The sequence below is a fragment of the Coregonus clupeaformis genome, chromosome 1, assembly GCF_020615455.1.
Source record: "Coregonus clupeaformis isolate EN_2021a chromosome 1, ASM2061545v1, whole genome shotgun sequence".
Taxonomy (NCBI): Eukaryota; Metazoa; Chordata; class Actinopteri; order Salmoniformes; family Salmonidae; genus Coregonus; species Coregonus clupeaformis.
In genome coordinates, this window is record NC_059192.1 from 47,483,236 (window position 1) to 47,726,060 (window position 242,825).

Consider the following 242,825-nt stretch of genomic DNA (forward strand, 5'->3'; position numbering starts at 1 on the left):
TCCATGACCCATTTTCAATGCCCTGCCTGAGGGAAGGAGGTTCTCACCCAAGATTTGACGGTACATGGCCCCGTCCATCGTCCCTTTGATGCGGTGAAGTTGTCCTGTCCCCTTAGTAGAAAAACACCCCCAAAGCATAATGTTTCCACCTCCATGTTTGACGGTGGGGATGGTGTTCTTGGGGTCATAGGCAGCATTCCTCCTTCTCCAAACACGGCGAGTTGAGTTGATGCCAAAGAGCTCGATTTTGGTCTCATCTGACCACAACACTTTCACCCAGTTCTCCTCTGAATCATTCAAATGTTCATTGGCAAACTTCAGACGGCCCTGTATATGTGCTTTCTTGAGCAGGGGGACCTTGCGGGCGCTGCAGGATTTCAGTCCTTCACGGCGTAGTGTGTTACCAATTGTTTTCTTGGTGACTATGGTCCCAGCTGCCTTGAGATCATTGACAAGATCCTCCTGTGTAGTTCTGGGCTTATTCCTCACCGTTCTCTACGAGGTGAGATCTTGCATGGAGCCCCAGGCCGAGGGAGATTGAGTTATTTTGTGTTTCTTCCATTTGCGAATAATCGCACCAACTGTTGTCACCTTCTCACCAAGCTGCTTGGCGATGGTCTTGTAGCCCATTCCAGCCTTGTGTAGGTCTACAATCTTGTCCCTGACATCCTTGGAGAACTCTTTGGACTTGGCCATGGTGGAGAGTTTGGAATCTGATTGATTGATTGCTTCTGTGTACAGGTGTCTTTTATACAGGTAACAAGCTGAGATTAGGAGCACTCCCTTTAAGTGTGTGCTCCTAATCTTAGCTCGTTACCTGTATAAAAGACACCTGGGAGCCAGAAATCTTTCTGATTGAGAGGGGGTCAAATACTTATTTCCCTCATTAAAATGGAAATCAATTTATAACATTTCTGACATGCGTTTTTCTGGATTTTTTTGTTGTTATTCTGTCTCTCACTGTTCAAATAAACCTACCATGGCCCCATCCATCCTCCCCTCAATACGGTGCAGTCGTCCTGTCCCCTTTGCAGAAAAGCATCCCCAAAGAATGATGTTTCCACCTCCATGCTTCACGGTTGGGATGGTGTTCTTGGGGTTGTGCTCATCCTCCTTCTTCCTCCAAACACGGCGAGTGGAGTTTAGACCAAAAAGCTATATTTTTGTCTCATCTGACCACATGACCTTCTCCCATTCCTCCTCTGGATCATCCAGATGGTCATTGGCAAACTTCAGACGGGCCTGGACATGCGCTGGCTTGAGCAGGGGGATCTTGCGTGCGCTGCAGGATTTTAATCCATGACGGCGTAGTGTGTTACTAATGGTTTTCTTTGAGACTGTGGTCCCAGCTCTCTTCAGGTCATTGACCAGGTCCTGCCGTGTAGTTCTGGGCTGATCCCTCACCTTCCTCATGATCATTGATGCCCCACGAGGTGAGGTCTTGCATGGAGCCCCAGACCGAGGGTGATTGACCGTCATCTTGAACTTCTTCCATTTTCTAATAATTGCGCCAACAGTTGTTGCCTTCTCACCAAGCTGCTTGCCTATTGTCCTGTAGCCCATCCCAGCCTTGTGCAAGTCTACAATTTTATCCCTGACGTCCTTACACAGCTCTCTGGTCTTGGCCATTGTGGAGAGGTTGGAGTCTGTTTGATTGAGTGTGTGGACAGGTGTCTTTTATACAGGTAACGAGTTCAAACAGGTGCAGTTAATACAGGTAATGAGTGGAGAACAGGAGGGCTTCTTAAAGAAAAACTAACAGGTCTGTGAGAGACGGAATTCTTACTGGTTGTTGGGTGATCAAATACTTATGTCATGCAATAAAATGCAAATTAATTACTTAAAAATCATACAATGTGATTTTCTGGATTTTTGTTTTAGATTCCATCTCTCACAGTTGAAGTGTACCTATGATAAAAAATTACAGACCTCTACATGCTTTGTAAGTAGGAAAACCAGCAAAATCGGCAGTGTATCAAATACTTGTTCTCCCCACTGTATATATACAGTGGGGGAAAAAAGTATTTAGTCAGCCACCGATTGTGCAAGTTCTCCCACTTAAAAAGAGGAGAGAGGCCTGTAATTTTCATCATAGGTACACGTCAACTATGACAGACAAATTGAGGAAAAAAATCCTGAAAATCACATTGTAGGATTTTTAATGAATTTATTTGCAAATTATGGTGGAAAATAAGTATTTGGTCACCTACAAACAAGCAAGATTTCTGGCTCTCACAGACCTGTAACTTCTTCTTTAAGAGGCTCCCCTGTCCTCCACTCGTTACCTGTATTAATGGAAGCTGTTTGAACTTGTTATCAGTATAAAAGACACCTGTCCACAACCTCAAACAGTCACACTCCAAACTCCACTATGGCCAAGACCAAAGAGCTGTCAAAGGACACCAGAAACAAAATTGTAGACCTGCACCAGGCTGGGAAGACTGAATCTGCAATAGGTAAGCAGCTTGGTTTGAAGAAATCAACTGTGGGAGCAATTATTAGGAAATAGAAGACATACAAGACCACTGATAATCTCCCACGATCTGGGGCTCCACGCAAGATCTCACCCCGTGGGGTCAAAATGATCACAAGAACGGTGAGCAAAAATCCCAGAACCACACGGGGGGACCTAGTGAATGACCTGCAGAGAGCTGGGACCAAAGTAACAAAGCCTACCATCAGTAACACACTACGCCGCCAGGGACTCAAATCCTGCAGTGCCAGACGTGTCCCCCTGCTTAAGCCAGTACATGTCCAGGCCCGTCTGAAGTTTGCTAGAGTGCATTTGGATGATCCAGAAGAGGATTGGGAGAATGTCATATGGTCAGATGAAACCAAAATATAACTTTTTGGTAAAAACTCAACTCGTCGTGTTTGGAGGACAAAGAATGCTGAGTTGCATCCAAAGAACACCATACCTACTGTGAAGCATGGGGGTGGAAACATCATGCTTTGGGGCTATTTTTCTGCAAAGGGACCAGGACGACTGATCCGTGTAAAGGAAAGAATGAATGGGGCCATGTATCGTGAGATTTTGAGTGAAAACCTCCTTCCATCAGCAAGGGCATTGAAGATGAAACGTGGCTGGGTCTTTCAGCATGACAATGATCCCAAACACACCGCCCGGGCAGCGAAGGAGTGGCTTCGTAAGAAGCATTTCAAGGTCCTGGAGTGGCCTAGCCAGTCTCCAGATCTCAACCCCATAGAAAATCTTTGGAGGGGAGTTGAAAGTCCGTGTTGCCCAGCGACAGCCCCAAAACATCACTGCTCTAGAGGAGATCTGCATGGAGGAATGGGCCAAAATACCAGCAACAGTGTGTGAAAACCTTGTGAAGAGTTACAGAAAACGTTTGACCTGTGTCATTGCCAACAAAGGGTATATAACAAAGTATTGAGAAACTTTTGTTATTGACCAAATACTTATTTTCCACCATAATTTGCAAATAAATTCATTAAAAATCCTACAATGTGATTTTCTGGATGATTTTTTCTCATTTTGTCTGTCATAGTTGACGTGTACCTATGATGAAAATTACAGGCCTCTCTCATCTTTTTAAGTGGGAGAACTTGCACAATTGGTGGCTGACTAAATACTTTTTTCCCCCACTGTATATATATATATATATATATATATATTGTTGTTTTTTCAGTCCTCAAAATTGGAATTTGTATGTGATTTAAGCATGACATGGACTCAGAACATCCATTTTCATTGTTTCTCTATGAATCATTGTAATATTGAGAGTAAAACACTTTTAAAAATCTAAAACCAGGAAAAATAAAACAGAGAAAATATAATTTTATGGGCCCCCCCTTAGAGTTGTTTATTAACCATTATTTTCTATATTGACAGAAAACAAATATCTTGTACACCAAGGATCCGGGGAAGAGTTGCAGGGTAGAGGACAAGAGAAGAATGTGCCTATTTGAAAGCTAAATTGTAGCTTGCGACATGTTCCATTTTTCAAAAGTAGCTCTCATGCTAGAAAACGTTGGAGACCCCTGCTCTATTGTCTACATGACACATCTTGTTGACATTGTTTTGAACCCACACTGCTGACCAATTCTTCCTGTGTACTTTGGCATTTTTCCAATGGCATTCTAAACTATATAGAAGGACTATGTACCTTGTACATATTGATCATTTTAGGTCAATTAGCCAACATTCATGAATCAATGCATCTCATCAAATAGGATTTACCCGCTGCGGAAACCCACTGGGCACAGACGTCATTTCATTGTCTAGTTTTGATTTACATTTGGTTGAGTTGTCAATTAACGTGAATTCAACGTAAAATCAACAAAAAATGTCACTATGTTATTGGATCTAGGTTAAACAAGACCAAATTCCCTTACGTTGATGACTTTTTGCAAATCCAATCAGTTTTCCATGTTGATTTAACGTCATCGCATTGATTTTTTGTTGTTGAAATGACATAGAAACATAGTTGATTCAACCAGTTTTTGCTCAGTGGGAAACTAATTGATTTGAAGGCCTGTCGTCCTTTTACTTTCAATTAGTATTATTTTCCAGACGATCAGAAATCCAAATGTGTCTTAAGCTTGTAGACACAAATGCCTTGATTATAGCCTAAGCTATCTATCTTATTACAGCACCAATCATAGCCGCGGGAAGTAGTGGTGCTGAGGGTGCTGCAGCACCCCCTGAAAAATCTGAATTTAGAAAAATAATCTTCTCACAAAAGTAGTGCACTGGGCCTTTACTAGTCTTGCATTAGGGACCGATATAGCCTTCTGTAGCACATGCAGACAAAAAATTATGTCACTAACTGAAAACTAGCTGTTATTGGCAGAGGTTTGGAACTCTCCTTCTTATTGGTCTATTAACCAATTTACCTGCCTGGTGATGTCACCAGGCAGGCCAAAACTCCATCCCACCAAAACAGGCTGACATTTCAGGCAGTCTTTTCAAACAGCTCTTACATTAAAATGGAATTATCATAATTTTCACAATTTCACAGTATTATTCCAACCACAGGAACATCACGTTTTTGAATGCACTAGGCCTTTAAACCTGATTTTGTGTAATTTCTTACAATCGCCTGGCAAACAAGGTTACTGTATGCTGAACAACTGCCTTGAAATGAAAACGTATAAATGAATTAGATTCAATTGCCTGAGAAATATGACATCAAAGGAATTCTTATAACCAACTCTACAATGGAAAACATCCTAAAGGTTTCACTGCCAACTGATTCCAAAGGTTGGCATCAGTTTTATCAGTCTGTAATAGGGAAACTATGAATAAAGATTATAGTTACTTCACAGAAATCTTGAGTAAATATTTTCAAAAGAAATCCAGATGTTTCACGTAGTGGAGAAGAATCCTATTTCTTTCACATCATTGTCCATAATAATGAAATAATGATTATGCTGTTTGATGAATACATTAACACATTGTTTCAATGTGCAAACTGTTGAACAATTTTTGTTTTGTAGATGAAATATGATCAGGTGTTTCAGGTGTTTAATTTTACTATTTTGACAGATGTTCACTACAATTTGTACAAAACATAAACTGTTGGTTGAGCATACCACAAATGGCATGTATGTACAGGTGTATGACTGACATCCATAAAGTAATCTGTCCTGTTATTGCCTCAGTGGGGTTGGCGTGTCTATGACGTTCCTTTATTTGCAGATGAAATGTTGCAATTACAAACCCCACAGGTGATCAAACACTTGGCAAAAGAGCAAATAGAGGGCTTTGATTGTAAGGAGTTGCTGCTGCATGTTTTAAACAGAAAGCAATACAACTTTCAGGTTAGATGTTGAATAAACAGGCCACTGATACCACACAGAGAGATAAGGGCTTTGATATACTGTACATTCCATTTTGATCAATTATAGAAAACCACACAAGATCTTTACACAATATGTAGAAACATGAATGCTTTTATTTTCTACAAAAATGCAAGTTTACGCTGCAATGTAGGCTACTTGAGATATTTCACATGAAGTTTTCCCTCCCTACACTTTCAATAGGACTATCTATTGATTAATCAGCCATTAAGGAAATAACTATTCCAACAACAGTGCCTTCGTGGTTAAAATGCTAAAGAATAGCACAGCCATAAATGCATAAGGAAACATAGGCTCCAGAAATAATATTGTTTAATGATGATTTCATCATACCGGCCCACAAACAGAATCATTCAACCAAGTGACACGAGCTTACCAGACGAGCTAAATTACTTCTATGCTCGCTTCGAGGCAAGTAACACTGAAACATGCATCAGAGCATCAGCTGTTCCGGACGACTGTGTGATCACGCTCTCCGTAGCCGATGTGAGTTAGACCTTTAAACAGGTCAACATTCACAAGGCCGCAGGGCCAGACGGATTTCCAGGACGTGTACTCCGAGCATGCGCTGACCAACTGGCAAGTGTCTTCACTGACATTTTCAACCTCTCCCTGTCTGAGTCCGTAATACCAACATGTTTCAAGCAGACCACCATAGTCCCTGTGCCCAAGAACACTAAGGTAACCTGCCTAAATGACTACCGACCCGTAGCACTCACGTCTGTAGCCATGAAGTGCTTTGAAAGGCTGGTCATGGCTCATATCAACACCATTATCCCAGAAACGCTAGCCCCACTCCAATTTGCATACCGCCCCAACAGATCCACAGATGATGCAATCTCTATTGCACTCCACACTGCCCTTTCACACCTGGACAAAAGGAACACCTATGTGAGAATGTTATTCATTGACTACAGCTCAGCGTTCAACACCATAATGCCCTCAAAGCTCATCATTAAGCTAAGGACCCTGGGACTAAACACCTCCTTCTGCAACTGGATCCTGGACTTCCTGACGGGCCACCCCCAGGTGGTAAGGGTAGGTAACAACACATCCGCCACACTGATCCTCAACACGGGGGCCCCTCAGGGGTGCATGCTCAGTCCCCTCCTGTATTCCCTTTTTCCTCATGACTGCTTGGCCAGGCACGACTCCAACACCATCATTAAGTTTGCCGATGACACAACAGTGGTAGGCCTGATCACCGACAATGACGAGACAGCTTTTAAGGAGGAGGTCAGAGACCTGGCCGTGTAGTGCCAGGACAACAACTTCTCCCTCAACGTGATCAAGACAAAGGAGATGATTGTGGACTACAGGAAAAAGAAGAGGACCGAGCACGCCCCCATTCTCATCGACGGGCTGTAGTGGAGCAGGTTGAGAGCTTCAAGTTCCTTGGTGTCCACCTCACCAACAAACTAACATGGTCCAAGCCCACAAGACAGTCGTGAAGAGGGCACGACAAAACCTATTCCCCCTAAGGAGACTGAAAAGATTTGGCATGGGTCCTCAGATCCTCAAAAGGTTCTACAGCCCTCCCACATTGACTTGGTACCGGTACCCCCTGTATTTAGCCTCACTATTGTTATTTTTACTGCTGCTCTTTAATTATTTTTTACTTTTATTTCGTATTATTTTATATTGTATTTTTTTGGGTGATTTTGGGGGGGTATTCTTTCTTAAAACTGCATTGTTGGTTAAGTAAGCATTTCACTGTAAGGTCTACACCTGTTGTATTCGGCGCATGTTACAACTAACATTTTATTTTATTTTATTTGAAACCTTAATACATGTGTATCAACAGATGAAGGAACCATGTACTGGAAACATAGGCTACAATGAACAGCTTGTAATTATGTTTACATCAGATTGCAGAGATGTAGCCTAGTCTGCAGTCAAAGATTTTCAAAACTAACCCGTGCTGCAGTCTTTTGCAATTCCATGGATGCTGACCATTATGCTTTCGTTATCACGAACACTCAATCAACCGTGCTGCTTACTGTTAGTCCCGCCCATTTAGATCCCTTTATTTCAGTTGTGTTGTGAATGTGAGTAGCTGGAAAACATTAGGTTATGGATCAACATAAGTTTATGCAGCGAATTATGATAAATGTAAAATAAAATCTCCCATATTTTCAAGTGAATCAATAACAAATAAATAAATAAAAATATTTAATCGCAATTTATTGGTTTAGAGAGCAGTCAAACTCGATTGGCCTAGAGCGCTGTTAAACCGTTCCAGTGGCAGTGCAGCAAGTTAGGTTGTGAAAACCCAGCTTTTCCACGTAGTGTGTTTACCAAGTACAGATTGTCTGCCGGTTTGTGTGTTTAATTTGTCTATATTAGGAACCATATAGTTACCTTTTGAATTAGTAGTTTTTGGTTTTAATGTGTCTCACGTACTGGAATGTCAAAATATTGTAGTTTTCCTATATGTTGTAATTGATTTTTGGTCATCACTGTTGGCCAGTTAGCTTGCTAGCTAACTTATCAGGTGAAATTGCACAGGACTCCATCTTGGAACTCCTAACAGGTAGAGTATTTTCGCAGTTCAGTTTGATCTAAAAAGTTGTTTGCAATGTTAGTTTGCTAGCGGATGCTTCAAAAATCCTGTAACGGCTGATTTCACACCGACTCTGTGTGTTGTCAACGATGTAAACTAGGGCATAACTAGCTATCCGACCTGTCAAATGTATGACTGAGCCTATCTACGTGAGCGTGATAAAGTAGCTAAGTAACGTTAGCTATCAGTCTCACCACGAAAGACGAGTTAATGCTAGCTAAGTCGTTGGCCATGACATAGTTAGTTAGCTAGGTAACTACTATAATAAGCATATCGATAACTGTTTTGAATTATACAGTAAGATACTTATGTAGCTATTTTATGTAGCTAGCTAGTTTATGTAGCTAGCTACTTTAACTAGCTAACTAGATTGTAACGTCATTGGTGTCAATCCAATTAACGTTACATTGTTATCTAGCTAACTTGTATGATCCATCACATGGTTGGTGATAAACTAAATTCACCTGCAGTATTAGGAATATTCATGGTTGACAATCAGCTGTCTGTTAATGTTGAAAATGAAGATAATCCCAACTTGCAGGCCTTTATTACTTCTTAGCCAGCTAACGTTAGTTATCTGGACTATCCTAACTAGTCATCGGATGCCAGGCCTGTACCTGACTAGCTGACTAGCTAATTTAGCTAGCTAGGTTCAATATTGCTGCTCGGTTATCAATTGGTCCACAGCTGTGTTAAAGGGATAGTTCACCAAAGTTACACATTGGTTTCCTTACCCTGTAATAGTCTATGGACAAGGTATGACAGCAATTCATGCTTTGATTTAGTTGCCCTGGCATTGTTTCCACATGTTGACGTTTTAGCATTTGTGGCACAAATCCCATTCAAGTCATGGGACCAGGGTGGAACATTAACACCTGCCAAATGCGGGTACATTTTGCCATTGGTGGGTAAGAATGTCTAATTCACAGGGCTATACGCTGACCTTTTTACAAGGAGCACATATGTGCCTTAGTTGAAAAATGTAGGTGCACACAAAGATGTAGGAACACAATGAAACATATTTGAGGTATTAAAACTAGAATCCTTAATTTTCTAGGTGCACTGTTGCTCCTAAATAAATTCCAGGTCGCACAGCAAAATATTTAGGCGCATATGTGAGTAAAATGGTCACACTGTAGAGCCCTGTTTCACCAGCCACTTTTGCGGGTGGTAAGTCACACAGAGCATTTGGAAAGCCCAAATGTAGAAGGCTACTAGAGTCATTCCATGTCATTTCAGCAAGCCGAGACACCCATCGTCTCAGATTGTTCTGAAATCTTCTGTACTGAAATGGGTAAGATCAGCATTCCTGAAACTTAATTTTGTTGAAATTAAATATTCTCAGATATTAAGCTAATTGATTGCACGTAACTTGGCCATTTTAAGTTATAGGATTCAGATAATATTCAATAAATATTGTTCCCAACATCCGATTTGGACCAAACTTCTTCCTAACATTGAGTAAGACATGCAGAATCCCCGAAAATTGACAAAAGCCACCCACGGACCCTCCACAACCCATGCCAATCCCACCCCAACAACCAGTATACAGTATCAGTTCTCTATTAGAAATTTAGTATGACGCTGCTGCTTTGAGTATCGTTAAAATGCTTAAAAGACAAAGTGAGTTGAATTGTGTTTGGGAAATAAAGATACAGTAACAAGGTTTCCATCTAACCTTTTTCTGCGAGTAAAGTACATGTTGGATAAAAAATGTAATGACAGGCCTGATGGAAACAGCAAATTTGTCGGTTAACTTTAGACAGAACAAAATATGCTAGACAAGGTGGGATCTTTTTGTGTTCGTAAACTTGGAGTCACACGATGACGTTGTGGTCCTCCCACTACGACTCGGTAAATCACATAATTTATTTCATCTGTAGCCTAATAAACTATGAACTTCACAGGGTGGCGAAAGGTGATGAGCTTGATGCTCCTTTCCAATAAATATCGAGTCTTATTCTTTTATAAGATTTAATTGTATATTTTATTAACTATACAAAACATACAAATGACGGCATCATGCAAACATCAACTACATTACACCTGCCCAGACCCACTAGCCCTAACCCCCATTTCCAGCGCCCGTATCACTTTCTGCCACATGGCCTCAAGGGTCTTATTCTGGTGACATGATGATCGATGCTTGGCTGCAGTTTGACAAATAAAAATAATCTTGCTCTTTTGTCCATAATTTCATAATGTAAACTATACCCGCACTGTATCTGCGAGCTGTTGGCTAAAGGCTTTATCATGCTTCGGTTTGGCTTGCGCTTAGCTCAACTCGGTTAGGCGAACCGAACGAGTGTGCTCGCATGCCTTTGACCTTCGCTTGAAAAGATCTTTGCTTGAAAAACGAGAAAAAGCGGCAATAGTACTGAGACGCCGTAGCCAGTATACACTTCCTCAAAATAGTCAGAATGAATCTAAAATAACTCAAATGTCATTTAATTTTATATTTTTTGCCGAGGAGATGTTAGTCGCGCAATTTTACATTTAACTAGGATGGTTGGTGCGGTATTTCTCAAGTGAACAACATTTTCATGAAAACAAGTCGTCTATCGTTGAATGACAAACACTTAATTGAAGAATCCCTACTGTTGACCCTTTCACCGACGAAGGGGCATAGACTTCGGCTTGCGAATAATTTTATGTGTGCACGAACAGCTGAAAAAAAACCTTGTTGAAGGCCAAAACGAACAAAAAGTCTCAACGTCGTCATCATATATGCACAAACTGTTCCGAACTCTTTAACGCGCACGTGCCAATACCAGAGTGGGCACATTTGCTATATAACGTTGTTTTTTTTGTGACAACCATCAGTAGGGTGATGGAAACCCATTTAACTTGCATTTTTTATCTGGTACATGGGAATTTAACTGCAGAAGTTGTTTTTATGTGCACTACGTCATCACGCACAGACTTTTATCTGCAACGAGTCAATTGGATGAGGAAATGCTGATTTAAAAAAATATATATATTTTCATGGAAACCTAGCTAGTGTTTTAAAAGGTAGAGGTAATATTTCATTCAGTAAAGAAATGTGTAGGCGGGTTAAATTACCCTGTCCCGCAACTCAACTTACCCCATACCCCGTGGCCCCGTGTAGCTCAGTTGGTAGAGCATGGCGCTTGCAATGCCAGGGTTGTGGGTTTGATTCCCACGGGGGGCCAGTATGAAGAAGAAAAACATTTCTGCACTCACTAACTGTACGTTGCTCTGGTTAAGCGCGTCTGCTAAATGACTAAAATGTAAATACCCAAGAGACCACTTTTTTTGGACAAGCCATGTTTTCAAAATGAATGTTTTACATTCTGTTTATGTCCAGGGATACACTACATCAGTGGTCACCAACCTTTTCTGAGTCAAGATCACGTTGAGTCAAAATGCAAACCGAGATCTACCGCTCAGAATTTTAAAACATGGCTTAAAAAACGTAAGACTATGCAACATTAATCCTGCCAATGTTTTTCTCAGAACTTTTTGAAATAATATCTATACATTTTTGGTATATGATCACGCTGGTAATAATTTGTTAGGCACAGCTGAGTAAGCATACAGTGGGGAGAACAAGTATTTGATACACTGCCAATTTTGCAGGTTTTCCTACTTACAAAGCATGTAGAGGTCTGTAATTTTTATCATAGGTACACTTCAACTGTGAGAGACGGAATCTAAAACAAAAATCCAGAAAATCACATTGTATGATTTTTAAGTAATTAATTTGCATTTTATTGCATGACATAAGTATTTGATACATCAGAAAAGCAGAACTTAATACTTGGTACAGAAACCTTTGTTTGCAATTACAGAGATCATGTTTCCTGTAGGTCTTGACCAGGTTTGCACACACTGCAGCAGGGATTTTGGCCCACTCCTCCATACAGACCTTCTCCAGATCTTTCAGGTTTCGGGGCTGTCACTGGGCAATACGGACTTTCAGCTCCCTCCAAAGATTTTTCTATTGGGTTCAGGTCTGGAGACTGGCTAGGCCACTCCAGGACCTTGAGATGCTTCTTACGGAGCCACTCCTTAGTTGCCCTGGCTGTGTGTTTCGGGTCGTTGTCATGCTGGAAGACTCAGCCACGACCCATCTTCAATGCTCTTACTGAGGGAAGGAGGTTGTTGGCCAAGATCTCGCAATACATGGCCCCATCCATCCTCCCCTCAATACGGTGCAGTCGTCATGTCCCCTTTGCAGAAAAGCATCCCCAAAGAATGATGTTTCCACCTCCATGCTTCACGGTTGGGATGGTGTTCTTGGGGTTGTACTCATCCTTCTTCTTCCTCCAAACACGGCGAGTGGAGTTTAGACCAAAAAGCTCTATTTTTGTCCCATCAGACCACATGACCTTCTCCCATTCCTCCTCTGGATCATCCAGATGGTCATTGGCAAACTTCAGACGGGCCTGGACATGCGCTGGCTTGAGCAGGGGGACCTTGCGTGCGCTGCAGGATTTTTATCCATGACGGCGTAGTTTGTTACTAATGGTTTTCTTTGAGACTGTGGTCCCAGCTCTCTTCAGGTCATTGACCAGGTCCTGCCGTGTAGTTCTGGGCTGATCCCTCACCTTCCTCATGATCATTGATGCCCCACAAGGTGAGGTCTTGCATGGAGCCCCAGACCGAGGGTGATTGACCGTCATCTTGAACTTCTTCCATTTTCTAATAATTGCGCCAACAGTTGTTGCCTTCTCACCAAGCTGCTTGCCTATTGTCCTGTAGCCCATCCTAGCCTTGTGCAGGTCTACAATTTTATCCCTGATGTCCTTACACAGCTCTCTGGTCTTGGCCATTGTGGAGAGGTTGGAGTCTGTTTGATTGAGTGTGTGGACAGGTGTCTTTTTTATACAGGTAACAAGTTCAAACAGGTGCAGTTAATACAGGTAATGAGTGGAGAACAGGAGGGCTTCTTAAAGAAAAACTAACAGGTCTGTGAGTGCCGGAATTCGTACTGGTTGGTAGGTGATCAAATACTTATGTCATGCAATAAAATGCAAATTAATTACCTAAAGATCATACAATGTGATTTTCTGGATTTTTGTTTTAGATTCCGTCTCTCACAGTTGAAGTGTACCTATAAAAATGACAGACCTCTACATGCTTTGTAAGTAGGAAAATCGGCAGTGTATCAAATACTTGTTCTCCCCACTGTATATTTTTTTTACTGGACTGATGACCTGCATCTGATGGTCAGGCAGAGGGGAGCAGTGGTGAGGCTGCCTCTCACCCAACTTGTCCATCCATTCTCCCACCCTACGCTGAGAAAAGGGGACACAGTCTTCCAGCTGATGGAGAAACTTAAGTCGCACTCCATTATTACTGCCTCGTGCACCAATTCATGTTGTTACTCCTATGACCAGAGACTGTGAAATATTCCTTGATATTAAAAAAGGCACAAGCTGCAAATAATAACAATGCAAGCTTATCGAAGCACTTTGCTGTACTCATTCATTGCTGCTGCAGTGCTGGTTGTAGCATAAGTGGAAGTAGGGAGAATATGCATTTTATGGCTTAAACTGTTGAACAAAGTGTTGACAGTGCTGATTTAACAACTTAAACATGAACTTAGTCTCAAAAACAGCAGGTCTTTGCTGTATTTGTTGAGTATCTCTCTAGTCATGGTTTTGAACTGTCACATGATCAACTTTGATACTTATTTTTACAGTCTATGGCGCAAGGAAACTGTGCAGACATGGAAATCTGAGCTATCTGATTGTCCAGCGGTAGGCCTATAGGTGCACTTGATTTGCTCTCTGGGCCTGCCGGGTAGGCAGAGTTCTAACTTCAGACACATGAAATGGTTCAAAATGGGAACACTTTGCCTTCCCGGTGATAGGGCTGCTGAGTCAAGTGCACCTACCGCCAACAGCGGCAAACAAAAAAATAGGAATGAAAGGCTTTACCGTTTACAGAAGTGTTTGGTGATCGACCAGTTGATCGTGATCGACTGGTTGGTGACCACTGCACTATATCCTGAAATATATTCAGATATCTTTGTTAGAAAGAATACAATATTTCCCTTGGAGTGATGCTGAATGTAAAAAATGGCTCAACTTTCCACACTGTCCCCTATAGTGTTTTGCAATTGTAATAGTATTGGTTTGCATTGGGTTTAATGGTAAATGGGTCATTCTACCTCATTTAAGCACAAGAGGATTTCGACACCACCATCTGATTGTTCTGAAATTGTTTGTTAGAAACAGATAAAATGTGCTTTCCTTCAACATTATTTTGTGGAAAAATAATTTTATCTGAGAAATTAAGCTAATTGATTGCACCCAAATTGACAATTTTAATTTACAGAATTCATATAATATTCAATAAATATATACTGAACAAAAATATAAATGCAACAATTTCAACGATTTTACTGAGTTACAGTTCATATAAGGAAATCAGTCAATTGAAATAAAATCATTAGGCCCTAATCTATGGATTTCATATGACTGGGCAGGGGTGCAGCCATGGTTGGGCCTGGGAGGGCATGGGCCCACCCACTTGGGAGCCAGGCCCACCCAATCAGAATGCTGTTTAATCAGCTTCTTGATATGCCACACCTGTCAGGTGGATGGATTATCTTGGCAAAGGAGAAATGCTCACTAACAGCGATGTAAACAAATTTGTGCACAGAATTGGAGCGAAATAAACTTAATGTGCGTATGGAAAATTTCTGGGATCTTTTATTTCAGCTCATGAAACATGGGACCAACACTTTACATGTTGCGTTTTATATTTTTGTTTATCCGATTTGGACTAACATTTTTTTCGAACAATGAGTTAGACATGAGGAATCCAAAGAAATGGTCAAAAGCCACCGACAGACCCCCCCACATCCTTCCCAACAACGAGTATATAGTATCAGTTCTCTATGTCTAACAAGTAGTATGGAGCTGTGGCTCGGAGTGTTGTTTCTTCATCCTACATAATGCATTCTCAGTGAATTTGGTAATGTTTTTTCTTCCCCTATTCAGATAAATTAATTATTGAAGTTAAGTTTTATGTCCCATCCTACATCCAAATATTACCTGTGTCAGACCACTAGATGGTGCTGTTCCAGGTTATTTTATTTTTAACCCCCCTCAATGTTAAAGGGATAGTTTACCCAAATTACAAAATTACATTGGTTTCTTTATCTTCTAAGCAGTCTATGAACAAGGTATGACGGGCAATTCATGCTTTGGTTTTGTCTACTGTTTCAAATGCTAACTTTTTAGCATTTGTGGCACAAATCCAATGCAAGTCATTGGTACATAATAATAATAATAATAATAATAATAATAATAATAATAATACCTGTATTAGCATTTTAACGCTTCATGTCCAAATCTAAAAATGGATTGTGAAACTCAATTATGTTACTTATAGATGATTTGGACATATTACAACAAAATAATGTTGCAGGAATGCTAATCTTATTTTTCTAACAACAGAAACGATTTCAGAACAACTGGAGATGGTGGGTGTCATGGCTTGCTGAAGTGACATGGAACGACCCAAATGCCACTAATCACAATACATATAAAGGTGTTTCATTTTATAATTTTATTGAAAAACATGACTGACATGCAATTAATTATTTTATTAGGGTTGTCACATTTTAGTCCCTAGTCCATTTCTCCTAAGTTTTGGGCTTGTAGGAAAGGTCTTCATATGATAATTGGATAAGACTAGTCCAGGACCTGCCAGCGCAGTCCACATTAGAGTAATGACAATGCAAAAAAATTTTTTTGCAAATGAAAAAAATAGCATAATACCTTATTTACATAAGTATTCAAACCCTTTGCAATGATACTTTAAATTGAGCTCAGGTGCATCCTGTTTCCATTGATCATCCCTGAGATGTTTCTACAACTTGATTGGAGTCCACCTGTGGTAAATTCAATTGATTGGACATTTTTTGGAAAGGCACACACCTGTCTACATAAGGTCCCACAGTTGACAGTGCATGTCAGAGAAAAAACCAAGCCATGTGGTCGAAGCAATTGTCCGTAGAGCTCTGAGACAGCATTGTGTCGAGGCACAGATCTGGGGAAGGGTACCAAAACATTTCTGCAGCATTGAAGGTCCCCAAGAACACCGTGGCCTCCATCATTCTTAAATGGAAGACGTTTGGAACCACCAAGACTTTTCCTAGAGCTGGCCACCCGGCCAAACTGAGCAATCGGGGGAGAAGGGCATTGGTCAGGGAGGTGACCAAGAACCCGATGGTCACTCTGACAGAGCTCCAGAGTTCCTCTGTGGAGATGGGAGAACCTTCCAGAAGGACAGCCATCTCTGCAGCACTCCACCAATCAGGCCTTTATGGTAGTGGCCAGACAGAAGCCACTCCTCAGTAAAAGGCACATGACAGCCTACTTGGAGTTTGCCAAAAGGCACCTAACGGACTCTCAGACCATGAGAAACAAGATTCTCAGGTCCGCTTCGTGTTTTCATTTTTGCCATGGAAAAATATTGCGGTACTGGTATCGTCACAGCCCTGTTGTTTTCCATAAACAATTCATACGTTGACAGTAGGTAATTTAAATCATTTTGCGAGTTAGCCAAATACAGTGCCTTCAGAAAGGATTCACACCCCTTGACCTTTTCCACATTTTGGTGTTACAAAGTGGGATTAAAATGGGTTTAATTGTAATTTTGTCAACGATCTACACAAGATACTCTATCAAAGTGCAAGAAAAATATAACATTTGTAAAAGAAAGTATTCAACCCCTTCAGTCAATACATGCTAGAATCAGCAGCGATTACACCTGTGAGTCTTTCTGGGTAAGTCTCTAAGAGCTTTGCACACCTGGATTGTACAATATTTGCACAATAATTTGTAAAAAATTATTCAAAGCCTGTGAAGTTCAAATCAAATTTTATTTGCCACATGCACCGAATAGAACAGGTGTAGACATTACAGTGAAACGCTTACTTATAAGCCCTTAACCAACAACAAAAAAAGCAAATAAGTTGCTTGTTGATCATCGCTAGACTGCCATTTTCAACTCTTGCCATAGACTTTCAAGCAGATTTTAAGTAAAAACTGTAACTACGCCCTCAGGAACATTCAATGTGTGTATATTTGGCCTTGTGTTTTAGGTTGTTGTTCTGTTGAAAGGTGAATTTGTCTCAATGTCTGTTGGAAAGCAGACTGAACCAGGTTTTCCTCAAGGTTTTTTGCCTGTGCTTAGCTTTATTCTGTTTATTTTTTGCATTAAAAAAACTCCCTAGTCCTTGCCGATGACAAGTATACCCATAACATGATGCAGCCACCACAAAGCTTGAAATATAAAGTGGTACTCAGTTATGTTGGATTTGCCCCAAACATAAAGTTCATTTCTTTGCCACAAATTTTTACAGTTTTACTTTAGTGCCTTTTTGGAAGCAGGATGCACGTTTTGGAATATTTGTATTCTGTACAGGCTTCCTTCTTTTTGCTCTTGTCATTTAGGTTAGTATTGTGGAGTAACTACAATGTTGTTGATCCATCCTCAGTTTTCTCCTATCACAGCAATTAAACTCTGTAACTGTTTTAAAGTCACCAATGGCCTCATGGTGAAATCCCTGAGCGGTTTCCTTCCTCTCCGGCAACTGGAAGGGCGCCTGTATCTTTGTAGTGACTAGGTGTATTGATACGCCATCCAAAGTTTAATTAGTAACTTCACCATGCTCAGGGATATTCAATAAATGCTTTTTTATTTTTACCCATCTACCAATAGGTGCCCTTCTTTGTGAGGCATTGGAAAACCTTGCTGGTGTTTGTGGTTGAGTCTGTTTGAAATTCACTGCTCGACTGAGGGACCTTACAGATAGTTGTATGTGTGGGGTACAAATTTGAGGTAATCATTCAATAATGATTTTAAACGCTATTATTGCACACAGTGAGTCCATGCAACTTATTACAGTGGAGAAAAAAGGTATTTAGTCAGCCACCAATTGTGCAAGTTCTCCCACTTAAAAAGATGAGAGAGGCCTGTAATTTATCATATTTACGCGTCAACTATGACAGACAAAATGAGCATTTTTTCCAGAAAATCACATTGTAGGATTTTTTATGAATTTATTTGCAAATTATGGTGGAAAATAAGTATTTGGTCAATAACAAAAGTTTCTCAATACTTTGTTATACCCTTTGTTGGCAATGACACAGGTCAAACGTTTTCTGTAAGTCTTCACAAGGTTTTCACACACTGTTGCTGGTATTTTGGCCCATTCCTCCATGCAGATCTCCTCTAGAGCAGTGATGTTTTGGGGCTGTCGCTGGGCAACACAGACTTTCAACTCCCTCCAAAGATTTTCTATGGGGTTGAGATCTGGAGACTGGCTAGGCCACTCCAGGACCTTGATGCTTCTTACGAAGCCACTCCTTCGTTGCCCGGGCGGTGTGTTTGGGATCATTGTCATGCTGAAAGACCCAGCCACGTTTCATCTTCAATGCCCTTGCTGATGGAAGGAGGTTTTCACTCAAAATCTCACGATACATGGCCCCATTCATTCTTTCCTTTACACGGATCAGTCATCCTGGTCCCTTTGCAGAAAAATAGCCCCAAAGCATGATGTTTCCACCCCCATGCTTCACAGTAGGTATGGTGTTCTTTGGATGCAACTCAGCATTCTTTGTCCTCCAAACACGACGAGTTGAGTTTTTACCAAAAAGTTCTATTTTGGTTTCATCTGACCATATGACATTCTCCCAATCCTCTTCTTGATCATCCAAATGCATCCTAGCAAACTTCAGACGGGCCTGGACATGTACTGGCTTAAGCAGGGGGACACGTCTGGCACTGCAGGATTTGAGTCCCTGGCGGCGTAGTGTGTTACTGATGGTAGGCTTTGTTACTTTGGTCCCAGCTCTCTGCAGGTCATTCACTAGGTCCCCCCGTGTGGCTCTGGGATTTTTGCTCACCGTTCTTGTGATCATTTTGACCCCACGGGGTGAGATCTTGCGTGGAGCCCCAGATCGAGGGAGATTATCAGTGGTCTTGTATGTCTTCCATTTCCTAATAATTGCTCCCACAGTTGATTTTTTCAAACCAAGCTGCTTACCTATTGCAGATTCAGTCTTCCCAGCCTGGTGCAGGTCTACAATTTTGTTTCTGGTGTCCTTTGACAGCTCTTTGGTCTTGGCCATAGTGGAGTTTGGAGTGTGACTGTTTGAGGTTGTGGACAGGTGTCTTTTATACTGATAACAAGTTCAAACAGGTGCCATTAATACAGGTAACGAGTGGAGGACAGAGGAGCCTCTTAAAGAAGAAGTTACAGGTCTGTGAGAGCCAGAAATCTTGCTTGTTTGTAGGTGACCAAATACTTATTTTCCACCATAATTTGCAAATAAATTCATTAAGCATCCTACAATGTGATTTTCTGTATTTTCTTTTCTCATTTTGTCTGTCATAGTTGACATTTACCTATGATGAAAATTACAGGCCTCTCATCTTTTTAAGTGGGAGAACTTGCACAATTGGTGGCTGACTAAATACTTTTTTCCCCCACTGTATGTGACTGAAGCAAATTTTTACTCCTGAAGTTTAGGCTTGCTATAACAAATACTTACTGAATCAAGACAGTTCAGCTTTTAATTAATTTGTAAACTTTTCTAAAAACATAAATCCACTTTGACTTTATGTTGTATTTTGTGTAGGCCAGTGACACAATCTCAATTTCCATTTTAAATTTAGGCTGTAACACAACAAAATGTGCATAAGGCAATGAGTGAATATTTTCTGAAGGCACTGTAGTTCTACAAGCCACATATCAATAGCAACTGTATGCTGAATGGTATATTTGATATTTAAATTCAATTATATATATTTTTTAGGGGGTAGATCAGCTTTAATATTTCAGATTGTAACTTCCATCAATGTAATTGTCTGCATCACTTCCAATCCCCCATATGGGTTTTTTTCTCGCAAAATATATATATATATATATATATATATATATATATATATATATATATATATATACTAGCTACATTCTTACAACTTCAGGCACGGATTTGGATTCTAGCAATGGTACTGTGTGAAGTCTGAGACCTTGGAGGACCACAGCAAATCTTCTGTTCTTCTACGGGCCCCGTGTAGCTCAGTTGGTAGAGCATGGCGCTTGCAACAACAGAGTTGTGGGCTCGTTTCCCACGGGGGGCCAGTATGGGAAAAAAATTCATAAATGTATGCACTCACTAACTGTAAGTCGCTCTAGATAAGAGCGTCTGCTAAATGACTAAAATGTACTGAGCCACACAATTGGCTATATCCTCACTAAGTGTGTTGTGACAGAGGGTTAACACTTGAAACAAGTGTTAATACATTTCTGTTTGATACATTTAAGTCAACTGAGTCAGCATATCAATGCTTGCATTTCAGCACTCCAACCACCCTGTACTATTCATATTATTCTGAATCTGCTTATCATGAATTTGAACAGAATTCTGCCTCAGTATGACCTCCACTCAGTCTCAGTAGTCAAATAACATTTCCCTGCAAAAACACAATATTATCTTTCTACAGTACCTTTCTCTGGCCTGCTTAACGGTTAATCCAACCATTTTGAGGTACATGGGGAAACTGCTACTCAAATATTAACAATATCAATCTGATAATGTTCAGCTTGCCCGATTGTGTCCAGAGACTGTAGGATAAAATATTTCAGTTAAGACCGTTTCATTGACTGGCTGGTCTTTGACTACCAAGCTATTTGACATGAATTAATTTACTTGCTGTAGTAAGAAGTAAGCCTACTGAAAATGTATATCCATTTTTTATGTTTGTCTTCTCAGGTATCAGGATGGTGGACAAGAATATATACATTGTTCAAGGGGAAATCTGTACTGTTGTAGGTGCCATCAAGAGGAATTCAAGGTGGAATACCCATACTCCTTTGGTAAGTTGATTTGTCTTGGTAAAGAAAAGTTTAGTAACACTAGTATTTCCCAATCAAGGCTTAGTTTGACATAAGACAACAGTTTAGTTGAGCTTTTTTTAATTGTAGAACTACCTGCTCAAGGAATGAGTGTTTCAGACTTGGTACAAGAGGAAGAAAGATTAAAAATAAGATAATATTTTCTATAGTGCTGCCATAGATGTTTTTGTGTAGTGTAAAGGCCTAATCATCATAAATACTCTACTTTAAGTCTACATAGGAAGCTACTCTGAGGAGATAAAAAGCCATTGCATTAAAATTGTAGGCAATGTGTTAATTTGGTCAAATCTACAGCATTTGAATGAAGTAGTTTCACTTTGAGCTTCAATGTCCTCTCATGCTTGAGTTTTTGTTGATGCCAGTATTGTTTGTTTTATTGTTGTACAGGATGAGGAACAAGATCCATTGCTTAACAGCTTCAGCCACCTGAAGGAGATTCTCAACAATATAAAAGGTAATAACATAATAATGACAAGCACAATACATGGTGCAGTGTATATTTGGCCTTTTTTTCTATAGAATTACAGAATATTAGTGGGTATCTAAGGTAAGTCCTTATCTCTAAATTGTCATCCCACAGACAAATAGATACCTGCAGCAGAGTCTCCTTTACTAATTCCTGACTAACCCTCTTTGCAAATCTTCTCTGTATAGGTGACCCATAGGTCACCATTTCTAAATTTCATACATACATTATTATGCAGATACAGAGGATATGATAACACATGAAAGTATTTTAAGTTTATAGCAATTGTTCAATATACTAGAACGACTATCATTGTCCATGGACGAAGACCAGCTTAAAATGAAAGCCATATTTTCATTTTCAATTTTCTCTCCGCCAATACATTACATGGATAAACCTCAGTCAGTCGGGACCTTGAGGCTAAACACATTCAGATTGTTATCACAAAGTGCCTTCTCCTGCCTGAAGAGTAAGAACATATTTAATCAGGTGTGCAGCAGATTTCCACAGAGAAATGGGCTGGCCTTTCATGTTTGTCAATATTATCTCTCCCAATGTCTTACTGCAGGGAACTACTCAGCTTAATAATTTTAAAGTCCCATTGAAACATCACTGTTTGTTCATCTTTTATCCAAGATGGCGAAGGTAAATGTTAAACTGAGTTGTGCAAGTGTTCTTCTCTACTCAAGGAGGGGAAGATGCACAACGCTTAAAGACACTGGTACCTTGGAGTTCTTCTCACAACACACGATTGGATTTCCTTGAATTTCTCAATATTGTTGTAATTATAATTTTAAAGATGAGCATTCATCCCTTCACAATAGTTATGTTTCCTTGATGGGTTTTGGTTGTGACCATACTTTGTTGATAATATATACTACTTCTATCAAATAGATTTTCTCTGCAGGGCAATTTTCTCCTTGTACATAGACATAAGAATGTTTTATACTTTATTCTTAGTCCTCTTTATTCCGGGTTGGACATAATGCCGCAACAATCTTCAACTGGAGTCTTAGACCACAGTTTGTGCCCTGTCCCGTGAGACTCCTCTCTTCCAGCTCAGCCACCACTGTCCATTGTCACTTTGTCTTTGGCCTGCCTCGCTTGTGCTTTCCCGTAGGTGTTCATCTGAGGGAACTTTCTCTCAGAACGTGTTCGCTACATCCGATCCAGCTCGTTTTGATATATACTATGCTGGTGGAATAAACCTTGTCCAGAAGTATAGGCCTACGGAGTTTGGCAAACTATCCTTCATGTTGGCAACAAACATTCCGTGATGTCATATTGCATTCTGTGCAGAAATTGGTGCCAACATGATGCATATGAATATGTTTAATCTCATACTCATTGCTGAATATAGGAGGTTGTTTCACATTACTAGGTTGGTTAGTCTAGTCCACTGCCTAGTCCACTACAGTGACATCTGAGGTTTCTTGGCAGAATTACAGTACACAAACTCATCTGATTTTTGGTCAGTCTTTACATTTCACTTTTCTCTTGCCTACTAAGTTATCCTAGTGTAAATTTATATCCTTATTCTCAAAAAAGCAATGGAGTTTTTGTATTTACATTTTCAACAATCTGTTTGTTTACAAATATGTTGAGCGACGAATAACACGCCAAATGTTGTATGAAGTCCTCTGTTCAAGTGCCCTTCTAGAGGGCCTACAAGATATTGTATCTTCACAGGTGTGTTTGTATTGAGAAAGTCATGGCTAAGGTCAGCAGGTGGCAGCCATGTGAGTCTGTTCATGCAATCAGCTTAGACTGTGAGTGGTGTATGTATGGCTTTACTCATAACTCTCTTCATTAATTAATTGTTAGAAAAGTCATCTTCGGTTTATGGAAATTATAGACAGAAAAGACTAGGAATCTGGTTATTCTGGCTATCCTGAGTTCTCTTGTCCAGCAGTGATTTAGTTTTCCCTACTCTACTGATCAGTTGATCAATTTACTTTTTAAGGCATGGGATGGCAAGATGCGTTCAAGTTATTCAAACATTTACGGTAGGTCAGCCAATGGTATCTCTCGTAAATGTTTATGGTATCTCTAGTGCCATATAGGGTTCGCATGCAACAACCCCACTAGAACCCCTGACCCCCATCCTCTCTCCACCTCCCCCTGTCCCTCTGATCACCATCTGTAGTGATTGATCATTTGGAGTGGCTGTGTTGTGTGTATTAATGGAGGGGTGCTAGCTGATGGTCCCCGGGTGAGCTAACTCTGTGGTCAAGCCTTTGTGTCGTCATGCCTTTGCAATGGGATTCCTGGCAGCCGCAGCAGCAGTAGCAGCTAGTGGAGAGATGGAACACATGGACTCTGCAGCCATGGTCTCAGCCCCCTCCAGGCGTAGCGCTTCCTTCAGGGAATGCCACTGCCTCGAGATGGACAGGCACGGCTGCGCCAGGGGCCTGGGAGGAATCTGCCACGCTTTTTCATCCCTCCCAGAACACCAAAGGCCTTGTTAGTGGTCCAGAGCTAGCATTGGGGAACAAGTGTTATATTATGTTCATCTACTTTGATTCTACAGAGGTAACTGATGTAGGCTCTTGGTTGCCAGTTAGATTAGTTTACAGAACAAGTTTAGCTAAAGTTGCCATTCTGGAATATTAGACTGCTGGAATATTATTCTAATGGACTGAATATTTTTTGTTATCCAAAGTCGTGACTTCCATTTGTGTTTGAGCAGACTGACTTGATTATACAATATTTATTATTCCATCTTGTTTTGTGGTACTCATGAGGCTTGATATGAAATTTGCAATGGGCAAACAGTAGGAGGGTAAAGAGCTGTTATTGCCTCCTTAACCCCCAATCTTGTGGATATTTGGCTCTCTTACACAGTATGTCCATGTCCTGGTGAGTGATGAAAGCCTATAGAAAGCCGATCACATAACCAGGCCAAAGCCCAACTCTGTGTTTGACAGACTGATCAATGTGTTTTTGTTTTGCGGCAATACAAACACAAGCTAAGTCCCCCGCCACCACACCCACCCAACCAATATTTCTGTACGAATTCTTCCGGGTGGGCTGTAGTGGCCCAGCTGTCTGCTTAATGAAAGCCCAGTAATTCCATTCACACTGTATCTGAGCTCCTCTAACAACAAAAGCTACCAGTGAACAAAATGTGGATTAGTCCTGAAAGGTTTCTCAGCCACTTTCTCCCCGTTGTTAAAGGTTCTGTTCTGTTCTGTTCTGTTCTATTCTCCTCCTTCTGTTCTGCCAGCGTGATTGGCAGGGCCATGTGCCATGGCACAATACAGCTGGAAGTATATCGTCTGCAATTTTAGTTGGGTAAATTTAGCAGGGAGTCTTGTCAAGCAGAGCTATATATTGTTCTGGGAAAGGAAGTGTTGTCTCTTTCTGAATTTAGTTTTCCTACAACTTCTGGAAGGAGGGTTTCTCTTTATTTTAAACAAAGAGGACACAGTTATGGAGCCTTTGCCAGTGGTTAAGCATTTGCCATGCCAATCCCTTACCCCTCTGACACCCCACCTTACCACGTCACTCTCCCCAGAGGAAGTAGGCCCTGTATCTCCTCTTGGGTTGGGATGTTTTGTATTGCTTAAAATGCTTAATCTTCCATCACTAAGCTCATTAGACCCATATAATTGAGTGCTTTCCACAGATTTGCAATCTGCATCTGCGCCTTCAGATTTGAACTGCTTGTTTGCAAACAATGAAAGGGTAGACTTTCCCCCTTTGTTTAATAGATATCTTACCAAAACGAATAAATCACAGCATGACTTGTTGAATCTACAGCATCAGTTGGAGAGGAATTATTTGTACTTGACGATCTCAAGGAGTCTATATTTAGCCAACGCCTTTCCAAACTGGCCCTGCTTACTATTCAAAATGTCGTGTTCATTATTCAGGACCAGTCACAAATTTGGACACACCTACTCATTCCAGGGTTTTTCTTTATTTTTTAAAACTATTTTCTACATTGTAGAATAATAGTGAAGACATCAAAACTATGAATTAACACATATGGAATCATGTAGTAACCAAAAAAGTGTTAAACAAAATATATTTTAGATTTTAGATTCTTCAAAGTAGAACCCCTACAACTCATCCAGAATGCCGCAGCCCGTCTGGTGTTCAACCTTCCCAAGTTCTCTCACGTCACCCCGCTCCTCCGCACACTCCACTGGCTTCCAGTTGAAGCTCGCATCTGCTACAAGACCATGGTGCTTGCCTACGGAGCTGTGAGGGGAATGGCACCTCCGTACCTTCAGGCTCTGATCAGTCCCTACACCCAAACGAGGGCATTGCGTTCATCCACCTCTGGCCTGCTGGCTCCCCTATCTCTGCGGAAGCACAGTTCCCGCTCAGCCCAGTCAAAACTGTTCGCTGCTCTGGCACCCCAATGGTGGAACAAGCTCCCTCACGACGCCAGGACAGCGGAGTCACTCACCACCTTCCGGAGACATTTGAAACCCCACCTCTTTAAGGAATACCTGGGATAGGATAAAGTAATCCTTCTACCCCCCCAAAAAAAAAAAACGTTGTAAAGTGGTTATCCCACTGGCTATAAGGTGAATGCACCAATTTGTAAGTCGCTCAATGCGTCTGCTAAATGACGTAAATGTAATGTAAATTCACACTCTTGGCATTCTCTCAACCAGCTTCACCTGGAATGCTTTTCCAACAAAATTGAAGGAGTTCCCACATGCTGAGCACTTGTTGGCTGCTTTTCCTTCACTCTGCGGTCCAACTCATCCCAAACCATCTTAATTGGGTTGAGGTTGGGTGATTGTGGAGGCCAGGTCTTCTGATGCAGCACTCCTTCTTGGTCAAATAGCCCTTACACAGCTTGGAGGTGTGTTAGGTCATTGTCCTGTTGAAAACCAAATGATAGTCCACTAAGCGCAAACCAGATGGGATGGCGTATCGCTGCAGAATGTTGTGGTAGCCATGCTGGTTAAGTGTGCCTTGAATTCTAAATAAATCCCCAACAGTGTCACCAGCAAAGCGCCCCCACACCATCACACATCCTCCTCCATGCTTCACGGTGGGAACCACACATGCAGAGGTCATCCGTTCACCTACTCCGCGTCTCACAAAGACACGACGGTTGGAACCAAAAATCTCATATTTGGACTCATCATACCAAAGGACAGATTTCCACCGGTCTAATGTCCATTGCTCGTGTTTCTTGGCCCAAGCAAGTCTCTTCTTCTTATTGGTGTCCTTTCGTAGTTGTTTCTTTGCAGCAATTCGACCATGAAGGCCTGATTCACAGTCTCCTCTGAACAGTTGATGTTGAGATGTCTGTTACTTGAACTCTGTGAAGCATTTATTTGGGCTGCAATCTGAGGTGCGGTTATTCAAATGAACTTATCCTCTGCAGCAGAGGTAACTCTGGGTCTTTCTTTCCTGTGGCGGTTCTCATGAGAGCCAGTTTCATCATAGCGCTTGATGGTTTTTGTGACAGCACTTGAAGAAACTTTCAAAGTTATTGATATTTTCCGGATTGACTGACCTTCATGTCTTAAAGTAATTTGAGCTGTTCTTGCCATAATATGGACTTGGTCTTTTACCAAATAGGGCTATCTTCTGTATACCTTATAACAAAACAACTGATGGGCTCAAACACATTAAAAGAAGGAAAGAAATTCCACAAATTAACTTTTAACAAGGCACACCTGTTAATTGAAATGCATGTCTTCACTATTATTCTACAATGTAGAAAATAGTAAAAATAAAGAAGAACCCATGAATGTGTAGGTGTGTCCAAACTTTTGACTGGTACTGTATATATAAAACATGTGTAAAAATTAGGGCTGTCAAATGATTAAAATTTTTAATCAAATTAATCAGAATTTTCAGTGGATTAATCATGATTAATCACTATTTGCAATTACACCTGAATCCTAACCATTTTTTTTCTGAAATGCATACCAAAAGATAAATAACAGGACACAGATACATAATTTTCATATTATGTCTGTTTATTAACACAGCCAAATAATGGTGTTTTAAATCAAGCTGAAACATACTACACACCATAATATTTGTCTTTGTAATGTTCCATCACTTCCTCTTTGGCATTCCTCTTAACCAGGATGTACAATTTACAGTATTCAATTGAACAGAAAGCAATAAATGTAGTCAAATCATAACAGTGACCTACCACATTTTTGCACAATTTGAGTCATCTGTGGAAAAAACATTTTCAATAAAACTTTTAAATCAAACCAAAGAACAATCTTTTACCTTTTCCTCCATTCTTTAATCCAGTTGCTCAAAATCCAGTTGCTAACTACTATAACATGTTGCACTGAAACTGGTCTTTTTGTTTGAACATCACCTTTCAAATCTACTGAGCTTCATCATCTTTCAGCCAGTTGCTGAGGCAAACTAACTTGTTCACATTTTCTGAAAGTAAAGCTGACCTTTTCTTGTTCACAATGTGACCTGCAACTGAGAAAAGTCGTTCACAGGGAACAGTGGTTGCAGGAGTGGCTAGATATTTGTGAGCTAGTGAGGCCAGCTTCTCATGGGCTCCTGAATGAGATGCCCACCACCTCAAGGGGCAGTCCTCCAATTTAATGGTGGGCTCTGCTCTGTACCTCTGTATGGCAGGTTGGACCTCTTCATCTTCTGATTCTGAATCTGAGCCCATTTGCAGAAGGCTGATTTTCTTCCTGGGTGGCCCATCATCATGTGTCTGTGAAGACCTTCTGGGTGATTCTTGTTGCAGCATCCCTTCAAGTGTGGTCCACACCTCTTCCCTGTCTGTCTTGGGCAGGCATTTCAAGTCTTTGAAACGAGGATCCAAAACTGTAGCAATCTGGAGCCATGCATTGTTGAGCTGTTCTTGACGGGATGCTAGGTCCTCCTTGAACTTGGTCTTGAATCTCACCACATATGCAGGGTCCTCATCACAGGCTTCCATCTTGAGACGCAAGTGGCAGAGAGAAGGTAGTACCACAGAACAGGAGACATAGGCCTCTCCACCCAGGAGCTCAGTTACATACCTACGCACACAAAACACACACATGCACACAGAGACAGTGTATTATTAGAACAGTGGTTATCAACATATTATTATTATTATTATTATTATTATTATCATCATCATTATTTTTTACATAGATACATGTTATTGATATTTGACTTGGTTTAATTCATTCCAGAAAATAATCAAAGCGATGTTATTTGATAAGTTACAGACTGATTTACCTGCATGGCTCTAGAAGTGTCTCCAGCCTCTGCAGTTTATCCCACTCTGCTGCGGTCGGCAAAACGAGTTTGTGCTCCTGATTGTCCAGGGCTGCGATGACAGCCTCTTTATTTCTGCTCACGCGCTTGACCATTTCCAGCGTCGAATTCCAACGTGTTGGAACATCCTGGATCAATGGCTCTTGCTTCTTTCCCAGGCTGACTTGTTGTGCTTGAAGCTCCGCAGCATTTGCTGGGCTGTGCTTAAAATGACCGACAACTTTGCGAGCCTTGGCCAAAGCATTTACAAAGCCGCTGTCAGCAAGACTCACTGTGACACTTCTCTGCACCATGTGAGCGACACAGTTCATGTGTTCATAGCGTGTAAGTCGAATTGCGGCAACCATGTTGCGTGCACTGTCAGTCCCAATGGTTGTAGTCTTGCCCTCGATGTCCCACTCACGTGCAACAGACAGGAACTGTTCTTTACAAGCCTCCGCAAAATGACGCTCCTCAGTTTTTAATATAGTCAGCGCAAGACTTCAGTTCCCACGTGTCACTGATTAAATGTGCAGTTACTCCGAGGTAATTGTTGTTACTCACTGATGTCCAATGGTCTCCTGTCAGGGCGATATGATTTACTTGAGCCAAGACCTCTTTCCTTTTTTCTTTTTCGTTTTCATAGAGCTCGTGGATTTTCTTCATAACTGTGGCTCTTGACGGTGGCTTATAGAATGAGTCTTGAGACGCCACTTGCAAAACATCAAGGAAACCTGAGTCTTCTACAATGCTAATGGGTCTACAATCCTTTGCAATCCATTTTGCTATTGTGTTGGTCAAATTATCTGAGGTTGATTTTGTTAATTGCCTGCAAACATTCAGCGTGGTCTGGCGCAAACGCATGTTTGGCGTTGACATGGTACTTCAAGCTTGAACAGCTCCGGTGAAATTGAAACTCCTTCTTACAAATCTTGCAAATAACCTTGTACTTGTTAACTGTACCATCATCATTCTTTTTATATTTGAATCCGTCAATAGGCCCACTTTGCTCACCTTGCTCCATCTCGCCTCTAGCTCCCAACCACTTTCCTGACCTGAATAATTTGTCACACTGCGCATGCGTGAAATGCGTTAAAAAAATTGACGTAATTAACAGCAAACAACTAATTAACGTCGTTAACGCGCTATTTTTGACAGCCCTAATAAAAATACAAAAATATTTTGCTGTTTCAGTCTTTACCGAAAGTCACTAGTACCGCCGCAACAAAATACTATTTTGTTGGTATTGACCGTTTTTTGGGTATGACATTTTGTAAGTCTCTCCAGCGGTCATTATAGATCGTACTTACGTGTTCAAATTGAATGTTCTATATTCACGCCAAAGCCTGGTTCGGGACCTTGTCTGCCTTAATGCCTCATGGTTTTGTAGCTATGGTTTGCCAGTGCTGTCCACTAGTCATTGAACATCTGGGTCAGTCAGTAGACAAGTGATGACAGAGGTAACCATGTGGACATGTGTTGGGTAATCCCGGCACTACACTGGAATTACAAACAAGCAACTAATAGTGACAATATTGGAACTGTGACATATTTGGTAATGCCTATTAAGTTGAGCTGTCCATATCTGCTCATTGAAGCCATAGTTAGTGGATGTTTTACAACATCCCAAAATGCAAAGCATTGTTTTGATGTGTATATTGAATCTACCCTGACGTATGCAGGGAAGGACATGTATTCTATAAATGATCTATGTTTAACATCAAACAGACAAATCTGTCTCAATCCCCTGTTTTAATAATTCTGTGGATTTATATGATCGGTTGAACAGTGGTCTACTATACCTCTGAGAAGTATGAAAGAAGAGAGCAGGGTGAACACAATTCATTCAGATATGTGTTTTTTTTTCTATCTTCTCTACCTAAGTCAGTCTCCGACTCGGCTTTTTAAGTCTTTAAATCTTTTTTTTCTTCCTCCCCCTTTCCTTTACAGTGAAGGTCAGATTTTTGACAGGTCTGCAGAGAAAGCAGTCAGCCTAAATCCCCTCATTTTTATTCCTACAAATACAGGTTTAGAGATTCCGACACCCACAAGATCTAAAGCCAGAGCGACCTTTGACTGACAGCTCTTTCTCTTTTTTCCAAACACTAACGAAATTCACAAGCACACCTCTAATTGACTGGAATCACCAGAAAGGCACCAGTGGTTGATATTAGGGGGCAGGGCAGTGGAAGCGTAGAGTGAATGCCGTAGCGATGATTTGATCACTTGCAGACTGACCTTTTCAATAATTACCTCCTTGTCCTCTGAGCAAAGGACAATGCAGAGACAATTTTGCTAGGAGTAGCAAAATTAGGCAAGGGAGCACGTTTGAATCATGTTATTTTAGTCTAAAACACTTCATGTTCATGATTTCATCCCTTTAATGGTAATTGGGAAGTGGATACTGAAGAAATTACATTTTTGTGACGGAAAATAATTGTATAAAGTGTCTTAAGCTAAAATCAGGGTCCGCTGGTTAGTTTTTTTGAAGCCATTTTTTAAATACCTAGTTCATTATTAAAAGATTAACATTATGTATGTGTTACTTTACTTTATCTATGAAATTTCTACGACTCCACACGTGTACCTCATTGTACGGGCTCGTCCATCAATAAGTAGAAACGCACACACACACACACACTCGTAGTTCAAGGTCACGTGTGTGTGCCTTCTTGGCTGCACAGCTGTGCTCATGCAGCTGTGGCCGGGCCTCTGAGGGCCGTAGTCTGTGCCCTTTAGGCCCCCTGCGCTCCTCTGCCACCCGATATTCGCACATATATCATAGCCAATTGAACCGCCAGAAGGCAGTCGGCAAATGCCAAGTAAGAAGAGCCATAATTCATATCACTCGGTCACGTATGCAAATATGTTTACTCATGAAGGCATTTTACTCTGTGGAATAGCCCCTGTGAGAACTTCATTACATGTCCCTGGTGTTTCCCCAGTACGCTGTGGGCTTACCACTGAGATTATGATAAGGGAGGGTTATGTTCTCAGTCCTAGCTTTGAAGTTATTTGTATTGCTCATTCAAAAAGCAAGTAATTTCTAAGGATGGTGTTGTAAGAGCCATTAATACCCTGGTCATTTCCCTGATGCTTGATATTATGCCTATATTATATTTATAACACCCAATCCACTACTCTTCTTGAGTATAGGTATTTTGAAGACCTGAACCACCATGCCATAATACAATGCGATAAAATGGTTGTGTGCTATTGAAATTCATTCTGTAAAGTTGCCTATATATTTGCTTATCCCCATCTCTTTAAAGCATGTGGATTCTCATTCACCACTGTGCTATACCGGGGACTTAAAGGTCTAAGGCACTGCATCGCAGTGCTAACTGTGCCACTAGAGATCCTGGTTCGAATCCAGGCTCTGTCGCCGCCGGCCGCGACCGGGAGACTCATGGGCGGCGCACAATTGGCCCAGCGTCGTCCAGGGTAGGGGAGGGAATGGCCGGCAGGGATGTAGCTCAGTTGATAGAGCATGGCGTTTGCAACGCCAGGGTTGTGGGTTCGATTCCCACGGGGGGCCAGTATTTAAAAAAAAAATTATTCACTAACTGTAAGTCGCTCTGGATAAGAGCGTCTGCTAAATGACTAAAATGTAAATGTAAATGTTAAAGGTATGGGGAACTTTTTACTCTTTGACTGTGAATGTCACAGGGAAACATCATGTGGACCCAGACCTGAAGTACAGCAAGTGTTTGACCCTGTGAGGAATTTATAACTGCTGTCCCTTGAGGAACAAGGCTTCCTTTCCATTGCGGCAAAAACTTGAGACCCGGGGTTTCCATTAGAGAGAGATGGTGTCTTGTCTGCTACTTCTCCCAACCTTTCATTTGTTCCTGTCCACGGGAAAGGTGGAACGCTTAGCACCCTCGTAGGGTTAATGCCCTAGTCCGGATGGGGAAAGGGTAAACTTTTCTAGGAACAGTACTCAGCTTTCATAATTGGGTGCTTGGGGAAGTTTAACGGTTCACTGTCAAGCCAAAGGAATGGCAAAACATTGGACAACTTTCACAATATGTCATAGAAAGTTGAAACTTCAATACAGTACCAAAAGTCATTATATGGGACATTTTATGTTTGGAAACTGTATGCAAGCTGACTTTATGACCACCAGAGCAGTGGTTTTTGAGATGTGGGCCATTGTGGGTGCAGTAGGCCTTTGGTTCATCGTTTGTAAAAGCACCAATCAAATGGGCATGATTAATTGGGGTCCTCTCCCAAGACAGGCTTCCACCTAGTGCTGGTTAGTAGCTGTAAATCTGTCCAGTTAACAGTGCTTTAACCGGGGACTGACAGGCAGGGCTTAGGCCCAGTGTGAAGAGGGGATGCAACTGTTGTCCTGTTTCAGAGCCTCTCAACAATGTGCTGAGTGGATGGAGAGTCCCAGCAGAGGGCCATTAATCATATTGGCCTGGGACTGTGGGGCTGCACCGGCTGGGGGGAGGGTGGCGTGGAGGATCCGGATGTTCTGACAGGAACAGAGGGCAAGACTAGAGAAAAACAGCCCCCATGAGCCCCAAAAGAGAGGAGGGGGGCAGGGGTACACCATTTGGCCTTCTGCCAGCAAGGTTAAGCAAAAGAAGAGAGGATAGGAGTAGAGCATTGCTTCCTGAAAGTTTGCCTCCGAACACTTGTCGATGACTTGTCCTACGAAGTTCTCCGATGGTTCTTCAAAAGAAGTCACTAGGGATGTGAATAACAAATATTCTCGTCACCGAATAGCCGACATCAATCAATAACTACCAATTTACTGTAGAACCTGTTTGGTGCGACTATTCTGATCCTATGTAGCTCATTAAAGGGCAAAGGCAAGGAAATGTACTTTGATGCACAGCTTTTGTTTTGAAAGGTGCAGTGCAGAATATTGATAAGCACACATGTCTGGCTAATTACTTTTTGCCATCTGCAATAATGATGGCCTGACACACATGCTAGAAATAGATTTTTAACAAGATATGATTTTTACCCTCTTAGCTGTTTCTAACCGCTTCAGGCATTATGTCATAAGAGGGACAAATAGGATTACATAATAACAGTAGATTATATTCAGGTAAGATAACATTGATACGTTTCAGGGGGTATAGCCTACAGACAACGTCTAAGCAAACCTACAGTGTCCTCTATCCTCCAGGTTTATCGGTGGCCCGCAGATTCTAGAGTAGATCAGTTGAGTTCAGGTCTAGGCCCACCTAATGTGTGTTGTCAGCTGTGAACCAATGCTGAGGATTTAGTGTTTTCCAGTCTACTACCTGGATTGTGTTTTAATGGCCCGGTGTGGGGCAGATCTCTAGCAGGACCTCCCTTGCCTTTGTTTAGCTTGGAGGTAATAGGCTTCATGTTCAATTATTCTTTAATGACTCCACACTGGGAGCTGAGAATATTAATAAAGCAGGGGGTATTACGGTGGGATTTGGGACATTTCAACACCTCTGCTTCCTGCGCCCGTCCCTACTAGAGGTCTTCTCTAAAAACAACCTGGGCCCGCATGTGGTGACACTTTGATGGGGCAGACAATATTTTGCAGATTGACAATATGACCTGGTATTGAACATTTTTGGAGGTGCCAAGTATTTGCTTTCAATGTGTAAGTGAGCACGTCCCTATTTATAGCCTGACACAAGGCTGAAACCGTTTTAGAATTGTGTTTGCGTGGCGGCGGTTTATATTCTGTGGCGCCTCACAGAGAGCATTTTTTCACCTTTAATTAGTCATTCTGTAGCAGATCACTTTCCAGCGTGATGTGATTTGCGTTTCTGTTGGGTGTCTGGAATGTCCTTTTAGCTCATCACAATCCCAATAAATCTCAGGGGTGCCTTGGTAAAACAGGGGATAAGTGCTCTAGTCTAGTTCACCTACAATGTGTTGAGATTGTTTCTGATGTGTAGATTCAAATTATATAGGTCTATATAGTACATCTATTCAATCTTCCAGATGAATATTTACGCCATGCAAATGCTGGGGATTATATCAGCTAGATCTTTAGCTCATTTGGTTTAGCCTACAGCTTTTTCCAGCAAAAATAACATTGGTAGAAGTTGAATATCTCTGTCTGCTTTCTTTCCCTCCGATATAGCCTAAGGTTGAACCATGTCTCTATAAGTTGTGTGCGTTGTTAACACGTAGGGAGTGCAACAGAAAGGTACCTTGTGGTTATCAGGTCATGCGGGGCGGCAGGTAGCTCAGTGGGTAAGAGCGTTGTGCCAGTAACCGAAAGGTCGCTGGTTCTAATCCCCGAGCCGACTAGGTGAAAAATCTGTCGATGTGCCCTTAAGCAAGGCACTTAACCCTAATTGCTCCTGTAAGTCGCTCTGGATAAGAGCGTCTGCTAAATGACGTAAATGTAAAAATGCCAAGAAAGGTTAACAGTCTGAAAACAAACCAACATAAGGCTAAGCATGTTGATGCCAGGGGCTGTAGTTAGGCGCTGGCTGGTCTTGTCAGGGGTTCTGTTATGTGGACAGTACATCATTCATAGTCCCTATTAGTGTTTTCCTCTTCATTCTGATGGAGTTGGTCTGCTATAGGCCTGGTTGGAAAACCTTTGTCACAGTCTCAGCATGGACAAATATAGGGGCTCAACAACGAACACCTTTGACAGACTATCATCTCATATAGGAAGTTATGTTGAGTAGAATGTGTGAAATATTGTATTCAATTGATCAACGGTGGACACAAGTTGCTTACAGGAAGGCTAGGGTACATTGGAAAGTCAGAAATAAAGCAGTGGACCACTGATTCACTGTCTGTTAGTGGCCAGGATAATCTCCTCAGCAGGGCAGCAAAGCTGGAGAAATCAAACTGCACACCTGACTAGCTGTGGAAGTGTCCCTGCTATTGGTGGAATGGGATTTTTTTGTTGTTGTAGAAAATAAGGGCCGATATTAGTATTGTGAGGAGGCACTGTCTTGCTTGTGTGGCGCTCACGTCTTAAGCCTTGGGTATCACAGTACGAATCCCATACTGCCTTGATGGACTGTGTTAATAAACCTCCCTGCAGACGCACGCACACACACCCACCTCACACACACATTCGCGCGCACACACACATGGTCTCACCTCACACAGATGCTTGTTATTTTACGCCCCATAAGGGCCCTGTGACCACGAACATTCTAATACACAGATCCAATTAGATAAGCATTGCTGTGTGCATCAGCTTCCAACTGTGATTCTCACACATATATATATATATTGATACATAGAATTCCCCCCCAAAATTATGTTGCTAAATAAGTCAAGGTCACCCTCATTCCCAATCCCTAAATGGTACTAATTTAGGAGTAATACAAAAAAAAAAAAAAAGTTATAGGAAGATTTGGTAAGTTCCTGTATTGATGCTTTTGGAACACCTAATACATTTCCCAGAAGAGACAACTATTTTATAATTTCTTTGTAATTTGTACCCCCATGCTGCGCCACTCGGGAGGCCCCTGACGACAATTTTTCTGTATCTTGCTGTTTTAGTTTTTTGGCTCAGAACAGGGCAGCACGGCTGGCCCTTAAATGTACATGGAGAGCTAACATGAATACTATGCATGTAAATCTCGCATGGCTCAAAGTGGAGGAGAGATGGACTTCATCACTACTTGTTTTTGTGAGAAGTGTTGACATGCTGAATGCACCGAGTTGTCTGTTTAAACAACTAGCACACAGCTCGAACACCCATGCATATACTCCACAAGACATGCCACCAAAGGTCACTTCACAATCCCCAAGTTAAGAATGGACTATGGGAGGCGCACAGTACTACATAGAGTGATGGCTACATGGAACTCTATTCCACATCAGGTAACTGATGCAAGCAGTAGAATCAGATTTAAAAAACAGATAAAAATACACCTTATGGAACAGCGAGGACTGTGAAGAGACACACACAGGTACAGACACACACATACATGATGAGACAAGCACTCTACACACGTACACATGGATTTTGTATTGTAGATACAGTGCCTTAGGAAAGTATTCAGACCCTTTGACTTTTTCCACATTTTGTTATGTTACAGCCTTATTCTAAAATTGATAAAATTACAAAATGTCCTCATCAATCTACACACAATACCCCATAATGACAAAGCAAAAACAGGTTTGTAGAACATTTATTAAAATAAAAAACGGAAATCACATTTACATAAGTATTCAGACCCTTTACTCAGTACTTTGTTGAAGCACCTTTGGCAGCTATTACAGCATTGAGTCTTCTTGGGTATGAGGCTACAATCTTGGTAAACCTGTATTTGGGGAGTTTCTCCCATTCTTCTTTGCAGATCCTCTCAAGCTCTGTCAGGTTGGATGGGGAGCGTTGCTGCACAGCTATTTTCAGGTCTCTCCAGGGATGTTCGAACGGGTTCAAGTCCGGGCTCTGGCTGGGCCACTCAAGGACATTCAGAGACTTGTCTCGAAGCCACTCCTGCTTTGTCTTGGCTGTATGCTTAGGGTCGTTGTCCTGTTGGAAGGTGAACCTTCACCCCAGTCTGAGGTCCTGAGCGCTCTGGAGCCGGTTTTCATCAAGGATCTCTCTGTACTTTGCTCTGTTCATCTTTGCCTCGATCCTGATTAGTCTCCCAGTCCCTGCCACTGAAAAACATCACCATAGCATGATGCTGCCACCACCATGCTTCACCGTAGGGATGGTGCCATGTTTCCTCCAGACGTGACGCTTGGCATTCAGGCCAAAGAGTTCAATATTGGTTTCATCAGACCAGAGAATCTTGTTCCTCATGGTCTGAGAGTTCTTTAGGTGCCTTTTGGCAAACTCCATGTGGGCTGTCATGTGCCTTTTACTGAGGAGTGGCTTCCTTCTGGAAGGTTCTCCCATCTCCACATAGGAACTCTGGAGCTCTGTCAGAGTGACCATCGGGTTCTTGGTCACCTCCCTGACCAAGGCCCTTCTCCCCCGATTGCTCAGTTTGGCCGGGCGGCCAACTCTAGGAAGAGTCTTGGTGGTTCCAAACATCTTCAATTTTTAAGAATGATGGAGGCCACTGTGTTCTTGGGGACCTTCAATGCTGCAGACATTTTTTGGTACCCTTCCCCAGATCTGTGCCTCAACACAATCCTGGCTCGTAGCTCTACGGACAATTCCTTCGTCCTCATAACTTGGTTTTTGCTCTGACATGCACTGTCAACTGTGGGACCTTATATAGACAGGTGTGTGCCTTTCCAAATCATGTCCAATTAATTTAATTTAATTTATCACAGGTGGACTGCAATCAAGTTGTAGAAACATCTCAAGAATGATCAATGGAAACAGGATGCACCTGAGCTCAATTTTGAGTCTCATAGCAAAGGGCTGAATACTTATGTAAATACATTTTTTTTTTATGCATTTGCTCAAATGTCTATAAACCTGTTTTCGCTTTGTCATTATGGGGTATCGTGTGTAGCTTGCTGAGGATAAAAAAAAATATATATCAATTTTAGAATAAGGCTGTAACATAACAAAATGTGGAAGAAGTCAAGGGGTCTGAATACTTTCCGATGGCACTATGTGATAGTAGAGTAGTGGCCTGAGGGCAGAGACTTAATGTGTTGTGAAAAATGTAGCTCAGTTGGTAGAGCATGGCGCTTGCAACACCAAGGTTGTGGGTTCGATTCCCACGGGGGGCCAGTATGAAAAATGTATACACTCACTAACTGTAAGTCGCTCTGTATAAGAGCGTCTGCTAAATGACTAAAATGTAAATGTAATATTTTAATTGTATATAACTGCCTTAATGTTGCTGGACCCCAGGAAGAGTAGATCCTTAAAAAATACCAGTGTTGTGTTCAAGACCACCTAAAGCGAGACCGATTCCAGACTGGAGCAAATCGAGTAAGAGTCAAGACCGGAGGGGGGGCGAGAGTAGGGCTGTTGCGGTGGCTGTATTACCGCCACACCGGCGGTCACGGGTCATGAAGGCAGTCAAATTCCACCTGATCGTTTAGTGACAGTAATTAGGCTTCTCCAAGCTCTGATGCTGCTGATGGTCATTAGTAGCCTACCAAACTTGCTAACTGCCTGGTACTTAGCACTCTATTGTCCCTCTAATCACTCTGACATCAATGCAAATCTAATCGAAAATCTAATCAAGCACTTCATGAGAGCCCATGAGCTCATGTTGCGCAACATTTATATAGTCTATAATTGCGCGAGAAAACAGAGTGATGGCCTCTATTAAAAAGAGGAGGATCCCATCAGCTTTCTATAGGCTAGGCCTACTATATTTCTCAACTTTCCTAATATTAAGCACATTGCTTATCTTTACAACAGCATGAAGTGAACCATGGGAAAAGCGTCCTCCATTCGCTATTTAAGTGCATAGATGACATATATTTTTTCCCCTGCCCCTGTTTCGAGACAGGTGCATTATAATGGTCCATTCTAAATCAAAGCAAATTTCACACATATATTATTTAGTGTGTGTGTGTGTGTGTGTGTGTGTGTATATATATTTTTAAATATATATATTTTTTTAATTTTACATTTACATCATTTAGCAGATGCTCTTATCCAGAGCGACTTACAAATTGGTGCATTCAACTTATGATAGCCAGTGGGACAAGCACTTTAATTTTTTTATTTTATGGAGGGGGGTAGAATGATTACTTTATACTATTCCAGGTATTTCTTAAAGAGGTAGGGTTTCAAGTGTCTCCGGAAGGTGGTCATTGACTCCGCTGTCCTGGCGTCGTGGGGGAGCTTATTCCACCATTGGGGTGCCAGAGAAGCAAATAGCTTTGACTGGGCTGAGCGGGAACTGTGCTTCCGTAGAGGTAGGGGGGCTAGCAGGCCAGAGGTGAATGAACGTAGTGCCCTCGTTTGAGTGTAGGGTCTGATCAGAGCCTGAAGGTAAGGCGGTGCCGTTCCCCTCACAGCTCCGTAGGCAAGCACCATGGTCTTGTAGTAGAGCCTCAACTGGAAGCCAGTGGAGTGTGCGGAGGAGTGGGGTGACATGAGAGAACTTGGGAAGGTCGAACACCAGACGGGCTGCGGCGTTCTGGATAAGTTGTAGGGGTTTAATGGCACAGGCAGGGAGCCCAGCCAACAGCGAGTTGCAGTAATCCAGACAGGAGATGACAAGTGCCTGGATTAGGAACTGTGCCGCTTTCTGTGTAAGGTAGGGTCGTACTCTGCGAATGTTGTAGAGCATGAACCTGCAGGATCGGGTAACTGCTTTGATGTTAGCAGAGAACGACAGGGTGTTGTCCAGGGTCACACCAAGGTTCTTTGCACTCTGGGAGGAGGACACAATGGAGTTGTCAACCGTGATGGCGAGATCATGGAGTGGGCAGTCCTTCCCCGGGAGGAAGAGCAGCTCCGTCTTGCCGAGGTTCAGCTTGAGGTGGTGATCCGACATCCACACTGATATGTCTGCCAGACATGCAGAGATGCGATTCGCCACCTGGTTATCAGAAGGGGGAAAGGAGAAAATTAATTGTGTGTCATCTGCGTAGCAATGATAGGAGAGACCATGTGAGGATATGACAGAGCCAAGTGACTTGGTGTATAGAGAGAATAGGAGAGGGCCTTGAACTGAGCCCTGGGGGACACCAGTGGTGAGAGCACGTGGTGTAGAGACAGATTCTCGCCACGCCACCTGGTAGGAGCGACCTGTCAGGTAGGACGCAATCCAAGAGTGAGCAGCGCCAGAGATGCCCAACTCGGAGAGGGTGGAGAGGAGGATCTGATGGTTCACAGTATCAAAGGCAGCAGATAGGTCTAGAAGGACAAGAGCAGAGGAGAGAGAGTTAGCTTTAGCAGTGCGGAGAGCCTCCGTGACACAGAGAAGAGCAGTCTCAGTTGAATGACCAGTCTTGAAACCTGACTGGTTTGGATCAAGAAGGTTATTCTGAGAGAGATAGCAGGAGAGTTGGCTAGAGATGGCACGCTCAAGAGTTTTGGAGAGAAAAGAAAGAAGGGATACTGGTCTGTAGTTGTTGACATCGGAGGGATCGAGTGTAGGTTTTTTGAGGGGTGCAACTCTCGCTCTCTTGAAGACTGAAGGGACATGGCCAGCGGTCAAGGATGAGTTGATGACCTTTATTTAACTAGGCAAGTCAGTTAAGGAAAAAATATTATTTACAAGGACTGCATACCCCGGCCAAACCTGGACGACGCTGGGCCAATTGTGCGCCACCCTATGGGACTCCAATCACGGCCGGGTTGTGATACAGCCTGGAATCGAACCAGGGTCTGCAGTGACGCCTCTAGCACTGAGATGCAGTGCCTTAGACAGCTGCACCACTCGGGAGCCAAAGTATATGTAAAGACAGGATTAAATCAAGTATAGTCTGATGGGTGACAATATTTGCCTATCACTTGTGAATGATGCCCAGCATAAGGCAAGAAACAATGCCTTTTTTTCTCTCAACTTTTTCTAATAATAGTCGCACACCTCATGTAGCCCATAGGCCTAAATGTTTTGTTAAGGTTTGTATCACAACGTGGCCAAATAACTTCTTAAAAGTAAGCACATGAATCTGCCTTACAAGGGGCCTAACTGGTTTCAAGTTTGGGGAAGATAATTTTCACCATAGAAATGCACCTTTATAATAAAAGCATTACATGCATAATCGCATTTGCAGTCACTTTTGATAAGTGTTTTCCCGCTACTAGAACATTCACGCGCATAGCCAACTGCCGTATGCGCATTGCTGAGCTCATAATGTGAAGAAATAGCCTAATAGTTTATCAACATTTGAAGCTTAACGTTCTGATCTGTTGCGACGGCCACATTTCATCAAAAATGTTTTTTGATGCTAGTGCTTGTATTAATTTGGGATCTATCGCATCCCACAACTGTCCCAGACTATGTTTGGAATATTTCTTTCTTTCGTAGAATAGATTAGGTAATCTTTTGTACTATGGGGGATAGTAGGTTGACATAGGCTAGTGCTTTTGCTGTTCGTTAGGCCTACTCATCTTGTTGGCTGATGAAAAGTAAATGTAGACAGTTCTTCCAATATCTTCAATATGCTCCTCGGAATTGGATAAGGACGCACGCATTTGCGTCCCTGATGTCTGTCTTCACTTGTAGCCTGTGAGAAAGACCCTATCACGTGATGGAGAGCCATGTGAGTGAGAGGTGCTTCGGAGCATGCAGCACTCAGGGAGAAGGGCACAACGCAGCACTCCGGGTCAAGGGCACAACGGCCACTGGCTGCAAAAGGCATGGATTTTCTTAGGGTGCATTACAGCCAAACAAAGGGGATGCCGCCGTGAAATTCGAGGCATTATCAAGTGCTTGTCAAATTGTGAATGAAAGACTGATGAAGTGTGTACAACTTGTGCAAAAAACAAGAGCTCATGCCTTTCAAGTGACTTTGTTCAAATCATCATTAGTCGCATCATGCAGTCTTACAATGTATAAAAAAATCTAAACATATAGCCCAACGTTTGTAGAACAACTAAAGTTACATTAATAACTCTAAATTAAGCATATAGGAGTACCTATTTCTTTGTTAACTGCTCAGCACAGAATATCCATATGTGCGCACTCCCTCAAATCGGTTGGAGAAAATATCCTTTCCATTTTAATCAGCGTTGTTCAATTGTTTTCTTCATACTATAAAATAATACCACGGAATTGTAAGCAAATCTTGTCTGCTAAATGAACTAGTGTAGCACACAGCCATTTGGCATAGCCAGATCAGGACCTAAAATAAGGACAACTCAGAATATGCTATTCTGTTCTTCTGAAATAGACTACATTTTCTTCATCATGCTTCTTTAGACCTGTCTAAAATAAATAATAGATTTATTGTGAAGGTGTAGGCTATATTACATGGATTTATTAGTCTTTTTTAAATGTAGATGTTCCAAAGGTCTGCATCAGTGGCTTGTAGGCTATGTGTGGAAGCCAGGAGATGCTACATGTGTTTATGTTAATTAATGGTAAATTACCGTGAGACCGACAGTTATTTGCTTGACAATCACCGGCTGATAAAATTTCATGACCGCCACAGCCCTAGGCGAGACCAAGTCAAGACCGGGAGGGGGACAAGGGGTCTGAGACAGAGTCAAGACCGAGACCAGAAAAATGCGAGTCCAATTCAAGACCATGATTGTAATTTTGTCATATCACCACCATATGTCCAGTATTTCTGTGTTCATATTTCAAAACAGCATATGGATTCCTTAGACATTAAGAATAGTGAAAAAATTCATGCTGAGGGAAAATAGAGCCACTCTACAAATTATTACTAACCCAAACACAGTGGGGAACAATGCGCCTTCTATGCCGTCATAGAAGGGCTAAGGATTTATAAAATGATTATAATGATAATGATATTATTTTCAATGATGTTCTGATTTAATCTCTTCAGTTTTTTCTTGGAAAGGGACGGGTTAACGCTGAATAGAAAAAAAGATCCAATCAGGATTTTTCTTTGCTGGTCTTTGGGGAGATGTGTCTAGCTAGCTAAGTTAGCCATTGGCTAGGCCATCAGACGCTAGATAAAGGCGTCTGCCATTCAACTGTATTGAAGGCATTTGTGAAAATTCTATAGCAATATAGAGTGGGAAAGCGGCTGTGCGTTTGGACAATTAATAGACACTGCAGTAAATTAAACCAAATAAAAACATCTGTCTTGTCCAGGACCGGAGTCTACACAGACCGGTGCGCTATAGCCAATCAGAGCTACAGTAGACCTTTATACAAACAAGCCATTTCCCACACGGGCCTGCCATCATTCACTTTGAACTGGCCTGTGTGTTTACAGGCAGTTGCAACAGCGCGACTTTAGATCATTAGAACGCATTCGCCAAAAGCCTCAAAATACACCTGAATGGATTTCTGCAAATATGTAAACACTATGGGAGTCCTCTTACATTTGGGAACTTTACTGTCCTGTTGACACAAACAACCATGAAAAGGTAGGCTCTCTCTGTTATGCACATCAACAACAACAAGATCAACAACTAATGCTAGCCAGAGCAAGATGAGCTAAAATCTAACGAAGGAACATTACATAAACCCTCTCAAACTTTTTCAGCTAGTTGGCCATTAAAATTGCACTGATAAACGATGGGGGAATCGTAGCCGCCTCATCCTTCTGCAGCTTGCCTGCCAAAGCATGCTTTTCCCAACCTAGCACCCAAGCTAACTGGGTAAAGTTGGCTAGTTTGCTAGCTAGCTACCTCCAGACACAAATGAGAGAACATCTCACTCTGACAATTTTACTCGCCGTAGCAGAGCTGTTTACATGTTATTGACACATTTGTGTTTTAGCAGACGCTCTTATCAAGAGCGACTTACAGTTGGTGTGTTCATCTTAAGATAGCTAGGTGGGACACCACAAATCCCAGGCATAGAAAGTAATTTCTTTGAGGTGAGGAGAAGGATTATTTAAGATACTGTTTGAAGAGGTAGGGTTTCAGATGTTTTTGGAAGATGGGCAGGGACTTTGCTGTCCTAGCTTCAGGGGGAAGCTGATTCCACCATTGGAGTGCCAGGACAGAAGAGCTTGGACTGGGCTGAGCGGGAGCTGCCCTCCCGTAGGGGTAGGAGGGCCATGAGACCTGAGGTAGCATAACGGAGTGCTCGGGTTGGTGTGTAGGGTTTGAGCATAGCCTGAAGGTAGGGAGGGACAGTTCGTCTTGCTGTTCCGTAGGTAAACATCATGGTCTTGTAGTGTATGCGAGCTTCGACTGGAAGCCAGTGGATTGTGCAGAGGAGCGGGGTGACATGAGAGAACTTGGGAAGGTTGAATACCAGGCGGGCTAACGCGTTCTGGATAAGTTGCAGGGGTTTGATGGCACAAGAGGGGAGCCCAGCCAACAGCAAGTTGCAGTAGTCCAGACGGGAGAGGACAAGAGCCTGGATTAGGACCTGCGCCACTTCCTGTGTAAGGTAGGGTCATACTCTACGGATGTTGTTGAGCATGAACCTGCAGGAGCGGGTCACTGCTTTGATGTTTGCAGAGAATGACAGGGTGTTGTCCAGGGTCACGCCAAGGTTCTTTGCAATCTGGGAGGGCGACACTACTGAGTTGTCCACCGTGATGGAGAGGTCTTTGAGCGGGCAGGCCTTCCCTGGGAGGAAGAGCATTTCCGTCTTGTTGAGCTTGAGGTGGTGGGCCGACATCCAAGTTGAGATATCTGCCAGGCACGCAGAGATGCGTGACGCCACCTGGGTGTCAGAAGGGGGGAAGGAGAAAAGTAGTTGTCATACGCATAGCAATGATCGGAGAGACCATGTGAGGATATGACGGAGCCAAGTGACTTGGTGTCTAGAGAGAAGAGGCCTTAGAACTGAGCCCTGGGGGAGACAAGTAGTGAAAGTATGTGGTGCAAACACAGATCCTCTCCACGTCACATGGTAGGAGTGGCCTGCCAGGTAGGATGCAATCCAAGAGTGTGCAGAGCCTGAGACGCCCAGCCCTGAGAGGGTGGAGAGGAGGATCTGATGGTTCACGGTGTCGAAGGCAGCTGATAGATCTAGGAGGATGAGAACAGAGGAGAGAGAGTCAGCTTTGGCAGTGCGGAGAGCCTCCGTGACACAGAGAAGAGCAGTCTTGGTTGAGTGACCCGTCTTGAAGCCTGACTGGTTAGGCTCAAGAAGATCGTTCTGAGAGAGATAACGAGAGCGTTCTTGGCTAACTTACTTTTTTTGCCTGTGTTTATTGACACCGGTCATATTCAGCAGGTGTTGCGCGTTCGTAAATTTATCAGTTCTGCACTCTGGCACACTCAGATGATAGTCCTCTGAAATCGGAGTAGATAGCCAGAGTGAATTTGAGAATGCAAGAGATATGCTAACTGTTTAACAGTTGTTCAAGTTCTTGCTAGCTAACCAAATGACACCTGCATCTCTAGCTGTGTATAGCCACCGAAAAACGATATTAGTGGAAAAAGTCAGTCACTCACCCACTCCTCCGATGACATGACATCCTCCTAGCAGCTAGCTATCTAGCTAACGTTAGGCTCCGTGTTTTTAGCTTGCTACATAAATAGATATGCTAGCCTATTAGCCACGTTATGAATGTCTTGTGACCAGTGGCGGCTCCTGAAAAAATTCTCAGGAGGGGCAATTTTTCTGATGATTTAGGTGACCTACACACATTTAAAAAAAGATATGTCCAGCAACAACATGAAGACAGGGGCAGCATATAAGTCAATACCAGAAGCATTTATTGACTGATCTCAAAAGTGTTGGCTTACCAGGGTTGGTGGAGCCCTCAGTTTCATCTTTGCCTATCAAAGCTAACTCAAACACTCCGCAAAACTTCACACACTGGATTAGCCGGCTGAGGATGTGGCGGTTCTTGCTAATGTCGTAGTAAATATATTTGTTATAGTGAATATGGAATATGATATGTTGAGTAAAATGTTGTGCTAAGATCTATTTAGGTCAGGAGCTGGTTATAAGTTATGTTCCTATCCAATAACAATGGACAAAAGGGTCCTATCTTGTCAGCCTTGTCAGCAGGTGGCCAAGGACAACACCCACGCCATAGGCCTCTCAGTTCTTCCAACTCACGAGTTCTTGCTCTGAGGACACACACACACACAAACACACACACACACACACACATCATCACTGTTAAACACACACACACACACACATCATCACTGTTAAACACACACACACACACACACACACACACAAAAATCCCCTCTCTTAGGCTGAACATTTGAAGACAGAGAACCCGACTCAGAGCCAATGCAACAGTGACAGTAGCCTGGAGGGGACCTCGCCCAACTCATTACATTTTACATTTTAGTCATTTAGCAGACGCTCTTAACCAGAGCGACTTACAGGAGCAATTAGGGTTAAGTGCCTTGCTCAAGGGCACATTAACGTCATTTAGCAGACGCTCTTAGCCAGAGCGACTCACAAATTGGTGCGTTCACCCTATAGCCAGTGGGATAACCACTTTACAATTTGGGGGGGTTAGAAGGAATACTTTATCCTATCCCAGGTATTCCTTAAAGAGGTGGGGGTTTCAAATGTCTCCGGAAGGTGGTGAGTGACTCCGCTGTCCTGGCGTCGTGAGGGAGCTTGTTCCACCATTGGGGTGCCAGAGCAGCGAACAGTTTTGACTGGGCTGAGCGGGAACTATGCTTCCGCAGAGGAAGGGAGCCAGCAGGCCAGAGGTGGATGAACGCAATGTCCTCGTTTGGGTGTAGGGACTGATCAGAGCCTGAAGGTACAGAGGTGCCGTTTCCCCTCACTGCTCCATAGGCAAGCACCATGGTCTTGTAGCGGATGCGAGCTTCAACTGGAAGCCAGTGGAGTGTGCGGAGGAGGGGGTGACGTGAGAGAACTTGGGAAGGTTGAACACCAGACGGGCTGCGGCATTCTGGATGAGTTGTAGGGGTTTAATGGCACAGGCAGGGAGCAGGGAGAACTCATCAGGACCAATCAGAAGATCAGAACTACTAGATTGAACCTACTTCATTTATTGCATAAAATGTCTGCACACAATGTTTCGGGGCTCTCTTCAGATAATAATAATAATAATAATAATAATATGCCATTTAGCAGACGCTTTTATCCAAAGCGACTTACAGTCATGCGTGCATACATTTTTGTGTATGGGTGGTCCCGGGATCGAACCCACTACCTTGGCGTTACAAGCACCATGCTCTACCAGCTGAGCTACAGAAAGTGGATACTCATGGATGCGCATTGCAATTGTAAAATGTCAACACAATTGGAGACACCACGTCATTTTTGGAGACATGTTATTGACAGTAAACTATTGTAGATGCGACTGCTAACTAAATAAAACATTTTAGCTGGCTAGCTAATCATCTTAGCTAAATGTGGGGCAAACAATTCAGTTATTTACCGTTAATTTGAGGGATTGGGGTGAAAGAAATCGAGTTACATAGTGATACTTTACGATATACTGTATTGACAATATCGCAATATTTTAGCGCTAGTTGGCTGTACCTGCACCAAAACACCATTATTGTTCCTTCATAGCTTGTTCTCAATCTTTTCACATTGGGAGCCAATTTGTTTTCAGCACTTTTATTTCCATGACTGATCAAAACTCGTTCTCATGGCTTTCTGATCCCTCTGCAACAGACATATGGTGCGCAATAAAATCACAGTATCGAATCGCAATACGTATAGAATCATGAGACTCGCAATGCTGATGCATATATCTTATCGTGAGGTTCCTGGCAATTCCCAGCCCAAGTTCATTTGCCACAACAAATCTCTTCGCTAGCAAACGCAATGTGTCTCCAGCAATGTTTACTTTTTTGACGTTCTATGGCATCTCCACTTTCCAAGCATATATGACCACATGTAATATTTTGGTAAGTGATGCAAATAGTGAACTATGTAGGGCCAGGATGTAAAATATATGTAGCTGCAGCAATTTCTCTTATCTGATATGGTAAGTAATGGGGCTTGATTTATAGCTCCCTAAGAGTTTGACTGAACGGGTCCGTGAACGCGATTGCAGATATCTTTACCTCTGAATAAACTGCCTTATATTATACAATTATCCACCTTGTCCAAAAGTCTCTACTTTTTCTCCGTTCTCCAGTAAACTTGTTTTATCAACAATAGTAAGGTTCAATGACACAGAAAGCAGTTCAATGTCGGGGTACAGTCGCTCTCTTACCAGGATCGCGGTCCGCTCTGACCAGGGTGAAGGTGGCGGCTCCACCTCTCTGCCAGCAGCGTTTTCATTATTTAGTCCGTTCGTAGCGGGTATGTACACGATCAACAAGATCAGTCCAAAACCGAAGATCAGTCCAAAGCAGAATGTTTGCAGAATGTTTGTAAACTAAGTCTACAAATTAAAAACATAAAATAACGCCACACTGCAGGTCGCAACATAGACGCTGATAGCCGCCATTGTCTTAGTTACGTTCAACGTTACGTCACGTATGACGAAAGCGCGTAAGTGCATGCACACAGACACCCATAGAGAATGTATTGAAAGCTTTGAAATGTGAAAAAAATAGATTTTACATGACAGGCTATGAGAGACTTCTGGGCGATTTTCAACCTGACTGAAATCGCCCAAAAAACGGGCGGGGCCATTTGAAGCACGACTTTAGCCTGATTTGACATTTAGTGGCTGGCAGATCAGACGTGAACACTGATAACTGCTGTTGCCGTGATATAATTTTTTATAAATTTATTTAAAAAAATTATAATTTTTTTTTTTTTTTTTTAAATAATTGATTAGAAAAAAAATCCCTTCCTTTTCCCGTTTGGCAGTGCGTCGCCCATATCGCCCTATTGAACAAGCCGTCCCTGCTTGTGACCATTGCCCTTGCTAGTTTGATTGTATTGACATTCCCAGCTTTAGTTACATTTGTCTGTTTTTATCCAGAATATTGAGTAATTGAAACTGAAACAGTGCATCCCGAATGGAGGCAGCAAACAATGTACCAGGCCAGCTGTGATTTACAAACTGACAGCAATATTTTTTGGACTACCAAGAAATGTATTGGTGAATTATATTAATCATGCATTGAACTGCATCTATTCTGCCAACAATGCCTTAGTGTACGTCATGGAACCTTGAGTCAAATAGAACCTATTTATGAAGTTGGTTTTATAGCATAAACTGGAAATGTGATATTTTTGACTGATATTATGATTGTCTGCTTGTTTCACATCTGCAAAGTAGTTAAAACGCTGTCAGTTAAACTTTAAACTTCACTCTCAATCACACTTTTTTTTCTGTATAGAAAAAATACAAACGTGATGGTCTAAGTCCACAACAATGCTTAAACCACAACAATCTGATTGGGTGGGCCTGTCAGGGCCTGGTTCCCCAGTGGGTGGGCCTCTAGCCACCCAGGCCCATCCATGTCTACGCACCTGATGCAAACAGCACATGACAATTGCGCATCACAAATAGCCTACTAGCCAACACTTCGGACTAAACTTTTTAATTACCTGGTTTTGCATACCCATTGTTGCCTCAGTTAGCATTTACTGGTAGATATCATACGTTGAAATGTCTTTCCTACCCTACTGGCTACCGATATCATTCTTCTGTGAGCTGCTCCATGCCAAAACCAGTTGAGAGCTGCACACTCTTGCTGCCTGCAGATGATATTCCGCTGAAACTAGGCTATGTGTGCAGCGCGCATGTGAATATATTTCACGTGCTTTGCGATTGTGTAGGCTACTTTGTGCAAGATTTTTCTATTGTACTACATAATTGATGTCGTATACCTCCACTACACTACTTTGATACACATCAGTAGGGATTAAGAAGTGAGTATAAGCAGTGCCAACTGAAAACAAGTGGGTATACGGCTTGTACCTGCGTATACCCTCCACTACACCACTGGCTCTTTGTGTTTGACAAAAAGTGCACTCTCCTACATGAGTGCGCTGGAATTACGGTTGCTGTCCTTTCAGAATCACGAACCTGTCACTGAAGGCCTATAGTTTCGCCAGTGCGAAAACTTGTCTATAATAGATATAGAGGCTGTTAAGATATTAATGTTTCAAGAAAGGAGTGTATATATTTGACCTGGCGAAGCGGTTATAATTGAGTTTTTTTTACTTCACTGGTCTCGGGAAGAAATTACGTCCTCACTGTCCGAGACCGAGTCAAGACCGAGTACCAATGTATCCAAGACCGAGACACTCTGTGGTCTCGAGACTGGAATCGAGACCGGTCTCGAGTACTACAACACTGATAAATACAAACATTATGGCAACGTGTGTGTGTGTGATGGGGGAGGTTAAAATCCTCACCTTGTTCATTGAACATGCCAAGCAGATACTCGATTACACTTCACTGAAATCACCTAACAACTCTTTTGTGCATCCATAGAGTTGTCAACCCCCTTCCTGTTTCGGCATGGAATAGAGTCACTGGCAAAAGGCAATAGCTTCCAAGTGGACGCCCGTAATTAAAAAAAGACAGCCTATTTTGGGGTCGCAGCTGGGTTTTGAAGAGTGTGTGCTGTAAAGGTGACATGGGTCAAAACAGTCTTGTCGTGGGATGACTGGGTGGAATGGCTGAGAGGTGGCGGGGAGGGGTGGAACAGGCGCGGGACGATTTAAACAACTGCCAGCATTTCAGGGTTCATAAATATTGAATCGAAAAGAGGTGACATGTGCGGTGAGCATTTTTAAACCTGTTGTCGCATCCTTCTTAAATAGAATGGGGATCAGTGCCTCCGATTACAAAAGCCGTCCTGCTGACGGGAGGGAGCCGGCCGGGCCGAGCAGCCCACACAGCTGACAAGGAGACCTGCTAACAACCTGGGACAACAAGGAGGTGTTGATTTGGTCTGAAATCAAAATAGACCTGCCGATATACTGCCAGTCTACCCCTCCCTCTCTCTGGCTCCCTTTTTTATCGACATGGCTCTCCTCTGGCTGACGGATGTGACTGTGACATGGACACAAGGGACAAGGTGGTCCTGGTTATTTAATGTCTTGAACAAAACCTCACCTTGCCGACAGAAGCCTCCCTTCGCCCCTCCCCTCTTCTCCTTCATTAATGGCTTTTGAACTGCTTCAGCTTTTTAACAATGACCTCTATTTCGGTCACTGTTTTAGTCATTATACAGTGAAGTTTGAGACATTTTAAAGTTACAGATGAGGCGAGTTTTGCTTTGGAAACTGGACTAAAATGTTGCACAATATATAGTTTTAGATCTTTTTTTTTTCACTGTATAATGTGTCTTTGCCTCTTAAACACTCACCAATGTGTTGATGATGTAGTGAAAAGCAGCGTGAGATAAATATACCCATTTGTCAGTTGTAGTCTAATCCCTGTGTGAGAGGGATGGGTGGCTCTAGCTCTCTGTAGCCCCTCCTCTTCAGTCAGAGTAGGGTGTCTATGCACAAGGCAGACTTAAAATCACATTTGATTGGTCACATACATGTGTTGAGCAGATGTTATTGCGGGTGTAGCGAAATGCTTGTGCTTCAAGCTCCGACAGTGCAGTAATATCTAACAATTTCACAACTAATACCCAATACACACAAATCTAAGTAAGGAATGAATTAAGAATATATACATATATGGACGAGCGATGTCAGAGCGGCATGGACTAAGATATCGTAGAATAGTATAGAATACAGTATATACATATGAGATGAGTAATGCAAGGTATGTAAACATTGTTAAAGTGGCTAGTGTTTAATTTATTAAAGTGGCCAGTGATTTCTAGTCTATGTCTATAGGCAGCAGCCTCTAATGTGCGAGTGATTGCTGTGTAACAGTCTAATGGCCTTGAGATGGAAGCTGTTTTTCAGTCTCTCGGTCCCAGCTTTGATGCACCTGTACTGACCTCGCCTTCTGGATGATAGTGTGGTGAACAGGCAGTGGTTTGGGTGGTTGATGTCCTTGATGATCTTTTTGGCCTTCCTGTGACATCGGGTGCTGTAGGTGTCCTGGAGGGCGGGTAGTTTACCCCCGGTGATGGGTTGGGCAGACTGCACCACCCTCTGGAGAGCCTTGCGGTTGCGAGCTGTACAGTTGCTCTACCAGGCGGTGATACAGCCGACAGGATGCTCTCAATTGTGCATCTGTAAAAGTTTGTGAGGGTTGTAGGTGCCAAGCCAAATTTCTTTAGCCTACTGAGGTTGAAGAGGCTCTGTTGTGCCTTCTTCACCACACTGTCTGTGTGGGTGGTCCATTTCAGTTTGTCAGTGATGTGTACGCCAAGGAACTTGAAGCTTTCTACCTTCTCCACTGCGGTCCCGTCGATGTGGATAGGGGGGTGCACCCTCTGCTGTTTCCTGAAGTCCACGATCATCTCCTTTGTTTTGTTGATGTTGAGAGGTTATTTTCCTAGCACCACACTCCCAGAGCCCTCACCTTCTCCCTGTAGGCTGTCTCGTCATTGTTGGTAGTCAAGCCTACTACTGTTGTGTCGTCTGCAAATTTGATGATTGAGTTGGAGGCATGCTTGGCCACGCAGTGATGGGTGAACAGGGAGTACAGGAGTGGGCTGAGCACGCATCCTTGTGGGGCCCCAGTGTTTAGGATCAGCGAAGTGGAGGTGTTCTTTCCTGCCTTCACCACCTGGGGGTGGCCCGTCAGGAAGTCCAGGACCCAGTTGCACAGGGCGGGGTTCAGACCTAGGGCCTCGAGCTTAATGATGAGCTTGGAAGGTACTATGGTGTTGAATGCTGAGCTATAGTCAATGAACATCATTCTTACATAGGTATTCCTCTTGTCCAGATGGGAAAGGGCAGTGTGCAGAGTGATGACGATTGCATCGTCTGTGGATCTATCGGGGCGGTAAGCAAATTGAAGTGGGTCTTGGGTGGCAGGTAAGGTAGAGGTGATATGATCCTTGACTAGTCTCTCAAAGCACTTCATGATGACAGAAGTGAGTGCTACGGGGCGATAGTCGTTTAGTTCAGTTACCTTTGCTTTCTTGGGTACAGGAACAATGGTGGACATCTTGAAGCAAGTGGGGACAGCAGACTGGGATAGGGAGAGATTGAATATGTCCGTAAACACTCCAGCCAGCTGGTGTGCGCATGCTCTGAGGACGTGGCTAGGGATGCCGTCTGGGCCGGCAGCCTTGCGAGGGTTAACACGTTTAAATGTTTTAGTCAAGTCAGCCACGGAGAAGGAGAGCCCACAGTCCTTGGTAGCGGGCCGCGTCGGTGGCACTGTGTTATCCTCAAAGCGGGCGATGGTCTTTAGCTTGTCCGGAAGCAAGACGTCGGTCTCGGCGTGATTGTCTGTAGACCCTGCCACATGCGTCTCGTGTCTGAGCCGTTGAATTGCGACTCCACTTTGTCTCTATACTGACGTTTTGCTTGTTTGATTGCCTTGTGGAGTGAATAACTAGCGCTGTTTGTATTCTGCCATAATCCTAGTCAACTTGCCATTGTTAAATGCGGTGGTTCGCGCAAATGCTGCAATCTATCCACGGTTTCTGGTTAGGGTAGGTTTTAATAGTCACAGTGGGTACGACATCTCCTATACACTTCCTGATAAACTCAGTTACCATATCAGTGTATTCGTCTAAATTATTTTCGCAAGTTACCCGGAACATATCCCAGTCTGCGTGATCAAAACAATCCTGAAGCGTGGTTTCCGATTGGTCAGACCAGCATTGGATAGTCCTTAGCACGGGTACTTCTTGTTTGAGTTTCTGCCTATAGGAAGGGAGAAGCAAAATGCAGTCGTGGTCAGAATTGCCATAAGGAGGGCGGGGGAGGGCCTTGTAAACATCCCGGACGTTTGAATAACCGTGGTCGAGTGTTTTAGCAGCACGAATACTACAGTCGATATGTTGATAGAACTTTTGGGTCGGTCTCTGGAATCAGTTCAATTGCTCTGGGGAGTGCGAACAAAGGATCTGTTTCGGGGATGTCGTAATGCTGGTAGTTCTGGTGAGTAACCGCCGCTCTGATATCCAATAGTTCTTCCCGGCTGTATGTAATGACACAAAACATTTCCTGAGCTAATAATGGAAAAAATAATACATAAAAAAAACAAAATACAGTTTCCTAAGAGCTAGTCGCAAGGCCACCATCTGCGTCGGCTCCATCTTTTAGCGAGTGTTCCCAGGTCGTAAATTCAGGGACGGCATTTCACCACTCATAACCTGCTCCACTACTGCCAGTTTTACAATTACAGCCATCTCAGCTATGCACATAAGCCTATGTTGATTTTAAGTTGTAAAAATTCCTGCTAAACTGGCAGTAGTGGAGCAGGTTATGAGTGGTGAAATGCCGTCCCTGAATTTATGACCTGGGAACACTCGCAGAGTAGTATTGTCTTGTTTTTGGTGAAGGGGTGTGGACGAGGTCAGGGGGAACTGAACTTGTGAACCAGTGGGCAGCACTGTTACTGTTGAGTCAAGTATTGGTCAAACTAATCAAGGGCTCAAAGCACAGATTCCTCTGAACTCAATATTAGGATGGTGTTCCTAATGTTTGGTATACTCCGTGTATATGGTACAGATAAAGCTCTCGCATCACCCGTAAGGTTGTCTGCCCCCCCCCCCCCATGTCTTTTAATTTCACATTTTCTCTTCATTGCATTGTTTTATATGGGTTGTTGTCACATTTATCCTGTGGGGTTTTATAAAGTGCCTTGGGCAATCATAGCAGTTTTACAGATTTTGGGATGAATACACATTTTGTTAGTGATAATGTAATGTGGTTTACTCATCCATCATTCAAACTGTCTTTACTCTGGTGGGATACTTGGATGAATTTCAAGAACAGTGTTGATGTATTTTTATCTGCATTATCATCAGCCATTTATATATGTCAAACATTTACTCCATTGTTCACCCTTGAGCCACTAATGTACAGCTGCATAGTAGATAATCCAACCGTTTCAGCCATCTCAACACGCATATGCTGGGCCATTGAAGGGGGATCATCTCTAGGGACATTGAAGTTGTGACCGGTACTTTCATAGTTACAGCTTAGATAATTCACTCATAATTATTCTTAAACAGTCCTTTATCAAGAGAGTTGGGAGTGACTCATTGGGCAAATGTAGTATCAGGTGCTGTCAGGGCAGGAGAGTAGAAATGGATGTAGGGCACGTTTAGCCAACGACCCATTGCAGTTGTGTAAACAGATGCCCCACCTCTGTCAGACCATCTGACACACACACACAGCCATTTTCTTTAAAGGTGACAAAAGGGATTGCCAATTGTTTTTCTGTGTATCAGAGGTGACATGACCAATGGCACAAGGGGGCGAGGAGGCCCTGTGTTGCCATAGCTAAATATACATCCCTGACAGCTCCATAATAGGTTCCAGGAAGTTCAGTCGAAAATAAAAACAAAGCAACATTTCTAGCTGATTGGTTTTGAAAGGCCGTTTTTCCTTGTTGAATGGGGAAAATGTGGACTTCAGCATTCCATAGCAGTGATGCCAGTCTGATCGGATAGGCTCAGCCTTGCGTGTGCAGAACAAGCAGGGAGCGATGGAGACTCTGTGCGCTGCAGAAACACACTTTATGGGAAAGACAATTTGGACATGGGTTTGAAAGAGCAAACAACAACAAATGGGGAAAATACAGAGATTATATTGTTCAACACAAATCTTTTAAAATTGGCTTTATTTTGTCCCAGACCGTTTGTTCGCCAAATGTTGGTTGGGGTTTAAATGCGTTTAACCTGATATAGCCTAGTTTGGAAAATGTTGATGTAAAAGTACTGGCAATTTCTCACTTATTTCTACAATTGGACAAGTGGAAGAGTGTAAAATATTGTGGGGAGCTGCATTTAGTGGTTTGGAGCTAATCCCTGTAAAGCCTGTACTGTAAGCAACAATGTCTCAGTGTGGCTCTGTGATCCAAATGATGAGTTGAACTATGTTTCCAGCTTAATCGGCAAGAAGATACTCTTAACCTGCTATATCTTTTGGTCACATTATTTTTAAGTTGATAAAGATAGACCATTGGCTAACTTTTCCCTTGCCTAGTAGAAAACAACCAAAAACTCTGTTTTAGACTAAAGCATGTTTTCCTGATCAAGGCATTTTGTGGTATAAAACATATGGAGAAAAAAACAAATACTTTAAACTGTTTTCATAAACTTGAATGCTTTGTCGATTCCATTTTACCATGTTGAATGTTTTGATACTCTAAATACTGATCAAGTCAGAGCCTAGTGTATTATGGATGAAAGCAAGCACCTTGTAATGAATTCTAAGGATAGTTTGAATTGAATCCACACAAGCAGTACTGAGGCTGACGAGACGGAAAGTAAACGAGGTGAGAAGAGGCCACAAATCGTATGGATGTAAGTAGGTCTCTGTTAGATCTACATTAAAAAAAATTTGCTCCTCGACTTTCTCATGTGAGAGCAGCCCCAATTGTTTACAAACACCTAGCCTGCTGCTTCTTACGGAGCAGAATGTTGTCATGAATTCAGAAAGATAAATGCACTTGCTGGATCCAATCCCATTTGCTCAGCTGTTCGACATTACCCCACAGTATCTTGGAGGAGCCACTTAACACGGCATGGTTTAAAATTACTGCACTCCTGGCAAACGGCCTCGGTATTAAACTCAAACACCACTTTTGTAAGTTGTTTGTATTCCTTTTTTCCCTTTGCCTCTCTGGTTTGGGTAAATTATGTGCTGAGAGATGTTTTATGACAAACAGCAAGCCCCAGGGATGTGCACTTTATACATCACTAGAAGGGCCTGCCATGTGAACTGCGATAGAGTGGCTCAGTTTTTTGCTCTTCAACCCCTCAGCCCCATTGCACAAATGCTAAGGGAAACTTGAAGGATTGCATCTCCTGGTAGCTGTAGAGAAGACTGGATAGTTAGTTTCTCTATCCTGCTGACCCAACCCCCCCCCCTACAGGAGCCTAGAGCCAAGAGCCTCGCTGCGGGATGGCGGGCCATATAGCTTGCCCTCTCGGCCCTTGGCCCAGCCCCTGGCCTCTCCATTTACCCAAAGCTGGTTACAGTATCGCAGACATGTGGACCTACGGGGGAGACAACGACAGTTGTCACCTTGGTCCGCTAAGCCAGCCAGGGCATCTCCAGCCGCTGAGCGGGGCATTTCAAAGCCCCAGTGGGGATAAACCCGATAGGCTTTAACGTTTCCCCCACCATGGAGCCCATGTGGCATCACTGGACAGAAATGACCCCCCGCCCCCAAACCTCTTGTCTAAAGTCACCATGCGTTGGCATGGAGAGGAGAACTGCTGCACATGGAGGCTACGTGGCATGTATTTTGTTAGAATGTGAACATTCTTGGTTTGATTTACGTTATGGTGTAAGAAAAACTTGTCATATCGTTGGATGATATTAGATTTAGTGTAAGTGAAGTGGTCAAGTCAACAGTTTAAAAACAAATCTCAGTTTTAGTATACACTTTTGGGAGTTTATTCCAGTTGCACAGTGTTTATTGCTAGCCAAGGGGGGAGTTGTCTGCACTACTTATTAATGTGCACCGCAGACTAGCTAAACGGTATACTAGCCGAGTGAGAGTGAGAGTGATAGTGTATTGGCTAGGCTGCTCACTGCAGAGGGAGAGCGGCAGCATATGGAAGCGCTCATTAAGGTGCTTTTGCTGTGTTTAGGAGCTGACTGGGGCACGGTGGCTCGTTGTCCTCTCGACCCACCCACCCTCCAGCCCAGGGTAAACTGAAACAGCCAAGATTAGTATTAATCCCTCTTAATGCTGCGGCTCATAATATAGTCACTAGGTGACTTGAGACTAATCCGTCCCACCTAACTGCTACGATTTATTAAACACACGGAGGATTTGCTGTCAATGCTGGGCGGGTATCAAGAACGCATCATGTCTAAATACAGTGGTATCAGACTATTAATACTGATGAAGCTGGGGCTGATTGGTAAATTCAAATGAGGGGCTTGCGCCGAGTAGGAGGCAGGGATGAGAGGATGACTGGCCTTTCTACTGAATAATTTTTTCCTGAATGTTGTCGATTACGCCTCGATCACACCGACAGCGTTTTTGGTACACAAGAAGTACATTCATTTCCAATTGAATGCTGTGTTTGTCTTGCTGTGTTGCAGAGGCAGTTGCAGTGAGTCCTGTGTGGTGCATATGTTGAATTTATCAAACGTATGCATCACATTGTATGCGTAGAAGGCTTGATGGGAATGGTAGCAGAAGGTGAAAGTTGAACTTTCTCTGAACACATATCCAGATGACGCTGCGTAGCATTTTGCGCGATGACGCTCTAGATGTGATCGAGGCATTATTCCGCACAGTCGTACCTGCAGCTCCAACTGGTCATTGATTTTTTAATAGTGGTGAAACCATTTGAATCTTTGGTCAGACTGGTAGATTTATTATATTGATAAATCAAAGCCCACACTAGAGCCATTTCAAACATTTTCAAAAATAAAATAAATAAAGCAACTCTGTGCCCAACACGTTGCATATATTTTCCTGGAGGGAGGTGACTTTAAACAAACAAAAGTTAATAAGAAACAACAGCACTACATCCTTTACCTTCAAAAATGATGACCATATAGCCTAACGATCACAGTTTAGGCATAACACGCAACACCTCTTGGAAATCGTATATTAGAATGTATTATTTGCAGTGATTTATCCAGCCATTCATTCATGGTTTACCCAACCCTCCATTGTGTGAGCACAGCAGCAGAAGCACAGCTGGTCCTTACAGTAATGTCAAGGTGGCTGAGGAAGCGTCCATGCTCTGGAGGGAATTCAGCAGTAGTCCTTGAGGGAATTCTATCTGGAGAGCAGCCAGAGCTCTGACTGTGTAATGCACCTTGGCGAGCTCATGCTAGCAGACCGTAGGTTTTATTGTCATGTCGAGACTCCTCTACAGTGGACTCTTCTGTCCTAAACATCCGACCGGGCCACTAGTTCGTTCACTTGGAGTGTTGGATAGATCTATTCTCTAGCCCTAAAATCTCTAGTTATGAACTGAGAAGGAGGAAGAGTGAGAGAGAGTAAGATAAGTTTATTAGCGGCTGCAATGCTTGTATTGATCACTGGCCCATTAACTGATTAGAGGAAATCTTGCTCAGATTTTCTTTAAACAGCTGGTAAATAATTTGTTTCCTCAAGGAGAGCTAACCGGATAAATGTAAGCAATGCTTTCTACAAAGCAATCAATATTTTGTGGACAGACCAAAAAGATTGACACAATGTATTTCGGGTTTGTGTTCTCATTGATGGTTTTATAATTTTTGAAATGGCAGTTTTTGGCACAGTATATTTATTAAGATAATCAAACTCTCTTTGCCACTGATGTGAAATGGAAAATAAACGTACAGAACTGATTTCAGAATAGAAGCGTGTTTAAATATTATTTGTTAGACGCTCTTATTCAACAGCACTCTTCACATAAAAAGCATTGGTCTGTGTGAGTCCATACCGCTCGGCTTAAACCTCAGTGTAATCTGATTTTAGTATGCTCCTGTGTGGCGGTGGGTATTGTCTTGCTAACACAGTAGCTGGGGCCTGTTGTCTATCTACAGTGTGTGGTTGCAGGATTCCTTCAGACCCCAGGGAATGCCATTAGTTGGAAGCTGAAGGAACGCAGCAGGTGAAACAAATAGGGGGGAGTCCCCCCCTCTCTCTTCCCCCCTACCACTCATTCTTTCCATGCAGTTGTGGATGGTAGTACTCATGAGGAGGGGTGTGAAATCTAGTCCGAGCCGGAGCATGTGTGCTGATTTATCCTGCCGAGTCGACCGCCATCTACAGCTTAACCCCTTACTGTACCAAACGGAGAGCCCCGCTTCTACCTCCATCCTGACTCCCACCCCCATTCAAACTCCATCCCTTCCTAATTCCTTCCCCCTACTTCTTTCCAAAGATGCACACCAGGATCGGCAAGGGTACATGGTCAAAGGATCGGATGGAAATTCTGTGTCTTGCGCTCTCTGTTTATTTTCTGGAAATAGAGGTGACAATACCAGGCCACCTCATCTGAAGGGCAGCGTATGACAGCGCAATTACTTTGAAATAAAATGGATGGAATTGGATTAGATAATGGGGGCTGTATTTATCGTGAGGTATGTCATTGGGATAAAATGTTTTATAGAGCAACTTGGTCGTGAAAACCACATTTTTAAGATCATCCATTTGAAATGCGATGTCGTGAGACCTTACAGTGTTGGACATAAGGAATAATTTAATTTGGTGCTTTTTTACATTCCCTGAAAGTATGGTCAAATGTTATCTTTAATTGTTCTAACCAGGGGGGTTCACAGTATTCCACTTGTACGCTTCTACATCTTTTGGGAGGCATCGAAACAAAGGGATAGTGTGAGATTTTGACAATTTAGCCCTTTTTCTACTTACTGGGAGTCATGGAGACCATTTTTGTCTGTGTGCAGTTTGAAGGAAGTTGAAGGTAGCTTCGAGAGCGAATGCTAACTAGTGTTAATTGACAACCTCGCACTATCCCTTTTAACACACACACACACACACACACACACACACACACACACACACACACACACACACACACACACACACACACACAGAGTAAGTAAGAGAACGGAACTGAACTCCATGAGAACGGAACTGAACTCCCCCGCTTCTCTCTCTTTCTCTCTCAAATGTTTTAATTCAGCATGATAAAACATCCGTTATTTATAAGTTGATTGAGCGTAAAGTGTGTCCATCCATCATAGTGGCAACGGCAGGCTGTGAAACCCATTAACTGGACTCCAGGGCCTGGCCAACCCTCGGCTGGAATAATACGGCTTCTGTGCAAAGTATGCAGCATAGAAAATACATTTTATGTACAGGATAACAGGTGCAAGGCAGCACCGGTTCCCCTGGCCTGGAAGGTTTACTAATGAAGTCATGCTTTTTGAATGTGCTGGCTGTGCGTCCTTTTTTAAAACTTGTTTCCATTTTTACATCGGGACATAAGAAGAGCTGAGTCTTTTAAGAGTATTTTAGCTACAGGTCGTCTGAGAACATGGGCATTTTAGTTGTTTAGCCTAGACGAAATGCAATACAACTATTGATTTGAGTATAAATATGAGATTAGGGCTTGAGATTGACAATTAAAGATTGTGGTTGAATTTGTAGCTCACATTCCTCAAGCCTTTGTCGACTGCCTGGCTATTACCATGGCTGTATGCCCCTCCAATATTAAACGTTTAGCATGCTCTCTCTCTTTCTCCTCTGTCCGTCTGTCTCGCCTTTTCTTTTTCTCATAAACAGGGGAATTTCTCCCTAGTGAGGTCCTCTCCTGTTTGTGGTCAATATAAGTCCAGAGGGCAGTTTGAACAGAGCCCCGTGGGTCAGAGGTGCTGGCCAGGCTGTGTGTGTTTGTTTGGTCTTTAGCACTGCCTTTTTTAATATCTGGCCCAAGGTGTGGCAAACAAAGCCTTGGTGGCCAGGGGCCTCCGTTTGGTTGACCTGCTGAAAGACTGATGGAGCGACTATGAAGAGAAGGCATGAAAGACTGGATTAGGAGACCAAACAGGCCTCTTGTTTATCTGTGATTTAAAGTTTATGCTGTGCTGTCACTTTCGCAGCCCCCTACGCACGCATGGACGTGCACAGTACACACACACACACACACACACACACACATACACACATACACACACACACACACACACACACACACACACACACACGTGGACGCACACTCACACTGTGTGCCTCCACCTCTGTCCCCAGCCAGCAGTGAAGGGACAAGTATGCTAGCAGCTACACAAAGCCACCATCAGGCACAAAGGGTTTCCGTTGAGAATAATCAACATGTTTAGTACTGCTTTGACTTCGGATTAATCATGTTGGTGGTTTAGACCTAGTCAATGTGTTTAAAGATGGACAGCATGACGGAGGGAGTCCTTTGCATCCAAGGGTTTGCAGCAAATACTGCAACAAGCCTCTATTGTTAATATCAGATAAAAATGTGATACAGTATGTTGGCTAACTTTATTGTTTAACTAGTCATTTAGCAGATGCTCTTATCCAGAGCGAATTACAGGAGCAATTAGGGTTAAGTGCATTGCTCAAGGGCACATCGACAGATTTTTCACCTAGTCGGCTCTGGGATTCGAATCAGCGACCTTTTGGTTACTGACCAAACGTTCTACTATACAATGGGGTCCGAAATTATTGACACCCTTTAAATATGAGCAAAAATTACTGAAATAAATCATTCAAACACTGAGCTACAGTGGGGAAAAAAAGTATTTAGTCAGCCACCAATTGTGCAAGTTCTCCCACTTAAAAAGATGAGAGAGGCCTGTAATTTTCATCATAGGTACACGTCAACTATGACAGACAAATTGAGAAAAAAAATTCTCCAGAAAATCACATTGTAGGATTTTTAATGAATTTATTTGCAAATGATGGTGGAAAATAAGTATTTGGTCACCTACAAACAAGCAAGATTTCTGGCTCTCACAGACCTGTAACTTCTTCTTTAAGAGGCTCCTCTGTCCTCCACTCGTTACCTGTATTAATGGCACCTGTTTGAACTTGTTATCAGTATAAAAGACACCTGTCCACAACCTCAAACAGTCCCACTCCAAACTCCACTATGGCCAAGACCAAAGAGCTGTCAAAGGACACCAGAAACAAAATTGTAGACCTGCACCAGGCTGGGAAGACTGAATCTGCAATAGGTAAGCAGCTTGGTTTGAAGAAATCAACTGTGGGAGCAATTATTAGGAAATGGAAGACATACAAGACCACTGATAATCTCCCTCAATCTGGGGCTCCACACAAGATCTCACCCGTGGGGTCAAAATGATCACAAGAACGGTGAGCAAAAATCCCAGAACCACACGGGGGGACCTAGTGAATGACCTGCAGAGAGCTGGGACCAATGTAACAAAGCCTACCATCAGTAACACACTACGCCGCCAGGGACTCAAATCCTGCAGTGCCAGACGTGTCCCCCTGCTTAAGCCAGTACATGTCCAGGCCCGTCTGAAGTTTGCTAGAGTGCATTTGGATGATCCAGAAGAGGATTGGGAGAATGTCATATGGTCAGATATAACTTTTTGGTAAAAACTCAACTCATCGTGTTTGGAGGACAAAGAATGCTGAGTTGCATCCAAAGAACACCATACCTACTGTGAAGCATGGGGGTGGAAACATCATGCTTTGGGGCTGTTTTTCTGCAAAGGGACCAGGACGACTGATCCATGTAAAGGAAAGAATGAATGGGGCCATCTATCGTGAGATTTTGAGTGAAAACCTCCTTCCATCAGCAAGGGCATTGAAGATGAAACGTGGCTGGGTCTTTTCAGCATGACAATGATCCCAAACACACCGCCCGGGCAACGAAGGAGTGGCTTCGTAAGAAGCATTTCAAGGTCCTGGAGTGGCCTAGCCAGTCTCCAGATCTCAACCCCATAGAAAATCTTTGGAGGGAGTTGAAAGTCCGTGTTGCCCAGCGACAGCCCCAAAACATCACTGCTCTAGAGGAGATCTGCATGGAGGAATGGGCCAAAATACCAGCAACAGTGTGTGAAAACCTTGTGAAGACTTACAGAAAACGTTTGACCTGTGTCATTGCCAACAAAGGGTATATAACAAAGTATTGAGAAACTTTTGTTATTGACCAAATACTTATTTTCCACCATAATTTGCAAATAAATTCACTAAAAATCATACAATGTGATTTTCTGGATTTTTCTTTCTCATTTTGTCTGTCATAGTTGACGTGTACCTATGATGAAAATTACAGGCCTCTCTCATCTTTTTAAGTGGGAGAACTTGCACAATTGGTGGCTGACTAAATACTTTTTTCCCCCACTGTATAGTGTATGCTCAAAACAATTGGGAAAATATATTTTATACTAATACAATTACTCAGAAAGATATTTTGTTTAACAAGTCATTTTTCTCAAAAGGTAGGTGTCAAAATTGACACCCCTGTTTTCAATACCTTTCAATACCTCAGCTTGCGAGGTTAACGGCAGAGCCTTTTTCTAAAATGTTTTATGTGTTGGAGAACACATTGGGAGGGATCTTAGACCATGCTTCCATACAGAATCCTTCCAGGCCCTTGATATCCTTCATCTGCGCTTATGGACTGCCCTCTTCAATTCAAACCTCAGGTTTTCAATGGGTTGAAGTCCTGAGACTGAGATGGCCATTGCAAAATGTTGGTTTTGTGGCTAATTAACTATATCTTGTGGATTTTGATGTGTGCTTGGGGTTATTGTCTTCCTGTAAGAGCCACTTGTGGCCAAGCTATAGCCTCCTGGCAGAGACAACCAGGTTTTTGCCTAAAATGTCCTGGTACTTTTGAATTAAAGAGGGCAGTCCATAAGTGCAGACGAAGGATATCAAGGACCTGGAAGGAATCTGTATCGAAGCATAGTCTAAGATCCCTCCCAATGTTTCTCCAACATTTTAGAAAAAGGCTTGGCGCCATTATCCTCACAAGGTGACTTATTGAAAACAGATGTCAATAATTTTGACCCCTACCTTTTTGAGAAAAAACGATCTTTCTCTGAATAATTGTATTAGTATAAAATCATATATTTTCCCAATATTTCTAGCATACAATATAGCTAAGTTTTTGAATTATTTTATACAGTCATTTTTGCTCATCTTTATCAAGGGTGTCAATAATTTTGGACCAAACTGTATATACAAATGCAAACTATATTCAATTCCCCACTGGAAAACACTCCTGCTGTATCCCTGCAAAAGCTACATAGAGGTACTTGTGAAGCACTTGGAAAAGTTTTAATTTCTCTGGGGCTTTTAAATTGCTTGTTTAGGTTGTGTCGAGGCATTGTTCAAAGCATCTATAAAATACCACTGTGGGTTGGACGAAACGACCATATGGAGTTCCATAACATTGTTACATCCTAATTGCCCCCTTCGACAAGTGCCAATTTCCTTCAAGAGAAGGCGGGAGTGAGGGGGAAAAAGGAGCGAAGGAGAGGGGGGCTCGTCGAGTTGACATGCATCAAGCTTCTCCCGACAGATGGATAAGACTAGTCCAGGACCTGCCAGCGCGAGATGAAAATTCTCCCTGGATTTCATTTAGCCTTGCTGGCCTTGTTAAAATGTCCCCTTTCCCCCAGCATTAGGAGCCGGCCGCTGGAAGGGCCCTGACTCTAATTCCAGGAGCGGGGCTCCAGATCAATAACCATCAGTATATGGTTTTGGGCTGCTGCACTGGTCAATTACCCCTGAGGTAATTTTCACTGTGAGCTCGTGGACTGTCTGAATTGGTGTGTGTGTGGTGTAGTAGAGCCTCGTAGATAAAGGGATTTGACAGGTCTGCTGTTGCACTTTAATTTTTTTTCACCCGCTGTCTGTTACTGTGAGGGCACATTAGCATCAGGTGTGTTGTGTGCAGGGCATGCACTACAATGAGTGTGCTCATTCTAGGGCTGTCCCCGACCCCCCAATTCTTGGTCGACCAAGATTAGTCTGTTCTTTCGACCAATCGATTGGTTGACATTTTTAAACGTGTATTTTTCAATATATTGACACGTCCTATGTGTTTTAAACAAATTAACTATATTTATTGAGCTTTTATGATGCTTTAAGCACACGGTTTGATTAAATAATTAAGACACACACATTACTAGAGGGAGTCCGACCAGCAATTGATTTGAAAAAAAAAAAGACTGCGAGTGACTGTGACTAGCACCCGTTGTCTCTCTCTCCTCCCTGCTGCAGCGACCCCCACATGACATCAAAGTGTTTATCGCGCTGTAGGTGTTGCTGTAGCTGCAACATAATTACAGCCATTTCTGACTGAAAAGTTCTGTTACCGAAATCCCTAATTTGTTTAAGAAAAACATTCCCTATTCCCTCAATCCTTGCTCTCTTTACGTGACACATGTATGCTTCACTTGCACGTGACCAAAGACCTATTCGCGCTGGACTAGTATTACTAGAGAATGTTGGTTATGTAATTATTACTCCAGAATGTCCGTTATTACAGAGGACAAACTTAAAACGCTGGAATATTTACATGTTGCTCAGCAGGTAAAGAGAAAGTCAGAAGTGTGGAATAAATTTGACTAGTTGTGGAAAATACTGGAGAAAAAGAAAGTAAGGAGCAAGCGCTGCGTGCATATTATGTGTGCCAAACAGTTGCTGTATAGATTACAATATACGTTTTCTGACCATTTGGAACAGTGTAAACAACACTAAATAAAGCATAAGCGTACCAGAGTCTCTTGTAAAGTTTTTTTGTTAAGCCTTTATTACAGCAAAGGCTAAAAACAGTCACATTAATTTGTGAATGCAATTTCCAAAATGGAACGGTTTATTTATTGTTTAAGCTAATTATTCAAGGCTCGCTTAATTTTATTTTAAAACTAAAATGCTTGATTTCATTTGAAATCATGAATGACTCATATGCTGTGTGATGACATAAATGAATGAATGAATGATTGATTGATACAGTAGCCTATAGAAATGTAGGCCTTAGTAAGTTACGGTATGAAGACTAAACAGGATGCTCTCTAAGGCCTACAACTCAATGGTGGTTATACAAGGCTGCTATACTAAGCCTACTAATGATAATGACATGAATAGTAATAATAACAATAAGGAGGAGATCAAGAAAAAGGAGTATTATTATTATTATTATTATTATTATTATTATTATAATAAATATAATTTTTCTGACAATTTGGAACGGTGTAAACACTAAATGAATTATAAATAATATCAGAGAGGCTGTTGTAACGAAAAAGACAGTGTAAAGCCTTTATTACAGCAAAGCAAAGATTAAAAACAGACACATTTGTGAAATTGTTTACTTGACATGTCCTTGCTTGGGGCTCAGTAGGTTATTAAACAAACACTCAAACAGGCAACAGAAGCAGGATCTGTCTTATTTCTGTAGATATTGATGATTTATAAAGCCAGGCACATTTAACAGTTAGGCTATTGATTATAGACCTTATTAAGTTTGGGTTTCCTCACTTTCCTTAGACAATAAGCCAACGGCTGCTTTCTCATCTCCTCATTCTATTGCTGCCTCCGGCATTGTTCTCAACACCAATATGCTGGTGGCTTTGCTATTATGCACATAGCAACATGGTCTAGGAAAAGGCGCCAATTCAACAGCGCACTGATGTTTCAGAACTGTGGACAGCGACCGCTATCTAACGACGGAGAATGCGCATTTGTTTTTAAAATAATATTATTTTTCTTAGTGTTGCACCATTGTTTATGTACTATAACCATATACAATTTCAATAGCACATGTCTTCGACTGATGGACTGTAACATCCCCACGGCCTCCACAATGGATCAATCCACTCAGCGCAAATGAGACCGGTGTCTTGTACACCATGAATATATATATATATATATATATATATATATATATATATATATATATACATCTCTCTACTGCTCGACTAAAGACATCTCGATCGACCAACAGCCTGTCGACCAAACAATCGACCAGTGGACTAAATGGGGTCAGCCCTAGCTCATACACATGCACACACAACAGTCCTGCTAGCTCACGAAAGGCGTTACGTTAAATTAACATTTTTAGCTGTGGAGACGAGTCTTAAAATGTCAGGACATGGAGGGGAACTGGGACACCAGGTGGGTGCAATTAATTATCAGGTAGAACAGAACCAGCAGACTCCAGACCTCGTAGGGTAAGAGTTGATTACCCCTGGTCTAGACTCTAGAGCCTACCCCGCTTACCCCTTCAAAGTAGGAGGATACATATGCATGACTGGTCATTGGTCAGAATAATCAGATCAGATTGTGATGTCATGCTGTTGTCCAAAAACTCCATCACACCTGAACAGGCTGAAATTCCAGGCATCCCCCCCCAAAAGCGCTTCCACTAAAAGGGCATTATCATAATTTTCAAAATTTCAGTGTTACTTCGACCTCATAGTGTGGAAATATTTTTTTTTTAAATAGGATAATCTTGTTAAAAAAAAGAAGAAAAAAGCTTTTTAATTGGGGAGAGTTGACAGTGACTAACAGAGGGTCTTAAAGGAGAAGGTGTAGAGGGGCCTGTGTTAGGCTAGGCAGAGGGCACCAGGCCTGTATGACTGTGTAAAATATGTGACACAGCAGTCTGACAAATTAAGTTATTCATCCTTTTGTGATTAAATTAAGCAAATACAAAGGGGCCGCCAGCCCCAGTGCCCACAGTCAAGCAGTGTTTGTATTTCTGGTGTTGTAATCATGCTGCTCTGAATAGCTGTCCCCCACCCCATCTCCCTCCGCCTATCTCTCTCACTCACACACATGCATACACACTCACCGTTTGGAAAATTGGCTTTGTGTTTGTAGAGCGTAATGCATAGTTCTCATGGAATTCAGATTTCTCTCTGTTGGTTCAGTTGAATGCACAACAAGGGGGAAATGTTGCACAATTTAATGAAATTGGATGATGATGGCCATTGGAACTCTTAGTTGATGTTTTATACATTGAAGTTGGTCGTTAAAATCACAAACAAAGTTATTCCCCAAGAACAAGCTGCGTGTTAACACAGCATATCCCATGGCAATGGATGTCCTATAAGTGTGCTGTGCTGTGTAGGCATAAACTGTGTAAAGTTTTATGTTCTTTTGATTCTATGCGGCTAAATCTAACTTTTTCGAGCTGAAAGACGATGGCCAGAGCTTACGCATGATGTTGCACTACGATTTAAGTCAAGTCATCGTTTTAGTCAAAGTATGATATATTTGGGCTTGAAGTGACAAAACCGAACTGCCCACTTCGTGCAAATTCGTGCCGATAAAATGACTTGTAAATTATTTTTCGCCTACATTTCGTTTCAGGGCTAGGTTTTATTTATGGAGCGAGATACCTGCCAAAAGGTTGATTGTAGGTATCGTTAGGATCGTAAGACAATCCATACGTAAATTGTTAGGATCGTAAGAAAAGCAGTGAACATACAAACACAATGTTACGATTACGGACTACCGTTTTAGGCTTGAACAAATCTTGTTGGAATTCTGACGTACAATAATACCTTTCAGAGTTTTGGCAGTTTCATCTCACCACCAAAAATAACTTACACTAAACAGCCTGTGAGGAGTGCTACGAGAACAAGCATAACACAGTTTAAAAACCTGAAGTCAGGAAAACCGGAAAGGGGCATCCTGCATGTTTTCAAGTTAAGTCTCCATTCTCTGTTACTCAGTTGAGTTTAAATCACATTTAGGTAGCTAATGTAATGGATTTGTTTGCCAGCTTAAGTCTAGATACCACTAGCTGTATTATGCCTACAACAGTGAAGTTTCAGTCCGCTAGGTGTTTCTCTACAGCATGGGCATCCCCATGCATGCACCTTATCAAAATATTACTAATTCAGTATTGCACCATCCCATTCTCTGGCCTTTGTCTGCAATCATAACCAGTAGTATCTACCAGAAATAATGAAACAGAATAATAATAGATGTTTGGTGAATCTATGAATTATGTATGGCCCCTGGAGTCTTTGCCACTCAAAATATTTTTTTATATAATATTTTGATATTTATTTCATCACTCAAATTCTTGCCAAAGCATTTTCAGTAGGAGGGTTTAATGTGCATTTAAAATAATTTGACATGTTTTATATGAATCTGGTCATGAACATATGCACTTTGAAATGAACAAGGGAGAGGTTAAATGTAGGCTAAATCTGGCATAAACGTAATCCCACATTTAACAATAACTCTGTTGCTGTGGCCTTAGGTTGTCTCCATATAGGCTATTCCCTCCATCACGACACTGCTGCCCAGTTGAAGAGCTTGTGATCTCCATGCAGCACCACAGCACCATGCGCCTTTGGAAAAGCCCTTCTGGAGGCATGCAGCCATAGTCATTATACCCTAATGTAGGCCTATTTGCCTACTAGCCAAATAAAGTGCAGAGCATGCATGATGCATGCAACTCGTCAGTATGTCATCCATTCCGTCATTTGCAATAGGAACTAAATCAAAGAGAATAGAACAGTCTTATTATCCATTTGTTTATTGAAATCCATGTGTATTCAAAATTATCTAAATTCTCGAAAGTTCTTTAGCCTATCACTTTAATTCAATGTTTTAATTTAGGCCTATCCAAATAAAAAATAGGCCTTCAATTTATAGGCATTGCAATTTAGGCTATCATTTTGGGTACTGGTCTCTTGTGGAATATTTGTTTTATAATGGTTTGTATTATAGGGCTCGCCTTAAAAAGAGACCCTAGTTCACAGGCCTCTAAATGTAGCTATAGTTGAAGAAGCACGTGCTGTGGCTGATAGGGAAAACAGATCTGGCAATAAGAATAGGCTATAGATCGTCTTGGACATATGGGACCCCTTGGCTATTTAGCGCAGGACAGGTTATAGTCAAGACTTAATACATGTTTTGTTTTGTTTTGTCTCATTTATTGATATGGATATAGCCTCTGCGTGATGGGATTGTGTAATGCAAATGGCTATAACAAACCTACGTACAGAGTGGAATTCACTAATACAACAGTCAAAATGCCTAATCTAAGGCCTACAGTCTGTGCTCCCAAATACTGGAAAAGGTGTGATTCATTAGGTTACATGATCACCACAGTAGCCCCACACAGCTATAACAATTAATTATGCAATTATATGGCCATTAAATTACACACAACAGCATGGCATATTTAGATAGCGGAATAGGCCTAGTCTAAATCAAATGTACTTTCTATTTTGCAGCTCAGGCGGTTATTCTAGACATGGCTCTTCTGTGTCTTTATCATTCTCACACAAGTCATTTGCTGAAGGCCCAAGCCTATACTACGGCATCTATTGGTATAACGTCGTTATTGAATGCAGTTCTAAAGCAAGCTCTAGACTTTTATTTTGGAAATGAAACCGGAAGCTGCAAAGCAACTCTAACGTCTGGGCTAGAGTTGCTTGATTGACTAGCTAACTTCGACTAGCTACGTTCGGTTCTTGTCCTTTGCTGATGCCACGGAGTGCCTGGATACAGCCCTTAGCCGTGGTATATTGGCCATATACCACAAACCCCTGAGGTGCCTTATTTCTATTATAAACTGGTTACCAACATAATTAGAGCAGTAAAAATAAACGTTTTGTCATACCCGTGGTATATGGTCTGATATACCACAGCTGTCAGCCAATCAGCATTCAGGGCTCGAACCACCCAGTTTATAAATATATATACAGTACCAGTCAAAGGTTTGGACACACCTACTCATTCAAGGGTTTTTCTTTATTTTTACTATTTTCTACGTTGTAGAATAATAGTGAAGACATCAAAACGATGAAATAACACATATGGAATCATGTAGTAAACAAAAGTGTTAAACAATTCAAAATATATTTTATATTTGAGATTCTTCAAAGTAGCCACCCTTTGCACAGTCTTGGCATTCTCTCAACCAGCTCCATGAGGTAGTCACCTGGAATGTGTTTCCAACCGTCTTGAAGGAGTTCCCACATATGCTGAGCACTTGTTGGCTGCTTTTCCTTCACTGCGGTCCAACTCATCCCCAACCATCTCAATTGGGTTGAGGTCGGGTAATTGTGGAGGTCAGGTCATCTGATGCAGCACTCCATCACTCTCTTGGTCAAATAGCCCTTACATAGCCTGGAGGTGTGTTTTGGGTCATTGTCCTGTTGAAAACCAAATGATTGTCCACTAAGCGCAAACCAGATGGGATGGCGTATCGCTGCAGAATGCTGTGGTAGCCATGCTGGTTAAGTGTGCCTTGAATTCTAAATAAATCACAGACAGTGTTACCAGCAAAGCACCATCACACCCCCTCCATGCTTCACGGTGGGAACCACACATGCAGAGATAATTCGTTCACCTACTCTGCGTCTCACAAAGACACGGCGGTTGGAACCAAAAATCTCAAATTTGGACTCATCAGATTTCCACCGGTCTTTTTTAAATTTATTTCACCTTTTATTTAACCAGGTAAGTTCTCATTTACAACTGCGACCTGGCCAAGATAAAGAAAAGCAGTGCGATAAAAAAACAACAGAGTTACATATGGGGTAAACAAAACATGAAGTCAAAAATACAACAGAAAATATATATACAGTGTGTGCAAATGTAGCAAGTTATGGAGGTAAGGCAATGAATAGGCCATAGTGCAAAATAATTACAATTTAGTATTAACACTGTCTAATGTCCACTGCTCATGTTTCTTTGCCCAAGCAAGTCTCTTCTTCTTATTTGTGTCCTTTTTAGAAGTGGTTTCTTTGCAGCAATTCGACCATGAAGCTCTGATTCACACAGTCTCCTCTGAACAGTTGAAGTTGAGATGTGTCTGTTACTTGAACTCTGTAAAGCATTTATTTGGGCTTCAATCTGAGGTGCAGTTAATTGCCGATTTCTGAGGCTGGTAACGCTAATGAACTTATCCTCTGCAGCAGAGGTAACGCTGGGTCTTCCTTTCCTGTGGCGGTCCTTATGAAAGTCAGTTTCATCATAGCGCTTGATGGTTTTTGCAACTGCACTTGAAGAAACGTTCAAAATTCTTGAAATATTCCGTATTGACTGGCCTTCATGTCTTAAAGTAATGGTGCACTGTCGTTTCTCTTTGCTTATTTGAGCTATTCTTGCCATAATATGGACTTGGTCTTTTACCAAATAGGGCTATCTTCTGTATACCCCTCCTACCTTGTCACAACACAACTGCTTGGCTCAAACGCATTAAGAAGGAAAGAAATTCCACAAATTAACTTTTAACAAGGCACACCTGTTAATTGAAATGCATTCCAGGTGACTACCTCATGAAGCTGGTTGAGAGAATGCCAAGAGTGTGCAAATCTGTCATCAAGGCAAAGGGTGGCTACTTTGAAGAATCTAAAATATATTTTGATTTGTTTAACACTTTTCTGGTACTACATGGTTCCATATGTTATTTCATAGTTTGATGTCTTCACTATTCTACAATTTAGAAAATAGTAAAAAATAAAGATAAACCCTTGAATGAGTAGGTATGTCCAATATTTTTACTGTTACTATATATATATATATATATATATATATATATATATATATATATATATATATATATTATAAAATGGATACAGCAAAGATGATTTAAAAAAAAAAAAGGAAAAAAATGGACTGGTTGTCCCACTGGCTATCCTAAATTGAATGGACCAATTTGTAAGTCGCTCTGGATAAGAGCGTCTGCTAAATGACTTCAATGTAAATGTAACGGTGAATAAATGAAGATGGTTCACTCAGGCCGTTTACCATTGGAAAACATTTGTCAGTTCTGGTCTACTTAACAGGGTGGGTCTCCCATAGTCACCAATGCAATAGTAGCTTGGTCTGATCTACTTACTGTAGTTCATTGATTTTCATTGAACCAGAAAAAAATGGATTGTGGTGTCTCGCTTTCTCTTCAGTCTCTGGCTACAGCTTTTCGTTGTAGCCGACACTTGCGTGATATGATTGCATTTTAGAACCTCGCTTCCCATCGCCCAAAGGTTTTTGACCACTAAGGTTTTAGGCAAATTCGTTTTGCATGGCCCGGTGCCCCGAGTTTGCTCATTTTCTACCGTTCCATTGATCCTAAAGCGAAATCACCACCCATCCGGGGCACTGGACCATGCAAAACGAACTCGCCCATTGCTTCAATAGTTAGGCTATCCATATTACCGTAGCTAATATTCTTTCTATTTCTATGGCGGATTCGCGGCCGTAATTCAGATAAGGAATTTATATATAGCTAGCTAGCTTTCTGAGATAACGGAGAGAACAAAGAATATAGCTATTTGATAATGTCCGTGTGCATGTCCAAATATTAATGACGTCCGGAATCTGACACTTTCACTGGAATTATCAAACAACAAGAGTCAGACAAACATCAATCCTCAACATGTCAACAGTTTGTATAGGCATGGTTTAGCTGAGACTCATCTCTTTACAGGTATGCTGGTAGTCTTTTTCTGAAATTGTTGTCACCTGACTTGCAGTACGCCAGTCTTATATGAAAAGGTGCTTGCATACCTTTCATTGGCTAGCTAAGGTTAACATGCTAGCTTGTTACACTGGCAGCTGTCAGTCAGTGCCTTATTTGTTGTTATTTCTGTGCTACATGTGGATATCACCACAACGTTCCCACCCCCAATTCCTGAATATGCATTAGCAGCCTGCGTCAATATTCGACGTGGAACCTAAACAAGAATGTTTCGCTCTAGGACAGGAATTACTCTAAGTAGATGTGTCAACTTTCTCTGTGGGCTTTTTAACTTACTGTACTGGGACAAGGAAGTAACTAAGTGTAGCAGAGCCTGGCGAGAGGACACTGCCACAGACCAGAGCTAGGAGGGGTCTCGGGGTACAGAGGTTCAGTGAGGCAGAGTAAATGTTTCAAACCTAGGGCTTTATTACATAATTTTACAAACAGAAATCCTCAAGAATAAGTAACTTAAAGTATAACTTCAGTAACTAAGGTTTCTCTTAAACTAAGTCTTATCTCCCAACCTGTCTGCTGCTGTCTCTAGTCCTTCCCTGAATGTGAGCAGCAGCAGCCTACTCAACTGTTTGGGATAATTGTCCAGCCATTCACACACTTGATTTGACTAATGAACGTCAGCTGGGCTCTATTAGCCTCTTAACTGGGAAGGTTCTGGAAGGGCGTGGTAAGAGGGTTTGACCTTTACAGCACCACACTTCGTTCCCCCATGGAGGCCATCGGCCGACTGCAGATTGGCCATTCCACGGCTCCCCCTCCCCAAAAATGTAGCGTAGTACCTCGCCTCCTGCTGGTGGCATGGCGAGGGACTGCAGTTTAGGTGGTGCCCCTGGTGGCACGGCGACGGGACTGCAGTTTAGGCGCCGCACCTGGTGGCGCAGCATGGAACTGCAGTGGTGGTGCTTCTGGCTGCACAGGGTGTATTGGCCAGACTCCATCTGGCTCCCATACCTGACATGAGGACACCTTGGGCCAAGGAGGCAGCAGCAGCTGTTTGGAGTCCCCCTCAGCATGACAGGGCAGCAGGTTGATTGCCTCGTTGGATGAAGTCGGCTTTGGCTCGGCTTCTTCTGGGCTAAAGGAGGGCGGAGAATTAGAGGACAGGTTCATATATATATATATATTATTAAATGCTTAATTCAGTGATTGAAATTATGACCCCATCCTCAGTAGCCTATTACAGCAGGCTATTGGGAAACACAAGCACTTCTTACCTCAAAATCGCCTCGCTATTCATGTTGAATAAATTAGTCTGTTAATTTGAATTTAGCAATCTGCTAAATTGTTCAGTTTACATCTTGCCTACATCTTGTCTAGGCTACTGTAGACTATCTGAAATTAGATGTAGGCTTATTGGGCTATAGGCTACCTGCCTTTATCTAAGCAATCCATGGCAAAGTTCAATTATAATCATAAACCCATATTTTAGTCTGTAGCCTATGCCTATTGAAATGACAAGTCAATCTCGCAAATGGGCCATTTATAACGGTTTGTAGTCTTAACATCTGGCACATAATAACAGCACAATTGCCAGAAAATAGCCTAACATTAGTTATTTTTATGTTCGTCCAAGTGTTTCTTGCTCAGAGATTGAGATCCTCTATCCAACTCAAACTCTCTTGTCAGATTTATCTATAGTTATGCACATGCGCAAAGGGGATTTATTTACAATTATAAACCTGACGTGGTATATCAGACCATATTCCACGGGTGTGACGACAATTTTTTTTTTTTTTTACTGTTCTAATTACATTGGTAACCAGTTTATAATAGCAATAAGGCATCCTGGAGGTTTGTGGTATATTTTATTTATTTAACCTTTTATTTAACTAGGCAAGTCAGTTAAGAACAAATTCTTATTTACAATGACGACTTACTTACAATGACTGCCTACAAAATGGTATATGGCCAATATACCTCGGCTAAGGGCTGTATCCAGGCACTCCGTGTTGGGTCGTGCTTAAGAACAGCCCATAGCCATGGTATATTGGCCATATACCATACCCCCTTGTGCCTTTGTTGCTTAATCAAAGCAGTCAAATGAGTTAAATCGACATCCATTGATGGAAAATGATCTGGTGAGTTTAATAGGGGCAAATGATATTTTCTCTTGTGACATATTCAAATTCCTTTATTACATCATCTTATAGCTCGCAATAATTTTTATTTTGAGGAAAACCGAATTTTGCTTCTAAAGTCGTTACAAGTTACTACGATGTTCCTTAATTGGCTCGATAATGTTATGGAAAAAGGGTTTATTGTTTAAATATGGTAACTCCTCTTGATGTGAAAAAAATACACATTTGGGGTAGTTTTCAGGTCTTTTGGTTTGGCTTTGAGTGATCATTGGGGTATACATTTTAGCTAGACCTGGCAACCCTGATTAGATCTTACATTACATGGTTTCATATTTAATGTAGCTAGCTAGCTAGCCAACATATTCATTCTCCGCCTCTTCCTCTCTGATAAGATTCCGTTGCAGAAACATGCTTATCTAGGCCTGCACTGGTACCAGGCAGTATTGGCTAACTATACTAAACTAAAATATAAACGCAACGTGAAGTGTTGGTCCCATTTTTGGCACAAAGGTTTGCTTACATCCCTGTTGGTGTGCATTTCTCCTTTGCCAAGATAATCCATCCACCTGACAGGTGTGGCATATCAAGAAGCTGATTAAACAGCATGATCATTACACCGGCGCACCTTGTGCTGGGGACAATAAATGGGTACTCTAAAATGTGCAGTTTTGTCACAACACAATGCCGCAGATGTCTCAAGTTTTGTGGGAGTGTGCAATTGGCATGCTGATTGCAGGAAAGTCCACCAGAGCTGTTGCCAGATAATTTAATGTTAATTTCTCTACCATTAGCCGCCTCCAACGTCGTTTTAGAGAATTTGGCAGTACATCCAACCGGCCTCACCACCGCAGACCACGTGTAACCACGCCAGTCCAGGACCTCCACATCTGGCTTCTTCATCTGCGGGATCGTCTGAGACCAGCCACCCGGACAGCTGATGAAACTGAGGAGAATTTCTGTGTATAATAAAGCCCTTTTGTGGGGATAAACTCATTCTGATTGGCTGGGCCTGGCTCCCCAGTGGTTTGACCTGGCACCCAAGTGGGTGGGCCTATGGTTGAGGGGCAGTTGTCGGGAACTGTGGGGGGATCTTGGATGGTTAGTGGCCTGGCGGTTGGGAGCTTGGGCCGGTGGCCGATTGGTCGCTGATTCGGGTCCCCGATTTGAATTGGTGGGAGATCTGTCGACGTCTCCTTGGGCAGGGCGCTTGACCCTGGTTGCTCCTGTGGGTCGCTCTGGATGGGAGTCTGCTAGATGACTGAATGTTGAGCGGCTTAACTGCAGGTAGATTGTATGTTTTAATATAAAAAAAACAACAAAAAAAAAAACAAAGATGCACAAACTAATAATGTAATTATAGAACGCTTGTAGAAAGCAGCATGTCTTCAACATTGTTGCATCCATCTGACCATGCAGAGTGAACGTTAAAGTGCTCGTGACTCCGTGGTCGAGCAACTGCTCTCTCCTTAAGTGACAGGTGGCAGGGCTTGGTGTGGTTAGTGGCATGCAGCAGCAGGAGGAGGGAGAGAGATGACACAAGTAGCAAATTAAGTAAATTATAAAAACTGACATAGGCACCGGATTTGCGTATCACATTTAACAAACCAAACATTGAAATACCGTTATAGAAGGTAAAGTAAAAACTCAAACCGGTCCGTGCATAAAGTAAAATACGGTATACCGCCCAGCCCTACAATCCACCCAGTGATGGCTAGGGCTGCCACACAACTCACACAAGCCAAACCACACCTTCAGCTGTGAGAGAGTGATGTCCAGGGATGTAGACGGCCTTGTGTAACTGGTGCAGAGGGGCTCTGAATTCTGTTCTGGAAGCAGGGTGAAATGCTTGTCTCCCACTTGAGTCTTGTAGAGCAGTGTGACGAGGTCCTCTTGAGCTTGACCCTCTTGCTTGCCTACTTTGAGCTTTTCTTCTTGGCATTACTTTAACTTTAAATGTACCAAGACTGAACAACCTAGCTCATGGTCCTCCAGGCCAGCAGGTGGTGTTGGTACCCGCTTTCACCAGAGCCTGGGGAGAGGCCACTGCCACGGACCTGAGCTAGGACGGGTCTCAGGGCACAGAGGCTGTGAGGCCGAGTAAACAGTTCAAACTTAGGCTTTATTAAATGCTCAAGAATAAGGAACTTAAAGTATAACTTCAGTAACTAAGGTTTCTCTTAAACTAAGTCTTATCTACCAACCTGTCTGCTGCCGTCTCCAGTCCTTCCCTGAATGTGAGCAGCAGCAGCCTACTCAACTGTTTGCTGGAAGGCACCCTAAGGTTTAATGCCAATGCGCTAACAATGTCATATTTCTTGCCTTTGATGTATTGGGTATGAAAAAAAGACTAGATCTTGTGCTTGCCTGTGTGTGCGTTGTTTTAGTTTTTTGCTCTTCACTTTTGAAGCAGCCCTCAAGAATAATCTTCTGCTTGGATTTTGTACTGCTCTCTGCTGATAGTTTTTCGACTTGACTTCAGATTCACCGTATGAAATCTGCAACAAACAAGAACAATGATACATTAAAGTAAAAAAAAAACGATATGAATGTTGATATCAGGACATTCTGAGGGTCTTGTGAATTTCTTCTACTGGAGTCTACATTACAGTGCCAGTTTAGTTGGAGCTCAGCTCCTCGTCCCTCCTAGTATTCCATGTTTTAAGCCGTTTCTGCTCCACTGCCAATGGATGTGCATACGTTAGATGGCACGGACTGAGGTGCTTTCCTGGGGGCGAAGGATCAGGCTCTCCCTGTCTCTGCTTTGGTCATTTGCAGAGTTAGGCCACACATGGCTGCTCACACCAAGCAGAGCAATGGGCTATGGTTCCAACATGGCCTTAATGTCCTCTACCTGCCTCAGAATTTTTTTCTAACACAGACAGACACACACACATACAGTTGGGAGACAATAGACATGGATGGTGAGTGACTTGAATCCCCTTTTTTATATAGGGCGATGTCAACCTGGTTATGGTGCGATTGTCTCACTGTGGTGGTGCTGCGGCAGTCTTTATTTATTTCACTCTACAAGCCCTGGAGATTGAGCTGAACTACAGAGCCATATTTAGCTTTTATTTAAGAAGATTGGGCTGGCCAGCCAGAGACTGTCCGATGGCCTAGCCCCTGCTCACCGATGGCCAGTCGGATCAATACAACACAAATGAGGGTCTTTGAGACGCAGCCGTGGCACTTACGGGGTGATCGCTTCTGATGAAGTCTTTATCAGCCTCTATTGACAGATTCATTTGAGCAACCTCCTCCCCCGTCCCCTGCTCCTCTCCCAACTGTAAAGTAATGGATACTAAGCCCCCTCCTTTAAAAGTTTATAATTGCTGATGGAATGATTGATAGGAACACAACCCCTTTTAAGTTTGTTTTTGTTGTTTCTGCCTTGATATCTGATGGAGGAAATTACTTTTCAGGGGAGTTCAGGTGACCACTATGGTTCTTTGAGACCATTGTTCAGTCCGATACTGCAGCGTTGTGGCCAAATAGACCTACCCCATCAAAGGAGAATACAAAGAAAACATCAGCTCTCCAGAAAAATGAAGAAAAAGAAAATGCAAGCGGGAGAAGATTTGCTTTTAGAAGCAAGTCAAAGAGCAACCTGGCGTCCGATGAAGGAGTGTGGAAATTTCAAAATGATTACATATTTGATTTCCAAACAAGCCGCGGGGGTATTGGATATCACAAGCTAATGCGCGGCGGTCACATGTGCACTCTTGGAAATTGGTCGAGGCTCGTCTCAGCCTTTGAAGTCACAAGTTGTTTTTTCGCGTTTAGAGTAGCTGCTCCAGAGGAAGCCTAATCCGTGTGGTATTGCTACGGAAAGCAGTATTTCGACAACACTCCAAACGGCGTTCGTGACTCCACTAATTTGCCGTTGTTGTTTTACCTGCTTTGTATTTTGCAGCCCCTCTCGACCCTCATCTCGCTCGCTCTCTCCCCCTCTCGGTTACCCTCAGAGGGAGCTGTTACCCAAGCCTCCATGGATTGGCCCGAGGTGGTTTCCCAATCGCGAGAAACTGGATTTCTCTGTGAATTGATTAAGAGAAAGATTTGCTGCATCTTCTTCTGCAGCTGTGTTTGGTTGGCTCAATGATGTAACCTGACTTGAGCCTGTAATTTATACACCACTATCTGCCTCTTTAAAAATAAGCTTGTTCATTGTCTTACACTCCGTCAATTGTACACATCTTTGTCATTGTCTTGGAATATGTAAACATACAAGCACTGTTGTCGGGCGTTATGGGATTTCTTCTAGTCGCTTTAACACTGCTGCGCCACCAGCAACCCCCACCCTCACACCAAGCCCAGTCACTCTCCAGTCAATTTCATTAATGCTAAATCCCACATCCTACACAGCTGCCTTAAAAAATAGCTTTTGGAAATTGAGTTGTAATAAGATACCGTGCGCTGCCAAGGTGAATAAGAGGCGGCTCTTGAATGCCTCTCTCTGTCTCACCCTCTGTCTTTCTCTCTCTCTGACACACACACACACACACACACATTTTGCTCCATGTTGTTCCCATCTCTTACTGTGCTGCAGCAGAGCGAAAAGGTTAACGCCCAACCGAGACTTCCCACACTTTGTTGGGATTTAAAGATCCCACTGCCATAAGGGGAGATATCTGAGAGCATTAAGATATTGTAAAGTAATATTGCTCCTTTTCCAGAGTAGAGACCATGTGATCTCATGTAATTTTCTTATTATTTATATACAGTGCATTCTGAAAGTATTCAGACCCCTTCACTTTTTTCACATTATGTTATGTTACAGCCTTATTCTAAAATTGATTAAATCATTTTTTTCACTCATCAATCTACACACAGTAGGGGCGGCAGGTAGCTTAGTGGTTAAGAGCGTTGAGCCAGTAACCGAAAGGTCGCTGGTTCTAATCCCTGAGCCGACTAGGTGAAAAATCTGTCTGCCCTTGAGCAAGGCACTTAACCCTAATTGCTCCTGTAAGTCGCTCTGGATAAGAGCGTCTGCTAAATGACTAATTAATAAAAAAATGACAAAGTGAAAACAGATACCTTATTTACAGAAGTATTCAGACCCTTTGCTATGAGGCTTGAAATTGAGTTCAAATGTATCCTGTTTCCATTGATCATCCTTGAGATGTTTCTACAACTTGATTTGGAGTCCACCTGTGGTAAATTCAATTGATTGGACATTATTAGGAAAGGCACACACCTGTCTATATAAATTCCCACAGTTGACAGTGCATGTCAGAGCATAAACCAAGCCATGAGGTCGAAAGAATTGTCCGTAGAGCTCCGAGACAGGATTGTGTCGAGGCACAGTTCTGAGGGAGGGTACCAAACAATTTCTGCAGCATTGAAGGTACCCAAGAACAGGTAGTTACAGTCTTCTCCCGTACGGACTCGGGAGAGGCGAAGGTCGAGCCATGCGTCCTCTGAAACATGACCCTGCCAAGCCGCACTGCTTCTTGACACACTGCTTGCTTAACCGGAAGCCAGCCGCACCAATGTGTCGAAGGAAACACTGTTCAACTGGCGACCGAAGTCAGCGTGCATCTGCCTGGCCCGCCACAAGGAGTGGCTAGAGCGCGATGAGACAAGGTCACCTTCCCCTAACCCGGATGACGCTGGGCCAATTGTGCGCCGCCTTATGGCTCTCACAGTCGCGGCCGGCTGTGACACAGCCTGGGATCGAACCCGGGACTGTAGTGACTCCTCAAGTGCAGTGCCTTAGACCGATGCGCCACTCGGGAGGCCCACCACCATCATTCTTAAATGGAAGAAGTTTGGAACCACCAATACTCTTCCTAGAGTAAAAGGAACATGACAGCCTGCTTGTAGTTTGCCAAAAGACACCTAAAGACTCTCAGACCATGAGAAACAAGATTCTCTGGTCTGATGAAACCATGATAGAACTCTCTGAATGCCAAGCATCACGTCTGGAGGAAGCATGGCACCATCCCTAAGGTGAAGCATGGTGGTGGCAGTATCATGCTGTGGGGATGTTTTTCAGTGGCAGGGACTGGGAGACTAGTCAGGATCGAGAGGAAGATGAAAGGAGCAAAGTACAGAGAGATCCTTGATGAAAACCTGCTCCAGGACCTCAGACTGGGGCGAAGGACAACAACCCTAAGCACACAGCCAAGGCAACGCAGGAGTGGCTTCGGGACAAGTCTCTGAATGTCCTTGAGTGGCCCGGACTTGAACCCGATCGAACATCTCTGGAGAGATCTGAAAATAGCTGTGCAGCTACGCTCCCCATCCAACCTGACAGAGCTTGAGAGGATCTGCAGAGAAGAATGGGAGAAACTCCCCAAATACAGGTGTACCAAGATTGTAATGTCATACCCAAGAAGACTCGAGGCTGTAATCGCTGCCAAAGGTGCTTTAACAAAGTACTGAGTAAAGGGTCTGAATACTTATGTAAATGTATTCTTCAGGGGGGGTTTTTAAATATACATTTGCTAACATTTCTACAAACCTGTTTTTGCTTTGTCATTATGGGGTCATTGTGTGTAGAATGATGAGGAAAAACAACAACAATTTAATCAATTTTGAAATAAGGCTGGAAAAAGTAAAGGGGTCTGAATACTTTCCGAATGCATATAGTTTTAAATGATCACTTAAATTGATCCACCAAAACACAAACCTATCAATACATTTAAAGCTGTTTGTATTCAGTGTTGCTGAATTGTAAGTGTTGACTGACCTACCCTCTCTATTCACACTCAGATATCTCACCAGGTGATGGTATCCAGTTCTGTATGCAGTATTATTGTTCAGGGTTAAATATGTTGACTGACCTGTCCTCTCGTTCTCTCTGTCTCCACAGAGCTATCAGATGTGGAGCCCAACGTATTCCTGCGGCCCTTCCTGGAGGTGGTACGATCTGAAGACACCACCGGACCAATCACAGGCCTGGCCCTCACCTCTGTCAACAAGTTCCTTTCCTACGGCCTCATAGGTGAGCAGCACAGCTGTCCTCATACACACAGACAGACCTGTCAGGGCAAAAAGCCAACACTTTTGTCCAAGCATTTATGATATAGCACTATAAGAGATAGCACTATAAGGTGCCATGTCAGTTATTTAGCCTTGATATTGTAAGTAATGTAGCATTGACAGAGATTTCTGTGTGGGACCATTACGTTGTTCTTAAAGACAGCTTTCCATTAAGAGGGGTGACTTGTTTATATTGGCAATCTGTGAGAACACAGTCATCATGGACTCGTTATCAATGCTTAAATGGACTTGTTGTTTACTACACAAATAGTACTGCCCGTCCTTGCTAGCGTCCTCGCTAGCGTCCTCATGGAAATGTGGCAAGCATGTATCTCCAGATGTTATTCTAAATAGCAGGGGTAGAATAAATGTTACATCTCCCACCGTCAAAACAGCTGCAACCCCTCGCTAAACTAAATAAGCTCCATTGTAACATTGAATAACACCATTTATCGCATCCCTGTCCTGAACATGTTGTTTTTATTGGCCTGTAATTTTATCATTCAGCTGTTATGTTGGCCAGTATTCTGTGAATAAAACAAATGTGGGAAGGGTAGGCTATGTGTAATTTAGATTTCAGCTCCACGACCATTGCTTTTGGCATGTGTCCTGAGGTGTACCGTAGTTGTGTTTTTCGAGACTGATCCTGCAAGCCCTTGGTATACCTGGCAAACTGAGTCTAGACGCACATACTCACACACGCTCACACACGCTCACACACACCACACCACACTCCCACAAACCACACACCATCACAGATCAGCCTTTCAAATCACTCCCCGACTCCCAGAGCCCCTGTCTGTCACTCAAAACCCAACGCCTGCTTCCTAATCCTATAACTCCCCACAACCTCCCCCCACACACACACCTCATCAGCGGGGTTCAAAGGGGTGGGTAACCATGGCAACGTGACCCAGCGGCCCTCAAGACAATGGCCCTCCAGCGCAGAATGAAGAGAAGGATATGACACGCTCAGATATTACCCTCCGTTTGAATTAAATCTGTGTTCCTCAAATGCTGTGAGGTCTTTCCCAGCTTGTTTAACACACTGAAGTCAATGGCATCATTTTCCCCTATACCATCTGTCTGCTCACACAGCAAGTGGCTAGTTGGATCACACAGTCGTTAGACGTATTGAGGAGCTGATAATGGTTAGGAAGTACTGGTTGTTTTGGACTCTGATCGTACATAAATACATGAATTTTTCAACAGCATATTACTGTACAATAAATGTAATGTAGCTGTAGTTAAATACTTAATCTGTCTAATAAAATGCTAAATAATGATTGAGTTGTAATGGAGATTGTATCTATAAAGTATTATGATTTAAATTGAAAAATAAATGATAGAGCTTTGATCAATGAAATTGATTAATTTTAGGCCTTCCCGAAAAAGTTGTAAAATACTGAAAATGATTTCTAATTGTAATCTATTTAGACATTAACATCGTTATTCAATAGATTAGCGTATTCACTAGAATAACTTATTCACTTCACGACTAGAATATGTACTTACTGTAGAATCTCAGATGAGAACGAAGGCAGGTCATCAAGTTGGTCCTGATGTCTTGTTGATTAGACAGTAAGTAGTGCCAAATTACAGGGCTTAATTACCATTTAAACCCAAATAGTTCCTAAATACTGCCTTAGTTATTTTCTGGTACTTACGACATGGTCATTTAAAGGAAGTGCCAGTACCTAGTCATTTACAATTGACTGCAGAGTCGGAGAGAAACTTCTTACCTTAATAACCAGGTGAACAACAGACGGTCTGTCTCATGTTCATAGAGTCATGTGAGATTGAATGAATGAATTAATGATCTTTCAGAGTCAAAGGGTTTTTATACTAATGAGCCTGCTCCATTAGTTTGTTCTGATTAGGCCTATCTCCAGTGAAAAGTCAACTTAGTATCCCTCTGTTCAGATATTTATGAGAGCTGGCTATCTATATTAGCTAAAGATATGACATGTAGCCTACATTAGTACTGCACACATAGGCCTACTCAATCTATCAAAACTTTGGGAAACGAAATGTTGCTTTCAAAACCCCAGCCAAAGGAAATGTCTAAAGTTTTTTGTTGGCCATTTATCACACCGTTGTACAAGCGGTATAAGAGGTTTAAAATGACTTCTGTTGGTGGTGAATGACTGATACTAAGAGACAGGCAGAGGGCTGATCCTGTTAAACACTGCCATCTGCTGGCTGCAGTGCCAAAAATGTTTAGATTTACTGGTCAGTCCCTCGTTTTTGATCATTTTATTTGTCCATTTGCAATAATTGCTATAGTTTTTTCCATTAGATGTATGGTAAGCCTTACGCTAATTAGAATCTCTCAATAGATTTCTCAACATCAGCTTACATTGATTAGGGATCAATTCACTTTGGGATAGTTTTCCCTCACTATAATGTTGTCTGTTATGGAAACAATGAACAGTTTTCTTCAAGTATCACAACTGAAAAGTCCAATTGCAAAAACATTTTAATAACAGGGATAATGCGGCCACTGGTGGCAGGCTAAATACGTCTCTCTCAGTCTGTCTGCTTTGTTGTATAGACGTAGTGGAGGTTTTTCTTTGTCTTTGAATGAATACAGAGCTCTACTGTCTCCCATGCCTGTGATGTGGTGGAGAGGGCTCAGTGCAAGTTTACATATTCTTAATATCCCTTCCCAAGGCTCCTCTCAGGAAAAACACACCGCAGCATGTAGCCCTGTTCCTTTTACCCTGCTTTCACTCCGAACATGTTCCCCTTCGTGTCGTCCCTTTGTCCCCCCGTCCCCCTTCCTCTATTTGCAATGGGCCCTGCCTTACCCAGTCTGTCGCCCTGGGGGGTCCGGAGAAGACGGAAGGAAGAGAGGGAAATTACACACAAACACTCCCACTCGCGCACACATTTCATTTAGTGAGGGCTAATTCCCCTCAATCTGTGGCCTGAGGTCTGCTGGCACGGAGGGAGTGCTGGCCTAAGCCCCTCCACTGATGGACATCCTGATCCCCTCCTCTCCAACATCCCTCAGAGCCTTGAGGCAGCACCACTCAGCCTGCTGAAGGCAGCCATGGCCACACCGGCTCATAGGACAGCTCAACTGAGCATTTGCCTTCATTACCCGCTCAAAAGAGAGGTGTTACATCATATAGGCATTTATATATAAAACATTTTTTAACATGAAGGCCAGTAAAGTCAACTTTTAATGCAGTGAAAATATTATTGCAACATTTGACGATCTGATAGAGGTATTTTACAAAAATGTTACCTGGGGCTGTCTGATAATGGGTTGTAGTGCTATTCAATCACAATTGTTTTATAAAGCCCATTTTACATCAGCAGTTGTCACAAAGTGCTATTCAGAAGGAGACAGGTGAGCTTGCACTTACACTAAGGACTCCAGAGGCACTTACACTAAGGAAAAGTACACACCCTTTTGTTTGATTTGAGGAGATGTATTGGTCATTGTACAGTATGTACCTCTGGAGTTTTTGTGTGTGTGGCAGTCTGAAACCCACTCTCCTCTCACTCGGTAGTTCTTTTAATTATCGGAGAGTCTGAATGTTCTTTTTTAACGTCTTACTACAGGACAGCTGTTCCAGCCACGCACGCCCAGCCAGCGGTGTTATTTTCACAATGGTCCTCCCCTTCTTAGGCTAGAGTTTGCCAATAGGGATTAGTATTTTTATCACTTCTGACATTCTGCTGGATAGCCCGTGGCTCCAGTTTCTGTGGTGGGATGAGACGTTTTCAGTACAACTTCCATGGTTGTTGTCACCCTCGCCTCTTGAGGGACGTTGGCATTACTCAGTTTCATTCGGCTAACCACGTTCCGCCGTTTCTCGGCTTCCACTCAACTGTCATTCACTCGAGTTTTCTCACAGCATCGACAAACGCTCCAAGACTTTACACACACTCTTTCACTAAACATCTCACTGATAAGTAACTTCTCCCCACTTCATTTTGCTAATGACAGCGATTATCGATGGTCAGTGGGAAGGATGGCACCAGCCTAAACCTCTCCCCCGCCCCTGCCTAAACCCCTCCTATTGTTTATCTGTCAATAAATAGAATGTTGTGTGGCATCAGAGCTCTACCTGGAAAGGCTTTCACTTGTTCTCCCTCTACTTCCCCTAGTATGCTCTGCTTATTAGGCCTAGTTAATGAAATGCTCCTTTTAAGAGCGATGTCAAAAGAAAAACATGCTGGCTCCAGGCCGCTATCTGGCCCTGTTGGGTTTCAAAACACTGGCTCCTGTTGCCTAGACAGCCAATTGGCCAGCACTACCCACAAAAGGCCACATCTGGTGATTAGATCTCCAGGCTTTGAAGGACCTTCTGGATGGACCGTGTGTGTGTGTGTGTGTGTGACCATCAGATATAAGATTTATTGGCTCAACGGTCCAATCATCCAATCATGCAGTGCTATCACTTGTCAGAAAACCTGTCCTCTCTGCATTATCTGTTTGACAGCAGCTGTCTGTGCATTAAACATGCATTAATGTAATGATGCGCTTCTAGATAGTTTTGTTTCCCCTTTTGCCTTAGCATGGAGCTGGTGGCCACACCAGATACTGACTGTTACTTTTCATTTTGACCCCCCCCTTTGTTCAAGGACACATTATTCAATTTCTGTTAGTCACATGTCTGTGGAACTTGTTCAGTTTATGTCTCAGTTGTTGAATCTTATTATGTTCATACAAATATTTACACATGTTAAGTTTGCTGAAAATAAACGCAGTTGACAGTGAGAGGACGTTTCTTTCTTTGCTGAGTTTATTTAGACCCCTTGACTTTGTCCACATTTTGTTACGTTACAGCCTTATTTTAAAATGGATTAAATAAAACATTTTCCTCATCAATCTACACACAATACCCCATAATGACAGAGCAAATACAGGTTTTTAGAAATGTTAGCACATTCATTAAAAAAAAACTGATAACTTATTTACATAAATATTCAGACCCTTTGTTATGAGACTCGAAATTGAGCTCAGGTGCGTCCTGTTTCCATTGATCATCCTTGAGATGTTTCTACAACTTGATTTGGAGTCCACCTGTGGTAAATTCAATTGATTGGACATGATTTGGAAAGGCACACACCTGTCTATATAAGGTCCCACAGTTGACAGTGCATGTCAGAGCAAAAACCAAGCCCTGAGGTCGAAGGAATTGTCCGTAGAGCTCCGAGACAGACAGGATTGTGTCAAGGCACAGATCTGGGGAAGGGTACCAAAAAAATTCTGCAGCATTGAAGGTCCCCAAGAACACAGTGGCCTCCATCATTCTTAAATGGAAGAAGTTTGGAACCACCAAGACTCTTCCTAGAGCTGGCCGCCCGGCCAAACTGAGCAATCGGAGGAGAAGGACCTAGTTCAGGGAGGTGACCAAGAACCCGATGGTCACTCTGACAGATCTCCAGAGTTCCTCTGTGGAGATGGGAGAACCTTCCAGAAGGACAACCATCTCTGCAGCACTCCACCAATCAGGCCATTATGGTAGAGTGGCCAGACGGAAGCGACTCCTCAGTAAAAGGCACATGACAGCCTGTTTGGAGTTTGCCAAAAGGCACCTAAAGGACTCTCAGACCATGAGGAACAAGATTCTCTGGTCTGATGAAACCAAGATTAAACTTTTTGGCCTGAATGCCAAGCGTCACGTCTGGAGGAAACCAGGCACTGCTCATCACCTGACCAATACCATACCTGCGGTGAAGCGTGGTGGTGGCAGCATCATGCTGTGGGGATGGTTTTCAGCGGCAGGTACTGGAAGAGTAGTCAGGATCGAGTGATAGATGAACGGAGCAAAGTACAGAGAGATCCTTGATGAAAACCTGCTCCAGAGCGCTCAGGACCTCAGACTGGGGTGAAGGTTCACCTTCCAACAGGACAACGACCCTAAGCACACAGCCAAAAGAACGCAGGAGTGGTTTCGGGACAAGTCTCTGAATGTCCTTGAGTAGCCCGGACTTGAACCTGATCGAACATCTCTGGAGAGACCTGAAAATAGCTGTGCAGCGACGCTCCCCATCCAACCTGACAGAGCTTGAGAGGATCTGCTGAGAAGAATGGGAGAAACTCCCCAAATACAGGTGTGCCAAGCTTGTAGCGTCATACCCAAGAAGACTCGAGGCTGTTATTGCTGCCAAAGGTGTATCAACAAAGTACTGAGTAAAGGGTCTGAATACTTATGTAAATGTGATATTTCAATTTTTTATTTGTAATACATTTGCAAATATTTATAAAAACCTGTTTTGTCATAATGGGGTATTGTGTATAGATTGAGGGGGAAAAACTATTTAATCCATTTTAGAATAAGGCTGTAACGTAACAAAATGTGGAAAAGGTAAAGGGGTCTGAATACTTTCCGAATGCAGTGTGTGTATTCTCAATGAATTTGGTGGCGTTTTTCCCCCCCCTGTTCAGAGAAATTAGTCATTGAAGTTGTTGTACATGAAGCGTATAAATGCTAATATAGGTACCATTGACTTGCATTAGATTTGTGACACATGCTAAAAAGTTAGCATTTGAAACAGTGGACAACAAAACCAACTCATGGATTGTTGTCTTACCTTCTCCATAGACTGCTTACATGGTGAGGAAACCAATGTCATTTTGTAATTTGGGTGAACTATCTGTTGAACATTGAGGGCGGGGGGGCAAATTGGGTGCAAACAAGTAGCTTAATTTCTCAGGTCAAATTATATTTCAACCAAATAATGTTGCAGGGAATGCTAATCTTATCTGTTTTGTAACAATTTCAGAACAATCTGAGATGGTAGGTGTCGAAATCCTCTTTCTTGTGCTTTTTGAGGTGGAACAACCCCATGGTCTTTTACTTAGAATTTTTGCTATTTTAATTCTTCAATTGCTCAGATGACAAAATTGTGTCTTCATTGATCATATTGGAACAGAATAGTGGTTTAGTTGGTCTGGAAAACAATGTCTGCCACACAGGTATGTTCGTTTCGAGGTTGAAGGCCACCATGAGGATTTCCTTAACATCAAACGTTTCACAGACTGGCTTGTTGCACAGGACTGGCATCTGGTAAAAAGATGGCATTATCAATGTGGCATTCCTCTCAATAACATCCTCCTCGACCTGCCTGCTTTGAACTGGCCTCCATTCAGGGGATACAGCAACACTCGCTAGCGGCTAACACTTATTTCCCTTTCTCAGTTCGTTCTTGTTTTGAAGGACAATGCTATCCAACATTGTAATGTGCCTCCCACACAGTTTCAAATGTAGTTGTCACTTAAATTCAGCTGAAGTGTTGTGAGTGAAACTTGGCAGACTTGAGGCTTGAATGAGCAGTGTAAGAAATGAGCGGTTTATAAAATGTCTGCTGATTTTAAGGAGATGATCACAGTGGCCATCTTGTTGTCTGTCCTGTGCAGATGCTAACCACGAGGCGGCGGCGGAGGCCATCGAGAACATGGCGGACGCCGTCACACACGCCAGATTCGTAGGGACGGACCCCGCCAGCGATGAAGTAGTGCTCATGAAAATCCTACAGGTAATCTTACAGCTAGAATCTTACAGCCAAACGTGCACCAGACGATGATCAGTCAAACGTGTTTATTTCAAACAAGCCCCATCTCAAATGTAACCCTATTACCCATTTACAGTAGTGGACTATGCCATAGTTCTGAGTCATAAGCTCTGGCTAAGACACTGAATTAAACTCAGCAAAAAAATAAAATGTCCCTTTTTCAGGACCCTGTCTTTCAAAGATAATTCGTAAAAATCAAAATAACTTCACAGATCTTCATTGTAAAGGGTTTAAACACCGTTTCCCATGCTTGTTCAATGAACCATAAACAATTAATGAACATGCACCTGTGGAACGGTCGTTAAGACACTAACAGCTTACAGACGGTAGACAATTAAGGTCACAGTTATGAAAACTTAGGACACTAAAGAGGCCTTTCTACTGACTGAAAAACACCAAAAGAAAGATGTCCAGGGTCCATGCTGATCTGTGTGAACGTGCCTTAGGCATGCTGCAAGGAGGCATGAGGACTGCAGATAAATTGCAATGTCCGTACTGTGAGATGCCTAAGACAGCACTACAGGGAGACAGGACGGACAGCTGATGGTCCTCGCAGTGGCAGACCACGTGTAACAACACCTGCACAGGATCGGTACATCCGAACATCACACCTGCGGGACAGGTACAGGATGGCAACAACAACTGCCCGAGTTACACCACGAACGCACAATCCCTCCATCAGTGCTCAGACTGTCCGCAATAGGCTGAGAGAGGCTGGACTGAGGGCTTGTAGGCCTGTTGTAAGGCAGGTCCTCACCAGACATCACCGGCAACAACGTCACCTATGGGCACAAACCCACCGTCGCTGGACCAGACAGGACTGGCAAAAAGTGCTCTTCACTGACGAGTCGCGGTTTTGTCTCACCAGGGGTGATGGTCGGATTCGCGTTTATCGTCGAAGGAATGAGCATTGAGGAGTACACCACGGCGAACGAGTAAACTGCCTCTCCCATCAATCCTATTAGCCAACGTTCAAGCTTTGGAGAATAAAATGGACGATTTAAGATTACGGTTATCCTACCAACGGGACATTAAAAACTGTAATATCTTATGTTTCACGGAGTCGTGGCTGAACGACGACAATGATAACATTCAGCTAGCAGGCTATACGCTACATCGGCAGGACAGAACGGCAGACTCGGGTAAGACGAGGGGTGGCGGTCTCTGTATATTTGTAAACAACAGCTGGTGCACCAAATCAAATACTAAGGAAGTCTCAAGGTTTTGCTCGCCTGAGGTAGAGTATCTTATGATAAGCTGCAGACCACACTATTTACCAAGAGAGTTTTCATCTATATTTTTCATAGCTGTCTATTTACCACCACAAACCAATGCTGGCATTAAGATTGCACTGAATGAGTTGTACAAGGCCATTAATCAACAGGAAAACGCTCATCCAGATGCAGCGCTCCTAGTAGCAGGGGACTTTAATGCAGGGAAACTTAAATCCGTTCTACCTAATTTCTACCAGCATGTTAAATGTGCAACCAGAGGGGGAAAAACTCTAGACCACCTTTACTCCACACACAGAGACGCATACAAAGCTCTCCCTCGCCCTCCATTTGGCAAATCTGACCATAACTTTATCCTCCTGATTCCTGCTTATAAGCAAAAACTGAAGCAGGAAGCACCAGTGATTCGGCTAATAAAAAAGTGGTCAGATGACGCAGATGCTAAGCTACAGGACTGTTTTGCTAGCACAGACTGGAACATGTTCCGGGATTCTTCAGACAGCATTGAGGAGTACACCACATCAGTCACTGGCTTCATCAATAAGTGCATCGATGATGTCGTCCCCACAGTGACCGTACGTACATACCCCAACCAGAAGCCATGGATTACAGGAAACATCCGCACTGAGCTAAAGGGTAGAGCTGCCGCTTTCAAGGAACGGGACTCTAACCCGGACGCTTATAAGAAATCCCGCTATGACCTCCGACGAACCATCAAACAGGCAAAGAGTCAATACAGGTCTAAGATTGAATCATACTACACTGGCTCTGACGCTCGTCGGATGTGGCAGGGCTTGAAAACTATTACAGACTACAAAGGGAAGCACAGCCGCGAGCTGCCCAGTGACACAAGCCTACCAGACGAAGCTAAACCACTTCTATGCTCGCTCGAGGCAAGCAACACTGAAGCATGCATGAGAGCACCAGCTGTTCCGGACGACTATGTGATCACGCTCTCCGTAGCCGATGTGAGTAAGACTTTTTTAAGCAGGTCAACATTCACAAGGCCGCAGGGCCAGACGGATTACCAGGACGTGTACTCCGAGCATGTGCTGACCAACTGGCAAGTGTCTTCACTGACATTTTCAACATGTCCCTGACTGAGTCTGTAATACCAACATGTTTCAAGCAGACCACCATAGTCCCCGTGCCCAAGAACTCTAAGATAACCTGCCTAAATGACTACCGACCCGTGGCACTGACGTCTGTAGCCATGAAGTGCTTTGAAAGACTGGTCATGGCTCACATCAACAGCATAATCCCAGAAACCCTAGACCCACTCCAATTTGCATACCGCCCCAACAGATCCACAGATGATGCAATCTCTATCGCACTCCACACTGCCCTTTCCCACCTGGACAAGAGGAACACCTACGTGAGAATGCTATTCATTGACTACAGCTCAGCATTCAACACCATAGTGCCCTCAAAGCTCATCACTAAGCTAAGGATCCTGGGACTAAACACCTCCCTCTGCAACTGGATCCTGGACTTCCTGACGGGCCGCCCCCAGGTGGTAAGGGTAGGTAACAACACATCTGCCACACTGATCCTCAACACGGGGGCCCCTCAGGGGTGCGTGCTCAGTCCCCTCCTGTACTCTCTGTTCACCCATGACTGCATGGCCAGGCACGACTCCAACACCATCATTAAGTTTGCCGACGACACAACAGTGGTAGGCCTGATCACCGACAACGATGAGACAGCCTATAGGGAGGAGGTCAGAGATCTGGCCGTGTGGTGCCAGGACAACAACCTCTCCCTCAACGTGACCAAGACAAAGGAGATGATTGTGGACTACAGGAAAAAAAGAGGACTGAGCACGCCCCCATTCTCATCGACGGGGCTGTAGTGGAACAGGTTGAGAGCTTCAAGTTCCTTGGTGTCCACATCACCAACGAACTATCATGGTCCAAACACACCAAGACAGTCGTGAAAAGGGCACGACAAAGCCTATTCCCCCTCAGGAGACTAAAAAGATTTGGCATGGGTCCTCAGATCCTCAAAAAATTCTACAGCTGCACCATCGAGAGCATCCTGACTGGTTGCATCACCGCCTGGTATGGCAACTGCTTGGCCTCTGACCGCAAGGCACTACAGAGGGTAGTGCGTACGGCCCAGTACATCACAGGGGCAAAGCTCCCTGCCATCCAGGACCTCTATACCAGGCGGTGTCAGAGGAAGGCCCTCAAAATTGTCAAAGACTCCAGTCACCCTAGTCATAGACTGTTCTCTCTGCTACCGCACGGCAAGCGGTACCGGAGTGCCAAGTCTAGGTCCAAAAGACTTCTCAACAGCTTCTACCCCCAAGCCATAAGACTCCTGAACAGCTAATCATGGCTACCCGGACTATTTGCACTGCCCCCCACCCCATACTTTTACGCTGCTGCTACTCTGTTAAGTATTTATGCATAGTCACTTTAACTCTACCCACATGTACATATTACCTCAACTACCTCAACTAGCCGGTGCCCCCGCACATTGACTATGCAACGGTACCCCCCTGTATATATAGCCTCCCTACTGTCACTTTATTCTATTGTATATATAGCCTCCCTACTGTCACTTTATTTTTACTTCTGCTCTTTTTTTCTCAACACTTTTTTGTTGTTGTTTTATTCTTACTTTTTTGTTTAAAATAAATGCACTGTTGGTTAAGGGCTGTAAGTAAGCATTTCACTGTAATGTCTGCACCTGTTGTATTCGGCGCATGTGACCAATAAAATTTGATTTGATTTGATTTGATTTTTACACCGAGGCCTGTACTCTGGAGCGGGATCGATTTGGAGGTTGATGGTCTGTCATGGTCTGGGGCGGTGTGTCACAGCATCATCGGACTGAGCTTGTTGTCATTGCAGGCGATCTCAACGCTGTATGTTACAGGGAAGACATCCTCCTCCCTCATGTGGTACCCTTCCTGCAGGCTCATCCTGACATGACCCTCCAGCATGACAATGCCACCAGCCATACTGCTCGTTCTGTGCGTGATTTCCTGCAAGACAGGAATGTCAGTGTTCTGCCATGGCCAGCGAAGAGCCCAGATCTCAATCCCATTGAGCACGTCTGGGACCTGTTGGATCGGAGGGTGAGGGCTAGGGCCATTCCCATCAGAAATGTCTGGGAACTTGCAGGTGCCTTGGTGGAAGAGTAGGGTAACATCTCACAGCAAGAACAGGCAAATCTGCTGCAGTCCATGAGGAGGAGATGCACTGCAGTACTTAATGCAGCTGGTGGCCACATCAGATACTGACTGTTACTTTTGATTTTGACCCCCCCTTTTGTTCAGGGACACATTATTCAATTTGTTAGTCACATGTCTGTGGAACTTGTTCAGTTTATGTCTCAGTTGTTGAATCTTGTTATGTTCATACAAATATTTACACATGTTAAGTTTGCTTAAAATAAACGCAGTTGACAGTGAGAGGACGTTTCTTTTTTTGCTGAGTTTATATGGGGAATGGGTTGTCACGTTTCTTTTTTTGCTGAGTTTATATGGGGAATGGGTTGTCATTTGAAACTTCATACAAGTGTATTTCATGCATGAATACCCTGGCTGGATTCCCTTTGAGGTTGAACTTTTACTGTATTATTGCATACCTCGTAAACAGAGGAGGCTGGTGGGAGGAGCTATAGGAGGATGGGCTCATTGTAATAGCTGGAATGGAATAAATGGACAGAGTCAAACATGTGGTTTCCATGTGTTTGATACCGTTCCAAATATTCCATTCCAGCCATTTCAATGAACCCGTCCTCCTATAGCTCCTCCCACCAGCCTCCTCTGTTCGTAATGGCCCATGTAGAACTGAGATGGCAACCCTGAATGTTACGCACACACTCACATGAACACATACTGTCTCTGCCTTAACAGGTCCTGAGGACTTTGCTGCTCACGCCCGTAGGAGCCCACCTGACCAACGAGTCTGTGTGTGAGGTCATGCAGTCGTGTTTCCGCATCTGCTTCGAGATGCGCCTCAGCGGTGAGTTCTCTCTCAGTAATTCTCCCAGTGATTGATACACCTGGAAGGAACTGCAGCTAGTCCACATGATTTGCTAAAAAGACACTCTAAGCTGTATTTTATTAAGCTTTTCCAGGGGAAAAAATCTGGAACTCCTAGATATGAACCCGATTCCCACGTTTAGCTTCCATGGACTCCGGTGTCCTCTTCACACTCAACTACAACTCTCACCTCCTCCTTCAGTCATTAGTAGTTCACTACCCCCCTTTACCCCCCAACCCTCCCTCAGTCCCTGAGCTGTGCTTTAATAAAATGCCCTCCTTATCCAGGCCAAACATAGACAGACAAGAGGACCCAGCCTGGCCTCTCTCCTCTTGTCCTCTGGGCTGTAATGGCACCTGCCTTGTTTGTTTTGCCCTCTCCACAGAGCTCCTGAGGAAATCAGCCGAACACACACTGGTGGACATGGTGCAGCTGCTGTTTTCCAGGTAACGGGAGGGGTGGGGGTGTGTGTGAGACAAGCCCAAGCCTCCCCACCGTACACTTGGACTGGAAACCTTCAGGAAATGAACTTCCAGTTTGTCTATAGAGAACCCTTTCAATTAGGATATTGGATTAGAGCGCCTACCCAGAAAACCACCGGGAGGGAAAGTTGGTAGGGTTAGGGCTTACCTCACTGTGCTCTGTGTAAATTACAAGTCTGTTTAATTTTACAAGTTGCTTCATAATCAGTGTCTGACTTTTTAGTTTGAAGATCATTTGATAAACTTAAAATCCCGGTGCTCGTCATCAGACCTGCGAACCATTGGTTCTGTAAACGACCATGTTAAAGCGCCAATGATCATCATTCAAGCTTTTTAATACAAAAGTCAGTTTACCATCTTCTGGTAATGGTATAATCCCTGTCAAGCCTCAATAGGAATTATCATTAAATACAGTGCCTTCAGAAAGTTTTCATACCCCTTGACTTTATCTACATTTTGTTGTGTTACAGCCTGAATTTCAAATTTTATTAAATTGAGATTTTGTGTTACTGGCCTACAAACAGTACCCCATCATGTCAAAGTGGTAGAATGTTTGTTTTGTCAACATTTGTACAAATTAATATAAACTTAAAAGTTAAATTGTCTAGAGTCGATAAGTATTCAACCCCTTTGTTATGGCAGAGCAAAAAACCAAGCCATGAGGTCGAAGTAATTGTCCGTAGAGCTCAGAGACAGGATTGTGTCGAGGCACAGATCTGGGGAAGGGTACCAAAAGATTTCTGCAGCATTGAAGATCCCCAAGAACACAGGGGCCTCCATCATTCTTAAATGGAAGAAGTTTGGAACCACCAAGACTCTTCCTAGAGCTGGCCGCCCGGCCAAACTTAGCAATCGGGGGAGAAGGGCCTTGGTCAGGGAGGTGACCAAGAACCCGATGGTCACTCTGACAGAGCTCCAGAGTTCCTCTGTGGAGATGGGACAACCATCTCTACAGCACTCCACCAATCAGGCCTTTATGGTAGAGTGGCCAGACGGAAGCCACTCCGCAGTAAAAGGCAAATGACAGCCCTCTTGGTCTTTTGCCAAAAGGCACCTAAAGGAGTCTTAGACCATGAAGGTGGAAAGCTCCTTGGTGTACACATCACCGACAAATTGAAATGGTCCACCCACGCAGCCAGTGTGGTGAAGGCGGCGCAACAGAGCTTCAACCTCAGGAGGCTGAAGAAATGTGGCTTATCACCTAAAACCCTCACAAACTTTTACAGATGCACAATTGAGAGCATCCTGTCGGGCTGTATCACCGCAACTGCACCTCCCACAACCGCAGGGCTCTCCAGAGGGTGGTGCGGTCTGCCGAACGCATTACCGGGGGCAAACTACCTGCCCACCAAGACACATACAGCACCCGATGTCACAGGAAGGCCAAAAAGATCATCAAGGACATCAACCACCCGAGCCACTGCCTGTTCACACCGCCATCATCCAGAAGGCGAGGTCAGTACAGGTGCTTCAAAGCTGGGACCGAGAGAATGAAAAACAGCTTCTATCTCAAGGCCATCAGACTGTTAAATAGCCATCACTAGCACATTAGAGGCTGCTGCTGCCTATTGAAATCACTGGCCACTTTAAGAAATGGAACACTAGTCACTAATAATGTTTACATATCTTGCACTACTCATCTCATATGTATATACTGCATTCTATTCTATAATATTCTTCTGTATCTTAGTCCATGCCGCTCTGTCATTGCTTGTCCATATATGTATATATTCTTAAATCCCATTCCTTTTTTGTGTGTATTGGGTATATGTTGTGAAATTGTTAGATATTACTGCACTGTCGGAGCTAGAAGCACAAGCATTTCACTACACCCGCTATAACATCTGCTAAACACGTGTATGTGACAAATAAAATTTGATTTGATTTGAGAAACAAGATTCTCTGGTCTGATGAAACCAAGATTAAACTCTTTAGCCTGAATGACAAGCGTCACGTCTGGAGGAAACATGGCACCATCCCTACGGTGAAGCATGGTGGTGGCAGCATCATGCTGTAGGGATGTTTTTCAGCAGCAGGGACTGGGAGACTAGTCAGGATCGAGGGAAAGATGAACAGAGTAAAGTACAGAGATCCTTGATGAAATCCTACTCCAGAGCCCCAGGACCTCAGACTGGGGTGAAGGTTCACCTTCCAACAGGACAACGACCCTAAGCACACAGCCAAGACAACGCAGGAGTGGTTTCGGGACAAGCCTCTGAATGTCATTGAGTGGCCCAGCCAGAACCATGACTTGAAACCGATTTGAACATCTCTGGAGAGGCCTGAAAAATAGCTGTGCAGCGACGCTCCCCATCCAACCTGACAGAGCTTGAGAGATCTTCAGAGAAGAATGGGAGAAACTCCCCAAATACAGGTGTGCCAAGCTTGTAGCGTCATACCCAAGAAGTCCTGAGGCTGTAATCGCTGCCAAAGGTGCTTTAACAAAGTACTGAGTAAAGGTTCTGAATACTTATGTAAATGTCATATTTTTTGGGGTGTATAACTTTGCAACAATTTAAAACAACTGTTTTTGCATTGTCTTTATGGGGTATTGTGTGTATATTGATTAGGGGGGAAAGCAATTTAAATCAATTTTAGAATAAGGCTGTAACGTAACAAAATGTGGAAAAGGTCGAGGGGTCTGAATACTTTCCGAATGCACTGTATAGTGTAAGTTCAGGAGTAAAAATGTGCTTAACAAGTCACATAAAAGTTCCATGGACTCACTCTGTGTGCAATAATAGTGTTTAACATGATTTTTTAAATAACTACCTACATACAATTTTCTGTGGTCCCTCAGTTGAACAGTGAATTTCAACCACGGATTCAACCACAAAGACCAGGGAGGTTTTCCAATTCCTCGCAAAGAAGGGCACCTATTGGTAGATGAAGAAAAAAAGCAGACTTTGAATATCCCTTTTTAAAAAAAAATATATTTTATTTATTTCACCTTTATTTAACCAGGTAAGCCAGTTGAGAACAAGTTCTCATTTACAACTGCGACCTGGCCAAGATAAAGCAAAGCAGTGCGATAAAAACAACAACACAGAGTTACATATAGGGTAAAACAAAACATAAAGTCAAAATACAACAGAAAATATATATACAGTGTGTGCAAATGTAGCAAGTTATGGAGGTAAGGCAATAAATAGGCTATAGTGCAAAATAATTACAATTAGTATTAACACTGGAATGATAGATGTGCAAGAGATGATGTGCAAATAGAGATACTGGGGTGCAAATGAGCAAAAATAAATAACAATATAGGGATGAGGTAGTTGGGTGGGCTAATTTCAGATGGGCTGTGTACAGGTACAGTGATCGGTAAGGTGCTCTGACAACTGAATATCCCTTTGAGCATGGTGAAGTTATTAATTACACTTTGGATGGTGTATCAATATTCCCAGTCACTACAAAGATATGGGCATCCTTCCTAACTCAGTTGCATTAGAGGAAGGAAACCTCTCAGGGATTTCACAATGAGGCCAATGGTGACTTAAAATTACACAGTTTAATGGCTGTGATAGGAGAAAACTGAGGATGGATCAACAACATGTAGTTACTCCACAATACTAACCTAAATGACAGAGTGAAACGAAGGAAGCCTGTACAGAATACAAATATTTGGAAACATGCATCCTGTTTGTAACAAGGCACTAAAGTCATTCTGCAAAAAATTTGACAAAGCAATTCACTTTTAGTCCTGGAATACAAAGTGTTAGGTTTGGGGCAAATCCAATTCAACACATTACTGAGTACCACTCTCCATATTTTCAACTATAGTGGGGGCTGCATTATGTTATGGGATGCTTGTAATCGTTAAGGAGTGGGGAGTTTTTCAGAGTAAAGAAATGGAATGGAGCTAAGCACAGGCAAAATCCTAGAGGAAAAGCTGGTTCCACCAGACACTGGGAGATGAATTCACCTTTTAGCAGGACAATAACTTAAAGCACAAGGCCAAATCTACACTGGAGTTGCTTACCATCTGTTTGAAAATCTATGGTAAGACCTGAAAATGGTTGTCTAGCAATGATCAACAACCAATTTGACTTGAAGAATTTTGAAAATAATAATGGGCAAATGTTGCACAATCCAGTTGTGGAAAGCTCTTAGAGACTTACCCAGAAAGACTCACAGCAGTAATCGCTGCCAAAGGTGATTCTAACATGTATTGACTCAAGATATATTAGTGTTTTTATTTTTCATTATTGTTTTTACAAATGTTAGAATTCCACTTTGACATTACAGACTATTTTGTGTAGATCGTTGACAGAAAATGACAATTAAATCCATTTTAATCCTACTTTGTAACACAACAAAATATGAAAAACGTCAAGGGGTGTGAATACTTTCTAAAGGCATTGTATATTAACGTCCTCAGCAACACTTTGTGTCTTAATTTCCCTCTGCATTCAGAGGTCAACAGGGCGCTGGTTCACTAATGCAATAACATGATTCTCTACCGACACCGCATGGTGGGGCAGCACGCCACATTGCTCCCCCCTCTCCCAGAGGCCTGTACATTAGACTTCCAGTCACATCGTCTCACAGACGAGTGGATGAGCCTGCAGAGCGCCAGACTGTATGATCTGCATATAGATGAAGAGGAGCGTCTCCCCCATAAACACACACACACACAGAATTAGCATGACCAGTAATCCTGCCAGAAATTATCATAAAATCAGCCGGAATAGAGTCGTCTCATTCTCTAAATGTATTACGCTCCCACCCCTCGCCACCTCAAGAATAAACAGAGCTCAAAACAAAGTCACGGTGTAATTCTCTGTCTTGGAGGCGCATGGATCTCAGACGAGGCTATTTGATGCAGGATTTGTTAAGAAACGTGGTGTCTTCACAATAGAGCCAGTTGATATCACTAAGTCACCATCAGGACATTCTTTGTGTATTTGTGTCGTCATTGGGAGTTATGTGTTATGCACTGCAGCAGCTTGTAATCATATCTCTTACAACACTGTTTATTAGTTGTGGAAATATGGATATGGAAATAGAAATAATGACAGCCATTGCATATAAGGAGGCATCCGTGGTGAAAAGATGTAGGCCTATTATTACAACTTCCCTTCTCACAACAACATGCAAGTACCTTGAGGATACCTATTACGTAGACTCACTCACTCACCCAGCCCCCTCTTGTCCACGGCTCATCCATAATAAAGATGTAAGAGCCTTGGGCCCCAGGCTGGGCATAATGAGCAGCGGACCTCATTGAGTGCTCAGGAGGAGGCTTAGATTGCCTGCTGAAAGTATTATGGATGTTAATCTGTTGGACCCACCGATCATCCAATAATTGAGCTTGCAAGACAACACTCTATTAACACGGAGTTAACGTCAGGGGCCCCCGTCTCCCTGTGTGTGTGTCTGTGGCAGCCAGTGACATCTCATTTGCCGCAAAGCCCAAGAGTCCACAGAGCACAGGGCTCTCAGACAATGTGTGATGAGTTAGAACATTACGCTGCACAGCTCATCTCATCAAGCCACTGAGAAGCTCATCTTGGTTGGGAATGAAAATGCAGGGCCTTCAGAGACAGATTGCTTCTGTCAGCCCAGTGCCTCATAATCATTGTTCTCTCTCTGTGTTTATGGTTATTTTCATGGAGCTTTGGTTAGTTTAACAAACTTTGTTTAGCAGTTGTCAACTTCGACACCAGCTGTTTTTATTTTACTGTCCGCAAGCCTTTGGGGGATTTAATTAAATTTCATCTAAGATGACAAACAATTTTCAGTTATTTGTCCCTGCTTGGATATTGACATGTATGAGTTTGCACAATACAGATTTTATTTTCAGTGTGGCCTTAATGACATTTAGTCTCCATGTTAGTTTAAACTGTAATATCCAAGTACTACCCTTGGTGTCACACAGTTTGCTAGGTCTTGAAGCCATCTGTGCTCTTAATGGCCGTGTACTTTTATAATCGCCACCGGGCACAGTCAGAAGAGGACTGGCCACTCCTTAGAGCCTGGTCCCTCTAGGTTTCTTCTTAGGTTCCAGTCTTTCTAGGGAGTTTTTCCTAGCACTGTGCTTCTGCATTGCTTGCTCTGGGGTTTTAGGATCGGTTTCTGTATAAGCACTTTGTGACAACTGCTGATGTAAAAAGGGCTTTACAACTACATTTGATTTGATTGATTGCTCTAGCTCTGCATATAAAAGTGACTCACCTTCAAATATCCCCTGCAAACGGAAACTGCTTTGTTGGTGTGGATATCAGGTTTCCTGTCGCCTCACGGTGGCTGATGAATGAATGACTTTGAATTGACGGTAGAGGTTGAGAAGGCACAGGAACTCAACGCCGAGGGAGGAGAGGACAGGACAAGGTATCACATAGCTACATTAATGAATGTATAAGTCTGATAATTGACATCCATTTCACCCTTTTTTTTTTTCAGACTACCCCAGTTTAAAGAGGAGGCCAAAAGTTTTGTGGGAGCCAACATGAAGAAGGTAAACTCAAGTTACGCCTAATGTATGCACGCATGACTAAGTCACTTTGGATAAAAGCGTCTGCTAAATGGCATATTATATTATGTTGAATGTGCCAGTACTGTCTGGCTATGACTCATTTTCTTGCATCGCCCCCTCCCCTTGTCTCCTCCTGGTTCCTGTCATCCCCATGGTGCTGTGAATAATCATTGTACTCTGCAGGGATGGCCACCGCAACAACACCTCTTTTTACTAGGTCTCTACTCCCCCAAGGCCAAAAATAAAAGAATATATTGTCTTGTGGTGCAGAATTGCAACAGGATACCCAAAATGCCCATCCCTCCCTCCACTTCCACCCATCATGGTGGCATGCTTTTCCCAATATCACCTCCATCTCATCAGATTCTGCATTTGATTATTTTCTTCTTTTTTCTTTTCTTTGAGTTCCTCTTTTCAAAATGCACATTTGCTTGTGTTCCCTCCCATAGATCCCATCCTGTATCCTGGACATACATTATCTTATTTGTGCAGAGCAGCCTAAAAACACCAATCAGAGGGGCTTAGAGAGGGTACTTGTTAAAGACACACCTTTCGATTGGCTCTCGGGTAGTGCATTGAAATAGGCCAGGGTAGCATGGCTTTCTGGAGTGAATGCATGAGGGTGCATTTTAGGGACATTTCAGCATTTTCTTAGAACTTGGGTTTAAAGGAATTTCATATTTCCACAACTCAAATTTCACATCAATTATTAACACCATAAAAATACATTTCATTATTTGGTGGTTAGATTATTTTTTTTTTTATCCCACTAAACAACTCAATTCAACTTAATTTAAAGGAAAATAAATACAGGTTAATGGTTTCAGGCTGTACGACATATTAAGTTATTTCAGACTGTTCACGTATTCATACCCATTTGTATTTACAGTGCATTCGGAAAGTTTTCAGACCCCTTCCCTTTAACTTATTATTTTTTCCCTCATCAATCTACACACAATACCCCATAATAACAAAGCGAAAACAGGTTTTTAGAACTGTTTGCAAATGTATTAAAAATAAAAAACAGATTATTTACCTAAGTATTTAGACCCTTTGCTATGAGACTTGAAATTGAGCTCAGGTGCATCCTGTTTCCATTGATCATCCTTGAGATGTTTCTACAACTTGATTGGAGTCCATCTGTGGTAAATTCAATTGATTGGACATGATTTGGAAAGGCACACACCTGTCTATAAGGTCCCACAGTTGACAGTGTATGTCAGAGCAAAAACCAAGCCATGAGGTTGAAGGAATTGTCCGAAGAGCTCCGAGACAGGATTGTGTCGAGGCACAGTTCTGGGGAAGGGTACAAAAAAATGTCTGCAGCATTGAAGGTCCCCAAGAACACCTTGGCCTCCATCATTCTTAAATGGAAGAAGTTTGGAACCACCAAGACTCTTTGTAGAGTTGGCCGCCCAGCCAAACGGAACAATCGGGGGAGAAGGGCCTTGGTCAGGGAGGTGACCAAGAACCCGATGGTCACTCTGACAGTGCTCCAGAGTTCCTCTGTGGAGATGGAAGAACCTTCCAGAAGGACAACCATCTCTGCAGCACTCCACCAATCAGGCCTTTATGGTAGAGTGGCCAGACGGAAGCCACTCAGTAATAAGCAAATGACAGCCCACTTGGAGTTTGCCAAAAGGCACCTAAAGGACTCTCAGACCATAAGAAACAAGATTCTCTAGTCTGATGAAACCAAGATTGAACTCTTTAGCCTGAATGACAAGCGTCACGTCTGGAGGAAACATGGCACCATCCCTACGGTGAAGCATGGTGGTGGTGGCAGCATCATGCTGTGGGGATGTTTTTCAGCGGCAGGGACTGGGTGACTAGTCAGGATCAAGGGAAAGATGAACAGAGCAAAGTACAGAGAGATCCTTGATGAAAACCTGCTCCAGAGAGCTCAGGACCTCAGACTGGGGTGAAGGTTCACCTTCCAACAGGACAACGACCCTAAGCACACAGCCAAGACAACCCAGGAGTGGCTTCGACAAGTCTCTGAATGTCCTTGAGTGGCCCAGCCAGAGCCCGGACTTGAAACCGATCGAACATCTCTGGAGAGACCTGAAAATACCTGTGCGGCGACGCTCCCCATCCAACCTGACAGAGCTTGAGAGGAACTGCAGAGAAAAATGGGAGAAACTCCCCAAATACAGGTGTGCCTAGCTTGTAGCGTCATACCCAAGAAGACTCAAGGCTGTAATCGCTGCCAAAGTTGCTTTAACAAAGTACTGAGTAAAGGGTCTGAATACTTATGTAAATGTCATATTTCAGTTTTTTATTTTACATCTCTAAAAAGCTATTTTTGCTTTGTCATTATGGGGTATTGTGTGTAGATTGATGAGGTGGAAGAAAACAATATAATCCATTTTAGAATAAGGCTGTAATGTAACAAAATGTGGAGAAAGTAAAGGGTCTGACTACATTCCGTATGCATCGTGTGGCTTGGATTGGACATTTCCCTGGCATTTCTGATTTTAGCCTCGTACCACAAACAGAAAAAAAAAAAAAAAAGTGACACTTTTATTTCACAATCATACCTCTTCAAACCTAGACTCCAAATGTACAAATATTGATGGGCACCAGAAATGTCAGCTTGAAGCAGTTACAAATCAAATCAAATCAAATCAAATTTTATTGGTCACATGCGCCGAATACAACAAGTGCAGACATTACAGTGAAATGCTTACTTACAGCCCTTAACCAACAGTGCGTTTATTTTAAACAAAAAAAGTAAGAATAAAACAACAACAAAAAAAAAAAGTGTTGAGAAAAACAAAGAGCAGAAGTAAAATAAAGTGACAGTAGGGAGGCTATATATACAGGGGGGTAACGGTGCAGAGTCAATGTGGGGGGGCACCGGCTAGTTGAGGTAGTTGAGGTAATATGTACATGTGGGTAGAGTTAAAGTGACTATGCATAAATACTTAACAGAGTAGCAGCAGCGTAAAAAGGATGGGGTGGGGGGGGCAGTGCAAATAGTCCGGGTAGCCATGATTAGCTGTTCAGGAGTCTTATGGCTTGTGGGTAGAAGCTGTTGAGAAGTCTTTTGGACCTAGACTTGGCACTCCGGTACCGCTTGCCGTGCGGTAGCAGAGAGAACAGTCTATGACTAGGGTGGCTGGAGTCTTTGACAATTTTGAGGGCCTTCCTCTGACACCGCCTGGTATAGAGGTCTTGGATGGCAGGGAGCTTTGCCCCAGTGATGTACTGGGCCGTACGCACTACCCTCTGTAGTGCCTTGCGGTCAGAGGCCAAGCAGTTGCCATACCAGGCGGTGATGCAACCAGTCAGGATGCTCTCGATGGTGCAGCTGTAGAATTTTTTGAGGATCTGAGGACCCATGCCAAATCTTTTTAGTCTCCTGAGGGGGAATAGGCTTTGTCGTGCCCTCTTCACGACTGTCTTGGTGTGCTTGGACCATGATAGTTCGTTGGTGATGTGGACACCAAGGAACTTGAAGCTCTCAACCTGTTCCACTACAGCCCCGTCGATGAGAATGGGGGCGTGCTCAGTCCTCTTTTTTTTCCTGTAGTCCACAATCATCTCCTTTGTCTTGGTCACGTTGAGGGAGAGGTTGTTGTCCTGGCACCACACGGCCAGATCTCTGACCTCCTCCCTATAGGCTGTCTCATCGTTGTCGGTGATCAGGCCTACCACTGTTGTGTCGTCGGCAAACTTAATGATGGTGTTGGAGTCGTGCCTGGCCATGCAGTCATGGGTGAACAGAGAGTACAGGAGGGGACTGAGCACGCACCCCTGAGGGGCCCCCGTGTTGAGGATCAGTGTGGCAGATGTGTTGTTACCTACCCTTACCACCTGGGGGCGGCCCGTCAGGAAGTCCAGGATCCAGTTGCAGAGGGAGGTGTTTAGTCCCAGGATCCTTAGCTTAGTGATGAGCTTAGAGGGCACTATGGTGTTGAATGCTGAGCTGTAGTCAATGAATAGCATTCTCACGTAGGTGTTCCTCTTGTCCAGGTGGGAAAGGGCAGTGTGGAGTGCGATAGAGATTGCATCATCTGTGGATCTGTTGGGGCGGTATGCAAATTGGAGTGGGTCTAGGGTTTCTGGGATTATGCTGTTGATGTGAGCCATGACCAGTCTTTCAAAGCACTTCATGGCTACAGACGTCAGTGCCACGGGTCGGTAGTCATTTAGGCAGGTTATCTTAGAGTTCTTGGGCACGGGGACTATGGTGGTCTGCTTGAAACATGTTGGTATTACAGACTCGGTCAGGGACATGTTGAAAATGTCAGTGAAGACACTTGCCAGTTGGTCAGCACATGCTCGGAGTACACGCCCTGGTAATCCGTCTGGCCCAGTGGCCTTGTGAATGTTGACTTGCTTAAAAGTCTTACTCACATCGGCTACGGAGAGCGTGATCACATAGTCGTCCGGAACAGCTGGTGCTCTCATGCATGCTTCAGTGTTGCTTGCCTCGAAGCGAGCATAGAAGTGGTTTAGCTCGTCTGGTAGGCTTGTGTCACTGGGCAGCTCGCGGCTGTGCTTCCCTTTGTAGTCTGTAATAGTTTTCAAGCCCTGCCACATCCGACGAGCGTCAGAGCCAGTGTAGTATGATTCAATCTTAGACCTGTATTGACTCTTTGCCTGTTTGATGGTTCGTCGGAGGTCATAGCGGGATTTCTTATAAGCTTCCGGGTTAGAGTCCCGTTCCTTGAAAGCGGCAGCTCTACCCTTTAGCTCAGTGCGGATGTTGCCTGTAATCCATGGCTTCTGGTTGGGGTATGTACGTACGGTCACTGTGGGGACGACATCATCGATGCACTTATTGATGAAGCCAGTGACTGATGTGGTGTACTCCTCAATGCTGTCTGAAGAATCCCGGAACATGTTCCAGTCTGTGCTAGCAAAACAGTCCTGTAGCTTGGCATCTGCGTCATCTGACCACTTTTTTATTAACCGAATCACTGGTGCTTCCTGCTTCAGTTTTTGCTTATAAGCAGGAATCAGGAGGATAGAGTTATGGTCAGATTTGCCAAATGGAGGGCGAGGGAGAGCTTTGTATGCGTCTCTGTGTGTGGAGTAAAGGTGGTCTAGAGTTTTTTTCCCTCTGGTTGCACATTTGACATGCTGGTAGAAATTAGGTAGAACGGATTTAAGTTTCCCTGCATTAAAGTCCCCGGCCACTAGGAGCGCTGCATCTGGATGAGCGTTTTCCTGTTGATTAATGGCCTTGTACAACTCATTCAGTGCAATCTTAATGCCAGCATTGGTTTGTGGTGGTAAATAGACAGCTATGAAAAATATAGCTGAAAACTCTCTTGGTAAATAGTGTGGTCTACAGCTTATCATAAGATACTCTACCTCAGGCGAGCAAAACCTCGAGACTTCCTTAGTATTTGATTTTGTACACCAGCTGTTGTTTACAAATATACAGAGACCGCCACCCTTTGTCTTACCGGAGCCAGCCGTTCTGTCCTGCCGATGTAGCGTGTAGCCTGCTAGCTGAATGGTATCATTGTTGTCGTTCAGCCACGACGAGCTGAACGACAACAATCATACCCCTTCAAACCTAGACTCCAAATGTACAAATACAAATATTGATGGGCACCAGAAATGTCAGCTTGAAGCAGTTACAATCATACCCCTTCAAACCTAGACTCCAAATGTAAAAATACAAATATTGATGGGCACCAGAAATGTCAGCTTGAAGCAGTTAAAATGTGAAGTTTGCCATTCTGTCTGATTGCTTGCCCTTCACTGTGCTGTCTGGTTTGGCCTGCTCATTCTTGAATGTCTCTGTATGGAGCTTGCCTGCCCCCCCCCCTAACCCACCACCCCCTTCCCCAAACAAGCCCATCCCAGGGGAGTTTGCATGGTACTCTGTTTGGACCCCCCGCCCCCCATGCATCACTGAGTGAGTCTCTTGTCTGTATGCTGCTGCTGACATGTAGTCCATCACTAATCACGGGCACCTGCCCCCTTCTCTCCTGAGGCTTACAATATATTGTGGAAAAACAAACGAGTGCAGGTAAGGAGATGACTGGTGACTGTTGGAGAATGACCATCCCTCCTCCTTATCCTCCCCTACTCTCCTCTCCTCTCCTCTTGTTCTGAACCCACTAACCACCCCCTTTTGAAGATTCATACACAATGCTAAGGGGCCCATTTTCTTTGGGACCAAAATACCATTTGTAGATGTATTTAAAATATTTATTGATTTAGTTAGATTAATTGTAAAGTGTTAGAGTAGACAAACAAACCCATGCCATGCCTTTTTTTTGTGGTTGCTTGAATTAGTTTCTTGTGTTTAATCCTGTGTTTGACTTTTTGTTGAATTCTCTTATTTCACCCTCAAACATATATTGTATCTTTCCGGTGGGGTGACTGCTATGCAGTCTCAGCTGTTGCTAAACAGTATGGAGCATGTGGCTGCATTTGTGTTCGGTGACAGTCTTATGTTTTCAGATGTCTGTCTATGACTTTCTGTTTTAAGACTGTGTTATGGGGCACTGTCCAAATACTGTATGGAAAATAATCCTATTGCCTAAGCCCAACCTGATACTGTCGTCTGTACAATATATGATGATATTACCACACCATCTAGCCAAGGGCACAGCCAGTGGTTGTATGTGCATGTGTGTACTGACTGAGTGTGTTCTACCGGTTTCAGCTGAAGATGCGTGCTGGTGGGATGAGTGAGTCATCAAAGTGGAAGAAGCAGAAACGCTCGCCCCGGCCCCCCCGTCACATGGTTAGAAGCGCCTCGGGCGGGTTGGAGCAGGCCCCTACCACCACCCTCAGCAACAACAACCTCTCTGGTGAGACCCAGTCTTGTATGAAGATGTTCTTTTCCCCCCACATTTTATTGGTTTTTCAGACAGTGTTAGAAACAAGATCAGGGGGATAGACATAGGATGTAAATTCTGATGTAGCTAACACTGTGTGTTTGTACCAGGTGGTGTCCCGTTCATCGAGCAGGGTAGTTTGTCTGTCTCGGACAGCGTGGCCTCCTCCATGTCCAGCCCCACAGACAGCGGCCTGGACACCTGCTCCAAGACCACCTCCAGAGAGGACCTGACAGACCTGGACCAGAGCAGCTCCGCTGACACCACCCCTTCCACAGAGCCTGGACGCCTGGACACTCAGGTGGGGGGGGGGGGAGCACTGGAATCAGCTATGTTATCTGTCACTTTGTGCATATTTCTAGTCTTTGTTAGTGCTCATCAATGTTCATACGCTGATGTTTCTGTTTCCCCTGCCAGTCTGAGGGGAGGCAGGTGGAGCGTGCCAAGTCAGCCTCGGTGGAGTCCATTCCTGAGGTCCTAGAGGACGGAGACTCTGTGACGGAGCAGTCGGACTCAGCCTCATTACATGACATGGACTACGTCAACCCCAGAGGAGTCCGCTTCACACCACAGCAAACACAGAGAGACGGTGAGGATGGTGAGCCCTCTTACCACCACCAGCATTCAGTTTGGGTTTCACCCTGTTCCACTTCACGTCTCACCATGTGTGTCTCCTTATGTCTCTCCTCATGTCTGTTCATGTCTCAACACGTCTCACAACTTGTCTCTGTGTGTCTCCTTTTATATCCCATGTCTCACCCCAACTGATGTCTCACCCAAATTATGCCTTTGAATCCTCTCCTAACTGTCATGTTGTCATTTCCAAACCTCCCAGGTGCGGCTCTCGTCCCCTACGGCCTGCCCTGTCTGCGGGAGCTCTTCCGCTTCCTCATCTCGCTGACCAACCCCCATGACCGCCACAACACGGAAGCCATGATGCACATGGGCCTGCAGCTGCTGACCGTGGCTCTGGAGGCGGCCCACATAGCCCCCTACCAGTCACTGCTGGGCCTGGTCAAAGACGAGCTTTGCAGACACCTCTTCCAGGTACTGTACACCACAAGCTTGTTCAGGAGGGGAACCTTGTATTGCGTCTGTTCAACACAATACAACATAACTAACATGTTTTCTATTTCAGTTGCTAAGTGTGGACCGTATGAACCTGTATGCCGCCTCCATACGAGCGTGCTTCTTGCTCTTTGAGAGCATGCGAGGACATTTGAAGTTTCAGCTTGAGGTACTTGGAGTGTTTATTTTCTTTGCTTTCGATATTGTCACACACTGACTAGTTTGACACAACCACACACAAGCTGAGTCATGGTAAAACAACCAACTAAACAGAGTGACCAACTTAACCACCTTCTCTCTGTCTGTAGATGTATCTGAAGAAGCTGATGGACATCATCACTTCAGAGAACATGAAGATGCCCTATGAGATTAAGGAGATGGCCCTGGAGGCCCTGGTGCAGCTCTTGAGGATCCCCAGCTTCGTCACCGAGCTCTACATCAACCACGACTGTGACTTCTACTGCTCCAACCTGTTTGAAGACCTCACCAAGCTGCTCTCCAAGGTGGGAACTGACGACGCCTGTTCTCTGGCCACTCACACTCACTTGATGATCACTCTGGAGATCTTAGGGTTTTATTTACTTTCTAAAGTCTGCATTAGAAGAGTGTCCACTGTCCCGTTCATTTATTTCCATTTGATGCATACCATAACGCTCCATGCTTTTAATTTTCAGGGTAACATTGTTCTCTTTTGTTGACATATGGTGTGCTTGTATCATGTTGTCTTGCAGAATGCCTTCCCTGTGTCCGGACAGCTCTACACAACCCACCTCCTCTCACTAGAGGCCCTACTGACGGTGATTGACAGCACTGAGGCCCACTGCCAGGCCAAGGTGCTCAACAGCACCGCTCAGCAGGACCAATCAGCAGAAACTGTGTTAGCAGAAGGGGAGGGCTCAACCAATGACCGTACAGACACAACCACGGGTATGCAGATTTCTCTCATAAACTTGGTATACTTTCTGCTTTGATGGTCTCATACTATAATGGGCTTTGTCCATCATTTACATTGACAATGGTTGTATCAGATGTGTATAGAGGGGTATTCATGAATGTTTTTCTCATGTGGTTGTAGATGCGAGCAGGCAGGTGAACAGTGCCAATGGTCAGAATGTTCCAGAGGCTGACAGCGTGCCCCTACCACCTACCAGTGGGCACCTGATGGCAGAGAAGATGAGACTGGGCAGACAAGACCAGGAGGAGACAGAACCAGGTAGGTTTGCTTTTACTAACCAGTGGCCAAGTCTCCTCAAGCACTGGGTTAGCATTCAGGTTCATAGACATGAATGAAATTGAATTAAAAGTGAAAGTTGAATTTTTATTTTAGCTGAAAAGAAAGAACCGAAAAAGCCACAACGCTTCTCGTCTTGTTTACCTGATTCTCAAGAGCTGTTGGACATCAGAAGTAAAAAGAAGGTATGTTTAAAAAAGGATGTGTGTGTATGGATGTATGTATGTATGCATGTATGTGTGTATACAGTGGGGAGAACAAGTATTTGATACACTGCCGATTTTGCAGGTTTTCCTACTTACAAAGCATGTAGAGGTCTGTAATTTTTATCATAGGTACACTTAAACTGTGAGAGACGGAATCTAAAACAAAAATCCAGAAAATCACATTGTATGATTTTTAAGTAATTCATTTGCATTTTATTGCATGACATAAGTATTTGATACATCAGAAAAGCAGAACTTAATATTTGGAACAGAAACCTTTGTTTGCAATTACAGAGATCATACGTTTCCTGTAGGTCTTGACCAGGTTTGCACACACTGCAGCAGGGATTTTGGCCCACTCCTCCATACAGACTTTCTCCAGATCCTTCAGGTTTCGGGGGTGTCGCTGGGCAATACAGACTTTCAGCTCCCTCCAAAGATTCTCTATTGGGTTCAGGTCTGGAGACTGGCTAGGCCACTCCAGGACCTTGAGATGCTTCTTACGGACCCACTCCTTAGTTGCCCTGGCTGTGTGTTTCGGGTCATTGTCATGCTGGAAGACCCAGCCACGACCCTTCTTCAATGCTCTTACTGAGGGAAGGAGGTTGTTGGCCAAGATCTCGCGATACATGGCCCCATCCATCCTCCCCTCAATACGGTGCAGTCGTCCTGTCCCCTTTGCAGAAAAGCATCCCCAAAGAATGATGTTTCCACCTCCATGCTTCACGGTTGGGATGGTGTTCTTGGGGTTGTACTCATCCTTCTTCTTCCTCCAAACACGGAGAGTGGAGTTTAGACCAAAAAGCTCTATTTTTGTCTCATCAGACCACATGACCTTCTTCCATTCCTCCTCTGGATCATCCAGATGGTCATTGGCAAACTTCAGACGGGCCTGGACATGCGCTGGTTTGAGCAGGGGGACCTTGCGTGCGCTGCAGGATTTTAATCCATGACGGCGTAGTGTGTTACTAATGGTTTTCTTTGAGACTGTGGTCCCAGCTCTCTTCAGGTCATTGACCAGGTCCTGCCGTGTAGTTCTGGGCTGATCCCTCACCTTCCTCATGATCATTAATGTCCCACGAGGTGAGATCTTGCATGGAGCCCCAGACCGAGGGTGATTGACCGTCATCTTGAACTTCTTCCATTTTCTAATAATTGCGCCAACAGTTGTTGCCTTCTCACCAAGCTGCTTGCTTATTGTCCTGTAGCCCATCCCAGCCTTGTGCAGGTCTACAATTTTATCCCTGATGTCCTTACACAGCTCTCTGGTCTTGGCCATTGTGGAGAAGTTGGAGTCTGTTTGATTGAGTGTGTGGACAGGTGTCTTTTATACAGGTAACGAGTTCAAACAGGTGCAGCTAATACAGGTAATGAGTGGAGAACAGGAGGGCTTCTTAAAGAAAAACTAACAGGTCTGTGAGAGCCGGAATTCTTACTGGTTGGTAGGTGATCAAATACTTATGTCATGCAATAAAATGCAAATTAATTACTTAAAAATCATACAATGTGATTCTCTGGATTTTTGTTTTAGATTCCGTCTCTCACAGTTGAAGTGTCCCTATGATTAAAAATTACAGACCTCTACATGCTTTGTAAGTAGGAAAACCTGCAAAATCGGCAGTGTATCAAATACTTGTTCTCCCCACTGTATATACAGTGCTATGAAAAAGTATTTGCCCCCTTTCTAATTTTCTCTACTTTTGCATATTTGTGATACTGAATGTTATCAGATCTTCAACCAAAACCTAATATTAGATTAAGGGAACATAAGTGGACAAATAACACAACAATTATATACAGTGGGGAGAACAAGTATTTGATACACTGCCGATTTTGCAGGTTTTCCTACTTACAAAGCATGTATAGGTCTGTAATTCCAGAAAATCACATTGTATGATTTTTAAGTAATTAATTTGCATTTTATTGCATGACATAAGTATTTGATCACCTACCAACCAGTAAGAATTCCGGCTCTCACAGACCTGTTAGTTGTTCTTTAAGAAGTCCTCCTGTTCTCCACTCATTACCTGTATTAACTGCACCTGTTTGAACTCGTTACCTGTATAAAAGACACCTGTCCACACACTCAATCAAACAGACTCCAACTTCTCCACAATGGCCAAGACCAGAGAGCTGTGTAAGGACATCAGGGATAAAATTGTAGACCTGCACAAGGCTGGGATGGGCTACAGGACAATAAGCAAGCAGCTTGGTGAGAAGGCAACAACTGTTGGCGCAATTATTAGAAAATGGAAGAAGTTCAAGATGACGGTCAATCACCCTCGGTCTGGGGCTCCATGCAAGATCTCACCTCGTGGGACATTAATGATCATGAGGAAGGTGAGGGATCAGCCCAGAACTACACGGCAGGACCTGGTCAATGACCTGAAGAGAGCTGGGACCACAGTCTCAAAGAAAACCATTAGTAACACACTACGCCGTCATGGATTAAAATCCTGCAGCGCACGCAAGGTCCCCCCTGCTCAAACCAGCGCATGTCCAGGCCCGTCTGAAGTTTGCCAATGACCATCTGGATGATCCAGAGGAGGAATGGGAGAAGGTCATGTGGTCTGATGAGACAAAAATATAGCTTTTTGGTCTAAACTCCACTCGCCGTGTTTGGAGGAAGAAGAAGGATGAGTACAACCCCAAGAACACCATCCCAACCGTGAAGCATGGAGGTGGAAACATCATTCTTTGGGGATGCTTTTCTGCAAAGGGGACAGGACGACTGCACCGTATTGAGGGGGAGGATGGATGGGGCCATGTATCGCGAGATCTTGGCCAACAACCTCCTTCCCTCAGTAAGAGCATTGAAGAAGGGTCGTGGCTGGGTCTTCCAGCATGACAATGACCCGAAACACACAGCCAGGGCAACTAAGGAGTGGGTCCGTAAGAAGCATCTCAAGGTCCTGGAGTGGCCTAGCCAGTCTCCAGACCTGAACCCAATAGAGAATCTTTGGAGGGAGCTGAAAGTCTGTATTGCCCAGCGACACCCCCGAAACCTGAAGGATCTGGAGAAAGTCTGTATGGAGGAGTGGGCCAAAATCCCTGCTGCAGTGTGTGCAAACCTGGTCAAGACCTACAGGAAACGTATGATCTCTGTAATTGCAAACAAAGGTTTCTGTACCAAATATTAAGTTCTGCTTTTCTGATGTATCAAATACTTACGTCATGCAATAAAATGCAAATGAATTACTTAAAAATCATACAATGTGATTTTCGTGATTTTTGTTTTAGATTCCGTCTCTCACAGTTGATGTCTACCTATGATAAAAATTACAGACCTCTACATGCTTTGTAAGTAGGAAAACCTGCAAAATCGGCAGTGTATCAAATACTTGTTCTCCCCACTGTATTTATTTCATAAACAAAGTTATGCAACACCCAATTCCCCTGTGTGAAAAAGTAATTGCCCCCTTACACTCAATAACTGGTTGTGCCACCTTTAGAATGCAGTGTTTGGTTTTCGCCAGGCATAATGGGACCCATCTCGTCCAAAATGTTATACTTTTGAATCATATGTCCATAGAACGTTCTTCCAAGAGTCTTTATGATCATCCAGGTGCTTTTTGGCAAACTTGAGTAAACTTTTTGGACGAGATGGGTCCCATTATGCCTGGCGAAAACCAAACACTGCATTCCACAGTAAGAACATCATACCAAAGGTCAAGCATGGTGGTGGTGGTGTGATGGTTTGGGGATGCTTTGCTGCCTCAGGACCTGGACGACTTGCCTTAATAGAAGGAACCATGAATTCTGCTCTGTATCAGAGAATTCTACAGAGAGAATGCCAGACCATCCGTCTGTGAGCTGAAGCTGAAGCGCAGCTGGGTCATGCAGCAAGACAATGATCCAAAACACACAATCAAGTCTACATGAAAATTGCTAAAAAGCAACAAATTGGAAGTTTTGGAATGGCCTAGTCAAAGTCCAGACCTAATCCCAATTGAGATGTTGTGGCAGGACTTGAAACGAGCAGTTCATGCTTGAAATCCCACACGTCACTGAGTTAAAGTAGTTCTGCATGGAAGAGTGGGCCAAAATTCCTCCACAGCGACGTGAGAGACTGATCAACAACTACAGGAAGCATTTGGTTGGAGTCATTGCAGCTAAAGGTGGCACAACCAGTTATTGAGTGTAAGGGGGCAATTACTTTTTCACACAGGGGAATTGTGTGTTGCATAACTTTGTTTATGAAATAAATGAAATAAATATGTAATTGTTGTGTTATTGGTCCACTTATGTTCCCTTTATCTAATATTAGGTTTTGGTTGAAGATCTGATAACATTCAGTATCACAAATATGCAAAAGTAGAGAAAATTAGAAAGGGTGCAAATACTTTTCATAGCACGGTGTATATATATATATATATATATATATATATATATATATATATATATATATATATATATATAAATGCGAGATGGGGGATTGGAAGTGATGCAGACAATTACATTGATGGAAGTTACAATCTATCTGAAATATTAAAGCTGATCTACCCCCTAAAAAAAAAAAGAACTTTCTTTTAAAGAACTTATGCATGGCCGTTAATGATGTTTTCACACGTACTGTATCTCAGATTTTGACATAAATCATGCATTGACACCAATGGTGTTTGAGTCAGTTTGTGGATCTCAAGTTGTGATTCGATCTGCTTTTTGTCGCAAAGATAAAATGATAGTATTTATATTGTATGATTACAGCTGCTGAACAGCGGCACAGAACAGTTCAACCAGAAGCCTAAGAAGGGCATCCAGTTCCTGCAGGAGAAGGGTCTGCTCAGCAGCCCCATGGACAACAACGAGGTGGCCCAGTGGCTCCGGGAGAACCCCCGCCTCGACAAGAAGCAGATCGGAGAGTTCATCAGTGACCGCAAACACATGGAGCTACTGGACAGCTTCGTCAAGTAGGAGCCCAGTCTTCTTATTATTACCGGGCAGCGTGATGTACAACCAGTTGGATCTTCTCCTTAATTTAATTGTACTGAAGCTTGGCTCCTTCAGTTGCTAGTGAAGCAATGAATAGTGAAGCAGTGACGTTTATTTACTTGAACCCTAGGAGTTGTCTTTAATCCCTACCAATTATAAAATGCAGTACACAAATGTATATGTACAGTTGAGTAAAAAGACCTGACAGGAAATGTAAGAATATACTTCAAAATATACATATTAGTGAATTATACTCATTCTCACGTGCAGCACGTTCACCTTCCGAGGGCTGCGTATTGACGAGGCGCTGCGTCTGTATCTGGAGGCCTTCAGGCTGCCAGGAGAGGCTCCGGTCATCCATAGACTTTTGGAAACCTTCACAGACACCTGGCATGTAAGTCAGCTGCCTTAACCCCTTGGAAGCCTCTCTCTTTTTGCCTCTCACACACACACATGCACAGGGGCACACGGTGGGACACACTTCTTCCATTAGCGCAAGGCAATCCTTGCTACCAACTGTCCCTATCATCATGTAATTACGTCCAGTGGAACTGTGACCCTGATCTGAATCAAGGACAGGGACATTAGTCACTCAGGTAATTAGGGTAAGAGGAAAATGTTGCTGTAAGGCTGACATAACAGAGCCGGCCTGTCTATCGAGGGCAGGGGAACAAAACCAGCGGGGCCACTGGCTGCTCCTTAAATAACCGGAGAGGGTCGTCCTCGTGACCTGGAAAATATTTATAGTAATGTCTTTTCATAGTCTCCCTCTCCACACACAATCGCCTTGAATGAGTTCACAGATATTCTTACTGCACACACACGTGTCTTTTTCCCACTATTGAGCAGTCGAGACTGCACTTTCAGCAGGACAAATATAGATGTTTTGATGTTAAGCCAAAGGTAGTTATATTGATGTGTGTATCTGGAACTCAGCTGTTGACGTGTATGAATCAAATCAAATTGTATTTGTCACATGCGCCAAATACAACAGGTGTAGACTTTACCATAAAATGCTTACTTACAAGCCCTTAACCAACAATGCAGTTTTAAGAAAAATAAGAGGTAAGAAAATATTTACTAAATAAACTAAAGTAAAAAAAAATACAATAAAAAAAGTTACAATAAAATAACAATAATGAAGCTATATACGGCGGGGTACCAGTACCAAGTCAGTGTGCGGGGGTACAGGTTAGTCGAGGTAATTGACGTAATATGTACATGTAGGTAGGGGTAAAGTGACTATGCATAGATAATAAACAGAGCCGGCCTGTCTATTGAGGGCAGGCGGACAAAACCAGCGGGGCCACTGGCTGTTCCTTAATTAACTGGAGAGGGTCGTCCTCGTGACCTGGAAAATATTTCTATGGACAGGGTTATATTAGTGTGTCTTTCCCTGTGTGTGTAGAAAGTGAACGGCTCTCCCTTCATGACCAACGACGCAGGCTTCGCCTTGGCCTACGCTGTCATCATGCTCAACACGGACCAGCACAACAACAACGTGCGCAAGCAGAACATCCCCATGACAATTGAGGTAAACACACACAATTTATTTACCATGAAAACTCACTCAAAAAAGACGCATCACTATTGTTATACTTAAATATATTTTATTGATATAAAATACACTAAGTTACTATTCCTACCAATTTAAGTTTTCTACTACTACAAAACAATCTTATCCGATCTTATTTTGTCTTAAGTTAACATTTTCAGAAATGCACCTATAACCCACATGTTTTTTTATTTTTTAACCCACATATGTTAGATATGATTTTAATCACCTCTTATGAGAGCTTTTGTGCCATGCAGCGATGGGTTTCACCAGAGACCCTGTTAAGACCCCTTTAGACACCCTACATTAGTATGTTGTGCTGGTTCTTTCAGACCCTCTGATCTGAAAAAAGCAGACCTCCAGTAACAGCTGTGCCCAGTGGTGGTCTATGGGATGAGGTCATCCTGCTTAGTCAGGGGTGGGAGAAGTGAGGTGGGGGAGGATTGGAGGGGTGGGAGCAGTGGAGGGGGGAGAGGATGGGAGGAGGCGTCCTGGCTAACTCTCTCTGTGTGAGTGACAGAGCCTGAAGACTAAACACAAGTCCCATGGGCAGGGTTCTGAAGAGGGCGTGGGTGGGCCACTCTCACACACACACAAGACATACCCGATCCTCAGTTGCCATTTGGAATTTTAAGCTGCAATGAGCGCAACTGATTTTGTGACCTTAGATTATTTTTTTTTCGAGGGCAATGAAACTCCTACTGTTTACTGACTGTCTGCACAGTATATAACAATACTGTTATTACGGATGAAAGTTCTTACGATGTGACCTCTCCAAGTGTCATACAAATGCCATGATACGATACTCTGTGAGACTCAGCGCATCATGGCAATAGTCGAAGATGCTATTGCTCTGAATTATGCTATCAGCTAACGCATAGCGCAACATTGTAGCTCTCCAACAAATATGTCGGTGTGGAACAGCTCTGCTCTCTCTGGCTGTCAGTCCCATGATTACTTGGCAGGCATCACGGCCAGCTGCTTTGTGTCTGTGGCGGCTATTGTTACCGTCGTCTGCTCCATGCCGCCCCTGAGCCCTCGCTGTGTTTATTTCTCTGTCTGTCCATCCCGCTGCAAAGCATCTCGTGTTTCCCGTCTGGTTTACCTGCCATTAGCCTAAGCACTCAGCCAACCAGGAGCCTTGATTCGATCAGTCAGCACACAGAGGATGTGTTTATTTGCTGTGGCTCTTGGCCTCAATCCTGTTTGACTAACACCACACCTAACCGTATTAAGTGACACATACGTTGGTAAAGCTTTGACCCCCACCCCCCTAATTGTTGGATGCTCAATTAGCAAGAGCATTGCATGCCAAAGCATTGGATACCAGAGCCAGGCTAGCTGGCAGAGCCCCGCAATGATTGATGTGTTGATGGTGCCATGATTCCCATATTGTCAGTGTTAGCTGTCTTTCTTTTTTCCCCTTCATGTAGCAATTCAAGAAGAATCTGAAGGGTGTGAATGGAAATACAGACTTCGATCAGGATATGCTGGAGGACATCTACAATGCAATCAAGTAAGCCATAGTCTTATGTAGATCTTTAATAGAAATGTTTGTGACGTACACACACAAGCTGAAGGAAATCAATCTTATTTCAAGAGGATGTACTTATTTGTTTCAGCGTTGGCGCTTTGACAGTAAGTTATGTCTGGTGTTTTTTCCATGTCAACCGACCCACCCTAGATGATCAAAGTTGCCTTAGCATTCATGGTATTCTCTGTCGTGTAGGAATGACGAGATAGTGATGCCAGACGAGCAGTCCGGCCTGGTCAAGGAGAACTATGTGTGGAGCGTGCTGCTCCACCGGGGGGCCACCTCCGAGGGGGTCTTCCTCCATGTGCCCGCCGGCAGCTACGACCACGACCTGTTCACCTTGACCTGGGGGCCCACCATCGCAGCCCTCTCCTACGTCTTCGACAAGAGCCTGGACGACACAATCATCCAGAAGGCTATCGCTGGCTTCAGGTACACTAGGCCTGCTCAGATGGTTCTGGGCCCAGCACTGTGGCTCTGAGGAGATGCTGAAGAAGCGTCCCTTGGGGAAAGCAATGAATGAGAGCGAGTCTTGATTATAATCCATTTCTCTCTCCTTTTAGGAAATGTGCCATGATATCAGCTCATTATGGATTCAGTGACGTTTTTGATAATTTGATCATCTCCCTCTGCAAGTTTACAACACTCAGCAGTGAGGTAAGTGCTTAATTTCAAATGTGGGAACCTTCGCATTTCATCTAGTGCACTAGAGTATTCTAACGTGTTCCACTGGATGGTTTCAATACAGTCGGTGGAGAACCTGCCCACGGTGTTTGGGAGTAACGGGAAGGCCCAGATAGCGGCGAAGACGGTATTCCACCTGGCCCACCGGCACGGTGACATCCTGAGGGAGGGCTGGAAGAACATCATGGACTCCATGCTGCAGCTGTTCAGAGCTGAGCTGCTGCCCAAGGCCATGGTGGAGGTCAGAACTGCTCCTTTATTACTGACAATGGTCATGGACATGGATTTACCTGACCTTTCTGTGATGTAACCAGGAAAGGCTGAGCATTGCTTTCTGGTCAGGTTACATGGTCAGAAAAAACGAATGGCCTCAATCATGTTTATGAGTACCTTTGGAACATTCAAACCTTCCATTCATTTTGCTGAATGAAATGGTTCTCTTTTTGAATTTGGAAGACTGCAGACTCTTCTGTAAGAAATTATGGGTGTTATACTGCCACCTGCTGGTATTAAACCAGACATAACTTCCTTCTTGAATATCTGTGGCGTCTGTATGCTTATGTCTATTTAGGTGGAGGATTTTGTGGAGCCAAATGGAACGATTTCCCTTCAAAGAGAAGAGACACCGTCAAATCGGTAAAAGTCACCTTAACATCATGTCACGCCATCTGTTTCGCTCAAATACCAGGCTGAGCTCTTTCACTTGTAAAAACTCTGGGAGTTTTTCTGACATTTAAATCCAGTTCCATGTTGTAAAATGGGTGGCTATCATTAAACATTAAATTTGTTTTTAAAGTGTTTGACATCTCTATGTCTTCCTCCCTCTCTCCCAGGGGTGAGTCTGCGGTGTTGAGCTTTGTGAACTGGCTGACTCTGAGTGGAGCGGAGCAGTCTGGTCAACGTGGGCCCTCTACTGAGAACCAGGAGGCCAAGCAGGCAGCCATGTTCTGTATCAAGGTACCAGAACTACAACACCCATCACCCCTTAGCCCACTGCTTTCTCTCGATCACACTCATCCAAATTGCCTCTGGTGATAAGTTCATATAGTGCAGTTTTTTATTAATTCATTTTTGGGGGGTTTTGTCTCTCCCCCTCCAGCAATGTGACCCAGAGAAGCTGATCACAGAGAGTAAATTCCTGCAGCTGGAGTCTCTACAGGAGCTGATGAAGGTAATCATAACATTACAAGCAAATATTGTCTATGCATTGTCTGAATATTAATTCCTAAAATGCAGGAAGTATAAAACGTTCTAGTATTGTTTTCTAAGAGCTTTTTCTTGTGGACAGGCTCTGATCTCAGTCACACCTGATGAGGAGACGTATGATGAGGAGGATGCTGCATTCTGCCTGGAGATGCTGCTACGCATAGTCATGGAGAACAGGTACACCCAGAGGGAAGAAAGGGTGGAATGTTTGCTTTGAGTCAGGGCCAGTGTGTTTTGTCCCACGTCCATTAGGAATGACATCAGTCAAATCAGCTGTTTCAACATCAGGCTTTGTTATGCTATCGAGTCCTTATCATTTGTGTGTTTTTCTGTGTGTGTGTGTATGTTTAGGGACCGCGTGTCGTGTGTATGGCAGACGGTGCGGGATCACCTGTGCCACCTGTGTGTCCAGGCTACAGAGAGCTGCTTCCTGGTGGAGAGGGCCGTGGTGGGCCTCATCAGACTGGCCATCCGCCTGCTGCGCAGAGAGGACATCAGCTCCCAGGTACACACACACGAAAGGGGAAACCAAACTATTTAGGAGTGCATAATTGCATTAATGCATGTTTAATGCTGTCAAACAGATAATGTAGAAATGACGCAGGATTTCTGACTAGTGATAGCACTGAGCGATTGGATGATTGGACTGTTGATCCAATGAGTCTTACATCTGATGGACACACACACACACACAGCTTTGTTAGGTCAATGTCCTTTAGCCATTGCAATCTGTCTTATCTTAACAGCAATTATAAAGGAGGCTTCAATTCGTTGTATATCAAGTCACAAAGGATGTTTCATGTGATAGTAGTTTGCTGGTATCAGATGTTTCTCTCAATTTTTGTATTTGCTCTGGCATAAAGGCACACAATGAACTACCTTGGAGTATTCTTACAGCCTGTGTTGATCAGTGGGACAATTTAATTATCCAGGTTTTTACTGGTCTAATCTTTTTTCCGAAGAGGGACCTGGTTTCTTGATGACCTGGCCTGTAACCTCAATAGTGCTTATTATGTGACTGTCCTATTGACCTTGAACTGCTATATCATTACAGTTTCTCTTGATTGCTTAAACACGTTTCTCAGCAATATAAAAATGAAATGGAATGTGATCTACTTTATAACCCATTGAAAACCAAACAACTCACCAGTAAACACTTTCATGTCTATTTATGGACTAATTATGCAAAGGTAGTTTACAGGTTGGTGGTAAAAATATACTATTATGCGAGTTATTGTTATTTAACGTGAAAAAAATACATAACACAATTCAAATCAAATGTTTGTCACTTGCTTCGTAAACGACAGGTGTAGACTAACAGTGAAATGCTGTTTGAATGCACAGAGATACCGTGACGAGATCCTGAGGCCCATTGTCGTGCCATTCATCCGCCGCCATCACCTCATGTTTCAGCATGATAATGCACAGCCCCATGTTGTAAGGATCTGTGCACCATTCCTGGAAGCTGAAAATGTCCCAGTTCTTCTATGACCTGCATACTCACCAGATATGTCACCCATTGAGCATGTTAGGGATGCTCTGGATCGATGTGTACGACAGCGTGTTCCAGTTCGCACAGCCATTGAAGAGGAGTGGGACAATTCACATTTTGTCCTGAATACAAAGTGTTATGTTTGGGGTAAATTCAATACAACACATTACTGAGTACCACTCTCCATATTTTCAAGCATGGTGGTGGCTGCATCATGTTATGGGTATGCTTGTAATCTTTAAGGACTGGGGTGTTTTTTAGGATAAAAAATAAACTGGATGGAGCTAAGCACAGGCAAATTCCTAGAGGAAAACCTGGTTCAGTCTGCTTTCCACCGGACACTGGGAGATTAATTCACCTTTCAGCAGGACAATAACCTAAAACATAAGGCCAAATGTACACTGGAGTTGCTTACCAAGAAGACCGTGAATGTTCCTGAGTGGCCGAGTTACAGTTTTGACTTAAATCTACTCTAAAATCTATGGCAAGACCTGAAAATGTTTTTCTAGCAATGATTAACAACCCATTTGAAAGAGCTTGAAGAATTTTTGTAAAGAATAATGCCCAAATGTTGCACAATACAGGTGTGGAAAGCTCTTAGTCTTACCCAGAAAGACTCTTAGCTGTAATCGCTGCCAAAGGTGCTTGTACAAAGTATTGACTCAAGGGTGTGAATGCTTATGTAAATGAGGTATTTCTGTATTTCTATTTCAATTTCAATACATTTGCAAAAATTTCTAAACATGTTTTCACTTTGTCATTATGGGGGTATTGTGTGTAGATGGGTGCGATTTAAAAAAAATGTAATCCATTTTGAATTCTGGATGTAACACAAAATGTGGAATAAGTCAAGGAGTATGAATACTTTTTGAATGCACTGTATGTGTGGGTAGAGTCCAGTGTGTGTGCATAGTCAAAAAGTGTTAGTGCAAAAATGGTCAATGCAGGTAGTTTACCAAATAGCTACCCAGACTATTTAGTAGTCTTATGGCTTGTGGGTAGAAGTTGTTCAGGAGCCTTTTGGTCCCAGCGCTCCAGTACTGTTTGCCGTGTGGTAGCAGAGAGAACAGTCTATGACTTGGGCCTTCCTCTGACACCGCCTGGAATAGAGGTCCAATTGATTTGTGTCTTATGTAGAGCGTTGTCTACTGTTTAGTAAAAAGTGTCTTGTGATTCAGAGTTGAGTCTTATGTTTTGCAAGAAAGTGTTCAGCATTTGCATTTAGTGTGAAGAGGATGAGAAATGACTAACTGTTGTGCAAAAGAGCTGCTGCTACTCTCTGTTTATTATTTATGCACTTTAACTACCCACTTGTACATATTACCTCAATTACCTCGACCAACATGTGCCCCCGCACATTGACTCTGTACCGGTACCCCCTGTATATAGCCTCCCTACTGTTATTTTACTGATGCTCTTTAATTATTTGTTATTTGTTATTTTTTACTTATTTATTTTCTTAACTGCATTGTTGGTTAAGGGCTTGTAAGTAAGCATGTCACTGTAAGGTCTACACCTGTTGTATTCGGCGCATGTGGCAAAAAACATTTGATTTGATTTGAAGAGGTTATTGTTTTGGCCATGTGGATCCCAGTGTCCTTCAGTGTTCAAGCAATCAAGAAACTATCTTTTTCTCCCATTTCTCCTATAAGGCCTTTAATTGTCTTTCAATCTTATCTCTAACCCAGATGGACATTGTTACTGCCAACTAATAGTGTATTCTTCTTCCTTTTCTGTGAGCTAGGGCTATCAGGACAAACATGTTATGCTTCCCCACAACGTACTTGTCACAAATCCCACATTTGTTCCTCTAATTTTCTTGTCCTTTCAAATGTGCAGTGAGACCTAGCAGAATCAAATCAAAATCAAATACAATTTTATTTGCCACATGCGCCGAATACAACAGGTGTAGACATTACAGTGAAATGCTTACTTACAAACCAACAATGCAGTTTAAGAAAAAATTGAAATAGCAAATAATTAAAGAGCAGCAGTAAAATAAAATAACAGAAGGGAGGTTATATACAGGGGGTACCGGTTAGTCGAGGTAATTGAGGTAATATGTACATGTGGGTAGAGTTAAAGTGACTATGCATAAATGATCAACAGAGTAGCAGCAGCGTAAAAGAGGGGGTTGGGGTGGGGATGGGGGGCAATGCAAATAGTCCGGGTAGCCATGATTAGCTGTTCAGGAGTCTTATGGCTTGGGGGTAGAAGTTGTTAAGAAGCCTTTTGGACCTAGACTTGGCACTCCGGTACCGCTTGCCGTGCGGTAGCAGAGAGAACAGTCTATGACTAGGGTGGCTGGAGTCTTTGACAATTTTGAGGGCCTTCCTCTGACACCGCCTGGTATAGAGGTCCTGGATGGCAGGAAGCTTGGCCCCAGTGATGTACTGGGCCGTACGCACTACCCTCTGTAATGCCTTGCGGTCGGAGGCCAAGCAGTTGCCATACCAGGCGGTGATGCAACCAGTCAGGATGCTCTCGATGGTGCAGCTGTATAATTTTTTGAGGATCTGAGGACCCATGTCAAATCTTTTCAGTCTCCTGAGGGGGAATAGGCTTTGTCGTGCCCTCTTCACGACTGTCTTGGTGTGTTTGGACCATGATAGTTCGTTGGTGATGTGGACACCAAGGAACTTCAAGCTCTAAACCTGTTCCACTACAGCCCCGTCGATGAGAATAAGGGTGAGAACGCTGAGCTGTAGTCAATGAATAGCATTCTCACATAGGTGTTCCTCTTGTTCAGGTGGGAAAGGGCAGTGTGGAGTGCAATAGAGATTGCATAATCTATGGATATGTTGGGGCGGTATGCAAATTGGAGTGGGTCTAGGGTTTCTGGGATAATGGTGTTGATGTGAGCCATGACCAGCCTTTCAAAGCACTTCATGGGTACAGACGTGAGTGCTACGGGTTGGTAGTCATTTAGGCAGGTTATCTTAGTGTTCTTGGGCACAGGGACTATGGTGGTCTGCTTGAAACATGTTGGTATTACAGACTCTGTCAGGGATATGTTGAAAATGTCAGTGAAGACACTTGCCAGTTGGTCAGCGCATGCTCGGAGTACACGTCCTGGTAATCCGTCTGGCCCTGCGGCCTTGTGAATGTTGACCTGCTTAAAAGTCTTACTCACATCGGCTACAGAGAGCTTGATCACATAGTCATCCGGAACAGCTGATGGTCTAATGCATGCTTCAGTGTTGCTTGCCTTGAAGCAAGCATTTTTTTTATTTATTTTTTTTGGTCATTTAGCAGACGCTCTTTTCCAGAGCAACTTACAGGAGCAATTAGGGTTAAGTGCCTTGCTCAAGGGCACATCGACAGATTTTTCACCTAGTCTGCTCGGGGATTAGAACCAGCGACCTTTCGGTTACTGGCACAACGCCCTTTACCACTAAGCTACCTGCCGGAAGTGATTTAGCTCGTCTGGTAGGCTTGGGCAGCTTGCGGCTGTGCTTCCCTTTGTGGTCTGTAATAGGTTTCAAGCCCTGCCACATCTGACGAGTGTCAGAGCCGGTGTAGTACGATTCAATCTTAGTCCTGTATTGACTCTTTGCCTGTTTTATGGTTTGTTGGTGGGCATAGCGGGATTTCTTATAAGCGTCCGGGTTAGAGTCCCGCTCCTTGAAAGCGGCAGCTCTACCCTTTAGCTCAGTGCGGATGTTGCCTGTAATCCATGGCTTCTGGTTGGGGTACGTACGGTCACTGTGGGGATGACGTAATCTATGCACTTATTGATGAAGCCAGTGACTGATGTGGTGTACTCCTCAATGCTATCGGAAGAATCCCGGAACATATTCCAGTCTGTGCTAGCAAAACAGTCCTGTAGCTTAGCATCTGCGTCATCTGACCACTTCCGTATTAACCGAGTCACTGGTGCTTCCTGCTTTAGTTTTTGCTTATAAGCAGGAATCAGGAGGATAAAGTTATTGTCAGATTTGCCAAATGGAGGTAGAGGCAGAGCTTTGTGTGTGGAGTAAAGGTGGTCTATAGTTTTTCTCCCCTCTGGTTGCACATTTAACATGCTGGTAGAAATTAGGTAGAACGGATTTAAGTTTCCCTACATTAAAGTCCCTGGCCACTAGGAGCGCTGCCTCTGGATGAGCGTTTTCCTGTTTACTTATGGCCTTATACAGCTCATTGAGTGCAATCTTAGTGCCTGCATCGGTTTGTGGTGGTAAATAGACAGCTATGAAAAATATAGATAAACTCTCTTGGTAAATAGTGTGGTCTACAGCGTATCATGAGATTCTCTACCTCAGGCGAGCAAAACCTCGAGACTTCCTTAGTATTAGATTTTATGCACCAGCTGTTGTTTACAAATATACACAGACCGCCACCCCTTGTCTTACCGGAGTCAGCCGTTCTATCCTGCAGATGTAGCGTATATCCTGTCAGCTGTATGTTGTCCATGTCGTCGTTCAGCCATGACTCTGTGAAACATAAGATATTACAGTTTTTAACGTTCCGTTGGTAGGATAATCGTAATCTTAGGTCGTCTGATTTATTTTCAAATGATTGAACATGGGCTAATAGGATTGATAGAAGAGGCAGTTTACTCGCTCGCCGTCGGATCCTTACAAGGCACCCCGACCTACGTCCACGATATCTCTGTCTCTTTCTCATGTGAATGACGGGGATTTGGGCCTTGTCGGGTGTCTGTAGGATATCCTTCGCGTCCGACTCGTTGAAGAAAAAATCTTTGTCCAATACGAGGTGAGTAATTGCTGTCCTGATATCCAGAAGCTCTTTTTGGTCATAAGAGACGGTGGCAGAAACATTATGTACAGAAAAAATTACAAATAACGGGAAAAAACACACATAATAGTACAATTGGTTAGAGGATGGTAAAACGGCTGCCATCTTCTTCGCCGCCATTCAATGCAGCTTACTGAGACCTAGACCTGTCAGGATATCAATAGAACTTTGTTTATAGGGAACATACTTCAATTCCCTAATCGGTGAGATCGAGGTCACAGCCAGTTCAAGCTGTTGGTCTTATACAATGACCGCGTCCCCTTAACCCCTCTGCAACCCCATCTCTAGGTGCTGCTGTCCCTGCATCTCCTGCTAATGATGAAACCACACGTCCTGGCCCGGGTTAGCCGGGAGGTGGCCTATGGCCTCCATGAGCTGCTCAAGACCAATGCTGCCAACATCCACTGCACAGACGACTGGTTCACCCTTTTCTCCCTAATCGAGTGCATCGGGGCCGGGATCAAACCCCCTGCCTCCTTCCAGGTCACCTCCACTAGCCCAGACATCGACACAGGTCAGCCTCTTACACACACACACACACACACACACACACACACACACACTTACACTTACACACACACACACACACACACACACACACACACACACACACACACACACACAATCACGTGGAATGGTAGGCTACTTTGTTGGTCTTAGCTACTGAGAAATCGTATAATCTCCTAGTTTATGGTCAATTGTATTGACTTTATACGAACAGCTCAGCTGTTATATTACGAGGCACACATCCACACTCTTTAAGTGGTGCGTTTGTTTGTCTGTTAAACTGTTGTTTTCATGTCCCGTTTCCACCTTTGTTCCAGGTGCCCAGTCGGACAGTGAGCTGTCGTTCCACCACCCTAGTGAGGTGAGTCTGGACCGGGGGTACACCTCAGACTCAGAGGTCTACACGGAGCACGGAAAGTCCAGGATGCCCCGCTCTGTCACTGACGTGGACGTGGCCAGCAGCGGATGGCTGGTGGTGAGAGCCCCACCCCCCCGACACACACACACACACACGTCCACGTCACCTGCACACACGTTTTTTTGAGTGCTCAGACGATCAATTCAAGATATCTTCATAGCGTTGATACTATTTTACACTGCTTATTGTGGAAGGCCCCAGAGTAATAGTGAAACTTGTGTGTTATTTTGTCATATCAATGTCAGTCAATACTCTCAATGCCTCAACATACAGCACATCTCACACAGTGTGTTTATATTGGCAGGTTGGGAAAGATGACCTGGACATCAGCAAGGTAGCGGCCTCTGGCTCCAAGACCCTGCTAAACCCTCTAGTGAACCAGTACAGCCTGACCCTGGGCCAAGACATGGGCTTCCACGACACCAAGTCTCTCATCAAGTGTGTGGAGTCCCTCTCCTTCATAGTACGCGACGCTGCACACGTCACCCCCGAGAACTTTGAGCTGTGTGTCAAAGCCATCCGGGTGTTTGTGGAGGCCAGCCTAAACGGAGGTATGACTTCCTGTTGACTGACATAAATCAATTCCTACTTGTTTGAGGTTCATTTTGTATTCTGTCTTTTTCCAAAGTGTTTTTTGTTTTTTTCATAACAACTAGAAATCTTCCAACAATGAATTCAGCATTGTATTTGCCTTTCCATCAATGCTGTTTTCCAAGCTAACACGTCATCAAACTATGTTTGAGTCATTTAAGCTTTGACAGTTTGCCATTTTTGGTGGGTAGTCTTAAAAGCCTTTGGAAGGGGATCCAAAGGCATGCCTATAGAGTGACTAACCTGACTCGGGGCTCCTTGCCTCCTCCACACCAACCCTCTAATTGAGGACTGTGTCACTCGGCTTCCCTTCTCCACAGCAGTCTGTTAGTGATCTAGAAAAGACTAAAGGAAAGCCGGGATTACAGTGGAAGGTGGTGCTGGTGCACTCTGCAGGCCTGGCACTACTGATAGCCTTTTCATTTCTCCCAGCGCTCCAGGCCCTTAGATACCTGCTGTCAACACGGCTTTACACACTTAATAATAAAGTTGGGTCGATCAAGGACCTCAGTTAAGCGCAGCTCTAATCTATATGGGAAGCTAATGGAAACCGCACAGCCCTGAAACCTGCTATTACTCAAAGTTGATATAGCCTTTTGTTGCCTGGTTTAACATAAAAGGAATTTATTTTTTCCGAAGCGCTAAGTCATACCTGTCAAAATATGACATCTATAGAAATATCAATAAAGATAACTCAGGATATATCTGTAACAATGGCTAAAACTTTCCCTCCATCGCCACTGACCTACAGGCTATAGGACGTATGAGAAGAAGAAGAACCACAAGTACGACTCCCAGAAGTCCCGTGTGAGGAGGAAGCCCCGGGAGAAGGAAGGGACATCCCGCCGCGCCAAGGCCTCCAGCCAGAGGCCCTCCCGTTCCCATAGCGATGACGAGGAGGACGAGGGGGTCCCTGCCAGCTACCACACGGTGTCATTACAGGTTAGTCAGGACGTAAGTACCGCAGCCCTCTTTCCCTTCTACCTTGGTCTTTGTGCTGCTCAGGGGCTCTGTTCAGTTGGGTGAAACGTTTAGAACTACATGACAGACAATCATGTCTGTTCTACACAAAATAATTATCTATCTGAACGTTCTGTAACGTTGTACCCTTCTGAATGTGCCCCAGGTTTGCTCTCAGGTGTGTGGGGGGAGGTGGGTTTGCGGGGAAAGGTGGGGATTTTGGGAGATTTCAGCTCTTTTCTCTCTCTGCATTTTCAATTGAGACTGAGACTGAGGCTGAGTGACACACTATGGTTGTCATGGCAATTAAGCGATCTTCTTCAACTACTATTCTCATTTCCTGAAATTGATCTAGGTCTGTGACGATACCAGTATCGCAATATTTTTTTCCTTGGCAAAAATGAAAACACAAAGCAGACCAAACTCTTTGGTCCGTTTAAAAACCTGCTGTAAGTAAAATATTGTATGCTATAGCTTGGAAAATAAATAAATGTGACTCTGGATGACAACATAATGATGTTTGTTTCCAAAATTAAATCCGCTTTGTGTTTTGTTTCCTTGCCACGGTACTAACGAGTAATGCGATACTGGTATCATCCCGGCCCTATATGAGTGATTCAAAGTTACGCTATCTGTCAGCAATAATTGCAAACTCTTTTCAGAACTAACTTGGCACTAATCAGGTATTCATGCTCAGTCGACTAACACTAATATTAACCTCTTGCATTGCCTATTTTACAAATGTTCGATCTTGAAAGGGCTGAAATGTGAAATGTCAATACTCGTTGCTATAGCTATTCTAAATCAAATGTAACTTGCAAACCTTGACTAATTAAATGCTTAAAGATCTGATTACTATTATTAGATATTCAGGTCTGTGTAAGGTTGCAAAGAGAAGGAATATTACCACTAACTTTAGGAATTTTGGAAACGTTAAAGGCTTTAGGGAATTTTCATAACATGTAAAAGATGTGAATACCATTGCTGTTTAATATGAGCATGGAATATCCTTTATTTGTACGTTTATTGGGGGGGGCTAAACTGGTGCCAGTTGTGAAAAAAGTCAATAGTTGAAAGAGTTGCAGAGTTAATTTCTTGTTATGTCATGTTTTTTTATCCCTAATTAATTATGCCGTTGTCTCCTGAACCGTAAGGTCTATCTACTAGAAACTCGTGAAACCAATGGACACATATTAAGGATATACAAAAATACGAATATATTTAAGAATAAATTGTGAAAGTTTCCATTTGATTTATTTATTTTTAATCCCAAAAATTTATTTTGCAACCCTAGGTCTGTGTAACATGACTGAAATAATGTAGACATGGAAAACACTATTGCATGGAGATAGTTACCTTCCAATGCTTTTGTCTTGTCCACTTCACACCTCTTCTCCATCAGTATATCAAAATGACATAAATATCAATACTCTTTTATCACAGATCATAACTTATTTTATTATACACCCAAATATATTGTCTGGATTAGAATAAAGTACTTAAGCCGCGTTTAGACAGGCAGCACAATTCTGATCTTTTTTCCACTAATTGGTATTTTGACCAATCACATCATATAGTTTTCAGAGCTGATCTGATTGGTCAAAAGACCAATTGGTGGAAAAAAATATCATAATTGGGCTGCCTGTCTAAGCGCAGCCATAGATATGTAAATGTTCTTTAATATGTGTCTTGCTGCCAGCAAGACAAAACAGACATTAAGTAATACGCTCATGTTTAGAATCAAGCTGTGATTAGATTAGCTATGACCACACCATATTGACATGGAGTTCCGTGTTTCCCCCTGGTTCAGCTGTTAGATCTGATGCACACGCTGCATACGAGGGCCTCCAGCATATACAGCTCCTGGGCAGAGGAACAGCGCCACCTGGAGCCTGCAGGGAAGAAGATTGAGGCTGACTCCCAGACACTTTGGACCAGCTGCTGGTGCCCACTGCTCCAAGGTCAGAGACTTTATCCCCTAGTTATCTATAAAACCTATTTACATAAAGGCACCACTAAACTGTTAAATAAACACCATTTATCATCGTTTCGTAGTCATTGGAGGAATGTTTTCAGTGTCATTGTGTGAAGCCAAAGGCACATTTCCTATTTTCGTGGACAAGGTTTTCACATGTTAATCATTTTTTGCTAATATTGGAACTGATAACTAATATTAGGAGATTCATATAAATATAAGCTTGAAGGTAAAAATCACTCCCTAGGTGCCCTTAATTCACTGATGACCCCTGAGAGAATGGACTTAGTGGACTCAGTGATCTTGTTCACGCTCCACTATAGCATTCAACTAATCACTCTTGCCAGTCTTAGCTCAAGGATCCATACATTGTGTGAACCCTATAGGGATAGCCTGGCTGTGCTGCGACGCCAGGCGGCAGGTGCGAATGCAGGCCTTGACCTACCTCCAGAGGGCACTGTTGGTCCATGACCTGCAGACACTAGATGCTGTGGAGTGGGAGTCCTGCTTCAACAAGGTGAGAGGAGCATGCTGAACATCATTTTTGACATTCTAAGATGACCACTGGAAATTGGTGTGCGTAAGGGGAATAGTGGGTCACAAGAATGGCTGCTGAATGGTTCCTCTGAAATAGATGGTGAAATATATGATTCACTAAAAGAGTAGGCACTTGGGGCCAAATTCTAGCTTGAAATTTGCATTTATTTGAAATTCTATGGCAAATATCTCATTGAAATCAATGCAGTATTATGGAAAAATCTCACATTCGAAAGTAAGTGGGAAATAACTGGTCTGTCCGTCTAATGTGAGCGTTGTCCGTGTTAACTGTGTTCTAAGTACTGTATACTGTGTGCTCCCAGGTGCTGTTCCCCCTGCTGACCAAGCTTCTGGACAATATTAGCCCTGCAGACGTGGGAGGCATGGAGGAGACCAGGATGAGGGCTTGCACCATGCTGTCAAAGGTTAGAGTTCAGTCAACACACAACAGGCATCCATTTCAAAGTGTGAAATCTGATATTTTGTCAGACTGTGTTCAGACCGTTGGGTTAGACTCTCCTACAACTGTCTGTTGCCTTTGGGGTGTTCTTTTTTAGAGAAATTTACATATTTGCTCAATCCTTCCACTGTCTAGCACTTCTCATCTGTCTAAACAGTGATAGTATAATATACTGTATCAAGTAGTGCCTGTCTACCCATGCCATCTCTGCATATCTCACCGTTTTCCATTGCTCTGCTCTACCCTAGGTGTTCCTACAGCACCTCTCTCCCCTGTTGTCTCTGTCCACCTTCGCTGCCCTGTGGCTCACCATCCTGGACTTCATGGACAAGTACATGCACGCTGGCTCCAGTGACCTGCTGGTAAGGATGCCTGATATTACACAGTAGCACATGTCGATTTGAACTCCTATTAGCTCAGGTGCTTCTAACTAGTCTAGCAAATCTTAACATTTTAGAACTTTCCAATCTGAGTGGTCAAACTCAAAGGAGGGCAAACAAGAAGAAAGGAAAAGAAATACGGGTCTTTAAGTAATAGTTCATGTTGATTTCTATACAGCTCATTTCAATGAGTGGTTTTTCCATCTATATGTGTGTGATTGCGTGGCTAATTGGCTGGTTGTTGTCACCCCCCTCCCAGCTGGAGGCCATCCCAGAGTCTCTGAAGAACATGCTGCTGGTGATGGACACAGCAGGAATCTTCCACAGCGCTGACTCTCGTACGGGATACTCTGACCTGTGGGAGATCACTTGGGAACGCATCGACTGCTTTCTGCCTAACCTCCGGGAAGAGCTCTTCAAACAGACAGTCATACCACAACCAGGTACTGGACTGCACACCTGCTTCTATTAAGGCCCTGTTTTCTCAGATATGTACTCTGCTTTCAGAGTATTAACAATGTAGGTTATCTGGATCTGTATTGGCCGTACAGCATTTACTGCGATGCGGCCTCTGCAGAAGTCAGGGCCTTCATACTTCTTTGCAGAGCTGTTGTGAAGGAAGTTGTCAAGGAAGTGAGTTGTGTTTATACAGGACATACCACCCCCACCTACTGTCAACCAATCATGTCAATGTGGAGCTATACAGAGACCTCCGCATTGTTACAAAATCTGGGAGGCACATGGTGATGCGGTACGGAGCTTGATTTGGCCTCTGCAAGCCTCCGGAGGCGCCACGTTTGCATCACACCCTCCATACGGAGCCTCCGGACTGCATTTTCCATATCAAGCATAAATCGGCTTTTCGAATACATAGCCTACATGTTTTTCATGATTTATACTTAGCCTTGTTTCAGTGTTCTTTCTGCTATATACTTCAAGCTAGAGATCTGAAATGTAATGGCTGTCTGTGCTCTGTGTCCATAGATCCTGCTCCTAGTTCCCCAGTCGAGCTTGCCCAGCCGGCTGCCCCCGGCCCCCCAGCCTCGCCACCCTCAGCCCAGGCCCCATCTCCTGTGCCAGTGCCAGCTGCCCCCACAGAGCCAAAGACCTCCAGCAGACCAGTGTCGCCTCAAGATCCCCCACCACCTAGTACCAACGGTAACCATGTTAACATGGCCAAAGATTAAAACTGGCCAACGCCAACGATCAATGAATCATTTAGTCAATGTCAGTTTCATAGCAAACAATCAATAAATGAATCAATGTCCTCTCTTCTCTTCCAGGAATAGACAGATCATCTCCAGTGCCCCCGTCGACTCCCCCCATGCCCACCCCAGTGAAGATGTCCCCCCAGATCTCTAGGCCACTGATCCAGTCCCCCACGAGTCAGTCCCCCCTCATCCTGCAGCCCCTGGCCTCCCATCTGCAGGTGGGGGGCGTGCCCCCTATGTCCCTCCCCATCATCCTCAACCCTGCCCTCATTGAGGCCAGCTCCCCTGTCCCCCTGCTCCCCGCCCCCCCGCCCCACTGACCCTAGTGACACCCCAGAGGTCAAATAGAGCCTCCATAGCCCTATGCCTACTCTCACATTGGGAACTCCATCCCCCACCTGTTCTCTAAACAACATAGCTTTCTCCTTAGGCTCTGCCCACCTTCACAGGGGGGATAGACCATCTGTGACACAGAGAGAGACCCTGGACATGCATGGCCACCTCTCAGACACATCTAGCTTTGAAGTCTTATCTAACATCCTGGGGCCTGCATTTTTTGGAACTCCGTCGGGGTCTCAACTTACTTTTGAGAGTTAGATTAGTAGAAGACACAAGGCGCAAGTTTGAAATTTGGTTGTGCATTAGCAGTTTTTCTCTTGTTTTGTCAGTCACTGACTGTCACTCAATTAGCCATGTCGTCTAACAATTTTCGGATTGGTAAATTAGTCTAGCCAGTTATCTAAACTTGTAGTAATCATGGCCGAATACTGACAGGGCACTTGCTCAGGGGCCCTGACTTCCAGGGGGCCCCCCCATTTGATTTTGTTAATCACTCTCACTCAGATCATTAACATGGCATAAGTCATGACAAAATGTGTAGAATTGCAGGAAATTTGCTTTAAAACTGCAAAAATGTCTCTCCACCCCATGGAAAAATAGGAAACAATTGCAGGAAATAAGCTTTAAAACAGCAGAATAATTCTCTGCCCCATGGCAAAATGAAACGTGTTATCAAATTGCAAAAATGTCTATGCCCCATGGCAAAATGTATAGAACCGCAGTAAACGTGCTTTAAAACTGCTAACATTTTTCTCTACACCCCATGGCAAAATGTGTTCCAGGAAATGAACTTTAAAAGATACATTTTTCTCTCCTCCGTCAAGAGATGGGTCACAAAAAAAATGGTCCGCTTGGTGGGGGGCCTCCACAACCAAATCTTGCTTAGGGCCCCCAAAAGGCTAGAGTTTTGCCTGAGTATGCCTGTGCTTAACATTAATCTAGAGGTTCTGCCAGGAACAAAATCATAGTGAATAACTTACTTGGGTTTTAGGTACTGCATGTTGTTTACTGAATAGGATGTAAACAGATGAATTTACTCCAGTCAAACTGTCAGGGCACTGTCTTAAAACAAAAACAGAGCTATATCATAACTCTTTTATTGGAGGGTCGAAATGTAAGTGTACAGTAATATAAAGCATACATAGTTTCTATATTTCCAGTATAACATTTGGTGTCAGAGGTTTTTGAAAATAAATATATTATATGATATCCTGGGATTATAAATTAGCCTACAAATTGTCACAAGCTTGTTTGCTAATTTTTATTACAATGGCCCTAAAACACAAAAGAACAAAGATATGTTTTAAAACGACACTTTAAGTACTCTTAAGTACTTTAAATACTGTTATACCCAAGAGGGACAAAGGTGTGCATGGCTTGGCTTGGAAAGATGGATTTGAGATGCTGCCATTGCTAACAAGGGCAGCCCCTAGAACATTCCGAATGTGACGACTGGTCTGGCCTGGGTGTGTGGTTGGTTCGCTGTGTTCTGTGATGGTGGAACTCTGTACGTGTCAGCTTTTATCGATCAGGTTAGGAGAGTTTTATAGTAAGGTCTTAATGAGATTATTTAATGGAGTACAGTATTGCCTTTTGTCATTTGTATCCAGGTGTGTTTGTCATGTTTGTGTAATAAATGTTTTGTTGTCACATACACCGGATAGGTGCAGTGAAATGTGTTGTTTTACAGAGTCCACCATAGTAGTACAGTGCCCCTGGAGCAAATTAGGGTTAAGTGCCTTGCTCAAGGGCATATCGACAGATTTCTCCCCTTGTCAGCTCGGGTATTCGAACCAGCGACCTTTCGGTTACTGGCCCAACACTCTAAGCAACATGATGCATACAGCAATATTGGCCACTTAAGACTTGAGTAAGCATATTGCCATATTATATGACTTGACTTGAGCAGATTGAGCATAGACCGCAATCAGTAAATCTGGGACAAGCAGATCTTAAATTCAGTTTTAATTTTCAAGAGATGAGAAGATTGGTCCAGATCGTCTTTGCAAGTTTTCATACGGGACTACTTTATCCCACTTGACACAGTGAAAGTATTTTTGCATGTCACCGTCTGTACAGTAAGCAGTACAGTAATTTATGGATTGCAGAGGAGTTGGGACATTGGTATGTTGAAGTTAGAGCCTTGATCTTCCTATCAAACGATACTCATATCAGACATCTCACTGCATGTGATGATGGAAGAACGAACAATGGTTTTCAAAAGCCTCAACCACTTAGAAGAACACATCACGTGTCTCTTTTGAAAACCCAACGTGGTCGTTGTAACCTTCAATGCAGCTTATTTCTTGGCCGTTACCCCTATCAGTCTATAATCTTTTAATCGTATTTATTAATCTAGGAATGGGGTTGGATAATTAATACTCTCGTTGAAGCACAGTTGGGAGCAACTACTTCCAGGTCAGGTTACATTACTCTCCGAATCCACTGCCTTATGTCAGAAATCGCATTAGTCAATGAAGTGGAGCCCCTCTGTCAGGGGTGTCTTTTTGTAAGTCATTATGTTCATTTGTTGTACTGCATTGTTAGGTATACCAGGAGCTAATTCTTGAGTGAACAGGAAATTACATGAATATAATGTATATATAAAGAAAAGGTAATGTACTTTTTACAATGTAATAAATCAAATGTAATGAAACTGGGTTGCTGTCTTATTCATGGGTGTTTAGTAAATTATGCATCAATCAAATCACAGTTGGATCTGTGGTGTAAAACATCTTGATTTTTATTTCAAAGCAGAATGAGAAACACTTTTTTTCTTAGTAAACTAACTGTATCAGAAACTACATAGGGATTCTGGCAGAAAAAACAACCGTTAAAATTGTCTTTGTACATGGAATGTAAAAACAATATCAGTAAATAAGGGATACGAATGACAAGCCATGGGGATTATTAACTTAATCTAGTCTAAAAATAATGCAATCCCGTAAAAGGAAGACGGTAACATAAATGCATACAGTACTTCACTCACAAAACATTTTTGGAACACCTTCCGAGGGCTATCCAATGTCATCAAAAACACCTACATACAGCATCTTCCATCACACTATACCAGCTGCAAAAACAAAAATCCATCTGAAATACAACTGCAACTGTTAAAAAAACACCCCAAATCTAGCATCTCTTTAGCTCTTCTTCACTTGGCATCAAGCTTGGCCATTTCCTGAAGGTATATTCCGATGCTCTCGCTGTCAAACAGTACAAAGTAAATGTTTTTCAGGGAAGAGGTCGTTGCAGAGACAAAATGGTTGGATATTGCCTTGAGGATCAGCTGGGCGGCTGTTTGCTTTGGGAATCCATTCCTAGAACCAGGAGAGATGCACAGATGTGGGCTCAATCTCAATTTGTCTTTCTGAGATTCCTGCCTCCTGAACCTTATATAAAAAGGATAAAGGTTAAAGGTCACTCCCTGGACCTTTTTCTCAAATGCGTTTTAAGAAGGAATCTAGGAAAGATAAATTGAGAGCTCTGGTTCAGACTGCTGAGGCCCCTTTTTTTATTACTGGAAACCAAATGTATGAATTGCACCTTTAAAATAACATTAATGTTATCGTTAGTAAGCAGGTTTCCATCCAACCATTTTTGTGAGTCAAGTGCCTGTCGACAAAACAAAATACGCTAGATAAAGGTGAATCTTTTTGGGGGCTGTGATTCGATTATGCAACCAATTCCGGTGGAAACAATTTATTGTGCAATTGTTGATAGAATATTGTTGAGGTAAATTTGCAGTCCTGTAATGATAGGTTGTGTGGTCCTCCCACTACAATTTGAAAAAGCATGCAGATTAGGCTACAGATTAAATAAATTACGATAAACTTCACAGGTTGGTGAAAGTGCATGATAAGCTTAATGCCTAGTTTCCAATCTATATCAAGGGTCTTATTTTATGCTGGTGACATGATGATTGGTGCTTGCCTGCCAATTGACAAATAAAAACGATCTTATTCATAATTTCATCATGTAGGCTTACCCTCTGCACTGTATCGGCGAGCTGTTGACTAGAGCGCATGCCGAGACCTGAGTGGGTACATTTGCTGTTTATCGCAGACTTTTTGTGCCAAAACCTTCGACCGAGTTAAAAACGTGATGGAAACAAATAGAATTTCAGTTTTTTATTCAGTAAATTAAAAAGTTAAATGCGTTTTGTGTGCACAACGTTATTACGCACAGCCTTGTTGCTGCAGCAGTGCTTTTCCATCAAACTGGCTTCTTGCGAACAAGGCTGTGCGTAATAACGTTGTGCACACAAAACGCACGTAACTTTTTAATTTACTGAATAAAAAACGGATTCTATTTGTTTCCATCACGTTTTTAACTCGGTCGAAGGTTTTGACACAAAAAGTCTGCGATAAACAGCAAATGTACCCACTCAGGTCTCGGCATGCGCTCTAGTCAACAGCTCGCCGATACAGATGTCTTATCTTCATTTTATAATTTTGATAGGCTACAGCAGGCTATATGTAGCATACAGCTGCATTTCAAATACACTTGTACACTGCTCAAAAAAATTAAGGGAACACTTAAACAACACATCCTAGATCTGAATGAATGAAATAATCTTATTAAATACTTTTTTCTTTACATAGTTGAATGTGCTGACAACAAAATCACACAAAAATTATCAATGGAAATCAAATGTATCAACCCATGGAGGTCTGGATTTGGAGTCACCCTCAAAATTAAAGTGGAAAACCACACTACAGGCTGATCCAACTTTGATGTAATGTCCTTAAAACAAGTCAAAATGAGGCTCAGTAGTGTGTGGCCTCCACGTGCCTGTATGACCGCCCTACAACGCCTGGGCATGCTCCTGATGAGGTGGCGGATGGTCTCCTGAGGGATCTCCTCCCAGACCTGGACTAAAGCATCCGCCAACTCCTGGACAGTCTGTGGTGCAATGTGGCGTTGGTGGATGGAGCGAGACATGATGTCCCAGATGTGCTCAATTAGATTCAGGTCTGGGGAACGGGCGGGCCAGTCCATAGCATCAATGCCTTCCTCTTGCAGGAACTGCTGACACACTCCAGCCACATGAGGTCTAGCATTGTCTTGCATTAGGAGGAACCCAGGGCCAACCGCACCAGCATATGGTCTCACAACGGGTCTGAGGATCTCATCTCGGTACCTAATGGCAGTCAGGCTACCTCTGGCGAGCACATGGAGGGCTGTGCGGCCCCCCAAAGAAATGCCACCCCACACCATGACTGACCCACTGCCAAACCGGTCATGCTGGAGGATGTTGCAGGCAGCAGAACGTTCTCCACGGCGTCTCCAGACTCTGTCATGTCTGTCACGTGCTCAGTGTGAACCTGCTTTCATCTGTGAAGAGCACAGGGCGCCAGTGGCGAATTTGCCAATCTTGGTGTTCTCTGGCAAATGCCAAACGTCCTGCACGGTGTTGGGCTGTAAGCACAACCCCCACCTGTGGACGTCGGGCCCTCATACCACCCTCATGGAGTCTGTTTCTGACCGTTTGAGCAGACACATGCACATTTGTGGCCTGCTGGAGGTCATTTTGCAGGGCTCTGGCAGTGCTCCGCCTGCTCCTCCTTGCACAAAGGCGGAGGTAGCGGTCCTGCTGCTGGGTTGTTGCCCTCCCTACGGCCTCCTCCACGTCTCCTGATGTACTGGCCTGTCTCCTGGTAGCGCCTCCATGCTCTGGACACTACGCTGACAGACACAGCAAACCTTCTTGCCACAGCTCGCATTGATGTGCCATCCTGGATGAGCTGCACTACCTGAGCCACTTGTGTGGGTTGTAGACTCCGTCTCATGCTACCACTAGAGTGAAAGCACCGCCAGCATTCAAAAGTGACCAAAACATCAGCCAGGAAGCATAGGAACTGAGAAGTGGTCTGTGGTCACCACTTGCTAATTGCCTATAATTTCCACCTGTTGTCTATTCCATTTGCACAACAGCATGTGAAATTTGTCAATCAGTGTTGTTTCCTAAGTGGACAGTTTGATTTCACAGAAGTGTTATTGACTTGGAGTTACATTGTGTTGTTTAAGTGTTCCCTTTATTTTTTTGAGCAGTGTATTTCGTAGTGGAGACCAACATCTATCTTGTGTTATTAAGCTATATAAAACGACGGTTGTTGATGTGTATGGCTGCATTTTAGATACATTTTGAATGTTGCAGTACTAGGACATTCTGTCTGGTGCTTTAGTGTTTGAGCAAGCAAGAGAGGGAGAACTGTAGGTTTTCAGTGAATATGTAAATCACGAGGCTCATTTGAATTTGACAGAGTGATCAAATCAAGATGCGGCATCTGTATGGACATATTATTTTGTGTGAATAAGAATATTCACTTGAATATCTTTTGATACATTTATGGAAACCTAGCTCCTGGTATAGATTTAAAGCATCATACTGGCTGTATTTCTGTATGATGACAATTATATATTTTGAAAACTTGATTGCTGACATGAAAAACATTTTGGGACTATATCAACAATGGACTAATTAAACAAATACCAAAAGATAGTTTTTGGGTGGAATTTTCCTTTAAAGCTGTAGTTGAATAGTCTCACCGGCCAGCAGGAAGTGAGGGGAAGGCCACAGACTTCAGTTTCTTCTCCTCTGCAGCAGAGAGACAGGCCTTGACAGTTTTCTCCAGCTGGTCCTCACACTTCTCTGAGCCCCACTGAGGGATGTTACAGTGGATGACGAAACGAGCTGGCATCCCACTGGCCTGACTCACCGCAACTACAGGAGGAAGACACACGCACTGATGTTTCGCTCTTCATTTGTAGGTTTAAATGTAGCATTGACAGTGTACTATAAGGTGGGTTTTGAAGTTAGGTGGGTGAGTGAGGTGAGACAATATGTTTCAATCAAGTGGATTATGCTACATTTGGGTCTTTGGATAAGCACATTCAGTAATTGCATCATTTCATTACCATGCAAAAGAAAAACCTCTCCAACCTTTCATCCAGCAGATTTGACATTAGGTGTCTCCATACCTGATGCTACCTCCAGAGGTCCCTGTGCTTTCCTCAGTTCTTTCACTGCCTCTAAGAAGTCCCGCCCACCTGCCTTCTCCAGGGCATTGCCTGCAGACAAGAGCACACAACAGGTAAGAGAGTAAAAAATATAATGGGCTGTGAAGCTTTCAAAAGACAAGCAGGTCTGACATCCTCACCCACTCCCTCTTTGAGGTCCATCTCAGCATTTGTGGGGTTGATGATTCCCTCCACCTTGATGGTTCCAATCTTGCTAATTTCACTCTCTGTTAGTGAAAGCTGTTTAAGGGGATATAGAGTTGACGTTATAACAAAATTACTAAGAAACTTGATGCATACATGTCACTTATTGCCAAAGTGTATAACTGAGGTACACTACATGACCAAAAGTATGTGGACACCTGCTCGTCAAACATCTCATTCCAGTTGAGTTGGTCCCCCCTTTGCTGCTATAACAGCCTCCACTCTTCTGGGAAGGCTTTCAACTAGATGTTGGAACATTACTGCGGGGACTTGCTTCCATTCAGCCACGAGCATTAGTGAGGTCGGGCACTGATGTTGGGCGATTAGGCCTGGCTCGCAGTCGGCGTTCCAATTCATCCCAAAGGTGTTCGATGGGGTTGAGGTCAGGTCTCTGTGCAGGCCAGTCAAGTTCTTCCACACTGATCTCGACAACCCATTTCTGTATGGTCCTTGCTTAGTGCACGGGGGCATGGTAATGCTGAAACAGGAAAGGGCCTTCCCCAAACTGTTGCCACAAAGTTGGAAGCACAGAATCATCTGGTCCTCTGTAGCTCAGCTGGTAGAGCACGGCGCTTGTAACGCCAAGGTAGTGGGTTCGATCCCCGGGACCACCCATACACACAATAAAAAAAATGTATGCACGCATGACTGTAAGTCGCTTTGGATAAAAGCGTCTGCTAAATGGCATATTATTATTATTATTATCTAGAATGCCATTGTACGCTGTAGCGTTACGATTTCCCTTCACTGGAACTAACGGGCCTAGCCTGAACCATGAAAAACAGCCCCTGACCATTATTCCTCCTCCACCAAACTTTACAGTTGGCACTATGCATTTGGGCAGGTAGGGTTCTCCCGGCATCCGCCAAACCCAGATTCATCCGTCGGACTGCCAGATGGTGAAGCGTGATTCATCACTCCAGTTTCCACTGAGTCCAAATGCATAGTGCCAACTGTAAAGTTTGGTGCAGGAGGAATAATGGTCAGGGGCTGTTTTTCATGGTTCAGGCTAGGCACGTTAGTTCATGGTTCAGGCTAGGCCCGTTAGTTCAGCCACGAGCAAATGAGTCCTTCATGAATTGGCATTGCGCATGGTGATCTTAAACTTGTGTGTGGCTGCTCAACCATGGAAACCCAATTCATGAAGCTCCCGACGAACAGTTGTTGTGCTGACGTTGCTTCCAAAGGCAGTTTGGAACTCTGTAGTGAGTGTTGCAACCGAGGACAGACGATTTTTACGCACTGCGCGCTTCAGCACCCAGTGATCCCGTTCTGTGAGCTTGTGTGGCCTACCACTTTGCGGCTGAGCAGTTGTTGTTCCTAGACGTTTCCACTTCACAATAACAGCACTTATAGTTGACAGGGTCAGCTCTAGCAGGGCAGACATTTGACGAACTGACTTGTTGGAAAGGTGGCATCCTATGACAGTGCCACGTTGAAAGTCACTGAGCTCTTCAGTACGGGCCATTCTACTGCCAATGTTTGTCTATGGAGATTGCATGGCTGTGTGCTCGATTTTATACACCTGTCCGCAATGGGTGTGGCTGAAATAGCTGAATCCACTCATTTATAGGGGTGTCCACATACTTTTGTATATATAGTGTATCTTTACAATAGGTGTCACAGAATGACAGTTTTGTCATAACTGACATGACATGATACCTTTTGTCCAAGGAACAGGCTTTTCGCTGAGAGGATAGTGAATCCATCGCCTGGTCCATCTTCCACTGTTGAGTTGGCTACGACAGTTTCTTTTTCGTTTTCTGTGCTCTTCTTTTCATAGAATCAAAGAAAAACAGAACATACTCATCCTTCTTATAACACTATAACAAACACATTGACAAATTGAGATGTTTGCCGTCATTCACGAAGCCCATTCATGTGTACTGACCCTTGGCTTGCGGCCTGGTTTGCCTTTGCCTTTTTTGGTGGTGGGTTTCTTGATGCTCTTGACGCGTTCCGCCCTCTTCTCTGGCACGGTCACCTGAGTGTCCACTTTCACTCGGCTGCCCCTCTTCTTGGACAATAGCTCCGGGTGGATACGAGGCAGGACCCCTCCGTTTGATATGGTCACCCCTCGGAGAAGCTGAGAGAGGCCAAAGAACAGGTGAATTAGTTTACTTTTCAATAGATATTCAGTCTATCATTGGTCAAGTTCTTTGCTCTGAGAAATACTTTACTAGTCAAGTGGTGAAATCCTGCTAAAATGATAAAGAACATTGTCTATTAAGTGTAATTAGTTCATCACTATTTTCTCCCCAGTCCCCACTTATTTGAATGCAAGCTGAATGTCCCCACTGCCTATAAAACATTAAATATGTTGGAGTGCATTGAGCATATAACCTTTGACAGTTACAGTGCTGTGAAAAATTACATAATAACACAACAATTATACTTATTTAATAAACAAAGTTACGCAAGACCCAATGCCCCTGTGTGAAAAAGTAATTGCTCCCTTACAATCAATAACTGGTTGTGCCACCTTTTAACTGCAATGACTCCAACAAAACGCTTCCTGTAGTTGTTGATCAGTCTCATGTCGCTGTGGAGGAATTTTGGCCCACTCTTGCATGCAGAGCTGCTTTAACTCAGCGACATTTGTGGGTTTTCAAGCATGAACTGCTCGTTTCAAGTCCTTCCACAGCATCTCAATTGGGATTAGGTCTGGACTTTGACTAGGCCATTGCAAAACTTCAAATGTGTTGCTTTTTAGCCATTTCCATGTAGACTTGATTGTGTGTTTTGGATCATTGTCTTGCTGCATGACCCAGCTGCGCTTCAGCTCACAGACAGATGGCCTGACATTCTACTGTAGAATTCTCTGATACAGAGTAGAATTCATGGTTCCTTCTATTAAGGCAAGTCGTCCAGGTCCTGAGGCAGCAAAGTATCCCCAAACCATCACACTTTCTTACTGTGGAATGCAGTGATTGGTTTTTGCCAGGCATATTGGGACCCATGTCGTCCAAAAAGTATTGATGATCTTCCAGGTGCTTTTTGGCAAACTTTAGTCAACTTTTTGGAGGACATGAGTCCCATTATGCCTGCTGGAAACCAAACACTGCATTCCACAGTAAGAACCTCATACCAACGATCAAGCATGGTGGTGGTAGTGTGATGGTTTGGGGATGCTCAGAGAATTCTACAGGAGAATGTCAGGCCAGCCGTCTGTGAGCAGAAGCTGAAGCACAGCTGGGTCATGCAGCAAGACAATGATCCAAAACACACAATCAAGTCTACATGAAAATGGCTAAAAAGCAACTAATTTGAAGTTTTGGAATGGCCTAGTCAAAGTCCAGTCCTAAACCCCAATTGAGATGTTGTGGCAGCACTTGAAACAAGCAGTTCATGCTTGAAAACCCACAAATGTCACTGAGTTAAAGCAGTTCTGCATGCAAGAGTGGGACAAAATTCCTCCACAGTGACTTGAGAGACTGATCAACAACTACAGGAAGCATTATGTTGCAGTCATTACAGCTAAATGTGGCACAATCAGTTATTGATTGTAAGGGGGCAATTACTTTTTTCACACAGGGGAATTGGGTGTTGCGTAACTTTGTTAAATAAATAACCCAAAAAATGTATACTTATTTTATTTGTAAACTCAGGTTCCCTTTATCTAATATTAGGTTTTGGTTGAAGATCTGATAATTCAGTATCAAGAATATGCAAAAATAGAGAAAATCAGAAAGGAGGCAAATACTTTTTCATAGCACTGTATGTCTTGTCAGGATTTGGGGCCTCAATAAAAAAAAATTCCACTTGGGGTTAACCAAGAAGCAGTGGCAGTTCATGCCTGATGATGCCATACAGATGCCATATGGCGTCAACTGCACCTTCCTGAACCCTTAGACCAGGGGTGTCAAACGTCCGGCCCGCAAACGGGTTTAATCCGGCCCGCGAGATGATTTTGTAAAGTATAAAAATGAGCCGCAATTTTTCAATAAAAGAAACTGCTGTTCCAATTGTGTCCACTGGATGGCGCAATAGCAATTGTGTTAAGCAAGCAAACTGTTTATACCGGGGCAGAGCAAATAGGTCAAGCAAGTGCAGCCAGTCCGGATGAGCTACTTTGTTTTGCCCGCGATATTTATTACGGCTTCTACTTTTAACATTATGTGCTTTGGCACCCTCATTGCCCCAATATGTCTCTGTCAAAAAATAGAAAAGTGGACGCAGAGTGTTCCAAGAAAAATTGTCATCCTTCTATTTATTCACGGAATTTAATGGGAAAGCTGTATGTTTGGTGTGTTCACAGCATGTTGCAGTGCTGAAAGAATATAACCTTCGTCGCCACTATGTGAGTCTTCATGCCGACAAATATGACAACTTTCAAGGACAGCGGAGAAGAGAGAAGGTGAATGAACTGTTGGCGAGTCTGAAGAAACAGCAGTCTGTGTTTACTCACAGCCGAGAGATCAGTGGCGCTGCAGGGAAAGCTAGCTACCTCATTGCTAATGAAATCGCAGTGGCTTCAAAACCATTTAGTGAGGGTGAATTTGTAAAAACATGCATGATGAAGGCAGCAGAGATTGGTGCTTTTCAGGGCACACAGGCTTTTGCAAATATCAGCCTGACAAGAAACACAGTTGCAGACAGGATTTCCGATCTTTCAGTGGATTTGGACAGCCAGTTGAAGCAAAAAGTAAAGTAATTTATTGCGTTTTCGGTTGCAATTGATGAAAGCACGGACATTACAGATGTTGCACAACTGGCCATTTTCATCCACAGAGTTGATGACACATTGACCGTCACAGAGGAGTTCGTGGAGTTGGTGCCGATGACAGATACAACGACAGCAGCTGATATTTTCACTGCACTCGTCAGCGCGCTGGACAGGGTCGGAGTGGACTGGTCCCGCGCTGTCAGCCTGGCTACAGATGGTGCGCCCTCAATGATGGGGAAAAAAGCAGGCGTTATGACAAAGTTCAGAGAGAGAGAAAGTGCAATCTGCAAATGGAGGACGTGATTTTTGGACTTTTCACTGTATTTTGCACCAGGAGGCTTTGTGTTGCAAGTCATTAAAGATGGATAACGTCATGAAGGTGGTCATCCAAACTGTTAATTTCATCCGATCCAGAAGCCTGAATCAACGTCAGTTTGACAGCCTTCTCAGAGAGAAAGACCACATCTATGGCCTGCCATACCACACTGAGGTAAGATGGTTAAGCCGAGGTGCTGTGCTGAGGCGTTTCTTTGATTTATGAGAAGAAATTGAACAGTTCATGGAAGAAAAGGGCAAACCAGTGTTAGAATTTCATTCCGCAGAATGGATGCAGGACCTTGCATTTATGGTGGATGTTACAGAGCACCTGAATAACTTGAACAAACAGCTGCAAGGGTGCAACAAAGTTGCCACGCAGTATTATGACAGCATACGTTCTTTCAAGTTGAAGCTGTCATTGTGGGAGACGCAACTCGCCGGTGGTGATGCAGCTCACTTCCCCTGTCTGAAAAATGTGTGCGCGACCCAACATGTGGCAGACATGAAGCGGTTCAAAGATAAAATAACGGGACTGTTAAGGGAGTTTGAGCAACGCTTTCAGATTTTTGGTGAACTGGAGAAAGACTTCAACGTTTTTTGTTCGCCATTAAAGCGTGAATCCCTCTGATCTGCCCGTCAGCATCCAACTTGAAATAATATACTTGCAGTGTGACTCGGATTTGAAGGGCAAATTTGCCGCAGCTGGCTTGGACACATTTTATCAGAATCTCTTGCCAGGTTACCCCCAACTTGACAGCCCTTGCTGCAAAACTGTTGTGCATGTTTGGAACCACATATCTTTGTGAGCAAGTTCTCTGTAATGAGCATAAATAAAACAAAGCTGCGCTCAAGGCTCACGCACAAGCACTTGAATCACATCCTGAAGTTGGCTGCCACTCAGGATGTGACGCCTGATATTGATGCGCTGGTGAAAGCTAAAAGATGCCAGGTATCAGGAGTCAAATAAACTATGCAACCCCACTTAAAGTGCTGCATGAGACACCCTGATATAGTTCTGTGATCTGTGATATACTTCTGTGAATCACTGAGGCATTGTGTGTTTGTGTGTTGTTTGTCCTCAGAATTTCAAATAACTTGAGGTGTTTTATGATTAATAGTGATGTTGTGCTTTTGGACACACTGTCCTCAGGCTCCAGCTTTATGTGGTCCTCTGTAGCTCAGCTGGTAGAGCACGGCGCTTGTAACGCCAAGGTAGTGGGTTCGATCCCCGGGACCACCCATACACAAAAATGTATGCACGCATGACTGTAAGTCGCTTTGGATAAAAGTGTCTGCTAAATGGCATATTATATTATTATTATTATTATGTTTATATGTTTTTATGTTGATGTGCTATTGTTTTTAATTGATTTTTTTTTATTTGTATATTTAACCTATTCTTGACTCTGTGGTTCTTGCACTTGTTTGGGGAACAGGATTTCATTATTTGTATCTACATTTCTGCCTGAGAAATGACACCCTGATATAGTTCTGTGATCTGTGAAACAGTTCTGTGAATCACTGAGGCATTGTGTGTTTGTGTGTTCTTTTTCTTTAGAATTTTCAAATAAACTTGAGGTGTTTTATGATTAATAGTGATGTTGTGCTTGTACTATTTTGGACACACTGTCCTCAGGCTCCAGCTTTATGTTTTATGTTGATAGTATTAAAACAAAGAAAACAATCTGAAGTTGTTGTTTTTAAGTTATATATACCATGATTTTACCGGTCCGGCCCACTTGGGAATATATTTTCCTCCATGTGGCCCCTGAGCTAAAATGAGTTTGACACCCCTGCCTTAGACAAAGGGACTACTTTCATCATAGTTTCATGGATCCCTATTAGGCACTGAAATATACTGCAATATAATATAGTGTAACGATGATGCAATGAAATAGAACAACAAACACTGACTTTGCTGAGTTCATCATAGGACATTTTCTAAATGTTTGTCAATTTTAATGGGAATAATACTGTACCTGGTTGAGCTCCTCGTCGTTGGCTACAGCCAGTTTAATGTGCCGAGGAGTTATTCTGCCTTTTTTGTTGTCCCTTGCTGCATTTCCTGCCAACTCCAAAATCTCAGCTAAACAAATAAAATGTCATTAGAAAATCTTCAGACAAAGTATTCATATACTGAACAAAAATACAGTGCATTCGGAAAGTATTCAGACCCCTTGACTTTTTCCACATTTTGTTACGTTACTGCCTTATTCTAAAATGGATTAAGTTGTTGTTTTTTTCTCATCAAGGTGCACCTGTGTAATGATCATACTGTTTAATCAGCTTCTTGACATGCCACACATCAGGTGGATGAATTATCTTGGCAAAGGAGAAATGCTCACTAACAGGGATGTAAACAAATATATGCACAACATTTGAGAGAAATAAGCTTTTTGTGCGTATGGACAATGTCTGGGATCTTTTATTTCAGCTCATGAAACATGGGACTAACACTCTACATGTTGCGTTTATATTTTGTATTCAGTATATATTTTAGATAAAAAATTTCCTGTTATATTGGACAGACAACTGAATTGAAGAAAGATGTGTGTGTGTTTTCACTCAGGTGAGACGCCAACCTGCCAGGTACTCTATGACGGCTGCCATGTAGACGGGTGCCCCCATGCCGATGCGGTACTTGTGGGTCCCTGTGCGTAGATACCTCATCATCCTCCCCACAGGAAAGATGACCCCTGCTCTGGCGGAGCGGGACAGTTTGGTGGTCTTCTTCTTCCCTCCTCGGGCTGACATCTTGCCTCAGCTACGTCTACCTGGGGAGGACAACAGTCCATTTAACATGGTTAGTGTTAAGGATGGTTAAGTGGTCCTCTGTAGCTCAGCTGGTAGAGCACGGCGCTTGTAACGCCAAGGTAGTGGGTTCGATCCCCGGGACCACCCATACACAAAAATGTATGCACGCATGACTGTAAGTCGCTTTGGATAAAAGCGTCTGCTAAATGGCATATTATTATTATTATTATTATTATAAGGATGGAGATTGAATCTCCGTTAAATGGGTCATTTGTACTGTACATGCAGCGATGAACCAATTGAAATACACTAGACAGCAATGTGCAAAACTGTTAATAATTACCAGCTGTTTTGTTTGCCCAAAGGAATTTAATAAATACTAAATGTACTCCTCCAAAAGCTTGTATATGTGCCATGTTGAAGCTTCCATACATTGAAATGTTAATGACTAGACTAGAATCAGGTGTGTTTACATGTGGCATAACCAAGATAAGTCTGGGTGTGAGAAGTGGGAACTTGTCAGCAGGCTATATGATCAATAATTATTTAAATTAATAACACATGTATAAACAAATCTGCAGATCTGTGAACTTGAGAAACAAAGATTGAGATTCCAGGTTGAGATGTACAGAAGAGGCCTTTCAGGATCATATTGTCCTCATATAGGCCTATACCTTCACAGTTTGCAAAGCTGATAAGATCAGAGACTGAATAAAACTATCAAAGCACACTAACATATATCATTAGCAGACAATTCCAAAATACGATGCAATATAAGGCCTACAATATTTAAGAATTAAATTGCACTACATTGTTCAAAGGAATTGTAAAGTTGTAGGTGCCATTATAGGATTCATTTGATTAACGTATTAGTATTTATTATTTGTAAATACTTTTCAAGGTGAAGATAGGAAGGGTAGACAATTTAACTTTCCCAAAGGTAACTATGTAAACAAACTCAATAATACTGTACAGAAGACGGCCGCAGTGGCCTACAGACTCCAGTTTTGGAAATGGCATTTGCAATCTAAGACGCGACATATATTACTTCGAATGCATTGATTTGTGCATCTTGAATGCGTTTCGTATTCTCGATTGCCCCATGCACTTGAAAAATAAAAGAACAAAAGATCATGCCACCTAGTACAATGGCCTACTCGACGTACAGTAATTTTATTCATGTTTTTTAGTCAAATATGAAGGCTTAAGCTTAATTACAGATCCTAAACGACATAGCAATACTAAATGTACAAACAACCATGAATATGACAAATTACAAATGTTTATACATAGATGCTCCATTCTGCAGGAATAAAAATAACCCCTTGATACGTTTTTCTTCCTCCTATCGCCACAGGATTATGCACACTTAACTAGCTTATCTATCTAATCAATGGCCTTGCTTCAGTGGGTTGCCTATCCACTAGAAATCCGCGGCTGTTGTTCTCAAATAGAAATGTCTGGGACATCGGGCCATAACCTTTTTTGTAATTATGTTCCTCCCATGCTACAGCGCAACCCCCATTTTGTTTTCAATCCATTGGATGTGTAATCTCATCAGACATGGTCAGAAAGGAACGTTCTTTCGGAGACGCAGCTCGCCACAAAACGCAATAAACCGGATATGCGCGAGCGTGAAATTCTCCAAGTTTGTACCTGTTTGTCCTCCTTTACACGAATCGATGCAGGCCTGATCTTCCCTTTCGTAAATCTCCGAGGAATGGCTGTATTCGCTGTCCTTATGCGGATCCTGTTCATAAAAAAAACTACAACCACCGTACGTACATAGGCTACATAGGGGGCTGGCTCTACTACTACTGATGCTGCAAAGGGGAAAAATTAAGTCCGGGGAAAAATAGAATGAAAACGCCCCCTTAACATGGCTTCAAGGGGAGAAGAATGTTGGTTGAAAGGAACGCAATGTGCTTGAAGATATACAACTGAATTTGGCTTTGAATGCCTATATATGCCTATAGATCAGTTTGGAAAATGTGTAAATCATAAATTCTGGATACATATACATACACTCAGTGGCCAGTTTATTAGGTACACCCATCTTGTACGCGCCTCCAGAACAGCCTGAATTCTTCGGCATGGATTCTGCAAGGTGTGGCATACAAACGTTTTTCAATTGGTATCAAGGGACCTAACGTGTGTCAGGAAAACATTACACCACCAGCAGCTTGTACCATGGACTAATGCTGCTTAAGCCAAATCCTGACTCTGCCATCAGCATGAAGCAACAGGAACCGGTATTCGTCGGACCAGGTGATGTTTTTACACACCTCAATTGTCCAGTGTTTGTGATTGCTTGCCCACTGGAGCAGCTTCTTCTTGTTTTTAGCTGATAGGAGAGGAACCCGGTGTGGTCGTCTGCTGCGATAGCCCATCCGTGACAAGGACCGACGAGTTATGTGTTCCGAGATGCCGTTCTGCACACCACTATTGTACTGCGCCGTTATTTGCCTGTTTGTGGCCCGTCTGTTAATTTGCACGATTCTTGCCATTCTCCTTCGACCTCTCTGATCATCAAGCTGTTTTTGGCCACAGGACTGCCGCTGACTGGATGTTTTTTGTTTGTTGCACCATTCTCGGTAAACCATAGACACTGTCGTGGGTGAAAAGCCCAGAAGGCCGGCCGTTTCTGAGATACTGGAACCGGCGCGCCTGGCATCGACAATCATACCACGCTCAAAATCGCTTAAGTCATTTGTTTTGCCGCTTCTAACATTCAATCGAACAGTAACTGGATGCCTGTCTGCCTGCTTTATATAGCAAGCCACTGACACATAACTCACTGTCTGTAGGAGCTAACCATTTTCGTGAACGGGGTGGTGTACCTAATAAACTGTGTACATACAGTGCCTTTGGAAAGTATTTAGACCCTTTGACTTTTTCCAAATGTTATGTTACAGCCTTATTCTAAAATTGATTAAATAAATAAAAATCCTCAGCAATCTAAACACAATACCCCATAATGACAAAGTGAAAACAGGTTTTTAGAAATGTTACCAAATGTATTAAAAATATAAAACAGAAATACCTTATTTACATAAGTATTCAGACACTTTGGTATGAGACTCGAAATTGAGCTCCGGTGCATCCTGTTTCCATTGATCATCCTTGAGATGTTTCCGAGACAGGATTGTGTCGAAGGCACAGTTCTGGGGAAGGGTACCAAACATTTTTTGCAACATTGAAGGTCCCCAAGAACACAGTGCCCTCCATCATTCTTAAATGGAAGAACTTTAGAACTACCAAGACTCTTACTAGAGCTGGCCGCCCGGCCAAACTGAGCAATCGGGGGAGAAGGGCCTTGGTCAGGGAGGTGACTTTTCCAAGCTTAAAATAATAAACATTCAACATCATGGGCCATAAAAAGTTAAATACTTATTCCGCGTTCAAAACAACTGGAAACTCGGAACTGGGAAATCTTAGACTTCAGTGAGTTCAAGACAACTGGGAACTCTGGGGACTGGGAAAATATGGTCATCCAACTCAGAATTCCAAGAAGGGAACTCTGGCCTTTTTCTAAAGCTCCGACCTGAAGATCACTGACGTCATGATTCGACCTTGATTTTCTCCGAGTTCACAGTTGTCTTGAAAGTACCATAAATCCAGAGAATGCCAGACTTTGATGACAAAATATGCCCACGAAGGACCGTCGTGCCACCTTCCTGTTCAGGTGAGCACAGGACAAGGTGACTCCAAAAATGTATTGTATGCTGCTGCATAAATGATGTAAGATGCCAGGGAGATATGTATACTGTAGCTAAGAAAGTAATACTAAGTGTATGTTGTGTAGTAAGCTGTTAGTAGCCCATGTGCCTCACCCTAATAATTTGGTCCATTTCCCCCTCATAATTTAGCCTACTGTTCTGACTTGGTGGTGAACATGTAGCCTATAACCTGTTTTAGAGAAATGTAATCATTGAATATTGTAAGAGCTTTCATTGTCTGCTTATATGCCGCCGTTATTTATCCTTCGGTTCTGACTTGGTGTACAGGGAGAACACTGTAAGAACGGCCCATGTTCTGAATTCTGTCGCTGTCCATTTCAAAAGCGTTTAACAAATAGTTATATTGACTACGTCCGTCCTAGATCGCTCATTGTTTTAATCGAAATTACAGATTGCCTCTTATCCACTCTTCATCCCCTTATGCCATAGTTTGTACATCTTAATTGTCAGTAGAAACCACATTTGTTTAAGCAAGTCAGCCAAATCAGCTATGTTTTTTTTTTTTAAGTCAGTATACAGTGGGGAAAAAAAGTATTTAGTCAGCCACCAATTGTGCAAGTTCTCCCACTTAAAAAGATGAGAGAGACCTGTAATTTTCATCATAGGTACACGTCAACTATGACAGACAAAATGAGAATTTTTTTCTCCAGAAAATCACATTGTAGGATTTATAATGAATTTATTTGCAAATTATGGTGGAAAATAAGTATTTGGTCAATAACAAAAGTTTCTCAATACTTTGTTATATACCCTTTGTTGGCAATGACACAGGTCAAACGTTTTCTGTAAGTCTTCACAAGGTTTTCACACACTGTTGCTGGTATTTTGGCCCATTCCTCCATGCAGATCTCCTCTAGAGCAGTGATGTTTTGGGGCTGTCGCTGGGCAACACGGACTTTCAACTCCCTCCAAAGATTTTCTATGGGGTTGAGATCTGGAGACTGGCTAGGCCACTCCAGGACCTTGAAATGCTTCTTACGAAGCCACTCCTTCGTTGCCCGGGCGGTGTGTTTGGGATCATTGTCATGCTGAAAGACCCAGCCACGTTTCATCTTCAATGCCCTTGCTGATGGAAGGAGGTTTTCACTCAAAATCTCACGATACATGGCCCCATTCATTCTTTCCTTTACACGGATCAGTCATCCTGGTCCCTTTGCAGAAAAACAGCCCCAAATCATGATGTTTCCACCCCCATGCTTCACAGTAGGTATGGTGTTCTTTGGATGCAACTCAGCATTCTTTGTCCTCCAAACACGATGAGTTTAGTTTTGACCAAAAAGTTATATTTTGGTTTCATCTGACCATATGACATTCTCCCAATCCTCTTCTGGATCATCCAAATGCACTCTAGCAAACTTCAGACGGGCCTGGACATGTACTGGCTTAAGCAGGGGGACACGTCTGGCACTGCAGGATTTGAGTCCCTGGCGGCGTAGTGTGTTACTGATGGTAGGCTTTGACTTTGGTCCCAGCACTCTGCAGGTCATTCACTAGGTCCCCCCCGTGTGGTTCTGGGATTTTTGCTCACCGTTCTTGTGATCATTTTGACCCCACGGGGTGAGATCTTGCATGGAGCCCCAGATCGAGGGAGATTATCAGTGGTCTTGTATGTCTTCCATTTCCTAATAATTGCTCCCACAGTTGATTTCTTCAAATCAAGCTGCTTACCTATTGCAGATTCAGTCTTCCCAGCCTGGTGCAGGTCTACAATTTTGTTTCTGGTGTCCTTTGACAGCTCTTTGGTCTTGGCCATAGTGGAGTTTGGAGTGTGACTGTTTGAGGTTGTGGACAGGTGTCTTTTATACTGATAACAAGTTCAAACAGGTGCCATTAATACAGGTAACGAGTGGAGGACAGAGGAGCCTCTTAAAGAAGAAGTTACATGTCTGTGAGAGCCAGAAATATTGCTTGTTTGTAGGTGACCAAATACTTATTTTCCACCATAATTTGCAAATAAATTCATAAAAAATCCTACAATGTGATTTTCTGGATTTTTTTTCTCAATTTGTCTGTCATAGTTGACGTGTACCTATGATGAAAATTACAGGCCTCTCTCATCTTTTTAAGTGGGAGAACTTGCACAATTGGTGGCTGACTAAATACTTTTTTCCCCACTGTATGAGGATGAATAAACTGATAAACTGCCCGACAAGGCTCTGATGATAGCCAGGTTTAGCAGTGGTAAGGATTCACTCCATGGTGCTGAAAAGAAAGCTCTGCTGTTGGGACAGCTTTATGTAGGCCCTAACAGTTTGTGGGCACCGTTTGTCACCGTTATAGTGCAATGAATGTATTGTTTAGTGTTGTTGTGGCTTTTCCAGTATCCGTCAGATTGTTTTTGTTTTGAGTTTGCCCAACCAAGATTTACATGCTAAAATCTCCACTGCAAGCTGCTAATAATAACAATGCAAGCCTATAGATACACTTTCCTACTTATTCAATACTGCTGCTGCAGTGCTAAGTGGAAATAGGAAGAACGTGCATTTTATGGCTTATATAAGTGTTGAATACAAAGTGTTGACAGTGCTGAGTAACAACTTAAACATTAACTCATTCATAAAAACAGCAGCTCTTTGCTGTATTCGTTGACATTCTCCCTAGTCATGGTTTTAAACCTTTTGAAATCTCACAGTATTCATTTTACTGTAGCTTTCTTTCATGCCTGCACCTTACTTTGCAGACACTAATCTGAGCCATCCGATTGGCCAGCGGTAGGCCTATAGTACAGTTGATTTGCTCTCTGGGCCTGCCGGGATGCAGTTTGTACCTTCAGACATATGAAATGTTAACAGTTCGCCTACCCGGCGCGCAGGGCAGCTGAATCGGGTGCACCTACGGCCAACATCCGGAGACGAATAAAACAAAATAGGAACACCTGGCTTTATCGTTGGGTTTTTTACAGAAGTTAAATCTCGTGCTTCTCTCTGTGGGTGATATTTCTCCGGGCTAGTTTAGAGGGAACATTGCTCATCAGCTGTGCTATCCTCATAGGGCATCCTCTGCCCTGGCCTATTATTATATAGGGTAAGTAGTATGGTGATACTGTAACAATTATCCTTCTTCCTTATTATAAATATTAATGGGACCTTGTATTGCCACTATTTCATTATTTGTACCTACATACAGTACCAGTCAAAAGTTTGGACACCTACTCATTCAAGGGTTTTTATTTATTTTGACTATTTCCGACATTGTAGAATAATAGTGAAGACATCAACACTATGAAATAACACATATGGAATCATTTAGTAACCAAAAGATGTGTTAAACAAATCAAAATATATTTTATATTTGAGATTCTTCAAATAGCCACCCTTTGCCTTGATGACAAACTTTTTACTGGTACTGTATGTTCACATCTGGCCTTATTGCTTATGGTTGATCATCTCAATGGACAGTTAATTAGCTGATTATATGGCAGTCGATACAATAGTTACAAGTTATGTTTGAACTGATGAAAAGATTCGAAACATTGTACAATAGTGCTGAATTTATGGTATTACAGCACACTTTTGGATAAACGACTTCCTTTGCAGTGCCAATTACTAGGTAAATTATCCTTCCAACAGAGGGCAGTAAAATACAATTTTAGCTGTGTCGGACCATTATTTGGCGGGAGAGGCTATTCATGATTTGCACCTGATGTCATGAACAGGTGTGGAATTTGGCCTGATCCAGTTAATATCAGCTTCATCCCAGCTGCTACTTTTTACACCGGGTGGATAGGCCTCGGTGGAACGTCTTGACCGACTGAGGGGTGGAGCATGGCGTCTTCAGCGAAAAGACGAGCAGTTGGAAAGGGAGTAAGTCCCGACGATAGTGAGGATAACAGCTCGGATGAGGGATCGGAAGACGATGGTGATTCAGGAGAGGACGACAGCGGATCAGAAGAGGAAAGCAATGAAGAGGTCAAGGCCGAGGATAGAATAGACGCCGGAAGGGAAAGGAGGGGGAAAATGGAGTCCTTAGAGAAGGCAAGAAACAGATATAGGTTTGGAGAAATGCAGGAGGAATGAGGAGGAATAGAGGGAAAAAGAGAGGCAGTGTCACGCCCTGGCCTTGAGAGCCTGGTTTTCTTTAGTTGGTTTGGTCAGGGTGTGAATTTCTATGTGTATATCTATGTTGTGCATTTCTATGTTGGCCGGGTGTGGTTCCCAATCAGAGGCAGCTGTCGATCGTTGTCTCTGATTGGGGATCATACTTAGGTAGCCATGTTGCCTACCTGTGTTGTGGGATCTTGTTTCTGTGTGTTTGGCTTGTTTGATGTTTAGCCTGTAGAACTTCACGTTACGTTGCTTTTGTTGTTTTTGTCGGTGTTTAATGAATAAACGAACATGTACGCATACCACGCTGCACCTTGGTCCAATCCTGTACTCAACGAACGTGACAGAAGATCCCACCACCAACGGACCAAGCAGCGTGCCCAGGAGGAGCAAACACCCTGGACACAGCGGGAAGCAACATTAGTAGATGTCCTCCTCGGTTGGGGGAAAATGACAGAGGAGGAATCCGTCCGTTACGGTGAGGTGATGGAGGAGGGCTGGAGTCCGGATCAACGGCAACGCCAACGGTGCCGACGACGAATGAAGCCTGAGAGACAGCCCCAAGAAAAAAATGTTGGGGGGCACACGGGGTGGTTGGCTAAGCAGCAGGAGGCTCGGAGAGACCTGCAGATTAGCGCTCTAACAGAAGAGACAACCACCTTACGGGGGCTGATAGCGAGGAAGGAGCAGGAGTTCTCCCTTCAGAGGGAGGTGCTACAGGAGGCCCACAGGGAGAAGGAATTAGTGGATGCACGGAGAGAGGAGCTGGCCAGGCAACAGGAGGAGCTGAGAGAGGAGTTAACCCTCCAGCAGCAGAGAGCTCGGGCCTTAGAACAGAGGCTGGCGGAGCCAGGTTTAGCAGAGCCAACTCCCCGTACTCGCTTTGAGGAGTGTGTGTCCGTGCAGGCACCAGGCTATGCGCCGGCTTTACGCACTGTGCCGCCAGTGCGCCTTCACAGACCGTTACGGCCCATGCCTGCTTCTCGCACGAAACCAGTGGTGCGTGTCTCCAGTCCGGCACGGCCCGTGCCTGCTCCTCGCACCAAACCAGTGGTGCATGTTTCCAGCCTGGTACGGCCCGTGCCTGCTCCCCGCACTAAACCAGTGGTGCGTGTCGCCAGCCCGGTACGCCCCGTACCTGCTCCCCGCACCAAACCAGTGGTGCGTATATCCAGTCCGGTACGGCCCGTACCTGCTCCCCGCACCAAACCAGTGTCGCCAGCCCGGTACACCCCATACCTGCTCCCCGCACCAAACCATTGGTGCGTGTATCCAGTCCGGTACGCCCCGTACCTGCTCCCCGCACCAAACCAGTGGTGCGTGTATCCAATCCGGTACGTCCCGTGCCTGCTCCTTGCACCAGACCAGTGGTGCATGTCTCCAGTCCGGCGCGGCCCGTGCCTGCTCCTCGCACCAGACCAGTGGTGCGTGTTCCCAGCTCGGTGCGGCCCGTGCCTGTTCCTCACACCAGTCCAGTGGTGCGTGTCCCCAGCCCGGTACAGCTGGTGCCAGAGAAGTCCACTCCACCGGTGCCTGGTCTAGCTCCGGGCAGCGGCTCTACTCCAGTGCCAGAGCAGTCCGCTCTACCGGTGCCTAGTCCAGCTCCGGTCAGCTGCTCCACTCCAGTACCAGAGCAGTCCACTCCACCGGTGCCCAGTCCAGCTCCGGTCAGCTGCTCCACTCCAGTGCCAGAGCAGTCCGCTCCACCGGTGCCCAGTCCAGCTCCGGTCAGCTGCTCCACTCCAGTGCCAGAGCAGTCCACTCCACCGGTGTCCAGTCCAGCTCTGGTCAGCTGCTCCAGTCCAGAGCCAGAGCAGTCCACTCCACTCCACCGGTGCCCAGTCCAGCTCTGGTCAGGTACTCCAGTCCAGAGCCAGAGCAGTCTGCTCCACCGGGGTCCAGTTCAGCTCCGGTCAGCGGCTCCACTCCAGTGCCAGAGCAGTCCGCTCTCGACCGGTGCCTAGTCCAGCCCCGGTCGGCTGCTCCAGTCCAGAGCCAGAGCAGTCCGATCCACCGGGGTACAGTTTAGCTCCGGTCGGCGGCTCCACTCCAGAACCAGACGTCAACCCATCTCCAGGGTCGGGGCCTCCCACACCAGGGTCCAGACAGGGCTTGGTGCATCGCGGGGGGATTGCCGGTCCAGGCCCAGACGTCAGCCCCTCTCCAGGGTCGGGGCCTCCCACACCAGGGTCCAGACAGGGCTTGGTGCATCGTGGGAGGACTGAGAGGGGAAGCATCGCGCCGAGGTCCAGACCGGACCAGGGGTGCAACGGGGAGGCAGAAAGGGAGAGGACGTCACGCCCGGAGCCGGAGCCGCCACCGAGGCTGAATGCCCACCCGGACCCTCCCCTAATGAGTCAGGTTGGTGCGGCCGGAGTACGTACCTTTGAGGGGGGGGGTACTGTCACGCCCTGGCCTTGAGAGCCCGGTTTTCTTTAGTTGGTTTGGTCAGGGTGTGAATTTCTGTATATATCTATGTTGTGTATTTCTATGTTGGCCGGGTGTGTTTCCCAATCAGAGGCAGCTGTCGATCGTTGTCTCTGATTGGGGATCATACTTAGGTAGCCATGTTGCCTACCTATGTTGTGGGATCTTGTTTCTGTGTGTTTGGCTTGTTTGATGTTTAGCCTGTAGAACTTCACGTTACGTTGCTTTGGTTGTTTTTGTCGGTGTTTAATGAATAAATGAACATGTACGCATACCAAGCTGCACCTTGGTCCAATCCTGTACTCAACGAACGTGACAGGCAGAGGAGGTCTAAGAGAGAGATGGAGGAAGATTGTGAGTTTGAGTCAGTTAAAAATGGCAGGAAAAGGGGAGAAGGTTTGTTAAAGAAGAGTGGTATGAAAAGTAAGCAAAGTGAGCTGAAGACAGGAGTAGAAATGGAAGTGAATGAGGGTGATGTATCGGCGGTGGAAGGTGTGGTGAAGTACTCGGAGCCCGAGGATTGCACAGCGGATCAGGATAAAGATGAGTCTGTGACAGTAGGAGTGAAGATTGAGGAAAAAATGGATCCTTGCCTTTTGGCTGATCCAATTGTGGTTTTAAGATGGGTGAAAAGAGCGTTGGGTAAAGTGGAATCGGTGAGGGTAACCAGAAGTGGTCTAGTGATAATTGTTTGTGTTTCTGTTGGGCAGAGGGAGAAGGTGCTCAGAGTTAAACAAATGGGGGAAAGAATTGTGAATTGTTTCGCTCTAAAGAAAAGGGCTCCATTGAGAGGAGTGATTACTGGGGTAGCAGTAAATGTAAAAGTTGACCAACTGAAGGAGATGATTCCCGGTGTGTGTGATGCTCGTCGTTTGGTGCGACGTAAACAGGGTGGCGAGAGTGGGGAAACAGAAGAGTCATTGTCTGTTCTTTTGAGTTTTGAAGTTGAGTCTTTGCCTGAGAAAGTGAGGTTAGGATATATAAGTTATCCAGTGCGAGCATATGTGCCGAAAACCTTAAGATGTTACAGGTGTCAAACTTATGGGCATGTGGCAGCAGTGTGTAGGAGGTAGATTCCAAGGTGTGAGACGTGTGCAGAAGGGCATGAGACAAAGGAGTGTGAAGCAGTGGGGAAAGTGGTGGTGTGTGCTAATTGTAGGGGTGGCCATGGGGCTGGGGATCAGACATGTCCAGTGCGAGAGAAGCAGGTTGAGGTATCCAGGGTAAGAGTAGAGAAGAAGTTGTCATATGCGGAGGCAGTGAAGAAAGTAGAGGAAGATGGGTCAACGGGAAGGAATTTCTGAGAGAAATGGTGTGAGTAGTAGAGATGTACCAGTACAGAGGGATAAACCAAAAAGTGATATATGGTTCAGCAAGATTGGATTTCTAGCGTTTATAGCAATGGTTATTAATTGTACTGCAGGGATGGAACGCACATCGAAGAAAATTGAGGTGGTGGTGGCAGCTGCAGAGAGATATTTGGGTGTGCGAGACTTGACAGCAGAAGAGTTACAGGGAGTGTTAAGTGGTGATGTCCCATAAATTCAGGTTGAGGGCATGAGGTAGGAGTGAGTGTATTTAAACAGTGGAGAAGGGTGGGGTTAATTATTAGTTGTAGTGTTGAAGGTGTGAGTGTAGTGTTAGATGGTAGGATATTTCTTTGCTTTGGTTTATTTTATTTTTCAAGGAAAGATAAGGGAGTTGAACTCCAGTCTAGTAGGTGGCGGTAATGCAACAAATTGGATGCCAACCGCCATTAAACCTAATTGAAGAAGAAGATGAACAGGTGTGCTCGCTGTGCCGTGCAATACTGAAGCCCAACTCGTTAACATCGTTCCATTGAAATCAGCATCGTTATTAGTTTCTTCAAAACTTGTATCTAAATCGCTGAATTAGCCAACATGCCTGTAATAGGTTGTGCTGTCGGGTGTGACAATCGCACCGGAATGGAAGGGGTTAACTTCCATCGCATCCGCACGGATTGAGAACCGTCGGCAAAGGTGGCTAGCTTTAGGGAAAAACTGAGTAAGGAGGGCTGAATGGACGCACACTCTCGATTGTGCTGTGGGCATTTCGTGTCTGGTAAGTTGTCACAGTTTGCTACCTGACAATGCAGTCTTTTTGTAAATCATCAACTTGAGTAAATTGAACTTGTTCAGCATTGATACTTTCATCAGTTAGCAACAATTGCTTTCTGATCAACTAGCTAACGTTAGGTAGCTAGCTATCTTTACATGACGAGCGGCAGAGCAGTGTTGCCAACTCCTCAGTAAGGAAAGTAGCTATTCGCTGTCCTAAAAGTCGCTAGAAGTCGCTAAATGATGTCAACACATAATTTGCATAATTGGCCATGTTGGGAGTGACCGCTGCGCGAGGACTGGGCCGCCTGTGAGTGCTTTGGGACGGGGGTAACAAAGCACCCGCTGCTCGTTGAGAAGAGTAAGAACGATACGTGCTTTCACGTCAGAGTCTCCAAAAGTCTCCAATAGGCCCTTTTCACGTGACGTCAGACAACTTCCGTTCTGCCGCGATGCAGGTTATGTTTACATCCGGTGTCGCTTAGGAACGCTTAGCTAGTAGCACATCATTATGGAGTTCACCCAGTCCCTTTCACATCTGCCACCAATACGACTTAACGACGTAGAACGACTTGCTGACAAGTGGTCCCTTACTTCAAGATCGAAGCTTGATAAAGGCTACAAGTTCTTCGTTGAAGGTTACCTGTTTGATTATGAAGGTACGTGTTTATCTTTATTTAGCTTAAATTAGCCCTATGCTAGCGAAGGTTATGAGCTGACGAAGTTTCTGTTTTGCAGCCTCTTTTTAATATTACTGCTGTTTGTATCGACCGTAAGATAAGAGTCAGTAATGTATTAATGGCTAATGCTGCGCCCTTTCTCCCAATCACTGTATTGAAACAGTCTCAAGTGTAGTTAACGGTGAGGTGACAGTGAGAGGGCGATGTTACAGGTCCATGAAGAAAAATGAGGAGGCTCATCGGCTTCAGGTTTCTCAGATAAACAGTTCTCTAACATTATGATAAGATAGGTTAAGATAGATAAGTTTTCTTTTTGTTGTGTTTTGCTGCGGTTGCAGATTTAATAAGAATGATTCCACAATGTTCCACTGTGGATCAGTTTGTTTCTCAGTCTGAGCTCTGATTTTGTATCATTAAACTTAATACACAACGAAATTCTTACAAACCGATGTGGGTTGTTGACGGCAATAAAGACTGGGAAAGATTCTGTGATAACTCAAAATGTTCAAATTTTCGATAAGTGTTGGCACTACTTGTCAAAGGTTTCAGAACAGCCAATTTTTCTTAATTAAAAAAGAAATTGGGTTTTGAAAATTGTGTACAGTAGTTTATAATGAAACGCAGAAAAAATGTTTTGTAAGTACAGCACTAATTGTTATGTCTCTATGAACAGGTTACACTAGACTCTGCAGAGGTTCCTGTGGTACTCAATCACATGTCATGTTCCTGCTCTGCTGGGAAAGCACTATGTAATCACATAGTAGCACTTCTTTTTCAAAGTGCTCACTATGTTACCATGGGCTTTAAGACAGTGCCATTGCCTCTGTCATGCACCAGCGCACTGCAGACCTGGCACCGGCCTAGGACACAGGTCAGACATTATTTGTTACACTGATGCAGAACTTTGCAGTTTGTATTGACTTTTGACAATGTATTGTTCATCATTATTATATCACAGGGAATTGTACCAGAGGCCACCAATGATATGGCGGTGTGTAAACCAGCGGCTAAGAAAAAAACAAGTGTCAGAGCTGGTGTGAAGTGCACACTGTACCGAGCCTATGATGGTGAGTCTGAATGAGCCCCCGCCTGTACTAGAGCACAAAGACTTTAGTGCATTTCTAAAATAATACAAACATAAAAGTGATTATTATTTGTTACTTTTTTATATAGACTTTCAGTGGATATTTTTTTATTTGTATTAGAAGCATGTACGAGACTGGATGAGTGTGGTTGTCTTTTTTAGTGAAAAGATAAGGTGGCATTTAATGAAATCTAAACTTGACATATCTCACTTTCATGCCAGGGCCTATTCCGGATCCTCACGTCATGGCCAGTGCTGAGAAACTGAAAGACATCCGTCCACAACCAGGGATTTGCAAATTGCTGCACGGGCTTGAGGGCCTTAATTTGGTGGACTCTAAATTTGGCCCTGTGCCATTTGGGTCTGTGCTTTCTTACCAGTGCCCTCTAGAATTAAGTAGAGATATTATTAAACACCCTGGTGCCAGTGAGTTTCCTCAGTTGCCTATTGAAGGTTACAACTTTAAATTTCCCATTGATTTTGAGCCCAACTACATACAACAATGTCATTTGGACAGCCTGATTGTGTCAGAGGAGATGTCTGCTGCTATTGAAGCAGAAACAAGAATGCAGTCAGAATGCCAGCTGTGGAGCCAGGTACGCAAACCCCGACTGACAGCCAGCAGATTCCGTGAAATATGCCATGTTCGTGGGGAGTTGTCTGCCAAGGCTTTGGCAACCCGCATTCTGAGAGGAACTCCTCAGACAGCTGCTATGAGAAGAGGGTTGGATCTGGAACCTGAGATACTGAGGCAATATTCTGATTTTTGTGATGTCTCTCTGAAACAATGCGGGGTCATCATCCACCCTGATTCACCTCACCTTGCAGCCAGCCCGGATGCTAAAGTCTTCTGCCCAACAGAAGCACCACCATTTGGTCTTGCTGAGGTTAAGAGTTGCGATGTTGAAAATGTTACCCAAGTTAAACACCTGATCACAGTTAAAGGCCAGGCCTGCCTTAAGAAGAGCCACAAATACTACTATCAGGTTCAAGGCCAACTCGCCTTAAGCGGACTTCAGTGGTGTGACTTCATTACAGATACCCGCACTGACTTCACAGTTGAGAGAATCTTTAGGGATGAGGAGATTATCCACTCAATGCGACAGAAGCTTGATCATTTCTATTATAACATCTACATGGATGTCTTCTTAAGTTATAAAACATAAGGCAGAATTTTATGTGTAAATAGTGTTAAGGTAAATGTGGAAGGTGAACCTTTGACATTTTTTTCTTTAACTGCAAATTAACTTGTCATATACTGTATATCTCCTATGTACTGAAACACACATTTTGAAAAGGATTGTGATGTAAATGTCGACATGTTTTTCTTTAACTGCAAATGAACTTAATTGTGTTATATACTGTATATCTATGTATTGAAATACAAATTTTGAAAAGGATTGCGATGTTGTAAATGCTCTTACCAAAATCAAAAAGGATTGGAAGCAGTTGCTTGCAAACATATATTTAATAGTTCCATCAGTGCCATGACACATAAGCACATAACATGGTTAATAGTTGGATATTTTTACAATATATCACATTAGGTTCATTAATAGCTATGAAAAAGTTATTACCCTTAACAAAAACATACAGTATAACATTAGATCAATTAAATTACCAACAAAGTTAATTCATATTTACATTTTTTTGTACATACAATACAGTAATATAAAAGTACTTCTATTTACAGCCCATCTAGCTTACTCAGGAAATATACAACTTCCAGTTGACAAAAACATCAGACTGGTTTGTCTCCTTTAATGTCAAGAGGTCCCTGATAGTTCGACATGAGGCAGCAGATGGCCCACAGCTGATTCACTGAACCCACTGTGGAAAGAGGAACAAGCCCATCCCAGATATGGTACTCCTTCACCCTCCGTATGGCCCTCTCGACTAAAATCCTCAGCCGGGCGATGGCCTGGGTCTTAAGAGTGTCCTCCCTGCTGAGCTGAGGAGATTTTTACGGGAAGATACGGGAATTTCTGTTTGTTGTTTGAACAAAATGGTACACTGCAATAGCATCTTCTCGAAGATTGTGCCATGCTTCGGTGTTGGATGGGATACTGTTGCGATACAGACACCGGGAGAAAAGAAACAGCTAAATTAACATTCAGCTTTGACCAGGAATCAATATTTATCTAGCTATCATGCACAACAGTATTTGAATAGGTGAGTTACTATACATTCATGAATAAACTAACTGCCTAACAAAGGGTTAGATAGCTAGCTAAGTAAACTTGTTACATTACAGCCAGGCAGCAATGTAACGCTACCTTTAACGTTATCGGTATCTGGTACTAAGTTGTTGTTAGCTAACGTTAGCCCACTTTTAAGTAACTAAGGCAGTGAACAATTATGAATTAACAATAACGTTAGCAAGTTACAAACCATTGCATATACGTAAACATTATTACTCTTAACTTTACTAATTTAACTTAAACGTACCTCAGAAGAGAAGTCTCAGGTTACGGGCGAACGGAAGTGAAGTTAACCTGCTACGCGGAAAGGCGGAAGTTAGATGACGTCATCGTGAAAAGGGCCTATAACACCAGAAAACGTCGCTAGATTTGTCGCTAGTCGCTTTTTTGAAAATGTGTCGCTAGAGGGGTCTGAAAACTCACTAAATATAGCGACAAAGTCACTAAGTTGGCAACACTGCGGCAGAGGGAATGAAGCCAGGAAGCCTGGGAAAGATGACAAAAGTGTCACACTAGTTACAGCCAAAGTAAGGGGCATCCATATGTGCTTATCAACTAGATATTAGCATTTTAATAAAATAACCTAATCTCAATTGCAAAAGTGGAAATTTGAGGTATTTTTTTATATCACTATTAACGTTACTAGCTAGTTGGCTATATCAGTCTTGCAACTATTATTACATTTACTCTAAACCAGGGGTCTCCAACAGCTCGATCGCGGCTCACTTATGAGCAGCGGTGGGAAAAGTACCCAATTGTCATATTTGAGTAAAAGTAAAGATACCTAGGGGCCTCCCGAGTGGCACAGCGGTCAAAGGCACTGCAGTGCTTGAGGCGTCACTACAGATCCGGGTTCGATCCCAGATCGCAGCCGGCCGTGACTGGGAGACCCATGAGGCGACGTACAATTGGCCCTGCATCATCCGGGTTAGGGGAGGGTTTGGCCGTTCTGTGGCGGGCCAGGCGCATGCACGCTGACACGGTTGCCAGTTGTACTGTGTTTCCGCTGACACATTGGTGCGGCTGGCTTCCGGGTTAAGCGAGCATTGTGGGTCAAGAAGTAGTGCGGCTTGGCAGGGTTGTGTTTCTGAGGACGCATGGCTCTCGACCTTCGCCTCTCCGGAGTTGCAGCGATGGGACAAGACTGTAACTAGACTGTAACTACCAATTGGATATCACAAAATTGTGGAGAAAAGGGGGTAATAAAAGTAAAGAAAATAACTCAAGTAAAAGTGAGTCACCCAGTAAAATACTACTTGAGTAAAAGTCTAAAAGTATTGGTTTTAAATATACTTAAATGTCAAAGTAAATGTAATTGCTAAAATATATATTTAAGTATCAAAAGTAAAAGTATGAATAATGAAAAATTCCTTATATTAAGCAAATCAGACGGCACAATTTTCTTGTTTTTTAAATTTACGGATAATTTACGGATAGCCAGGGGCACACGCCAACACTCAGACATCATTTACAAAAGGAGCATTTGTGTTTAGTGAGTCCGCCAGATCAGAGGCATAAGGGATGACCAGGGATGTTCTCTTGATAAGTGTGTGAATTGGACCATTTTCTGTCCTGCTAAGCATTTAAAATGTAATTAGTACTTTTGGGAGTCAAGGAAAAGGTATGGAGTAAAAAGTACATTATTTTTTTTAGGAATGTAGGGAGTAAAAGTAGTCAAAAATATAAATAGTAAAGTCCAGATACCCTAAATAACGACTTAAGTAGTACTTTAAAGTATTTTTACTTAAGTACTTTACACCACTGCTTATGAGTAGCTCACCAAATAATTCTGAAAGTACATGCAATTTTCATGTGTTCCACCGCAATCTGTCATTAACAAATCAAATCAAAATGTATTTGTCACATGCGCCGAATACAACATATACCGTGAAATGCTTACTTACAAGCCCTTAACCAACAATGCAGTTTTAAGAAAATAGAGTTAAGAAAATATTTACTAAATAAACTAAAGTAAAAAAATAAAATAACAAATAAAATAATGTAACACTAAAATAACAATAATGAGGCTATATACAGGGGCTACCGGTACCGAGTCAATGTGCGGGGGTACAGGTTAGTCGAGGTAATTTGTACATGTAGGTAGGGGTAAAGTGACTATACATAGATAATAAACCCTCTGTAGCGCCTTACGGTTGAATGCTGAGCAGTTGCCATACCAGGCGGTGATGTAACTGGTCAGGATGCTCTCGATGGTGCAGCTGTATAACTTTTTGAGGATCTGGGGACCCATGCCAAATCTTTTCAGTCTCCTGAAGGGGAAAAGGTGTTGTCGTGCCATCTTCACAACTTTCTTGGTGTGTTTGGACCATCATAGTTTGGTGGTGGTGTGGACATCAAGGAACTTGAAACTCTCGACCCGCTCCACTACAGCCCCGTCGATGTGAATGGGGGCGTGTTCGGCCCTCATTTTCCTGTAGTCCATGATCATCTCCTTTGTCTTTCTCACGTTGAGGGAGAGGTTGTTGTCCTGGCACCACACTGCCAGGTCTCTGACCTCCTCCCTATAGGCTGTCTCAACGTTGTGTCAGACACAGCAAGCTCTCAGCTACTATCTAATCAACACAATTATCCCACTCCTGGTTAGCCACTATTGGCATAAAAAGCCAAACCTAACACTATCTGCCAATTAATTTCCATCAATATTGCCCCTGTCTGTGTGGTGCCCGCGTTTGTCTATCACTCCGTGTGTAGCCATTGATGTGATGTCTTGTGGGTTGACAGAAGTACTTTCCCCAAAACCTTCTCAATGAAATGTTAACAGCAAATTAGCCTTACCTGTCAGAAGTATATCATGAGTAAGTACACTGCTCAAAAAAATAAAGGGAACACTTAAACAACACAATGTAACTCCAAGTCAATCACACTTCTGTGAAATCAAACTGTCCACTTAGGAAGCAACACTGATTGACAATACATGTCACATGCTGTTGTGCAAATGGAATAGACAACAGGTGGAAATTATAGGCAATTAGCAAGACACCCCCAATAAAGAAGTGGTTCTGCAGGTGGTGACCACAGACCACTTCTCAGTTCCTATGCTTCCTGGCTGATGTTTTGGTCACTTTTGAATGCTGGCGGTGCTTTCACTCTAGTGGTAGCATGAGACTGAGTCTACAACCCACACAAGTGGCTCAGGTAGTGCAGCTCATCCATGATGGCACATCAATGCGAGCTGTGGCAAGAAGGTTTGCTGTGTCTGTCAGCGTAGTGTCCAGAGCATGGAGGCGCTACCAGGAGACAGGCCAGTACATCAGGAGACGTGGAGGAGGCCGTAGGAGGGCAACAACCCAACAGCAGGACCGCTACCTCCTCCTTTGTGCAAGGAGGAGCACTGCCAGAGCCCTGCAAAATGACCTCCAGCAGGCCACAAATGTGCATGTGTCTGCTCAAATGGTCAGAAACAGACTCCATGAGGGTGGTATGAGGGCCCGACATCCACAGGTGGGGGTTGTGCTTACAGCCCAACACAGTGCAGGACGTTTGGCATTTGCCAGAGAACACCAAGATTGGCAAATTCGCCACTGGCGCCCTGTGCTCTTCACAGATGAAAGCAGGTTCACACTGAGCACATGTGACAGACGTGACAGAGTCTGGAGACGCCGTGGAGAACGTTCTGCTGCCTGCAACATCCTCCAGCATGACCGGTTTGGCGGTGGGTCAGTCATGGTGTGGGGTGGCATTTCTTTGGGGGGGCCGCACAGCCCTCCATATGCTCGCCAGAGGTAGCCTGACTGCCATTAGGTACCGAGATGAGATCCTCAGACCCCTTGTGAGACCATATGCTGGTGCGGTTGGCCCTGGGTTCCTCCTAATGCAAGACAATGCTAGACCTCATGTGGCTGGAGTGTGTCAGCAGTTCCTGCAAGAGGAAGGCATTGATGCTATGGACTGGCCCGCCCGTTCCCCAGACCTGAATCCAATTGAGCACATCTGGGACATCATGTCTCACTCCATCCACCAACGCCACGTTGCACCACAGACTGTCCAGGAGTTGGCGGGTGCTTTAGTCCTGGTCTGGGAGGAGATCCCTCAGGAGACCATCCGCCACCTCATCAGGAGCATGCCCAGGCGTTGTAGGGAGGTCATACAGGCACGTGGAGGCCACACACACTACTGAGCCTCATTTTGACTTGTTTAAGGACATTACATCAAAGTTGGATCAGCCTGTAGTGTGGTTTTCCACTTTAATTTTGAGTGTTACTCCAAATCCAGACCTCCATGGGTTGCTAAATTTGATTTCCATTGATAATTTTTGTGTGATTTTTGTTGTCAGCACATTCAACTATGTAAAGAAAAAAGTATTTAATAAGATTATTTCATTCATTCAGATCTAGGATGTGTTATTTTAGTGTTCCCTTTATTTTTTTGAGCAGTGTATATAATTTGTATCTATTATTTATTATTTGCAAACTTTGCCATGAAATGAGCAGCCGCAGTACAGAACCATCACTAGATGGCACATTCCTCACTTGCTAGAAAAACAATTAAAGGGCCAGATGCGCAATTAAAGGGGAATTAAACACTAATCAAAATGTGTTAGCTTTCTTCCGGACCTAAAAAAAATAAATGTTATTCTGATGTGATTTAAGCGTTGACACTGACTCAGAGCATACAATTTAGTTGTTTCTCTATGAAAAATAGTACTTTTTAGAGTGAAAAAATTAACAAATCTAAAACCAGGAAAAAATAAAACTGAACATAATTTAGGAAAATATAAAACATAATTTGGTGGGAAAAAAATCACAGATTTTATAGGGCCCCATTAGAGTTGTTTATTAGCCATTATTTTACCAGGTATATTGGCAGAAAACAGTGCACTACGTTCTCTTGTACGCCAAGGACTTGGGAAGGGTTGCAGGGGAGAGTAGAAGAGAAGAATGTGCCTATTTGAAAGCTAGAAAAAATTAGTAGCTCGCAAGATGTTTAATTTCTTAAAAGTAGCTCTCATGCTAGAAAAGGTTGGAGACCCATGCTCTAAACTAAGTACTATGAGAATAACATGAAGCATATTACTTTAGCTAATGCCAACTCCTGAATCTTTACACAGGGAAAAGTGACAATCCACTGAGCCCAGACTAGGTGCCATCTGTCTTCGCCCACCTCACATCCAGTCAGAAAGACACCTGCCACTACAACCTAAATACATTTGAAACCAGACGGGAGATGAAGAGGAAAAGGGTAAAGGCTCAGGATCCGGCAGAGGAGAAGGTGGGTGTCTCAGAGGTGAGCTGTATATTTCGCAATTGCAACGACCTAGCTACACTATTTCGGACATATGGTGGCCACGCTGGTTGAGAACGCTCATAACAATGGTGTGACGCGACCGAGTGACGTAGGTGCAATACATGAATACGGACACGCCTGGTGCCCAAATTGATGACATTTGTCGCCCCGCGAGAGTCGAATTGCGACATGTCAGTACAGTAAGTTATTTCTCCCTCTAGTTTATGCTGGCTAGCTGGCAACAGCAGCAGCATGGCACTTGTTAAAACTTGTAAAAGAAGGTGATGTATATGTCAATGGGCGAGGGAGAAATAACTTAGTGTTGCTCACCGTCTGGATTTGGACACCATTTCCAATTTGTTCCATCTCACCTGATTTTATTTTGAGTAGCAGGCTATACGAGAAATAACTTGTAATATTGATAGTAACCATCTGGATGTCACCGTGATAGTCTACACTGCTCCACACCCGTCGCTATGGGGGGGGCACAAGCATTTTTGGGGGTGGGCCCGGCCCCCTATGGCCCGCGCCCAAATATGCTTGTGCCCCCCCCCCCACTTGAGGGAATTTATTATTAAATATACGTACTGTAGGCTAATAATAATTGTGCCCTGCCCTCCCATGCATTTCATATGCCCCCCTTAAGACTGAGGTCTGGCGACGGGTCTGCACTGCTCAATGGGAAGTGTGCACTGCAAGTCGACAACACAACGACACGGGGCACCGTGTCACTCGCTCCCGCTTGCCGCAATAAGGAGAGGGAAGTAGCTAAATAGTGTAGCCGGGTCATTCCTACAATGCGGTCCCTATTGGACCTCAAAACCTTTTGGGGAAAAGTATATATTTTACACTGTTTTAGAATTCTTTCAGTAAAAGGACATGTTTGACTTTCAGAAAAACGTATTGGTCAAGCTCAGGCACTTACATTTTTTGTGTTGCATTTTCAAACCTGTTAGCTGTATAATCCTAACGGGGTACCTAGCCTCGTCGAGAACCAACTAGATTAGGTTAGTGTCGTAGATGCAACAGTGCGTGGGGATGGCCGTGAAATAGCGGATTAAAACCCCATCAAAATATTTTGCTGTATGCCGTGTTTGTGGTGAACTGTACAACTAAAAGAGGAACAAACAACCTTTTGCAATAAATCGTCTTTATTGCAACCTGACTACACACTGGCTTTAGAAGAGATAACGGGACCTGTCACGCTGAGTGATTGGTTTTCAAAAGCAGTATGTGGCTCATGTCGCAATCTTCTACTCAAATATAAAAGAAGTACAATGACGTGGAAATAATTGGCTGTTTTGTGAAGGAAAGATCAAATTCTAGCGTTAGACTGAAAAGTGTGCCGTGGCTTTCTTGACCCCCAGAAGTACCAGTGTCTGTTCAGGAAAGCACAGAGTCCGGCGAAACGAGGCCTATTTAGGGACCCATCCCCAGTGACAGATGACCAACCAGCAGATATAAGGAATTAGACCGCTACAAGCACCGGTTTTGGGTTCATCGTCAATTGTAGTTGACAACAACGAAAGCGATCGCTGCATAGTTAAAGTAAGTGCTCTACCTTCTAACAACATGTCTATCTACAGCTACTTTTTGTCAATGTAATAGGCCATGCAGCTACAGGTGGAACTTTTGTTTGATTATTTGTTTGTTTATTAACCCAGTATTAATCATTACTCTCTTCATAGACTTATCATATAGGTAGAAAACAGTGTTGCACAAGTCCTACAGGCTCACATTTGTAGGCTACATTTAATAATATATTCAGTTGATCATAGTGACAATTGTAGCCTAGATAATTTATACGTAGTTGTTTTCTTTTCTTGACAATGAAGTAACTAATAACGCCCATTTTATGTGGCACATATACAAAGTTTATCATTGCAAATGTCTTACATAATGCATGACGACAGTCTCAGATATTAAAACCTTCTTTTACTTTAATTTAAGGTCACTGTTACAACTACTTCTGTTACAAAGTCACGGATACTTAGAGGTCCTTTGGAAATAATTGGTCAATAATGTCTTGAAGGTAATTGGCCCAGAGCAATACCAAAGTATTTGATGCAAGTTCCAGGTTTGTCACAAGTTGTTATCAAGCAAGCACTGAATATTGTGGACTCAATACTGCGACACACCAGTCCCTCAGCACTGAAAGAGTTTTCATGGTATAAAGTTTTGGATGAGGGAAAAAAGTCAGCCCTAAGATTTCTGAAATGTTTGCAATGTGTGAGCACTTTCTCCATGACTGTGGCTATAGGAACAAGGACGAGGCCTTCAGACTGCACAAAGAAGTGCAACAATGGCCATGGCAGGTGCCACCCTTTTAAGGGCACGTTATAAATGTATGTGTGCACCAATGTTTCGTAATGCGCTTGTCATGCATCATGGTGGGGCCAAAAAGAGATGCCTTGACCGACTATCCAGGCTCATTGTTTGTGTGTCCAGGAAGAGTACAATGACAAAATGTAAACAGATTGGCGAGTCATGGGATGAGAAATGCCTCCATTGGAAGAGAGATATGGAGTGTCCAGGTCCAGATGTAGGGAGTGTATCTCCTGACAATGCAACACAATGATGATCGAATGGTGTTATGTACAGTGCATTCGGAAAGTATTCATATGGCGTCAACTGCACCTTCCTGAACCCTTAGACAAAGGGACTACTTTCATCATAGTTTCATGGATCCCTATTAGGCACTGAAATATACTGCAATATAATATAGTGTAACGATGATGCAATGAAATGGAACAACAAACACTGACTTTGCTGAGTTCATCATAGGACATTTTCTAAATGTTTGTCAATTTTAATGGGAATAATACTGTACCTGGTTGAGTTGTCCCTTGCTGCATTTCCTGCCAACTCCAAAATCTCAGCTAAACAAATAAAATGTCATTAGAAAATCTTCAGACAAAGTATTCATATACTGAACAAAAATACAGTGCATTCGGAAAGTATTCAGACCCCTTGACTTTTTCCACATTTTGTTACGTTACTGCCTTATTCTAAAATGGATTAAGTTTTTTTTTTTTTCTCATCAAGGTGCACCTGTGTAATGATCATACTGTTTAATCAGCTTCTTGACATGCCACACATCAGGTGGATGAATTATCTTGGCAAAGGAGAAATGCTCACTAACAGGGATGTAAACAAATGTATGCACAACATTTGAGAGAAATAAGCTTTTTGTGTGTATTGGCAATTTCTGGGATCTTTTATTTCAGCTCATGAAACATGGGACCAACACTCTACATGTTGCGTTTATATTTTGTATTCAGTATATATTTTAGATACAATTTTTCCTGTTATATTGGACAGACAACTGAATTGAAGAAAGATGTGTGTGTGTTTTCACTCAGGTGAGACACCAACCTGCCAGGTACTCTATGACGGCTGCCATGTAGACGGGTGCCCCCATGCCGATGCGGTACTTGTGGGTCCCTGTGCGTAGATACCTCATCATCCTCCCCACAGGAAAGATGACCCCTGCTCTGGCGGAGCGGGACAGTTTGGTGGTCTTCTTCTTCCCTCCTCGGGCTGACATCTTGCCTCAGCTACGTCTACCTGGGGAGGACAACAGTCCATTTACCATGGTTAGTGTTAAGGATGGAGATTGAAACTACGTTAAATGGGTCATTTGTACTGTACATGCAGCGATGAACCAATTGAAATACACTAGACAGCAATGTGCAAAACTGTTAATTACCACCTGTTATGTTTGCCCAAAGGAATTTAATAAATACTAAATGTACTCCTCCAAAAGCTTGTATATGTGCCATGTTGAAGCTTCCATACATTGAAATGTTAATGACTAGACTAGAAGCAGGTGTGTTTACATGTGGCATAACCAAGATAAGTCTGGGTGTGAGAAGTGGGAACTTGTCAGCAGGCTATATGATCAATCATTATTTAAATTGATATCACATGTATAAACAAATCTGTGCAGATCTGTGAACTTGAGAAACAAAGATTGAGATTCCAGATTGAGATGTACAGAAGAGACCTTTCAGGAGCCACTATAACAAACTACAGTAAGATATGCAGCTGTGCATGTTTGTTGTGTGCTTATTTTATTTGTATGATTATTTTTATTGGGATTTTTGACAATTACAACGACAGGAGGAAAATAGTGATAGGGAGACAGGGCGGCGAACCCAGGTCCTTGGGTAGCGCTAATTGCATATGTATTGATGGCTGGCACGTTACCGCTAAGCCACAACATCAGCATTGCTGTGTTAATGTACTATAAAAACCTGTTATGACCTCTGTCACGATCTATATCACTATCTATAATCCAATGCTTGAGAGTGAACAGGTCCAGCTACCAGGGATTGAAGCTCTTCCTGATAGCCCATCCACTGGATCTGAGGAGAGACTTTCTCATCTCAGTAGTGCTAGAATGGTATGCACACAGTGCAGTGTTATACATGGCAATTCTCAGTAGCTGTCCTTTATAAAAAAATATACGTGGCTACAGAATGTATGTTTGCTGTATTCATGTAATCACGGATAACAGTTTTGGACCTCTTTGCCACGGTTTGCAATCATCAGGGCCAGTTTGACAGTGGCCAGGTCCTTAAGTCAAGGATCGAAGCTCTTCCTGACTGCTCATCCCCTTGATCCTAGGAGAGACCCTCTCAACTGAACTTTGATGAAATGGTTTGAATTAAATTACATCCAAAATCATGAACTATCCTTCTGGCTGTAATGTGCAGCTAGATTTGGCTGATACTGGGCATTCGAGGGAATAAGCAACATTTTAATTAACTTGTTTCTGTGCTCCTTTCATAGGCCTATGCACAGAGAAGTCCATATCAACTTACAATTGACAACTTCGACAGGAGCGTAACACCTCACATCATTTCACTAGAACATAAAAAAAAAAAGACTACCACTGGATCATAATGGTTGCGTATCAGGAACGTGTCGGGTGCAGATCACCTACCACAACAGGTCTACAGATCAGTCCTTGAAGTTCCTATATCCGAGCATCGTCCGGGTTTGGCCGGGGGGGGGGCTTTACTTGGCTCATCGCGCTCTAGCGACTCCTTGTGGCGGGCGGGGCCCATGCAGGCTGACCTCGGTCGTCAGGTGAACGGTATTTCCTCCGACACATTGGTGCGGCTGGCTTCCGGGTTAAGCGGGCAGGTGTTAAGAAGTGCGGTTTGGCGGGTCATGTTTTGGAGGACGCATTACACGATCTTCGCCTCCCGAGGCCGTTGGGGAGTTGCAGCGATGAGACAAGATCGAAATTGGGGAGAAAAAGGGGCTAAAAAAATTTCAAAATAAAAAGTGACTGAAAATTGTGTTGTGGGATGCAAGGAACCACTTCACAAAATACAATTTATTATTATCACTGGTATTGACAATGGAAGGCTGCTGGCAGGGCTCACGACTAACTGACCGTCCCGAAGTGCAGTTTTCAACTGTCCCAAATTGAACTTGAACCGTCCCAAAATTAAAATACACCATAAACATATCAGCACCATGGACAGCACCCTACACATTAAAGCAAGGCTAAGGAAGTCATTTTGAAATTCCGTACCCTAGGTTTTTGCTGAAATGATGCCACTGGCTTTATCACCAAGATGTTGAACAAAACCAACCAGCTAGATTGTTTCTTACCTTTTCAGAAGAGTTGCAGCCTCCTTGATGCTCTGTGGAACTTCCCGAATAATAAATCCTTCCATTCTCCCCCAAATCTTCTTGTAAGATCCCCTTTCATATGCCAGTTGGATTAGTTGGGCTTTCCTCGGGTGTAGCATGCTTCTGTGCTGACTGACCACATTTCTCAAAGTGGGAAATGAGTTCTTGCATGTAGCTGTGGACGCCCCAAAAGTCAATCCATGTGTCAGTGCAGTAAACACGGTCGGCATAGCGGAGAAAGTTCCAGAGAATCGTTGCAGGATATCAAGTAGGGTCCATTTCTCCTCATTGGAGCCATAGCAGGCGACTTCAGTCTGCAAAAACTGCAGAGCAACACTAAACTCAGCTTCCGCCAAATCTGTTGCATAGATCCAGCAGTGGTTTCACCTTTTTCACATCTAATAGAAAGTCATGGCTCTCTGGTTCAAGGGCACACAGGGCCTCCACCAGTTGGCTGTTGCGTTCTCTGAATCGTTCTGACATTTCACCAATGACTTCATCCAAGAACAGTCTCTTCTCTGTCCTGCTGGCCTACTGGACTGTCCACCAAGTATTGCTGGAGATAACGTCGTTGTTTGCTTGGGGTTGGTGGTGCGTCAGTGCCACTGGCACGAAACTGTGCCCAAATGGCTTTGAACTCGCTGTCACACCTCAGCTTCTCGACGCACTCCAACGCGCTCCGGACCACTGCGGATCAGTTGCTTTTGCCTGGAGTAATTTGTATGGAGGATCGAGAACACTGAGTATTGATTCTTTGCGCCATGGTGGCTGTAAACTTAAAGCCGGGGTCAATTACTCAATTACTCGGGGAAAAAAAGTGGAATGATTCTGAACACTCAAGTTCCAACTTCGGAAGACAAGTTTCAAATTCTCGCTGAAGTTTCTAGCGACACACGTAAATTTGCTAGCTGGGAAGGGCTCATCAGAACGACTGAACTGAAATGATTGAACAGAATCTGTTAATCTGCCTGGGAAGGGTTGATCATGACGACTGACTGAACCGAATCCATTCGTCTCAACACTCCACTCTCAGCTGTGCGACATACGTCATCCATTTGGGCACCAGGCGTGTCTGTATCAGGCCTCCAGTGTCCGGTCTGGAGGGTGAAGTCACGAGCTCTGCTGGTCTGCTACTGCATAGCAACCTAACGGTGCCAAAAGCCCTTGTCTGCCCTAGAAAGCCTATGTAAATTACGATCGCCAGAACGGCCAAACCCCCAAAATGTGTTTATTATGATCAAGTTCCATCCCCACAGGGAATTATTTTAAAGTTCGCTACAAATGTAGATATTTAATAGTGATCCATTCTGACTACTACATTTGTCGTCACACAGAACCACGTGCTGACGCAGACCAATCAAGGGCCCGGCAGGCTGCGAGGAGGCTCCATAGACATTAATGTTGACTCCAATGATGTGTATAAACCCTGGATGACTGACAGGGGGCGCTGTATTAAAGTCACCGCGCATTCATCTTGGTACATTTACATTTAAGTCATTTAGCAGACGCTCTTATCCAGAGCGATTTACAAATAGGCTCTATGCACGCATCACTTCCGCATTGGCGTAAGGATGCTTGGGCATTTCCGGTTACCGAAAATACAAATAAACATTAGACAGTGACAGTAGACCGTTATGATGGCAGAGATGAAGTTTACAAGGTATTTGCTGGAGTTGCCTAAAGTATCTGTTAATGATATACGGAGGATCGTCCGAACATCCAGTACGACACCACGTAGCAAACTGGATAAAGGCTTCAAATTTTACGTTTCTTATTTTCTTTGCAACTTTGAAGGTAATATGCTAACGCTAGCTAGCCTGAGCTAGAAGCCTTGCTTTGGTGTTTTAAGTCATGACTCAGTCCTGCTTCAGGTTAATCATGCTTTAAATAAAGTTGACTCATGTGTATATACCTCTCACTTCATGTGTTTGTACTTTTATGAAAGTATCAGGTAAAAACAGACCTACAAATGAGATCTCTGTGAGAGCCCACTGCTACCACTCAATGAAGAAACTAAAGCCACCACACCAGCTGAGAGTAGGACTAGATTAAGTGACACGTTAAAAGTTCTGTTGAACTTGTTCAAGGTTCCGTTCAACACGTTTTACTCGTTTAATGTTACCACAGCTTTGATTGCCATTGCTAAGTAAACACTAGAACTTTAGTGGTTTTCACGATAGCTGAACAGTAGTATCCTAATACAGACCAGGGTAGCTGAGTGGGAATTGCCATGCTTTGTTGTTGGGTCTGTTGTAAACAAATTGGAGTTTGGTTTGAAATGTAAACCATAATGAGATTACTACTTTTTCCTGACTTGATGACTGCAATGACAGTAACATATTCCACTCAGCTATTCTTCAAACTGCTTATGTTCTACTCAAAACTGTCCTGTCATCTTTACTTCTTTCTTTATAAACATATGGCCCAACTTCCTTGCTTTTGTACTTGATGTTTCTACTTTTCAAGAGGAATTAGGAGCAAAACCTTCACTCTACTGTTATTGGTACTAGGCTACAATGTTGCACCACTCACCTACTGCTCTGCCAATACTGTTTGAAGGTAGGTAAATGGCACAAGACAATAGGTAAGTGGTGGGAGACAGTATAGCCAAGTGGTGCAAGACAGTAGGAAAGTGATGCAGAAAGCACAAAAGTGACACGAGATAGTAGATAAGTTGCTTACACCAGTAAAAGTAGAAAGAACAAGTTTTGCTCCTACTCCTGCTGCTGTAGACCCTCGTCTTTCAAAACCCATTAAATTATGCTTCTGTGTATTTCAGATGACATTGCGTGATTCACAGCCAGTTGTGCTTGTTAAAAGCTACTGTTCCTGTGTGGTTGGGTGTGGGATATGCAATCGTTTGGTTGCATTACTATATCAGACTGCCCATTACTCTGAATGTGGCATGTCTGTCGTCCCTCCTGTACTTTCGTGCACTGAAACAGAGCAGAAGTGGCATAAACCACGAACAATGGTTTATATCATTTCAATACCAGACAGTTGTGTCACATGCATACTAGCATCTCTCCTAATACCATCTCATAAATATATAGGGAGTGAAGCCAGGACCTGTGGATGCCATGGTTGTAGTGAAGCCCAAACCAGATGCTACTCCGGCATGCAGAGTCCAATTAAATAGGCAGACTACAATGTGTTGCGAAATAAATGTTATTAATCGCTGTTCGATGTCTAGAAGATGGCTGGAAGAGCTGTCATCCCATTTTTGAAAGGACACTTTCGTACGTTTACACGTCATCGTGTTATAAGTCAAGACGAAGTATTACATTAACATAAACATTAAGATAAACAACAACGACGAAAATGAACCGTTTCGGATGTTTTTGACGACAAGCATTCAATGCTAGCATACGGTAGCACAGCATTCTACAATAACCTCCAGAGTGGCGCAGTGGTCTAAGGCACTGCATTGCAGTGCTAGCTGTGCCACTAGAGTTCCTGGTTCGAATCCAGGCTCTGTCGTAGCCGGCCGCGACCGGGAGACCCATGGGGCGGCACACAATTGGCCCAGCGTCGTCCAGGATAGGGGAGGGAATGGCCAGCAGGGATGTAGCTCAGTTGGTAGAGCATGGCGTTTGCAACGCCAGGGTTGTGGGTTCAATTCCCACGGGGGGCCAGTATGAAAAATAAAAAAATAATGTATGCACTCACTAACTGTAAGTCGCTCTGGATAAGAGCGTCTGCTAAATGACTAAAATGTAAAAAAAAATATATGTAAATAACCGGAAGTTTACATCCATCCTGTGCATATCGCCTATTGGTACTCCTTCATTGTAAAAAAGATTTGGGAAGCTATAGAAATGCATTAATGTCTACATTTGTTTTTGACACATTTATTATATGACAGACACCTTCACGCATACTTTTAAATTATATTATGTAAGCTAAACATAAAAATATAAAAGATATATACAAACATTTTCCTTAAAGTATTTATTTTAGAGAGTAGTAATGTTTCTGTCCCCACTACAAAAAAAAAAAAACTTAAATACATGTAATTTCATCCTTGAAACATTTCATTGAAATACTATAGAATTCCATTCATTCCTATGGCGGACTGCTCCAACTGGGGAGTGTTAGTATGGCCGACCGGTGGCTTCAAAGACTCTCAATGGCAAATACATAGCTTCAGCAATCCAGGGTTTATATAAATCATTGGTTTGCTCTCTCAGGCAGGATGAAAATGAATACATCGACCATAATCCTTTGCTAGTTATGGCCACTTTCACCGTGATCCTTAGCAATTTTGTTGTTGTTGCCATTCATCAATAGAGAGCAATAGTAATGTTGTCTTTTTGTAGGTACTAACTCCGCCATGGTTCGTTGGATGAAGCCTATGGGGAAAATTAATGGAGTTTTTGTAGGGTTTTTGGATAAACGCAGAAAATAAGGTCTGTGGTAAACACAGGCTTAGAAGATCTTATAAGTTTTGTTCTATGAAATAATCTTCAGCTAACATCACTTTTTGTGAATTCTGAAGCATTTATGTAATAAAAAATAGCATGTAAAGGCTTCATAATTCTTAAAGGTCATGTTAACTGACTGATATAATCTCATAGAACAAAACGTATAAGATCTCCTAAGCCTGTGTTAACCTCAGACCCCCATTCATTTTTCTCCCATAGGAATGGCTGAACGAACCAGAGGTAACTAATTTCCGTTTTTTAGGACTACAAGCTGGCGAGCTCTATAGCCTCGCTCTTATTTGGCCCATCATTCCGAGGGGTATGCTATAAAACAGTTGAGGAAGAGATGGTCTTGTGTATAGCTTTATGTACAAATTATCTCTCAGGTAGTGTAAAGTGATGATATTGTGAATAAGAGCTTGCTAGAGATTCACATTCAGCTGGACAGAATGGTTTGGGCTCTCGTTTTACCCTGCCCTGTTGTAGCTCGCTTGCTACCCAGTAGAGGTCAGCATCTGCATGTCTACTGTGGTTCCTTCAATTTAATTGTCTCAGGCATTGGGTTACAGCAGACTAGTTAAACTCTCAAATTAAACTATTGATTAAGGCCCTGAGATTGTGTTGTAAGTATTGATCTGGTAGGCACATTGCACAGGCTTTATTAATATATTTAAATGTTACATGTCTTATAAACCCATGCATATCTCTGTGTGTAAGACGTAAATGTACAATATTTTGGCATTTTACCCCACTAGTTGTGTTACCTTAAACATCTTCCACACATGACAATCAATATAATAGAATACTTACATGAGGATGTGATTTGTTTATTTCGATTGATTCGCCCACAGCTTGTGACTTCATTCACTATCATTTTCACTCCCAAACACCCAAGCCCACACAGCTGCAGGCTTATTTGAAAACAGTCTGAATAAGCATTAAATATAGTCCAGATTGGCCTTGACCGACACGAGCACACCACGCCCCATCAAACTGAGAAATATGGTGTCATGCCATAAAACTTCTGAATTACTCAGTGTATCTGCTGACAACCCAAGATGAGTCAGACAATGATAAAGAAGATTATCCTTTTTATCCAGTGCTGTGAAATAAAGCAGGACCAGATGGCAGTTATATAGATAAAAGCAGAGAGGATGCAGACCCTTCTGTGCGTTAACATTGGCTTTATTCACAGAGGAGGTTGCTGGATCTCGTTTAATGACCTAACCTATACTGTAGCCAGCTCACAGGATGGTCCTGTCTGTAATAGCCATAGGGTGCCAGATGCCTGCTTCATCCTCAGGAGGAACAGAAGAGATGGGTTCCCCAGGCCTGTCTGTCTGGGCTCTGTTAGAGGAAGCTTCAGGGGGGGAGAACAGGACCCAGAGTATCTGCACAAGAGGGGCATGTACTGTCTTAGTCCGCATTCACCAACAGAATGGTGAAAACACCTGGATGCAACCGTCCAAACAGACTCTGTGCCCGGTGATGAGACGACTGGACCTGCTCCCATTGGGCTAGACTACGCAAATGAGTACCTCTGATTGATGGGGTCAATTCATGAATATAATTTGAAGTCCTGCATTTCATTTAATTGACCTGAATTGACCCTAAAACTGCACCCATTTACTGACGTATAGTAGGCCTCCGTACTGGACTAATTTTGTGCAGTATTACAGAGTGAACAGTGATGCAACAGTTCGTTAAAGATGTTCCCCTGGGATGTATCAGAGATCTTAGGGTACCTACCTACTCACCATGTCAGAATGCACAATAGCAGTGTCATAAAGGTTGCATTAACAGCATTATGCAGTGGTGGATGTATTGCTTACCTTCATATTAACGAATGGCTGGTCCAGTGGTCTTGAATTCATGTTTTCCAAGTTGGATCACGATGAGGTCATCAACCCACATTGACACAGAAAATGAACCTGAACACACCTATACATTCTTGATAAATGAGTGCCTACTGAGTATACCAACGAGTAGAAAATAAAGTGTCAACAAGCTTGTACAGGACACTGGAGGTCCTATTAGCTCACTTGGCTGTCTATCCAACCAATTAGCATGAAGATGACCTTTTCACTTGTTTGATTTTCGGCTCAATTCCAAACAATACACAACGTCTCGGAGGCTTGTGTGGGGTGTAAGTCTCTGTTGAGGTGTGGAGGGGGTTCTTTATTAAAGCAAACCTGTCTGTGTCTGTGACGTCCATTAGAGGACCTGAGCTGATAACAGGACCTTTGACAAATATTTACACAAGAGACAGTGGAGATTATACAGTGAGACCCCAGTTACTTTCTTTCACTTAGATTTTACTGTCAGGGTCAGGTGGAGTTTGAACACAAAACGGATACATTTTTATGTCTGAATAACTTGAATTACAGCTTTTGCACACCCAGGAAAAAGACCATGGTCAAGTTAAGACCATGGGCAGTTTGTTTAACCTGTCAGAATTTCCTCTGAGGTACATGACCTCATGGATGACAGACTGTATGACAGTGGTGTTTTGTATGTGATTCGTTTCCATCTCTAAATACAGCATGAAGGTGAACAGGAAGCTCGGAGTTTGTGTATCATGATTCTAGACCCTCACCCTGGGAAAGTGACCCTCTGTACCAAGGTGTGGTTTCCCATCCCTTCCCCTCGCTGTCACCTCGCACCCCCACTCATACGACAAAGGGAAACCCTTTGTTACCTCTGTACACTCTTTATCGGTCAGTTAAGGGTTGCGGGAGATTATGTTTACTCCAATGGCTTTTTCATATGACCTGCTGTAAGGTGCAGGAAGAGTGTGATGGAGAGTTTGTCAGTTCCTACTTCTGCTGATGTCAGAAGGCTTCAGAGACTATTTGTAATTGCAAACCTTGGATGGTTTTATCAACAACAGAAAGCTCAGTGCTTGATTAGAGGAGTGAGTTATGAATTATGATAGTTTGCTATTTGTAACTTCCTATTGTGGTTGCTGCTGTTCCTTTCCTCCTCGAACTGCTTGTTGTGTGTAAGTGATGTGCGTTTCCCCTTCTGCTGACCTCATCAAGGCTCTGCTTAGTTTGACCCCTCAGTGGTGGAAAGAGAGACGTACATATCGGTGTCAGATACTCAGTGTTCCTTATTACTTAACTGGACGATAACTTCTTATTCACTGAATCTGACTCCCCTTAAATCAAAGGAGCCCAAACACTGTCTGCTCTCTGCTGTCAGACAAAAACCATGGAATACTACCCTGGATCAGTTAACAAGGGGGGTTTGTACAATGCCAATTGTTGTTCCTGCATTACGTGACAGGTTCTGTTATCCCTTGGATAAGTAGCTAGCAGATACATATGGTAATACAATGGTTTCATGTTTAATCTTTCTAACATCATGTGGTTTTGTTATGTTTGCGATTCTGAAAATCATATGGAGCCCATTTTCATAATCCAGTATCAGGTGATTCAGACCTGTGACAAACGCATCAACAGCACATGGATGGACAGGGGTTCATGGATGGACGGGGGTACAAGTCATTTCCCAGCAACCCACCTAAAAGGGCCCCCAAACCCCAAAGTGCACTCAGGTGGCACCGTAAAGAGCCAGCTGGAAAAGGAATCCACATGACTTTACTCTACGGCTGTTTTGGCTGCTTTCCCCATGCATTTATGACTCATATTATATGTTAAGTAATAATGACCCTTAAAATAGGATTCGTTTGAGGGGGATATTTAGTTGGTACTTTTATGCCTGTTCGGTCATGACCATCTGTGGGAAGTTGTCAAATCTGCTTTTGGCTCTGAAATAGAGATAGTGATGACTTTCCACAATGGTAAAGTGAATGTGTGGCCAATGCTTTACTTTAACTGTGCGATGTCTCACCTAGTAAAATAAATGGTATTCTTCTCTGTCACTTTAGGCCATGTACAAAGATGATGGCTGAAGCTCTACCCACCCTCCCCCATCAATCTACACACACTACCCCCATAATGACAAAGAAACAACAGGTTTTTAGAAATGTTTGAAAATGTATGAAAAATAAATAACTGAAATATCCAATTTACATTTATCCACTTTACTCAGTACTTTGTTGAAGCACTTTTGGCAGCGATTACAGCCTCGAGTCTTCTTGGGTATGACGCTACAAGCTTGGCACACCTGTATTTGGGGAGTTTCTCCCATTCTTCTCTGCAGATCCTCTAAAGCTCTGTCAGGTTGGATGGGGAGCGTCGCTGCACAGGTATTTTCAGGTCTCTCCAGAGATGTTTGATCGGTTTCAAGTCCGGGCTCTGGCTGGGCCACTCAAGGACATTCAGAGACTTGTCCCGAAGCCACTCCTGTGTTGTCTTGGCTGTGTGCTTAGGGTTGTTGTCCTGTTGGACGGTGAACCTTCGCCCCAGTCTGAGGTCCTGAGCGCTCTGGAGCAGGTTTTCATCAAGGATCTCTATGTACTTTGCTCCGTTCATCTTTCCCTCGATCCTGACTAGTCTTCCAGTCCCTGCCGCTGAAAAACATCCCCACAGCATGATGCTGCCACCACCATGCTTCATCGTAGGAATGGTGCCAAGTTTCCTCCAGACGTGACGCTTGGCATTTAGGCCAAAGAGTTCAATATTGGTTTCATCAGACCAGAGAATCTTATTTCTCATGGTCAGAGTCCTTTAGGTGCATTTTGGCAAACTCTGGAGCTCTGTCAGTGACCATCGGGTTCTTGGTCTCCTCCCTTATCAAGATCCGTCGCCCCCAATTGCTCAGTTTGGCCGGGTGGCCAGCTCTAGGAAGAGTCTTGGTGGTTCCAAACTTCTTCCATTTAAGAATGATGGAGGACACTGTGTTATTGGGGACCTTCAATGCTGCAGAAATATTTTTGTACCCTTCCCCAGATCTGTGCCTCGACACAATCCTGTCTCGGGAGCTCTACGGACAATTCCTTTGACCTCATGGCTTGGTTTTTGCTCTGACATGCACTGTGAACTGTGGGACCTTATATAGACAGGTGTGTGCCTTTCCAAATCATGTCCAATCAATTGAATTTACCACAGGTGGACTCCAATCAAGTTGTAGAAACATCTCAAGGATGAATAATGGAAACAGGATGCACCTGAGCTCAATTTCGAGTCTCATTGCCAAGGGTCTGAATACTTATGTAAATAAGGTATTTCTGTTCATTATGGGATATTGTGTGTAGATTGATGAGGGGAAAAAAATAATTCTATCCATTTTAGAATAAGGCTGTAACGTAGCAAAATCTGGAAAAGGGGAAGTGGTCTGAATAATTTCCGAATGCACTGTACAGTTGAAGTTGGAAGTTTACATACACTTTAGCCAAATACATTTAAACTCAGTTTTTCACAATTCCTGACATTTAATCCTAGTACAAATTCCCTATCTTAGGTCAGTTAGGATCACCACTTTATTTTAAGAATGTGAAATGTCAGAATAATAGTAGAGAGAATTATTTTATTTCCGCTTTTATTTCTTTCATCACATTCCCAGTGGGTCAGAAGTTTACATACACTCAATTAGTATTTGGTAGCATTGCCTTTAAATTGTTTAACTTGGGTCAAATGTTTCGGGTAGCCTTCCACAAGCTTCCCACAATAATTTGGGTGAATTTTGGCCCATTCCTCCTGACAGAGCTGGTGTAACTGAGTCAGGTTTGTAGGCCTCCTTGCTCGCACATGCTTTTTCAGTTCTGCCAACACTTTTTCTATAGGATTGAGGTCAGGGCTTTGTGATGGCCACTCTAATACCTTGATTTTGTTGTCCTTAAGCAACAACTTTGGAAGTATGCTTGGGGTCGTTGTCCATTTGGAAGACCCATTTGCGACCAAGCTTGAACTTCCTGACTGACGTCTTGAGATGTTGCTTCAATATATCCACATAATTTTCCTTCCTCATGATGCCATCTATTTTGTGAAGTGCACCAGTCCCTCTTGCAGCAAAGCACCCCCACAGCATGATGCTGCCACCCCCGTGCTTCATGGTTGGGATGGTGTTCTTCGGCTTGCAAGCAACCCCCTTTTTCCTCCAAACATAACGATGGTCATTATGGCCAAACAGTTCTATTTTTGTTTCATCAGACCAGAGGACATTTCTCCAAAAAGTACGATCTTTGTCCCAATGTGCAGTTGCAAACCGTAGTCTGGCTTTTTTATGGTGGTTTTGGAGCAGTGGCTTCTTCCTTGCTGAGCGGCCTTTCAGGTTATGTCGATATAGGACTCGTTTTACTGTGGATATAGATACTTTTGTACCTGTTTCCTCCAGCATCTTCACAAGGTCCTTTGCTGTTGTTCTGGGATTGATTTGCACTTTTCGCACCAAGGTACGTTCATCTCTAGGAGACAGAACGTGTCTCCTTCCTAAGCGGTATGACGGCTGCGTGGTCCCATGGTGTTTATACTTGCGTACTATTGTTTGTACAGATGAACGTGGTACCTTCAGGCGTTTGGAAATTGCTCCCAAGGATGAACCAGACTTGTGGAGGTCTACATTTTTTTTCCTGAGGTCTTGGCTGATTTCTTTTGAATTTCCCATGATGTCAAGCAAAGATGCACTGAGTTTGAAGGTACACCTCCAATTGACTCAAATGATGTCAATTAGCCTATCAGAAACTTCTAAAGCCATGACATCATTTCTGGAATTTCCAAGCTGTTTAAAGGCTGAGTCAACTTAGTGTATGTAAACTTCTGACCCACTGGAATTGTGATACAGTGAATTATAAGTGAAATAATCTGTCTGTAAACAATTGTTGGAAAAATTACTTGTGTCATGCACAAAGTAGATGTCGTAACCGACTTGCCAAAACTATAGTTTGTTAACAAGAAATTTGTGGAGTGGTTGAAAAACGAGTTTTAATGACTCCAATCTAAGTGTATGGAAACTTCCGACTTCAACTGTATATACAATATCCCTCTAATGCCACGCTATGATTCCTATAAAACGCTGTCTTCAGTCATTTGTACTCAATAGCTTTAATAGCTCTAGCTAAGCTCATTCTAGACCAGATCGTTTCTCCAGAAATACACGCACAGCTCTTCCGTTAGAGAATGAGCAACATCCTAAATGAGGCTACAATTAAATAGTACCTGAGGGGTGAATGGCCTTGTAGAGAATGGGATACAGATTATGACTGTGGACGGAAACCCACCCGTGTGCTGAGGGTCTGTGAAATACCCCGCTGAATTGGAGAGGCGCAGTGTCGTGGATCCGACTTTATTTCAGTTGGAATCAGTCGACAGCTGATTGTTTTATTTGCCATTCATCATGTTAGAACTTCTCCTCATCTGAAGTTAAGTACGTCGTCGCGCCACATTCAGAATGAGAGCCTTGGGAAATAAGGGGAGGGGAAGTACTAAATTACTTCAATTTGAAATGTACAAAACATTTTTGAAGAAAGATATTTAGATGAATTAGCCCTTTGATATAAAGCTATGAATTAAAGTGGGGGACGTTGCAATATAAGAACACATTTTTAAGTCCACTCTGTAAAATTATTAATACAAATAGAGTCAATAAGAAATACTGTAGTTCACTATCTCAAAATGGCTTCCGAAAAGTGTCAAATCATGTTAGACGCCATTACACGTTCGTTACGCGGGTCACCAGAGCTGGAAGAAGCAGGGCGGGGTGGGGGAAGTTCTAACCTAGAACAGGCTGTCCCACCAGTGCCACGATAAAAACATGCTCACATAATAGACCCATCATGCCGTCTCAGCGTGGGCACCTATGGCAGGTATTTATAGGACCCAGACAAGTGGGCGATATTGCATCTCCCAAAACCCGGGGCCCTCAAGACAGGCAAATAGTACACCTCCCAGGGGCCCCAGGAAAATCCCCCTCATCCGCCCTTGGAACCCGGCAAGTCGTCCCAAAAAGAGTCTCAGAACAGAAATAACGCTTTAAAGTGAAGGAGCTGAACAGAGAAGCCGGTTTCGGGTTTCGCTCAGACGGCGCTGTCGTGTCAAAATAGGCCCTCAGAGTGGCGACAAGGCCTGGGCCACTGAGTTGACGCCACTGCCAAGCCCCGCATTCCACACGGGTATTTTTAGCGGTGGCATTTAAACTTGGCAGAGCGTCATTTCCCAGGCAATCTGCAGTATTTCCTGTTCCTGTGAAAGATGGAAGTCTGAGGACACAAACAACCACCCAGGCAGGCCACATCTAAAAATATAAGCTTGTCATTTGTCTTATTTCAAATTAATGTATTCTTTAATGCTTTTCAATTCCAAAAATGTTTTCCATACTGGTGGTTTGACACTCGCCGAGGCTCGTTTACGTGCTACACATACACGGACACCCAAACGAACAGACAGCACGATATGTCAGCCATTTCATGAATGTAATCTGACACTGAGTTCAAACCGAAGAAGAGACAAAATAGTGCCTTGTCCAGTTGCCCCACCCTTCAGGAAGGTACACAGATCTTGAAGGGAGACCTGTGGGAAAACCTGTGGGTATCAATCTCCATTTGATACCTAGGCATGGTGGCAAGCCTTTGTTTCTGTGGTTGTTTCACGTTATTGCCTGTGTAGTCCAAAACAAGATGAAGATGAGTGGAGGGAGGACAGGGACAGACAGCTGAGTGGATGTAATCCAGTGTGCTCTGTCTTAAAAGAAATTCATAAATCACAACATAACTGTGGAGCTACTGAATGATAGCATGAGAAGATTGCATCTGTCATCAGTGTTTTGTCCTCAACACAAATCTGTTGCTAACGTCTTTATTTGCTAAGGACTGAAAAATGGGTTATGAACTGTTTCTGTGCTGTAGGATCAGTTGGTAGAGCATGGGGCTTGCAATGCCAGGGTTGTGGGTTCGTTTCCCACGGGGGGCCAGTATGAAAAATGTATGCACTCACTGCTAAATGACTAAAATGTAAATGTAATATTACTCTGGTGCTCGAATAATCACTTCTATGAGGACAAACATGTAGTTCTCCTTCCAGGTTTATCATGGACAGAAAACATATTTGTTGAAGTTTGTCTAATGCTTTTTAAATAGCATTAGATACCAAATGACCACACTGGCTAATGGTCACATTATTTGTAATGACCTTCAGGAAAGAAAAAAGATCTGTGTAGAAATGTTGTACAGTAGCTTCTAATGGCCGTCTAGTTTCGGCCCTGTTCTTTCAACAGTATGTGAACCATGGAGTCCCAATTGGGGACTTTTGGAGTTTCTGTTTCCATTCCAGGCCTATTCACCAGAGAGCACAGAGCAGTGGATAAATTCTGTCTACACTATCTGGTTGCTCGTCACTTATCACTCACATTAATGTTGGTGCCGCTGTATTAAAAGCACTCACTTGACTCTCTGAAAGATCAGCGGTGCCGGACAGCATGAACGGCTTGAAATGTGTAAAACGCATAAGAATGTTTCCACGCTAACAAGGGAGAGTGTTACTGAGACCGTCTCCAAAATGTCACAGATTCTTGAATAGGTGCCTGATGTTCAGGCTGTGGAGTGTGCGGAGGTGTTGATAGGATTTCCTAAAGAAACTGTTTTCCGATGAAAGCCTGAACAGGGGTTGCCACAAGCGGATCTCATTTTATGGCCCCTGGTTCGATCCAGGGAGCTTTCCATATTTCCACCATAAAAATAGTTTTATATTCATCGGTTAAATCCCCATTATGAAGCCAGGACGTAACATTGAGGTTTGAGTTGAAAGTAAAGGTGGATTTTCCATTGCTTAATACCTGAAAACAAATGGAAATACAAATGTGAACCTTTCCTCTCTTATTTAGCAAAGAAAGTTCTCAATCCACAAGGAAAAGTCACCATGCTGCTTTGTATAGCAGCACATGGGGTAATTTACTGTTGACTATTTACTACTGTTGCATTGGTGGTTGACATGCTTTATAGTTGTCTTCTAATCCTCTCTATTACTGTATTTATGTTTGCTGAATCTGCTTCTTATATAACCTACCTACTGTCTAAACTATGTACACTAGCAAGGAGGTAAACCTGCAGACAATTTTTATCTGCGGGATACACTCTTGACAAACACTTGATACCTGAGTGACTCAGTAAGTGTGTGTGTGTGTGTGTATTCAGCATATCATACAGCTAAGGCTGGGCTGGACCTACAGTAATTGTGCATCCATCTGGAAAAGGAGTCAAGCACGTAAATCACAAAATCCAGCGCCACGGGTTGGCAAAGGACTCTACCATAAATGTGTCTATTGTAAAAAAGAAAATACCCTTGCCCTCTTACAAATACAGATGTTTCTCAGTACAGGAGCTCCTTTCCCAGCATTGGTAGTGCCACCTGTAGGAACGCTTACCTTGCCTACCATATCCAGCTCGATGGCATTAACCTGTTTTGTAGGAGGGCCTGTAAATGAAAAATGGATTCTAGGACTTAACAAGATTTTCCTATATGAATGATGTGTTGTAAAATTTGATGGCCGCAGTCCTAGTATGGAGTTAAATATAAAAATCAGTTAATCAGTCCATCCTGACTATGGTTTCTCCAACACAGTGCACCCACCAACTGTGCATTCATGCACCGACACATGCATGCATAGGCTACACACACACACACACACACACACACACAATATTAATCACAACCTGCTTAACAGAATTCACAGAAGTAACTCCAACCACATAGCCAGTATAATATTCTGTGTAATATTGTGGCAATAAATGTAATAGATTATATTCAATAGCAGGAGTCTCATGAGTTAGTACACATTAGTTATATCAATTACATTTTTTAAGCGATCTCATTTATGTCATATGTTCATATGGGTGGGAGTGTGACATCTCCACATTACCCTATTTGGGGCTCTTGTTTATAGGCCATCACTTTGACGGAGAGTCACCGTAACAACATCACATAACAGTGTTGGATTTCAAAGGCCCGTTGGCACGCAAACCTCTCATGTGTGCATCCCTTTGAAGCTCATGTCTGATGTTGGATACAAAACAATACCAGGTAAATATAGAGCCCACAAGATCAGGTATTAGGCTGCAACCAGAGCAGGAATTACCGCTGCTTCTCTTTACATACAGATAGAGGGTTTCAAACCTATACATAAGTTATTACTATATGCTTAAAAGAGGCAATCTTCAGTTGCTTCATCAATGTTTGGACTTCTAAATTAAATGTACCCATTGATTCTTGAAGAATATAACTTATAATTGCCTCATCAAATCAAATTGTATTTGTCACATGCTTCGTAAACAACAGATGTAGACTAACAGTGAAATGCTTACTTACGGGTCCTTTTCTAACAATGCAGAGTTAAAGATATTATATAAAGAAATAGAAATAGTGACGTGAGGGATAAATACACAGAACAACAATAAGGAGTGAAAATAACATATACAGGGAGTACCAGTACCGAGTCCATGTGCAGGGGTACGAGGTAATTGAGGTAGTCATGTACATACAGGTAGGGGTAAAGTAACTAGGCAACAGGGTAGATAATACAGTAGCAGCAGTGTATGTGAGGAGTGTGAAAGTGTGTGGTCCTCTGTAGCTCAACTGGTAGAGCACGGCGCTTGTAACGTCAAGGTAGTGGGTTCGATCCCCGGGACCACCCATACACAAAAAAAAAAAAAATGTATGCACGCATGACTGTAAGTCGCTTTGGATAAAAGCGTCTGCTAAATGGCATATTATTATTATTATTATTTGTGGCGTCAGTATACATGTGTGCGCATGTTATGTGTGTGTTGGCGTATGTAGTTTGTGTGTGTATTGAGGCATCAGTGTAAGTATGTGTGAGTGTGCGGGTAGAGTCCAGTGTGTGTGCATAGTCAGTGCAAGAGAGTTAGTACAAAAAAGGGTCAATGCAGGTAGACCCAGTAGCCATTTGATGAGCTGTTTAGCAGTTTTATGGCTTGGGGGTAGAAGCTGTTCAGGGTCCTGTTGGTTCCAGACTTGGTGCATTGGTACTGCTTGCCGTGTGGTAGCAGAGAGAACAGTCTATGGCTTGGGTGGCTGGAGTCTTTGACAATATTGTAGGCCTTCCTCTGACACCACCTGGTATAGAGATCCTGGATGGCAGGGAGCTCGGCCCCAGTGATGGACTGGGCCTTACTCATCACCCTCTGTAGTGCCTTGTGGTTGGGTGCCTTGCAGTTGACAAACCAAGCACTGATGCTACCAGTCAAGATGCTCTCAATGGTGCAGCTGTATAACCTTTTGAGTATCTGAGGGTCCACGCCAAATCTTTTCAGCCTCCTGAGGGGGAAGAGGCGCTGTCGTCCCGTCTTCACATCTGTGTGGGTGTGTGGACCATGTTAATTCTTTAGTGATGTGGACACTGAGGAACTTGAAGCTCTTGACCCGCTCCACTACAGCCCCATCGATGTGGATGGGGGCGTGCTCGCCCCTCTGTTTCCTGTAGTCCACAATCAGCTCTTTGTCTTGCTGATGTTGAGGGAGAGGTTGTTGTCCTGGCACCACACAGCCAGGTGTCTAACCACCTTCCTATACGCTCAAGCCTACCACCATCGTGTCGTCAGCAAACTTGATGATGGTGTTGGAGTCGTGCGCAGCTACGCAGTCGTGGGTGAACAGGGAGTACAGGAGGGGACTAAGCATACACCCCTGAGGGGTGCCCGTGTTGATGGTCAGAGTGGCGGATGTGTTGTTGCCTACCCTCACCGCCTGGGGGCGGACCATCAGGAAGTCCAGGATCCTGTTGCAGAGGGAGCTTAGTTCAATTGTCGTACCCAATCAGAACCCAAAATATAAGCTTGTTTTACTCCAATGTTTGTAAACAACGTAAATGTAAACAAACACTATATATCCTCAAAACATGGTTAAAACTATATTTTTTGATCTCATGGATGGTCAGTCCTTCCATCCATAGTGTATGAATTTGAGTGGTCACATTTCTCCAGCCTTATCCCTCAGCTTTTTACAAAAACAGTGGTTGGGAAAATGCTTTGTTATTGTTTCAACTGCTGATGGCAGCTTTAATTAAAAGTTACCAAGTAAAACCTATGCAGTCCAATATCATACAAATAACAGGCATGAACATATTTACAGTTTGATATATTCACTGAATTTAGAAATGATATAAGCTATGAAGTTATGATAATGGGTTGCATTTATTTAGCGCTTTTCACTGGTCTCAAATTATTTTAAATTTAATAGGGGTTAAGTCACCCAATCCACCAATTTTAATGAATTATTGGAAAATATGAATTATTTAGGACATTAGAATATGGGTTGATAAACATTTTCCAAAGGTCATAATGTTTCCAAGATAAATAAGTATGTGTCTGTGTCAGCCATTGTCTTTGGGCCAGTAGGTGGCATTCTTCCATCTGCACAGAGCCACTGTGACTGTATCCTGGTCCATGTGGCAAAGGTCACAACCAGATCTCTCACTCTCTGCCTCTCACTCACTCTCTACCCCCATATGAAGATACTCACTCTTTCCCTTATGTCTCTCTCATGCTCCACCTCTCTCTCCCCTCAATCTCTTTCTCACTCTGTTCTTCTTTCTCTCTCTCTGTTCTTTCTATCTCTCTCTGTTCTTCTTTCTCTGTTCTTTCTCTTTCTCTCTCTCTTATTTCTTTCTCTCTCTGTTCTTTCTTTCTCTCTCTGTTCTTTCTCTCTCTCTGTTCTTCTTTCTCTCTCTCTTCTTCTCTCTCTCTCTCATTTCTTTCTCTCTCTGTTCTTTCTTTCTCAATTTCAATTTCAATTTAAGGGCTTTATTGGCATGGGAAACGTGTGTTAACATTGCCAAAGCAAGTGAAGTAGATAGTAAACAAAAGTGAAATAAACAATAAATATTAACAGTAAACATTACACTCAGAAGTTTCAAAAAGAATAAAGACATTTCAAATGTCATATTATGTATATATACAGTGTTGTAGCAATGTGCAAAGAGTTAAAGTACAAATGGGAAAATAAATAAACATAAATATGGGTTGTATTTACAATGGTGTTTGTTCTTCACTGGTTGCCCTTTTCTTGTGGCCAGGTCACAAATCTTGCAGCTGTGATGGCACACTGTGGTTTTTCACCCAGTAGATAAGGGAGTTTATCAAAATTGGGTTTGTTTTCGAATTCTTTGTGGATCGCTGTAATCTGAGGGAAATATGTGTCTCTAATATGGTCATACATTTGGCAGGAGGTTAGGAAGTGCAGCTCAGTTTCCACCTCATTTTGTGGGCAGTGTGCACATAGCCTGTCTTCTCTTGAGAGCCAGGTCTGCCTACGGCGGCCTTTCTCAATAGCAAGGCTATGCTCACTGAGTCTGTACATAGTCAAAGCTTTCCTTAAGTTTGGGTCAGTCACAGTGGTCAGGTATTCTGCCACTGTGTACTCTCTGTTTAGGGCCAAATAGCATTGTAGTTTGCTCTGTTTTTTTGTTTGTTCTTTCCAATGTGTCAAGTAATTCTCTTTTTGTTTTCTCATGATTTGGTTGGGTCTAATTGTGTTGTTGTTGTTGTTGTTGTTGTTGTCCTGGGGCTGTGTGGGGTTTGTGTCTCTCTCTGTTATTTCTCTCTCTCTGTTCTTTCTTTCTCTCTCTCTGTTTTTTATCTCTGTTCTTCTTTCTCTCTCCCGCCCTTCCTGTCATTCCCTTTCTCTGTTTCTGTGTTCATCCACTGTCTCTTTAGCCTTGACATGAGGCCTACTAGGAGCCATGATACAGAGGCAGTGTGTAATATGAGCGTAGTCCTTGACCAGGGGGTAGAGGGTAGAGTTGATATACGTTCCAGGGTCATCACTTCAACAGTACAGCCACTCCAGACACCAGTCCAGGTATCAGGTGTGTGTCACCTCTCACCTTTAAAGGCCTGCCTGGAGGCAATGAAAGGACTTTGCTGGGTCCTTCTCATTCAGCTCACAAAAGTCCTATCCAGAATATTTTCAGATCACTACAACATACTGCTGTCTCAGCTCAAATGTTATCAGCCAACACTACTTTGTCTTTGAAAATCCCTGATATCATCACTACATTTGGTAAGGAAGGAGTACAGACTGAAACAGAAAAGGGTTGATCTAATCTAGGCTGCTGCCTACTGTCCTCATCCCTATCATGTTTACCAGTGCTCTACTGTCATGATAGCGATGCTGGTTTTGTGGTTTTGCATATCATGGTGCAACATGTCATAAGCTCCCATGACCTCTAAGCCCTGGCCCTAAAACGTTCCCCCTGTAGTGTTGCAGCCTCTGACTGCTGGGCCTTAGCACCACTGATTTATGGATACGACTGTGGATTAGCGATAAAGACACCTGTCCTGCCCTCCATCATCAGCTATTCCCACGCTAAGGAGCTCTGTGCTAACCTCAGCTGGAATGTCACCTCGCCAACCCCCGGTGGGTCAAAGGGACCATGTCCTATTGACAGTCCTCCTCACTATGGCCTTATTCCCCAAGCCTGCTCCCCAGAACAATGTGCCAATGTTGACAAACCTACAGCAGTAACTTTTACTGAGGAATGGCAACTGTGAGGAACATTGTCACTGGTTATTTGTGATTGAATTCGGACTTGTTGTTGTATAACAGTATGGAGGAGATGCAGAGATGGGTACTGAGTCAACAATGTAAAATTGTCCATTGGTCTTTCTATACTGAACAAAAATATAAACGCAACATGCTACAATTTCAAAGATTTTACTGAGTTACAGTTCATATAAGGAAATCTGTCAATTTAAATGAATTAATTAGACCTTAATCTATGGATTTCACATGACTGGGAATACAGACATCTGTTGGTCACAGATAGCTTAACAAAAAGGTAGGGGCGTGGTTCAGAAAACCAGTCAGTATCTGGTGTGACCACCATTTGCCTCATGCAGCACGACACATCTCCTTCGCAGTTGATCAGGCTGTTGATTGTTGTCCCACTCCTCTTCAATGGCTATGCGAATATGCTGGATATTGGCGGGAACTGGAACCCGCTGTCGTACACATTGATCCAGAGCATCCCAAACATGCTCAATATGTCTGGTGAGTATGCAGACCATGGAAGAACTGGGACATTTTCAGCTTCGAGGAATTGTGTACAGGTCCTTGCGACATGGGGCTGTGCATTATCATGCTGAAACATGAGGTGATGGCGGTGGATGAATGGCACGACAATGGGCCTCAGGATCTCGTCACAGTGTCTCTGTGCATTCAAATTGCCATCGATAAAATGCATTGTGTTTGTTGTCCGTAGCTAATGCCTGCCCTTACCATAACCCCACCACCACCATGGTGCACTAAGCAAACTACTCGCCCACACAATGCCATACACGTGGTGTGTGGTTGTGAGGCCGGTTGGACGTACTGCCAAATTCTCTTAAATTACGTTGGATGTGGCTTATGGTAGAGAAATGAACATTCAATTCTCTGGCAACAGCTCTGGTGGACATTCCTGCAATCAGCATGCCAATTGCACACTCTCAAAACTCAGTGGCATTGTGTTGTGTGACAAAACTGCACATTTTAGAGTGGCATTTTATTGTCCCCAGCACAAAGTGCACCTGTGTAATGGTCACGCTGTTTAATCAGCTCCTTGATATGCCACACCTGTCAGGTGGATGGATTATCTTGGCCTAAGGAGAAATTCTGACTAACAGGGATTTGAAAACAAATGTGTGCACAACATTTGAGAGAAATAAGCTTATTGTGCGTATGGAACATTTCTGAGATCTTTTATTTCAGCTCATGAAACATGGGATCAACACTTTACATGTTGCGTTTATATTTTTGTTCAGTGTATTTTAAACCATGTTGAATTAGGGTAAGAACCAGCGGCCCCACAGAAGTTGAACTCCCGCCACAAGGAGTCACTAGAGTGCGATGAGCCAAGTAAAGCCCCCCCGGCCAAACCCTCCCCTAACCCGGACGACGCTGGGCCAATTGTGCGCCGCCCTATGGTACTCCCGATCACGGCCGGTTGTGATACAGCTCGTGATCAAACCCGGGTCTGTAGTTGCGCCTCTAGCAGTGCCTTAGACCGCTGTGCCACTCGGAGGCGGACGTCTTTATTTTTAATCACTTACTGGAAGGATCATCAGTCTCTAAAATAAACCAGCAAGATGTGCTGCTGACCTCACAATAAGCACAATGTGACCTTTGAATGGGACTTGCAAGGGTATCAAAGAATGGCATTGTGAAAACAGTATGGTTTGGTGCACATAAGCTACAATTTTTATGGAAGAAGTATAATACAGTGATATAGGAGGGCATTACAGTCAAAAGGTAAATTAATCAATTATTGATTATTACAAATGGATCAATGTAGCATTTTTTTTATAACACCATAAAGCCTAGGCTGAATAAAACATAGAATTACCTTTTTCTTGCTATCGCGCTGTAGCTGCAAACCACTTTCCATTGTCTATCTGTACATCAACAACAGCCCATCAGCAGACACATCGAATTACCTTTGTAATAAATTACAAGAGCACACATGAACTAAGCTGCTTCCCATTTGGGATGGGGGAAGGATCCAACAAAGTAAGAGGGCCATGGAATTGTTGGGTTCTTTCCATAATCTCATTCTTGGACCTGCCTGGCCCTCTGAAGTCTTTATGTTGCTAACCCCCCATAGAGGAGCATCAATGAGAGATAGATAGTGGTCTGACAGCCCTGGGTAGCACACTGGTGTAGCATCGCCCTGTTGGACTTCACTGTGGTAAATCTATTGAGCTTGCGCAGCCTGTTCACATAGTGTGTCCCTCTTTCGTTCTGCAGGCCCTGGGACCGCAGCCCAACATTATCTAATGGAACAGAATTCATTAGACCGAATGAACAGATCATCATTTAACAGAAGGAGCAGTTTGTGGGGAACCTGCTATGATACCGATTTGGTTTCCATCTACTGTAGTTATACTCCGCTTGGGATGATCATATACTCTCCGTCAAATAGCTAAACCTTTCAGAGAGCCCTTTTTAATATAACAAGCCATATATCTGTCTGTCTTACATGGATATAATATCTACATTCTTTAGAAGTGAATATATAATTTGAGATTATAGTCCAATGCCAATGATGTATTAGCTATACAGAACCAAATTGATCATACGGTGTAGTGTGAGGCACAGCAAGGGTATGATTAGTTGCACCTGGTTCACTGACCTGGTTTCCATGACTACCGTCTTCTACTGCACACTGGTATTGTCGTCAGAGTGAATTTGTCAAAAATAATGCTGAAGATAGCAGATTTTTGGGTGAAAGAGCTCTGTGGGATTAAACTGTTTTTCACATATGGTTGCACTGACTGATCAATCTGGTTTACATTAAGTTTATTTGTTTCAATTTGTGTGTCCTTCCCTACTCTGAGATGACTCCTCCAGACACTGGGGCTTTGAAAACCATGCATCGTATGAAAAAACAGTATGCTGGTCACAGATGTTAAAAAGGTTTCTGATTCAAGCCTGTGGATGACTAATTTGAGCCACTGTTTTGAAATAAGATTGGACTGACAGTATTGAAACTTTCTGCAGACGTGCTTACAGCTTTTGTCATATCGCTCAACTATAATAAACCTATAACCTTTACAGCAGCTTCTGCCATGGACAGATGATATCCTATGCAATCTACACAATAAATGGTCATTAGATCATACTACTTAGATCTTCATATATTTCCCCTCAAACTCCCTGTATGGAAAAGTATGCTTGAGACCTGCCATGAAGAACGTATTCACCATATCCCCCTTTCCCAGCTGTTGTGCATGCATTTTCCCAATCTCTGCTGATCCTCCCCAGAGCTCTGAACATCCCAACCACCACAGTGACCCACTGCACATCTCAAAGCAGCCCATCTTCCCCACGCTGTAATTATGGCTGGGTAATGTTTCAAGGGACGTCTCACTTGAAAGCTTTGACTCTTCTTTTTGAAATTATATACGGCCTGTTTTGTGGGTGGGAGATGAAAGGTGGAAGCCAAGAATGGGCTTCTTGTCAGAGGGGAGACCTGGCCGGAGAGGCTACGTGTAGCTGTGACATCATTCAGGGATTGGACCAACACGGATAGGAGATGCATCTACCTGGCTGAAACCATTGGATGTGAGGATGTTTGAAACTGGTTTAGAAAATTACATTTTGTTTTGCCACACTGTCATTACATTTACATTTTAGTCATTTAGCAGACGCTCTTATCCAGAGCAGTTAGTGAGTGCATACATTTTTTCATACTGGCCCCCCGTGGGAAACGAACCCACAACCCTGGCGTTGCAAGCGCCATGCTCTACCAACTGAGCTACAGGGGACACCTGACCTGTGTTTACCGAAATGTTAGTTAGTAAACATATGTGTAGGTTACTGATGTTTCAAAGGACACACATCTGGATGTGTATGCTTGTAGTGTGGTGTCGTTAGTCTTTTGTCAACAGATGAAATCCATAAAACACCCATTAGTGTATACTGAAAAGGACAAAATAATGTTGTGTTCAGAGAACAGGTGGCATGCCATGCTGCTTTTATTGGTGCAAAGGTGTAAGCTAACCCCAAAGGGTAGGAGCCAGTGGCTCGCAGTGCCCCTGCAAACGATGGTCCATAGAGGTAGGGACGGACGTTTGACTCCACCTAGCCACTTTGAAGACTGTGCGTGTCTCGCATGCCTCACATTGAAGACCTTGGAGTCCTTGGACAAGGTGTGAATAATTCATCCGATGAAGAAATGAGAAACGGAGCCTGGTCTGTCCAGCTCGGACTCCTTTTCTGTATAGAGTTATGTGCTATAGAATTGGTTCATTACAATAGGATCTGATGGTGAGAACCAGCTTCTATGCAGGGCTGCTGCAGTCATATTTTTCTGATATACACTGTAATCCCCTGTGACATTCCTGAAACTGATTAGGTTAGGTGACTTCTTGGTACTGTCTCTGCAGAAGATAAATGCACAAGACGAGTGGCAAGCAACACAGGCGAACATATATGATTAAGCACGTTCTTGTAATTGTTGGTCAGACTTGTGCTTCATGGCAATTTGTACCTAAAGAGGCCTGAAGACAGTATTTGAAAGAAAGTGACCTTATGTGAACACAAACCTACTATAAGTGTGTTAAGTCATTGCTTTGTAAAGGTAACCAATGGCAAAGCAAAGGGTTGGTATTGATTAATAAGAATACCCCAAAATGTGGTCAACAACTTCTGTTCCCCAAGATATAACATCAATGTATCGTTAATGTTGTATTTTTAGTACCCTCCAGTAAAGGTATTACAATGATGTTTTCCCTTCCCCAGCTAACTAGTGACTATGAAGATGCTTCTCCATGTTTAGGTTGAATCTCCGTTTGTCTCTATCACTAAATCAAAAGGTATTTTACAAGGATAGGCTGCCATCTGTTTTTAGGAGTTACCCTTACAATGCCCCTGACGGAATGAGCAATGTTATCTTGCCAACAGGTTCCCCTTTACTCACTCTCTTCCACTAGCAAGTTGAGGAAACTGCATGTTCATGGAAACATGCAGTTCAGTCATACTTTGAATGAGGAAAATGGACTGAAACATGCTACATTGACATCTAAAATCTTAAACATCCCTTTGCACTAATGATTAACTTCTACCAGTATCATATATACTCTTTGAGGAGTTCTGCGGTTTTGAAAAATGTAATAAAATCATTTTGATGTATTTTAATCCCTAGTAATGGAAGTTCATTAGTTGAACTTGGCCAGTCATTGGAAGGTGAGCAAGCTTCTGGGAACTGAGGGGAAAAATTAATGATAAGTAACGTGGCAGATGTCCTTTAAACACCTTCCAGTTTCAATGAATACTGTACATGCTTATTATATCAAAAGATAACCTACACATTTTGTAACATAATATTGTTACATGCATACACATAACATTGTTTTCATTTAACGTTGTCTCTGAGTACACTTGAAATATAGTTCAATTTTTTATTCTTTTTGATAAGTAATCCCTCTGTGTAGCATGGAAGTATATAACTTAATACAGGGTATATCAATGTTCACAACTTTTCTCTTATTTTTTGCTATACACAGGGAAAAAAAGACTGGTTTCCTTGGCAAAGGCATACAGTTGAAGTCGGAAGTTTACATACACCTTAGCCAAATACATTTAAACTAAGTTTTTCACAATTCCTGACATTTAATCCTAGTCAAAATTCCCTGTTTTAGGTCAGTTAGGATCACCACTTTATTTTAAGAATGTGACATTTCAGAGTAATAGTAGAGAGAATGATTTAGTTCAGCTTTTATTTCTTTCATCACATTCCCAGTGGGTCAGATGTTTACATACACTCAATTAGTATTTGGTAGCATTGGCTTTAAATTGTTTAACTTAGGTCAAACATTTCGGGTAGCCTTCCACAAGCTTCCCACAATAAGTTGGGTGAATTTTGGCCCATTCCTCCTGACAGAGCTGGTGTAACTGAGTCAGGTTTGTAGGCCTCCTTGCTCGCACACGCTTTTTCAGTTCTGCCCACACATTTTCTATAGGATTGAGGTCAGGGCTTTGTGATGGCCACTCCAATACCTTGACTTTGTTGTCCTTAAGCCATTTTGCCACAACTTTGGAAGTATGCTTGGGGTCATTGTCCATTTGGAAGACCCCATTTGCGACCAAGCTTTAACTTCCTGACTGATGTCTTGAGATGTTGCTTCAATATATCCACATAATTTTCCTTCCTCATGATGCCATCTATTTTGTGAAGTGCACCAGTCCCTCCTGGAGCAAAGCACCCCCACAGCATGATGCTGCCACCCCCGTGCTTCACGGTTGGGATGGTGTTCTTCGGCTTGCAAGCGGCCCCCTTTTTCCTCCAAACATAACGATGGTCATTATGGCCAAACAGTTCTATTTTTGTTTCATCAGACCAGAGGACATTTCTCCAAAAAGTACGATCTTTGTCCCAATGTGCAGTTGCAAACCGTAGTCTGGCTTTTTTATGGCGGTTTTGGAGCAGTGGCTTCTTCTGGTGTTTAGCCTGAGGACTTCACGTTACGTTGTTTTGTTCGTGTGTTTATTTTATAAAATAAACATGTATGCATTTCACGCTGCGCCTTGGTCTGACCCATCCTTCAACGACCGTGACACACCAAAGTACGTTCATCTCTAGGAGACAGAACGTGTCTCCTTCCTGAGCGGTATGACGGCTGTGTGGTCCCATGGTGTTTATACTTGCATACTATTGTTTGTACAGATGAACGTGGTACCTTCAGGCATTTGGAAATTGCTCCCAAGGTTGAACCAGACTTGTGGAGGTCTACAATTTCTTTTGTGAGTTCTTGGCTGATTTCTTTTGATTTTCCGATGATGTCAAGCTAAGAGGCACTGAGTTTGAAGGTAGGCCTTGAAATACATCCACAGGTACACCTCCAATTGACTCAAATGATGTCAAATAGCCTATCAGAAGCTTCTAAAGCCATGACATCCTTTTCTGGAATTTTCCAATTTTCCATTTAAAGGCACAGTCAATTTAGTGTATGTAAACTTCTGACCCACTGGAATTGTGATACAGTGAATTATAAGTGAAATAATCTGTCTGTAAACAATTGTTGGAAAAATTACTTCTGTCATGCACAATGTAGATGTCGTAACCGACTTGCCAAAATTATAGTTTGTTAACAAGAAATGTGTGGAGTGGTTGAAAAACGAGTTATAATGACTCCAACCTAAGTGTATGTAAACTTCCGACTTCAACTGTATATCTCAACCAGTGTACAATTTTCTTCTCCAACTGTAGATGGTTTAACATATGTCTTTTCTCCATAATATGTACAGTAAACTTTGAAGAAAATGTATTCCAATAACAATGTCTGACTCCAGAAGCGATTTTACAGTATACCTGTGCTGTTAATTTAAGAATGCATATTCCATGAGACACTGGCCCAAATATGATACCCAAAACAGATATTGGGAAATAAATCATGCTCTAAAATTGTATGCATGTAAATGCTGAAATTCCATGACATGTTTTATAAAGCGAAAAATATAAACGGTTAAAAATCACAGACATCTTGCATTTGAAAGAGAAAATAATCGTGGAGGAATGTCCTTTGGCTGAGGAGGCTTTGCGGTATAAGGACTGTGCTCTGGTTGTTTTGTTCTCTCTGGGTGGCAGGGATGTCTATCTTGAGAGAGCCATGAGAATGGATTTCCCATTGGATATCCCTGAGCAGAATTATTCCTTTGCTATGTAATTGTGCTTGAACTAAAGGAAATGGAGGTTGATGGTAGGACTTGGCTCCAGGGACAATGCATTACCCTAAACACAACAGCCTGATTAATTCTGTACAGCAACCTGTCACTGACGACTATAATTGCGTAGTTGAAGAATGATCGGTTGAGTAAACACCATTACATTTATTGACTCTGAAGTTCCCCACTATAATGTTCTTCCCCACTGTAATGCTATAACATTGACTGATCATTATGCCTGGCGGTATTGTACCTTTAGATAATTTATCAACTGTTTGAACACTTACAGTGCATTCGGAAAGCATTCAGACCCCTTGACTTTTTCCACATTTTGTTACGTTACAGCCTTATTCTAAAGTTGATTGGCGCTTGCAACGCCAGGGTTGTGGGTTCGATTCCCACGGGGGGCCAGTATGAAAAATGTATGCACTCACTAACTGTAAGTCGCTCTGGATAAGAGCGTCTGCTAAATGACTAAAATGTCAAATGTAAATCGTTTTTTCCCCTCATCAAGCTACACACAATACCCCATAATGACAAAGCAGAAACAGGTTTTTAGAAATGTTTGCAAATGTATTAAAAATAAAACACGGAAATATGACAGACCCTTTACTCCGTACTTTGTTGAAGTACCTTTGGCAGCGATTACATCCTTGAGTCTTCTTGGGTATGACGCTACAAGCTTGGCACACCTGTATTTTGGGAGTTTCTCCCATTCTTCTCTGTAGATTGTCTCAAGCTCTGTCAGGTTGGATGGGGAGCATCGCGTCACAGCTATTTTTAGGTCTCTCCAGAGATGTTCGATCGGGTTCAAGTCCAGGCTCTGGCTGGGCCACTCAAGGACATTCAGAGACTTGTCCCGAAGCCACTCCTGCATTGTCTTGGCTGTGTGCTTAGGGTCGTTGTCCTGTTGGAAGGTGAACCGTTGCCCCAGTCTGAGGTCCTGAGCTCTCTGTCTTCATCAGGGTATAGTGACAAACACTGCGGGTCACTAGTTTATATAGTGTCAAAGGACACACACAGGTGTCTGTAATCAATCAATTGAATTTACCACAGGTGGACTCCAATCAAGTTGTAGAACTATCTCAAGGATGATCAATGGAAACAGGATGCACCTGAGCTCAATTTCGAGTCGTATAGCAAAGTGTCTGAATAGTTATGTAAATAAGGTATTTCTGTATTTAATTTTTTTTTAATTTCAAAAAAACATTTTAGCTTTTTCAGTATTGGGTATTGTGTGTAGATTGCTGAGGATTATTTTATTTTTTTATCCATTTTAGAATAAGGCTGTAACATAACAAAATGTGGCAAAAGTCAAGAGGTCTGAATACTTTCCAAAGGCACTGTAAATGCTTGCTCTAAAGTTGTTATGGTTCTTGTACTTCATGAAAGAGCAATGGCGATAAATGTTCATCTTACATGGCATACATTTGGGCCCAAGTCTTTCTTCAGACAAGGGTGGTTCAGCTTAAAATATCTTACTGCCTGCCTGGGGGCGGGGGGGCTACTTATTACCCAGGATTGGGAATAACGTGTGTGAGTTGTTTTGTATTTATATTGGCACACCATTTTGTCATAATTTTCAAATAAACAAAATTTATGTTAATACCCGCACCTACACAACTGAGGGCATTGATCCATACACACTATAAAAATGTATTTCTCTATACACTTTACTGTAGCCTATACTCCACAAACAAGCTAGTATAATGGTAACTAGGGAGAGAGTGCATCATCAATTGCACGAAAACGTATTTTGCATCAAATTGCATCTTGGCTAATCTATATATGGACCACCTTAACTCACATCCAGCACATCAGCCTCCCTCCAACACCAACCTCCATGCTCCACCATCTTTCTTCCACACAGTGTGTGTCCTCTCTGAAGGCTACCTCAGCCTGGCCTAGTGCTGCAGGATGGCTGCTAAAGCCATCAACCTGCCCTGGCCAAGGCCAGATAAATCACCTAGTAATAACAGACGTCAGCAGATAAGGGGGGCCGAGCTACCTGCCATAAATCTCTTGTCCTGCTGTCCGCTCAACGTCCACTTTGGTGTGGGGAGCAGCGTGTAATCTGCTGTATCTATGGAGTTGCCCCACACCACCACCCCAACCCCCTGATTTAGGGCTGTGAGAAATGTTGAGGGGTCTCTTCCCATTGCACCTCCCCTTTCCTTTTGAGGGGTGTTCTGTTTTATGTCACTATTATTTATGTCACTAGTGCTATTGTACCTGAGACACTGTTCTCACAAAACCCCCATAGGCCTACTATTTATTAAGTATTACATTTGGTTGAATTCCTGTTAAAACATTAGGGCTATAATTATTTGTATTTCTAACCCACAGGGAAAAAACGTCAGATGACTGTCCAACAAAAGTACAGCGGATACATTCATTTGCTATCCCTATTCATAATTAGAAAACAAATGTGCATCGTCAGGGAGGAAATTGAAGATAACCAGTGGTTTACAGAAGCTGTGATGTCATCCCCAAGATGGCCTCTTGTTTTTTCTTCTAGTAGCATGACGAATCGGAAGTAAAACTAGCCCCTAATATGCAGCCCTCGGCAGCGGAGGGATGTTAGATGATGCAGGCAGTGCTGGATCCTCCGGCTGCATCCTCAGGCAGCTTTCCAGGACCAGATCGCCGGGAGTATATTCCCCTTCTGGCCAACCTGCCATGGGTCTGCGCTTGTCTTTAAGGCCATGGAGGGATACTGTGAGGTCTTTTCATGCATCCCTGGGTTCTTGTATTTGGGAGTGTAGTAACTGGCCAAGGCCAAAGTGCCAATGACCTTTGACCTGCCACTTGTCCTTACCATGTACTACACACGTCTGTACATGTATAAGTAGTATAGAGCTAAGCTATACAGTATATCAACATTATGAAATGGGTCATAGATAGTAGGCATTTATCACAAATAAACAGTCGATTTTAGTTGATAGTTCTTCAGACAAAAGATAGGCCTGTCTTGAAATGCATTTCCTGCCTCAGAAAACGTAACGTTATGACTATAACTACTGTTCCCAGAAGGAGGGAAATTAGGTACAATACACTATGGGGAGTCGCACTCTCGTTGAAGGATCTAAAATCACGCCTGACAAGGCCAATAATCTGCGCCTCGCTGGAAGCCCCGCTTTCCACGTGATAAGCGTGAGGCTCGGATTAATTCCTTCAATTGAATACCGCTCTTCACCGATACCAGGAATGGGCAGTGCGGGGCCAAACAGGTGTTGTACCTCGTTTCCCTCCTTCAGGGAACAGTAGTGAAAGTCATAACGTTACGTTCCCTTTCAGTCAGTCAACTTCGGTACAACATACTATGGGGAAATAGAATCACGCCCCAAGCCAACCCCAACTGATGCTAAATTAAACGGCCCATGGCAGACCACCCAGACCTGACCCTGCCAGATGTGGCAGTCTGGGAAATGTGCACACGCTGCTTAGTGACTTTCCTTTGTCCCAGCCGTGAGCACACTGTGGGCTACACTGGGAGTAGTGACATCCAAGCGATAAAACCAAAAGTGTTTGATGCCCAACTGTCCGCAGCACAAATATCTCCTACAGTCAATCCTTTAAACAATGCACAAGACCCTGCCAGACCCCTGGTGGAGTGGGTGCATACACCGCTAGGTAACCCTTGCCCCTTGCTGTTATATGGCAGGGAGCCTCCGCAATCCAGTGGGAGAGACACTGCCCTGCCGCAAACTGGATTAGCAAAACAGACAAAAAGCTGGTCACGTAACTGGTTATCCCATGTCCATTCAATGTATGTGCGTAAAGATGTAACCTCTGTTGCTCTTCAAAAGCAAAAGGCAGAGGTGAAAGGGGAAATAGCTCAAAGCTAAGGACCTGTAGGACATAGTCATGACTTTCGGGGCGAAGGCTGCATTTGGACGAAACGTCACCTTAGAGTCGCCCGGGGCGAACTAAGTTCAGGAAGGGTGTACAGATAACGCGTGGAGGTCCCCAACACATTTGCCGAGGCCAAAGCCATGAGCAGGGAGGTTTTGTAGGAGAGGATCTTCAGATCCACCGACTCTAGATGCTCAAAGTGGGCCGCACACACTGCCTCCAAAACCATTGCCAAGTTCCATGTGGGCGCAATAGGTTTAGAGACCGTCTGAGACACAACGTACACCTTTCAGGAACTGCACAACCAGGGGGGTGGGCCTCCGATGATGCTCCGTCAATTCCCACATGACACGCTGAGATAGCGGCGTGTCATGTGGAGAATGCCCGCCCCTGCTCGAAAAGCTCCTGTAGGAGCACAAGGATGTCTCTCACCGCGCACTGAAAAGCAACCAGCCCTTTATCTTGGCACCAGAGCTCAAACGCTTGCCACTTATACGAACGCAGCCCTCTCGTGGAGGGCGCCCTTGCGGACTGAATGGTAGCAATAACTTTGGAGGTAAACCTCTAGCCATCAGATTGGTCTTCTCAGGGGCCAGGCCTATAGGAACCATATCGCCGGCTTCACATGCCAAACCTGCCTGTGCGCCTGGGACATCAGGTCCCTGCGCAATGGGAGTTGCCACGGGTCCCTGCCTAAAAGGCGAATGATCTCCGCAAACCAAGGTTGCCTGGGCCAACAGGGAGCCAAAATAATCAATGATAAGCCCTCCTGGCTCACCCTCTCCAACGTGGGCTGAATCAGAACCACTGGCGGAAACGCGTAAAGGAGCATCCGAAGCTACTGGTGCGCCAGAGAGTCTGTTCCCAACAGGGCCCTTGGGTCCCTCATCGAGAAAAATAGACGACACTGCACGTTTTCTTGTGTAAAGATGTACGTCGGCCCTGCCGAACATCTCCCATATCTGGGCAACCACCCAGGGGTGTAGTCTCCACTCCTCAGGAAGATGGCCCCCCCTGGATAGCAGATCCTACCCCAGTTTAGGAAACTGGGAACATGCATCAACCGAAGTGAGAGAAAATGTGCACTGCTCCACAGCAACAGGGAATGAGCCAGGGCAAGGAGGGCGAGGGACCATGTGTCTCCCTGCCTGTTGATATATGCCACTGTCGTCATGTTCTCGGATTTAACCAGCACATGCCGGCCTGACAAATGCGGGAGGAGACACCTGAGCGCCAAGTACATAGTCAGAAGTTCCAGGTAATTGATATGCTGGGCACTCTGTGACACCGTCCATCTTCTCTGAATTGAGTTGGGGGCTGTGTCTGTCGTGACCACATTGCAGAACAACACCTGGCCCATGTGAACCCCTTGTGACAGTAGCCGGGGACCGGGGACACCTGAATCGACTGGTTTAAGTGGCGAGATGCATCCAAGCGCGTGGCTAGCACCCAGTGCTGGAACAGCCACATCAATAATAGTCCCAGAGGAAAGACCACTATCATAGAAGCCATCATCCCAGTAGGCGCAGGAACTAGTGAAAACGTACTATACGCCCCAACCAAAATTGGGCCAAGCAGAGCTGGAACCCAGACACCCTCTCCAGGGATAGAAACGTGTAATTTACGCATGAGTATAACTTGAGACCCAGGAATGGAATGCACTGCAATGGGGTTAGACTGTTCTTTTTCTGGTTTACAATGCAAACTAGAGACCGAAAATGGATGTGTGTAACACTGCTTGTTCCCTTGAACAAACAGTCTTATCAGCCAACTGTCCAGATAGGTCAACACCATCAACCCATGGACCCTGAAACGATGTGAGGCGAGAGGGACTAGTAAGCTTAATTTGCAGGAAGTTATGCATGCTAGCCGACTTTAGCCATGATGATAGCCTATTTATTGCCTTACCTCCATAACTTGCTACATTTGCACACACTGTATATATATTTTCTGTTGTATTTTTGACTTTGTTTTGTTTTACCCCATATGTAACTCTGTGTTGTTTTTATCACACTGCTTTGCTTTATCTTGGCCAGGTCGCAGTTGTAAATGAGAACTTGTTCTCAACTGGCTTACCTGGTTAAATAAAGGTGAAATAAAATGAGTCTTCTATTCTAAGCTAGGCTAGCTAGCCTCTTTGACCGCAGCACGGTCCGTTTAGAACAGCAGTCAGCAACCTTTTCTGAGCCGAGATCCCTTTCTTAGTCAAAATGCAGGCCAAGATCTACCATTCAGACATTTTTTGAAAACAGGACTTAAAAAACGCAAGCCTATGCAACTTTAACATATTAACAACCCAGTGCAGTCCAAAAAGTGATTTTCCTGTGTTTTATATATAAACTCAGCAAAAAAATAAACATCCCTTTTTCAGGAACCTGTAATTGAAAGATAATTTGTAAAAATCCAGATAACTTCACAGACCTTCATTGTAAAGGTTTTAAACACTGTTTCCCATGCTTGTTCAATTAACCATAAACAGGTAATGAACATGCACCTGTGGAACGGCCGTTAAGACACTAACAGCTTACAGACGGTAGGCAATTAAGGTCACAGTTATGAAGAGTTAGGACACTAAAGAGGCCTTTCTACTGACTCTGAAAAACACCAAAAGAAAGATGCCCAGGGTCCCTGCTCAGCTGCGTGAATGTGCCTTAGGCATGCTTCAAGGAGGCATGAGGACTGCAGATGTGGCCAGGGCAATACATTGCAATGTCCGTACTGTGAGACAGCACTACAGGGAGACAGGACGGACAGCTGATCATCCTCGCAGTGGCAGACCACGTGTAACAACACCTGCACAGGATCGGTACATCTGAACATCACACCTGCGGGACAGGTACAGGATGGCAACAACAACTGCCCGAGTTACACCAGGAACGCACAATCCCTCCATCAGTGCTCAGACTGTCCGCAATAGGCTGAGAGAGGCTCGACTGAGGGCTTGTAGGCCTGTTGTAAGGTAGGTGCTCATCAGACATCACCGGCAACAACGTCGCCTATGGGCACAAACCCACCCTCGCTGGACCAGACAGGACTGGCAAAAAGTGCTCTTCACTGACGAGTCGTGGTTTTGTCTCACCAGGGGTGATGGTCGGATTCACGTTTATCGTCGAAGGAATGAGCATTACACCGAGGCCTGTACTCTGGAGCGGGATCGATTTGTAGGTGGAGGGTCCGTCATGGTCTGGGGCGGTGTGTCACAGCATCATTGGACTGAGCTTGTTGTCATTGCAGGCGATCTCAACGCTGTGCATTACAGGGAAGACATCCTGACATGACCCTCCATCATGACAATGTCACCAGCCATACTGCTTGTTCTGTGCGTGATTTCCTGCAAGACAGGAATGTGAGTGTTCTGCTATGGCCAGCGAAGAGCCCGGATCTCAATCCCATTGAGCACATCTGGGACCTGTTGGATCGGAGGGTGAGGGCTAGGGCCATTCCCCCCAGAAATGTCCGGGAACTTGCAGGTGCCTTGGTGGAAGAGTGGGGTAACATAACACAGCAAGAACGGGCAAATCTGGTGCAGTCCATGAGGAGGAGATGCACTGCAGTAATTAATGCAGCTGGTGGCCACACCAGGTACTGACTGATACCCCCCCCCTGTGAAACTTGTTCAGTTTGTCTCAGTTGTTGAATCTTGTTATGTTCATACAAATATTTACACGTTAAGTTTGCTGAAAATAAACGCAGTTGACAGTGAGAGGACGTTTCTTTTTATACTCAGTTTATTTCCACACTATGAGGTTGGAATAAGAGCTGTTTGAAAATACCATTTTACATTTCTGCCGGTTTTAATTTCTGCCAAATACGTTTTCAGTTTTCCCCTCCCCACTCAGACCACTCCCATACAGTCCTAGAAAATTATTTATTGAGAAATTGCGCTTTGCTAAGAAGCTATTTTTGATTACTTTTGACCATTTTAATTAAAAACAATCAGAGTAAGGTTTGTTAATTGTTACCCAGAAATGATTTGCATTGGACCTATAAAAACCGTTCTGTAGCAATGAGGTTTGTGCAGTAGGCTATAGGCTCAATACATTATAACTGCATATTTGCTATATTGGCTATTCTTGAATTGCCCTGCCAAAGTTTGTTCTTCTCAAAATATTTTAAAATTGTATTTCATAACGGGAGGTATATGTTCGCTTTTTTTTTTACTGGACTTCTCAGTGGATGGAGGGACAGAGAGGGAGAGGGAGAGAGAACAGCAGTGAGGCTGAGGCAGTGAGGCCCATCTGCTCTTCCTCCCTCCGCTGACTGACAAAAAAGGGGTCACCGTCTTCCAACTAATGGTAAAACTCGAGTCACACTTCATTATATATTTTTTAAAATTATTTTATATTTTACCCCTTTTTCTCCCTAATTTCGTGGGATCCAATTGGTAGTTACAGTCTTGTCCCATCGCTGCAACTCCCGTTCGGACTCGGGTGAGGCGAAGGTCGAGAGCCGTGCGTCCTCCGAAACACAACCCAGCCGAGCCGCACTGCTTCTTGACACAATGCCCGCTTAACCCGGAAGCCAGCCACACCAATGTGTCGGAAGAAACACTGTACACCTGGCGACCATGTCAGCGTGCACTGCGCCCGGCCCGCCACAGGAGTCGCTAGTGTGCGATGGGACATGAACCCTCCCCTAACTTGGACGACGCTGGGCCAATTGTGCGCCGCCCCATGGGTCTCCCGGTCACGGCTGGCTGCGACAGAGCCTGGACTCGAATCAGGATCTCTAGTGGCACAGCTAGCACTGCGATGCAGTGCCTTAGACCACTGCGCCACTCGGGAGGCCCCACACGTCATTATTTCTGACTCATGCACCAATTCATGTTGTTACTCATATGACCAGAGAACGTGAAATACTTATTAATATTAGAAATACACAAGCTGCTAATAACAACGCAGTCTATCGATACACGTTGTAGCGCGAGTGGATAGGGAGAGGGCATTTTATGGCTTTTAAAAGTGTTGGATAAAGTGTTGAATAAAGTGTTGACAGTGATTAATAAAATCTTAAACATGAACTCACTTCTAAAAACAGCAGCTCGTTGAGTCTCTCTAGTCATGGATTTTTATGTTTTGAAATCTCACACAGTAGAGTCGACTATTAACTTTGCTGTGCAGATGCGGTGATCTGAAAAGTATGTGGACACCCCTTCAAATTAGTGGATTCAGCTATTTTAGCCACACCCGTTGCTGACAGGTGTATAAAATCGAGCACACAGCCATGCAATCTTCATAAACAAACATTGGCAGTAGAATGGCTTTACTGAAGAGCTCAGTGACTTTATTTGTGGCACCGTCATAGGATGCCACCTTTCCAATAACTGTAAATGCTGTTATTGTGAAGTGGAAACGTCTAGCAGCAACAGCGGTTCAGCTGCGAAGTGGTAGGCCACACAAGCTCACAGAACGGGACCACAAAGTGCTGAAGCGCGTAGCGCGTAAATATCGTCTGTTCTCGGTTGCAACACTCACTACCGAGTTCCAAATTGCCTCTGGAAGCAACATCAGCACAAGACCTGTTCGTTGGGAGCTTCATGAAATGGGTTTCCATGGCCAAGCAGCCGCACACAAGCCTAAGATCACCATGCGCAATACCAAGCGTCGGCTGGAGTTGTGTAAAGCTCGCCCCCATTGGACTCTGGAGCAGTGGAAACGCGTTCTCTGGAGTGATGAGTCAAACTTCACCAAGCTTGACCATCAGACAAATCTAGATTTGGCGGATGCCAGTGGAACGCTCCTGCCCGAATGCAAAGTGCCAACTGTAAAGTTTTGTAGAGGAGGAATAATGGTCTGGGGCTGTTTTTCAAATCAAATCAAAACACATTTTATTTGTCACATGCGCTGAATACAACAGGTGTAGACCTTACAGTGAAATGCTTACTTACAAGCCCTTAACCAACAATGCAGTTTTAAGAAAGAATACCAAAAACAAATCACAAAAAATACAATATAGAATAATATGAAATAAAAGTAACAAATAATTAAAGAGAAGCAGTAAAATAACAATAGCGAGGCTATATACAGGGGGTACCGGTACAGAGTCAATGTGCGGGGGCACCGGTAAGTCGAGGTAATTGAGGTAATATGTACATGTAGGTAGAATTACTAAAGTGACTATGCATAGATAGAAAACAGAGAGTAGCAGCAGCGTAAAAGAGGGGAGGGGGGGGGGGGCAATGCAAATAGTCTGGGTAGCCATTTGATTAGATGTTCAGGAGTCTTATGGCTTGGGGGTAGAAGCTGTTTAGAAGCCTCTTGGACCTAGACTTGGCGCTCCGGTACCGCTTGCTGTGCGGTAGCAGAGAGAACAGTCTATGACTAGGGTGGCTGTAGTCCTTGACAATTTTTAGGGCCTTCCTCTGACATCGCCTGGTACAGAGGTCCTGGATGGCAGGAAGCTTGGCCCCAGTGATATACTGGCTGCACACACTGCCCTCTGTAGTGTTTTGCGGTCGGAGGCCGAGCAGTTGCCATAGTAGGCAGTGATGCAACCAGTCAGGATGCTCTCGATGGTGCAGCTGTAGAACCTTTTGAGGATCTGAGGACCATGCCAAATCTTTTCAGTCTCCTGAGGGGGAATATATTTTTGTCGTGCCATCTTCACGAATGTCTTGGTGTGCTTGGACCATGTTAGTTTGTTGGTGATGTGGTGATGTGGACACCAAGGAACTTGAAGCTCTCAACCTGCTCCACTACAGCCCCGTCGATGAGAATGGGTGTGTGGGTGTGTGCTCGGTCCTCTTCTTTTTCCTGTAGTCCACAATCATCTCCTTTGTCTTGATCACGTTGAGGGAGAGGTTGTTGTCCTGGCACCTCACGGCCAGGTCTCTGACCTCCACCCTATAGGTTGTCTCGTCGTTGTCGGTGATCAGGCCTACCACTGTTGTGTCATCTGCAAACGTAATGATGGTGTTGGAGTCGTGCCTGGCCATGCAGTCATGAGTGAACAAGGAGTACAGGAGGGGACTGAGCACGCACCCATGAGGGGCCCTCGTGTTGAGGATCAGCGTGGCGAATGTGTTGTTACCTACCCTTACCACCTGGGTCCAGTATCCAGTTGTAGAGGGAAGTGTTTAGTCCCAGGGTCCTTAGCTTAGTAATGACCTTTGAGGGCACTATGGTGTTGAATGCTGAGCTGTAGTCAATGAATAGCATTCTCACATAGGTGTTCCATTTCATGGTTCGGACTAGGCCCCTTAGTTCCAGTGAAGGGAAATCTTAACACTACAGCATACAATGACATTCTAGACAATTCTGTGCTTCCAACTTTGTGGCAACAGTTTGGGAAGGCCCTTTCGTGTTTCAGGATGACAATGCCCCCGTGCACAAAGCGAGGTCCATACAGAAATGGTTTGTCGAGATCGGTGTGGAAGAACTTGACTGGCCTGCACAGAGCCCTGAATTCAACCCGATCGAACACCTTTGGGATGAATTGGAACGCCGACAGCGAGCCAGTCCTAATCGCCCAACATTAGTGCCCGACCTCACTAATGCTGTTGTGGGTGAATGGAAGTAAGTCCCCGCAGCAATGTTCGAAAATCTAGTGGAAAACCTTGCCAGAAGATTGGAAGCTGTTATAGCAGCAAAGGCGGGACCAACTCCATATTAATGCCCATGATTTTGGAATGAGATTTTCAAAACAAACAAAAAAGCTTTATTCTTGGGCTTTTTACAGGAATGTTTTGCTATCGACTATGAAAGCCTTGGCGATCGACCAGTCGATTGCGATTGACCGTTTGAGGACCACTGGTTTAGAATAACCAAGCAACGTAACTCTAGCTACAGTGCATTTGGAAAGTATTCAGACACCTTTACTTTTTCCAAATATTCTAAAATTGATTAAATAAATAAAAAATCTAATCAATCTACACACAATACCCCATAATGACAAAGCGAAAACAGGTTTTTAGAAATGTTTGCAAATGTATTAAAAATTTAAAACAAACTTAATTACATAAGTATTCAGACCCTTTGCTGTGAGACTCAAAATTGAGCTCACGTGCATCCTGTTTCCATTGATCCTCCTTGATGTTTCTACAACTTCATTGGAGTCAACCTGTGGTAAATTCAATTGATTGAACATGATTTGTAAAGGCGCACAAATGAAATGAAATATTATTGGTCACATACACATATTTAGCAGATGTTATTGCGGGTGTAGCGAAATGCTTGTGTTCCTAGTGCAGTAATATCTAACAATTCACAACAATACACACCAATCTAAAGTAAAAGAATGGAGTTAAGAAATATATAAATATTAGGATGAGCCATGTCGGAGTGGCATTGACAAAAATACAGTAGAATAAAATACAGTATATACATTTTCAGTCTCTTGGTCCCAGCTTTGATGCACCTGTACTGACCTCGGCTTCTGGATGGTAGCGGGGTGAACAGGCCGTGGCTCGGGTGGTTGATGTCCTTGATTATCTTTTTTTGCCTTCCTGTGACATCGGGTGCTGTAGGTGCCCTGGAGGGCAGGCAGTGTGCCCCCGGTGACGCGTTGGGCAGACCGCACCACCCTCTGGAGAGTCCTGCGGTTGCGGGCAGTGCAGTTGCCGTACCAGGTAGTGATACAGTCCGACAGGATGCTCTCAATTGTGCATCTGTAAAAGTTTGTGAGGGTCTTAGGGGCCAAGACACATTTCTTCAGCCTCCTGAGGTTGAAGAGACGCTGTTGCGCCTTCTTCACCACACTGTCTGTGTGAGTGGACAATTTCAGATTGTCGGTGATGCGTTTGCCGAGGAACTTGAATCTTTTCACCTTCTCCAATGCGGTCCCGTCAATATGGATAAGGCCGTGCTCTCTCTGCTGTTTCCTGAAGTCCACGATCAGCTCCTTCGTTTTGTTGACGTTGAGGGAGAGGTTATTTTCCTGGAACCACTCCGCCAAGGCCCTCACCTCCTTCCTGTAGGCTGTCTCGTCATTGTTGGTAATCAGGCCTACAACTGCAAACTTAATGATTGAGTTGGAGGCATGAGTGGCCACAAAGTCATGGGTGAACAGGAAGTACAGGAGGGGGCTGAGCATGCACCCTTGTGGAGCCACTCTGTTGAGGATCAGCAAAGTGGAGGTGTTGTTTCCTACCTTCACCACCTGGAGGCGGCCCGTCAGGAAGTCCAGGACCCAGTTGCACAGGGCGGGGTTCAGACCCAGGGTCCGAGCTTAATGATGTGCTTGGAGGGTACTATGGCGTTGAAAGCTGAGCTATAGTCAATGAACAGCATTCTCACATAGGTATTCCTCTTGTCCAGATGGAATAGGGCCGTGTGCAGTGCAATGGGACAGGATGCCGGCAGCCTTGCGAGGGTTAACACGTTTAAATGTCTTACGTCGGCCACAGAGAACGAGAGCCCACAGTCCTTGGGAGCGGGCTGCGTCGGTGGCACTGTGTTATCCTCAAAGCGTATGAAGAAGGTGTTTAGCTTGTCCGGGACGTGGCTGGTTTTCCCTTTGTAATCCGTGATTGTCTGTAGACCCTGCCACATACGTCTTGTGTCTGAGCCGTTGAATTGCAACTCCACTTTGTCTCTGTACTGATATTTTGCCTGTTTGATTGCCTTACGGAGAGAATAACTACACTGTTTGTATTCTACCATATTCCCAGTCACCTTGCCATGGTTAAATGTGGTGGTTCGCGCTTTCAGTTTTGCGCGAATGCTGCCATCTATCCATGGTTTCTGATTTGGGTAGGTTTTAATAGTCACAGTGGGAACAACATCCGCTATACACGATGAACTCAGTCACCATGTCAGTGTATACGTCGATGTTATTCTCAGAGGCTACCCGGAACATATCCCAGTCCGCGTGATCAAAACAATCTTGAAGCATGGATTCCGATTGTTCAGACCAGCGTTGAATATACTTTAGCACGGGTACTTCCTGTTTTAAGTTTCTGCTTATAGGAAGGGATGCGCAAAATGGAGTCATGATCTGATTTGCTGAAGGCAGGGCGGGGGAGAGCCTTGTAGGCATCCCGGAAGTTGGAGTAGCAGTGGTCGAGTGTTTTAGCAGTGCGAGTACTACAGTCAGTGTGTTGATAGAACTTCGGTAGCGTTTTCCTCAAATTTGCTTTGTTAAAATCCCCTGCTACAATAAGTGCGGCCTAAGGATATGTGGTTTCCAGTTTGCACAAAGTCCAGTGTAGTTCCTTGAGGGCCGTCGTGGTATCGGCTTGAGGGGGAATATACACGGCTGTGGCTATAACCGAAGATAATTATCTTGGGAGGTAATACGGTCGGCATTTGATTGTGAAGTATTCTAGGTCGGGTGAACAAAATGACTTTAGTTTCTGTACGTTATCACAATCACACCATGAGTAGTTCATCATGAAACATACACCACCGCCTTTTATCTTCCCAGAGAGTTCTTTATTCCTGTCTGCGCGATGTACTGAGAATCCAGCTGGCTGTATGGACAGGGACAGTATATCCAGAGAGAGCCATGATTCTGTGAAACAGAGGATGTTACAGTCCCTGATGTCTCTCTGGAAGGATGTCCCCGCCCTGAGCTCGTCTACTTTATTGTCCAGAGACTGAACATTAGCGAGTAATATAATCGGATGCGTTGGATAGTGTGCCTACCTCCTGAGTTGGGCTAGAAGTCCACTCTGAATACCTCTTCTCTGCCGGCGGCGTCTTGGAGCAGCCTCTGGGATAAGTTGAATTGCCCTGGGGGGTACGAACAAAGGATCCAATTTGGGAAAGTGAGTTACCACCACTCTGATATCCAAAAGTTATTTCCGGCTGTATGTAATAACACAACAAACTTTATGGGCTAATAATGTAAGAAATAACACACAAAAAAATCAAAATACTGCTAAGTTACTTAGGAGCTAGAAGCAGAGCTGCCATGTTGGTCAGCGCCGTCTTACTGTGATATAGACACCTGTCTATATAGGTTCCCACAGTTGACAGTGCATGTCAAGAGCAAAAACCAATCCATGAGAGCTCCAAGACAAGATTGTGTCGAAGCACAGATCTGGGGAAGGGTACCAAAACATTTCCGCAGCATTGAAGGCCCCCAAGAACACAGTGGCGTCCATCATTCTTAAATGGAAGAAGTTTGGAACCACCACGACTCTTCCTAGAGCTGGCTGCCCGGCCAAACTGAGCAATCGGGAGAGAAGGGCCTTGGTCAGGGAGCTGACCAAGAACCCAATGGTCACTTTGACAGAGCTCCAGAGTTCCTCAGTGGAGATGGGAGAACCTTCCAGAAGGAGAACCATCTCTGCAGCACTCCACCAAGCAGGTCTTTATGGTAGAGTGGCCAGACAGAAGCCACTGCTTAGTAAAAGGCACATGATAGCCCGCTTGGAGTTTGCCAAAAGGCACCTAAAGGACTCTCATACCATAAGAAACAAGATTCTCTGGTCTGATGAAACCAAGATTTAACTTTTTGGCCTGAATGCCAAGCGTCACGTCTGGAGGAAACCTGGCACCATCCCTACGGTGAATGGTGGTGGCAGCATCATGCTGTGGGGATGTTTTTCAGCGGCAGGGACTGGGAGACTAGTCAGGATCGAGGGAAAGATTAACGGAGCAAAGTACAGAGATCCTTGATGAAAACCTGCTCCAGAGCGCTCAGGACCTCAGTCTGGGGCGACGTTTCACCTTCCAACAGGACAACAACCCTAAGCACACAGCCAAGACAACGCAGGAGTGGCTTCGGGACAAGTCTCTGAATGTCCTTGAGTGGCCTAGCCAGAGCCCGGATTCGAAACCGATCGAACATCTCTGGAGAGACATGAAAATAGCGACACTCCCCATCCAACCCGACAGCGCTTGAGAGGATCTGCATGGGAGAAACTCCCCAAATACAGGTGTGCCAAGCTTGTAGCGTCATGCCCTAGAAGACTCAAGGCTGTAATTGCTGTCAAAGGTGCTTCAACAAAGTACTGAGTAAAGAGTCTGAATACTTATGTAAATGTGATATTTCTGTTTTTTATTTTTTATACATTTGCAAACATTTCAAATAACCAGTTTTTGCTTTGTCATTATGGGGTATTGTGTGTAGATTGAATTCAATACATTTTAGAATAAGGCTGTAAAGTTACAAAATGTGGAAAAAGTCAAGGGGTCTGAATACTTTCCAAATGTACTGTATACTTAACAAGAGACGTACCCAAGCAATTCCAGTGTTAGGAAGCCGGAGTAGCTAGCAGCAGCTAGCTTGCCTCAGCAAGTTAGCTAACCTGGCTAGCCCGCTATGCAGTGCTTGTTAGCTTGCCTGGTCTCGAAAGTCTACGTAGGACCGGATCACCGAGATGGGACCCGGACCCTTCTGGGAAGAGAGGCAAGTGGTGCTTAACCAAGGCAGACACAGGCGGTGGGGTGATACCCACATAACCTGGTCACCCTATCTCTTTGAGTAGCCTCCCGTAACCGGCGACAGAGCACACAGGAGCCAGGAGACATCCGACCCGACCAACGACCCAATCCATCTCTGCGTCCCGCAACTCAGATTCAGTCAAGGTACGGGAACCCGTCACTATCAGAAACACCAAGCCCCCTAAAGAATGCTACACGATTGTCAAGAGAACCTGCGCTGCGGACTAGTAGGGGAACACTGCCAGCTATCCCCTGGTCTCGCACACAAACTGATTCGAGCTAGGGCAGCCTGAGCATGCGCCGAGACACACAAGACAACAAACGTGAGTATCTTTTAATTCATTGGGGCATTGTCGCGAATCCGAACCCGGCTTGTTAGCCTTCATCGTTTCGGTCACTTTAGCCATTTTACTTATTGCTGTAGTCAGATCAAGCAATTCGAAGAATAACTAATTGTTTGTATGGTTATCATAAGTTTCTTAATCACAAACTTCAGCACACAATGTCCAGTGGGTGAGCACGCTCTACCACTAATGGACAGTTTAGTTGGTGCAACATAAGACAGTCTCGTGTTCCAATTGTTTGTTTTAGTAGCGTGAATCGTTCCTGTTCACACCGAGGTGAAGAGCGGAATAATTTAAGGCACGTATCCGAGCCTCATGCTTATCGCCTGTGGAAGGCGGGGCTTCAAGCGAGGCGCAGATTTCATTGGCCTTGTCAGGCGTGATTTTAGATCCTTCAACCGAAGTCGCAAGAGTGAGTCTCCCCATAGTGTTTTTTGTAGAGAAGTTGACTGACTGAAAGGGAGCTATAGTTCATATTATATCCACATTCTAAGTGATCAACCACAATGCAAGGAAACTTGAAATGTATCAACTTCCATCCAAACAGTCATAGGAGATTTTTTAAAGTACTAACTTTAAGCATCAGTTGTCAGAGCACCTTACCGATCACTGCACCTGTACACAGCCCATCTGAAATTAGCCCGCCCAACTACCTCATCCCTATATTGTTATTTATTTTGCTCATTTGTACCCCAGTATCTCTATTTGCACATCATCTCTTGCACATCTATCATTCCAGTGTTAATACTAATTGTAATTATTTTGCACTATAGCCTATTTTATTGCCTTACCTCCATAACTTGCTAAATTTGCACACACTGTATATTATATGTATTTCTGTTGTATTTTTGACTTTGTTTTGTTTTACCCCATATGTAACTCTGTGTTGTTGTTTTTATCGCACTGCTTTGCTTTATCTTGGCCAGGTCGCAGTTGTAAATGAGAACTTGTTCTCAACTGGTTTACCTGGTTAAATAAAGGTGAAATAAATAAAATAAAATAAAAAATTGTCAGTACTGTCCTCTGGTGCTCTCGCTGTAGCAGCTACCACGACCACCGTTGACACAACCAGCCGATTCCATGCAGGAGTGTTTGAAGTCCCAGCTGCTCCCATTTCCTCTGTCCACAGGTGCTGGCAACACCAAAGCACTGGTTGGCCAAAGAAGGTTAGGAGCTTACGGCACTGTCTCATAAAACACAGCTTTAGTACAAAGATTCTATATCTCCTGTAAAAAAATGACATGTTGGATTCCAACATCTGTCCCACAGGTGGCAGATGTGTTAACGCATAAACAATGTAACATTAGAGTCTAATGCAGGTGTTAAATGCGGGGGCTTTTCAATGGCAAAGGTTGGAAGACTGCGTGTGCGTAATGTCCTCCTTGATTGATACTCCATATTTCTTTGGGGGTGTTGAATCACGCATGAGTTTGATAATGTGGGCTTGCGTGCTTCTTGTCGTGAGAGAGCCATATGCAGCGCTGTTAATAGTAGATTGAGCTTTAACGTGCTGTCCATGCATTGAATGAGGCTATATCATAAAAAATGATTATTACATTGTGAAAGGGAAAAGTGTTTATTGGGGGATAGTCACAGATTGTAAATTGCAAGTTATTGTAACTCAAAAATGTTTTTTTTTTGTTACAGTTCACTTTGTTCAGTCACCTCTGGAATAGTGTTTATCTACTTTATTGAATTTAGGTCAAAGTTGACGTCAGTGGTTTGTTCATGCCTAGGGTTGCAAAGGGAGGGCATATTACTGGAAACTATTATGTTTACCAGCAAACTACCAGGATTTTGGTAACGTTCAAGGAATATATGTAATTTTATCAGATGACATCTAGTGGCCTTTTTGTATACTTCAGATTATCACAGGTGTCTGTAGTTATCTCTGGCCCTCTGTGTGGCCTTATCACACGTAAAATATATATATAAAAAAATCAAAAGATGATAAAAAAAATATATAGATTGACAAAGCTGTAAAACATTTTCTTAAATATAAACCATCAATTTAGTGAAAACCCATTGGTGTTAAATATGAGGGTTTTAGCATGAAATGTCCTTTATATATACATTATTTTTTACACATTTTGATTTATTTTACTATGTCAATGTCTTTGTTGTAAATGTTTTCGGGCCAAATTGGTGGCAGTTGAGAAAAAAAGACAATAGTTGGAAGAGTTGCAGAGTGAATTGAAAATAATGCTATTGTTGATTAGATGCTTTTTTAATTAATTAGGTTATTTTCTCTTGAACCATATGCTCTATCCACTAGAAACTCATGGACAATATGGACACAGATATAAAAAATGAATAATATACATTACCGTTCAAATGTTTTTGTTCATTTAAAATAACATAAAATTGATCATAAATACAGTGTAGACATTGTTCATGTTGTAAATGGCTATTGTAGCTGGAAATGGCTGATTTTTAATGGAATATCTACATAGGAGTACAGAGGCCCATTATCAGCAACCATCAGTCCTGTGTTCCAATGGCACGTTGTGTTTGCTAATCCAAGTTTATTATTCGAAAAGGCTAATTGATCATTAGAAAACCCTTTTGCAATTATGTTAGCACAGCTGAAAACTGTTGTGCTGATTAAAGAAGCAATACAACTGGGCTTCTTGATACTAGTTGAGGATCTGGAGCATCAGCAATTGTGGGTTCGATTACAGGCTCAAAATGGCCAGAAACAAATAACTTTCTTCTGAAACTCGTCATTCAATTCTTGTTCTGAGAAATGAAGGCTATTCCATGCGAGAAATTGCCAAGAAACTGAAGATCTCGTACAATGCTGTGTACTACTCCCTTCAAAGAACAGTGCAAACTGTCTCTAACCAGAATAGAAAGAGGAGTGGGAGGCCCCGGTGCACAACTGAGCAAGAGGACAAATACATTAGTGTCTAGTTTGAGAAACAGACGCCTCACAGGTCCTCCACTGGTAGCTTCATTAAATAGTACCCGCAAAACACCAGTCTCAATGTCAGTGAAGAGGCGACTCCGGGATGTTGACCTTCTAGGCAGAGTTGCAAAGAAAAAGCCATATCTCAGACTGGCCAATAAAAATAAAAGATTAAGATGGGCAAAAGAACACAGACACTGGACAGAGGAGGATTGGAAAAAAGTGTTATGGACAGACGAATCGAAGTTTGAGGTGTTCGGATCACAAAGAAGAACATTTGTGAGATGCAGACCAAATGAAAAGATGCTGGAGGAGTGCTTGATGACATCTGTCAAGCATGGTGGAGGCAATGTGATGGTCTGGGGGTGCTTTGGTGGTGGTAAAGTGGGAGATTTGTACAGGGTAAAAGGGATCTTGAAGAAGGAAGGCTATCACTCCATTTTGCAACGCCATGCCATACCCTGTGGACGGCACTTGATTGGAGTCAATTTCCTCCTACAACAGGACAATGACCCAAAGCACAGCTCCAAACTATGCAATAACTATTTAGGGAAGAAGCAGTCAGCTGGTATTCTGTCTATAATGGAGTGGCCAGCACAGTCACCGGATCTCAACCCTATTGAGCTGTTGTGGGAGCAGCTTGACCATGCCCATCAATCCAATCCAACTTGTGGGAGGTTCTTCAGGAAGCATGGGGTGAAATCTCTTCAGATTACCTCAACAAATGTACAACTAGAATGCCAAAGGTCTGCAAGGCTGTAAATGGAGGATTCTTTGACGAAAGCAAAGTTTGAAGGACACAATTATTATTTCAATTAAAAATCATTATTTCTAACCTTGTAATCAATGACTACATTTCCTATTCATTTTGCTATATTTCCTATTCAAACTAATTTCATGTATGTTTTCATGGAAAACAAGGACATTTCTAAGTGACCCCAAACTTTTGAACAGTAGTGTATATGAATATATGTTTTCGATGGTATTCAAGTATAAATTACCAAAGTTACCATAGATTGCCATAGATTACCTGTTAATTACCAAAATGACAGAAGAGTCCGGTAACTTTGGTAAATTACCGGTAGCTTTTGCAACCCTATTCATGCCACACCATTATTCTACAACAAATGCTGGGAATTATATAGAAGAAATCAACATATAGCATCAATAGTCTGGACTAACATACTGTCTTAGGCAAGGATCTAGGATAAATGTTTTGGTAGATACAGTGGGGTTCGGTATTATTGGATCCCTTGATGAAGATGAGCAAAAAAGACTGTATAAAATAAATAATACAAATACTGAGCTATATTGTATGCTAAAAAAATACATTATTTTATACTAATACAATTGCTCAGAGAAAGAGATTTTGTAATAAAAATAATCTAAAAAAGATAGGTGTCAAAATTATTGGCTCCCATGTTTTCAATTCCAGCACCCTCCTCTTGCAAGGATCACTATGTACAGTAGTAGGTTGTAGCAGTTTGAGATTGAATCATTATCTTAATCTGATACTCCAAAAAGTAAAGATTCCTAATTTGTAAGGTCAAAGTGTTGCCTGGAAAAAGGACTGACCTGTTTGTACAACAGAGTGAGAACAAATGTATCCCTGAGCTTTTGAGTGGCAGCGCCTCAGGCATCTCTTTTCATCCACTATAACTCTGTTGACATCCACCACGCTTGCAAGCTGTTTTCACTTTCCCTTAAAAGGACTTTCCCAAGTCCCCCAACAGGCCGAGTTGTGAGTTACAATAGCATTTGGGCATGAAGGGCCTCAGCAGTGCACCAATGTGCTGCACAGCTGATACCAATCATAGCAACACAGCGCTAGCAGCAGTCTGATGTTTACGTCAGGATAGGTGATGGGGCACCTCAGCCCCTTCAAACAGACTGTTCTCCATCAAGCACAATGTTTCCCATGAATCAGCGTTCAGGGCAACCCAGATAATTAGCCACCATGCAGCCAGCGATATTGCCCACACAAGGAATATATTGGCTTGGATTGCATTTAGAAACATGTTCAGAGGTCAGACTAGCACCACTACATACACTACCGGTCAAACGTTTTAGAACACCTACTCATTCAAGGGTGTTTCTTTATTTTTACTATTTTATACATTGTAGAATAATAGTGAAGACCTCAAAACTATGAAATAACACATATGGAATCATGTAGTAACCAAAAAAGTGTTAAACAAATCAAAATATATTTTATATTTGAGATTCTTCAAATAGCCACCCTTTGCCTTGATGACAGCTTTGCACACTCTTGGTATTCTCTCAACCAGCTTCATGAGGTAGTCACCTGGAATGCCTTCTTAAAAGTTAATTTGTGGAATTTATTTGAGCCAATCAGTTGTGTTGTGACAAGGTAGGGGGGGGGGGGGTATACAGAAGATAGCCCTATTTGGGAAAAGACCAAGTCCATGTTATGGCAAGAACAGCTCAAATAAGCAAAGAGAAATGACAGTCCATCATTACTTTAAGACATGAAGGTCAGTCAATACGGAACATTTCAAGAACTTTTAAAGTTTCTTCAAGTGCAGTCGCAAAAACCATGAAGCGCTATGATGTAACTGGGTCTCATGAGGACCGCCACAGGAATGGAATACCCAGAGTTACCTCTGCTGCAGAGGATAAGTTCATTAGAGTTACCAGCCTTAGACATTGCAGCCCAAATAAATGCTTCACAGAGTTCAAGTAACAGACACATCTCAACATCAACTGTTCAGAGGAGACTGTGTTTATCAGGCCTTCATGGTCGAATTGCTGCAAAGAAACCACTACTAAAGGACACCAATAAGAAGAAGAGACTTGCTTGGGCCAAGAAACACGAGCAATGGACATTAGACCGGTGGAAATGTGTCCTTTGGTCTGGAGTCCAAATTTGAGATTTTTGGTTCCAACCGCCGTGTCTTTGTGAGACGCGGTGTGGGTGAATGGATGATCTCCACATGTGTATTTCCCACCGTAAAGCATGGTGGAGGGATTTGTTATGGTGTGGGGGTGCTTTGCTGGTGACACTGTCTGTGATTTATTTAGAATTCAAGGCAAACTTAACCAGCATGGCTACCACAGCATTCTGCAGCGATACCCCATCCCATCTGGTTTGGGCTTAGTGGGACTATCATTTGTTTTTCAACAGGACAATGACCCAACACACCTCCAGGCTGTGTAAGGGCTATTTGACCGAGAAGGAGAGTGATGGAGTGCTGCATCAGATGACCTGGCCTCCACAATACCCCGACCTCAACCAAATTGAGATGGTTTGGGATGAGTCGGACTGCAGAGTGAAGGAAAAGCAGCCAACAAGTGCTCAGCATATGTGGGAACTTCTTCAAGACTGTTGGAAAAGCATTCCAGGTGAAGCTGGTTGAGAGAATGCCAAGAGTGTGCAAAGCTGTCATCAAGGCAAAGGGTGGCTATTTGAAGAATCTCAAATCTCAAATATATTTTGATTTGTTTCAAACATTTTTGGTTACTACATGATTCCATATGTGTTATTTCATAGTTTTGGTGTACCCCACTTGTGCAGCCTAGGAAAGATCAAGGAGTGGCAACGGCCAGTGACGTTGTAGGGTCACCTCTCCGTCACACAATGGCTGCTTAGTGACTGACACCAGACTCACAGGAACAACTGGCATGTTTGATGGTTCCACTTAGATGACATCTGAGCAGCAGTTCCAGGCAACACAGCATTCTGGTGCTGAGCAACCCCTCCCCAAAAATATCTCAGGAGAACATAGTTCCCCCAGTCTTTAGAATGCATCTATAAAATGATGCATCAACTATTTGAATATGATCTGAGAATGGTCTGAGAACATTGGACTTTTGTTTCTAATATTGTACATCTACTGTACAGTATATCTCAACAGTATTTCAGTCTGTGATTCCAATTGGCTCATTCCATCCCTCTCCTCTCCCCTGCCACTCTTTTCCAGGTCATTGCTGTGAAAGTGTTCTCAGTCAACTTATCTTGTGAAGTAAGGGTTAAATAAATACATACATTTTGGAGACAGTGCCGTCTAGGAGCAGACAGCTGTGAAACGCGTCAGTCTCTCTGTGTGGGTAATTCTTACTGAGAGTTCCTTAACCCACTCAGTGTGCAGGGGTCAACTCTTGCAAAATACTGAGTAGGGTTGTGACAGACAAGCTTGGCAATAACATTAACAGCCATTTATGCTCTTGAAAGTTCTCATTTCACAACTGCAGTAAGTCTTTCAACCTATGATTGACAACGTAGGCCTACACTCATTTATTGAGAACAGACCTGTTGGTTGAGGTCAAAGGGGAACTGGGGAGACGTATTCTTCATATTAGGCGGGCCTCATGTTTTGAAATACATCTCGTCTCTCAAAAGAAGACCAGAAGGATAGGGTATTACTTCCCATTAATTGGCAGGTGGGTGGAGAAGGACACTCATTCAACGTTAGCTTGTAATATAGGCAGGAAGTCCTTTCTTAAGAAACCACAGCACAGGGAGACAATATACCTTACCAGGCCTTTTTAAAGACAGAAGCCCAGGTCTAAAGATTATGTTCTCCCTCTCCTGTGCAGCTGTCTCTCCTTTGTTAAGGTAGATTATTTTCAGCGGCGGGAGCTTCAGGCTGAAGAATGCGGGATGTTCTCTCCCTTCTGGTCCTGATGGACTATGCAGGTTTGGGAATCAGGAGAGAAATTGGTGGCTGAAAGAGAGGGACACTGCGACTGGGAAAGTTATCAGGACACTCGATAGGAGATGTAATGGAACTGTCTTCTCTTCCTTTTCAGGCAGTGCATCACTCCCTCCAGGGTCCCCCACCTCGCGGCGGAACATTTTAGTGGCCCCCTCTTGATGGTGGAGAGATTTTTCTACACATTTTGCAATGACGTATGCCATTTTAATATGATATCTGAATGAGAGTGACTAACAAAATCAATGGGAGCCCCCTGGAGGTCAGGCCCCCTGGGCATGTGCCCTGTGTGCCCGGTCAGTATTCAGCCATGATTACTACAAGTTTAGATAGCTGGTTAGACTAACTACCAATCAAATAATTATTAGCTGACATGGCTAATTGAGTGACTGTCAGTGACCTGACATAACAAGTGAAAAACTGCTGATGCACAACCAAATTTCGAAATTGCACATGGTGTATTCTACTATTCTTACGCTCAATAGTAAGTTGAGACTCTGATTGAGTTCCCCCAAAAATGTACAGTATATGTATTATTGTTTTGGGTTTGGGGCTCCCTAGTGGCCGGGGGTCCCAAATGACCGCTTATGTCTCTTAGGGCCGGTTACAGGCATATCTCCCTCTCTCTTTCTCTGTCTCTCATCTGAATACTTTCCTGCTCTGTCCCTCTGCCCCTGTGTCTCTCAGTACAAAGGCCCTGGTATGTGAAGGGATAGGAGATGTGAGGTGGGCGGCCAGTGTGGATTGCCTTCTCCCTTTACCGGAGGAAGTGGATCTGCGTGTCCGATACCAGCGTGCATAAAGCTGTCAAACACCAATTGATGGTGATGAACAACCTCTGGTGATCAGGGAGGGTGATGACTGGCCTAAAGATATATGGGATGAATGATGATTGAGTGGGCAGTCCAGGTGTAATATCCTTCAGTCAAAGACAGTGATATAGACTCGAACTGCCATAACGCACAGCTAAATGTTCACTCTTTCCACTATGCCATTTGTTATTTGCCTTAGAAATAAATATGGAAGGCACAGTATGGAAATAAGTGCTGGCATAAACATTACAAATCTATAGATACATAATTTACATGGTTTATTAATTGGATGTTGACATGTTTGTGGCAGCTAGTCCTCACAAACATAATCAGAATGAGTCATAGGGGAGTTAAAAATGATTAAACCCTGCCTAAATGTCAAAGCCCTGTTGTAGTAATGTTAATTTATGAAGTCCGGCCATGATCAAGGCTCAGTTTGGGTTGTTTATTTCACTTTCAGTCTTTTTGTCTCTGTAATGGCTCATTATGGCCATATGTTGTTCCTGAACCCGAAGTTCTAGAGCATTCTTCCTTATTTTGTGTTGCGCACATTGCACCCATTATCTGTTCCACTTTTGCCTTGCTCATGCTTTCAAACCGGGTCACATGAGACAAAGGTGAGCGAGTGTGGGTGGAGGGGGTTGTTGAATGAAGGCCTTTACTCGTCCCCCTCCTGAGGGTAAAGACGTACCCCTGGGGGCAGGAGTCCCACTACCCCCTTTAAGTGCTACTCAAGCTTCCTGCTCCGGCCGGCCTTTGTTCTGCTGTTGTGAGAACAGGGGCTGCACACAGAGCCTGGGCGCTCAGAGCATGTGTTCTTCTAATTTGCCTTGATAACTGCCAGATGAGGCCAGGGCCAAGCAGCACACAGGGGGCCCCTACCGGCTCTTCTACAGCTGCTTTGCTGGTGGTTGTGGTGGAGGGGACAGGAAGGGGTCCGTCTGCTAGAGTGGGACAGGGGGAAGCCGGGGCTCCTAGAGAGCAGTTCCTGGCAAGACGACTCCACTTCCTGTGTCATGGGAGTTATCTGAGTCACCTGCTCCTCTAAATCTCAGTCCTCCATCGGCCTTATTCATGGGGTGCCCGCAATAGGCCGCTTTGTCAAGCGGCAACTGTGCATATGCCATATTCCTCACACAGCCCACCCGCCCTTCTCCCGACCGGCGACACTACAGCTGCCAGTCGGAGGAAGGGAGCTTTTCCTGCGTCAAGCCAGTGGCGTGCCTACTCCCTGTCGCCATGTATTTTTATATATCTATATATTTTTATTATCTAAGATAAATTGGACACCATTTGAAATAGTTTTGTGGAAAAGTACTGTAAATGATTGTGTGTGCAAAATATATCAGCTAACGAGAGGCAGTCCTGGTTCCCTGGATACACTGGTGATGACGAATCAAATCCAGTCAAATCAAATGTTATTGTCATGTACTTGCAGGCTTCTCACACAGTGCAATGGTGACAAAAGTGACAGTAATCAAGTAAGTAACGTAAGCAAGGAATCAAATAAGTGACATTATAAATATATAAATCTAATACAAATACTAAATAAACTAAATCAAGTACAAGAGAGAGGCATGCAGATAAAATAAAATAACATATCAATGAAAATAAGATTGAAAAAAATTGCCTATAGGGATATAGTATGAACATTGTTTGCCCATGTGTATAGTGAGTGGAATAAGGTACAGTGCCGTAAGGTGACATAACTATTGCATTGGTCCGGTAGACAAAAGTAATTTCAGTGTGTACAGAATATGAATAAATGGTAAAGTGTGTGTGGTAGGGTGCAGTAGTCAGCCCATGGTTCAGCTGTTGGAACGGTGTTGTGACTTGGGGGTAGAGGCTGGTTTTGAGACAGGTGGTCCAAGACTTGATGTTGACCCTCACTGCAGCGGATCCCTCTTCCCTGTGTGCCACCGCCTCCTGCCTTCACAATCAGAGGCCCCTTTCAGGTAACGGGTGACCTGAATCTGTAACCCCTCATCCATGGCATCCCGGGTTGCAGGGTTCTTCTGAATGGTTCCTATACACAAAGAAAGAACATTGAGTTACATTTGAATCACACATGGTCTTACACTAGCCGGCAGATTCTGAACCTACCGTTACGCTTGTTTACACTCAGCTTCATTGGGTCGGAACGCAATCATGGTTACATTACGACACCATGGAGCCGGCGTGAGCTATGGGTCGGGAAAACATATCTCAATGCAGGGATGGGATATTTCACTGTAAACTGTACTCGAGAAGATTGAAATACTGCTAGTCTTCCCCAGAAAACGGCTCTTTTTGTCCTCATGCTAGCTAGCAGTAGCCACCGCAGTCATTTTGGAATGGCAGTGTCAGCCAATCAGCTCCTCTGTTGTTCAACTTGATGTGCCATTCCATAATGGCTGCTGTGACTACTGCTAGCTAGCATGTGGACGAAAATGGCAGTTTTCCAGGAAAACGAGCAGTATTTCAATCTTCTCGATGTATCAGTGTGGATAAAGGCAAAAATTGGAGTACAGTAGCATATCCCATGCCTGCATTGAAGTACGTTTCTGACTCATATCTCGCGCTGGCTCCACGGTGTGTTAATGTAACCATGATTGCGTTCGGACCCCAATGCAGCTCAGTGTAAACAAGCGTAACGATAGGGTTGGAATCTTCTGGCAAGTTTCTAGCTAGCTAGCTAACATTAGCAAGACAGCTAACGTTAGCAAGCTAGCCAAGTAACGTTAACTATCTAGGCTAGCTAGCTAGCTAGCTAGCTTGCATTATTGTCCTTGTTGACATTAACATTACACAAGTAAAACTACACAAAAATGAAGGAAAGCAGTAGTGTTACTTACTTGAGCAAACAAACTTTGCATTCTAATCTGGTGCATGAACAGATGAGAGAACTAAAAACTATTAAAATAAAATAACAAGGTATATTGTCAACAGCACATTATACCACTCTAGTCTCTCCATGCAAGATTCAAATCCAGGCTACCGAATTGGTGCTAGTGAATGGGTGCTCCATCTATCTATATCGACTGAATGGGTGCCGCTAATGTATTATTGTTCGGTATTTCAAAATGTTCGGAGGTGATAAATTAAAACAATTAAACTGTTCTTTAGTTCCAAAAGCCTGTGGAGTTTTCTTTTTCAAAAGCTACTGGCTACTATCAAGTATCAAAGACAGGTTTGAAAACTCGATGGAGGATGGTAACAAAGAGAACTTCCTGTTGAAGGCTTTTCGGCTTCTTCTGTGGGGTTTAAGAGGTGCCGCCACCTACTTTATGTAGCTAGTGGTCAGCAATTTTCTTCAAGTGGGTGAGGCACTTTACAAAGTGGCATTTATTGCTAGAAAGGAACTGTTTGTATTGCCCCAAAAATATATTATTAAATCAATAATCTACTTAATCTGTAAATTACTTTTTGTGTCATCCTGAATTATTTAAATGCATTATGTCCATGTGTAGTTGTATTGTGTTTTTAAATTGGCAATTTAAATAGAATCAAATTAAAATCGCAACAAATGTAAGGTATTTATAGAAACAACAAAAACACCTTGCATCCTCTTGCTGGCTGTGGTTAGCTCGAAGGTGGCAGGCTGAATTTGAGATTAGAGAAATTCCTCATGGCAAGATTGCTTGCCTAGTGGAGGCTAAACGCCAGAGATGGAAAAGTGGCCTGCCCAAGGGCTTATAGTAGTCTTATGAGTGCGGGCTACTCGCCAGAGATGCAAATCACGTCTTGAGCTGCAAACTCCGCACGCCTACTGGCGGTAGAAATGTATATAGCCTTGTGGGTAGGGAAAGCAGAAAATAGCAAGCGGAAGGACATTTTTTGTCAATTCATTGGATGAAAGTAACCTAATGTACAGAATTTGTGCTGCTTAGAAACAGACAAAACAAATATTGCTCTTGCTAGAAATGACAATTTAGGAATAGCAGAGACTTTTCAATAGGCCATCCCACCCATGTGCGTATCTTGCCAAGACGTTTAGCTACCATGTTAATGAGGACTTGGAGCAATTGGGAGGATACAATGGTCACAAAGGTAACACTATTAAATACAATTACAGGCAAATTTACCTCAGCTGTAGTTAAGCAGCACACTTGCTCATAGGCCCCAAATTTGCCCACAGATATGTGAGTATTGTCACGTTGTATAATGATTTGAAGACAGGCGCAGGAATACGTATTAGGGTTTTTATTACTCCACCCAACACAAACACATGTATGTATATATATATATATATATATATATATATATACAAAAGGGATGTAACCCAAACAAAGAGCCAGGTGTAACCTCTATACAATACACGGGACGAGACCCGTAAACAACCAGAGCACAATACACGGTACTTATGAGACCAATGGACATGGGACAATAATCGACAAGGACAATGGGGAACAGAGGGCACATATATACACATACTAATCAGGGGGAATGGGAACCAGGTGTGCGTAATGAGACAAGACAGTCTGGGGTTGGTGGTAATGATCCATGTCAGTGACGCCTAGAAAGCCGGTGACGTAGACCTCCGGAACTGGTAAACAGAATGAGCAGCAGTACCGGGGGGATCCATGACAAGGATAGTGAAAACGGCTTCCTTTAATTTGGCTACCAATATTTACTATTCATTTTGATACTGTATGTGCCTGCAATGTCAAAGCCTCTTTCATTTTTATTTCCTCTTGGTTATGTTGATACTCGGTTTCTGTCAGCAATTATCTATAATGATCCATTGAGAGAGAATCACCTTATTGAAATCCAGGATGCTGGCTGTCTGTCAAGGCCCAACTGCTTTCATGTAGCCTACGCTACCGGTCTTGAGCACGCCATAATGTCAACATGCGCTTGATAATTTGGCCTATCCTTTACGCTCAATGGCTTTTAAATCTGTTTATGTTAGATCAGCCCACAGTCTGATGCAGTCTTAATTTATATTCCTGCTCGTTAGGCGTCAAAGCAGAGCTCTGTGTGTGATGGAGGGCTGTGAGTGTACATTAGTCATGAAGATGCTGGGTCTCACCATGTATGTCCTCCAGCTGGACAGACTATTAGACTCCGCACCTCTCCTCTTTCTCTTAGATGCATGGAGCAGGAGACGCAGCACGGCCATTTTGTAATCAGCGATGGGCCTCTGTACTGTTATTTAGTGCTAATGTCGATTTCAGGGCTTTGTGACTGATGTGCACTCACTGAGCATCAAATGACCAGACATGGACATAGATTCAGTTAGCAGTCAATATGTGTGAATTGTTGTAATCACAATTTTAAAATTCCTTTATTTATAGTATCTTTATTTCACCTGAATGAGAACACATTCTCACATACTGCAATTACCTCTAGAATTGTTCAGTTGAAACACAGTCCAGGTACAGTCAATGGACCAGCCGGTATGTCCGATGAACTCTATTTGTGGCCTATACCAGATTTGAGCATCTGACTAAAAACCTTGAACATCATTACCCCAAAGTGACTGTGTCTTGGTCAAAGAGCGTGAAATGATAAACGCATATCTGATTTTCCACATGAATGACCCACATGCAGCTTCCTCCCACTGTCTGTATGATTATGTGAAAGCATGACCAGGAAGCAATTTGTTAGGGCTGGGAAGTCTGAAGAAGACGAGAGGTCTGCAGGTCAACACAGCAGCTATTTCCACTTACCCCTCTGTCAGGGGTGAAGGCCAGTGTGTGTCGTGCAATGAAGTTTCCTTTGTCTTCTTTAAACTGGAGAGAGAGGGAGACACTATATTTAACCACCCCATTGAACTGCACAGGCTGTATAGACAGATATGAGGAGTTCAATGTTTCCAAGCCGTGAAAGGCAAAGTCAAGGGCTTATGAAATTTCACCATCCATGAATTCATTGTGGCTAAAAGTATCACAGATGTTCTCATGGATGATGGTAACATATCATGTTATTACACATCTATACAATGGTAAAAACAGCGTGAATTATCTTAATTTGCTAATAAACCCATAACCCCACCAAACTTTCTCAGCGACACATGGAGGAAGACTCTGCTCTGTCTACAGAGTGAATTTAGCTGTCAACACTCTGTGATGAAAATGTTTGATGTTTCCGCTTTTCTGCTTTCACCCCCACAGGGAGATTTCCTCCACTGACCCAGTTGTCCGCCGTGAGTATCAGGACGCTGCATAGAGCAAGGCCATGTTACACCGGGGGCGGACACTGACAGCCCGGACAATTAAATGCTTCATCAAAAACATTTTACTGCACCTTGTAGGGGAAACATTGCAAGGTTAACAGCCATAATAATGACAACGCCCTCTATTGCAGAGGATATGGAATAATATTTGAAAAGCCTGTTACAGATGGTTAAAAGTACGGCTTTGGGATCTTCAGTCTGGAAATGCTCAAGATACCCAAGAAGATACAAAGGAAAAGTTGATTTAAACAGAATCATCCTGCTTTAATATTTTTCATTACTGTATTTCGATATCCAAGTCATAGTTTTATTGTTATAATAAACTGAAATGAATCCCCAAAATGTTGTTTATCATACAACAGAAAATATGGCCTGTGGTTGGATTTTACTTGTCTCAGTGCACTTGAAGCCTCGAACTCCAAGGTTCAGAGAAGCTATTGGACATTTCCCCCTCGTATTTGTACCTATCTTTTTTTTTTTTTTTTGTCATTTAGCAGACGCTCTTATCCAGAGCGACTTACAGGAGCAATTAGGGTTAAGTGCCTTGCTCAAGGGCACATCGACAGATTTTTCACCTAGCCGGCTCGGGGATTAGAACCAGTGACCTTTCGGTTACTAGCACAACGCTCTTAACCACTAAGCTACCTGCCGCCCTACCTACCTGTGCCCTACCTACCCTACCCATACCTCTTGTCTGTCTTAGTCCAATCCATTTTGTCTTTCAGACTTGGACTGTCCTTGGAATCTACAGGCATATCCCAGTCCTCACAGCTCTGAACAGTATTGTAGAACCGGAGATGTTTGACCTTCTCCTAAAAAGCTAGATGTCATCGAATGATAATTGACAATTTCATGCCAGGTGATCGTAGTGTTGAATGACATTTCCTTCCATTATTGGCGAGAAAGTATGGGCTCTGTAAAGTCTGTGAATACAGTACATGTAAGCCTGCCATTCACAACCAGCAGCTCTCCAGAGTCAACCATACCCATGGATAGGGAGACAAAAATAAAAACAGAAAAGATTGTATAGACTGCAGCTCCAAACACACAGGTGAATGAGCAGCAGCACTACAGTATTAGATTTAAGGACCTAGATTTATGACCCCTGGGTTACACTGTTGGCCCAAATGCCCAGTAGGGACACCATTACATTTCCCCTGCTGTAACCACTAAGGCCTCGTAATTCACTCTCTTTGACATTGTCTGCCAAGTGGAGTCTGCTGAAATAAATGTAGTCCTCAGAGTCAACACTCAAGAATCAAGTTGTCTTTAAGGGAGGGCTAAAATATCCATTGTCCATTCGTGTTTATAATTATGAATTGAAGCCAGACGAGAAATCATATACACCACAAATCTCTGTACCTCACATCCATAATATTGAAAGCTGATGAAAGACAAAACATAAATTCTAGCTGCCTAACCACTGGGCACACATTGGTTTAATCAAACGTGGAATAGATGTTGAATTGACGTCTGTGCCCAGTGGGTATTTACATCATTGATGGATCATGGCTCAGACACTTTTTGATTAACTGTGCGCCTCTTGGATGGTAGACCTGTTCTCGAGCAGATCGATGCCGAGGTCAAAGGTCACAGTAGAAGAGCCAGACAATGTGGACTCATTAGAGAACACAGGTACTTTCAATTTGATGTCCCACTCTAAAACTGAATCCACCAATGATTACTCAGGAAGCTAGGAAGACTTGGACCCAAAACACAGGAGAATTACAAGAGCAGGAACACAGGCCTATGTAGTCATTAAAGAGTGCATTAGGAGTAATGTTTTCCCCATGTGCTTGGGGCTAACTGTAAGATACATGGAAAACAATTAAGAGTCATACAGTCATACAGGCAGGATGGCGGGTATAATCCAATCATTAAATTATAAGATTAAGAACATATGCCTACAGTATGCGAAGCTGCTGTTAAGATGAAATGGCTAAAAAATATGTTTAAAAAAATAATATTTCTGAAAAACAAAAAGCCCAGACAAAAAAGTAGATCTGAGAGTGACCCAATTCTGTGAAACTGAAACAAAGAGTGGACAGCTTCAATTACACTTGCAATTTACAATTGTAATCCATCGGTTGCTGCTGTAGTTTACTACAACTGGTCACATGGCCCTTTGGAAGACGCAGTGCAAGTTTGCCAGAAGTCAAGACAGTGTATTTTGGAAATGAGGCTACAACTTCAAAAGAGACAATTAGCCATCCTACAGTGGGCCACTCCTTAGGAGGAGACAGTGAAACCAGCTGCTACACATCTGAGAAGGACTGTGCTACTCCCACACTGTTTCCTCTTTTAAATCCAGTCATGGTTTTTGTGGCATATCGATCAGAAATCAGTGGTATTTTATGGATATATACAGTGGATATAAGTGCATAAATAATAACTATACACCTAGATATATTGCTGCCTTCAAGTGCTGTCGGAAATTCGGAAATACGAGTTTCCGACTCGGAAATAACCACTTAAATAATGCTCAAAGTCAGATTTACTAATAGTAAATTTGATGGGTGCTTTGATGGGGGTTTCTTGTGTGTGTCGTCACACGTGGGATTCAATCTGGCAACACAGTAACACAGTTAGTCACTCATCCAACACAGTCTAACCAGCCCTGCTAGGGCAAGTAAAGTGTTCATAGTGAGCCAACTTTAGCTTTATTAGCTTCAGTGCTTGACTGAGAGGTCACAGATATCCATAATCAAAGACTTTCCCATTTTAGAAAATACTGACTTTATGTCCCAGAAATTTATTTTTACATATGTTATTCAATTTTGGGACTATAATTTATGTATATGACTACTACCAATGCCACAAGAAAGTATATATATTTTTTGCCACAGTTCCTCGTCAACCAAAAGGTTATAAAACAAAGCAATTTTTTACAACGTCAAACTTTGACAATGTGGATAATGTTGCTAATTTGACAATGTTTGCAAGCTGGCTAACTTTAATATTAGCAATGTTAGCTAGCTCATCTGGCTAGCTGAAATCTCAATGGCTCATTAATTGTTATCTGACTTGAAAAACACTTGAACGCGATAATGTCTATTTTCCAATTTCAACAACTGAGAAATCAGAATTCCAAGGAGTATTTGAAGGCAGCATTTAACTTTATCATTAGGAAATGGTAAAAAATAAAAAAGGTCAAGGGTGTATGACGTAAAGCGAATGAAAATGGGTGGATGTACGTTAGAGATGTTGACTCTGCGGTTAGTAGACCTGCTAGATACAGACCACACCAAAACAGTGAACATAAATACAAGGTGTAATGATTCTTCTTTCAAACAGTTTGAAGCAACTATATCTGCAGGATATCCCCATTATCAACACAAGTGCTACGGAAACACGTTGTTTGTACACTGCCTTTGTAATACCGAGAATGATATTGTCTTATTGTGCGTCATGCCCAGTTTTTGCGACGTCTCTTTGGCCTTTTGTCCTTACTCTCACTCCAAAATCGATATTGTTGCAATTAACCAACGTCAAGCACTTCTTTCAAGCACAAAAGGCAGTAACCACTTTTCTATTTCAGGACAATAAGGCTATGTTTAGACAGCCCAATTCTGATCTTTTTTTCACTAATTGTTTTTTTGCCCCCTCCCCAACCTGTGTGTGCATACGTGTGTGTGAGTGTATGTGTGCGCATGTGTGTGTGCGCATGTGTGTGTGCCTGTGTGTTGTGTGTCTACATTGTAGGCTATACATTAAACTCGAGCAAAGAAATCAACCTAAATCTCCTTCCATTTATCTACTTTCCCGAGGCTACAACTCTTTGAAGAGAACAAAAACTTACTTTGAACGTAACCTAATGAACTTGATAGATGTTCATTAGGACTACCCTTTCATCTCTTTAATGAAAACGTGGTATGAAACTTGTAGTTGTCAGACTTTTAGCAATTATGGACATTGCTGCGTCAGCGGAATGTTTACCTGACCTCAATTCTACACACTTACCCCTCTGGTATTACGTGTGCCTCAATTTAGAATAGCATCATGGCTATTTTATTTGGCTGTGAACTGTCATCTGCTAAATTACATAATCTATATACTTTGTTCATAAACTGTTAAGTGTATCTGTAATTTTTCAAGCAATGCAGTGTACCTCTGCCACTTTTTACTGTAATGTACCCCAGATTTGTTGACATGATATTATGTTGCACATTTTTTAAAGCTTCTTGGCTCTTATGTACAACTTTCCTGTGGTATTTTCTGGGAGACAGACAGACCGCCGTTGCTGGAAATATCATTTGCTGGGTCATCAACAAGACACCATCAAATTTTAAGAATTGCTTGCATTTAAAACAACACAATGGAACTGATTGCGTTGAACTCACTTAAATGACCCTTAGGTGCTTTGCCCTGAAGTGTTCGCGTGAAAGGAATGGCTCCCTATGCACCCCTCCACCAGAAGATATGTCCAATTTCTCAGGGCTTCTGAACTAAATCTGGTTGGGAAGAGGGACCAATAATAAGGACCAATCCAAACCTATCAAATTAGCATAATGACCATGCAATTTATAGAAGTATTCAAAATCAGTGAACTGCAACTGATGAAACCCGTGATTGATTCAATTGACTTGGCTCTTACCTTAAAAAATTACAAAATCAATGTACAAAGTATTTAGGCTGTCATTCATCAAGTGCTCTGGACAAAATTACCACCCACTAACTTCTGCGATGGTCATTAATGGGACGTCCCACACCTGAGTCAACAGAGCAGGCCACTGGCATAATGAGAGGGGTTTAGTCCAGTCAGTTTCTAGTCAACTGTGACATGGCTGCAATTACTCCTCATTGACCTTCATCTAACGCCCTCAAACTCAACTCTGGACCTCTAAGCCAGTTCTACTGCGTTTTTTCATTGTTCCCCACTAATCAGGGACTGATATAGACCTGGGACACCAGGTGGGTGCAATTCATTATCAGGTAAAACAGAAAACCAGCAGGCTCCGGACCTCGTAGGGTAAGAGTTGAATACCCCTGATCTAACGGAACGGAACAGTCCTCTCCCCTCAGAGCAGTTGGGAGCATCTGTCTCTCCAGCCACAATAACTGCGAACTTCAGCTTATGTGATCCATTAGTACAGAAGGATTGCACGGGCCAAGACCAGTGCTTATGTTATTCAGAGCTTCTGTTGGCAGGTCCTGAAGGGCTACTAATAGCCAGTGTTTTACAGGTGGCTAATGTCATACAGTACAGTTCCAAGACTTGCACAAAGGTGTCAAGCTAGGAGGCTCATTATTTGAAGTGCTTTGTGTGTATTACATGTCATATAACACCTGAAAACGATATAGATCTTTTGGAGACAGGTTATACTGTATTTACAGTATACAGTGAGGGAAAAAAGTATTTGATCCCCTGCTGATTTTGTACGTTTGCCCACTGACAAAGACATGATCAGTCTATAATTTTAATGGTAGGTTTATTTGAACAGTGAGAGACAGAATAACAACAAAAAAATCCAGAAAAACGTATGTCAAAAATGTTATAAATTGATTTGCATTTTAATGAGGGAAATAAGTATTTGACCCCTCTGCAAAACATGACTTAGTACTTGGTGGCAAAACCCTTGTTGGCAATCACAGAGGTCAGACGTTTCTTGTAGTTGGCCACCAGGTTTGCCCACATCTCAGGAGGGATTTTGTCCCACTCCTCTTTGCAGATCTTCTCCAAGTCATTAAGGTTTCGAGGCTGACGTTTGGCAACTCGAACCTTCAGCTCCCTCCACAGATTTTCTATGGGATTAAGGTCTGGAGACTGGCTAGGCCACTCCAGGACCTTAATGTGCTTCTTCTTGAGCCACTCCTTTGTTGCCTTGGCCATGTGTTTTGGGTCACTGTCTTGCTGGAATACCCATCCACTACCCATTTCCAATGCCCTGGCTGAGGGAAGGAGGTTCTCACCCAAGATTTGACGGTACATGGCCCCGTCCATCGTCCCTTTGATGCGGTGAAGTTGTCCTGTTCCCTTAGCAGAAAAACACCCCCAAAGCATAATGTTTCCACCTCCATGTTTGACGGTGGGGATGGTGTTCTTGGGGTCATAGGCAGCATTCCTCCTCCTCCAAACACGGCGAGCATAATGTTTCCACCTCCATGTTTGACGGTGGGGATGGTGTTCTTGGGGTCATAGGCAGCATTCCTCCTCCTCCAAACACGGCGAGTTGAGTTGATGCCAAAGAGCTCGATTTTGGTCTCATCTGACCACAACACTTTCACCCAGTTCTCCTCTGAATCATTCAGATGTTCATTGGCAAACTTCAGACGGGCATGTATATGTGCTT

General features: G+C 43.3%; 3 protein-coding genes and 2 long non-coding RNA genes across 10 annotated transcripts; 2 read left to right on the top strand and 3 right to left on the bottom strand.

Moving 5' to 3' along the window:
* Positions 1 to 8,094: 8,094 nt before the first annotated feature.
* LOC121570066 (Golgi-specific brefeldin A-resistance guanine nucleotide exchange factor 1) lies at positions 8,095 to 136,228 on the top strand. Of its 3 annotated transcripts, none has more exons than XM_041881532.2 (40): positions 8,095 to 8,356; positions 21,151 to 21,254; positions 21,681 to 21,747; positions 83,120 to 83,251; positions 90,671 to 90,789; positions 95,926 to 96,034; positions 96,441 to 96,501; positions 102,943 to 102,997; positions 109,650 to 109,797; positions 109,935 to 110,125; positions 110,242 to 110,422; positions 110,660 to 110,871; positions 110,963 to 111,061; positions 111,201 to 111,395; positions 111,624 to 111,819; positions 111,968 to 112,105; positions 112,220 to 112,308; positions 117,037 to 117,239; positions 117,532 to 117,655; positions 118,670 to 118,795; positions 120,250 to 120,332; positions 120,546 to 120,782; positions 120,914 to 121,007; positions 121,099 to 121,275; positions 121,606 to 121,670; positions 121,868 to 121,991; positions 122,134 to 122,205; positions 122,323 to 122,417; positions 122,592 to 122,745; positions 128,779 to 129,004; positions 129,315 to 129,472; positions 129,720 to 129,966; positions 130,758 to 130,960; positions 132,777 to 132,927; positions 133,328 to 133,458; positions 133,802 to 133,903; positions 134,187 to 134,300; positions 134,578 to 134,761; positions 135,303 to 135,476; positions 135,602 to 136,228. In XM_041881532.2, exons 2-40 carry the CDS (start codon positions 21,159 to 21,161, stop codon positions 135,847 to 135,849), a joined length of 5,580 nt encoding a protein of 1,859 aa, XP_041737466.2. In that variant the 5' UTR covers positions 8,095 to 8,356; positions 21,151 to 21,158; the 3' UTR covers positions 135,850 to 136,228. The 3 variants fall into 3 exon arrangements, with proteins under 3 accessions (XP_041737466.2, XP_041737483.2, XP_041737475.2); XM_041881549.2 differs by having other exon boundaries at positions 130,758 to 130,948; XM_041881541.2 differs by having other exon boundaries at positions 110,242 to 110,413.
* Positions 28,073 to 29,458, bottom strand: LOC123491248 (zinc finger BED domain-containing protein 4-like). The gene is made up of 2 exons (XM_045221480.1): positions 28,948 to 29,458; positions 28,073 to 28,742 (listed from the first exon to the last, which is right to left on the bottom strand). Exons 1-2 carry the CDS (start codon positions 29,331 to 29,333, stop codon positions 28,082 to 28,084), a joined length of 1,047 nt encoding a protein of 348 aa, XP_045077415.1. The 5' UTR covers positions 29,334 to 29,458; the 3' UTR covers positions 28,073 to 28,081.
* A 2,360-nt stretch (positions 136,229 to 138,588) lies between the features above and the next one.
* On the bottom strand, positions 138,589 to 152,661 carry LOC121570056 (core histone macro-H2A.2). 2 transcript variants are annotated; one of them, XM_041881522.1, is made up of 9 exons: positions 152,490 to 152,661; positions 150,662 to 150,853; positions 150,059 to 150,165; positions 144,987 to 145,181; positions 144,758 to 144,865; positions 143,032 to 143,131; positions 142,853 to 142,942; positions 142,421 to 142,595; positions 138,589 to 139,188 (listed from the first exon to the last, which is right to left on the bottom strand). In XM_041881522.1, exons 2-9 carry the CDS (start codon positions 150,831 to 150,833, stop codon positions 139,023 to 139,025), a joined length of 1,113 nt encoding a protein of 370 aa, XP_041737456.1. In that variant the 5' UTR covers positions 150,834 to 150,853; positions 152,490 to 152,661; the 3' UTR covers positions 138,589 to 139,022. The 2 variants fall into 2 exon arrangements, with proteins under 2 accessions (XP_041737456.1, XP_041737445.1); XM_041881511.2 differs by having other exon boundaries at positions 144,758 to 144,868; positions 152,490 to 152,660.
* Positions 152,662 to 162,836: 10,175 nt separating this feature from the next.
* LOC121570046 lies at positions 162,837 to 177,139 on the top strand. Of its 3 annotated transcripts, none has more exons than XR_006001416.2 (6): positions 162,837 to 163,125; positions 172,155 to 172,315; positions 173,698 to 173,878; positions 175,693 to 175,926; positions 176,280 to 176,992; positions 177,125 to 177,139. It is a non-coding gene; the product is annotated as an uncharacterized LOC121570046 (long non-coding RNA). The 3 variants fall into 3 exon arrangements; XR_006001417.2 differs by lacking the exon at positions 177,125 to 177,139 and having other exon boundaries at positions 162,842 to 163,125; positions 176,280 to 176,735; positions 176,885 to 176,899; XR_006001418.1 differs by lacking the exons at positions 162,837 to 163,125; positions 177,125 to 177,139 and adding an exon at positions 167,016 to 167,057 and having other exon boundaries at positions 176,280 to 176,294.
* LOC121570041 lies at positions 175,169 to 184,334 on the bottom strand. The gene is made up of 3 exons (XR_006001415.2): positions 184,236 to 184,334; positions 175,706 to 175,897; positions 175,169 to 175,209 (listed from the first exon to the last, which is right to left on the bottom strand). It is a non-coding gene; the product is annotated as an uncharacterized LOC121570041 (long non-coding RNA).
* Between the last annotated feature and the right edge of the window lie 58,491 nt (positions 184,335 to 242,825).

What these genes read in the sequence shown, in the direction of transcription:
- LOC121570066 (XM_041881532.2), top strand. Translation starts at nt 21,159, where the DNA reads ATGGTGGACAAGAATATATACATTGTTCAAGGGGAAATCTGTACTGTT. An exon ending in GGAATACCCATACTCCTTTG is followed by an intron (nt 21,255 to 21,680) that starts GTAAGTTGATTT and finishes ATTGTTGTACAG; the next exon opens with GATGAGGAACAAGATCCATT. An exon ending in TAGCCCAGACATCGACACAG is followed by an intron (nt 129,005 to 129,314) that starts GTCAGCCTCTTA and finishes CCTTTGTTCCAG; the next exon opens with GTGCCCAGTCGGACAGTGAG.
- LOC123491248 (XM_045221480.1), bottom strand. Translation starts at nt 29,333, where the DNA reads ATGGTTGCCGCAATTCGACTTACACGCTATGAACACATGAACTGTGTC. An exon ending in ACACTTCTAGAGCCATGCAG is followed by an intron (nt 28,743 to 28,947) that starts GTAAATCAGTCT and finishes TTGTGTGCGTAG; the next exon opens with GTATGTAACTGAGCTCCTGG.
- LOC121570056 (XM_041881511.2), bottom strand. Translation starts at nt 150,833, where the DNA reads ATGTCAGCCCGAGGAGGGAAGAAGAAGACCACCAAACTGTCCCGCTCC. An exon ending in CGTCATAGAGTACCTGGCAG is followed by an intron (nt 150,166 to 150,661) that starts GTTGGCGTCTCA and finishes TTATTTGTTTAG; the next exon opens with CTGAGATTTTGGAGTTGGCA. An exon ending in GCCTGTTCCTTGGACAAAAG is followed by an intron (nt 143,132 to 144,757) that starts GTATCATGTCAT and finishes CCCCTTAAACAG; the next exon opens with CTTTCACTAACAGAGAGTGA.